Below are 288358 nucleotides of genomic sequence, written 5' to 3' on the forward strand. Positions count from 1 at the left end.
CATTGCACTCTAGCCTGGGTAATAAGAATAAAACTCTGTCAGAAGAAGAAAAAGAAGAAGAAGAAGAAGAAGAAGAAGAAGAAGAAGAAGAAGAAGAAGAAGAAGAAGAAGAAGAAGAAGAAGAAGAAGAAGAGGAAGAGGAAGAGGAAGAGGAAGAGGAAGAGGAAGAGGAAGAGGAAGAGGAAGAGGAAGAGGAAGAAGAAGAAGAAGAAGAAGAAATTGGAAAAACCCTTCTAGACATTGGTTTAGGCAAAGACTTCATAACCAAGAACCCAAAAGCAAACACAACAAAAACAAAGATAAATAGATGGGACTTAATTAAACTAAAAGCTTCTGCACAGCAAAAGAAATCATCAGCAGAGGAAACAGACAACCCACAGAGTGGAAGAAAATCTTTGCAATCTATACACCTGACAAAGGACTAATATCCAGAATCTACAAGGAACTCAAACAAATCAGCAAGAACAAAACAAACAATCCCATCCAAAAGTGGGCTAAGGACATGAATACATAATTATCAAAAGAAGATATACAAATATCCAACAAACATATGGATAAATGCTCAACATCATTAATTATCAGGGAAATGCAAATCAAAACCACAATGCGATACCACCTTTCAATAATACATGTTGGCGTGGATGTGGTGAAAGAGAACACTTTTTTTTTTTTTTTTTTTTTTTTTTGAGACAGAGTCTCGCTCTGTCACCCAGGCTGGAGTGCAGTGGCCGGATCTCAGCTCACTACAAGCTCTGCCTCCCAGGTTTACGCCATTCTCCTGCCTCAGCCTCCCAAATAGCTGGGACTACAGGCGCCTGCCACCTTGCCTGGCTAGTTTTTTGTATTTTTAGTAGAGACGGGGTTTCACCGTGTTAGCCAGGTTGGTCTCGATCTCCTGACCTCGTGATCCGCCCGTCTCGGCCTCCCAAAGTGCTGGGATTACAGGCTTGAGCCACCGTGCCCGGCCAAGAGAACACTTTTACACTGTTGGTGGGAATGTAAACTAGTACAACCACTGTAGAAAACAGTGTGGAGATTTCTTAAAGAACTAAAAGTAAATCTACCATTTCATCCAGGAATCCCACTCCTGGGTATCTATCTAGAGGAAAAGAAGTCATTATATGAAAAAGATATTTGCACACACATGTTTATAGTAGCACAATTCACAATTGCAAAAATATGGTACCAGCCCAAAGGCCATCAATCAATGAGTGGAGATATATATATATATATATCTAAAAGAATACTACTCAGACATCAAAAGGAATGAAATAATGGCATTTGCAGCAACCTGGATGGAACTGGAGACCATTGTTCTAAGTGAAGTAACTCAGAAATGGGAAACCAAACATCCTATGTCCTCACTCATAAGTGGGAGCTAAGCAATGAGGATGCAAAGCATAAGAATGATCCAATGGACTTTGGGGACTTGGGGGAAAGGGTGGGAGGGCGGTGAGGGATAAAAGACTACACATTGGGCACAGTTACATTGCTTGGATGATGGGTGCACGAAAATCTCAGAAATCATCACTAAAGAACTTATTCATGTAACCGAATGCCACCTGTTCCCCAAAAATCTATTGAAAAAAATGTAATCACAATTCTATTTTCATATCTTTAATAATCATTCCTATTGTCATCAAATATCCAGTGTGTTCAGATTTTCCAGATTGTTCTGCAGGAGTGTGTGTGTGTGTGTGTGTGTGTGTGTGTGTGTGTGTGTGACTTATGATTCAAATAAAGTTGATGGTTTTCTTTAGAAAAAAAGAATGCTTGGTTCAAATGAAGAATAAAAGGAAATGTTCAGGCTGAAATGGAAACAGTAGGAGCAGTAAACAAACAAACAAACAAACAAAAACCAAACAACTGAACTGGAAGTGAGGCGTAACAGATTAATAACCCAGCTCTGCCACTATAACTGCCTGCATAATTTTAAGAAAGTTTTATTTAACTTTTATGGACTCACTTTCTTCCTCATCTATAAATGAAGATAGATTATATTACTTCTTATTTGCCTTAATGGTCTGAGAATAATTTTTTGTTTTGTTTTGTTTTGTTTTGAGACCGAGTCTCGCTCTGTAGCCCCGGCTGGAGTGCAGTGGCATGATCTCGGCTCACTGCAAGCTCCGCCTCCCGGGTTCACGTCATTCTCCTGCCTCAGCCTCCCAAGAAGCTGGGACTACAGTCGCCCGCCACCACGCCTGGCTAATTTTTTTGTATTTTTAGTAGAGACAGGGTTTCACCGTGTTAGCCAGGATGGTCTTGATCTCCTGACCTTGTGATCTGCCTGCCTTGGCCTCCAAAAATGCTGGGATTGCAGGTGTGAGCCCTCATGCCCAGCCTATAATTTTCAAATTGATATTTTATTTTTCACAAATAGAAAACAGTTTTAAAATTATTTTTATAAAGATCATTATTACTTTTTACTAAGTTATCGACAGACTCAAACTGTTGACACTTTGTTTAATGAATTTCCCATACAGAATAGTGTTATATATGTGTATATGTGTGTATATGTATATCAGTATATATATATATGCACACACAAACATTCATTGCTTGGATTACTTTGCACAAATGAACCTATTTTTAATGTCTATTCACAATAAATTTCCCAAAATAAATTATTTTGTGTTAAATTACAAAACAAACAAGAAAATGTGTTTTGGCCAGGCGCGGTGGCTCATGCCTATAATCTCAGCACTTTGGGAGGCCGAGGCAGGCAGATCACCTGAGGTCAGGAGTTCAAGACCAGCCTGGCCAACATAGTGAAACCCTGTCTTTACTAAAATACAAAAATTAGCTGGGCATGATGGCGGGTGCTTGTAATCCCAGCTACTCGGGAGGCTGAGACAGGAGAATCGCTTGAACCCGGGAGATGGTGGTTGCAGTGAGCCTAGATCATGCCACTGCACTCCAGCCTGGGCAACTGAGCAAGGCTCCATCAAAAAAAGAGAAAAAAGAAAAAAAAAAAAAAAAAGAAAATGTGTTTTCGCATAGAAAGTATAAGGGCAAATACAAATTAAAAATAAGAGGTTCCATTTACTCTGATGAAAACAGGGGAAGAGATTTCCCTCTTCTCCTAGGACATTTACCTTAGAAAACTTGTAAGTGTTTTCCCATTTCTTTGAAATATATATATAAATACTTTTGAAAACTAGGCAGGACTTTTGCCAACTGGCCTTTTCTCAGGTCCATGACCAAGGAATGTTTTTCTCGAGGACCTGGAAGCCATCTCTTTGAATTGCAAACATTGGAGCTAAGCTTTGGTGGGTGCCTTACCTGAAGTTGCAAAACTACCTCTGTCATAAACAGTTGAGAAGATTTTCCTCTGGATAAGACCAATTAGCTAACATAGATGGCCACTCCAATTACTACGATAAGGTTGGGGAAAACCGTGTGACAAAAGGTCTGCCAAGTCCTCTTATTTGAGGACTAGTTATTGTTTATCTTGAAAACATGTATGTAATGGGTTGTATCTGTTTGGCTATATAAGGAGGCAAGATTCCTTTCTACCTTTTCATTCTCTTAGTGGTTTGCCTGTGATATGTGTTACATTCTAGTTTAATGCTTCTTTAATAGCGTATTCTTTCCCTGCTACCTTTGTAGAGAGAATTTCTGGGTTGGAAAAAGGATTTGTTTTTAATTATATTTCCCTAACAAAGGTTCGTGGAAACTTTTCCACTGCCTCTTTTTTTTTTTTTTTTTTTTTTTTTTTTTTTTTTTTGAGATGGAGTCTCCCTCTGTTGCCCAGGCTGGAGTGCAGTGGCACAATCTCGGCTCACTGCAAGCTCTGCCTCCCGGGTTCACGCCATTCTCCTGCCTCAGCCTCTGGAGTAGCTGGGACTGCAGGCACCCGCCACATACCCGGCTTATTTTTTGTATTTTTTAGTAGAGACGGGGTTTCACCGTGTTAGCCAGGATGTTCTCGATCTCCTAACCTTGTGATCTACCCGCCTTGGCCTCCCAAAGTGCTGGGATTATAGGTGTGAGCCACTGCGCCCAGCCACTCCACTGCCTCTTTTTTAAAATTAAAATTTAAATGTTTTTTCGATTGCCTCTTAAATGGATTTGGAAATATGAAAATTTCCCTTTGGGAGGCTGAGGAGAGAATCGCTTGAGCCTAGAAGTTCAAGAGCAGCCTGGGCAAAATAGCAAGACCCAGTCTCCACAAAGCAAGAAAGTAAAAGAGATGGAAGGAAGGAAGGAAAGGAGGGAAGGAAGGAAGGAAGGAAGGAAGGAAGGAAGGAAGGAAGGAAGGAAGGAAGGAAGGAAGGAAGGAAGGAAGGAAGGAAGGAAGGAAGGAAGGAAAGAAGGAAGGAAAGGAGGGAGGGAGGGAGGGAGGAAATTTTCTTGTTTCCTTTGCACTTGCATCAAAGTCTGGTCTGAAAACTACCCCTGGAACTGTGATTTGGGTTCAAAAAACATGCCTGCAGCCAGTTTGGATAGGAGTGAAGCGCTCACCTCTTTTTTTAACTTTCAATAGCCAAAAAAATCATATGGAGCAGCTTGATTTTGCTTGTGATTCAAACTATGTCAGTTGTCAGAATAACTTTACTACCGTGTAAGTTTCACATATAAGAACTGCTTTGTCTTGTAATTCATTGGGAAACATTATCGAGTCTGCAACAAAAACCGAATTTCCAAAGCAATTCTGTTTTGTTTGTTTGTTTGTTTGTTTGAGACGGAGTCTCTCTCTGTCGCCCAGGCTGGAATGCAGTGACACGATCTCAGCTCCCTACAAACTCCGCCTCCCGGGTTCACCCCACTCTCCTGCCTCAGCCTCCCAAGTAGCTGGGACTACAGGCGCCTGCCACCTCGCCCGGCTAATTTTTTTGTATTTTTGGTAGAGACGGGGTTTCACCGTGTTAGCCAGGATGGTGTGGATCTCCTGACCTTGTGATCCACCGGCCTCAGCCTCCCAAAGTGCTGAGATTACAGGCGTGAGCCACCGTGCCCAGCTGCCATTCAGTTTTGATCATTGTTGAAGACGGTTCTTATTTAGAAAAAATTCAATCTTACTTCTGATTTCAAAAAATCATAATAAAACTTTACCACTCCTAAGTCATTCAACTAGCATACGGTAGGGTAAGTTGAGATATCTAGCTTTTATTTGAGACAAAAATACACAGAACTGACAATGATTTGGTCTACAAGAGCAAATGAAGTTCACTGTTGACAATACTGGTTCAACAACACATCTAAGACATTTCCACACACTACCTGCTATGAATAACCATGTGTTTTTAACAACCTACATGCTCACAAGCTTTGTGCATTTATCAACTAAGCCTTTCCTCCTTCACACATTTTTTGGTTTTGTTTTGTTTTTGTTTTACTGTCATTCATAACACTCTTAGCAGATTCTACTTTAGGTTGTACTGAATTGGTGTTTTCTCAGCTTCTTTGAAAATATTCTTACCTGTAGTTGTTACGTGCATATTACTCATAAAGGATAATTCTTTAGTCACTTCAAACTCAGCATTGACTTCTAGAATATCAACAACTGATCAGTAGAGCAATATCAGTAACATCTGTCAACTCATCAAGAGCCAGGAATTGCTTAAGGCCAGGGGTTGGAGACCAGCCTGGGCAACATAGAGAGATCCCACCTCTATTAAAATTTTTTTTTTAATTAACTGGGTGTGGTGGCACGTGCCTGCAGTCTCAGCTACTCAGGAGGCTGAGGCAGGAGGATTCCTTGAGCCCAGGAGCTGGAGGCTGCAGTAAGCTATGATTGTGCCACTGCATTCCAGCCTAGGTGACAGAGCAAGACTCTGTCTCTTAAGAAAAAAAAAAGTCCTAGGCAAGTGCTATTGAAAGTGGAAAGTTTAGAGAATACTATCTTTGAAAAATGAAAAGCCCAACTTAAAATGGCCTAATGAAAAAGGAAATGTTTTGGTATGGGTTACTGAACAACCAAGGAGGGTGGGCTTCAGGGTTAGCTAAGACCAGTAACTCTGGCTCTGTTTCACTGTGAATTTCTTGCTCTGCCCTCCTCTAGGTATTGGCTTCATCCCCAGGCAGACAGCAACCTGATTATAGTGTTATGTCTCTGATAGCCACTCACAACTTTGTCCCCTACAAGAGAGAACTGTTTCTGGATGCTTGCTCAGAATGCGAAATAATTCTTTTCAGATACCTCCTTTCTCTCTATCTTGCCCAAAATGGGTCATACGTCCTGGACAGATTACAAAAACAGCTATACATTCTTCCCCCATCTCTCTGGAATGTCGCCTGCAGCTCTTCCCATTAAGTGGTGGAGTCTATTTCTCTACCCCTTGAACATGGTCTCAGCATGTGAATTGTTTTTCCCAGTGAAACATTAGCAAATTTGTTGTAAGCGGAGACTTAAAAAGTGTTTGTACATTGGGGCTTGCCATCTTCTGCTGCTCTGTGGAACTCTGAGGTTACCATGTTAAGAAGCCTGTGATTGAGGGAGGAAGAGTGACCATGTGGAGCAGAAACAAGCCATCCCAGCTGAGCACACCACCCCCACCCCAACCCTCACCAACCAGCCTTCCAGCAACAGGACATAAGAATGAGGCCGTGCTGTCCTAAACAACCCACTCTGAGCCAGCCCAGATATGAAAACCACTTAGATGACCCACAGAATTATGAGAAGTAATAAATGTTTGTTATTTTAAGCCACTAAGTTTAGGAGTGGTTTGTTAAGAGGCAAAAGCAAACTGATATATGACCATTTCTGAGGCAGTCACAGGCAAGGGGAATTTCATTACTCTTAAGTGAATCAAGAGAGCCCTTTGGAGTTGGGATTATGTTTCCATGATGACCATGGCTGCATGGAGGAAGGGTAGATAACTAAACAAAATGGGGTTTTGACAGGAAGAAAAAGGGGAGAAAATGCATGTTGAATTTGGCAACTAATAATTCCACTAAATATACTCTACACCAAACTTTATGTTGCTTCTTTATTTAAGAAGGGAGACTAAGTTACCATTAGAAGGACCATGCATAGGAACTAACATATATTTCTATGCAGTGAGTGTGTCCTGTAGTATGCTTTGGGAGGGCAACTGAGCTACCAAAACTTGGATTTCACTGCAGCAGGGGTTGGTCCTTAACAGAAGGCTAGTGATTATTTTAGGTTTTGAGAGTCATATGATTTCTGTCACAACTACTTAATTTCGCCATTGTTGTGTGGAAGTAGCAATAGACAGAAAATAAATGAATGAGCATAGTTGTGTTCCAGTAAAACTTTATTTTGAAAAACAAGCAATGGGCTGGATTTGGCCCACAGTTTGCCAATCCATCAACCAGAGGCTAGAGATGTATCATGTGGCCAGCTTTAGCTGAGAAAGAACTTGAGAAATCTGGGCACAGTGCCACTCTGAACAAAATTCAGTTTGGTTAGTAAGGAGGATGAGGAGAATAGATATTTTATGGGCTACTTGCAGTACTTGCCATGAGTATCCTTGTTAAACTGGTGGCCAGTGGATCTAAAATTCGTGGATGTAGTTCTGACTCCCTTAGAGATGGTGTGGGGAAAAAGGAGAAAATTTAGACAAGGACAACTGAAATGATGAAAAGGAAAGAGCATTGTCTGCTGTAGCCTTCACTAGGCTTGAAATTCAAAGTTCTAGCTTTCTGACCTGATTCTGTAATGTACAAACTATGTAACACTGGTTGAGTCAAACTCTATAAGCCTGTTACCCTTGTCTGTAAGACGGTGATGGAATGTTAGAAAGAAAGGGAGAAATGGATAAGCAAATGCAAATGTGTGCTATATTTGTATGCAACACAATATAGCTTTTGCATACAAATATAGCTTTTCTTTTTTGTAGCCTTGGCGATAGCCATAGGGATGTAAAATAACATTCTGTAGCAGCAGGTAAGGAAACTATGGAGCGCTCACCAGTGGTATGGAGCACCATAACAAAAAGGCACAAGAATGTATTTGGCTACTTTAGTGCAAAATGTCTAGGACAGAACTGGAAATTCAGTTCAGTTACTAAGAAACAAACACTAGAACTTGATATAACTTCCAAAAGAGCTCACTCACATAGTAGTACATATTATTCTAAGTGATAAAAAAGTGCTAAGGTATTTACAGATATAATGGTTGTACAGTACTTTTTAAATCTGCAATTTAGGTTTCTGATTTTCCATTAAGAATTAACTGCACTGAAATTCTATAAATTATACTTAAGCAATTCAGCTATGGGAGTGTACAAAAAAGAGATAAATACTGCCATCCAAATTATTAATTACAGTTCAACAATAATCTCAACATCAGCAACCATTGTAGCTATTATTATCTGACTTGTTTGGGCATTTTTTAGTCTCATGTACTTCGTGGTTCACAAAATCATTCTGGATATAGGAAAAGATCAAAAAATTATGAAACAATTAGACTGCACATCAACTTTAAAAAATCACATGCAAGACTACATTGCAGCAGATGTTTCAAATGCCTGTTTTAAGTTAAAGCACTCATTAAAAAAAGAAAAAAACCTGGGGTCTTCCAATAAAATTCTACTACGAGCTTTGTAAGTCTGAAATTTTAAGAATGACTATTTAGAAAATCTGGTTTACTTAACAGTATCTTTTGCAGAAGAGAAAAGGCATCTGATTATAAACTACATCAACACCTAAATGAACTGCACTATGCCCTTGTGGCCAGAAAACTGCTTTTTTTCCTAAAATGAAGGCAGTCTTTTATTATTATTTTTTTGACTTCCAAAACTTGATTTATAGTGACTACAAATATCACTACTTTTGGAAGATTATAGAAAATCTCTTAGAAAAAATAATTTCAAACATTAGTCACACTATTGAAATACTCATCCAATATTAATAATTTGTTCTTCAGTAAGAAGTAGAATTCTTCATAACAAATGCCCCAGAGTTGCCTCACTCAAATACTACAGCCATTAAAAACCAAACTGTTAGAGAAATCATCAAAGTGTTTTTGTAGTCTTACTGAACACCTGTAGCTCTATCCTCTGTTGTTCCAATAGGCACCATATTTATTTGAATAAATAACAGCAGGTCGCATCTGACAGATACTAACACTAAGCTTACATACTGTATGATAAAACCTAACACTGCTACGTGTGTTTGCTGTAGGTGTACTGTCTGATGCACATGAAAGCGGACCTAGTTAACACCCTTTGGGTACAGGAGCGTTTACTTTGCCTTGACTGGTTCTCATTCTAACCAGCGAACTCTAACTTTGTGTTCATAATGACACAATTTTTTTGAGATGGAGTCTCGTTCTGTCACCCAGGCTGGAGTGCAGTGGCGCAGTCTCAGCTCACTGCAAGCTCCGCCTCCCGGGTTCACACCATTCTCCTGCCTCAGCCTCCCGAGTAGCTGGGACTACAGGCGCCCGCCGCTACGCCTGGCTAATTTTTTTTTTTTTTTTTTTTTTTTTTTTTTTTTTTTTTGTATTTTTAGTAGAGACGGGATTTCACCGTGTTAGCCAGGATGGTCTCAATCTCCTGACCTCGTGATCCGCCCGCCTTGGCCTCCCAAAGTGCTGGGATTACAGGCATGAGCCACCATGCCCGGCGAAGAATTCTTTGAAGGGCTTAATCCCAGTTGTAAGGCAACATTTTCTCTCGAGGGACTGCTTTGTTGCTGAAGAGTTGAGTCTCCTATGCTGATGTTTTTCTCTTTGACATCTTTGACAGACAGACATCTGTCGGAGTTCATGTCAACATTTTCACTACGGCTTCCTCCCTCATGAAGGAAGAGATTCTGACACCTGTATTTGAAGTTACTCCACATTTTTCCCACTTTATCCATTGATTATAAAATCGTTGGGGGCGCGTGGGGCGGCCTCATCCAGGACACCTGTGGCCCAGCAGGAAAGGGCGAGTCCGCCCATCCTCTGGTGCATCCTGTGCCCTCGGATTGCTCAGCGATCGCAGCCTTGCTTCCTCTGGACCGAGCCTGGGGATCCCAGCTCCACCAGATTCCCCCACCAGGCCCCTATCACCTTCCCTGCCGCCTCCCCTTCTTCACCTGTTTCCCCTCCCCTCTCCCCCCAAAACTACCCCTGCCCCGGAAAATACCTTCATATAATCTCTTTTGGCGGGTAAGGTAAATATGATTTAGAAGGAGTTTCTATTTCTCACAGGGAAGCAATATTCATCTCTGGAGTACATATTTTAGGTAATGTGGGGGAAGAAAGATAATTTTCCAGCAGTTTTAGCTCTCAAACAAGCAATATACATCTATATGGAATAACTATTTCCTGTAACTTGTTGGAAGTTGATGGTGACTAAGTCATTCATTAAATATTGATTGAACGCCTAGTATGTCAGCCAGTGCTCTAGGTGCTAGAGATACAGTATGAACAAAACACAAAAGGCCCCTGCCTTCAAACAGCTTACATTCTACCAAGGGAGATAACAACTGGATAGAGTGAGCTGAAGAAATGGGAATATGCCAGCTAGGTGGTACTTCCTTTCAGATGTGCAGAGAGCTTGCTTTCTGGATTTAATCTATGGCATCCTCATTTTTCAGTTTATCAAAAATGCAAATAATCTAAATTTCACCTGTATCTGATTAATGATTTCAACAAGTATTTATTTATTGAATACCTTCTCTACCAATCATTGTGCTAAACACTGAGATATAATGATAAGTAATAGCTCCATATAGCTGAGTAGAGTTGTATAAAGATGAACTGATTGGGTCTTTCACAGTTGTCCTTGGGTGGGATGCTACTTGTGTGTATCTTCCTAACGATACCTATGAAAGAAGTACAAGTGTATGCATTTAGCAGGGCACTGAATAGAAGGTTAGCTAGAGCTAGAATAATTAATAGTGATATGTGACTGTAAAGACCCATAAGGGCAACCGTCTAGGTGGTCAATTGAGAATTGGCATTGGGATTTGAAGAACCAGGATAAATTGGATAGCTGCGGTTAGGGAGAGCAGTTAGAAGGAAGGGAGATTATTCCAAAGGGAAAATCCTGGGGAAAAGATCTAGAGTCAGGAACAGGCAAGGGATTTCAGGGGGCCAATGGGAATTCAGTAACGTTAGAACAGAATGTATATGATAGGCAACCAAGAGACGTTGATATTGAGGTCAGTTTGTGTGGGCCTAGATTGGGAGTTTGTCCTTTATTCTAACATAACAGGGCATCACTCAAGGTTCTTAATAGAGACTTATTTTAAGCAGATAGAATATACTAGTTTCTTGTTGAGATGGCCCATTCCGGCTCCTACCCAGCATCCTTTCCATCCCAACGTCTCCCTATACAATTTTCCTGAGGGTTGAGGTAGCCACTGTGTTTCAGGCCAAGATAGTTGTTAATGGGATATCAGTAAAGCGACTGGGCTTGACGGGAAACAAGGCTGGAGTTACAGGCTGGGCTTGGAGGGAACGCCTTCTTCTAGGGTCCCATAGAGCTGTTCCTCCCGCTTCCTAGAGAATCAGAGAATGGCCGCGCGAGCCCGCTGCTGACGCACTACCGGCTGCGCCACCACTCTTCCGGTTTCAGAAGTTAAGGCTGATGTCCTGGCTCCCGTGAACCTCCGGGAGCGCCCGCGCCGCTCCGCGGGGAGTCCCTGGATCTCACAGTGAGCGGGTTGGGACCCAGGGAAGGGAAAAGAGGGGACACCGGTGAGCCACGGCTGGGGCGGCGGGCTGGAGGGTTATTTGGGAAGTCAGCCCCGGCCTCGATCCTCCCTAAGTTGCTGCCTACGCGTGCCGCCCGAACCTGGGACACTCCTGGCGGCTCGGCTCGCCCAACCTGCAGCCTCAGCACTGCAGACCCCAAGGCCCAGCACAGTGCCCAGCACAGAGGAGATGCCTAGAAAAATGGCAGAGTGAGTGAACGAATGAGTGAGTGAAGGATGGATGGATGATGAAGACCTAGGACCCATGTCAGGAAACGAGATCCTGGGGATCAGAATTCTCAGTTCAGATACCAGTTTCTTTCCCCGGCCTATCCTGTAGCTCCGAAACTTGTTTAGAGCCTGTTTTTATAGGAGACGGCACATAGTGTAAAGTGCGCTCGTTTGGAGTCTTGAGACCTGAGTTACAATTCTGGAGGGTACAGAAATCTCTAAAGTACTGTGTAGAAGTCTGTTCCTTGCTTCTTCACAAAGCCCAGTTGACAGTTGTATGTGATAGCATGTATGCAAACCTTAATGCCTCCCAATGAAGGGTTACTATCCATTACATGCCAAACATTACACCGAATTCAGGAGTGAGGCTACAAAAGAGTGACGCCGGAGACTGCCAAATGTAAACATGCTTCCAGTCTTGTGTAGGACGATAAGTGCATAAGCAGATTTTGGTGGTAATATTTTAAACTACATTTATTTAGCACTTACTGTATACCAGGCACTATTTGAAGCATTTGTGCTAATTGATTTAATCTTCACAACAGCGTATTATGTGTAGGGTTTTTGTTTTTTTGTTTTGTTTTGTTTTTTGTTTTTTTGAGACGGAGTTTCATTCTTGTTACTCAGGCTGGAGTGCAACAGCGCGATCTCGGCTCACCACAACCTCTGCTTCCCGGGTTCAAGCGATTCTCCTGCCTCAGCCTCTCGAGTAGCTGGGATTACAGGCATGTGCCACCACACCTAGCTAATTTTGTATTTTTAGTAGAAACGGGGTTTCACCATGTTGATCAGGCTGGTCGCGAACTCCTGACCTCAGGTGAATCGCCTGCCTTGGCCTCCCAAAGTGCTGGGATCACAGGCGTGAAACACTGCGCCAGGCCTATGTATAGTTTTTAAGTGAGGGAACTGAGGTACAAAGAGAATAGAAAACTTACAAAGACAATAGAAAACTTGTCCCAGATCACATTACTAAGTGACCCAAGGCTGCATAAGAGATAAAGTGTACTGCCGCAGCTTGGTTGAGTGCACTGTATGGTGCCGACATGCAGACCAAGAAGGGCTTCAGAGAGGAGTACATTTCAATGTGGTCTCATTGGAGGGATTGTTTAAAATTCTTGAAAAACTTCATCTAGCTCGCCTAGATTCCTTTAGCTAATTATTGAGGGGTAAGGAGGTGGCATCTGGGCAAAACCTTACAAGGTAGAGGGAGGAAGCCAGCTCTCTATTAGGTTAGCAGGATAGGGCTATTAAGAGCCTGTTTCCTTTTATCTTTCACCATAATACTCATCTTTCCCCAGATCTGCAGAGGGATCTTTTTAACATCTTAAAATCAGTAACAGCCAGATTATTCCACAATAGGCATTTGTAGAAGCACCCGTACATTACTTTCTGGGCAACTTATAGACCTAGGAGTCAGCAAATATGGACCAAATTTGGTCTGCCACTTTTTTTTTTGGTAAAACTGTTTTATTAAAACACAGGCAAATTTACATATTGTCTATTTCTGTTTTCAAACTACAAAGGCAAAGTTGAATGGTTGAGGCAGAGACTATATATCCCATTTAACCCATTAAACCTAAAAAAATTTGCTTTCTGGCCTGTTACAGAAAGTGTTTGCTGACCCTTGACATTGACAAACTGCTGACAGCTCAGATGATCCATGATTGGAAGGATGCGGTCATCACCAAGATGTCTTTCTTTCTCTGTAGGTTTTAGTATCAACCATAATAGCATCTAACCCCTGTTGAGTGCTGCCATCGAGTAGATATCTTTTTGAATGCTTTATGTGAATTAACTCATCAAGGATTCACGGATTATGAGAGCTGGAATGACCCATAAATATTGTCTAAGTTGTTACCCTTTTCAGATAAATGGCCTGTCATGTAGGCCCACTCACATAGGCTACTGGCAGAGCAAACTTTCCTGACTCCCAATCCAATCTACTATCATCTTGTGAATGGGAGGCCAATACCATAGCCTTTTGTTTTTGTTTCTGGGTTTTTAAAAAGTAACTTTTTCTAACTATAAAAGTAATATATGTTTATTGAAGGAGAAGTAAAATATATAGAAGAGTATAAAGGACTAAAGTAACCCATTAACCGATCTAGAGATAAGTGTGTAGGCTGTCTTTATGTCTTTTTAAAATGTGTGTGTTTTATCTGTTTATTAACAATAGTTTCTGTGTATTGAGTGCTTAGTCCCAGTATATGTGTGCATATTTCTTGTTTTTGTTTTAGTGTTTTGTATCTTCCTGTTTTAACATTATATTTTCTCATGAATATTCTTTGAAATTGTGATTTTTGATACTTTCATAATCTATCTTTGGTAGTCTGTCAATGTTTATTTGCCTGTTTAACAATTGTAGTAATAGTGTGATCTTTGTACATAAATCTCTGTGCCATCTCTGATTATGCTTTTTCACTTTTTCTTTGATCACAGAAGTTAGTTATTCCTATGGGAAAATTTTCAAACATTACAAAAACATAGGCTTTAAGGCAAAAGTTTACCATAATTTTATTCTTCAGAAATGATCACAATAAATAATTTGATATATATTCTTATAGATTTGTTAGTTTTGGTTTTTTTTTTAAGCAAAAGTAGAGCAAAATATAGATAATAGAGGGCATTTGGGAAAATTATTCACAATTCATTATTTTACCACAGTGATGATTATTTTTCCTTCTTGATCTTATTCAGATGTATTTTTAAGTTTTAATTTTTGAGCGGGGTCTCACTCTGTCACCCAGGTTGGAGTGTAATGGTGCTATCACAGCTCATTGCAACCTCTACCTCCCAGGTTCAAGTGATCCTTCTACCTCAGCCTCCTGAGTAGCTGGACACAAGCACGTCACATGTATATTTTAACAAACATATATTTTACATTATATTAATACTTGAAATTTTACTATATAGGGTATTTAACATATGGCATAAGTATTTTTTCCCAATAATCATATATTTTCATTTTTAATTGTCTTTATGTCTAAATAATTTTCACCAAGTAGAAGTATCATAATTTGCCAATCCTCAGTGTCCACCAATAGACAAACTTTATTTCTGTGTACATTTCAGGGGATATTTTTACAAGTAACAGAAGAATTCTGTTTCTCTTCTCTCTGGAAAGTTACTTTCTGAGAAAGTTCTAGTAGAATTACTAGGTCAAAGAATATAGTCTTTTTTTTTTTTTTTTTTTTTTGAGATGGAGTTTTGCTCTTGTCGCCCGAGCTAGAGTGCAGGGGCGTGATCTTGGCTCACTATAGCCTCTGCCCCCTGGGTTCAAGCAATTCTCCTGCCTCAGCCTCCTGAGTAGCTGAGATTACAGGCGCCTGCCAGTGCGCCTGGCTAATTTTTTGTATTTTTTAGTAGGGACGTGGTTTCGCCATGTTGGGCAGGCTGATCTCGAACTCCTGACCTCAGGTGATCCACCTGCCTTGGCCTCCCAGAGTGCTGGGATTACAGGTGTGAGCCACTGTGTCTGGCAGAATATAGTCATTTTTTATGGCATACTGATGACTCTGAGGTACACTACAGATGGTGTATATACAAAATGAGCATTCTGTTCTGAATTCCTGTATCCACAAAATGTTGACCACAGCATCCTAACTATAACTAAGCTACAACTTTCACACCTGATATATATTGCTAGATTCGCTCCAGAAAGATGGTACCAACTTACGTTTGCACTGGTGTGTGAGAAACTGTTTCTCTGCACCTTTGTGAATCTTGAATGTAGCATTAAAAATAGATTTTCCACTTTGATGTAAAAATTGATTCTTCATTCTTTCAGTTTCCATTTCTTTGTTTACCACAAAGATGGAACATTGTTTTGATATGTTTATTGGCCTTTGTAATTCTTGGTGTATTTTTTGTATTTTCCATTTTTCTCTCAGTTCACCTTTTTTTCTTACTCATTTGTAAGAAATCTTTATTAGATCTATCTATCCCTTGATATATAACTGAAAAATACTTTTTTTAAAGCTTGTTTGTCTTCATTTCTTTGTATTTTGGATATACAGGGTATTGTTTTTATGTGGTCAGATTTATCAATTTTTGTCCTATCCATTTTGCATCATGCTTGAAAGTGCTAACCCCAGAACGAATTTTTGGTCATATTTTATTTTGTGGTTTTATTTTTTATATTTAACCCTTTAATTGGTTTCGGTTTATTTTGGTGTGTGGCGCGATATAGTAATCACATTTTTTTTTCCAGGTAGTCAGCAATGGTGCCAACTTGATTTATTAATTATCTATCCTTTTGTGATTAGAAATGCTGCTTTTATCATATATTAAATTATTTTTATTTACATCTCTTAGAGGATTAGAGATATTTTATTTAATTAATTTATTTTTAAGACAGGATGTTGTTTTGTTGCCAAGGCTGGAGTGAAGTGATGCAATCTTTTTTTTTTTTTTTTTTTTTTTGAGATGGAGTTTCACTCTTGTTGCCCAGGCTGGAGTGCGATGACACGATCCATCCTCACCGCAACCTCTGCCTCCTAGGTTCAAGCAATTCTCCTGCCTCAGCCTCCCGAGTAGCCGGGATTATAGGCATGCGCCACCATGCCTGGCTAATTTTGTATTTTTAGTAGAGACAGGGTTTCTCCATATTGGTCAGGCTGGTCTCAAACTTCCGACCTCAGGTGACCCACCTGCCTCAGCCTCCCAAAGTGCTGGGATTACAGGCATGAGCCACCGTGCCTGGCCAATGCAATCATATTAATAGCTCACTGCAGCCTCGAACTCCTGGGCTCAAGTGATCCTCCACCTTAGTAGCTGTGACTATAGGTGCATACCACTACACCCAACAAATTTTTGTTTTTTGTAGAGATGGAGTTTTCTCTGTTGCCTAGGCTGGTCTCAAACTTCTAGCCTAAAGTGATCCTCCCACTTTGGCCTCCTAAAGTGCTAGGATTACAAGTGTGAGCTACCTCACCTTGTTGGGATTAGAGATCTTTTAAGTGTTTGGACTCACTGTTGGAGTTTTCCTAGCCACATTTCTTTAAAGATTTTATCTGTTACTCCTGTGATTTCAATTACTTTTTTTATGTCTAAAACTCTTCAGGCCACACCTGTCTCTCTTTCAACTATGTATGCCCTGTTCTACCTTCTATGTAGATATTTGAAACTAAAGGTATCTTATTGCTTTCCAGACCAGTGTACCCACTGTCACTAAAGGTCACTGTCATCACCCAAAACTGGCTAACTATCCTTGACATCTCCCTCTCTCACCCCTCCCACCAATATTCATTCATTCTGGTTGATTCTTTCTTTTAATCCAGTCCCCATACTGGACTACTGAAATAGCCTTACAAGGGATCTTCAAGCCTTCACCTTACCCTCCCACTCCCCCCTACTACACACATTATCTGTTGCTGTAGACAGAGGAATGTGTTTCCATAAAACAGCAGATCTAATCATGTCATGTATTTTATCAAACTTTTTCAAATCCTTATTACGGCTTTCTCTTCACTTTAGGGTAAAGTCCTTAAAATGTTTTTTAGGGTTCTGTTTGAACTGGCTTGCCCTCAGGCTTTATGTCTCATTTCTGGTGTTTAATACTTTGGGCATTACTATGATTCCTTACTTGATTCCTTTTGTATGTTCATTTTGTCTCTCCAGTTTTTCCTTTCTTTTTTCTTTTTTGAGACGGAGTCTAGCTCTGTCGCCCAGGCTGGAATGCAGTGGCACAATCTCGGCTCACTGCAAACTCCGCCTCCAGGGTTCACGCCATTCTCCTGCCTCAGCCTCCCGTGTAGCTGGGACTACAGGTGCCCACCTCCGCACCCAGCTAATTTTTTGTATTTTTGGTAGAGATGGGGTTTCACGGTGTTAGCCAGGGTGGTCTTGATCTCCTGACCTCGTGATCCGCCCGTCTCGGCCTCCCAAAGTGCTGGGATTACAGGCGTGAGCCACCGCACCCGGCCTTTTTGTTGTTGTTTTTTTTTTTTTGAGATGGAGTCTCACTCTGTCGCCCAGGCTGGCGTGCAGTGGCGCGATCTTGCCTCACTGCAACCTCTGCCTCCCGGGTTCAAGTGATTCTCCTGCCTCAGCCTCCCATGCAGCTGGGACTACAGTCATGTGCTACCACGCCCAGCCAAGTTTTTGTGTTTTTAGTAGAGACGGGGTTTCACCATGTTAGCCAGGACGGTCTCGATCTCCTGACCTCATGATCCGCCTGCCTCGGCCTCCCAAAGTGTTGGGATCCCAGGCGTGAGCCACCGTACCTGGCCTACTTTTCCCTTTCACATGTCTAAAGGGGACCCAGACTATATCAGGTCCCCTCTGCTCTACATTCTGTAGCACCCCATACTTGCAGTTTTATAACTCCCATATTTGAAATGATTCATTTAATGTCTTTATCCAGCTATGACACAAGTTGGAGCCAGATAGGGTGTCTGGCTTCTTTTTCCAGTGTCTAGCACTGATTAGTCACCCAAATCCCAGTCTGCTTGCATGAGTCTCTGAGTCTCTGTAGGATTGTATAGTAGCTTACAGGTCCCTTTATGTTCTTCCTGTGAATGAGAATCAGGAAAACTCAGATAGGATCTTCTTTTTTTTTTTGAGATGGAGTCTCGATCTGTCTCCCAAGCTGGAGTGCAATCGTGTAATCTTAGCTCGCTGTAGCCTCTGCCTCCTGGGTTCAAGTGATTCTCCCACCTCATTCTCCTGAGTAGCTGGGATTACAGGCACCTGCCATCATGCCCCGCTAATTTTTATATTCTTATGGAGACAGGGTTTCGCCATGTTGGCTAGGTTGGTCTCAAACTCCTAACCTCAGGTGATCCACCTGCCTTGGCCTCCCAAAGTGCTGGGATTACAGGCCTAAGCCACTGCTTCCAGCCAAGTATCTTCTTAAAACTTTAAAGTTCAATGCAAAAGCATAGACTTCACTGAGAAGTCCATAAGACCAGCTTATTATGTACTTGAGCAGACTTATTTTATTCTTTCATGTCTTCCAACTTCTTGACTCTGGTAAAAATCATCTCTGGATCTTCCCTTTTTCCTTGAATAATGCTGCCAGTTCTGCTTCTCACTTCAAGGTTAAATGGAGAGATATTTTTGAATGAACAGTTTTGATACTGACATTTTTAAAAAGAAGCATTTACAGAAACTGGTATTTTTGCAACTTTTTTGTAAGTCAAAACTTATTTCACAATTAAATTTATTTTTGTTTCTTTTTAACTGCAGCCTGTCCTCTGACCTGAAGAAAAACTGTTTAATTGATATGACATCTTGAAGAAAGGACAATCAGTGTGTCTCTAGTTTGTATCAAGTAGATAGCATTCCCTGACACTATCTCAGCCTCTTGGCGTTTGGTAGAAGTGGGTAAATCAGACTTAATACACAAGCCTTGCTATGAGGACATTTTGCTATATAACTTTTAACTATATTGACTGGCTTTTCATATAGATTATTGTATGATGGACAGAGTGTACTAATTGATATGAATATACCTATTCATTTAATCTTTATCATTATAAAAAGGTAATGAATAACATTCTGATTTATTTATTAAGTACTTAAATATTTGATAGTATGTTAGTCTGATGTTACCACTTTTTGGACAGCTAACAAATGGGGTATGAACCTAGGAGGCTACAAGCCAATGCTGATTTTTGCGGGTGCTTCCACATTGTTATCCTGAGAGTTATTGTGTGTGTTATTAGATAGTGTCACTAGGCAACAGTTCTTTGTTCTGTTTACTGGGACAGTAATATTCCCTCTCTCCCTGCACCTTTTTTCCCATGAGCAGGGCTCCCAGTTTTTCAAGCCTGAAGTGTTTTCCAATCAAAGTGAAGAGAGACAGTCTGTGGATGTTGAATATGCAAGGAACTGAAGAGAGAGAGATTAGAAGAGAGACTTGTCCAGGTGAGTGAGCAAGGGACAAGCAGTGGAAGAAATAGCCAGCCAACAGGAAGCCTTTGGAAATTATAGAAGAGAAGCTGGGTGAGGCTCAGGAGATAAAATAACTGTCTCTTATAGGGATGTTGGGGGCAGGGGTGGCTGAACATGTCTGGGGCCAACTTTTTCCCAGTACTAATTTTATTCTCATTTCTAGCATTTTCCTGTTTACATTCTCCCAGTCTCCACTCTGGATATAAAGCATTCATGTTTCCTGTCTTGCCCTAATCTTAGCCTATGTGTTGGTTGTTGTTTTTCATTTATCTCCATTGTCTCATTCTCTTGCTCCTTGGGTGTCTGTAGCTACCCCTTCTATGGGAGTTCCTCATTAATGGTAATCATATTTCCCTGATACATATCTCTTCTACCAGTTGCAACTCTTAAGTTACTTGCCACACTTGTTGTTACTGGCCCTTCATCATAGGCCATTACTGAGGTCTGCCAAAAGTAAAGATCAGGGGCCTTCACTCTGCCCTGTATAGGAGATATTCATTCTGCTCTTTTCTTTCAGGCTGGGTAAACAAGAACAAGCCTGCTCCTGAGCAGGATGTCTGTAAAACTGATTCATCAGGGATAGTAGCAAAGAGATTCCAAGAGGATGAATACCAAGATTCTACATTTGAAGAAAAATATGCATGTGAGGGCATGAAGGAAAACTCTCCTAGGGAGATTGCTGAATCATGTCTTTTCCAGGAAGGAGGTTTTGGGGGAATAACTTTCATCCACAAAGAAGCACCCCCTGAAATTATTAGTCAAAACTACAATTTTGAGAAAAGCTTGCTTTTGACCTCAAGCCTTGTTACACGTCTCAGGGTTTCTACAGAAGAGAGTCTGCATCAGTGGGAAACAAGTAATGTACACACCAATGATTTTTCAGACCACAGTAAATGTCCAACTCTCTGCACACAGAAGAAATCTTGGAAATGTAATGAATGTGGAAAAACCTTTACTCAGGGCTCATCCCTTACCCAACATCAGAGAACTCATACTGGAGAGAGACCCTACGCATGTGAGGAATGTGGGAAAGCCTTTAGTCGTAGTTCATTCCTTGTTCAACATCAAAGAATTCACACTGGAGTGAAACCATATGGATGTGAGCAGTGTGGGAAAACATTTCGATGTCGATCATTTCTTACTCAGCATCAAAGAGTTCACACTGGAGAGAAACCTTATAAATGTAATGAATGTGGGAATTCCTTCCGCAATCACTCACATCTCACCGAACACCAGAGAATTCACACTGGAGAGAAACCTTATAAATGTAATAGATGTGGGAAGACATTCAATCAGAATACACACCTTATTCATCATCAGAGAATTCACACTGGTGAGAAGCCTTATGTATGCAGTGAATGTGGCTCTTCTTTTCGAAAACATTCAAATCTTACACAACATCAGAGAATTCACACTGGGGAAAAACCCCATAAATGTGATGAATGTGGGAAAACTTTCCAAACAAAGGCAAACCTCTCTCAGCATCAGAGAATTCATACTGGAGAGAAACCCTATAAATGTAAAGAATGTGGCAAAGCATTTTGTCAGAGCCCATCTCTTATTAAACACCAGCGAATTCATACTGGAGAAAAACCATATAAGTGTAAGGAATGTGGCAAAGCATTTACTCAGAGCACCCCACTCACTAAACATCAGAGAATACACACAGGGGAGAGACCCTACAAATGCAGTGAATGTGGTAAAGCCTTCATTCAGAGCATTTGCCTTATTCGGCATCAGAGAAGTCACACTGGAGAAAAACCCTATAAATGCAATGAATGTGGAAAGGGCTTTAATCAGAACACCTGCCTCACTCAGCATATGAGAATTCATACTGGAGAGAAGCCCTATAAATGTAAAGAATGTGGGAAAGCCTTTGCTCATAGCTCATCTCTTACTGAACATCATAGAACTCACACTGGTGAGAAGCTCTATAAATGTAGTGAGTGTGAGAAAACCTTCCGCAAGTATGCACACCTTAGTGAACATTACAGAATTCACACTGGTGAGAAGCCTTATGAGTGCATTGAGTGTGGAAAGTTCTTCAGACATAGTTCAGTCCTTTTCAGACATCAGAAACTTCACAGTGGTGAATAATGCTGGCATTTAGATTATGACAGTTTCTCTAGTGAGGATGACTATGAATCTGACTGGGAGTAGAGGGGCAGGTAGAGTTCCTGGAGGGAAGGAAGAAGGAGCCTTGGCTACTGTACTCTGAGAGGAATGTTTCCAGAAATGGAGGTGAGAGCTTAGGGAATGCAGAGCCTACTCGAGGTGGGCATCTGGGAATACAGGGTAGAAAGAAATTCCTGCTTTTCAGATAAAGCCTACACATTGCCACTGTCTCCCCATGTGACTCTTACAGCTTGAGGGGGCATTTGTTAAGTTAGCACTTCTGCTAACTTTACTACACCCTGCCCCATCTTCTGACTTATCACCCATTTTTGTTGGCTGGCAGGTTGAGATGTTTTTCTTAAACACTGCCTGTCAGTGTGAAGTGGCACAGTTCTGATGTAGTGCTAAGTCCAGCCTCCAGATTTGAGGCAGCCCTGACCATGCTACCATGGGGAAAGCTCCCAACCTGTGGAAGTGGTCCTGTAAAGAGGAGACAGAAATAAGAACCAAAAAAAAAAAAATCCATATTCATTCATTTTAAAAAAGGAGATATAAAGCAACAACTGGGCTGACCTCTATAGATCTGCCAGTAAAGAAGGTCTTTCCTGATATCTTCCAAGCTTTGGGGTGACTCAGAGCTAAGAATGAAACAGGAAACCAACTTAGAATTCATGATATTGGTTTATGGGAAGGCAGTCATACCTGTTCAGAGAACCAGTAAGACCCAATATCTATCTCAGAGGAATAATGGTTACCCAGGAAGGAAATGGTCTGCTCAAGTGACAAGCCTCAGAACAGGAAGCCTGCATGCGACTGAGCAAGTCACCTACATAACCCTGCCTGTGCTAAGGTGTACACCTGTCTGTTGTAACTTTGCCTAGGCTCTTGGTGTACAGAGACCAGAGGAGAGAGACCCACTAGGACTAACAGCATCTTAACAAAGTGATAGTTAGTTTGTTGGTCTTTAGGAGAAAGCATTAGTAATGAAAGAAGATAGAATTTTCAGTTGATTGGACGTTGGGGCCGCTTAAGAAAGTGTTGACATTTGTCGTGGAATGATTTTGGAAAGACTTCTAAAAGAATCTTTTTCAAATCCCTGAAAATCAGGATAGTACATTTTGCCACTGACTGTGAGAGTATTTTATTCTTTTGAGAGAAATGACATAGTTTTCCCTTTATTTCCCAAATTCCTTTCATGTTCTTAACTGCTACCCAGAAATTGAGCTCCAGAAGATTGAGGATAGCCTTTGACTAGTATTTAAAATAGTTTCTAAGCTGTGAAGCTTATAGCATTTTTAAAGTGTGGCTATTAAAAACACTAAATTAAGTTGATTCTGGAATACTTGGTTATTTGGAACTCATCGATTTTTCTAGAGCAATTGCCTTCTAGGGATAGGTTTGGGCCGTGAATTATCATTAATGGGAATATGGTATAAATATCATATATCTTTTTCACTTTCTATGAAGATTATGTTCTTAAAACCTACCACCAATGAAGTCATAATTGAGGAAATTAATACATTATGGGTAAAAATGCTGTAAAAGCTTTCTAAATATGTTCATGAAAATATTATTTTACCAAAAACAAACAATGTATTTATACTTCCTAGATAAAAACACTGTATAATTAATTACTGGCACATAATACATGTTCAGTAAATATTTATTTCATGAGTTAATATATCAACCATTCCACAACAGAACCTTTCTTGGAACTTCCTGATGAATATTTATAGCAATATTTGTACACTATCTTGAGAATTATGAGTGGAGACTAGAGAGAATAGGGAGAGTTTTCTTAACAAAGAAACAAGAAAACTTTAAAGATATCTTGGGAGGCTGAGGCACGGCGAATCACTTGAACCTGGGAGGTGGAGGCTGCAGTCAGCCGAGATTGTGCCTGTGTACTCCAGCCTGGGAGACGGAGTGAGACTTTTTCTCAAAAAAAAAAAAAAAAGATATGTATAAGTTCTTGTGGGAAAAATTTTCTCAAATGGAACAGACTTGATCCTGGATTTTTAATTCTCAGGCTGAGAAAATCTGGCATGTTTTCACATTCTGGGGAAACAAAGGTAAATAACTAGTCTTTCCACTACCATGACCCCATATTCTCACACTTGCACTTATGTGCTCTGATTTTCTCTCAGTTGCTGGCCCATGATGTGCCTAGTCACTCCAGTGTGGCCCCAAACCTAGGCATTGCCGTCACCCTCAATTTTCCCTCTTACTCAGTCTTCATATCCATATAACCACTATATCCTGTTGAAATTATCTCCTATCTCTGGAAGCCATCTCCACTGCAATTGTAGTCCAGTCCCCTACTCCTTTAATTTTAATTCTTTCTTTTTTTTTGAGACAGGATCTCACTCTGTTGTCCAGGCTGGAATGCAATGGCATGGTCTCTGCTTACTGCATACCCTACCTCCCAGGCTCAAGCGGTCCTCCCATTTCAGCCTCCCAAGTAGCTGGGACTACAGGCATGTGCCACTATGCTTGGCTAATTTTTGTATTTTTTTTTTGTAGAGATGGGTTTCACCATGTTGCCCGGGCTGGTCTCAGACTCCTGGGCTCAAGCAATGTGCCTGCCTCAGCCACCCGAAGTGCCGGGATTATAGGCATGAGCCACTGTGCCTGGGCTTCCTATTTTAAAATTTACAGTCTTCCGGTTTCTTGCCGCACTATGCCATTTTCCCATTTCTTCTTGATCTTTGTAAGCATAACTGGCTACTTACTGTTTTCAGAATAAAGTACTAGTCCTTTAAAGAGGCATTTAAGGCCCCTCATCTGGCCCATGCCTGAATTGCCATCCCCAGCTGCCATTCCTTGCCTGGCATGTTCTATTCCATAGTTCAAATTCCTGTGATTCTGGAATATCACCTCTGGACTCTACTTTGGCACTTTTGCACATACTATTCCTGTTGCCTCAATTCCCTTCCCTGCTTCTGCTTGCCTGCAAAACTCCCATTTTTCACTTAGGAATGTGCTCAGGCAATATCTCAAAGCTGTCTCTAACCTCATGGATGTTTTATTCTGTCTTGTATTTTTCATCATTTTATTATGTTACATTATAATGGTTTGTCCACACATCTTTCCCTTTTTCAGCTTTGCTAGGGAAGGAACAATGTGAAATTTGTTTACCTTTGTATCAACAGTGCCTGGTACTTAGGAGGTGCTCAATAAGTATTTGTTGAACTCAGCTGAAGAGTCAGACATTTCTGTGTGCCAGTCTGCAGGTTGTGCCTTAGGTCCCCAGTTGTCAGCAGGAAGGAGGCATGGTGAGTATGTGTATCCATGAAGTGTCTGCCAGGAGCAAGAATTCTGCAACTTTCCCTAAGATAAGGTGTGTGGTTTTATTAAACAGAAGATCCCATAAAAAACAGTATTTTTCAATTAGAGATTTAAAAGTCCTATCACAATTTAACAAAATGCTTTCAATTATATTGATGTCAGGGTCAGCAGGAGGAGGAAAATGCATGCAACTGCAGAGACATACCTGTGTCAACTGGAATAGCTATGAAATAGTAAACAGGAACGGAAGAGTAATGCTGGCCTAGCAGGAGGGCATTTGGAGCTTACAAATCCTAAAGTGTGCCAGGCATGGTGGCCCACACCTATAATCCCAAATACTCAGGAGTCTGAGGTGGGAGGATTGATTCAGGCCAGGTGTTCGAGAGCATCCTGTGGAACATAGCAAGACCTTGTCTCTAAAAAAAAAAAAAAAAAAAAAAATGCCAGGTGTGGTGGTGCATGCCTATAGTCCTAGCTATTCTGGATGCTGAGCCTGAGGTGGAAGGATTGCTTGAGCCCAGGTGTTTGGAGCTGCAGTGAGCTAGGATCACGCCACTGCACTCTAGCCTGTGTGTCAGTGAGACCCTCTCTCTTTAAAAAAAAAAAAAAAAAAATTCCAAAGTGGAAGCACTTCCTGAGATTTTGGGCTCTGGGATGATAAAGAATTTGAGTGTCTTGCTTATTGTGCACTGAAATTTAATTCATGACTTCAGAAGGACACAGTGGGATGGAGCCACATCAGATCCTCAGAACAAAAGAGGAAAGATGTGATTGGGGTTGCTCAAGACTACACAACCAGTGTCAGATGAGGTTCAAACTGCAGTGTCGTTGCATTTCATTCACTTTCCCCTGTATTGGTTATACCTCTATTCCATATGCCTCTTTATCTTTTGTAGAACTGACCACTTTTTTTTTTTGTTTCTGAGATGGTTTCACTCTGTTGCCCAGGCTGGAGTGCAGTGGCATGATCCTAGCTCACTATAGCCTAGACCTCCCAGGCTCAAGCGATTCTCTCAACTCAGCCTCCCAAGTAGTTGGGACTACAGATGTGAGCTACCATGCCTGCCTAATTTTTAAAAAGTTTATTTTATGGCCGGGTGCGGTGGCTCATGCCTGTAATCACAGCACTTTGGGAGGCAAAGGCAGGCGGATCACACGGTCAGGAGTTTGAGACCAGCCTGACCAACATGGTGAAACCCCGTCTCTACTAAAAATACAAAAATTAGCCAGGCATGGTGGCGCATGCCTGTAATCCCAGCTACTCAAGAGGGTGAGGCAGGAGAATCGCTTGAACCCGGGAGGCGGAGGTTGCAGTGAGCCAAGATCATGCCACTGCACTCCAGCCTGGGTGATAGAGCAAGAGCCTGTCTCAAAAAAAAGTTTATTTTATTTTATTTTTTGGTGCAGACAGGTTCTTGCTATGTTACCCAGGCTCATCTCAAACTCCTGCTCTCAGGTGATCCTCCTGTCTTGGACTCCCTTACAGGCCTGAGCCACTGCATCCAGCCTAGAATTGACCACTTAGTGCTCCAGTCTTTTCCTTATCCTGAGGATGTGAGGAGCTCACTTGTATAAGATTGAGAGGGTTTTTGTTCTCAGAATCTCAGACTTTCCTGAGTGTGAGGGTGACAAGTAAGTTGATTATACCTTTTGGCCCCTACTTTTTCTACATAAGGCAGAAACCTAATCTTGACCGTATGTGGCATTAGTTTCATTTCTTTTATCCACTGACCACATGAGGGCTAAGGTTATTTTAGTGTTATGGAATGTTTTTGGTGTGCATCCCTACCATCTATTTTACACCTCATTGAAAGAAGCTCAGCCCAAACTGCTATTAAACTCCAGATTACGGTTTCTAGTAACCTGCTCTACCTAGGGTACCTCACTCCAGACTTAATGTCCTCCACACACTAGAGCCTGCTGATTTGGAGATTCTTTGAAGCCTGATGTTTGGGGAATGAATAATTAGACCTGGGCTCTCTGGCCTGTGAGATGTTAGGGCTGGAGGGAAGAACTTGCTGATTCCAAAAAAGTGCTGAGAATGTGACACCTGGAAAGAGAAACTTAACATTATTGTTACATGGCATGTCAACTGACAATTTTACAAAGGGTCACTTTTTAGCCAAAGATAGTGATGGCCCCAGTCTGTGGCACCACCATTCCTGATTTGTGTTCAATAGGGACTCCATTTTGGGAAAACTGCCAATCTGAAGATTGGAATGGATAATTTTTTTTTTTTTTTTTGAGACGGAGTCTCACTCTGTAGCCCAGGCTGGAGTGCAGTGGCACTATCTCGGCTCACTGCAAGCTCCCCCTCCTGAGTTGACACCATTCTCCTGCCTCAGCCTCCAGAGTTGCTGGGACTACAGGCGCCCACCACCACGTCCGGCAATTTTTTTTTTTTTTTGTATTTTTTTAGTAGAAATGGGGTTTCACCATGTTAGCCAGGATGGTCCTGATCTCCTGACCTCGTGATCCATCCGCCTCGGCCTCCCAAAGTGCTGGGATTACAGGCGTGAGCCACTGCACCCGGCCAATTTTTTTTTTTTTTAAGGTGGAGTCTGGCTCTGTCACCCAGGCTGGAGTGCAGTGGCATGATCTCGGCTCACTGCATCTCCACCTCCCAGGTTCAAGCGATTCTCCTACCTCACCCTCCTGAGTAGCTGGGATTACAGGGGCGCACCACCACACCCGGCTATTTTGTGTATTTTTAGTAGAGACGGGGTTTTGCCATGTTGGTCAGGCTGGTCTCAAAACTCTTGACCTCGTGATCCATCCTCCATGGCCTCCCAAAGTGCTGGGATTACAGGCATGAGCCACCACCCCTGGCCTGGAATGGATAATTTCTCTGCTGCATCTCATTAATTTACTCAGCAAGTGTTCTTTACTATATGCTGCACACTAGGGATATGATAGTATGCACGCAGCCCCGTTGTCCTGAGCTTGCAGATCAATAGGAATGCTTGGAAGTGAATAAGGTACTCTCCACTCATGCCTTTATCTCTAGACTTTACCTGTCAAGATGAGCCCATGTGTGCAAATATTTCCTGGTTAGGGCCAGCAAGATCTGAAGTTTTGTAGAAAGGGATGAGTGTGCTGTCTTGAGGCCCTAAAAGGTCACTGAAGCCAAGGCAGAACAATAGCACTGGAGCTGGGATTTGAGAAGCAGATAATAGTTCTAACATTTACTGAAGATTTAAAAAATACTAGATGTTAGTAATTCACACGTATTAACATCATTTAATCCTCACAACAACCCTATGGTACCATTATTATACCTGATAAGTGAGGAAGCAGGCACAGAGAGGTAAAATTGCAAAGTTCATACACTGAGAATCAGGGATTTGAGCCCAAAGCAGTGCTTTTTTTTTTTTTTCTGAGACAGTCTCACTCTGTCACCCAGGCTGGAGTGCAGTGGCTCGATCTCGGCTCACTGCAACCTCCCGCTCCCAGGTTCAAGTGATTCTTGCGTCTCAGCCTCCGGAGTGGCTGGGATTACAGGCGCCCACCATCACACCTGGCTGATTTTTGTATTTTTAGTAGAGACGGGGTTTCTCCATGTTGGGCACGCTGGTCTCGAACTCCTGACTTCAGGTGATTCGCCCGCCTCGGCCTCCCAAAGTGCTGGGATTACAAGCGTGAGCCACCGCGCCTAGCCTGTACAGCTTTTTTTTTTTTTTTTTTTTTTTTTTTGGCCACCTGAACAAAGATCCTGGGTCAGTAAGGTGTCAGGGGTTTCTGTGAGGAGGTCAATTTTCTTCCAGATTAGGATGTGTGTGAAGAAGGTGGAAGCCAGTTTTGTGAAAAGCCTTGATAATCCCCAAAGGACAGTAACATAGGAAGTTAAATGTGGCGGACTTGCAGGATGAAGTGATGCACAGTAAGAGCTCCTTGTGGTCGACCCTTCTGACTTCCATTCCGTTTCCCTGTACTGGAAGACGCACGTCAGGTGGGCTCGCAGGTTGTTTCTGCAGGTTGCTTATCCCGCACAGCACCGAAACCCGAAACCCGTAGCTGCGTCGGGGGGAGGAACCACAGAGAGGAAGCCGCTCCCGCCTTCCTAGAGAGGAGACGGCCGTGGTTATTGGCCGAGGCGCGGACTGCTGACGTCACGCCGGCGGGGCGCGTCGGGGAATTACTCCTTTCCACAGAGCAGACCCAGGCACCTGTCGCAAGGTTCGTGAGGGGAGCGCCGCGGGAAGTGCATGGTGAGCAGTTTCCGCTGTGCCGGGCTGCTGCGGGTCGATTCCAGCGCCTCCCTTGGGAGGCAGGGCGTCTTCCTTCCTGGAGGGCCTTTGGAGCGGAGGCCCGAGGCCTAGCGCAAACTTGCCATGAAGGGAGGAGAGGCTGTTCGAGAGCCCTAGGCTGGGAGTCGGGGAACATGCGTTCGATTTGTACATACTTGAGCAAGTTAGTGAACTTCTGGACACTTCAGTTTTCTGATTTCCAGAAGTAAATACTGTTTCTTGCCTTGCCGATTTCCAAAGTTGTGCGGGTTGAAATAAGTATATGCAATAATTATCCACTTCCCTTCATTATTTATTCTTCTCTAATAGCAACAAAATAGGTACTGTATGAAGACATACAGACTCAATATTTTAACGGCAGGCACTATTTATTGAATGCTTACCAGCTGGCATTCTTCTAGGTAGTTGCCATGTAGTAACCCACTTATTCATGACCACAACCCTATAGAGTGGTTATTGTTATCGTCTCCATTTAACAATTGAAAAAACTGGAGCAAAGAAAGGTTAAGTAACTTGTTCAAAAGTCCTAGCCCCAGAGCCCATGCCATACTTGTAAGTTTGGTGGAGGAAGACAGAGTGTAATCAGACTAGAAAGTCCTGCAGTGGAAACTTGTAAAATTCTTTGAGAATGTAGACGAAGAAGTGCCTTGGAAAAGTCAAGAAAAATTTCCCACATGGAAGAGGTGTGGAGGTTCACATTTGAGCTAAATATTAAAGGTTGACTGCAAGCTTGAAAATAATTGCTGGCTTATTTGACCAAATGGGGGGAAAAAAGAGAAGTTTGAAAATAATTAAACAGTTTGTTCAGTGTCAGTTAAGAGATGCTAGTAGATTGGCATGTATTAGACAGGAAACCAGGTTCCTGCCTTTGAATACAGTGTTCTTTACATTAGGAGGGGTTCTTGAAACCTTTCCCTTATGAAGGGTCCTTGACATCTTACAGCAGATACTCCTCACAAAAAGGCAGTCCTCTTGTTATTTTCGAGAAATTCCCCCAATTCTAATTGGAGGATAACTGACAGGAAGTTTCCCTGCTGTTGATTCAGTGTGGGGAAAAGAAAGATCAGACTGTTACTGTGTCTATATAGAAAGAAGTAGACATAAGAGACTCCCTTTTGTTCTGTATTTGAGATGCTGTTAATCTGTGACCCTACCCCCAACCTTGTCCTTGCCAGAGACATGTGCTATGGCAACTCAAGGTTTAAAGAATTTTGGGTTGTGCAGGGTGTGCTTTGTTAAACAAGTGAAGGCAGCTTGCTGGTTAAAAGTCATCACCATTCTCTTAATCTCAAGTACCCAGGGACACGCACACTGCCAAAGGTCGCAGGGACCTCTGTCTAGGAAAGCTAGGTATTGTCCAACGTGTCTCCCCATGTGATAGTCTGAAATATGGCCTCATGGGAAGGGAAAGACCTGATCGTCCCCAGCCTGACACCCGTGAAGGGTCTGTGCTGAGGAGGACTAGTACAAGAGGAAAGAAGGCCTCTTGGCGGTTGTTGGCAGTTGAGACAGAGAAAAGCATCTGTCTCCTGCCTGTCTCTGGGCAATGGAACATCTCGGTATAAAACCCAATTGTATGTTCAGTTTACTGAGAGAGGAGAAAACCGCCTTAGGGCAAAAGGCGGGACTTGCTAGCGCAATGCTGCTCTTTATGCAGTAAAAAGGTTTATGGACATGTTTGCATATGCATATCAAGGCACAGCACTTTTCCTTAAACTTATTCATGTCACAGAGATCTTTATTCATATGTCTTACTGCTGACTTTCTCCCTGCAATGATCCTATTATCCTGCCACTTCCTTTTCTTTAAGATGGTAAAGATTAATTATCAATAAATACTAAGGGAACTCAGAGACGGGTGCCAGCGTGGGTCCTCTGTATGCTGAGCGCCGGTCCCCTGGGCCCACTTTTTCTTTCTCTATACTTTGTCTCTGTGTCTCATTTCTTTTCTCAAGTCTCGTTCCACCTAACGAGAAACACCCACAGTTGTGGAAGGGTAGGCCACCCCTTCATTCAACCTGTTCTTAACAAGACCCACTCACCTCACTGCTAGCTCCTTTAGTACTTTTCAAATAAATGAATAAACAGACTCAATCAAAGATGGACTGGAAGGGCTTGATTTTAGGTTTTTGCTCTTTTCCCATCTATATAGAATCAAAGCATCATAGAATGTTGATATTAGAAGAAGCTTTAAATATTATCTAGCTTTTCACTTTCATTTAACAAATAAGAAATGGATGAGACTGAGTGACCTGCGTTAGGTCACTGAACAAATTTGTGGCAGAACTGAGACTAGAATCCACACCTCTTGACTGAGTCTATTACTGGTCCTGCCCTCTGTTGTAGCCCTGCAGCCTTTGACTTTTGGAATAAATGGCTTTTCCAGTAGGCTTAGGGGAGCCATTGGGCTCCAACCTGATCTCCTATAAAGAAATTTTTACCCCCAGATGCTTAGTCCTTAGAACAACCTGCCCTCTTTGTGCATTGCCACATCGCTCTGAAGTGTACCCACTCACTAATTTTTGTCGTTGGAGATACTCCTCTAGGATAATAACGATATTCTTTCATTTAAACTTAAAATGGTCATTTGGTTAGAGATGGGATGTTCTTGAGTTACCCCGAATCCAGAATATGTAGAAAAGTCGGCTGGCAATTTATGGGTGGCTCTTTTTCCTCCCTCAGTGCCTCAAATTCCTGCCTTTCCTCAAGAAGAATCCCCAGGAGAAAAGCCAGTATTGCTTGTGTGCCTAACAACCTGTCTCTTGGTAAGTTAATTCTAACTAGATGGTGGTGGTTGTGAGACTGCCATCAGAAGTGATGGGACCCACCAACGTCCACTATATGTGGACCCAGGAGACTGAAAATGCAGAACCACGCAGAAATGGGTACCATATTACTCAAATCAGTGAGAGTGGCCCACTGTGAAAAAGGCTATGGAATAATTGGTTAGAGTGCACTAAGTTCTTATCAGAGTACCTGAACTGAAGACTCTACAGTCATCTGGTAGCACATCTTTAAACTACTTACTGAACTGCTAAGTATGATGCCTTAATGATGTAGTGGTTGGATCTAGGAATATGGGTAGTAAATTATTGGAAGACCCATTGCAAATGTGATTAGGTGTTTCCTCAGAGAATATGGAATGGGTTTCTGGCCGTGTTTAGAACAAGTGCTTAAGTTACTGCAGCTGATACTGTCACTGGCTATCAAAAGGCAACTTGGAGCCTGGGTGTCTGTCAAACTCAGTAAAATAATTCTGGGTAAATTGTATTCTTAGGTTATGGGAACTCTGTGAAGAGAATATGACTGTGTCCTGAAGAATTTGGCCTAGTTTAATATGTATGCATAATACATGAACACTTATGTATGTATCTGTGTTTATATGCATCAAGAGATACCTAGAAGAAAGTCCATCGGCCGGGCGCGGTGGCTCACGCCTGTAATCCCAGCACTTTGGGAGGCCGAGGCGGGCGGATCACAAGGTCAGGAGATCGAGACCACGGTGAAACCCCGTCTCTACTAAAAATACAAAAAATTAGCTGGGCGCGGTTGTGGGCGCCTGTAGTCCCAGCTACTCGGGAGGCTGAGGCAGGAGAATGGCGTGAACCCGGGAGGCGGAGCTTGCAGTGAGCCGAGATCGCGCCACTGCACTCCAGCCTGGGCGACAGAGCGAGACTCCGTCTCAAAAAAAAAAAAAAAAAAAAAAAGAAAGTCCATCAACATACTAACTCTATTTTCTGTGGTTGGGTTTCAAGTGATTTCCTCTTTGGAGTAGCTGACCATTTAATAGAATGAGTATGCATTCTTTGTATGATAAGATAAAAACCTTTTTATTTTGGAAAAATATGCGTAAAGGAATTAAAAATGTGCTTAGAGTTTTGGTTTTACATCTAGTTGCTTAAACCAACTGGAGTTTGTTTTTGTATATAGCATATCCATGCTGTAAGTTAATACATCAGATAAAGATAGGTTTAGGTAAGGTAGTCGACATATTTAACAAACAGTATGGTACAGGCATTGCCCAAGCAGGTAGTCGTGAACAATTTGTACAGATATACCAGTATGTATCAGTTGACTCTTAGCCCCAGTAGATCCATATGTACCAACATGAAGAGGTCTCTAAGACACATTTTTTAGTGGGAAATAAAAGCAAATTGCAGAGCAGAACCTGTAGAACTGTTTCATTTATGTAAAGAGAATTAAGTGCTATATGTGTGTAGAAAAATATGAAGAAAAAAGGAATGAAAGAAAATACTGCAAACTTGATAATCAAGGAATAGGTTTATTTTGCTAACAAAAATATTTTTAGGGACGGGGTCTTGCTCTGTGTCCTAGGCTGGAGTGCAGTGGCGTGATCATGGCATACTCCAGCCTCAACATCCTGGGCTCAAGTAATTTTCCCACCTCAGCCTACTGAGTAGCTGGGACTACAGGTGCACATGACCACACTCAGCTAATTGTTTATTTTTTGTAGAGACAGTATCTCACTATGTTGCCCAGGCTGCTTTTAAACTCCTGGCCTCAAGTGATCCTCCTGCCTCAGCCTCTCAAAGTGTTGAGATGATAGGTGTGAGCCACCATGCCTGGCCTATCTTATATACTTCTATATTATCTAAATATTTTAAAGTGAGGATATATAGTTGTGTAATTTACATGATTAGAAAACTAAGACAAAAATGGGCCTCAGAGAAAAAGAATGTGTGTCTCCAGCACCTACTAGGGAAGAGGTTGCTCTGACGTGCAGCACCTGAATATTCATTCTTTAATTCCGTGTAGCTTATTTAGGGCACCAGGGTTTCAAAATTTGATGATCGTTTAGTTATGATCAATTAAATATTTTGTTCTTTCTCCAGTTCTTTGTTTCCCAAAGAGTGCTCTAATGACAATGATTTGGTTCACATACTGTTTTTCTAAAGTCCAGAGAATGTGTTAACCAGCTCTATATTGAGCACAAAAGTTTTATTTATTTTTATTGTAAATAAATAAAGTGACTTTATTTTCTCTCTCATTCCCCTTATAAATCTGATTAGTATACTTCAGATTCTGAAGTATTTCTTTGGCTACAAAGGTGAGGGCCAGCACCTGGACCAAGATGCTGTAGTCAAGTTACTGTCCAATTAAACCTTCTTCTTTAAGGACCACTTCTCTAATTTTCCTGAAACAAAAGAGCAACATCTTACTTTCTTCCAGTAAGCAGGACTCTAGTTTTCAAACCTGTAGGTTTCCAGTTAGACTTAAGGAGAGAACTATAGATGGTGAATGTTGTGGAGAGAAAGAGATCCAGTGAGACACCTGTAAACGTGACTGAATAAGGAAGGACTGGTGAGATAGGCCTAGTGAAAGTTACAGCCTGAATCACATTTGAAGTTTTAGAAGGGCAACTCTTTGAGTATCACTAGTCTGCCATGATTATAGGCAACCTAAGAAAATGGAATTATTATTCCTCTGTTTTTTGAGGAGTAGAGACTAAGTGGACAGTAAGTTTCCCTAACACTTATATGTCCAAGTCTAGTATACTTATTCCTTTCATATTTTCCAGTTATTTATCACTGTGGATGCAAATCTGAATGATCCCAAATTACCTGGGTTAGTTTTTAGTATTTGATTGTTTCAGAATCAATCGTGATACGGAATTTTATAGAATTCCTAATACCTGTCACAACTTAATCTCTCTCTTCAGAGAGGCTGATCATCAGGGGTTCACTTTTGGAGAAGTTGAGAATACAGGCTGAACAAGGAAGAGGAAGGGGAATCCTGCAGGGATGAATGAGAGGACAGCAATGCATGTGTGATGTGTGTGAGCACACACACACAGTAACCTTTCCTAGAACAGTATTACTCTAATGATAATCATCTGTGAGGAAAAAAAAATTTTGTAAGTATGAATTTGGTGTTACAAGCAGCATGAATTCCAGCCAAATATCACTCAAAATGAAACATCGGAGAGTTAACATGCAGAAGAAACCTTCAAAGTGTAGTGAATGTGGAAAGTTCTTTACTCAGAGATCATCTCTTACCCAGCACCAGAGGATTCACAGAGGAGAGAAGCCCTATGTGTGCACTGAATGTGGAAGTTGTTTCCGTAAACAGTCAAATCTTACTCAACATCTGAGAATCCATACGGGAGAGAAACCTTTTAAATGTAATGAATGTGACAAAGCCTTTCAAACAAAAGCAATTCTTGTTCAGCATCTGAGAATTCATACTGGAGAGAAACCCTATAAATGCAATGAATGTGGAAAAGCCTTTTGTCAGAGCCCATCCCTTATTAAACACCAGCGAATTCATACTGGAGAGAAACCGTATAAATGCACAGAATGTGGCAAAGCCTTCAGTCAGAGCGTATGCCTTACTCGTCATCAGAGAAGTCATTCTGGAGATAAACCTTTTAAGTGTAATAAATGTGGGAAAGCCTTTAATCAGAGTGCATGTCTCATGCAGCATCAGAGAATTCATTCAGGAGAGAAACCCTACACATGCATTGAATGTGGTAAAGCCTTCACTCAGAACTCTTCCCTTGTTGAACATGAAAGGACTCACACCGGAGAGAAACTTTATAAATGTAGTGAGTGTGAAAAAACTTTCCGCAAACAAGCACACCTTAGTGAGCATTACAGAATTCATACTGGAGAAAAACCTTATGAGTGTGTTGGATGTGGGAAATCCTTTAGGCACAGTTCAGCACTTCTTCGACATCAGAGGCTTCATGCTGGAGAGTAAAATTTGGAATGTAATGACTATGGAAAGATTTGTATGAAAGCACCTTTTTTTCTCCTAGATTCCTAGGAATGTAAGACTCAATCTGTAGCTAGTATGAATATTTTGTGTTTTGAACAAAAAATGTGTCCTAATGTGTCCTAGTCTGGAGTCTGATGCCTTATCTGCTGCTCAGTGGGTGTAACCTTATCCCTTCTGAGCCTCAGTTTACCCATCCCCCAATAGAAAAATGGGGATATTTCCTAGGGTTGTCCTGAGAATAAAATGAGTTCTGCATGACAGTTAACTGCCATTAATTAGCCATTCTAAAAGTTTATTTACAATATCAAAATCTGACAAGTAAATCAGCATTGTTGTTTGGTTCTCAATGTATTATTTCTTAAGAACATTTTGTAATTGGGCTTTGATTTTGTGATTAATCTACAGATGTCTATTTAAACTCTAATGTCTAGGTTTAAATAGGATAATACAATCTAAGACTGGTTTGTCTTTGAGAAATTTCAGATTTAATCAGAGAAAAATGTACTGATTGGGATTTGAGTGGACGTGAGATATATTTCTGGATACCCTCAAGATCTTCATTTACATTTTGATACTTTCTATTACTAGGTCTAATTTGACTTTAAGCTCTACGTTTCACTTTTCCATTAAACAGAAAGCCTCCCTAACATTAGAATAAAGCCTCATGTTGTGGGACTTCTGTGTGTGTTTAGGGTTGGCAGCAGATGATTAGGAGAAGGCATATGACAGTAGAGAGTACTGGAATATAGAGGAGAATATAAGCATGTAGATGAGGATGTGACTATATTTGTTTCCAGTTCTAGGAGCACAGCACCAAATGTGGTCTCTTAAGGGAAGATGAGGGTAGAAGATGTTAAGATCTCAAGTTCCAGCAGGCAATGCCACTAACAATTAGCCACTTGCCAAAGGAAGAAGAGAACAGTGTCTTGGGGATGCTGATGGGATGGAGTGCTTAATGGCTGTTAAAAGCCATAAAAAAGCAAAGAAATCAAAAGATACTTTTGGTGGAGCTTTAGGCTGTGCTAAGCTCTTTAAACAAGCACCTCTAATACTAAAAGCACCCTTGCAAGGAAGATAGGAGTTACTATTCACATCCTAGAATCAAGGAAAAAGAGAAGATGTTTGATTTGCTTAAAGTCAAACAGGTAATGTCAGAATTGAATCTCAAATCTATATCTTACCATAAATGTAGTTCTGGTTTATACAATACCAAAGTCACATACAGGTAATTTCCCACCACTGAACCTTCCTGTTAGTGTGAGATGCCAAATCTGTGAAAACCATTTTTAAAAAGTAAAGACTTATTTTTTTCAGCTTAATGTGTGCTTATTTAAATACATTGATAAAATTAGAAAAACGAAAAAAATTAAAATTGCATGTTTTCAGCAAATAGTCACCTTAGTGTATTTATTCTAGCCTTTCTTTTCTGCATAACTTTTTTTTCTTCCCTTTTAACAATAATTAGACTTGTACTATATTAGAGTACTATATAGAGTACTATAGCCTGCTTTTTTATTTTTTTATTTTTTTATTTTTTTTGAGACGAAGCCTTGCTCTTGCCCAAGCTAGAGTACAATGGCACAATCTCGGCGCACTGAAAGCTCCGCCTCCCAGGTTCACGCCATTTTCCGGCCTCAGCCTCCTGAGTAGCTGGGACTACAGGCACCCGCCACCATGCCCAACTAATTTTTTGTATTTTTAGTAGAGACGGGGTTTCACCATGTTAGCTGGGATGGTCTCGATCTCCTGACCCTGAGATCCACCCGCCTCTGCCTCCCAAAGTGCTGGGGTTACAGGCGTGAACCACCGCGCCCGGCCGCCTGCTTTTTAACATAACAATTTAGCAATATGTTACAGACTTTCTATAAACTTTATTTTAATGGTTGCCAAACATTTCATTGGTCTGTTCATAATTTTTTGACCTGTTCCCTGTCTGTGTGATATTTGTATTAATATATTTTTCTTATAAATCAGAGAATCTAATGGTGCCTGTCACGGTATGAGCTCCTGTTAGTAATATTAATTTGGCAGTGAAATATATTTGTATATAACGTTTTTACCATCTTAAAATTATTTTCTGAGGATTTTCAGAGGGTATAATTTTATTTTTAAAATTTAATTCATCTTTTTGACTTGATAATATAAGCTTATGGCTTAAAATTCTAAAAATATAAAAGGTTGAACAGTGAAAAGTCTTCCACTCAGCCACCCGCTTGTCCCCTCATTCTATCCTAGACAACCAATATTACCCATTTTTTGTTTTTCTTACAAAGATATGAATAAGCAAACATCTTTCTCTCTGTTAAAGACTATTTTTTAGAGCAGTTTTGAATTTACAGTGAAATTGAGTAGAAAGTTCCCATATATGCCCTGCCCCAAGACATGCAAAGCCTGCCTATCCTCCACCAGAGTGGTACAACCTACTTTGACACATCATCATCACCCAAAGTCATAGTTTACATTAGGGTGCACTCTTGGTTTTGTATATTCTATGGATTTTGACAAATGTATAATGATATGCATCCATCATTATAGTTTCATAAGGAGTTTCACTTCTCTAAAAATTCTGTGTTCTTCCTATTCATCCCTCCCTCCATGGTAACCCTTGGCAACCACTGATTCTTTGTTTTTTTTGAGACGGAGTCTTGCTCTGTCACCCAGGCAGAAGTACAGTGGCACGATTTTGGCTTACTGCAACCTCCGTCTCCCAGGTTCAGGTGATTCTCCTGCCTCAGCCTCCCGAGTAGCTGGGACTACAGGCACATGCCACTACAACCAGCTACTTTTTTGTATTTTTAGTAGAGATGGGGTTTCACCATGTTAGCCAGGATGGTCTCAATCTCTTGACCTCGTAATCCACCCACCTTGGCCTCCCAAACCACTGATCTTTTTAACTGTCTCCATACTTTTGCCTTTTCTGGAATGTCATATAGTTGCAACCATTCAGTATGTAGTCTTTTCAGGTTGGCTTTTTTCACTTAGTAGTATGCATTTAAGTTTCTCCCATGTCTTTTCATGGCTGATCAGCTCATTTCTTTTTAGTGCTGAATAATATTCCATTTTATGGATGTGCTATATTTACCCATTCATCGACTGAAGAACATCTTGGTTGCTTCCATGCTTTGTCATTTATGAATAAAGCTGCTGTAAATATTTGCTTGAAGTTTGTGTGTGGACATGTGTTTTCAGCTCATTTTAGTAAATTACTAAGGAGTGAAATTGCTGGATTGTATGGTAAGAGTATGTTTAGCTTTTTAAGAAACTGCCAAAATGTCTGCAAAGTGACTGTACCATTTTACATTCCCATCAGTGATGAAGTAGAGTTCCTGTTGCTCCACATCCTTGCCAGCGTTTTGTGGTATTAGTGTTTTGGATTTTAACCTTTTTTTTTTTTTTTTTTTTTTTTTGAGACTGAGTATCGTTCTGTTGCCCAGGCTGGAGTGTGGTGGCACGATCTCGGCTCATTGCAGTCTCCACCTCCCGGGTTGTGATTCTCGTGCCTCAGCCTCCCAAGTAGCCAGAATTACAGGCACCCGCCACCATACCCAGCTAATTTTTGTGTTTTTTGTAGAGGCGGGGTTTCACCATGTTGGCCAGGCTGGTGTCGAACTCCTGAACGCAAGTGATCTGCCTGCCTCACCCTCTCAAAGTGCTGGGATTACAGGTGTGAGCCACCACACCTGGTCGGATTTTAACTATTCTAATAGGTATGTAGTGGTAATCATTGTTTTAATCTGCAGTTCACCAATAATATATGATTTTAGCATCTTTTCATGTGTTTGCCACCTGTATAGCTTTGGTGAGGTATCTGTTAGAGGTTTTGCCCATTTTTAATCGGATTGCTCATTTTCTTATTGGTGAATTTTAAGTGTTCCTTGTATGTTTTGTATAGCAGACCTTTATCAGATAGGTCTTTTGCAAATATTTTCCTCCCAGTCTGTGGCTTATTTTCTCAATCCTTGATTCCCTCTTTTTACTTTTTTTTTCTTTTTTCTTTTTTGAAAGAAACGGTAGCATAATATACACAGTTGTCCATTTTTTTTAAGACTAATCCATCTTACAGATTGTTCTGTATCAGTAAATAAAGATCTTTCCCCCACCGTTGCCCAATGTGTCATTGTCTTAATAGACCATTATTAGTTCCCTATTGGTGGACATTTAATAGCTTTTATTTTTCTGTTGTAAGCAAAACTGCATATGTAGCATCCTTGTCTTTAGGCACATGTGCAAGATATTTATAAGATAATTCCAGGTTGGGCACGGTGGCTCACGCCTGTAATCCCAGCACTTCGGGAGGCCGAGATGGGTGGATCATTTGAGGTCAGGAGTTCGAGACCAGCCTGGTCAACACAGTGAAACCCCACCTCTACTAAAAGTACAAAAATAATTAGCTGGCATGGTGGAGGGCACCTGTAGTTCCAGCTACTCAGGAGGCTGAGGCAGGAGAAATTGCTTAAACCTGGAAATTGAAGGTTGCAATGAGCTGAGACTGCGCCACTGCACTCCAGCCTGGGCGACAGAGCAAGACTGTGTCTCAAAAAAAAAAAAAAAAAAAAAAAAAATTAGGAGGAGGAGAAGTATGTGCCTTGGTAGCTTTGATAGAGATTGTGACCTCCCAGATGTTTAGTTATTCCTGCCACTAACAATGGATGAGAGGTGTGCTCAGTAAAGCAAATAAACAATTGCTCAACAATTCTTTGGTACCAAAAAATTTTTTTTGAATTTCTAACTCACCCCACATTGTTGACAGAATTTCCATCTGTTAGCTAGGAGGCTGAGGAAGGAGGATCAAGTGAGCCCAGGCATTTGAGACCAACCTCAGCAACATAGCAAGACCTCAAAAAACAAACAAAAACAAAACCCTGTTTACCCTGATGTGATGCATTTTATGCCTGTATCAAAATATTTCATTTATTCCATACATATATACACCTACTATGTGCCCACAAAAATTGAAAAATTAAAAAAAAAAAATTTCCAACTGTTATTTGAGTAACCAGCATAACACACTTGAATCCATTTGCAATGTAGTTGTCACATTCATAGTGATTCTACATAGGATCAAGCATTTTACACCCTGTGTGTTATATTACAGTCGTGCTCAAGCCTGTATATACTGAAATAATATATCGTTTTTATTATAAATTACATTATTTTTAGGACTTTTTCCATATTAAGCTAGGTGATTTATTGATTTTTAGAAATGTATATATGTAGGTAGTTTATATTTCCTAGGATTTTCATTTTAGGGTGGTAAAGGTGGTATTATAAAAATATCTGTGTAGGCTGGCGGCGGTGGTGCACACCTGTAATTCCAGTGTTTGGCTGGCTAAGGCAGGAGGATCGCTTGGGTGCAGGAGTTCAAGGCTGCAGTGAGCTGTGATCTTGCCACCACACTAGAGTCTGGTTGACGGTGAGACTCTGTCTCAAAAAAACTCTGTAGGGCATTGGGTTTGATGGGGGCTTAGTGAAAGCTTCATGGCATATATTAGAGAATGCAGAAAATGTGCTCATTATAATGAGACTAGACTTTGAGGCCTAGAAGTATGGCCTTAGCTAAAGTTCTGAACATTGCCCCCTTTTATTTGTAAAATGGAAATGAGATGCTATTAATAATACTCCAGGACTTCTGTAAAAAAGAAATACACAATAACATTTGAGATGAATCCTAGATGTATGCATAAAACCCAAAACCATAAAGCTTCTAGATGAAAGTTTAGAACATTATTTTTGCAAACATTAGGTAGGCAAAGATTTGTTGGACAGGAGAAAACATTAGCCATAAAATAAAAAATATAATTTCATAAAATCAATAAATTAAAAATGAAGAATATTCTGTCACTAAGAGAAACCTTTAAGAAAACAGACAAGCCACAGGCTGGGGAAATTTTTTTTTTTTTTTTTGAGACAGAGTCTCGCTCTGTCACCCAGGCTGGATTGCAGTGGCCGATCTTGGCGCCCTGCAAGCTCCAACTCCTGGGTTCACGCCATTCTCCTGCCTCAGCCTCCCGAGTAGCTGGGACTATAGGCACCCGCCACCACGCCTGGCTAATTTTTTGTATTTTTAGTAGAGACGGGGTTTCACCATGTTAGCCAGCATGGTCTCAATCTCCTGACCTCGTGATCCGCCCGCCTCGGCCTCCCAAAGTGCTGGGATTACAGTCGTGAGCCACTGTGTCCAGCTGGAGAAAATATTTATAACAGATATGTTAACAAGGGATTTGTACCCATGATTTATAAAAAGCTCCTATTAAGGAGAAATAAAAATATAAACAACCCAATTAAAAATGGGCAAAAGAAGAGACATTTAAACAAAGATATACAACTAGCCATTCATACATAAATATGATGCTCAGTGGTCTGTGATGGTTAATTTTATGTATCAAGTTGACTGAGTAAGCTATCGTACCCAGATGTTTGGTCAAACGTCAGTCTAGATGTTGATTTTTAGATGTAACTAACATTTAAATCAGTAGGCTTTGAGTAAAGCAGATTACCTTCTACAATATGGGTGGGCCTTAGCCAATCAGTTAAAGGCCTTAAGGGAGAAAAGACTAACATCCCCTGAAGAAGAAAGGATTCTGTCTCCAGACTCCCTTGGGACTTGAGCTGCAACAACTCTTCCCTGGGCCAGCAGCCTGCTGGCCTGCCCTGCAGAATTTGGACTTGCCATCCACCAGCCCACACAAGCATGTAACCAATTCCTTAAAATAAAATCAATCTGTATCATTCTCTCTCTTTCTACCCCCGTCTATGGGTTCTGTTTCTGTGGAGAACCATGCATGATAACACAACATCTTTAGTCATCAGAGATAAGCAAATTAAAATAAGATACTATTTCTTATATTCTTAAATCCCTAAAACAAAGACTAACAACCCCAAATGTTGGTGAATTTGTGTGGCAACTGGAACTCTCAAACATTATTGATGGGAGTTAAAATGATATACTCATTTTGGCCGGGCATGATGGTTCATGCCTGTAATCCCAATACTTCGGGGGGCCAAGGCAGGCGGATCACTTGAGGCCAGGAGTTTGAACCAGCCTGGCCAACATGGTAAAACCCTGTTTCTACCAAAAATACAAAAATTAGCTGGGCGTGGTGGCACACAGCTGTAATCCCAGCTACTTGGGAGGCTGAGGCAGGAGAATCGCTTGAACCTGGGAGGCAGAGGCTGCAGTTAGCTGAGATCGCGCCACTGCACTCCAGCCTGGGTGACAGAGCAAGACCCTGTCTCAAGTAAATAAATAGTAAAAATAAATAAATAAAATGGTATTATCATTTTGGAGAACTATTTGGTAGTTTCTTAAAATGGTAAACATACATTTAGCCTATGATCCAGCAGTTCTAGTCTTTATTAACCCAAGAGTAATAAAAACCTGTTCACAATAAACTTTTAGAAGAATGTATATAGCAGCCTTATTCTAATAGTGAAAAACTGGAAACAACCCAAATGTCTATCAACAGGTGAATAAAGAAATTATGCATGGCTGGGTGTGGTGGCTCACACCTGTAATACCAGCACTTTGGGAGGCCGAGGTGGGTGGATCACCCAAGGTCAGGAGTTCGAGACCAGCCTGACCAATGTGGTGAAACCTTGTCTCTACTAAAAATCCAAAAATTAGCCGGGTGTAGTGGTGCGTGTGCCTGTAGTCTCAGCTACTCGGGAGGCTGAGACAGGAGAATTGCTTGAACCTCAGAGGTGGAGGTTGCAGTGAGCAGAGATCACGTCACTGCACTCCAGCCTGGGCAACAGAGAGACTCCATCTCAAAAAAAAAAAAAAAAAAAAAAGAAATTATGCTATATTCATATAATGACGTATTACACAGCAATAAATAAATAAATTACCAACGCACATTCAGCATGGGAACTCTCTGGGACGATTGAAATGTTCTATAGTTTCTTGTTTGCGTGGTGACTACACAGGTAAACACTGGTCAAAACTTACCAAACTGAACATCAAAGATATGTATGTTAATTATATCACTATAATTCACATGCAATAATTTATATTATGCCTCACCATGAACATTTTCTAAGGATTAAATGAGTTTAAATATATTCTTATAGATTTAAAAGACTGTGATAGTAAGTATTGGAACTTGAAATCTCACAACTTATTCACATATGGAGCCTCCACTTGGAGAGTAATAATTTTAATACACTGATGACAGAAAGCAAAATGAATGGTACAATTCCTTTGAAAAGATTGGCAGTTTTTCAAAAGATGATATACCTGCAATACAATCCAATATTCAACTCCTAGGCATTTACCCAAAAGAAATGGAAACATGTTCAGAAAAAGACTTGCACGTGAATGTTCATAGCAAATTTATTTGTTATAGCCAGAAAATGGAACCAATCCAAATGTCTGTCAGTTGTTGTAGAGCCTCTCTACAACAACTCTTTAGGGAGTGGCTACTAAAGAAAGCTAGAACTTGGGCTGAAGATTTGCCAGGTCAGTAAAATAGGATGATATTTGGAAAGAGAAAGGTAAAAGTTGCAAGGCCAGACAGGGAACATGTTGAGTTGCAAAAGAGGCACAGTGGTAACTAGATACATGAGGTGACAGGGAGAAGTCAAGACACCAAGCTTATAACCCTGAAGCTGGGATTCCTTAAATCCTTTACCTGCCCCAAAGCCCAGGCTGTAGCTCCCTTGTTGCCCTGCCCATCACCGTTTCCATTCTGCCAAGTCCAACTTCCATTGCTCATGGGGTTACAGAGAATCTTCTCTGAGAGGCAGACAGTCCTGCTGCATTTGTGCCAGAGACTCAGGTTGACTTGATGACTCAGGGAGAAGCAAGGGCAAAGGGAAAACTGATGCCATGCCACCATCTGCACAGGGTGTGAGGGGAAAAGTGGACTGGTCCAGCTGGATTGGTGCAGAATGGAGAAGGTTGGTAAGGATTGAGAGTCTCAGAGCAACTGGGAAGATGGTTTGCATTCTAGGACCCTACACTGCGGGTTAAGAAGGATCTAGGCTCTGGAGAAAATGGAGGCTATGATCAACCAAGTAGCAAGAAAAGTTATAGCTAGGCATGGGAGAATTTGGGGAAACAATGATTAAAAATATAAAGTTCAGGGTTTCATCCTGTAGCTAAAGAACCTAATCAGCTGTCCCCCAACAGCTCCAGGCACCAGGCTTGTCTTAGCCATCGCCGGTCTCTAAGACAACATTCAAATTGATTATACTTAATGGTCCCTTCTACCCCAGCTTCTAGAACCATATATGCCTAAGTCATATTAAACCTAGAGCTGCCATTAGCCTAAGAATGACTGTGGGGCCAATGGGGAGGGTTCCTAACCTCAAACCTGGACAGATGCCTTCTCTCTGCCCTTTCTCCTCCCTGAAAGACTCCATGCATGATCTGGGAGAAGCCATAGGTTGGTGAAAGTAGGTGTCAGTTGAAAGATAGTTTCTATCGCAGAGTTTATTGCTTTCTGCGGGAGAGAGCAGGCCCAGGACTGGTGAAAGGGCCACAGAAACAGGAGCCTGGAAACTCAGACATGCGTCTTCTTTCCCAATGTGACTGTCTGGCCCTGGTTGTCTTGAGCCATCCAGCCAGATATGACTGTATGTTGTGCTGTTTTGTGTCAAACATCAGAACGTCCCTGACCTTCACAAAGTGGGAGGGAATCCCTTGTGGGCTGCAGGACTCTTAACAATTAAAAAAAAAAAAATCCCAGTAATACCTAGAACTGTACTAACACAGTAGCTGCTACCCATTTGTGGCTATTTAAATTTAAATTAATTAAGTAGGAGCAAAAATTCAGTTCCTTGGTTACTCTAGCCACATTTAAAGTGCTTAATAACCATAGGTGGCTGGGGCTATTAACATTCCATTATTGCAGAATGTTCTATTGGACAACACTTGGCACTTGATGTTTGGAATTCCCAGACAGTAAATTTCAACATATTCTTTGGAGGCTGGTATAGATTTTTCAACCTTTTAACAAAGTAAGTACAATAAACTACCACCTGTGAAAATCATTATTTCACAAAAGAAAGTATATTTTAACTTCAAAGAAACAAGAAAGATATAATCTCAGAATAAAGGACTCATTCTGAAGAGAGGATAATCTGACATCTTTACACTGACCCTTTTGCCGCCAGACAAGCCCTGGAGTCTGTATTGGCATTCATGTGCCATTGCCATACCCTAGGATTCTGGCCTTTTTAGTGCTGGACATTGGTTGCCCTTGTGCCCTATCCTTGAAAAGGACATCAGGAAGGCCCTAGCAGGATCTTTGTGGCCTTTGGAAGTGAGGTGTCCTTCTCAGTGCATATCAGTAGGTCATGATGTCAGTATGACTTTTTTTTTGAGACAGACTCTTGCTCTTGTTGCCCAGGTTGGAGTGCAATGGCTCACCACAACCTCTGCCTCCCAGGTTCAAGCAATTCTCCTGCCCCAGCCTCCCAAGTAGCTGGGATTACAGGTGTGCACCACCATGCTCGGCTAATTTTGTATTTTTAGTAAAGACAGGGTTTCTCCATGTCGGTCAGGCTGGTCTCAAGCTCCCGACCTCAGGTGATCCACCTGCCTTGGCCTCCCAAAGGGCTGGGATTACAGGCCTAAGCCTGGCATCAGTATGACTTATTACTGGTAATATTAACTTTGATCATGCAGTTAAGGTGACATTTGCCTAGTTTCTCCACTGTAATGTTACTAGTTTGTTTATTTATTTATTTTTTTGAGACGGAGTCTGGCTCTGTCGCCCAGGCTGGAGGGCAGTGGCCCAATCTCAGCTTACTGCAAGCTCCGACTCCCAGGTTCATGCCGTTCTCCTGCCTCAGCCTCCTGAGTAGCTGGGACTACAGGCGCCCGCCACCACGGCTGGCTAATTTTTTGTATTTTCAGTAGAGACAGGGTTTCACCATTCACAGGATGGTCTCGATCTCTTGACCTTGTGACCTGCCCGCCTTGGCCTCCCAAAGTGCTGGGATTACAGGTATGAGCCACTGCGCCTGGCCACTAGTTTTTCTTTTGTAATTAGTGTCTTGTGGGGAGATACTTTGAGACTATGCAAATATTCTGTTTTTGAGCATAATTTTGGCCACTGATTTTGGCATCCTTTGATGAATCTTGCCAACAGCACTTGTGTATTAGTTTCCTATGGCTGCTATAAAAAATTATCACAAACTTGGTGGCTTAGAACAACAGAAATTTATTGTCTCAGAATTCTGGAGGCCAGAAGTTTCAAATCAGCTACTATGCTGAAATCAAGGTGTTGGCAGGGCCATGTTCTCTCCAAAGGCTTTAGGGGGCAATCCACTGCTTGTCTCTTCCAGCTTCTGGTGCAGCCAGTATTCCTCAGCTTATAGCCACATCACTCCAGTCTCTGCCTCCATCTTCACATTTCCTGCTGTGTCTAATCTCCCTCTATCCGTCTTTTATAAGGAAAGGTGTGAGTGTAATGGCATTTAGGATCCACTTATATAATCCAGGATAATCCACTTATCTCAAGATTATTCGTTTAATCACATTTGCAAAAAACTACCACATAAGGTACCATTCATAAGTTCCAGGATCAATACCTGTTGTCTTTAGAGACCATCATTCAGCCCACTAAATTTTTTTTACTGTAGAATTTGCCAAATGCTAAGTTTCTATTTCCATAATTCCTCCTAACTTTTCTTTTTTTTTTTTTTTGAGACGGAGTCTCGCTGTGTCACCCAGGGTGGAGTGCAGTGGCCGGCTCTCAGCTCACTGCAAGCTCCGCCTCCCGGGTTTTTACGCCATTCTCCTGCCTCAGCCTCCTGAGTAGCCGGGACTACAGGCGCCCACCACCTCGCCCGGCTAGTTTTTTGTATTTTTTAGTAGAGACAGGGTTTCACCGTGTTAGCCAGGATGGTCTCGAACTCCTGACCTCGTGATCCGCCCGTCTCGGCCTCCCAAAGTGCTGGGATTACAGGCTTGAGCCACCGCGCCCGGCCAATTCCTCCTAACTTTATTAAAATTCTACTATAAGGAAGACCTAGCCCTTCTCATGTGTTAAAAAGTATATATATTGTTCATATCAATAAGAATTTTATGAGTTGTAATCTACTATCATTAATTTCTTGTTCAAATTGCCCCAGATTTGGCCATTGGTAACTCCTGCTAGTTGGCTCCTATATCCTTTTGACATGCCTTCATCATTTTAATTTTTTTGAGACAGGATTTCATTCTGTCTCCCAGACTGGAGTGCAGTGTTGTGATCACGGCTCACTACAGCCTCAACCTCCTGGGATCAAGCAATCCTCCCACCTCAGCCTCCCAAGTTGGTGGGACTACAGGTGTGCACCACCAGATACTGCTAATTTTGTACTTTTTTTGTAGAGATAGGGTTTTGCCATGTTGCCCAAGCTGGTCTTGACCCCCTGGGCTCAAGTGATCCACCTGCCTTGGCCTCCCAAATTGCTGGGATTATAGGCATAAGCCACCTCTCCCAGCTGTTCATCATTTTTTAAACACCTTCTTATTTTTTGGCATAAGATGTTCCAGGATCAGCTTTTACTATCCCCACTTTAGCCCCAGAATCAACTATTTCTCCAAGGATCCCTAGTTTCTTTTTAGGAGAATGATCTTTAGAAACTTTCCAAGCAATGCTGCCACCATCAGTGTTACAAACTTCAGGGAGCTCATCTCTCTCCTATCCAATTCCAACCTCAACCTAGGACCTTGGTACTACCTTTAATTTCCAAAGACCAGCTAAATCTTGACTGTCACATTTGATAAGGTTTTACCAGTTTGGGGGCCACAAAAAAAGGGAAATACTGTACACTAACATGGCCCAGTTCTATTGGGATTTCCTAAAGTTGCCTCCCTGCCTAGCCTTTGGCTTACCTGCCTTATGCTTAGCAAAGAGCATCTTTCCTCTTAAAAGTGAGAGTCTCCTAGGTTGTAGGGCAGTGTGGTTCACACCCTTGGCTGAAATTTGAAATCACTGGAAGCTTTCAGAACTACTGGTTTCACCACCAGAGATTCCGATTTAATTAATGTAGGTGTGGTTTGGGTATGAGTGGCTCTGTTTCTCATCCCTAAGTTATACATGAGAATCACATAGGGAGTTTTATAAAAAAGAATTGGATGTCCAACTATTAGGTTAAGGGTTGAAAAGAAACTTTATAATGAGCAGTTCAAGTTTGTCTTAATCCATTTTTTGTTACTTAGAATACCTGAAACTGGGTAATTTATTTTAAAAGAGAAATTTATTTATTTTTGAGACAGGATTTTGCTCTGTTGCCCAGGCTGGAGTTCATTGGTGCAAACATGGCTCACTGCAGCCTTGACCTCCTGGACTCAAGTGATCCTTCCACTTCACCCTCCCAAATAGCTGGGACCACAGGCACACATCACCATGCCTAGCTAATGCTTTCATTTTTGTAGAGATAGGGTCTCGTCATGTTGCCCAGGCTGGTCTCAAAACTCCTGGCTCAAGCAATTCTCCTGCCTTGGCTCCACAAAGTGCTAGTATTGCAGGTGTGAGCCACCACACCTGGTCTGAGGGATTTCTTACAGTTTTGGATGCTAAGAAGTCCAAGGTAGAGGGGCCACATCTGGTGAGGGTCTTCTTGCTGGTGGAGACTCTGCAGTCCTGATGCAGTGTATCATATGGTGAGGGGACTGATTATGCTAGTTCAGGTCTCTCTTCCTTTTCTTATAAAGCCACTAGCCCCCTCCCATGATAGCCCACTAATCCATGAACCTATTAATCCACTAATGCATGAATGAATTAATCGATTAATGAGGGCAGAGTCCTCATGACCTAATCACCTCTTAAAGGCCACACTGGGGATTAACTTTCAACATGATTTTGGAGGGTACAAATATTCAAACCATAGCATTTCATCCTTGGCCTCCCCAAACTCACGTACTTCTCATGTACAACCCTGTAACTCCAAAGTCTTAACAACCAGCTCAACTCAAAAATCCAAAGTCCAGAATCTCATCTATGAGCCTATAAAATCAAAACAAGTTATCTACTTCCAAGATACATTGGTGGTACAGGCAAAAGACAGATATTCCCATTCTAAAAGGGAGAAATAGGCAAAAAGAAAGGAGTAGCAGGCCCTAAGGAAGTCTGAAACCCAGGAGGGTAGACATTAATTTTTTTTTTTTTTTGAGGCAGAGTCTCACTGTATTGCCCAGGCTGGAGTGCTGTGGTGCAATCTCAACTCACTGCAACCTCCTCTTCCAGGGTTCAAGTGATTCTGCTGCTGCTGCCTCAGCCTCCCGAGTAGCTGGGACTACAGGCATGCGCGAGCAACACCCAGCTAATTTTTGTATTTTTAGTAGAGATAGGGTTTCACCATGTTGGGCAGGCTGGTCTCTAACTCCTGACCTCAAGTGATCCTCCTGCCTCAGCCTCCCAAAGTGCTGGGATTACAGGCATGAGCTACTGAACTGGGCCAAATCTTAAAGCTGGAGAATAATCCCTTTTGCCTCCATGTGCTTCCTTCTGGACACACTGGGGCAGGGATTGGACCGCCAAAGCCTCAGGCAGCACCACCCCTATGGCATTGCTGGGTGCAGCCCACATGGCTACTCCTACAGGATGGAGTCTGGTGCCTGTAGCTTTCCCCAGCAGGTGCTGCATACTGCCTGTGATTCTACAGCTCTTGGTGGTGGTTCTGTTCCCATGGCTCCACTATGCATGGCCCTAGTGAGGACTCTCAGTAGTGGCCTTGCTTCCACAGCTACACTATGCATTGCCCCGGGTCGGGACTTTCTACAGTAGCCCAGGTCATCTCTGCTCGGTGTTGCTCTACTGGGGGCGGCTCCACCCCTTGCAACAAGTCTCTGCCCGGGCAGCCATCCTTTGAAATTTTGGTGGAGGCTGGTAAACATCCACAGATTTTTTTTTTTTTTTTTTTTTTTTTTTTTTTTGAGACGGAGTCTCGCTGTGTCGCCCAGGCTGGAGTGCAGTGGCGCGATCTCGGCTCACTGCAAGCTCCACCTCCTGGGTTCACGCCATTCTCCCGCCTCAGCCTCCGAGTAGCTGGGACTACAGGCGCCCGCCACCACGCCCGGCTAGTTTTTTGTATTTTTAGTAGAGACGGGGTTTCACCATGTTAGCCAGGATGGTCTCGATCTCCTGACCTCGTGATCCACCCGCCTCGGCCTCCCAAAGTGCTGGGATTACAGGCTTGAGCCACTGCGCCCGGCCTGATTTTTTTTTTTTCCCTGCAAGCCTACAGAATTAGCAGGTGGACACCACCAAAATTTACTATTTGTACTCTGGAGCTTCAAATACGTGTTCAACATTGCTTAGAAGCAGCATGAGAGAAGAGGCCTCGTCTTTCTTCTTTGAGCCTGTCTTCTCTGACTCCAAACTCACCACTCTTAGCAAAATAGATCTTGCAGTTAACAGAACCCACTGTTCTTAGGAAGCAGTTTCCCTAAGGATGATAAGCACATCTCAGGTGCCACCATGTCTTGGTCTTTGTCTTTCATCACAAGATGTGCTTCCTGGCCGAGCTTTTATGTTTACATTGCTAGAAATATCACCTGCAGTAAAGGCTTCACCAATATGATGTTTCAAGATTTAAGACCTTTTAAACAGTTTTTCATATTCCTTGTTTAAATTTTCCATCTTTTTTTTTTTTTTTTGAGACAGTCTTACCCTGTTGTCCAGGCTGGAGTGCAGTGGTGTGATCTTTGCTCACTGCAACCCCTGCCTCCTGGGTTCAAGCGATTCTCATGCCTCAGCCTCTTGAATAGCTGGAATTATAGGGAAGAGTCACTGTGCCCAGCTAATTTTTGTATTTTCAGTAGAGATGGAGTTTCAACATGTTGGCTAGGCTGGTCTCAAACTCCTGGCCTCAAGCGATTGCCCCACCTCAGCCTCCCAAAGTGCAGGGATTATGGGTGTGAGCCATTTTTTTATCATAGTTCTAATAGAGTAGTCTTCCATGGTTTTTCTTTCTGTGGTTTATACCCAAGGTACAGTACAGTAAGATATTTTGAGAGTGAGTGAAACCACATTCACATAACTTTTATTATAGTATAGTTATAATTGTTCTATTTTATTGTTAATCTCTACTGTGCCTAATTTATAAATTAAACTTTACCATAGGTATGTACATATAGGAAAAAACATACTACATATGAAGTTTAGTATTACCTGTGGTTTCAGGCATCCACTGGAGGTCTTGGAATATATTCCCCACGGACAAGGGAGGACTACTATAGTATTTATCAGTGGTTCTCAAATGTGAGTGAATAACAGAACCACCTAGTTGGCACGTTACAGTGATTACTGGGCCTTATACACAGTTTCTGATTCAGCAGGCAAGGACCAAGAATTTAATTTTTAGGTTTCTGGGGGGTTCTGATGCTGATTGTACAGGGTCTACACATGAGACCTACTCATCTATAAAAAGAAAATTACAGACAACACTCTCATTCATTTTAACTATGTTTATTGTGCACTTAGTAGGCCAGATACTCTTCTGATATTGAGAATACAGTGGTGAATAACACAAAGTCCCTGCTTTCAAGGTTCCCACATCCAGATACTAAGATATATTAAAATTTACAGTAATTAAAAGTGTAGTTTGGTACAATAATACATATAGCAATGGTACAAATTAGGGGAAAAAACCCTGGCTTCTATAACAAGTGAGTATACATTAAAGACAGTATTGCAGAATGGCTTCAGGATTAATTTGAGTAATTTAGAGCCTATTTCAGGTCTTCCTAGCTCACCTACATACAATACCTTTAAGTGTTCTTTATAGGTACTTAAAACTTAAAAGGCCAAGCGCGGTGGCTCATGCCTGTAATCCCAGCACTTCGGGAAGCCGAGGCAGGTGGATCATGAGGTCAGGAGATGGAGACCATCCTGGCTAATACAGTGAAACCCTGTCTCTACTAAAAATACAAAAAATTAGCCGGGCATGGTGGTGGGTGCCTGTAGTCCCAGCTACTCGGGAGGCTGAGGCAGGAGAATGGTGTGAACATGGGAGGTGGAGCTTGCAGTGAGCTGAGATTGAGATCACACCACTGCACTCCAGCCTGGGTGACAAAGTGAAACTCTGTCTCAAAAAAACAAAACAAAACAAACTTAAAAAAGATAATGTGGCATCAAATTCGTAAGATACTTTGAAATTCATAATTTCAGATAGATGTGGCTGGTGAGGATCTTAACAAGCCCCCAGTATGGGCTTTTACTAATGAGGAAAATTGTTAGGATTAAGCAGGGTCTTGAGGAATCACCTGGAAAGGCTCAGACTTTACAGTGCTTCCCTCCCTTCCCTACCCCAACACTTGGAGAAATCTCTCACTAGATGACCTTTCAAATAAATGAGAAACACATGGTTCTAGGACAATTGATTATTTGAGGAAAAAGTATACTCAAATAAATTCCAGATAGAATAAAGCTTAAAATGAATAAACAAAAACAAAGAGAACATGGGTAATTCTTTTTTAAAATTTATTTTTATTTTTTAAAATTTTATTTATTTCTTTATTTTTTTGAGACGGAGTCTCGATCTGTTGCCCAGGCTGGAGTGCAGTGGCACGATCTCAGCTCACTGCAAGCTCCGCCTCCTGGGTTCACGCCATTCTCCTGCCTCAGCCTCTTGAGTAGCTGGGACTGCAGGTGCCCACCACCACGCCCAGCTAATTTTTTTTTGTCTTTTTTAGTAGAGATGGGGTTTCACTGTGTTAGCCAGGATGGTCTCAATCTCCTGACCTCATGATCCGCCCGCCTCAGCCTCCCAAAGTGCTGGGATTACAGGCGTGAGCCACCGCGCCCGGCCCATTTTTATTTTTTATTTTTTTAAAGAGACAGTTCTTACTCTGTTGCCCAGGCTGGAGTGCAGTGGTGCAATCATAGCTCACTGCAGCCTTGAACTCCTGGGTCCAAGCCATCCTCCTGCTTAGCCTCCTGAGCAGCTGAGATTACAGGTGTATGTCGCTACACCTGGCTATTTTTTATTTTTTGTAGAGATAGGGGTATTGCTTTGTCGCCCAGGCTGGTCTCAGGTTCCTGGCTTCAAGCAATTCTCCCACCTTGGCTTCCCAAAGTGTTGGGATTACAAGCATGAGCCATTGTATCTGGCCTGGGCGATTCTTTATCTGACATAGAGGTTGGGGAACAGAACAACAAAAAATTGATAAATTATATAACTTACAAATAAGTAAGAAAAATATGACCATACTAATGGAAAAAAGTTAATTCGAAAACTTTTGACCTTAAACTAACTTTTTAGATATCAGGCTTCCTGAAGTCCAAGAGTGATATATTAGGCTCATTTGTAATGTTAGAATTATACAGGAAACACTGTCAAGTGTGAGGTGGTGTTTAGCTTCCTTTGGGTTATACTGATAGAGATTTGTTGTTAATATGTGTTCCAGGATTGTATGAGATTTCTAAAATTCTGATGTCTTAATATATGTTGTAATGATTATGTTAAATTGTTGTAAGCCACAGACATAACCAAATTTCTTTGTCAACTGTGTCTTTATGGCTGTCTTAAGACTTTTGTCATCCATAATTGATGTTTTGCTTTGATCCTTCTCAACAACAACAACAACAAAAAGTGACTTATAATCAGCTACAGTCCAAGGCTTACTTCTTTGGAGGAGTTCATGAAAGAACTCTTGAATGCAGGTTTCTGATAACTTTGGAGAGTGTGCCATTGGATTAGACAGAAAACTTCCAAGGCACTAATTGAAAGGCTGATGTGTTCATAAAGATGAACATGAAGTACAGCAGGAGTTGATTACAATGGACTGAAATGAACTAATGGAAGACTGAAATAATTTGTATGGCTTTTGTTGTCTGAAATATTGCTAATTCTTTTTGTTTTTTTTCAGTCTGAATAATCTTTTTATTTTGAACTATTTATAGCCTTGAAATATACTTTAAGTATATTGAGTATTCTAATTTCTCCAGAATTTGTAAACTATTTATGAATATTCTTAATTCATGGTATTTGTTTGTATAACGTTAATAACCACGTTTTCTTTTGTAATAGGACACAATTGAAGAAACTGGTTACTTTCTCAGGACTTTGACTGAAATGGCCTTGTGAAATGTTCCAGCAAAGCCAACCTAGGAGAGTCTATATGGACAATGATTCTTGTTGCACTTTGTGTGGGTAATCAGGCCAAGTATACAGGACTGAAGCTTATTTTGAAGTTAGATTGGTTCTGCTGTGATTTGTCTTTGTATGTCCTGAAATTAATATAGCTCCCAACAACCAATCCCTCATTATACTTTAACTGCAACCACCAAGACACAAGGGCTAGGAATAACAGCAAGGGTAGGAATGGGAGTTAGTGGGACTGCAACTTCCCTATCCTATTACCAATGCTTGTCCAAGGAATTTATGGAAAGCTTAAATGACATTGCTCAAAGTATTGCCACCTTACAAAATCAGATAGGCTCCTTGGCAGTGGTCGCTTTGCAAAATCAAAGGGAACTAGATTTCCTAACTGCTGAAAAAGGTGGCTTATGTCTTTTTCCTAGAAGAATGCTGTTTTGACGTCAACCAATCAGGGTTAGTAAGGGACACCACCTGAAAACTAGCTGACTGGGCCTCCAAAATATGGTACCAGCTGTTGGGTCATGGGGCAGCTAAAGGGCACTAAGTTGGGTTTCATCCCTTGGCCAGCCCATTATTAATGATTATACTTGCCTTGGTTTTTGGATCATATTTGTTAAATCTTTTAACCAAATCCATTTCCTTTTGCCTAGACCACCAAGTTAGATGATCATGTGACAAGATTTCTAGCCAGTTTCAGGTGAACACCCCACCGGCCATCAAGAAGCTACCCTGTCTCCACTAGACAAAACAGGGTGAGAGTTACGTGATCTCCAATAGGTAGGGAGTGTGTCCCAAGTTAGCATGAAGCAGTTACAGAAGAAAGACCCTCAGTCTCTTAGCCTCCCATAAAGATTTATGAGGATCACCTCTCTCAGGGGGAAAATGAGGCAGGAGAATAGGGTCTGGAGGCAGGGAACCTAAGGCTGATTCACATTGACTTCCTAGAATTGAATCAAAAGGAAAACCCCACCTCTCCATACCTAAGTAACAAAAGGATGAGAGGCTACTCCCTTTGCAATCTCCTTGCCTTTTCTGCGTTGCAGATGAAAAACGTAAGTGCCTCTGATTTGTCCCCTCCTGCAACCAATCAGACTGGTCATAGGCCAAGTCTTCATTTACACAGGAGTATAACTTTGTAACTTCACTTCAGCCTCTGATTGGTCACTTTCTGCACCAATCAGACAGGTCACGGGCCACTACTTCATTTACATAGGGTGTATACCAAGTAACCAATGGCAGACCTCTAGAGGATATTCATTGCTTTGTGCGTTTTGTCCAATTATTTGTCCAAAATGCCAAGAACCTGGACACCCTCCACCAGTAACAGTTTGACCAGTTATTTATTGTATTATTTAGGACTGCATTTGGTTGCATATAAGAGAAACCTGACCGAGGCCTAATTAAGCACAGTGTTTACTCTTCTCACTACCAAGAAGTCAGAGGTCAGCAATTCAAGCTGGTGTAGCAGCTCCTCGAGGCATGTCAGCAAGGAGCCAAGTTCTGAGTCTTTTTACTAACATGACCCAAAACACATGGCTGCCTTCCTTATGCCTAAAAATGGCTCTGCTACTCAGGTTTTATCTCTGCATTCCAAGTAGGATGAAGAGATAAAAGCAAAGGCTCATGCTTGCCAAGTCTGTCCTTTTGTATCAAAAAACCCAGCAGCTTTATCAGATTTCCACCTGTATTTCTTAACTTGCCAGAGCTGAGTCTCATGGCCACCCTTAGCAGGAGTTAGGGAGGTACTTTTAACAAGGCACATTATCATCTACCCCACCCAAAGTGGAGCTATTGCTAATGAAAAAGATACAATGAGATTATGAAATTCTCTGTAGCTATTAATGTCGGTTTTTGAAATTTACTGACCTGGAAGAATACTCATAATGCAATGTCAAGTGAGAAGCAGGACAAAGAACATTTGCAACACAACTGTATTTATAAAATTTTGTTTACACACAAAAAAAGTATTCTGCTTAAAAATATAATTTACATACATACACAACCACACAAGGGAAATAAAATGTTAATACTAGCTAATTTCTATAGAGTTGGCATTTTAAGTCAGAGGGGTCAATACCCCTCTGATTGATGAATAAACATAGTTTATTAAATTTTTTTCTCTATTTCCTAAACTTTCTATAAGGAACTTGTAGTATCTTTATAATAGGAAAAAATGTTATTTTGAAAAACACTCCATATACTTTCAAAGTAGACTACATTCAAAATATTTACACTTACTCATTTTCATCTTCGTTGTCAAAAGAAAGGAGGCTACTATTTTTAATTTGTTTTTGTGAGCTCTTTTTGACTGAGTCCTGATTTATTTCATCTTCATTTGGCTTCTTCTTTTTTGAGCTTGCTGTTAAACCTGAATATTTTTCATCTGAGGGACGCTTGACTGGTTTTCGGTATATGATTCTTCCATCAGCTGGAGCTGGTTCTTCATCTGAGCAAAAACAGAATTTTTAAGAACTTTCTTCTCCTCATTATTTTGCCTTTATCTTAGAAGCAAATAACAAGAAAATCTCATATTGTATTTAAGGATATCCCTGAATCTGATTCGGTCTGGTCTTCTACATTGTTTCTAGCTAAATTGCCCTCAAGACATGCAGTTACTTAATAAAAACTCACACGCTAAAGTATTCTATAATATTGTCAGTTCCCAATTACAATCAGGTTGTATTTTAAAGTATTTTGAAAAGTGATCGTTTGGAACTACAGCATTTTCCCCTAAAGCAATGTAGTAAATGTTCAGAAATAATGAAAAATATACTACATAGCATACCAAACTTAAGGCAGTAATGAAATACACCTTTATCGACTGGTTTATAAGTCTAACCACCTATTTTTTTTTTTTTTAAAAAGGATGCTTTTACTTAAATTCACACTTAATCCTGATAACAACCCAGTAGGTACAATTATTTCCATTTTACTGATGAGGAAATTGAGGCTGAGAGGTGTAATAACTTGCTCAAGGTTACACATCTGGTAAGTGTCAAAGCTAAGGCTGGAACCTGGAACTGCTGCCTTGAAACATACCACACTACTAAATAAAATAAACAATTTCATACCCCGGGCTCCTTACATTGTCAGAAAAACCAGATTACTTTCAGACCTACCTGCTTTGGCAGCCTTTATTTCTGCTTTAATTTTCATGACTTCTTCAACTGACAGGTCTCCCTTTTTCAAAACCACCACTTGAGGCTGTTCATCTTCTTTGTCACTGTGATCCCCATCTTCATCTGGGGGCTGAGGCTGAATTCTCTACGGAAAAACACAATGCAATGCGTATAGATCACTGATCTTGAGACAAACAGAACCACTGCCTCTAAGAGAAACTGTAATTATTCACGAGAAGGGTATCTTTATTGAGTAAATAAAGGCAGTGAATTTTAAGGTAACTCCAAAGAGACTTAGCTTGCCACACAAGGGAACAGGTTTAACTGCCATTCACCCTGGAGTGCCTGTCTGGTGGGATTCATTTCCATCTCAGCACGACCCAACTTGTAGTTGCTAGTGTGAGGGACCCTCTGCTTTGGGTACTGCTGTCATTCCTAGCCTACTCAGGGCAGTACTGTGCCATGTCAGTTGTTTGCTCCTCATCAGCACTTTTCACCTGCCTCTTCTCTGAGTTAGACAAGAAATAAACACCATCAAAGTATAGAAAGAAGCTAGTAAAACGGACTCTCTCTCACCTCTGCTCATCTTTTTCCCCTCCTAATAGCTTCAGTTTGGTGGATATCCAACAGCTATTTTCCATGTCTATACAACTATGCAAGTACATAAAACTTTTTGTATACCAACAACACTGTACATATTACTGTGACTTGCTTTTTTCATATTTATGAAATTTCTCAAACATAAAGTACAGAGAATAATATAAGAGAAACCATGTACTCCCCGTATATGTGTAACAGATGGTAATATTTTGCCAGTTGATTCAGATTTTTGAAATGTCAGACACCATAAGAGCCCCATTCCCACAACTTAACTCAAAAAATATCTTTGCACAGTACTTTAAGATACATATAGAATTATCTGATTTTTAAAAAATCACTGCCTTGCATTTATATAGTCACCTCAGGATTTGACCAGTATCTTGTAAATATAAATTTTGCTTGTTTCCAGACTTTTTTCTACTATGAAAAAACCTCATGCACCTTTTTTTGCTCATTTTTGGGAACTTATATACAAGAACTTTTTTTTTTTTTTGAGATGGAGTCTTGCTCTGTTGCCCAGGCTGGAGTGCAGTGGCACGATCTCGGTTCACTGCAAGCTCCACCTCCCGGGTTCACACCATTCTCCTGCCTTAGCCTCCCGAGTAGCTGGGACTACAGGCACCCACCACCACGCCCGGCTAATTTTTTGTATTTTTAGTAGAGACAGGGTTTCACCGTGTTAGCCAGGATGGTCTCGATCTCCTGACCTCATGTTCCACCAGTCTCAGCCTCCCTAAGTGCTGGGATTACAGGCGTGAGCCACTGTGACCGGCCAAGAACTTGTAATGTTAACAGTTCACTAGAGGTGGAACTGTTGGATTGAAAGGTATGCATAACAAAATGTGTTTTCACATGTTATTCAAACACAATCACTCATTAATTCACTTCTCACAGAGACTTCCTTGTCTCCCAAACAAGGCAACAAAGCCCTGCAAGAATTAGCCTCAGCCCATAACCACAGCTTTATCCTGTACCACTCTCTCATGGCATCTAGACTCTGGCATGGCAAGGTTTGAGTACTTGGAGATTTATAAATATATTAGCTCCTTTGCTTTCCCTGTCTCTGAACAAATTCCTACTGCCTTTTAAGCCCCACAGCCCCTGACCAACTTCTTGAAGTTGCCTTCCAGATTCAGAGCCTCTTGAAGTACTTACCTAAATCTCACCTCCTCTTGTTTCTTACACTGTGCATAGCTCATAGGCAGCATGTACTGCACTGTGGCACCAATGTTTTTCTGCTGGTTTCCATTGGGCAAGTGCCTTCTGGAGAGGCAGGACTTCCAGAACTATTTGTTGATCTACTCATGAATGATAAACAGAATGGAAAATGATGAACTACGTGAAGCCCTGGCAAGTTGCTTTGCCATTCTGACTATATCTCAAAGTTCCCAAGTCTGCTCTATCACTGGACAAGTACATTCTCTTTAATGGTATTCATGTTACTTCACTGATTATTCATCAGTTTCTGCCTGTTTTTCTCTGAAAGTCTCCAATAAATGACCACAAATAGGTAATAAGTTTTTTTAGCCAAAAATATGGGAAGGTGAAATAAAATCATTCCTTTTGTTTCTTAAATTGAGAATAATTAATTCTGACTCTCTTCTTCTTTTTTTTAAATGTGACTGCCTGGAAAACAAGAGAAACAGTCTAAGGACAGTGGCAGGAGCCACTGATGACTGTTCAAAGACATTTCTGAATTAACTCTCAAGCAAGTGAATAGGGCCAGGCGCAGTGGCTCACGCCTGTAATCCCAGCACTTTGGGAGGCCTAGGCAGGTGGATCACTTGAGGTTAGCAGTTCAAGACTAGCCTGGCAAACATGGTGAAACCCCCCATCTCTACTAAAAATACAAAAATTACCTGGGCGTGGTGGTGGGCACCTGTAATCCCACCTACTTGGGAGGCTGAGGCAGGAGAATCGCTTCAACCCAAAAGGCAGAGGTTGCAGTGAGCTGAGATTGAGTCACTGTATTTCAGCCTAAGCAACAGAGCAAGACTCCACCTCAAAAAAAATAAAAATAAAAAAAGTGAATAGGATGATTTAGCTTAACTGCAGAATGATTTCCCATGAAACTCATTTATTTTTGTTAATAGATGACTAAAATCCTGACTACAGTAATCCCCTCCTTATCCTCAATTTCATGTTCCACAATTTCAGTTACCTGTGGTCAACTGTAGTATGAAAGAAGGGTGAGTACAGTATAATAAAATATTTAGAGACAGCAAGCAAACAAGCAAATTCATATAACTTGTACTAGAGTATACTGTTATAATTGTTCTATTATTAGTTACTACTCTGCTGATATTCCTAATTTATATAGTAAACTTCACCATAAGTATACATGTATGGGAAAAAACATATATAGAATTCAGTATTATCCACGGTTTCAGGAAGCCACTGGGAGTCTTGGAACATAATAGGGGAATACTGTATATTGCCAAACTGATTAAAAATGAAGTGGTTCTTACACTGAAACATGGCGTACTTCTCTAAGGGAAATTCCCTTGAGTACATAAATAAGCGAAAATCACTGACATTACTTGGAAAGGATTCCCAAAGTTCTCTTAAGAGAGCATTCCAAGCTGTAACCTTCAAGCTGTCAACTGTGTGTACAGGGTCATCACCAGGACCTCAAGCAAAGTAAAGCTGAGTCTCGTCTTCTCATTGCTGAATCTATGTCCCTTTTCTCAAACCTTATCCTCTTTGTCATCATCCCTATTTTTAGTCATGGGGATCAGTCATTCCCTGTGTTACCTCTAAGAAAAAAATGGCTCCCTGTTGCTTACTAAATAGTCCACATGACCTCACCTCCACTAGTCCCTCTAATACTGCTATATATAGTCCATGACTCTCAAATCTCTACACCTTTACCCATGCTATTCTCTTCATCTCTACCTACTGACCTAACCATGCTCAAGAGTCTACCTAAATATCCCTCCTCCACGAAGTCTAACCTGATAACAAGCAGAGTCATTAACAAATACAAGACCACTACTTAGTGCCAGGCACTGTGCTAGGTGCTGGGAAAATATGGAAGGATTAAGATACTAACTTAAAGAGTTCAATCTAGTGGTGAAGATAAACAGGAAAGCAAGTAGTTGCAATATAAAATGAGTGTTATAGGTAAGATATGGATAAGGTAAAGAGAAAAACAGAGAAAGAGTAACTGTTTGGAGAGCTTTGAAGGGTTTCGGAGAGATGGTGACCTGTGAAAATAGGGCAGGAAGTGTTAAAGAACATGGCATTTTGGAGATCCATCTCTTCATCCTTTCAGAGCCTGGCACAGTGCATGGGGTTAGCACATACTCATCCTACTGGCATACCTTGAAGATACCACAGATTTGGTTCCAGATCACCACAACAAAGCAAGCATCAAAATAAACTGTCACACAAATTTTCTGGTTTCCCAGTTTACATAAAAGTTATGTTTACACTATACACTAACTACAGTTAGTATTAAGTATGCAGTATCATTATGTCTAAAAAAAATCTAGATCCCATTAAGAACATCCACGATTCATGGGAGAAGGCAAAATATTAACATTAACAGGAGTTTGGAAGATGTACCCACCTTAATTTAAAAATACTTTATTGCTAACAACGTTAAAGCTCATCTGAGCCTTCAGTGAGTCCTCATCTTTTTGCCAGTGAAGGGTCTGCCCTTGATGCTGATGGATGTTGACTGATGAGGGTGGTGGGTGCTGAAAGGCGGGGTGGCTGTGGCAATTTTTTAAAATGAGACAATGATGAAGTTTGCTGCATTAATTGAGTCTTCCTTTCACAAAAGATTTCTCTTTTGTGATGCTGCAATGCTGTTTCATAGCATTTTACCCACAGCTGAACTCCTTTCAAAATTGGAATCAGTCCTCTTAAACCTGCTGCTGCTTTACCAAGTAAGTTTACTCTAAATCCTTTGTTGACATTTCAACAATGTTCACAGCATCTTCACCAGAAGTAGATTCCATTTCAATAAACCACTTTCTTTGCTCATCAATAAGAAGCAACTCATGTGTTCAATTTTTATGAGACTGCAACAACTTAATTACATTTTCAGGCTCTACTTCTAATTTTAGTTCTTTTCCTTGTTCTACCACACCTGCAATTACTTCCTCCACTGAAGGCCTGAACCTCTCAAAGTCATCCATGAAGGTTGGAATCAACCTCTTCCAAATTCCTGTTAATGCTGATATTTTGCCCTCTTCCCATGAATCATGGATGTTCTTAACGTGTCTAGAATGGTGAAACCTTTCCATAAAGTTTTCAATTTACAATATCCAGATGCATCAGAGGAATCACTATCCATGGCAGCTGTAGCCTTACAAATGTTTTGACTTTTTGTTTTGTTTTGTTTCGTTTTGAGACAGGGTCTGGCTCGGTTACCCAGGCTGGAGTGCAGTGGTGCGATCATGGCTGACTGCAGCCTCAACCTACCTGGGGTCAGGGGATCCTCCCACCTCAGCCTCCCAAGTAGCTGGGACCACAGGTGCATGCCACCACACTTGGCTAAATTTTGTATTTTTTGTAGAGATGGGGTCTCACCATGTTGGCCAGGCTGGTCTTGAACTCCTGGGCTCAAGCAATCCACCTGCCTTGACTTCCCAAAGTGCTGGGATTGCAAGTGTGAGCCACTGTGCCTGGCTGTTATTTCTTAAACAATAAGACTGAAAATAGAAATTACTCCTTGATCCATGGGCTGCAGAATGGATGTTGTGTTAGCAAGCATGAAAACCACATTAATCTCCTTGTAGATCTCCATCAGAGCTCTTGGGTGACCAGGTGTATTGTCAATCAGCAGTAATATATTGAAATAATCTTTTTTTTCTGAGCAGTAGGTCTCAACAGTGGGCTTAAAATAATTCAGTAAACCATACTATAAAGAGATGTGCTGTCATCAAGGTTTTGTTTTTCCATTTCTAGAGCACAGGTAGATGAGATTTAGTGTAATTCTTAAGGACCCTAGGAGTTTTGGAATGGTAAATATTAACTTCAACTTAAAAGTCACCAGCTGCATTAGCCCCTAACGAGTGTTAACCTGTCCTTTGAAAATTTGAAGCCAGTCACTGACTTCTCTCTAGCTATGAAAGTCCTAAATGGGACAGGCATAGTGTTTTTTGAGAGGCTTTGAGAGGCTAAAGTGGGAGGATTGCTTGAGTCCAGGAGTTTGAGACCAGCCTTGGCAACACAGTGGGATCCTGTCTCTATAAAAAAATACAAAAATTACCCAGTGGTGGTGCGTGCCTGTAGTCCCAGCTACTTGGGAGACTGAGGCAGGAGGATCACTTGAGCCCAGGAGGTCAAGGCTGCAGTGAGCTGTGATTGCACCACTGCACTCTAGCCTGGGTGACAGAGTGAGACCCTGTCTCAAAAACAACCACCACCAACAAAAAAAACAAAGTCCTAGATGGCATCTTTTTCCAATAGAAGGCTGTTTCATCTACATTGAAAACCTGTTTAGTGCAACCATTTTCATCAACTATCTTAGCTAGATCTGAATAATTTGCTTCTTCATCTCATACTTTTATGTTATGGAGATGGCTTCTTTTCTTAAACCTCATGAACCAACCTCTGTTAGCTTCACTCTTTTCTTCTGCAGCTTTCTCACATGTCTCAGACTTCATAGGATTGAAAAGAGTTAGGACCTTGCTCTAGATTACACTTTGGTTAAAGGGAATGTTGTGGCTGGTTTGCTCTTCTATCTAGACCACTAAAACTTTCTCTGTATCAGCAACTTAAGCTGTTTTGCTTTCTTGTCATTCATGTGTTCAATACTGATCCCTTCAGCCCTAAACAACAGTAGTCAGGTGTGGCTCTTTCCTGAAGCTCCTCTTCTTCTATTTAGACCCAGGATATTTAGGGCTTTTGGCTACTTTTTTTGTTTGTTTGTTTTTTTAGACGGAGTCTTGCTCTGTCGCCCGGGCTGGAGTGCAGTGGCGCGATCTCCGCTCACTGCAAGCTCCGACTCCCGCGTTCACACCATTCTCCTGCCTCAGCCTCCTGAGTAGCTGGGACTACAGGCGCCCGCCACCACGCCCAGGTAATTTTTTATATTTTTGGTAGAGACGGGGTTTCACTGTGTTAGCTAGGATGGTCTAGATCTCCTGACCTCGCGATCCGACTGCCTCGGCCCCCCAAAGTGCTGGGATTACAGGCGTGAGCCACTGTGCCCGACCTTCTCTCTATATTTTTTAATTTTTTTTTTTTTAACTTAACAAAGCATAGAAACAGATTCAGGACATTCCTCCGAAGACGTTCCACACTCGAGTCCTAGGACACGGTTCGGGCGGGGGTCATTTGATCGAGTGGCCTGTGTCCTTATCTGGAATATGGGACGACGCTGTAACTCTAACTCACCCTGCGAACTCACAGCTTTTGAGGTAAACAAGAGAGAAAGAAGAGACAAGAAAGTGATCTTTCTTTACCATCTACCAAGGACCAGGCGGTTTACATGTAAGGTCATTTTTAGGAAAACAGCAGCGCTCTGAAACCTACAGAGCTTTCTGGGCGTAGGGGGCTGTAGTCGCTTGAAAAGAACCAGGCTGGGGGTCCGAGTTCCACCGGAATTGGTGCCGAGCGCGGGTGAAAAGAGGGACCCGACAGCACCCACCCTCCAAGTAAAGGCAAAAGTTGAAAGTGGCAGGCTGGCCGCGCTTCCGAAGTAACACGACTGGTGAGGGCTCACCTTAGTCTCTATGGTGGGTCCCTCCCTGTAGCCGACCCGTTCCTTGAAGCGGGCCAGAAACGCTGGCTCGGCTGGCCGTACGTACGATACCTGGTTCCGCTTGCTCATGGTAGCTCTAGGTAAAGACAGGTTCCGCGACCGATTCGCGACGATACAGAGGCGCTTAGCTGTGACGTCAACTGGACCACGCCCCTGATGCGTAGACCGGGCAACATGGCGGCCTCCATTCGGGCGTCAACGTCGGATACAAGCGCCAAATTCAAATTCGCGGCCATCTTGAGCGGGAGGAATTCAGTCGCGCGCGGCGCAGTCGGGAGGTGGAGGCGTCGGCTGCATTGTTCCCGGGATCGAGGGGTGAGGGCGCTATGGCACCCGGCTGCAAAAGTAAGTCTGGACCCCAGACTTCGTTACCCTATCTTTGCCCCCAAATACAGCTGTGAAAGGATGGCAACCTCGGACCGCCGGCAAGGTTCTTGCTGGGCATGAACTGCAGGAGCTGAGTGACGGGCGGGGGCGTTTGGGAATCCCTCTCTGTCGCTCAAAGACAATACGCTAGCCGAAAAGGTCATCCCTTCCGTGTCCTGTGCGCATGCTAGGAGTCTGGCGCAGTTGTAGGCGCTCGGGATGAGCAGTGGACCTGCCGTTCTTCCCTTTCTTTCCCTCGGTTCTGCTGTTTCTTCGCAGGCCTCTTCCCACATCCCGACCAGGGCTACCTCTCTAGATATCCTTGTTTCAGGATCGGCTTTTGCTCCCACCAGCGTCTGCGTATTTCCACATTTCTGACCTTCCTATAGGGAAGGGTTTATTTATATTCCAAACACTTCTTTCTCTTTTTCCCTTAAGTAAATGGAATGTTAAAACACAGATGTCAGCAATGTCTGTGTTGTCACAGTCTCTATTTTCACTTAAAGGAGACCCGTCCGATTTCTTTCTCTTTTTCACGGAGGAGAGCACTGTCATTTTTGCTTATGATAAACCCTACAGTTTTCACTAATGTAGTCTTTTGCTGTGCCTGTGTACGTGCGCCACTTCTTACATTGCCACATCTCTTAAGGAGTCTTGTTTTTGTGAACCTGATTATGAGCTGATTTAATGGGATCTTTGTGAGTGGTCTGAATGGTAATAAGGAGAGGCCTAGATCAGATGATTAAGAATTTGTGAACTTCTGTCATTTGAGCTTTCCAACAGCGTTAATGTTTCTAGCTTTCTGTCAATTATAGTTGTTTTTGATGGGTTTGTTGTTTCAGTAACCTTTTAGGTCGATCGCACTTTTATTGGAACACCTCTTTATGCTACCTTTTTCCATCTAAAATATTCCTTTTCCTTCATCATTTTCAGTATTCAAGGACTATGAGCTCACAAAATGGTACCTTATTGGAGAGAAATGTTCATCCTGCTTTCTGAACAATCATACTGTTTGTTCTTTGTTTCCACCTTATGGATCTGGACTCAAGCCAAAAAAATTGATGCCTGTTAAATAAGTAAAGTATCTGCTTATTTAATGAGATATATGTATGTGACTAAGGGCTCAGAAGAAAACCAAATTTGAGAGCCTTTCTTAAAGTGGTGGGAGCACTTCCCTTTATGATGGTGGTGATGCCATGGGGAACTTTTCCACTCCCTTAAGTTTGTTGGCAAAATTGAGGTTGATGACTTCCCAGGTAAAGTGCTTCTTGCTTTCCCAGCAGCCCAGAGACCTGGAGCATGAAGTGGGAACACATGGGAGAAGAGAGCCCATGCAGTGGTCTTTACAACTTTTACTTTGTGCCCTGAAGGCTTTTTTTTTTTGAGACAGAGTCTTGCTGTGTCACCAGGTTGGAGTGCAGTGGTGCAATATCGTCTCACTGCAACCTCCACCTCCGGGGTTCAAGAGATTCTCCTGCCTCAGCCTCCCGAGTAGCTGGGATTACAGGCACGGGCCACCACGCCCAGCTAATTTTTTTATTTTTAGTAGAGCTGGGGTTTCACCATGTTGGCCAGGATGGTCTTGATCTCCTGACCTCATGATTTGCCCACCTTGGCCTCCCAAAGTTTTGGGATTACAGGTGTGAGCCACCATACCCGGCCCCATGAAGGCTATCTCTAGTGACATTGACACCATGAGTTGCTGACTGTAAATCAGAGAAATGAAAAAGTGAAATATACAATTCCCTTTTTTTTTTCTTTTTTTTTTTTTTTAAAGACAGTGTTGCTCTGTCACCCAGGCTGGAGTGCACTGGCACAATCTTGGCTCACTGCAGTCTCTGCCTCCTGGGTTCAAGCAGTGCTTGTGCCTCAGCCTCAGAGTAGGAGATCTGGATTTAGCATGCCTTTGTTCAAATCCTAGCACTTCTCAGTGATGGTTCCTTAGATCTCAATTAGAAATAATGCCAGAACTATCTACATTTGTGTAGTTTTAAATTTCACTTTATCTCGCTATTTGCTCATTAACTTTGCTTCTTTTTTTATTAAGTAAACATTTTACTTTGGGTTCCTTTTAGATTTACCAGGAAGTTTCACATAAGCGCAGATCAGTATCCATCTATTTAGTTTCCATCTGATCAGTTACACAGATCTCTGCAGAGATGAAGAGCTGGCAGCCTACCTTCTGGGGCTTCTTGTTGTTGTTTGATTGTGTATTTGCTTAGCAACTGGCTGGATCAATTTAGTGAAGTCTATTTCCCTCCTATACTGTTAAGCCTTTGATGTTGCTCCTCAGGAAAGCACAGCTTTGGATATGCCCACCTGTATCCTGGGATCACAGTGGTTTTGGTAGGGATCTCTTTCTTTCCATGACTGCACACAGCTGTGAAACTCCAGTAATTGTTAGCTGATTGCTCTATTGTTTTTTAACAATGTCCTGGGGCATAAATTGTCTTACAAACTACTTCAGTTCTTGCTCCATTGAAGGAGTAGTTTCTGAGGTTGTCTTTCGTATTTCTTCTGACTCCACTGTAGCTACTCCTAGTTGATCTTATATCCCCATTGTCTTCTGGCAAGCGAACAGGCCTACAATTTAGCTTGTATCTTGAATGTCTTCCTAATTACTTTCACTAAAACCTACACTGTTCCTGAGAGTGCCCTTAGGTTTGAACTTCTTTCCCCCACACCCCACCCCAAGACCGAGTCTTGCTCTGTCACCTAGGCTGTACGGCAGTGGCGTGGTCTCGGCTCACTGCAACCTCCACCTCCTGAATTCAAGCGATTCTCCTGCCTCAGCCTCCCAAGTAGCTGAGATTACAGACGTGCCACCATGCCCAGCTAATTTTTGTTTTGTATTTTTAGTACAGAGATGGGGTTTCGCTATGTTGGTCAGGCTGGTCTCGAACTCCTGACCTCAAATGATCCGCCTGCCTGGGCCTCCCAAAGTGCTGGGATTACAGGCATGAGCTACCACACCTAGCCAGGTTTGAACTTCTCTTTTTTTTTTTTTTTTTTTTTTTTTGAGACAGAGTCTCGCTCTGTCGCCCAGGCTGGAGTGCAGTGGCCGGATCTCGGCTCACTGCAAGCTCCGCCTCCCGGATTTACGCCATTCTCCTGCCTCAGCCTCCCGAGTAGCTGGGACTACAGGCGCCCGCCACCTCGCCCGGCTAGTTTTTTTGTATTTTTTAGTAGAGACGGGGTTTCACTGTGTTAGCCAGGATGGTCTCGATCTCCTGAACTCGTGATCCGCCCGTCTGGGCCTCCCAAAGTGCTGGGATTACAGGCTTGAGCCACCGCGCCGGGCCAGGTTTGAACTTCTCTATGCTCTGTTGCAAATGAATTCAGCTCATTTGGGAAGAGAATAGGAGTTATCTGTTTATGGGCTGATTCTTCGTCTAGGCAAAATCTCTGAGCCTGGGCACTATAGTTGGGGATAGGGATAATGGCAGTCTTGTCTCTGAGTGATACCCTTTCTAGTTGCCGAGCATTTTGTGGGGAGGGTGGGGAGTGCAGCAGCCTTGTGTGGAACCACTGCCTAATGAGTTGGGACAAGGGTGATCAGGGCCCCAGTGTTCTCAGCATGCAGTTGCAAGATGAGGGCTGGGTGGGAGAAGGGAGAGCCCTCACCTCTCAACCACACTTGTCTAGGACTTTACCTCAGCATCAGGTAGCTAGCTGGAGACACAATGATACACTGACATCCTGCTACTCTGTGGAAGACACCCTTGCAGTTAGGAGCTGGAGGGGGATCCCTGTGTTCTTGGCTGCTGCAATCGACAGTGGAGTGTTTGCCTTGCTCAGATGGGAGGAAGAGAGCAATCTTGGTTCAAATAACACAGGACCACCTTTCTTGATGAATTTTCATAAATGTTCTTGAACGGATGTTTCTTTGTTTGCTGTTTGCCTTTGGGAACATTTCCAGAGGCTTTAATTTTCTTTTCTTTTTTTTGTTTTTTGAGATGGAGTCTCACTCGGTCGCCCAGGCTGGAGTGCAGTGGTGTGATCTCGGCTCACTGCAAGCTCTGCCTCCTGGGTTCATGCCATTCTCCTGCCTCAGTCTCCTGGGTAGCTGGGACTACAGGTGCCTACCACCATGCCTGGCTAATTTTTTGTGTTTTTAGTAGAGATGGGATTTCACCATGTTAGCCAGGATGGTCTCAATCTCCTGACCTTGTGATCCGCCCGCCTCAGCCTCCCAAAGTGCTGGCATTACAGGTGTGAGCCACTGCGCCCCGCCAATATTCTTTTTTAAAATTTCTTTTTTTTTTAAGTTTCACTGGGGAGTGGGTCAGTGGAGTTCCTTATAACGTCAGTCAGAAGTCAATCTCTGACTTCTTTTTTAACAGAATTATTCTGCCTGCTAGGTTGAGAAAAGATGGGAGTGGGGGAGAAAGAGAAGCAGAGAGACTGTTGTAATAACACAATAAAGAGATGTTGCTGGCTTGGTTCTACACTGTGGCAGTGGATTTGGCAAGAAGCTGTTGGACTGTGGGTATATTTTGAAATTAGAGCCAAAGCTTTGCTGAGATTGGATATGAAGAGTGAGAAGAACAGGGTCAGGGATGACTATATGGTTTTTGGCCTAAGCAACTGGAAAGATGGAGTTTACGGAGATATAGAAACACATTTGGGGTAGAGGTGGGGTATTCAGGCGCTCAGTTTTGTACACATTAAATTTGATTCATTGCCCACTGCATATCTAGTTAGAGATATCAAATAGGTAATAAGTTGTAAGAGTGTGGAGCTCAGGAGAGCAGTCCAGGAAGAAGATTTAAATTTGTGAATCATCAATTTATACCTAGCATTTAAAAACAGGCCAGGCATGGTGACTCTGGTGACAGAGCGAGACTCTGGCTCAAAAAAAAAAAAAAAAGAACCATTGATGCAGGATATTTTGCTCCTTAGCTCAGCTAAAATCCAGGTTCTTGTTGCATGCCCAGGAAAAATCAGGCACGCGGACACATTGAAAGATAAGGAGAGTGGAATTTATTAAAAGGAAGCTCTCAGTGAAAAAAAGTGTGTCCTGCCAACAAGCTGCCACCTCACAGATTGAATACCAGGTCACCACACACCAGCTGAAGAGGCCAGGCTTCTCCCCCTGCATAAGGTGCAAATTCCCAGTGGCTCCACCCCATTCTCTGAGTGCGCATGTGGGCCTTTAGTCTGAGCCACTCCACATTGATTTATTTTCCTTACTGTGTGTGTGTTAAGGGACAGAATTTTTCTTTTCTTTTTTTTTTTTTTGAGACGGAGTCTTGCTCTGTCGCCCAGGCTGGAGTGCAGTGGCCGGATCTCAGCTCACTGCAAGCTCCACCTCCCGGGTTCGGGCCATTCTCCTGTCTCAGCCTCCTGAGTAGCTGGGACTACAGGCGCCTGCCACCTCGCCCGGCTAGTTTTGGGACAGAATTTTTCAATGACCTGGGAAGCGTTTGGCTGTCTCCTGTCTCTTATCATTCCCCCTTCTAAAGAGTACATCTAACTGCCCTTAGAATAAAGATAAGAACAAAGACCAATCTTAACTGTTTCCTGCTGACAGGGGATGCTGTGTTGGGAAAATGGCAGTCAGATCTCCCTAAGAAGCTGGTCTAAGGGTTCCTGGCAAAAGGGACCATTATCTGAGGCTCCAGTTGCGTGACTGGAGTTTGATAGCCTGAAGGCAAGAAGAGACAAGCTGGGTTATTAGAAAACATGTATCAAAACAAAACAAGGACGGGGGAAGAACAGCTTGAAAATCCTGAGGCCTTTTACTGGTTTGCACAGGGTGAGGGAGGCCAAAAGCCCGACTGGTTAAAAAAAACTTTTACCCTTTTGCCGGCATGTCAGTCTTCTGGGTTCCCTTCCCCCAAGCCCAATCCTAAACCAATCTCAAGTTTAAGGTTTGGGAAATTAACTTTTCACAGTTTAGAGGATGGATTCGAAGGGAGTGTCCTGTAGTAAGGAGACACAATTACCTATCTGTGAAGAGAGGACACAATAGGAAATGGAAAAAAGAAGGTTTTTTTTCAAAGGAGTCCCAGGGGTTCAGGATGCATTCAAAAAGGGGACAGATTGAAGATGAATGGCTATCCATCAAGAAAGAGGGGAGCAGGTGTCCCTGGTTCCTTTCTCTTCCTAGCGAATACCCAGGGTAGGTGAGGGAGGGAGAAAGCGAGGTGTCCCTTTTTATTTCTTTTGTCCTTATATCCCCAAGACCCGGTGACCATCACAGGGTGCCACCCATGGATGTCAAAGCGACTTTCCCACATGTTAACAGGGGGGTCTAGGAGGTGGAAATATCCACTCTTACCCACATATGCCCTATCTCCCCTGCTGTCAGTAGCCTTCAAGTTCTCTAGACCTCATTTATGTCATGGATACTAGCATGATGTTTATCCATGAAACAGGAGGCTTGGCTTAATTGGCAGGAATTAGTCATGCTCACCTGTGCTGTGCTTTTTAACTTCTGTTACCATCTGCCTCTGGATCCCTCAGATCCAGTTTTTTTTTTTTTTTTCCTTAGGGACCTGATGTTTGGAATTGAGTTTGGAACCAAAAATGTGTCTCAGGGGTTGTATGGACTCCTTATCATAAGCTGAATGCTAAGGTGAAGCTGTGGAAGTGAGTCCTCCTCCAAGGGAAAGAAACGGATGTCCTGTGTCACACCCAGATAACTGGTGGCTATGGTTATGCTAAGATTTGGGTGCATGGAGCTTGGTTTTGGTTAGCTCTCTTGGTCTTACTTTCCCAAAAAAGAAACCTCTAGATGACAGGCACCCTATTTATTCCCACCACCTAGCAGGATTTGCAGGATAATTGCTCAGAACTAGAATATAGATTCAGATTTTTACATTACTCGTCCCCCTTTGTTCCTTCTGGGCTATAGTCGGAGATCTCTGGTTGGATCACAGGAATAAGCAGGGTTAGTTTTTAAACAAACTAGGCAAAAAACTTGAAAACAACTAGTGGGTCTAGAATTTAGTGATAAGTTTTGAAACGTAATTTATCTCTCTCCAGTCCTCATTTTTCTTAAAAACAAACCATGATAGGACTGAGTTGTTTGCAAAATAGACTTTAGTCTTACACTTGGCTTGATTATTTGCATGAAGTGCAGCAAGAATTATTTTTACAGAGGACTTTTAGATTGGCTTTGATGGAACTGTATTCCACAAGGAATCTCAGATAGGACTTTCTAAAGCTGAGCCGAGCCATGGGTTTGTACCCTCAAATACCTGTGAGTTGGGTAAACTCCTCTCTTCTTGAGGTCCCAAGAGCATGGGGTTCCTGGGCCTGTTAAAAAGTGACACTTTTTACTCACCACAGATTAGGAACCATGTACGGGGACTGTGTAGGCAAGGTATGAGGCCAGTTTTCCCAAGGAACTTTTTTTTTTTGAGACAGAGTCTTGCTCTGTCGCCCAGGCTGGAGTGCAGTGGCCGGATCTCAGCTCACTGCAAGCTCCGTCTCCCAGGTTTACGCCATTCTCCTGCCTCAGCCTCCCGAGTAGCTGGGACTATAGGCGCCCACCGCCTTGCCCGGCTAGTTTTTTGTATTTTTTTTTAGTAGAGACGGGGTTTCACCGTGTTCGCCAGGATGGTCTCGATCTCCTGACCTCGTGATCCGCCCGTCTCGGCCTCCCAAAGTGCTGGGATTACAGGCTTGAGCCACTGCGCCTGGCCCCAAGGAGCTTTTATCAGCTCTGCAAGTCAAGCTTGACTCCTTAAAGGGAAGCATACCCTTCCAGTCAAAGTCCTTGGCAAAACAACTAGTGTCTTCAGTTGTGTCCTGTTGCAAAGAAAATGGACTCTTATTGCACTGATGCAAACAACTATATTGTCATAAGTTAAGAATACTCACAACTAGTTTCCAAATTCTGGAGAAGCCAGGCAGAGAGGGAGAGAGACAAACACGCTTCAAATTTTGTTCACAGGAGTATACCTTACTCAATTATTAAAGGCTGTAAAATAGTTCAAAATAGTTTCCTTGACTCTGAAAAACAAAACAAGGATTGGCAATGTTCCAAGCAAAAGTCAAGATTACTTCAGTTTTGTATTCATTAAGTCCATCCAGTTAACTCTTGTTTAGCTTGATATTCATGAACATTTCAACTCTTCATGAGTCCTGTTTGTTTTTTCTTTATTCTAATGTCACAATCTCCAAAGTTATCAGAAACCTGCATTTGAGAGCCCCTACGAAAGTTCTATGGCTGATTATAAACCATCTTTTGAAGAGGATGAAAACAAGACAACAATTATCTGTGAATAACAAAATGTCCAGGGTAGTTACAGTCAGAAACAGAATTGACAAATAAATGTGGTTATCTGTGGTTTATAATAACATAACAACCTTAATTGTGATTGATAGCATATACTCCTGATGGGGCCCAAAGATAATTTCTGATGGCCTGGGACTCCTTGGAAAAAACAGAAAAGGCACCACAGATTCCATTTTGATGGTCAGACACCAGAATTTTAGAAATCCCATACAATTTTGGAACATATATTAATACTGTTCCCTAAAATATAACCTGAAGAAGATTAAACATTATTTTGGCAATCTCATGTCAGGTAATCTGTTTACCTAAACATGTCAGGTAATCTGTTTACCTCTCTTCTGGATGTGCCAGGGCCCTCTGTAGCATCCAAAAGCTAGGTGTCAGGAAAGACAATTTTGAAACTGAAGCTTGATTTTGGGAAGCCTGTTGAATATGTTAGAGGTTTAAAACATTTGATTTTCATGAAATAGAATTCCAGATTACCATAAGTTATTTATTTTGCCAAAATGATGGCTCAGAAATTTTAAAAAGCAAAAACCTTTTATGACAGCCCTTTACAGATTTAGCTAAAGAGCAGATTGGTGCCTTAAGAGACCCTCGTTGTGCTTTTATTTTCAATGCTCAATTTACAGAAAAGCCATATAATACCCTTTTGAATTTAATCAGTATGTTCACACAAGGAATTTTTTTTGCAAGATTAATTTTTACAATCCTTCCACTACTTGTTTAAACATTTAGCTTTATCTTATCTAATTCAAAACAGTCCTTTAACCCTAGGCAAAAATGTACATTTTGATGACATCTGAATTTTACCAATAATTTTTAAGGCTGTTTTTATTTTTCAAAGATTAAAGTCATGTGAACTAAACGGTACCACAGCTCTTCTTTCTTTAAAAAATATTTGATCTAAGTGCTTATTTTCCTTTAGGCCAATTAATTAGAACTCTTGTTTATAGAGATCACACACACAACACATACATAACTACACAGGCAGAAGAAGATCCAGTAGCTATAAGATTTTCTGTTCACCAATTTCATAACTGGACAATTAGCCTCTGAGTGGGGCCCTTTAAGAGCAGGGCTAGGAAAACATGTAGTTTCTAGGGCCTAGTAAACAAATATAGCCAGAAGACAAAAACAGATTTTGAGAGGGATCCATCCACCTCTAATTCCTGGGTCTCCAATAGGAAAACAAAGGTCTCTCCCAAAATGGAATCCATGGAGCCTTTTCTGTTTTCCCCAAGGAGTGTCAGGCCATCAGAAATTATCTTAGGGCCCCCATGCATGCATTAAGAGTGGCAAGACAAAATGGAGAAAAAGAATTCAGTTAACTGAGAAAAAACCTTTTCCCAACAAAATAAGATCCAAGAAGAGAAAAACACAAAGGCCTTTTAAATACACTTATAACTTGGATATCCACTTTCAATTAAGCTGAGCGCTTTTTAAGAAAATCCTTTTAAGTCCCTTATTACCCAATATTAAACATGTAAAGTGGCCAGTATTTCTGGCTTCCAAACTTTACCAAAGGTAACCTCCCAAGTGCTCAGAGAAAGGAAAATTCAAGGTGGTTCATGGAGGGGAAGAGAATCAACAAATGGCTAAGGTCACACAGATATCAAACCAGAAAGGACTCATTCCTGAGCCAGGATTGAACCGAAGCCACCATTGTAAAATGACAGAGGCTAAAACAAAGTACTGGGTACGTGGTTACAGGCCACGTTTCCAAGGACGTAAAACAAGATGGAGGCCTGCAGCAAAGTTTGCCGTTGACCAGTTTACCGGACTGGTTTGAACAGTGGACCTATGGAGTCCTAGGCCGGCATCCCATCCTAAGGTACCCTTCTTTCTGACAGAGCCATACAGAAAGACATGGAAAGCACACCAGCTTGGCTACAGCCTAAGACCAACCTCACAAATCCTTTTTCATAATTGAAACCTTACAGAGAATATAAACAGTGATAGTTGGGGTCTTGGCCTAGTAAAACATCTTCAAAAAAAAAAAAAAAAAAAAAAAGCCTCTCACATAAAAGTTAATCCCTGGTGGAAAAAAGGAAAAAAAGCTTAAATGCAGGGCTTGAAAGATGCCTCAAGGAAGAACCTGTTATTCTTATGTGAATGAGTTTCTGCAACAGGGAGATAAATCTTTAATTGCTGTTTCTTCCCTGGGGCTTGGACGTAGTTGGGCCCCTTGGCTAGGGGAGGGGAAGACTCTGTGGGCATGTGGTGAGGAACCCTAGCCAGCCAGCCAAGTGGGGTCCTTGGGCCATGCACCCCAGCCCCACCTGGGAGGGGAGGGACGCAAGGAGCTGCCACTCACCCATCCATCCTACGCATGAGCCTGCAGCCATTGGGTTGGGGGTAGAACACTCCCAGTATTGTAAAAGAAAAGATAGGTGCTATTACAGTCTCAAAAAAAGAAGGAAAATGCCACGGAAAGGCTGGGCTGGGCTGGAATGAGGCCAACATTCCCTACCCTGAGAGCGATGGGGGATAGAAAGGGGCACAGTTTACTCTACCCTCAGAAGAAGTCCGAGGACAATAAGGCTCAGAAACGAGAGAGAAAAAGACTTTTTTGTTCACATTTTATTCACCTTTACTCATGTCCTTATACAGGCCACCAAAATGATGCAGGATTTTTTGCTCCTTAGCTCAGCTAAAATCCAGGTTCTTGTCACATGACCAGGAAAAATTAGGCACACAGATACATTGAAAGGCGAGGAGAGCAGAATTTATTATGTTATGCCCAGACTGTTTGTTCCCCAAAGAAGACCACCAGAGTCCAGAGTCAAAGCCAAGCGGCAAGGATCTTTTACTGCAAGTTCGAACTTGGTCCCTCCATTCCACAGCATACAAGAGGGCCCCGAACAATGCGAGTGCTTGCCTTTATAGCCCGATGTAAATAGGATAGTAAAGTTAGAGAGGAACAAGGGAATTCTTTTGGTTACAGCATTACAATTGGTTTACATTTTAAGTTATACATTTAGTAGTTTTTCTATTGGTTCCCACGCTTTCAGTAAAACCTCAAACGCTGTGTCCTTATCGGGGATTTTCCAGGTGGTGGTTGTCAGGAAATTGAGAGATATATGGTGGGATGTGTTTGTACTGGGCTCAGGAAGTTGAGAGATATATGGTGGGATGTGTTTGTACTGGGCTCAGGAAATTGAGAGATATATGGTGGGATGTGTTTGTACTGGGCCTGTTTGTGTTGAGCCCGGGGCTGAGGAATGTGCCTGATTTCTTTCAATTAAAAGAAAGCTCTCAATGAAAAAAGGAGGTCCTGCCAACAGGCTCCCACCTCACAGATTGAATACCAGGCCACAACACACCAGCTGAAGAGGCCAGGCTTCTCTCCCTGCATAAGGCACAAATTCCCATTGGTTCCACCCCATTCTCCCAGTGTGCATGTGGGCCCTTAGTCTGAGCCACTCCGCATTGATTTATTTCCCTTACTGTGCATGTGTTGAGGGATGGAATTTTTCACTGTGGTTATGTTAGGCAAGCCCCCTGTGCACAATGACCTGGACGGCATTTGGCTGTCTCCTGTCTCTATCACCATGACACTAGGTGTTATGCACAATGACCTGGATGGCATTTGGTTGTCTCCTGTCTCTATCACCATGACACTAGGTGTTATAACCAGTAATGGGTTGGGATAGAATGAGAATAGGATCAAGGCCTCAGCTGTGGAGCACCACATTGTTAATGCCAGGGATCTGAGGAGGCTGAATATAGTAGGCAACGCAGGAGCATGTTAGAGAAGAATAGGATTTCCATATTACAATTTAAATGACCTTTAATGACTTTTTATTTTTATTCCAGCTGAGTTACGCAGTGTGACAAATGGTCAGTCTAACCAAACAAGGTAAGAAAAAAAATATTCTTGATGAGCTCCCAAAGGACTAGGGATTGAATATTTTCAAAACAACCATTTAGCTTAGTAAAGAGTACTTATTTCAAAATTTAACTTAGTCCTCAACCAGCTGGAAATGTGAGAAAATCACATATTCCCTTTGCCCTCTCACTTTCCAGGCAAAATAATAGAATCAGTAGCATAATTCTCCTTGGGAATGACTGACTTATTATTGCTAGTAAGAGGGAAATGAGAGACAAGCACTACTTACTCCATGAAATAAACTCACACTCCCTTTGAGTTCAAGTAAAGGGTTGTGAAGGTGCCTGTTGTGAAGTAAATCAGTAAAAGGAATGGGTCATGTGAGACTCTTTAAAAAGAGATAAATTTGGCCGGGTGCAGGGGCTCATGCCAGTAATCCCAGCACTTTGGGAGGCCAAGGTGGGCAGATAACTTGAGGTCAGGAGTTCAAGACCAACCTGACCAATATGGTGAAACCCCATCTCTACTAAAAGTACAAAAATTAGCTGGGTGTGATGGCAGGTCCCTGTAATCCCAGCTACTTGGAAGGCTGAGGCAGGTGAATCACTTGAACCTGGGAGGTGGAGGTTGCAGTGAGCCAAGACCGCACCGTTGCACTCCAGCCTGGGCAACAAGAACAAAACTCTCCATCTCAAAAAACAAACAAACAAACAAACAAAGAGGTAAATTTGTATGGGGTATGTCTTCGGCTTTGTTGGAGAAACTCATTATAGAAACATTACAGGCAATATGAGACTTGGATCCTTTTTCAGTTTTCTTCTTCAATAAACTGCACTGCTACTTTTTTTTTTTTTTTGTCTTTAGTAATGAAGGTGATGCTATCAAAGTTTTTGTGCGAATTCGTCCTCCTGCAGAAAGATCTGGGTCAGCTGATGGAGAGCAGAACTTATGCTTATCTGTGCTCTCCTCCACGAGTCTCCGGCTGCACTCCAACCCTGAGCCCAAGACCTTCATGTTTGATCATGTTGCAGATGTGGATACCACTCAGGTAATGATAATTGGAAATTTAACTTTTTTTTTTTTTTTTTGAGATGGAGTCTCACTCTGTCACCAGGCTGGAATGCAGTGGCATGATCTCGGCTTACTGCAACCTCCGCCTCTAGGTTTCAAGCAATTCTCCTGCCTCAGCCTCCCGAGTAGCTAGGACTACAGGTGCGCACCACCATGCGTAGCTAATTTTTGTATTTTTAGTACAGAAGGGGTTTCACCATGTTGGCCAGGATGGTCTTGATCTCTTGACCTTGTGATCTGCCTGCCTTAGCCTCCCAAAGTGCTGGGATTACAGGTGTGAGACACCTTGCCTGGCTGGAAACTTTACTTTTTACCTGGAACAGGTAGGCCTTCATTAGCTCTAAGAATTTCATTTCTTGGTCAGGTGCGGTGGCTCACGCCTGTAATCCCATCACCTTGGGAGGCCGAGGTGGGCGAATCACAAGGTCAGGAGATTGAGATCATCCTGGCTAACACAGTGAAACTCCGTCTGTACTAAAAATACAGAAAATTAGCTGGGTGTGGTGGTGGGCACCTGTAGTCCCAGCTACTCAGGAGGCTGAGGCAGGTGAATGGCATGAACCCAGGAGGCAGAGCTTGCAGTGAGCAGAGATTGTACTGCTGCACTCCAGACTGGGCAACAGAGCAAGACTCTGTCTCAAAAAAAAACAAAACAACAAAAAAGGATTTCTTTTCTGGGTTGGTCTCTTTTTAATTTCATCTGTCTCAAATAAGGAGACTCAAATATTCCATAAATATTTTAAATCTAATTTTATTAAATAGTTTTCTCCTTTTTTCATCAAACTTTGTAGCAGAATGACAAAAGCCTCCTTTTTTTTTTTCCCACCAAGTGATAGGAAATTATGGGCATAGTGTCACATGCCTGTAATCCCAGCTATTCGGGAGGCTAAGGCAGGAGGATCACTTGAGCCCAGGAGTTTGAGGCTACAGTGAGCTATGATAGTGCCACTGCACTCCAGCCTCGGCAACAGAGCAAGACTCTGTCTCTTTAAAAAAAAAAAAAAAAAGATCCGTGATGTTCAGTGTAGTAGCCATTAGTTGTATGTGGCTATTTAGATTTAAACTAATTAAATGAAACTTGAAAGTCAGTTACTCATACACACTAGTTATATTAAAAGTGTTGCTCGTAGGAGATACAGAAGTATGTTATCAGAAGAAAGGGAATTTATTATAGTCATTGGGGAATAATTTAATATTTATTAGGCACTTATTTAATATTGATTAATCATTATCTTATTCATTTTAATAAAACTGCTTTAATTTTAATGAATATATTTTAATAAATAAATTTAAAAAAAAGTGTTGCCCCTGCATCTGAGGCACTGGAGGTTAGTGAAGATACACTTTTTGGAGCCAGTGCATGATTGAGAAATACCGTTAAACTGCCTAATCTAAGGATTTAGGATTACCATGATGTCAACAAGTGCTTTTCTAATTAACGTCAACTTAATTAAGACCTAGTTAGTGCTATCCAATGGAACTTTCTGCAGTGATGGAAATGTCCTGTATCTGTGCTGTTTGTTACAATGGCCTCTAGCCAAATGTGACTATATAAGTTTAAATTAATTAAATCCAATTTAAAATTCAGTGCGTCAGAGGCACTAGCCACATGTGGCTCCTGAGCACTTTTAATATGGCTAGTATGTATGAGGAACTGACTTTTGAGTTTTGTTTACTTAATTTAAATCTAAATACCTACATATAACTAACGGCTACTATACTGAACATCACAGATTTTTTTTTTTTTTTTTTTTAAGAGATGGGGTCTTGCTTTATTGCCAAGGCTGGAGTGTACAAGTGATCCTCCTCCTTAGCCTCCCAAGTAGCTGTGATTATAGGCATGTGTCACTATGCTTGGCTAATTTTTTTTTCATTCCAGGATAAATCTCAATTATGCCCAGCTACATTTTAAATTTTTTGTAGAGATGGAGTCTTGCTGTTCCCCAGGCTGGTCTCGAACTTCTGGCCTCCCAAAGTGCTAGGATTGCAGGTGTGAGCCACTGCACGCAGCCCATCACAGATCTTCAGTATTCCCTTATACATGGAGATGTTTTTGGGCCGACGTTTAGGTCTTTGGATCTTCTTTTATGTGGAGCATAGCTGGCCAAGAGATACATAAAATGAGGGCCTTGTGCAGTGGCTCATGCCTGTAGTCCCAGCACTTTGGGAGGTGGAGGTGAGGTTCACCTCACAAGGTGGATCACGAGGTCAGGAGTTTGAGACTAGCCTGATCAACATGGTGAAACCCCGTTTCTACTAAAAATACAAAAATTAGCCAGGCATGGTTGCGCGCACCTGTAGTCCCAGCTACTCAGGAGGCTGAGGCAGGGGAATTGCTTGAACCTGGGAGGTGGAAGTTTCAGTGAGCTGAGATTGCGCCATTGCCCTAAAGGTGACAGAGCGAGACTCCATCTCATAAATAAATAAATAAAAATAAACTGTAGATTTGGGAGTTCTTACATTCTTAATAAGACTGCATCTACTTATAGGTAAAAATGAAAATAAAATGGAGGTATTGACTGTTCAATGCAAACTTACGAGAAAAATCACTGAAGAAGATATACAGCCATTTTTTTATGCTAGTACCAGTACAATATCTACATGCAATATGCTATACAAAATTCTGTATACAGTTGAGTTGTGTGCTTTAAATCTATAGTTGTATAGGAGATTAATAAATGTAATTATGTTTAAAGTTTTATCATCTTAGATAGTTTAGCCTTTTTTTTGTAGTGGATGTTACCATGTTATTACTAAGAAATTTTTGCTGTTACATTGTAGAATGTAATTTAGGAAAAATGTTTTCATTTTTATGAAATGTTAAACATGTTTGGTTACGTTTGTAGGAGTCTGTATTCTCAACTGTGGCTAAAAGCATTGTGGAGTCTTGCATGAGCGGTTATAACGGTACCATCTTTGCATAGTAAGTTGTTGTCTGTGTCCTTATACATAGTACATGCTTGTATTATTTTCCTGTTGCTGTTGTAACAAATTACCACAGACTTAGTGGCTTAAAACAACACAAATGTATTATCTTACAGTTCTGTAAGTGAAAAGTTCAACTCGGGTCTCTCACGGGCTAAAATCAAGGCGTCAGCAGGGATGCAATTGTTTTGGCAGCTCTGTTCCTTTCTGGAAAATCTGTTTCTTTGCCTTTTTTAGCTTCTAGAGGCCACCCACATTACTTAGCTTACAACCCCCTTTATCTTCAAAACCAACAACATGTAACTCTTTGACTCTTCTTCCTTTGTCACACCTCCCTCTGACAGCAGCTAAAATAGGTTTTCTGAGTTTGGGGACTCATATGATTAGACTGGCCCTGCCTGGCTATCAAGGTAGCAGGGATTACACTCGAAGGTAGAGGGGTAGAGTAGAGCAGAGTATCTGTCTAACTATATATATAACATTTTTTTGTAAGAAAGGTTTGTCCAGCCAGGCGTGGTGGCTCATGCCTGTAATCCTAGCACTTTGGGAGGCTGAGGTGGGCGGGTTACCGGAGTTCAGGAGTTCAAGATCAGCCAGGCCAACATGGTGAGACCCCCGTCTCTACTAAAAATACAAAAAAAAAAAAAAAAAAAAAAAATAGCTGGGTGTGGTAGTGCTCACCTGTAGTCCCAGCTTTTCGGGAGGCTGAGGCAGGAATCACTTGAACCCCGGAGGCGGAGGTTGCAGCGAGCCGAGATTGCACTACTGCACTCCAGCCTGGGTAACAGGGTGTGACTCTGTCTCAAAAAAAACAAAACAAAACAAAAAAGAAAGATTTGTATGTTTTCCACATTTATTTATTCAATTATTTATATGTTATGGATGTACATTTATTTTATTCTTTAGGTTATAATCCAATACTAAAAATTATTTACCTTGTTGTTTCTGTTGTTCCAGCTTTGCCCAATGGGCCCTCCTTGAGGTTGGTTTTTGTGTCCCTTTGCTATAGCTCACCCTTTTGTTTTTTGAGGACCTTCTTACTTTGTGATGCTACAAGATGCTCTGGGCTCATCTTGTGTTTTCCCTGACCTATGCCTAGAATGAGCCATTTCACCAATGAACCCTAATTCCTTTAATTGGAGCATGGTATTTAGCAACCAAGATCTGGGCGCTAGGTGTGTTTGGTTTGTTGCTTCTAGGCCTTCTCAGCAGACAGAGCTAGGTAATACATGGCGGGGTGGGTATACTGTCTGGTTTACTGAGGACAATACCAATTGTCAAGTATTATTAATAGTGTCCTCTTCACTCTCAAGTGCCTGTTTGGACAATAATCTGTAGGATTACCCTATTTGTAGGGGACTCAATAATATCCATTTCTCATTCTGAGTTACTAAAGAACTTTTTTCCTCTTTTCTTCCAGAAGAAGGGGGTAAAAAACTATAGCATACTGTTTTCTAGTTTTGGGGGGCATTTAATGAAAAAGTAAATTCAAAATTTTCTATTTTTGCTGTGAATCTAAGCTAAAGTCTTTTGATATCCTGATTGACATCTTTAAAATACAACTTTTTTTTTTTTTTTTTTTTTTTAAGATGGGGTCTTGTTATGTTGCCCGGTCCTGGAGTGCAGTGGCTATCCACAGCTGTGATTCTAGTGCACCACAGCCTGGAACTCCTAGGCTCAAGCCATCTTCCTACTTCAGCCTCCTCAGTAGCTGGAACTGCCTGGCTTCAACTTTTTTACTTTTAGTTTTTTGTTACTCTTGTTTCTGTTAAGTGGAATAACAGGAGATACGACACTGCAGAAAAACCTATAGCATAAGAATTTTTTTATTGCTTTATATTTAAATGAAGAGATTTTAGTATCTTTTAAAGACAAAGAATTTAGGAAAGGAAATGCTGTATTAGTTAGCATAGCAAAAATTGGAAACAAAAGTTCATTTGATTCTGGTTAAATAAATTATGGTGCTTCAAGATGCTCCACGATCCCAAACCTGTGGAATACGGTGTAGCTATTAAAAATAATGAGGCAGACCTCTATTGCTGACCTAGAAAGGTATCTGAGGTAAAATTAAGGGAAAAACAGGTTGCCAAGCAGTATGAAGAGCATCATCCCAATTTTTGTAAATAAAGATTAAATGAAAACTCTGATGTCTATGTTTGTGTAATACAGAAGCATTTGCCAATTAATAGTGGTTAGCTCTTTGTAGGGAGATTGGAGAGAAAAGAGGAGGATCATTCACTTTTTATCTAATAGAATTTAAAAATGAAAAGAAAATAAGCTAACTTTTTGTGGAGAAAACTTATACACTAGTATTATAATAGGAGTAGTCTTTTAATTTTATGTGTAAAAATAATATGTAAAACATTATTTTTTACAGTGGACAGACTGGCTCAGGGAAGACGTTTACTATGATGGGTAAGTAAATTAAAGACTAACTTTTGTTGGCTTAATCTACCCTTTCTGTGATAACAGTAACCTACAACATTTTGGGGAAAGGCATAATTTCTATATATGATGTTGATCTCTTGAAATTAAGGAGATTTCCCTAGGCTTCTGCCAAGTTGTGAGTTTTTTGCTAGCAAAGTCCATGTGTTAATCATGTTTGCAGCTATGTTTCCAGCTCAATGCCTGGCACAGAGTGGTACTGAATAAACAGTTTTTCAGTAGGATTTAATGAATTTGTATATGTTTATACACCTGTATAACTACTAACCAGATCAAGATTCCTGGTCAGTAACTACCAAACCCTGTCCGCTGGAATGCCTATTACTCTGATCTCTGTCATCATTAATATTGCTTGTTTTTGATCCTCTACAAATAATATTTTATTGTGTATCTTTTGTTTCTGGTCTTTTAGTGTTAAGTTTCTGCGATTCACTCATGTTGTTGCAAGTAGTAGTAGTTTATTTCCATTACTGTATAATATATTATTGTATGAATATACTACACATTTTCTAGTCTACTGTTGATAGACATTTGGATTATTTCAACTTTTCAACCATATGAATAATGTTGCTGTGAACATCTTTTCTTGTGTCTTTTGAAATAATTTGTGTTGGATATGTATCCAGGAAAATTGCTGGATCATAGTATATATGTATATTTAGCTTTAGTAATTCTGCCCAACAGTTTCCCAAAGTGATTATCTCAGTAGTATATGGAAGTTCCAGTTGCTCCACTTCCTTATATGTACTTGAAATTGTCAATTTAAAACATTTTAGGCATTCTTAAGTATGTATAGTATTATCTTATTGTGTGTTTATTTCTGTTGACAACTGAATACCTTTCATATGTTTATCTGATATATCAATAGCCTCTCTGTTGAAATGCCCATTCAAGCTTTTTTCTCCCATTTGAAAAATTAGCTTGACTTTTTCTTACTCATTGGTGGATATTCCTTATAAAACAGAGAAGTTAGCCTTTTGTCTATGATATGGATTCCAGATTTTTCTCTAGGTTTTTCATTTGTCTTTTGACTTACTTGAGGTTTTTTTTTTCTATGCTAAAGTTTTATTTTACATGGCTGAATTTTTTTCTTTTCTTTTTCTTCTTCTTCTTTTTTTTTTTGAGACGGAGTCTCGCTCTGTCGCCCAAGCTGGAGTGCAGTGGCCGGATCTCAGCTCACTGCAATCTCCGCCGCCCAAGTTTACGCCATTCTCCTGCCTCAGCCTCCCGAGTAGCTGGGACTACAGGCGCCTGCCACCTCGCCCGGCCTGTTTTTTGTATTTTTTAGTAGAGACGGGGTTTCACCGTGTTAGCCAGGATGGTCTTGATCTCCTGACCTCGTGATCCGCCCGTCTCGGCCTCCCAATTTCTTCTTCTTTTTTTAATTTTTTTGAGACAGAGCCTCCCCCCTGTCGCCTAGGCTAGAGTGCAGTGGTGCAATCTTGGCTCACTGCAACCTCCACCTCCTGGGTTCAAGGCAATTCTCCAGCCTCAGTTTCCCAAGTAGCTGGGATTACAGGCATGCGCCACCACACCCGGCTAGTTTTTGTCTATTTAGTAGAGATGGGGGTCTCACCATGTTGGCCAGGCTGGTGTCCAACTTCCGGCTTCAAGTGCTCTACCTGCCTCGGCCTCCCAAAGTGCTGGGATTACAGGCAGAAGCCACTGCACCCGGCTTCTTTTTCTTCTTTAATGGCTTCTGAATTGTGAGTTGTAGTAAGAAAGGTCTTCCTCTCTCTCTGAGGTTATAACAACAACAACAACAACAAATAATTGAATACTTGTACTTACAGTATGCCCGGCACTCTTGAAGACACTGTTGGTTTACTTGAATACAAGGCAGTGTCCTGGCTCTTGTGGACCTTCTGATTTTCAGGCAGGGGGAATACACAATTAAAAGCAAATACACCTCTAGAAATTATGCCAGAGGTAATAAGTGCTATGAATTAAAATAAAGCAATGTAAAGGGATGGAAAAAAGTAGAGGGTGCTATTTTAGGTGGTGGGTCAGGAAAGATCTCTCAGGAGGTCACCTTTGAGGTTATTAAGTGAAAGAAGAGTGAACAACGAGACTGTCCAAGAGAATAATCTTACAGGCAGAGGAACAGCAGTTGCACAGGCCCTGAGGTGGGTGCACACTCAAGAATGTTTGAAGAACAGCAGAAGACCCATTGAGAGTGGAGTTTTCCAGGATAAGGGGCTGGTAGCATGGGAAGTCGGAGCTATACCCTAGGGCCAGGTCATATAGGCCCTGGTGAGGATTTTGGATTTTGTTTTGAATATGATGTGACATTATTGGAAGAGTTCTTTTTTAAAATAAACAAACAAATAGGAAGTACATGATCTGATATATAATTAAAAGGATTACTCAGGCAGCTAAGTGGAATAAAGGCTATTAGGGGATAGAGCAAGGATTAGGAGATACTGTAGTGGGTCAGGCAAGAGATGATGAAGGTAATTAAAGATTTGTTGAATCTTTGTCTATTTGTGTTGCTGTAAAGAAATACCTGAGGCTGGGTAATTTATAAAGAAAAGAGGTTTACTTGGCTTACAGTTCTGCAGGTCATAGAAGAAGCGTGGCACCAGCATCTGCTCGGCTTCTGGTGAGGGCCTCATGCTGCTTCAGCTCATGGCAGAAGACAAAGGGGAATGGGCATGCAGCGATTACGTGGTGAGAGAGGAAAGTGAGAGAGAGGAAAGTGAGAGAGAGAGAGAGGAAAGTGAGAGAGAGGGAGAGTGACAAAGAGAGAGAGAGAGATGAGGAAGTGCCAGGCTGTCTCCAACAACTAGTTCTCTTGGGAAATAAGAGAACTCACTCCCATGAGAATGGCACCAAGCCTTTCATGAGTGGTTGTGCCCCCCCGCACTCCATGACCCAAAAATGTCCCAGCAAGCCACACCTCCAACAGTGGGGATCAAATTTCAACATGAGAATTGGGGCCAAACATACTATACCAAATTGATCTTTGTATAATATATTCTCCAACAGGAAAATGATGTAAAATTATCTGCATGTTCTAATATTCATTCTCTTTATTCATTTACTTGCATTTTTCTACCTCTGTTATGTGTTTCTTAAGCTACGGGTTACAAGGACTATTTAAAATATTCCAGGTGTGGTGCAAGGCCTTCTACCAAAGACAACTATTATATTTTAAAATTTATTCTTTATTTTTCTTCTGCATATCAGCATTTTGTTAGTTCCTTTGGTCTCTAAGGCATACTTCACCAATATTTTGATTGTTAAATAGATCTAGATCTTTTCTAGCTATATATATTTCTTCTGGGAAATATTGCTATAACTTGAATTAGAATTCCTTAGAATCCTGCTATTTACATATACACTGATACCTCTTCCTTTTCCCAGTGTAACAAAATAGAGACTCTGCATTTTTCTGTCTGCATGGAAATCTTATAGGATATTCTTACAGTACTTTTCTTAACAGCTTGGCTTTTATTGCCTAATTTTTAAAAAAATCAACTAGCTAATCGTGATTTTTAGTACTTAATGTGTTTAAAGCACTAACATGGCTCTCAGTGCTTTGCCTTTACACTCTCAGTTAATTCTTTCCAATAACCCTATGTGGTTTTTATTACCATTATTATCCCCATTTTATAACTGAGAACTCTGCAGCTTAAGAGGGATTTAGTAATTAGCCTATGGTCACAAGGTATGGGGCCAAGGCCTGGAGCACAGGTCAGTCTATGAGACCAAATGTGCTGCAATAAAGTACAGTTGTTTGATATTCCTGCAGATTTTGGTACCTGGCAGTTGGAAAAATTTCAATTCCTCTCACAGACCTAAATTTAACTTGCTTGGAGCACAAGTAGGAAAATCATTATATAGTATAATCATCTTATTTCTATGTAAATTGCCATTTTGAAAGACTCTTGGAATAGAATAAAAATCCAGTGTTTATTTTTTTAACTTTTTTAGGACCATCTGAATCTGATAATTTTTCTCATAACCTGAGAGGAGTAATCCCACGAAGTTTTGAATATTTGTTTTCCTTAATTGATCGTGAAAAAGAAAAGGTAAAACTTAATGTAAAAATAAAGTGGTTCTATGAAATGTCTAATTTTGAATAGGTAGCTACTGATAATTAGCTCATGATACATGGTGGAGCATGAATGGTACTACTCTACAATGTGGATAGACTAGTGTGGTATAAGAAAACCTTTCAGTTCTGAGGATAATATTAAGGATTCTGAGTTGTTTTATCTCAATTGAGTTTTTAGTTTATAAAACATGCATTATCCTTTATCCCAAATTGCTAGTTTACAAGAAAGGAAAATAATGCTTCTGGGGCTCTCAAAAAAAAATATTTTGCAAGAGAGAAACTGTAAAGAAAATCTCAGCTGAGGAAAACAGATACATTAATACTCTAAGCCTAATCATCTACCTGTACCTAGGCTCACAGGTGACTGCAGGTGTCCCTAAATCCTCATGGCATCCAGCAGTGATGGACTCATCCTCACCATCTTTGTAGCACCTGCTACTGCCTTCCCATGGTCTTTGTGCTCCACATGTGGTATCGCTCCATCACTGTGGGGATATGGTCTTTCCTCCTACATTGGCTCCCAGGTTGGGCCTTCTCACAATTGTGCTGATTTAGCTTGGGGAAGTCGGGGCTTAGAACCATTTGTGTTTTATGTTCCATTACTTATGTACCAAAGAAACTTATATATAACATTGGTTTACCATTTACTCCTTTGCAGAAATCACCTATCTGTAACACTGAAGTTAGACACACGAATTGTGTGGCAGTGAAATAATTTAGTACCATGCATTTCTATGGTTAAAAATCCTATAAAGTCTTTTAAAATAAATTATTTTCAGTCGTTTGAAGAACATAACACTTGTTTCAAATAAAACTTTATGAGGACATCAAATATATAAGACAGACAAAAATGGAATTTCCCAACTGGACTGCTCAATTCTCCTCTCCCTGTATTAGCTCCCAGGCACCTGTGGAGGCCTCTAGGGTGCCTGGGACCACACTTTGATGCAGCTCTAAAATATAACCATGTGTTAAAACTAGTTATCGGCCGGGCGCAGTGGCTCACGCCGGTAATCCCAGCACTTTGGGAGGCTGAGGTGAATCACAAGGTCAGGAGATCGAGACCATCCTGGCTAACACAGTGAAACCCCATCTCTACTACAAATACAAAAAATTAGCCGGGCGTGGTGGGAGGCACCTGTAGTCCCAGCTACTCAGAGGGCTGAGGCAGGAGAATGGCACAAACCCGGGAGGCGGAGCTTGCAGGGAGCCCAGATCACACCACTGCACTCCAGCCTGGGTGACAGAGTGAGACTCCATTTCAAAACAAAACAAAACAAAAAACTAGTTATCTAGATTTTTTTACTTTTAGGTATCTTATATTGTATTAAAGGATAATAGCGTAGGAGATTTATGTCTTGTGAAGCAAGTGCAAAATTAATGCTTATGAAAACTAGGTATGAACACATGAAAATAATGTATCTAAATGAGGCTTCTTTTTTACAGGCTGGAGCTGGGAAGAGTTTTCTTTGTAAGTGTTCCTTTATTGAAATCTACAACGAGCAGATATATGACCTACTGGACTCTGCATCAGCTGGACTGTACTTAAGGGAGCATATCAAGAAGGGAGTCTTTGTTGTTGGTGCAGTGGAGCAGGTGGTAACCTCAGCTGCTGAAGCCTATCAGGTACCCTGCAAGGAGTACTTATTTGGTGCTTAGGCAACAAACCTGCTGTGAAAGCACCCCAATCTCAAAAAAGCAAGAATTGAGGTGCCAAAAATATGTCATAAAGGCGTAATACAGAATGTTCATGAGAAGTAAAGATAAAATAATATATGGCAGTATTTTATTCTATTCCAAGAGTCTTTCAAAATGGCAACCTGGAAAGGGCAACTTAAACAGAAATAAGATGATACATTGTATAATCAGTTTCTTACTTGTCCATATGTCTTTAGTGGTTCCTCCTGGGAGATGCCTGTTTGAGGGGCTTCTGGGAACTCTGGCCTTTAAACCAGCTGGCTGTTCTTTTCTATGTTGCTTGCTTGTTAGGTGTCAAAAGCTAACTTATCTTGAGCATTCAGCTCAGGACAAGCAAACCTCTTGACAGGAATTTACAAAATATTCTAGATAAGTTTTTATGAAATCTGATCTGGTCCAATGATTTGAAAGTTTTTTTATTATGTAGCATTTGACACATATAAAATATTGCCACACACATGTAAGTTACCAAGCATAATGTTAAAGTGAACGAACATTCAGGAGGCTTTTAGACAATTTAAAGACCCTAGTATCACCAGTACTATCCTATTTACTGGTGATATTTGGTTTTTTAAATATACTATAAATAGGTAAATAGGATACCTGTCCTCCCTATCCCATATCCCTGGCTCCTCTCCAAAATTAAGCACTAAGTTGAATGTCATTATCATTTTCTTCCACTTTTAAATCAATATATATGTGGTTTTGCCTCTTTTTGAGTTTGAAAAAACACATATTTAGCTCTCTCTGACTTTAAAAACTCAACGTGGTTTATGAAATCTATGTTGCATTTCATTTATTTTCACTGCTGTATGATATTTCATAATTCATTCTTTTATCTTCAACAAGCCTCTTGATTCCAGCTATTTAAATTGAGACTCCCCCAAGCAAGAGACAGGTTCTACTTGTGACCAAATGTGTGTATGCATACATACTCAAGAAATTGTGTTGAGTTTTTTATTGGAATTACATTGCAGTTATAGACCAGTTTAGAGGATAACATTTTTTTACAATGTTTTACAATATTCAGTCCATACATTAACATGGTATGTCTCCTCTTTTATTTAGATCTTTAATGTCTTGCAATATAATTTTAATAATTTTCATCATAAAAGTCATACATACTTTTTGTTAACTTTATTCCAGTATACCTTATGTTTTTAGTTGCTGTAATAATCTTTTTTTATTTTCATTTTTATTTATTTTTTATTTATTTATTTTTTTTTTGGAGACAGAATCTTGCTGTGTTGCCCAGGCTGGAGTGCAGTGGCGTGATCTCAGCTCACTGCAACCTCTGTCTCCTAGGTTCAAGCAATTCTCATGCCTTAGCCTCCCAAGTAGCTGAGACTACAGGTGCACACTACCATGCCTGGCTAATTTTTTGTGTTTTAGGAGAGACAGAGTTTCACCATGTTGCCCAGGCTGATCTTGAACTCCTGAGCTTAGGCAATCCACCCGCCTTGGCCTCCCAAAGTGCTAGGATTACAAGCATGAGCTACTGCGCCCAGCACATAGTCTCTTTTTAAAATTACATTTACTGTTTGGTGTGTATAGAAATGCGGTTGAATTTTTCTTTTTTTTTTTTTGAGATGGAGTCTCGCTCTGTTGCCCAGGCTGGCGTGCAGTAGCGTGATCTCGGCTCACTGAAAGCTCTGCCTCCCAGGTTCACGCCATTCTCCTGCCTCAGCCTCCTGAGTAGCTGGTTCTACAGGCGCCTGCCACTACATCTGGCTAATTTTTTTTGTTGTTGTTGTTTAGTAGAGACGGGGTTTCACCGTTTTAGCCAGGATAGTCTCGATTTCCTGACCTCGTGATCCACCTGCCTTAGCCTCCCAAAGTGCTGGGATTACAGGCAAGAGCCACCGCGCCCGGCCAAAATGCAGTTGATTTTTATAAGATGCTTTTATAATCAGTTACCTTGCTAACTATCTTAAAAAATCAAGAATGTGTGTTAAAGTTTTGTTTCATGCTTTTTCCACTGTTGTTGAGATAATCTTGTGTTTTTTCTTCTTTAACATGTTAACTTGATAAAGTACTAGATTAAGATTTGCTAATATTTTGTTTAGTATTTTTCATCAATTTAAAAAATTGAGATCAATCTGTAATTTCCTTTGTCCTATTCCGTTTTTGTTTTTGTTTTTGTTTTTTTTTGAGACAGGGTCCCACTCTGTCATCCAGGCTGGAGTACAAGTGACACAGACAATCATGGCTCACTGCAGCCTTGACTTCCTGGGCCTAACAGATCCTCCCACCTCAGCCTCCCTAGTAGCTGAGACTACAAGTGCACAGCATTATGTTTGGCTGAGTTTTGAATTTTTTTGTAGAGATGAAGTTTAGCCATGTTGTCCAGGCCAGTCTTGAACTCCTGGGCTCAAGCATTTCACCTGCCTCAGCCTCCCACTATAAGCGTGAGACACTGCACCCGGCCCTATTCTCTTTGTTTTGTTTTATTTATCAACGTTACTTGTTTTCTGAAAGTATTTATGCCTGGGATGACTTATTCTTAGAATATATAGTAGAACTCAGCTGCAAAATTATCTGGGTCTTGTGAGAAGATTTTTAACTACAAAAAAAAATTATTTTAATAGAGCCATGCAGCCATTTTATTTCTTCTTGGGTCAGTGTTAGTAAGTTATGTATTCTTAGAAAAATTTCAGTTTCCTCTTAGTTTTCAAGTATATTGGCATAAAGTTGTTCCTAGTATTCACATTTTTACAATCTTTACCATAAATGCCATTTTGTTTGCTTTTTACATGGTTGTTATTGTTTATATGGACTTGCTCTTTAATATTTTCTTTGTTTTTAGTTTCTCCTGGGTTTATCTTGCTGTTCTTTTTCCAGCTTCTTAAGCTGGATGTTTACTCGTGTTGGCATTTCTTTTGTGATATAAGTATTTAATGCTATAAATTTTTACTTCTTAATACTTCTTTAACTTCACACAAGTTTTAATATTTTAATTATCGTGTAGATCCAAATATTTTTCTATAATTTTTTGACTCATTAATTACTTAGAAATGTGATTTTAAATTCCAAAGTGTGTGGTTTTTCTAACTTATTTCTCATGTTGATTCTCAATTGCATTGGGATCAGAGAATGTGGTCTTATGTGACATCTAGTCTTTGAGATTTTTTTGAGACATAATTTGTGGATTTATAACAATTTTTTTCAAGTGTGCCATGTGTGCTTAACAAGAATATGTATCCTTGGTACAAGGTTTTATATTTTTGCTAGTTTTCTTGTCCCTGTAATCTATTGATACTTCAGAGAGATGCACTGATTTCCCACTAAGGTGTTGGTTTTTCAGTTTCATTGCGATTTTTCTCTGTATGTGTATGTATATATATATATACATACACATATGGAAACACAACAAGTCCTCACTTAACATCCTGAGAGGTTCTTGGAAACTGACTTTAAGTGAAACAATGTATAATAAAACCAATTTTACTACAGACTAATTGATACAAAGAAGAGTTAAGTTCCTACTGCATATTTCTAGTCATAAAAGCATCACCAAACTTCCCAATAAGGACCCAACACACTTCTAATATTAAACATTAAAATGTGAACTATACATTCATTTTAAAAAGATGATAAAAACAACTAAGATAATTGTTTACCCAGGTTTGGTGGATAAGTGAGTGATGGCAGTCATGGTGTTGGGTTAAATCGGGAATAAATGTTTACAAAGTAGAAATTGTCACTTCCTACCGCCATACAGTTCAGAAACAAGCGATAACAAATATGGTGGGCTCACTGAGTACTTTCGTACTGCATTGTTTATTGTCCTGTATTTTTTTTTTTTTTTTGAGACAGAGTCTCACTCTGTCTCCAAGGCTAGAGTGTAGTGGTGCGATCTCGGCTCACTCCAACCTGTGCCTCCTGGGTTCAAATGATTCTTGTGCCTCAGCCTCCTGAGTAGCTAGGACTACAGGCATGTGCCACCACATCTGGCTAATTTTTTGTATTTTTATTAGAGGTGGGGTTTCGTCATGTTGGCCAGACTGGCCTTGAACTCCTGACCTCAGGTGATCTGCCCTCCTCGGCCTCCCAAAGTGCTCGGTTTACAGGCATGAGCCACCACACCTGGCCACTTTATGAATTTTTATTTGGCAATATTTGTATTAATTCATTTTCTACCATGCTTATTCCTGTTCAGGTTTACATGTGGCAGAAACCAACCAAGACAGGACACCATTCTATTGCAGGCACATACATCCAGTCAGTCAGACTGGGATCATTTGGATGTGCCAGTTCCCTTACCATGCACATCTTTGGAATGTGGGAGGAAACGAGAGTACCTAGAGAAAACCCATGCAGACAAGAGGAGAACCGTAAACTTTACACAGACAGTTGCCCTGGCTGGAAATCATTTTTTTCCCTCAACTTCGTAACAAAATAACATTGAATGAAATGAAATGGAGGACCTGCTGCTGTGGACTCTTTTGTTGTATATAGAAGTGTAGAATTAGTATATATCTTCCTTTTATTTTCATCTATAATTCTTTATTGACCCTACACTTTCCTGTCAACACATTTTGCTTTACAAATATGTTTTGTTTGATGTTCACATACCACTCAACATTCTTTTGATTACCATTTGCCTGGTATATGTTTCTCCATCAGGCTTTCTGTTTCTTTCTTTTTTTTTTTTTTTTTGAGTCTCGCTCTGTCACCAGGCTAGAGTGCAGTGGCGTGATCTTGGCTCACTGCAACCTCCGCCTCCCAGGTTCAAGCTATTTTCCTGCCTCAGCCTCCCGAGTAACTGGTACTACAGGCGCGTGCCAGTGTGCCCCGTTAATTTTTGTATTTTTAGTAGAGACAGGGTTTCACTATGTTGGCCAGGATGGTCTCGATCTCTTACCTCATGATCTGCCCACCTCGGCCTCCCAAAATGCTGGGATTACAGGCGGATTACAGGCGTGAGTCACCGCGCTTCTGTTTCTTAATATTTCAAGTGTTTATTGTAAACCACAAAGCTATACTTTGCTCTTTTTTTTAATCGCTTATGACAGTATCTTACCTAATTTATTTACATTACTGTATGATTGTTGATATTGTTAGACTGGTTTCTGCTATCTTTTTTAGTGTGTTTTGCCTATTTCATCTAATGCTTCCTTCTTTTCTTGCCTTTTTGTTTTTGATCCACTGTGCAGCATGATTTGTTGAAAAAAACTTTCTTTTTCCCATTACATTGCCTTTGCACCTTTGGTGAATTGACTGTACACATATGGGTTTATATCTAACTGTATTCTGTTCTGTTGATCTGTTTCTTTTCATCAATACTAAACTGTCTTGATTATTACATAACTTGTTGCTAAGTAGTGTCTTTAGATCAGGGACGGTAAGTCTTCCAACATTGTTCTTTTTAACAATTATTTTGGTTATTCATTGTCCTTTGCATTTTCATTTACATAGAACCAGTTTATCAATTTCTACAAAATAGGCTGCTGGGATTTTGAGTGGGATTGTGTTGAATCTATCAATTATTTTTGGTAGAATTGGCATCTTAACAACATTGAGTCTCCCAGTCTATGAACATTCACCAAGTATTTTTGTTTTTGATTTTTTATTTTGATTTTTGTAGAAGTATTCAAGCAAACATGCTTGTATTTGCTTTTTCTCCTTATGTTGCACAAGTGACAGCATACTGTGCTATTTTTATACCTTGCCTTTTTTATTTTAGAGACCAAGTCTCACTATGTTGCCTAGGCTGGAGTGCAATGGCGCGATCTCGATTCACTGCAACCTCTGCCTCCTGGGTTCAAGAGATTCTCCTGCCTCAGCCTCCCAAGTAGCTGGGATTACAGGTGTCTGCCACCACGCCCAGCTAAATTTTGTATTTTTTCGTAGAGATGGGGTTTCACCATGTTGGTCAGGCTGGTCCTGAACTCCTGACCTCAGGTAATACACCCGCCTCGGCCTCCCAAAGTGCTGGGATTATAGGCGTGAGCCATGGTGCCCAGGTGCTTTTTTTAAATAATAGTATTTTGGAATTTGTCTCAGGTTGGAGGATCTCTCTCTTTCTCTCTTTTTATAGCTGTATGAATGTATTTCAGATGTATTTAATATGTAATATACAGTATTTAATGTTATAGAAAGAAAGCATAAAGTACTATCCAAGGAATATACAAGATACAAATAGTTGGGGGCAGTGGCTCACTCCTGTAATCGCAGCCTCTTTGGGAGGCCAAGGTGGCGGATCACTTGAAGTCAGGAGTTCAAGACCAGCCTGGCCAACGTGGTGAAACCCCGACTCTACTAAAAATACAAAAAAATTAGTCAGGCATGATGATGCATGCCTGTACTCCCAGCTACTCCAGAGGCTGAGGTGGGAGGATCATTTGAGCCTGGGAGGCAGAGATTTCAGTGAGACATGAACACGTCACTATACTCCAGCCTGGGTAATAGAGTGAGACTCCATCTTAAAAAAAAGAAAAATGATACAAATAATTTCAGTTTTATACTGTTGATGATTAATAGGGTTATTATAGCTAGGACTCTCTGTTGCCCAGGCTGGATGGGAATGGCCCGATCTCAGCTCACTGCAACCTCTGCCTCCTGGGTTCAAGTGATTCTCCTGCCTCAGCTTCCCGAGTAGCTAGGGTTACAGGTGCGTGCCACTACGCCTGGCTAATTTTTTGTATTTTTAGCAGAGACGGGGTTTCACTATGTTAGCCAGATAGGTCTTGATCTCCTGACGTCATGATCCGCCCACCTGGGCCTCCCAAAGTGCTGGGATTACAGGCGTGAGCCACCGCGCCCTGCCAACAGCTACAATTTATTGAGTGAAGGTGCCAAGCACTGTGCTACCTTTTTTGGTACACATTATTTTACTTAATTTTCAACATGCCCTTTGAGATAAAGATACTAATTTCCCCATTTTACCCTATATATACTGTGACTCTCCTACCAAAACTGTGGTCCTCAGAACATCAACATCACCTGAGAGCTTGTTAGAAATGCAGAATCTCAGGCTCCACCTCACACTGAATCTGAATCTGAATTTTAACAACATCCATAGTGTTGGGGTCCGTGCCGGGGGTGGTGGAGAATGAAAGAACACACAAAAGACAAAGACACACAGAGAACATGGCGGCCGCGCTCAGAGCCTCCGCCTCACTTTATTTATACCCCATAAACCCCACGTCAGCAGAAAGAATGCAATGCAAAACAAACTTTCTTTTCCCAGATGTAACCTTCTACTCAGTTCCTTGTTTCTATGCTCTTCCTTATCTGCCCGCCGTCTTGGCGCCTACGGGAGTTCATTAAAAGTTCAATTGGAGATACTGTCCTTGAGCCCTATGTATTCTCAGCATACTGTTTTCAAAGGCCCCTGCATTTCCCCCTTTTTGTTTTAGTAGTTGAGTTTTTAAAGTTAAATTTGCGCGCTCAATGATGGCTTGACCTTGACTGTTGCCCTGGATACCGGTGATATGTTGAATATTGTATTGCTGTAAGAAAACTTGTAATTTATGAGAGACATAGGCAGGGGCATTATTAGTTTTAAGTATAAGAGGAATGCCCATGATGGCGAAACAAACCAAGAGATGTGTAATAACAGAATCAGCTTTCTCAGATGGCAACGGAGTGGCCCATTGAAAATGAGAAAAGGTATCAATGGTATGATGAACATACTTTAATCGTCCAAAAGAAGGGACATCTCGTGGATTAACCCCAGGATGGAAGGATGGAATGCTCAAAGGGGCACAGGAAAGACAAGCTCGAATAAGAGAACGAGCTTGTTTTGTTCTGCAGCATGTAGGTGGCCGATTAAAAGCGAATCAATCTGAGTATTACCATGAACTAATGGTCCAGGAAATTGAGAATGAGAACGAAGATGAGTGATGAATAAAGGAGCTCGACGTTGGCTCAAAGTAGAAGATAACAAGGAAAAGAGTTTTTGAAGAGAAGAAGTAGCACAAAGAGGTAAAGTGGCCTGAGAAATATAAGAAGTAACATAAACGGCGTATTGAGAATCACTAACAATGTTACAACCAGTAGTAGGGAGATCAGGTAAGACCATGAGAATAGCAAACAGTTCTCCCTGTTGCACCGAGGGATAAGGATAAACTGTAACTCGAGATTGATGAACACTCCAATATCCAGCCTTACCATTGCTACTAGCATCAGTAAAAAAGGTGGGACCTTGAACAGGAAATACAGAAATTGGTGAGAAAGGCAACACAGAATGTTGCCTAAAAAAAAAATGAAAAGATCGGAGACTTAGGATATTGGGTAGAAAATTGTCCAACAAAAGAAGCGCAAGCAACTTGCCAAGAATCAGAAGTTGCAAAAAGATAAGTGATCTGATTATGAGTGAATTGAGGAATAATTAAGGAAGGATCTCCTCCCCAAAGTTGTCGACAGTGATGCCGTCCTTTGATGATCAGTTCAGCTAAACGATCGATATAAGTAGCCAAGCGTTTAGATATTTTATTGGACAAAAAGATCCATTTTAGTGGTCGACTAGTTTGATGAATCATTCCTGTGGGAGAAGGTAAAGTATGAAATAAACAAAAGGAAGGGCCTTTTGAAGTTGCTCTTCAACAAGCTGGAGTTCTTGTAAAACCAAAGGAGTTAAATGGCGTGAGTTGTCCAAGTGACTCTCTCCTTCTAGAATAGAAAAAAGATGTTATAACTGATATGTTGGTATTCCTAAAACAGGACACATCCAATTAATGTCTCCTAGAAGCTTTTGAAAATCATTTAATGTTTTTAAATGATCACGTCGAATTTGAATTTTTTGGGGTCGAATATTTTGTGTTCTTAAGGTATAACCTAAATATTGAATAGGAAAATCCAGTTAAATTTTTTCTATGGCAATATTAAGTGAGTAGAAAGAAAGCTGAGTTTGTAATGATACAAAAGCATCTTGCTGCTTTTCTCTGGTGGGTGCAGCAAGAAGAATGTCATCCATATAATGATATAAAAAAACAGAAGGATGACGCTTTTGAACAGGATCCAAGGCCCTATGGACAAATTCTTGACACAAGGTAGGGCTATTTAACGTACCTTGAGGTAAAACTTTCCATTGATATCAAGAAAGTGGCTGAAAATTATTAAAAACAGGGACAGAGAAGATCCATACAATGATAAATTAACACAGTTAGAAACTGATTGTTTACAAGATTTAAAGTCCTATGTACGAATTTTTGACATATAGTAGGGCTATTAAGTATACCCTGGGGAAGAAGCTTTTGCTGATATTTTTGAATAGGTTGTCCATTATTATATTTAGGAATAATAAAGGCAAACTTTTTACAATCTTGAGGTTGTAATGGAATAGAGAAAAAACAATTTTTGAGATCTATGACCATTAATTTTTAACTTTGTGGGATAAGGGCAGGATTAGGAAGACCGGGCTGTAAACTTTCCCTAGGTTGAATGTAAACATTTATAGTTTTAAGAACAAGACAAAGACGGGAATTCCATGCAGAAGTACGTGGCTTTAGATTCCTCTCGGCCATTTGTTTTTTGACTTACTCTTTTAAAATCCTAAGTATTTCTTTAGATAATGGCCACTATTTCACCTAAAGAGGAGTGGTCGTTTTACACTTTAATTATAAAACTTGAGGCTGGTGAACAGTGGCTATGAGTTTAAAGGATTGTAGCCCATTTTGAACATCATATTTTTGATAGCTGAGGAAATATGAAGAATGTTTAAAAAAGCACCAAATTGTTATGAAAGATTTTGTCCCCAAAGATTAATATTGATAGGAATAATATAAAAAAACACTTGACCTTGTTGACCTTTAGGACTGACACAGGTTAAAGGTTCTACGTTTTGATAAACCACAGAAGCAGCACCCAAGCCAGTGAGTATAACTGAAACTTATCTTTTTTCCCATTGTATAGGCCACTAATTTAAACAAATAATAGACATATTCACCCCCATATCAATTAACCCTTTAAAAACTATTTCATTAATATGCAATGAACATAAGGGCTTTTGATTAGAAACTAAAGTTTCCCAAAAAACAGTTTTTTCTGTGCTACCAAACCCTCCCTATTGAGAATACGTTCCCCTGCCTCTAGGCATATAAATTGTGAACTTGTACCATAATAAGAATTTTATTAGTAACATCAAGATCAATGATTTCTGAAATCATCATTAACTTCCATATAGCACTGTTGTTTTGACCTAACAAAAGTCCTACATGTCCTTTTGGCAAAGGGCCACACACTCTAATAGCTAATTTATATACTCTTCTATTAGGAGACAAAGTATAAGGCTGAGTAATAGCTAAGTCAGCAGCGGCGCTCTGCTTAGTTGCCGCATAAAGCTGAGAAACTGGGGTAAGGTGTGGGATCCTTAAGGAGGACTTGAATTTATTCCTTAATGTTGTAGGCCATTGCTCACTGAATATTGTAGTAGACTTACATTGTAATTGTTGGGGCCTCAAACCTGTGGGCCCCGACTCCCATTTCCCAGGAGAGGAGACAGTAAATTTCCACTTCTATCAGTTTTGGAATGACATTTATTTGTCCAATGTTGACCTTTATCACAACATTTGTACACCTCTGAAGGCAGCTTTCTGCCTCGAGGGATAAAAGTGTTCAATTTTTATGACATTCTTTTTTGAAATGTCTAGGTTTACCACACTGAAAGCAAATACCTTGTTTGTTATTTCTTTTTAAGGCTTTAGACAAAGCTCCAGCAAATAATTGAGCATTATAAATAGCCCCTCCAAAACTAACACAAGTTTTAATATATTTATCTAAATTGGCCCCATTGGCCTTTAACGATTTTAACAATTTTTGACAGTCAGCATATGCATTTTTAAAAGACAATGTTTGTAACAAAATTTTTGAAGCAAAGCCAGCACTCAAAATTTTCAAGACAGCATCCTGAAGACGGGCTATGAAATCTGGATAGGGTTCATTTGTGCCCTGTAAAATCTTCACAGAGGAAAGGGAAGATTTTCCTGTTATCTCTACCTTATTTCAGGCCCTTAAAAACAAAGTCTTGATTTGAGTAAAGGCAACATCATCTAGACCAGCCTGAGCATTAAGAGTAGCATATTGGCCCGTGCCTGTGAGTTGTTCCTCAGTGGGTCCTGGGGGATCACACATAACATTTTTTCTAGCCTGTACATGTGCCTTGTCCATTTACCAGCTGTGCAATTATAACCACTGAGAACGATCAAGAAAAGCCTTCCCCAAAGTCTTCCAGTCTATAGGAATCATCAAATTTTCTGATGAAAAAATATCAAGAAGAGCAAGGATAGGGGTCCATAGTTAGAAATGGCAGCTTTCATTTCTTTTAAAAATTTAATTTGTAAGGCATTAAATTGGACATTATTGCCACCATTTGAAAACTGAGCATTAGGCGCAAAAGAAGCACAAATAATTAGAAACAGATCCAGCTCCTTAAAAAAATATTTTTTTAATTAAAAGTATATATAATATATAATAATACTCATATCCCCAAATATAAAGAATCCCAACATATTAATAAGAAAAGGCAAATAACCCAACCAAAAGTAGCAGAACAAAGAAATGACAATAAACCTATATGTCTAACATCATTACTCACTAGGAAATATGTATATTAATACCAAATTGAGAATCATTACATACACAATACAATGGTTAAAATTTAAAAACACAGAAAATATCAAGCGGTAGTTAATGTGTTAAGCAACTCGAATACTCAACTTCTGTTTGGAGTGTAAATTGGTGGAACCTATGCACCCCTATAACATAACAATTCCCTAGCTGGGGTTATTAATACTATATTAATATTAATAGTTAATATTAATGTGCTTATTTATTGACTATTGAAATACTCATAATATTTTAACAAACAATAAGGTATACATATACACTGGTTTTGACATATTAAACAGGTGTTTAGTATAAATTTAAAGTATGTCTGATGTGAACAGGGCTTCAACTTTGCCAAACAAAGGTAAACATAAGGAAGCGGGGGGGTTGGAGGCTCTGGAAAATCCTTTTTTAACAGGGCAGAAGGAAAAGAAACAGGGAAAGCTCACAAAGGTGAATTAGAAGAATATATCTGTAATATTTGTTGAAGCATTTCCATAATACTCTGCATGTCAGAATTTCCCTTAGAAGAAGGAAAAGCTGGCTTTTTCTCTTCTCCCCCTTTTGCTACCCCCCCCCCCCCAATCCTCTGTTATCCTGGCACAAATGGGCTCCATTTCAGATTTATTTTTTTCCCAAATCCTCAGATACCTTTCCTCCTGTGGCTACATCACCACACTCTGAGTCAGTCTCAAGTAACTCTGATGTCTGAGTGATAGAGTTACACAAGGTCCACAATTTTGGAGGCATAATATCCCCTAACTGGAGAGCTCTAAGCAGAGCTTTTACTACCTGTAACCATTCTCTGCGATTCAGCTGCACTTTAGTCTGATACTGAAACTAGTAACAATGTTGTTCAACATGGGCAAACAATCACTTCAAAGTCTTTTTCTTTCACTTCTACTCCTATAGACAGCAACAGTCCTTGAAACAGGCGTAAATATTCTGAGGCCAGAGAGATGGAATTCCCATAATGAAAGCTTAGGAAGGTTCCCCTTAACAATATCCGGGCCTTACCCGCCCCTAGGGGGTTCCCCTTCTTGTTCTCCCCTACTCACCTGTGCTGACCCTGCTCGCTGCGCCACTTGTTGGGGTCCGTGCCGGGGGTGGTGGAGAATGAAAGAACACACAAAAGACAAAGACACACAGAGAACATGGCGGCCGCGCTCAGAGCCTCCGCCTCACTTTATTTATACCCCATAAACCCCACGTCAGCAGAAAGAATGCAATGCAAAACAAACTTTCTTTTCCCAGATGTAACCTTCTACTCAGTTCCTTGTTTCTATGCTCTTCCTTATCTGCTCGCCTTCTTGGCGCCTACGGGAGTTCATTAAAAGTTCAATTGGAGATACTGTCCTTGAGCCCTATGTATTCTCAGCATACTGTTTTCAAAGGCCCCTGCACCATAGGTGATTCATATGCACCTAAAACTTGTATGTTCTGTTCTGTGGGGTAGGTACCCACATTCCCATTTTACAAATATGAAGGCTGAGCCTTCAAAAGGTCCAGCTGGCCCCAGACCTCACCTAGTAAATAGTGGAGCCACAGTTTGAACTGTGATGCATCTGATTCCAGAGCCTTCATTCTGAACTTTCATGTATCCTGCTTGCCATAGGGAATAGAAGGGAAAAAATACCTTGTAGACCAAAAGAGCTGACAAAACTTTGGGCTTAAAGATAATTTACAGGTTTTTCCTGTCTAACATTCTCATTTTGTAGGTAAAGAAAGGGGTTCAGAGAGGTTTTGTGACTTACATTAGGTTAACACAAATAAAGGGTGGTAAAACCAGTTCTAGATCCTATGCACTCTGATTTCCTGTTTGTTCTCTTTCTGTAACGTGGAAAGGGAACACAAAGGAAAGGAAAATAGCTTCAGTTTATTCCTTAATGGACCAGTAATCTTTCTCATCACCCTTTACAAATTTCCTACTGATTTTGGTGGATGTTGTGTACCATTTGGAACTTGGAATAATATAATTTATCTTAAAAAGCTAGATAACAATGAAAGGCAATAGATATTCTTAACCCCTCTTCTAAAGAGAAAATATGCTTTGTGTAAATATATTTCTTTTTCCCTATGAAAGTAATTAGCTGTATGTTAGTATTTTTCATAATAAAATGAATGATTCTCAAGTGCTTATTTTACGTTTTAAGTGTACTTACCTTGTTCCTTTTTTTTCCCCCTTTTTTTCTTTTTTTTTTTTTTAGATAGGATCTTGCCCTGTTGCTCAGGCTGGAGTGCAGTGGCACAATCATGGCTCACTGCAGCCTTGAATTCCTGGGCTCAAGAGATCCTCCCACCTCAACCTCCCGAGTAGCTAGGACTGCAGGTTCCTGCCACTATACATAGCAAATTACTATTATTATTTTTTGTAGAGATGAGGTTTCACTATGTTGGTCAGGCTGGTCTACAAGTGATCCTCCAGACTTGGCCTCCCAAACTGCTAGGATTACAAGCATGAGCCACTGTAACTGGTCCTCTCATTTCTTTTAATATGTTTTCCTTTTGCACAGGTGTTGTCTGGAGGATGGAGGAACAGACGTGTGGCATCAACATCAATGAACAGAGAATCGTCTAGGTCTCATGCTGTCTTTACAATTACAATAGAGTCAATGGAGAAAAGTAATGAGATTGTGAATATACGGACCTCCCTACTCAACCTGGTGGATTTAGCAGGATCTGAAAGGCAAAAAGATACCCATGCAGAAGGGATGAGATTGAAGGTAAGAATGAAATTATGGTCTTCAACTTGTGTGTGAGTTCTTACTAGCAGTCAATATAGTCGTGATGCATAACAATGTCTCAGTCAATGAGGAACTGCATTTATGATGGGGGTCCCTTAAGAGTATAATAGCTATACCACATGGCTTACGTATGTTGTAGGCTATCCCATCGCAGTTTGCATAAGTATATTCTATGACACCCACAAAATGATCAAATTTCCTAACAGCACATTTCTTAAAATGTACCCGTGTTAGCTGGGTGCGGTGGCTCACACCTGTAATCCCAGCACTTTGGGAAGCTGAGGCAGGTAGATCATGAGGTCAGGAGATCGAGACCATCCTGGCCAACATGGTGAAATCCCGTCTCTACTAAAAAAATACAAAAGTTAGCTGGGCGTGGTGATGCACGCCTGTAGTCCCAGCTACTTGGGAGACTGAGGCAGGGGAATCACTTGAACCTGGGAAGCAGAGGTTGCAGTGAGCTGAGATTGCCCCACTTCATGCCAGCCTGGGTGACAGAGAGAGACTCTGTCTCAAAAAAAAAAAAAAAAAAAAATGTATCCCTTTTGTTAACTGATATATGACCATACCAAGCTAAGTGTTTTGAGGGTGGCAAAGAAATAAGAAATTGTTCCTATTGAAAAGAAACAGAGATTTCTGTTGTGGAACAGTGAACATAGATGGGATAGGGCAAGTCTGTCAGTAGCAAAAATGTTTTAATTCATACCAGAGGGGATAAGGGTACGAGAGACAACAGGGGTCAGAGGAAGAAGGGTGCAATGTGGACTGCTTGCGGAACGTGTGGAAAAGAAGTAGTTCTTGACTTGTCAAGGATTTGGGTAGGGAGAGAGAAACAGGAAATGCATGCCTGGCAGGGGGGCATCTCAAGTGTTATTGTGGATGCAGAATGAGTGTAGCATTTGGCATTTCAGCATGGCTCAATGGATGGGTTTTTTAGAGAGGCAAGCAGGCCCAGATTATCAAGGACCAGGAGTGCCAGGCCAAGTTTGTACTCAACTCTGCGAACATTGGGAAACACTTAACATTTCTGGGCAACTAAATGATTCATGAAGAAAGCCTGTTTTAGAGAAACTTAGTCATCTGACCCACTGCTGTTGAGATTTTAGAAGGGAGAGCCCACAGAAAAAGATGACCACTTATGCTGTTTAATATTTCAGGTGTGAAAGGTTAAGTACCTAGTCCTAGACTAAGGTATTAACAGTGGGACCAAAGGTTCTATGTAATATGTATTGTCAGTATGTATATATAGAGTAATATGAATTGTCAATAAAATATTTATAGATTCTATAGTTTACAATATACATGGGCAAGGGGAGAGGACTTGGAAAGGATGAGGGAAGAGATCTACTTTTTTCATTAAAAATGAGGATTTGAGTCGCCTGACCTACATTTGAGGCAGTTTCAGGCAATCTGAAGCTCATATTTCTTTGTTTTGAGACAGTCTCACTCTGTCACCCAGCTGGAGTGCAGTGGCACGATCTCGACTCACTGCAACCTCTGCCTCTCAGGTTCAAGCAGTTCTCCTGCCTCAGCCTCCCAAGTAGCTGAGATTACAGGCGCCCACCACCACACCTGGCTAAATTTTTGTATTTTTAATAGAGATGAGGTTTCGCCATGTTGGCCAGGCTGGTCTTGAACTCCTGACCTCAGGTGATGACACCCTCCTTGGCCTCCCAAAGTGTTGGGATTACAGGCATTAGCCACTGCGCCCAGCCTAAAGCTCATATTTCTATTGAGATATGAGGCTTAATAAATATTGCGTATGGGCTGAGCATGGTGGCTCATGCCTGTAATCCCAGCACTTGGGAGGATGAGGTGGGAGGATCCCTTGAACCCAGGAGGTCGAAATTGCAGTGAGCTGTGATTGTGCCACTGTACTCCAACCTGGGTGACGGAGTGAGACTCTGTGTCAAAAAAAAAAAAGCCTATGCTTATAATAGGACATATACCAAGTCTGTTCTAAAATGCTTTATATATATTAATTCATTTGACCTTTCCAACAACTCTGGGAAGTAGGTGCTATTATTTCTGTTTTACAGTTAAAGAAAGTGAAGTCACACAGCTAATAAAAGTAGGGCTGAGATTCAAACCGAGCTGCTACAGTACTCTCAACCATGCCACTAACCACCTTTCTGATTTACTGAATGATAGCAGCAGTGACTCTGAATTCAGTATATCTTGCATTATAATTTTGACTTTTTCTCTTTTTTGTATACTTCTTCCACTGCAGACCCAGTTTTCAAAATATGCTACCTACAGTAAAAATCTAATGTAACCTATTTAGCTCATTTTTTACCCCCACCAAGCTTCTGTTTTAAAGTAGTTTTTATTATCCTTTACAGAATTAAACTGAATATTCTCCTCAGATAAGTTCATCAGTGGCTTTGGGGGCTGTATGGGTGAGTTATTAGGCATTATACCCTTAAATATTTTAGCATAAAAGGATTGAAAAAAGTACCTGTTAATGCACTACTCTACCTTTTTTTTCCCTATTTTTTTCTGGTCTTTATCTCTACCTATAGCTTGGTTTCAAACTTACAATCATGAAGTGACATTAATATTTTTTTTTCGTTGCATGATTTTTGTGTTTGTCTTTTTTTGTTGTTGTTTTTGAGACAGGGTCTCACTCTGTTACCCAGGTTGGAGTGCAATGGCACAATCTCAGCTCACTGCAACCTCCACCTCCCAAGCTCAAGTGATCCTCCCACCTCAGCCTCCCAAGTAACTGGGACTACAGGCGTGTGCCACCATGCCCAGCAGTTTTTTATATTTCTTTGTAGAGATGGGGGTTCGCCATGTTGCCCGGGCTGGTATCCAACTCCTGAGCTTAAGCAACCTGCCCGCCTCGGCCTCCCAAAATGCTAGGTTGACAAGCGTGAGCCACAGTACCCAGCCTGTGTTTGTCTTCTAATACTAAAATTACACTGTACATCAAATAGGTAAAGGTTAGGGGGATAGTTCAGCACTTCTTTTTTGTTTGTTGAATAGTTGTTCTTTATTAACGTTGTCCCTGACTTGCCTTTTCATCCAAAATTATCCTCTGCTAGATATATTTTCATTCAAAATACCAAAGAGAAACCAATGTACCTAAATTTTTGTTCTTTTCCGTCAACACCTTAGGAAGCAGGTAACATAAATCGATCATTGAGCTGCCTGGGCCAAGTGATTACTGCACTTGTCGACGTGAGTAATGGAAAACAGAGACACGTTTGCTACAGAGACTCCAAACTTACCTTCTTACTACGGGTAAAGTAGATCCTTGGGTTCCTGGGCTCCTTTTGGTTATGCTAAAGTTGATAGTGGGACCATCTCTCAGCCTTGGCAAGAGTATACATTTTCTTTGCTTAAAAAGATCTTGTGATTTCTCACCGAAAATGTGTCCATTCCTATCATTAAATAGGATTCCCTTGGAGGTAATGCCAAAACAGCCATAATTGCAAATGTTCATCCTGGATCCAGGTGTTTTGGGGAAACCCTATCAACACTTAACTTTGCTCAAAGAGCCAAGCTGATTAAAAACAAGGTAAAATACTGGCGTATACTTCATTAAATAAATGAGAAAAATACTAAAGCTTGCAGTATGCCATTTTTGTGATTGCTCTAATATTAACATTAACTTTTATTTCTCTGTAAAAGTTTATCTCACTATATGCAAAATTTCTATTTTATCTTTCCTACCCTTCTATATCACACATGTAATTAGAGACCTAGGTTAGATCTTATGGTAGTTATTGCTTGACTAGTTTTTTCTCTCTTTTTTTGAGACACAGTCTTGCTGTGTCACCCAGGCTGGAGTGCAGTGGTGCAAACACAGCTCACTCTACCTTCAACTTCCTGGGCTCAAGAGATCCTCCTGCCTCAGCCTCCTGTGTAGCTGGAACCACAGGCATGCAGCACCATGCCAGGCTAATTTTTAAATTTTTTAAAATTTTTATTTATTTATTTATTTATTTTGAGACAGAGTCTTGCTCTGTTGCCCAGGGTGGAGTGCAGTGGCGCAATCTCGGCTCACTGCAAGCTCCGCCTCCCGGGTTCATGCCATTCTCCTGCCTCAGCCTCCTGAGTAGCTGGGACTACAGGCGCCTGCTGCCACGCCCGGCTCATTTTTCGTATTTTTTAGTAGAGACAGGGTTTCACTGTGTTAGCCAGGATGGTCTCCATCTCCTAACCTCATGATCTGCCTGCCTCAGCCTTAATTTTTTTATTTTTTTGTACAGGCAGGGTCTCACTTTCTTGCCCAAGCTGGTCTCAAACTCCTGGGTTCAAGCAGTCCTCCTGCCTCATCGTTTCAAAGTGTGGGGATTACAGGTGTGAACCACTGTACCCTGCTGACAAATTTTTTCTTAAGGGAAAGCAAATTAAGTTTGTGAGTATTTCCTTCTGCCAACAGCCAATCAATCAGTTCTGCAGCAGATATCAGCTGGGTGTCCTCTGATTCAGTTCCATTCTAACACTATATATCTGGAGATAGGGTGAGATCTCACAGGTTCAGGGCTCAGTCTTACAAGACTGCCCCCGACTTCTGATGCCAGTTGCAAGCCCTAGCTTGTTCTATCTGTGCTTTCAGACCGATTGGCTGTAAATCAGGGGTTCCATGTTGCCCCTTTCCCTGGGTAAATCAGAAGACTATAGATCTAGTCATTTGTTTTATTTCCTTGGACTATGGAGTACTAGTAAGATGAGGAGGAAAAATCATTAGAGCTTCCTGACCCAAAGTCTCTTAAGATTTACTAGAAGTCTTTGGAGATTATAGAACTGCAGCAATAATTAGAATTATGATGTCACTGATGGGACAGTGATGTCAGAAGTACAGTAGTACCTTGTAATGAAGCTGGCCATAAGAATCAGAAGCAACTGGAAATGGCTGCTTAACACGCAAAAGAACAAAACCAAGAGCCTTCTACTAGTCATTCTCAATGGTAAGCCCTCTGCAGCCTATCAGTGGACAGTGCTAGAATATCTGGGACTTGTTTAAGGATGTGCTATTTAAATTTTTCCCAGTGAGCAAATTGGGCTTACGGCAAGAATATGGAAGACCTTGGGGCTGTCACAGGGTGTTTTTTCCTTCCTGGAGTATTGAGTATTTCACAGCTGAGTCCTCTGACCTGGTTGGTACTCAGCTGTTGGCACTCATTGTCGCTCTTTAGTGGACCTTTTTAAATATTTATTTTTTTAATTAATAAACTTTTTTTTTTTTTTGAGATAGAGTCTTGCTCTGTCACCAGGCTGGAGTGCAGTGGCACAATCTTGACTCACTGCATCCTCCGCCTCCTGGGTTCAAGTGATTCTCCTGCCTCAGCCTCCCAAGTAGCTGGGACTACAGGCAGGTGCCACCATGCCCAGCTAATGTTTTTGTAGTTTTAGTACAGACGGCGTTTCACCGTGTTAGCCAGGATGGTCTCAATTTCCTGACCTCATGATCCACGCAGCTAGGCCTCCCAAAGTGCTGGGATTACAGGCGTGAGCCACCATGCCCCCGCCAACTTTATTTTTATGGCAGTTTTAGGTTTACCGTAAAATTGAACAGAAAGTACAAAGAGATCTCATATAGTCCCTGTCACCATACATGTGTGACCTCCCCAACTCTTGACATCCTGACCCACAGTGGCACATTTTGTTTGTGAGTCTTTTAGCCTTTTAGAAGTTGTCCTAAATAAGACATTTCTTTAAGAAAATGAAGATAATCATTTAGTGTGGTTAAAAAAAAAAAAAATGGAAGTGTCAAACCAATCCCTCCTTCCAAAAGGGCTGTTAAAAAATAAAGGTTGGATTCCTCTGGAGAAGGTTGCTTCTGCAGAGCTCAAGCCAGCCCTGCAAGTCATCACGCACTTAGAGGCTAGGCTCCTTCCCCGTAGGGAGCTAGGAAAGAGGGGAAATGATACTCAATGAGGTGTTGACTCTTCTCCATTGGGAGGGTGGGGGAAGGCTGTTGTTCTCAGGGAAAGAAGTATTAGGTGAACACACCCGGATCCCAAAGGTGATCCAACCTGACAGCTCAGGGCTAGTCAGCTGGGGGGAAGAGAGCCTGGCTGGGGCTCTCTCTCTCTGGCTCCAGGTCTGAAGGCACAAGAAAAGGAAGCTTCCTCCCCACTCAAGCACACTGTGATTCCTGTGGCCTTTTGATTCCTGTGGTCGTGAAGTTTTGTTTGATGTTCATCACTACAAATCATATCAAACAAATGTAAACACAGGACTATACTACTCAAAAAGCATTATTTTAATGCTTTTTTAAAAATTCCTGAACAGGCAGTAGTAAATGAAGACACCCAAGGAAATGTGAGCCAGCTCCAAGCTGAAGTGAAGAGGCTCAAAGAACAACTGGCTGAGCTTGTTTCAGGACAGACACCACCAGAAAGCTTCCTAACCAGAGGTAGGATAAGCACGCTGTCCTTTATCTTGGGGAAGACTGTGTACAAATAATAGTTTAAGAGCCCTTGATGATAGACACAACACAATAAGGCAACCCACATTTTTCTACAAGTATCTCTTTCTGCTTATTTCTCCTATATAGGAACATAGTGCTTTGTTTGTAATCAGATACCGATACTATAGGCAGTGAGTTCTGTGAGATATGGTAAAAGGGGGAATTAAAATAATTTTAATAATCCATAATAAGTGCTAAAGAGATTAATTTCATTTAGATCTACTTCTACGTAGCATATGTAACCTATATATGTTTACTATAGGATAAGAGAGACTTTTCTTCAAAGAATAGCTAGTAGAGAATTAATTAACTGGAAATCCATAAAGCCAAGAGGGTGAATTATTAATAGATCTTAAGAGGTGCACAGCACCCTAGGACTGCTCTAATTTTTTTTAAAAAATCTACTTCTACTTCTGTTACACCATATGTAATCTATTGTGCATATTAACTAAATAAAGAGAAACCTATTCTTTGAAGAACAACTAATATGTGGAATGGTTAATTTGAAATCCATGATCTGGTGATGACAGTCTCATTTTTTTTTTTTTTCTTTTGAGATGGAGTCTCTCTCTCTTGCCCAGGCTGGAGTGCAGTGGTACGATCTCGGCTCACTGCAACCTCCACCTCCTGGGTTCAAGCTATTCTCCTGCCTCAGCCTCCTGAGTAGCTGGGATTACAGATGCACACCACCATGCCCAGCTAATTTTTTGTATTTTTAGTAGAGATGGGGGTCTCACCATGTTGGCCAGGCTGGTCTCGAACTCCTGACCTCAAGTGATTCATCTGCCTCGGCTTCCCAAAGTGCTGGGATTACTGGCATGAGCCACTGTGCCCGGCCACAGTCTCATTCTTTTAGATTAGTTGAGAGCAATCAATTAAAGGCTATCTGTTCTCTTGGGTTTGAAATGTGTTAAATATTTTTTTTTCATCTTCCCTTTCTTATTGGATCAATTACAGACAAAAAGAAGACTAACTATATGGAGTATTTCCAGGAAGCAATGTTATTCTTTAAGAAATCTGAACAGGAAAAGAAGGTAGGAAATGGAATTAGTAATAAAGGAGATTCAGGATACTTAGTTTTTTGCTGTGTGGTTTTTATTGCGTTACTGAGTGAAATAAGTAATACCAAGTCAATAAATAATAGAAGGCTATGAAAAATCAAATTTTGCCTTTAAGATTAAATTTGAAGTTAGTATTTGTTGCTGGACTTATGAAAATTTAAGGATGTTGAATTATTTTTCATGTTTAACCAAATTATGAATTTCTTTAAGTCTCTGATAGAAAAAGTTACCCAATTAGAAGACCTCACCCTCAAAAAGGAAAAATTTATTCAATCTAATAAAATGATTGTGAAATTCCGAGAGGATCAAATAACACGCTTGGAAAAGCTCCACAAGGAATCTCGGGGAAGTTTTCTGCCTGAGGAGCAGAATCGTTTGCTCTCAGAATTAAGGGATGAGATTCAAACTCTGCGAGAACAAGTGAGTATAGGGCGTCTGTAATATTTCTAAAAACAAAAGAAGTTCAAAGCAAATCTAAATTTGTCACCAAGTACATGTTCTTTAATACAATGGAAATTGTTTGAAGTGAATTCTTCTGACAGTGTGATTGCATAATTCCTTTACCTGCCTTTTTAAAATAAAGAGAAGAGAAAGGGAAAAGGAAGAAGTTGTGGTGATGTTGCTACATAGTATGCAACTCTAGCAGGCCATGCAGAATTTCACCCAGTGGGCATTGTGGTTGTCTAAAGTAGTAGGCTCTTTAGAGTTGTGCCTTTTAAAGTTTTTGTTGTTTTTCCTTTTCCTTAGGGAGAATGGATAGGTCAAACAGGTACATTGTGGGAAAAACCAAAATCTCTTATCAGCTTCTTGTTTATCTCTCTGGAGTTTTTAATGAATATTCAAACTAATATGGGTGGATATTTTTACTTTTGTTTCTCCTTTACACTTTTCTGCACTTTGCCTTTTTCAGTTAATCTGGGTTGACAAGATTACTTTGGTCCTTGTTCTTTTCAGTGTGTTGATTTAACTAGTCTCCTTTGCATGAAAAGCGTGCCACAGTGTACACCCTTGTGCTTACCTCCTTAGGTGAGTGAACATTGCAAGGGTCTAGACTCCAACTGAGAGTAGCAGAGTTACAGGACATGCATATTTTCAAACTGATCACACATGCCAAGTTGCTTTCCATGGTAGTTGCAGAAGGGTACCCCAGTAGTGCATGTGCATACCTAGTTTTCTAACAGCTTTTTAGAGGAACTAATTCACTAAAGAAATGTTTGTAAATATATAATGCATGTAATTCTTCTATGTCACAGATAGAGCACCACCCCAGAGTTGCAAAGTATGCTATGGAAAATCATTCCCTCAGGGAGGAGAATAGAAGACTGAGATTATTAGAGCCTGTGAAAAGAGCCCAAGAAATGGATGCCCAGACCATTGCAAAACTAGAAAAAGCTTTCTCTGAAATAAGTGGCATAGAGAAAAGTGACAAAAGTAAGAAATGATTGTTGTATATATGTTCCATGTAGGAAGGGACTGTTTTAAAGAGTATTTGTAGTGCCTTGTGACTAGAGTCTTCATTTTAGCCTCCAGGCCTGCTGTGCTAATGTCTTATACACATATTCTTTTATGTTATAGAAAGGTATTTACTAAACTTTTTTTTCTCAAAGATCACAGAGCATAAACTATGTAAGCTAATAGATATAACAAGAAAATACTCATTGTATTTCTGTTTTATTGATAAAAAGATTGATTCAGATACTACGTTAAATTTTTAGTAAATTTTCCGGTTTAAAGTATTTGAAATGAAAAGTGTTTAATTAATTAAACATGAATAAAAATCGAGTTGAAATGTTTCTCAATCTAGTTAGGCCTGTGCAATGTAAGAGATGTAGAAAGGTCAGACTCATAGCACAGTGTTTGGGTCCTGATGTTGTGGTTACCAGTGTGTGCACTCTCTAGTTACATGCTACTTTCATAAGTTTGCGTACTATGTGAAAAGTGGTTTAGTTAGTACTAAGTCTGTCCTACAGTCTTGACACCTGTTGGTGTTCATACCCTGGGATTTGGTAACAAAGTCTGTGTTTGCCCCAGTCTTAGAGTTAATATTTTCATGGTCTTTTATCATAGACATGGCCTTGGTTTCCTTTTAGGTTGAAATTGAGAAAGTTCTACTGTTTTTATTCTACATTCATAAAGAAGACTGTCTCTTTGCTTTTTAAAATTTCATTTTTTAAGCCTTCTATTCTGTTACGACTGAATAGAATATTAAGAGTCACAGTAACTGGGTTGGGGAGAGACTTAAGATATTAGATGTAAAATTACTGTCAGGTTTTCTTTTTTTTTTTTTTTTTTTGAGATGGAGTCTCACTCTGTCGCCCAGGCTGTAGTACAGTGGTGCGATCTCGGCTCACTGCAACCTCCACCTCCTGGATTCAAGCGATTCTCCTGCCTCAGGCTCTCTCCTGGGATTACATGCACACACCACCACACCGAGCCAATTTTTGTATTTTTGGTAGAGATGGGGTTTCACCATGTTGGCCAGGCTGATCTTGAACTTCTGGCCTCAAATGATCCACCCACCTCGGCCTCCCAAAGTGCTGGGATTACAGATGTGAGCCCCCACGCCTGACTTAGGTTTTCTGTTTTATTTAAACTACTTTTCCCTACAGTGCCCTTTATTTTGTTGGCCATTTTGTTTTGGTCTCCATAATACCTTGACTTAGTCCCTTCAGAAGATGCTAATATCTGGATCTCATCAGTTTCTTTTTTTTTTTTTTTTTTTTTAGTTTCTAAACATTGATCACTCTCTAAACAACTTTTACGTGATCTTTTCCCACACTGAAACTCAGTGGACTCTCTTCAATATATTCAGTGTTCTAAAAGGCATTTCCTGAAAATTAGTATTTTCTACCTGGTAAATGATACTGAGTTCTTACAACCTGCTGCCCTTGCTATTTGTTTCCTTTTCTAAATAATTCCTTGGCTGTTAACATTAGCTGCTAGCACTAATTCCTGCAAGATTCACTGGCTGCTGTTTGTCTAGCATTAGGCATGCCACATTTTCGTCATTGTTTGCTCTTTCTCCTAATGGGAAAGGTGTTGCCTTAACTACGCTTCTCCATCCTATGGCCTCTGCTTCTTAAACATGACTTCTAATCCCCTTTGGCACACTGTCACATCCTGCGCCTTCTGCTGAGTTATAAGCTTTTGTATTTTAGGGCTCACTTTCCAACCCATTTCTCATTTTTCCTCCTTGTGGCCCAAAATTGATACCTGACAGAGAACTTAGAAAATGTGTCCTATTGTTTTTGTTTTTCAAACACTGAAGTTGTGAAGCTAGGCATGGTAGCATGCACCTGTAGTCCCAACTATTTGGGAGGCTAAAGCAGGGCGTTCACTTGAGACCAGAATTTGGGGCTTCAGTACACTATGATTGTGCTTGTGAATAGCCACTGCACTGTAGCCTGGGCAACATAATGAGGCCCTGTCTCCAAAAAAAAACAAAAAAGACTGAGATTGTTTTCTTATTAACAGATCAGCAAGGATTTTCTCCTAAAGCTCAGAAAGAACCATGTTCGTTTGCAAACACTGAGAAGTTAAAAGCACAACTCCTGCAAATTCAGACAGAGCTGAATAATTCAAAGCAAGAATATGAAGAATTCAAAGAACTTACTAGGTAAAGTCTAAATACACATGCATGCACACTTATTTTCTTTTAGTGTTCATTTGCTGTAGTGTTAATATTGATAATTCAATTGGGCGTTTTACTTTAAATATTAAACTCATAGAAGCAACTACTTTGACATGAAGAAAAAGCATGCTTCTAGCTCTTTACTAATATATTTAATGAACTAGATAATATAGGTGTTTTAAGCAGTTTTTTCCTGTTGGGTTGAGAGTCTATTGAACTTACATAATAAATTATTTAAATTTAAATTTGGTAGTCAGGGTTGTTAAGATTTTTAGGAAGTATAGGTTTATTAATATTCCTACTTGATTCTCATTATGTAAAAACAAAGATAAATCACATTCATATTATAACTAAGATCAATCTTACCCTAAAATATAAACAAATGTTTGGTTCAAAAATGACGTATCACATATGGTATAATCATGGACTATTTGGACTTTTGAATTTGAGCGCTACCATTTATTTACTAGTTGAATCCCTTAAACAGTCAGTCTCTGAGCCGTAGTTTACCGAACTGAAGAATGAAGGGAATAATCTGAGAGAATAGAGAATATCTCTGATTTAGAGATAACTATAAAATTATGTGAGAGCATAAACTGTAAACTACTCTATAAATGTTTGACATTACTTATTACCTGAAATACTCTGTTTTACAATATCTATTAGGAAAAGGCAGCTAGAATTGGAATCAGAGCTTCAGTCTTTGCAAAAAGCTAACCTTAATCTTGAAAACCTTTTGGAAGCAACAAAAGCCTGCAAGCGGCAAGAAGTTTCTCAGCTGAATAAAATTCATGCTGAAACACTTAAGGTAGGTCATCTGAACCATACTTCCATCTTAAATCACTGCTGTGTCATTTTATTAGTAATGGAGTCTGTATGGTCTATCTGCAGATGCCGATGACATCCCATGCAGGTAATTAACACCGGTGTCAGTCTGGTCCTTGGGTTGCTGCCAGCAACCCCACTGATGTATCCCCCCAGGGGTAGGGTGGAGTAGGAAAGAATTCAGCATTTGGAATCAAATTTGAATGTGCTGCTAACCTTAGGCAGGGTTTCCTAACTTCTGAGCCTAATCTTTCTTTTCTCTAAATTGGAGATAAAGGTAATTTACTCGCAGAGTTTTAGTGTACTAAATGAGATAGATAAGCTACCTGGTACCTTGTAGATATCAGTAAAATGGCAGCTGTTGATACAATGTAACATGTCCTCAAAGCTTTCAGTAGAATAGAAACCCTAAAGGGCAAAGACCACTAAGGGATCACAGGTGCCATTGGAAATAACATGAGAGGGTTTTGTCCTAAATAACCATATCCCTCATAAAAGAAAAACAAAAAACAAATGTATGAACGACTGAGAATGAGGGGAGAGAAAGGAAGTACACAAGGAAAACAAAAGGTTGAGGAGGTGATGCTGATTTCAGTTTTTGTATCAAATTTTTGTGTCAAATTTTCTGAAGGTTAAAAAAAATTTTACCACACCTGGGTGTGGTGGCGCAGGCCTGTAGTCCCAGCTACTTGGGAGGCTGAGGCAAGAGGATCGCTCAAGCCCAGGAATTCAAGTCCAGCTTGAATTCAAGTTCTTTTTTTTCTTTTTTTGAGACGGAGTCCTGCTCTTGTCGGCCAGACTAGAGCGCAGTGGCGCAATCTCGGCTCACTGCAACCTCTGCCTCTGGGGTTTAAGCGATTTTCCTGCCTCATCCTCCCGAGTAGCTGGGATTACAGGTGCATGCCACCATGCCCGGCTAATTTTTGTATTGTTGGTAGGGACAGGGTTTCACCATGTTGGCCAGGCTGGTCTCGAACTTGTGACCTCATGATCCACCCGCCTCAGCCTCCCAAAGTGCTGGGATTACAGGTGGGAGCCACCACGCCAGCCTCAAGTTCTTTTCAATAAAAGAAAGAAGTAGGGCCGGGCGCGGTGGCTCACGCCTGTAATCCCAGCACTTTGGGAGGCCGAGGCGGGCAGATCACAAGGTCAGGAGATCGAGACCATGGTGAAACCCCGTCTCTACTAAAAATACAAAAAAATTAGCCGGGCGCGGTGGCGGGCGCCTGTAGTCCCAGCTACTCAGGAGGCTGAGGCAGGAGAATGGCGTAAACCCAGGAGGCGGAGCTTGCAGTGAGCCGAGATCGCGCCACTGCACTCCAGCCTGGGCGACAGAGCGAGACTCCGTCTCAAAAAACAAAAAACAAAACAAAAAAAAAAATAAAAAAAAAATAAAAGAAAGAAGTAGAGAAGAAAGACAGAAAACCTTTCCTTATGTGTCTTAAAATATAAATAGATGTTTATTTATAATGATTATTTTTAGTAGTGGTGCTTTTCGTGTCACTTAATGGAAGACTAAGTAATTGTATTCATATTTGAATAGGTAATTTATGTGACTGAAATTTTTCTTTTTTTTTTTTTGAGACGGAGTTTTGCTCTTGTTGCCCAGGCTGGCGTGCAGTGGTTTACAATCTTGGCTCACTGCAACCTCCGCCTCCTGGGTTCAAGCGATTCTCCTGCCTCTGCCTCCCAAGTAGCTGGGATTCCAGGTGCCTACCACCACACCCGGCTGATTTTTGTATTTTTAGTAGAGACAGGGTTTCACCATGTTGGCCAGGCTAGTCTCGAACTTCTGACCTCAGGTGATCTGCCCGTCTTGACCTCCCAAAGTGCTGGGATTACAAGTGTGAGCCACTGCGCCTGGCCTGTGACTGAAATTTTCAAAGATATAAAAGGTATTTAGTAGCAAATCTCTTTCTACAGCTTGAGGGCTGTGTGTGTGTGTGTGTGTGTGTGTGTGTGTGTGTGTGTGTGTGTTTTAAAGCAATATTTTAGAGTTTGTCCTATGTCTGCAGGGGAAAAAACGTTCTCCCCTTTTTTGTTTCTGTTTTGGTTTTTGATTTGTTTTGGCAGTTGCTCAAGAATGTTATGTGGATATATAATGATTTATTCAACCTGGAAAATGCTGGGTTTTTTCCTATGCAGGCGGAAATTTTTAAAAAATATTTTTAAATTTTGATTTATTTATTTTTTGTTTTGTTTTTTAGAGACAGGGTCTTGCTCTGTCACTCAGGCTGGAGTGCATTGGCATGATCATGGCTCACTGCAGCCTTGAACTCCTGGCTTCAAGCGATCCACCTGGAGCCTCAGCCTCCCAGAACACTAGGATTACAGGTGTGAGCCACCATGCCTGACCAGAATTTTTTTTTGTGTTGCCAAGAGCGGCATAGCAATTCAGAGCCTTTGTTGTTGTTTTAGTTGTGCAACTACTATATGAATACATTCTCTTTGTTTAAAAGAAATATACATATTTCAAGTTAAAGTTAAAATTCCTTTTCAGCATCACTTCCAATCTGGACCTAATCTAATCCTTTGTCCCCCCTAATTCCTGGAGGTAGTTTAATCCTTTTTCTTAGCATTTTTATACTATAAATATATACAGACTGAGAAAACACATAGAGTTGTTTCCTAGATTGTTTATTGCTTTTTTTTTTTTTTAAAGAGTCATTCTTCATATGTTATTCCACAATATGCTTTTGTTAACTCAGGGATATGCCTTAGAGCTTTCCACATTAACTGGTACCTAGAGCCTTATTTGGATATGAGGCTCAAGGAATATGAGCCTCATACCGGTTAACGTGAGGCTCAAGGGATATGAGCCTCATACCAGTTAATGTGGAAAGATCCAAGGCATCTCCCTTGAGGGACAGAAAAATTATAGAGCTTGAATTATAGAGCTTGAAGCACCATGAGGGATATCCCCTTAAGGGATATGCCTTGGATCTTTCCATATTAACTGGTACCTACTTATTTTAACCCTAGGTTTCTATGGCTTAAGTAGATGGTTTCGAGTGCATGCATTCTCTGGGGGTGGATTCCGTTAAAGGAGAATTGGTCATTTTAGGATGTCTTAGCATTTGAGTGAGTCAAGCTGAAGCTCCCTCCCAGTGTCTGTACCCTGTCCCTGCAGCACTGATGCACTCCTTTCCCAGCACTGTCCGCAGGAACTGGCATTGTCAGGCTTGTTAATATTTGACCATCTGATGGGTAAAAAATGAGATCTTGCTGTTAAGGTTTTAATTCTCATTTCTCTAATTTCAAATATCTTTTCATGTGTTCATGTCCATTTGTATATCCTATTCCCTGAAAAGAAAGAGCCCATTTTACTATTTTTTAAAATATTTTTCTTCAGATTTTGTTTTTATGTAATAAGCATTTGTTAGGTATACTGCCAATATATTCCTCCATCATGTTGCTTGTCTTTCATCTTTGCATGTGATGCTTTTGTTATATAGAAATTTTATATTTTTGATGTAGCCAGATTTATTGACCTTTTATCTTTATGACTTTTTTGCCTTTTATTTTCCTTTACATTGAGGTGTTTGTGTATCTGCTGTTTTTCTTTTGAATGGTATGAGAAAGGGATTTAACTTAAAAATAATAATACATCTAGGCACAGTGGCTCACACCTGTAATCTCAACACTTGGGGAGGCAGAAGCGGGAGGATTGCTTGAGTCCAGGAGTTTAAGACCAGCCTGGGCAACATAGTAAGACCCTACCTCTGCAAAAAAAAAAAAAAAAAAAAATCTAGCCAGGTGTGGTGGCGTGCACCTTTGGTTGTCAGCTACTCCTGATACTTGAAATTTCCACAGAAAAATTATTCTATTTCTGGACTGGGTGTGGTGGCTCATGCCTGTAATTCTAGCACTTTGGGAGGCCAAAGCGGGCGAATCACTTGAGGCCGGGAGTTGGAGACCAGCCTGGCCAACATGGTGAAACCCCATTTCTACTGAAAATACAAAAATTAGCCAGGCGTGGTGGTGTGTGCCTGTAGTCCCAGCTACTTGGGAGGCTGAGGCAGGAGAATCGCTTGAACCTGGGAGGCGGAGGTTGTGGTGAGCCAAGATCACACCATTGTACTCCAGCCTGGGCAATAGAGCAAGACTCTGTCTCAAAAAATAATAATAATTCTATTTCTGGACTTTGTATTTCCTCCCAGTGTTCTATTTGAATGTACATAAGCTAATGTACTGTTTTAATATGTACTGTAATGTAATATACTATTTTAATGACCATACTCCCCATACCCTTATGTATTTTTATATCAGATGGGGAAGTCTCCCTAATTTGTTATTTTTATTTTTATTTTTTTTGAGAGACAGGGTCTCAGTCTGTCACTCAGGCTGGAGTGCAATGGTGTGATAATAGCTCACTGCACCCTGGAACACCTGGGCTCTGGGGATCCTCCTGCCTCAGCTTCTCAAGTAGCTGGGACTACAGGCCCAGGACACCATGCCTGTAAAAATAATTAAAATGATTTTTTTTTGCTAGAGACAGGATCTCACTATGTTGCCCAGCCTGGTGTTGGACTCCCGGCCTCAAGTGATCCTCCCCTTCTTAGCCTCTCAAAGTGTTGGGATTATAGCCATGAACCATCATGCCTGGCTTGTTCTTTTTAATTGTCTTGTCTCTTCTTGTACATTTATTCTTTGTATGAAATTAGATATCAGCTCATTAAGTTTATTTTTAAAAATTGTATTAGAATTTTGCTTGGGACTGCGTTGAATTGATGAATTTATTTCCACTTGGGCATTTTTATACTGTGTTTCAAGAACACTTTTTCTTTTCTTTTCATGAATAGTATTTCAATTTTATCCTCTCTATTCACAAAATTATTAAATATGCCCTTTTAAAATATGTGCTAATGCTTTCCATAATCATTTTTTGCTGCAGATTATAACTACACCAACCAAGGTCTGCCAACTTCGTTCCCGACCAGTACCAAAATTAAGCCCTGAAACGGGAAGCTTTGGCTCTCTATACACTCAGAATTCTAGTATATTAGATAATGATATATTAAATGAGCCAGTTCCACCCGAGATGAATGAACAAGCCTTTGAGGCCATTTCTGAAGAGCTTAGTACAATGCAGGTAATGTTTTGTTCTAGAAAAAATAAATAACTGGACATCCATTTAAATAAATTTGCTTTGTTATTTTAATTCCCTATAAGTTACAGTGTTCAAAAGTGCTTAGTATTAAAACCATATCTTTTTAAGTGTGGGTTTATAATCATTCCTAGATTGGAAATCAGCCCACTCTTGCGTTTTGTCTCTACTTAGCAATCTTTAGCAAGTCATTCTCCATGGGCTTTGGTTCCCTAGTGTATAAAATGACCAGTTGGCCGCTAGCTCCAAGTTCCAGAACTGGTTTGTATAGCACAGTGCTGTATCTGCTAAAGAAAGTTAGAAGAGGCCGGGCGCAGTGGCTCATGCCTGTAATCCCAGCACTTTGGGAGGCCGAGGCAGGCAGATCATATGAGACCAAGAGTTCGAGACTAGCCTGATGAACATGGTGAAACCCCGTCTCTACTAAATACACAAAATTAACCGGGTGTGGTGGTGCATGCCTGTAATCCCAGCTACTCGGGAGGCTGAGGCAGGAGAATTGCTTGAACCTGGGAGGCGGAGGTTGCAGTGAGCCGAGATCACGCCACTGCACTTCAACCTGGGCAACAAGAGCAAAACTCTGTCTCAAAAAAAAGAAAGTTGAAAGAATCTTATTATTGTGGCGAAAAGAAAGAGAGATCAGACTGTTACTGTGTCTGTATAGAAAGAAGTAGACATAAGAGACTCCATTTTGTTCTGTATTTGAGATGCTGTTAATCTGTGACCTTACCCCCAACCTTGTCCTTGCAAGAGACATGTGCTGTGGTGACTCAAGGTTTAACGGATTTTGGGCTGTGCAGGGTGTGCTTTGTTAAACAAGTGCCTGAAGGCAGTATGCTTGTGAAAAGTCATCACCATTCTCTTAATCTCAAGTACCCAGGGACACTGCCAAAGGTCACAGGGACCTCTGCCTAGGAAAGCTAGGTATTGTCCAAGGTTTCTCCCCATGTGATAGTCTGAAATATGGCCTCGTGGGAAGGGAAAGACCTGATCGTCCCCCAGCCTGACACCCGTGAAGGTTCTATGCTGAGGAGGACTAGTACAAGAGGAAAGAAGGCCTCTTGGCAGTTGAGATAGAGAAAAGCATCTGTCTCCTGCCCGTCCCTAGGCAATGGAATATCTCGGTGTAAAACCCGATTGTATGTTCTGTTTACTGAGAAAGGAGAAAACCGCCTTAGGGCAAAAGGTAGGACTTGCTAGCGCAATGCTGCTCTTTATGCACTAAAAAGGTTTATGGAGATGTTTGCATATGCATGTCAAGGCACAGCACTTTTCCTTAAACTTATGTCACAGAGATCTTTATTCATATGTCTTACTGCTGACCTTCTCAGAACGATGATCCTATTATCCTGCTACTTCCCTTTTTCTAAGACAGTAAAGATAATGATCAATAAATACTGCCAGGGTAGGTCCTCTGGATGCTGAGCGCCGGTCCCCTAGGCCCACTTTTTCTTTCTCTATACTTTGTCTCTGTGTCTCATTTCTTTTCTCAAGTCTCTTGTTCCACCTGAGAAACACCCACAGGTGTGGAGGGGCAAGCCACCCCTTCAATTATAGATCAAATTTTAGACAGCTTTTAGTATATTTGAAATAACCTGAAATTTGATTATTCCAGAATTGTTATGGTTTGTTAATTCTTTAAAATAGGTTTTCTACTGTCCAGTAAAACTTGGAGTGGGCCAGACCACCCCAAACCCCAGTATTTTGTCCTTTCCAGGCCACGGAGGCCTTTCTGGTGAGGTAACTGCTTGCAGCCCTGAGGAAGCTTCTTAGAAGTCTCAAGATGACTCTATCATTTAATCCAGGATTTTAATTTTAATCACTTCTTTCCTTTGTATTTCAAAGTATCTACTTTAATGGACCACAAGTGTAAATCTGAAACATTAGAAATCATTTAGTATATAACCTTTTGATACTGTTTTCTGGCTCCAAACGGGCCTTTGATACCTTTGTTCATATGAAGTTTTGAATTTGTTTTGTTTTGTTTTGTTGTGTCTTTAATGCAGAAGAAATGGTGGAATGTTTGAGAATTCCATTAAAAGAAATTTTGATGACTAAAGTTTTTGTGTTGCAGGAACAAATAAGTGCTCTTCAAGCCAAATTGGATGAAGAAGAGCATAAAAACCTAAAGCTTCAGCAGCTCGTAGACAAACTGGAACATCATTCTACCCAAATGCAGGAGGTGAGACCAAGAGCACGGCCTCAGAAAATGTATGAAGTACCCTCAAATGTTTCCTTGAGGAAACATCCTCAAGGATCCTCAAACATCCTTGAGTATGTATGAAACATACTCAGAGAGTATCACAGAAAGAAAGTGCCACACGGCCTTAGTGAAGGCTTATTTGAGCTGTATTCTCTACCTTGTCACTTGGCATGCTGCTCTGATAATGAGACAGGCATGCATAGTCTGCACTTGGCTGACTTAGTCAATAATGCACATAGATCCCTTGCTATGTGTTTAGAAGAAACCAAGGTGGACTGTCCATGGCTTCATAGTTGTTAATCCTCTTTACTATAGTTCGTGGGGACAGCCAATTTTCTTCTGGTCAGAGACGTTAAAACTAGACTTTAAAAACGGAAACAGGTTAATGAGGCCAGGCATGGTGGCTCACACCTGTAATCCCAGCACTTTGGGAGGCCGAGGCAGGTGGATCACCTGAGGTCAAGAGTTCGAGACCAGCCTGGCTAATGTGGCGAAACCCTGTCTCTACTAAAAATACAAAAATTTGCTGGGCGTGGTGGCGCATGCCTGTAATCCCAGCTACTCGAGAGACTGAGGCAGGAGAATCACTTGAACCCAGGAGCCGGAGGTTGTGTCACTGCACTCCAGCCTGGGTGACAGAGCAAGACTCTGTCTCAAAAAAAAAAAAAAAAAAGAAACAGATTAATGATTTGGAGCGCGTCTGCGTCTTAGCATACCAGGATTCCTTTTCCAGTAAATTTATCTTTTTTCCCAAAGCTTTTCTCATCAGAAAGAATTGATTGGACCAAACAGCAGGAAGAGCTTCTCTCGCAGTTGAATGTCCTTGAAAAGCAGCTTCAAGAGACTCAAACTAAAAATGACTGTAAGTTATTCTATCAGGAGCTTTGTGACTTGAAGGAATACTGTAACTCAGTATCTTTTTACTCTTATTAATAAAGCTGTTCCTATGTTTTTGGATGGTTGCTTTGTTGTTGTTTGTTGTTTGATAACCAGACTGGGGTTTGCATGCAGTGGTAAGTAACAGCAATATATCATAAAAGGTAAATTTCTCCATCATTGTTCACAAACAAATGATACAAAAGTTTGCTTAAAGTTTTTTGTTTGTTTGTTTGTTTTTGAGACAGAGTCTTGCTTTGTCACCCAGGCAGGAGTCCAGCGGCATGATCTCGGCTCACTGCAACCTTCATCTCCCGAGTTCAAGTGATTCCCCACCTCAGCCTCCTGAGTAGCAGCTGGGATTACAGGAGTGCATTACCATGCCTGGCTAATTGTTTTCTTCTCTGGATTTTTTTTTTTTTTTTTTTTTTTTTTTTTTGAGATGGAGTCTTGTTCTGTTGCTCAGGCTGGAGTGCAGTGGTGGGATCTCAGCGGCTCACTGACTGCAACCTCCGGCTCCTGGGTTCAAGCAGTTCTCCTGTCTCAGCCTCCCAAGTAGCTGGGATTATAGGCATGCACCACCAAGCCCGGCTAATTTTAGTAGAGACGTGGTTTTGCTATGTTGGCCAGGCTGGTCATGAACTCCTGACCTCAGGTGATCTACCCACCTTGGCCTCCCAAAGTGCTGGGAATACAGGCGTGAGCCAACACACGTGGCCTAGTTTTTATATTTTTAGTAGGTAGAGACAGGGTTTTACCATGTTGGCCAGGCTGGTCTCAAACTGCTGACCTCGGGATCCACCCACCTCGGCCTCCCAAAGTGCTGGGATTACAAGCATGAGCCACCATGCCCAGCCTGCTTAAAGTTTTAAATAAGCTGCTTTGAAAATGAAGTGTTTTGAATTCATGAATGTTTTAATATTAGCAAAGCATAGGTTATATATTTGTATATGTTTGTAGATGTGGGAATATCATTTGATTCCCAATGTTTTCACTTTATTTTTCCCTTCATTAAAGTACTTGCAGTGGTTTGTAATGAAGCTAAAACAAAAAGAGATAGCCATTCTGTTTTCTTTGAACTAAAAAGTTAACTAATACTATTTGCAGTTGTAGTTGTCTTAGAAGACCTGAAGTGTTTAACCCATGTTGGAAAGTTTAGGCAAATTTCCAAGGGATTTTTCAATAACTAAGATGAGCTCACTTAAAATACATTACATCTTTTAATTTTTGTTTCTTATATTAAGAGTTTTGTTTGTTTGTTTGTTTGTTTGTTTTGTCACCCAGGCTGGAGTGCAGTGGTGCGATCTCGGCTCACTGTAACCTCCACCTCCCAGGCTCAAGCAATCCTCCCACCTCAGCCTCCTGAGTAGCTGGGACCACAGGTGCTCACCACCACACCCAGCTAATTTTTTGTATTTTTGGTAGAGACAGGGTTTTGCCATGTTGCTCAGGCTGGTCTCGAACTCCTAACCTCAAGCGCGCCTGCCTCAGCCTCACAAAGTGCTGGGATTATAGGCATAAGCCACTGTGCCTGCCCTTATGTTAGGAGTTTTGAAGCACATTTTACAGGAGAAATCTAGCAAAGTCAAGTGACCTGTAAGTCAGGGACAGACGTTAACTCTTTCTTTTTCAGTAGGAATTTACCAAAAACCATGTGCAAGGGAGAGGAAGAAAACAGAAATCTCAGTGCTGCTAGGTACCCACCACTTAATTCTTCAACATTTTTCCTTAAAATAGTCTCTTCGACTTGATTTTGCTAATTGTGGGAATAGTACCTATCAAATTTATTTGTCTGCTTTAAGAAACCTATTGAGGATATGTTTTATTTGTTTTTTAGTTTTGAAAAGTGAGGTACATGACCTGCGAGTAGTCCTTCATTCTGCTGACAAGGAGCTTTCTTCAGTGAAATTGGAGTATAGTTCATTCAAAACGAGTCAGGAGAAAGAATTCAACAAACTTTCCGAAAGACACATGCATGTACAGCTTCAATTAGATAATCTCAGGTAGAGTTGTTTTCTTATGGTTTCAAGTTGCCTGATTGGCTGTAACCTACGACTGTTTGAAGTTGCAAGTGTTAAACCCAACTCAAAGCAGTTAAACAAATAAAAAAGATAATTTATTGGCTCCAATATTGGGAAGCCCCAGAGGTGATTTTAGTTTCAGGAACAGATTAGTCTGAGTCTCAAACAATATCGTCAGTGTTCTCTCTCTCTCTCAGCTCTGCTCTGTTCTATGTATTGCTCTTATTCCCTCCTATTATTGAGGTCCTTCTATGTGACAAGGAACAGATTGCCTCACACAGCTCCATATTTTGGTTCCCAGCATAAAAACCCCTGTAAAGAAATTCTCTCTCCCAACAGCCATGTATTATCCCAGAGAAAATCAATTGGTTTTGCTTGAGTCATCTGCTCCCCTTTAGACTAGTCACTTACCAGGTTTGAGATGGCACTGGCCCAACACAGACTAATGTGCCTGCTCTGGAAGGAAAGGTGTGCTCTTACTAGAAGAAAGGACAGTGTAAGGTAAACCAAAACAATAGTCATCACTGCTGTGCACACTAACTCTACAAAGGCTGGCTGATTGGTCAGTACTGGTAATCTTGACACAAATGTAATCTCACATGTAAATAGTTTCTTCTTCGTTATTTACTGTTTCTTTTTTTCTTCTTGCTAACTTCAACCTTTTGTATAACATAACACTTTTTGACAATGTCTTCTGTGTCTATAGCCATAATTTAATAATGGACATGAATGTTATACTGTGAATGTGATGTAAATGTAACTGTTTGCTCTGGAAAAGCTACTAATAGGCAGCCTTGAGTTTAATTTTTGTAGACATTACAAAGATTAAAATCTGTAGCTGTTGAGTGTTTTTTGGATATACAACCAGAAATTGAAAGAGAGGAAGAAAACTTGAGATCTGCAGGCCAGAGCCATCTATACATACATTTTTCCTTTTTTTTTAAATTAAAAGATTCATTTCTATTTGTAAAATGAAAAAATGCATAATTATTACTAATGAAATACAATAGTTTCATTTTCATAACAGAGAAAGTGATGACATTTGTAACCTTTCCTTGCCATATCTCTATCTCACTGAATGTTGAATAGCTTGAGTTTTAGGCAAAATCCCATAGTTATCTGCTGCTTCTTCCTCCTTTTGTTGTTGTTGTTTTTTTAATTTTTATTTTACTTTAAGTTCTAGGGTACATGTGCACAACGTGCAGGTTTGTTACATAGGTATACATGTGCCATGTTGCTTTGCTGCACCCATTAACTCATCATTTACATTAAGTATTTCTCCTAATGCTATCCCTCCCCCAGCCCCCTACCCCCTGACAGGCCCTGGTGTGTGATGTTCCCCACCCTGTGTCCAAGTGTTCTCATTGTTCAGTTCCCACCTACGAGTGAGAACATGCGGTGTTTGGTTTCCTGTCCTTGTGACAGTTTGCTGAGAATGATGGTTTCCAGCTTCATCTATGTCCCTACAAAGGACATGAACTCATCGTTTTTTATGGCTGCATCGTATTCCATGGTGTATGTGTGCCACATTTTCTTAATCTAGTCTATCATTGATGGACATTTGGGTTGGTTCCAAGTCTTTGCTATTGTGAATAGTGCCACAATAAACATACATGTGCATGTGTCTTTATAGCAGCATGATTTATAATCCGTTGGGTATACCCAGTAATGGGATCAGTGGGTCAAATGGTATCTCTAGTTCCAGATCCCTGAGGAATCACCACACTGTCTTCCACAATGGTTGAACTAATTTACACTCCCACCAACAGTGTAAAAGCATTCCTATTTCTCCACATCCTCTCCAGCATCTGTTGTTCCCTGACTTTTTAATGATAGCCATTCTAACTGGTCTGAGACGATATCTCATTGTGGTTTTGATTTGCATTTCTCTGATGACCAGTAATGATGAGCATTTTTTTCATGTGTCTGTTGCATAAATGTCTTTTTTTGAGAAGTGTCTGTTTATATCCTTTGCCTACTTTTTGATGGGGTTGTTTTGTTCTAGTAAATTTGTTTAAGTTCTTTGTAGATTCTGGATATTAGCCCTTTGTCAGATAGGTAGATTGCAAAATTTTTCTCCCATTCTGTAGGTTGCCTGTTCACTCTGATGGTAGTTTCTTTTGCTGTGCAGAGGCTCTTTAGTTTAATTAGATCCCATTTGTCTATTTTGGCTTTTGTTGCCATTGCTTTTGGTGTTTTAGTCATGAAGTCTTTGCCCATGCCTATGTCCTGAATGGTATTGCCTAGGTTTTCTTCTAGGGTTTTTATGGTTTTAGGTCTAACATTTAAGTATTTAATCCATCTTGAATTAATTTTTGTATAAGGTGTAAGGAAGGGATCCAGTTTCAGCTTTCTACATATGGCTAGCCAGTTTTCCCAGCACCATTTATTAAATAGGGAATCCTTCCCCATTTCTTGTTTTTGTCAGGTTTGTCAAAGATCAGATGGTTGCAGATGTGTGGTATTATTTCTGAGGCCTATGTTCTGTTCCATTGGTCTATCTCTCTGTTTTGGTACCAGTACAAGGCTGTTTTGGTTACTGAAGCCTTGTAGAATAGTTTGAAGTCAGGTAGCGTGATGCCTCCAGCTTTGTTCTTTTGGCTTAGGATTGTCTTGGCCATGCGGGCTCTTTTTTGGTTCCATGTGAACTTTAAAGTAGTTTTTTCCAATTCTGTGAAGAAAGTCATTGGTAGCTTGATGGGGATGGCATTGAATCTATAAATTACTTTGGGCAGTATGGCCATTTTCACGATACTGATTCTTCCTATCCATGAGCATGGAATGTTCTTCCATTTGTTTGTGTCCTCTTTTATTTCGTTGAGCAGTGGTTTGTAGTATAGTTCTCCTTGAAGAGGTCCTTCACATCCCTTGTAAGTTGGATTCCTAGGTATTTTTGTAGCAGTTGTGAATGGGAGTTCACTCATAATTTGGCTCTCTGTCCATTATTGGTGTATAGGAATGCTTGTGATTTTTGCACATGATTTTGTATCCTGAGACTTTGCTGAAGTTGCTTATCAGCTTAAGGAGATTTTGGGCTGAGATGATGGGGTTTTCTAAATATACAATCATGTCATCTGCAAACAGGGACAATTCGACTTCCTATTTTCCTAATTGAATACCCCTTATTTCTTTCTCTTGCCTGATTGCCCTGGCCAAAACTTCCAACGCTATGTTGAATAGGAGTGGTGAGAGAGGGCATTCCCTGTCTTGTGCCAGTTTTCAAAGGGAATGCTTCCAGTTTTTGCCCATTCAGTATGATATTGGCTGTGGGTTTGTCATAAATAGCTCTTATTATTTTGAGATACATTCTATCAATATCTAGTTTATTGAGAGTTTTCAGCATGAAGAGCTGTTGAATTTTGTCAAAGGCCTTTTCTGCATCTATTGAGATAATCATGTGGTTTTTGTCATTGGTTCTGTTTATGTGATGGATTACATCTATTGATTTGCGTATGTTGAGCCAGCCTTGCATGCCATAGATACAGCCGACTTGATTGTAGTGGATAAGCTTTTTGATGTAATGCTGGATTCGGTTTACCAGTATTTTATTGAGGATTTTTGCATTAATGTTCATCAGGGATATTGGTCTAAAATTCTCTTTTTTTGTTGTGTCTCTGCCAGGCTTTGGTATCAGGATGATGCTGGCCTCATAAAATGAGTTAAGGAGGATTCCCTCTTTTTCTGTTGATTGGAATAGTTTCAGAAGGGATGGTACCAGCTCCTCTTTGTACCTCTGGTAGAATTCGGCTGTGAATCCGTCTGGTCCTGGACTTTTTTTGGTTGCTAGGCTATTGATTACAGCCTCAATTTCAGAGCCTGTTATTGGTCTATTCAGAGATTCAGCTTCTTCCCAGTTTAGTCTTGGGAGGGTGTATGTGTGCAGGAATTCATCAATTTCTTCTAGATTTTCTAGTTTATTTGCATAGAGGTGTTTATAGTATTCTCTGATGGTAGTTTGTATTTCTGTGGGAGTGGTGGTGATATCCCCTTTATCATTTTTTGTTGCATCTGTTTGATTCTTCTCTTTTTTTTCTTTATTAGTCTTGCTAGCAGTCTATCAATTTTGTTGATCTTTTCAAAAAACCAGCTCCTGGATTCATTAATTTTCTGAAGGGTTTTTTTGTGTCTCTGTCTCCTTCAGTTATGCTCTGATCTTAGTTATTTCCTGCCTTCTGCTAGCTTTTGAATCTGTTTGCTCTTGCTTCTCTAGTTCTTTTCGTTGTGATGTTAGGGTGTCAATTTTAGATCTTTTCTGCTTTCTCTTATGGGCATTTAGTGCTATGAATTTCCCTCTACACACTGCTTTAAATGTGTCCCAGAGATTCTGGTATGTTGTGTCTTTGTTCTTATTGGTTTCAAAGAACATCTTTATTTCTGCCTTCATTTCATTATTTACCCAGTAGTCATTCAGGAGCAGGTTGTTCAGTTTCCATGTAGTTGTGCGGTTTTGAGTGAATCTCTTACTCCTGAGTTCTAATTTATTGCACTTCGGTCTGAGAGACAGTTTGTTGTGATTTCTGTTCTTTCACATTTGCTGAGGAGTGCTTTACTTCCAACTATGTGTTCAATTTTGGAATAAGTGTGATGTAGTGCTGAGTAGAATGTATATTCTGTTGATTTGGGGTGGAGAGTTCTGTAGATGTCTATTAGGTCTGCTTAGTGCAGAGCTGAGTTCAAGTTCTGGATATCCTTGTTAACCTTCTGTCTTGTTGATCTGTCTAGTATTGACAGTGGGGTGTTAAAGTCTCCCATTATTATCGTGTGGGAGTCTAAGTCTCTTTGTAGGTCTCTAACGACTTGTTTTATGAATCTGGGTGCTCCTGTATTGGGTGCATATATATTTAGGATAGTTAGCTCTTCTTGTTGAATTGATCCCTTTACCGTTATGTAATGACCTTCTTTGTCTCTTTTGATCTTTGTTGGTTTAAAGTCTGTTTTATGAGAGACTAGGATTGCAATCCCTGCTTTTCTTTGCTTTCCATTTGCTTGGTAGATCTTCCTCCATTCCTTTATTTTGAACCTATGTGTGTCTCTGCATGTGAGATGGGTCTCCTGAATACAACACACCAATGGATCTTGACTCTTTATCCAATTTGCCAGTCTGTGTCTTTTAATTGAACCATTTAGTCCATTTACATTTAAGGTTAATATTGTTATGTGTGAATTTGATCCTGTCATTATGATGTTAGCTGGTTATTTTGCTCGTTAGTTGATGTAGTTTCTTCCTAGCATCAATGGTCTTTACAATTTGGCATATTTTTGCAGTGGCTGGTACCAGTTGTTCCTTTCCATTTTTAGTGCTTTCTTCAGGAGCTCTTGTAAGGCAGGCCTGGTGGTGACAAAATCTCTCAGCATTTGCTTGTCTGTAAAGGATTTTATTTCACCTTCACTTATGAAGCTTAGTTTGGCTGGATATGAAAATTCTTTTCTTTAAGAATTGAAAATTCTTTTCTTTAAGAATGTTGAATATTGCCCCCCACACTATTCTGGCTTGTAGAGTTTTTGCCAAGAGATCCGCTGTTAGTCTGATGGGCTTCCCTTTGTGGGTAACCCGACCTTTCTCTCTGGCTGCTCTTAACATTTTTTTCCTTTACTTCAACCTTGGTGAATCTGACAATTATGTGTCTTGAGGTTACTCTTCTTGAGGAGTATCTTTGTGGTGTTCTCTGTATTTCCTGAATTTGAATGTTGGCCTGCCTTGCAAGGTTGGGGAAGTTCTCCTGGATAATATCCTGAAAAGTGTTTTCCAACTTGGTTCCATTCTCCCTGTCACTTTCAGGTACACCAATCAAACGTAGATTTGGTCTTTTCACATAGTCCCATGTTTCTTGGAGGCTTTGTTCATTTCTTTTTACTCTGTTTTCTCTAAACTTCTCTTCTCACTTTATTTCATTAATTTGATCTTCAATCCCTGATACCCTTTCTTCCTCTTGATCGAATCCACTACTGAAGCTTGTGCAGGCGTCACGAAATTCTCGTGCCATGGTTTTCAGCTCCATCAGTTCATTTAAGGTCTTCTCTGCACTGTTTATTCTAGTTAGCCATTTGTCTAATCTTTTTTCAAGGTTTTTAACTTCCTTGCAATGGGTTCAAACATGTTCCTTTAGCTCGGAGAAGTTTGTTATTACTGACCTTCTGAAGCCTACTTCTGTCAACTCGTCAAAGTCATTCTCTGTCCAGCTTTGTTCTGTTGCTGGTGAGGAGCTGCAATCCTTTGGAGAAGAAGTGCTCTGGTTTTTAGAATTTTCAGCTTTTCTGCTGTGGTTTCTCCCCATCTTTGTGGTTTTATCTACCTTTAATCTTTGATGTTGGTGACCTGCAGATGAGGGTTTGGTGTGGATGCCCTTTTTGTTGATGTTGGTGCTGTTCCTTTCTGTTTGTCAGGTCCCTCAGCTGCAGGTCTGTTGGCATTTGCTGGAGGTCCACTCCAGACCCTGTTTGCCTGGGTATCACCAATGGAGGCTGCAGAACAGCAAATATTGCTGCCTGATCCTTCCTCTGGAAGCTTCATCCCAGAGGGGCACCCGCCTGTATGAGGTGTCAGTCGGCCCCTACTGGGAGGTGTCTCCCAGTTAGGCCACACAGGGGTCAGGAACCCACTTGAGGAGGCAGTCTGTCCGTTCTCAGAGCTCATACACCATGTTGGGAGAACCACTGCTCTCTTCAGAGCTGTCAGACAGGGACGTTTAAGTCTGCAGAAGTTTCTGCTGCCTTTTGCTCAACTGTGCCCTGCCCCCAGAGGTGGAACCTATAGAGGCAGCTAGCCTTGCTGAGCTGTGGTGGGCTCCACCCAGTTCCAGCTTCCAGGCCGCTTTGTTTACCTACTCAAGCCTCAGCAATGGCTGATGGCCCTCTCCCTGCCCGGCTCCTGCCTCGCAGGTCAATCTCAGACTGCTGTGCTAGCAGTGAGCGAGGCTCCATGGGCGTTGGACCCATCAAGCTAGGTGCGAGATATAATCTCCTGGTGTGCCATTTGATAAGACCATTGGAAAAGCGCAGTATTAGGGAGAGAGTGTCCCATTTTTCCAGGTACAGTCTGTCACGGCTTCCCTTGTCTAGGAAAGGGAAATTCCCCAACCCCTTGCGCTTCCCGGGTGAGGCGACACCTGCTCTGCTTTAGCTCACCCTCCATGGTCTGCACCCACTGTCCAACCAGTCCCAGTGAGATGAACCAGATACCTCAGTTGGAAATGCAGAAACCACCTGTCTTCTGTGTCGATCCCACTGGACGCTGCAGACTACAGCTGTTCCTATTTGGCCATCTTGCCTAATTCACATACATTTTTCTTAGGCCTGCCCAGTGGCTAAAGAAAAATAAATGAACATAGCATTTTAAAAGTTGAGTGTTTTCTTATAAAAATCTATATTTCAGCATTCTGTAGTGAAATCATACAATTTGTTACCCCTAGGCCCACATCCCTGCATGGCAGCCATCAGTTGCTACAAAACTCACTCCTTTCTATTTAGAGACGGAATGTGCTGTCTGGGTCAGCACAGCCTCCACCACCCTGTCCCATTTCCCCAGCACCAAGTCCACTTATCTAGCTCTCTGATTGGCCGGTAATGTACTTGAAGTGCAAGTGGTATAACCCAACTCAAATTAGTTAAACAAAATAGGTAATTTATCGATAAGTTATCACAGGTGCACTGTTGCCTTCTCTTACACTTAGCATTTGTTTTAACTTCTGAATCACTGGATCTAATGATCTTGGCCTCACCTCAAACTATTTTGTGTAATATTTTTTGAAGTCACTAATCTCATGGGATCTTAATTTCCTAATGTTTATATGTCAGAGTTGAACTATATCAAAAAATGTTAAGAATCCACTATATTTTGGTATGTACTTAAATTCTGTTTTCATCATTAAATACGTCCTAGGTTTGTTTGTTTGTTTTTGAGACAGTATCTCACTTTGTCACCCAGGCAGGAGTGCAGTGGCATAAACATGGCTTACTGCAGCCTCAATATCCCAGGCTCAAGCTTTCCTCCCGCCTCAGCTCCCCACATAGCTGGGACCACAGGCACATGCCAGTGCACCCAGCTGCTTTTTGTATTTTTTGTAGAGACAGAGTTTCGCCATGTTGCCCAGGCGGTGTTCAAACCCCTGAGCTCAAGCGATCCACCCACCTCAGCTTCCCAAAGTGCTGGGATTAGAGGCATGAGCCACTGTGCCCAGCCTCTTCCTAGCTTTTTAAATACACTGAACACAATTTAACCTTCTCAGTGTCTCCAGTTTAAGAACATCATTTACTGGGCTGCTTGTATTCCACTGTGGCCTTCAATGGTTGTTAAGGCCTCTGAATGAAACAGCACGACACTGCTATGTATTTCTTGAATTATTTTGTCTACTTTATATATCTATATCTGTATAGTTTGTGCCATAAATGCGTAAATATGTTCCCCTTCCCTACCATCTGTTGCCCATATGTCTATCTTTAGCAACTGATCTATACCACTTTATAATTTGCTGCTTCTGCTCTGCTTTGAGTTAGTATAGCAGATATTCCATATATAATATATAATATTCCAGACATTTCATTATAATATAACCTTCTGTACATAAGCTAGGACATCTGTTTTGAATGATCCAGAGGTCAGATTGATTGTGTGGTAGTTCTTGGCTGAGTTCTGGATTCTTGGAGGTGCTACAGCTTAGGAGGGAAATAAGAGGATGAAAACCAAAAAAAAGCAGTAATTATCTGCCAAAGACATTTTCTCTCTTGCTCAAATCAAAGTCACATTGTCATCTTGATGTTCCTAGAGCTGAGAGGATGTATGAATAGTTGGAGCTGAGCTATCAATAAAACTTGGAAATTAACAGCCAGTGCCTGGCTTACGTGAGGGTTAGGTCTGGAAACCCCTAAATGAGTCTAATCACTATAAATTGCTAATCAATTAAGCATGTCTGGTTGAAGCCATGGGGAGAGAATCAGGAAGTGATGCCTGCAAGCTAATGCTTCTACTTGTCTTTTCTGTTCCTACCAAACTACTCTGTGGTCCAGTGTATCTCACATGTTTGTGCATCATGGACATTCCACACAGGTCCATAAGGAGCCTCATATCACTTGAGGCTTATGTGAGTTGGGAATGGGCTGTAGATGGGATAAATTGAAGTGCAGATGACCTGATTAATAGAAATACATTAAATGTTTATTTACCATTTTTAAAATATTTTCCTTATAAGGTTAGAAAATGAAAAGCTGCTTGAGAGCAAAGCCTGCCTACAGGATTCCTATGACAACTTACAGGAAGTAATGAAATTTGAAATTGACCAACTTTCAAGAAACCTCCAAAACTGCAAAAAAGAAAATGAAACTCTGAAATCTGATCTGAACGTATGTTAAGAAGGGAATTGGTTGGTGAATTTGTCCTGCATCTGTGACTGTCCTTTCCTCCTTCCTTGCTATACTTGCCCACAGTGCCTGCCACATAGAAGGTACTTGACATGTTTGTTGACTGCGCATTACTAGTAACAGTTACTTAAAATCTAATGTTGTCTTTTAGAATTTGATGGAGCTTCTTGAGGCAGAAAAAGAACGCAATAACAAATTATCATTACAGTTTGAAGAAGATAAAGAAAACAGTTCTAAGTGAGTGCTTTGATCTTTTCTACTAGCATACTAGAATATTAATACCACATTCTTAATCTTGTTTTTTTTTTATTGCCAATACCCTGTAAGGAGTTATTTTTTAAAAGCATTCCAAAAGGAACAGCAGGTTCTTTTGTATAAATGGCTATGTGGAGAAACTTAATTTTTCAAAACATTTAACAACTAGCTATAGTACTTTTAAATGAATAGGAATTGGTGGTAATCAGAACTCAGGACCTTCTGTAAATAAATCACAGCAAATATATAATAAGATTACTTCTAACTATTCCTTTTATTATTGGAAGGAGGAGACAGATTTTTATTTCTGTGTCTACAAATCTTTTTCTACCAGGAATGTCCCCTAACAGGAATGCTGCCATATTTCTTCCCTCTTTCTAAGTTTCTGTCCTTGGTAATCTCAGTGAATCTCCTCAATCACTAGGCTCAGAGTCACTCTAATGAGAAGAATTTGTTTATTCAGTAGGTACTTGTGGAGCTCTTCCTATGAGGTCGATTTTCTTCTAGGCCCTGGTATACAGTGGTGAACGTAGAGCATACATCCAGTTGAGAGACAAGCAATTGACATTTACTCATTTATTCAAACATTTACTGATATCCAACAAGCCAGGCACTGATCTGGCGAATGCCAGAACATTTAGAGGTGAAACAGTGAACAAAACATCCCTGTCCTCATGGATTTTAACTTCTAGCACAGGGAGACAGGTAATAAACAAATACTCTATGATATATGTTATATTTAGGAGTACTAAACACTGAGGAAAAACAGTCATGGCACAAAAATGGGTTCTCATTGAATAATTGTTGAAGAAATGGGTTCAAATTTCTGATCCCCACTGGAAGGTAATGCCTGACACCAAGTGTGTGCCTAACAAAGTTCATTTGCACTTAATCTCTTCTGTACTAACAGATTCAGTTCCTGTTTTCATTGAATGAAGTCAGGGGTAAAAGATAATTCTTCTCTTCCAGAGAAATCTTAAAAGTTCTTGAGGCTGTACGTCAGGAGAAACAGAAAGAGATGGCCAAGTGTGAGCAGCAGGTAAATTTCCTATTACTCTAACTCTAGAATTTGCAGTTTATAACTTTTATTCCTGATCCCTAAAGAGGCTTATTATAAAAATGATTTCAGCTTGCAGATGTTGGAAATTAGTAAGAAAGAGATGGAATTTGGGGCTGGTTCTATTACTACTATTATTTTTTTTTCTTCTTTTTTTAAGACAGTGTCTCACTCTTATCACCCAGGCTGCAGTTCTGTGGCACAGTGATGGCTCACTGTAGCCTTGACTTCCCAAGCTCAGGTGATTTTCCCACCTCAGCCTCTCGAATAGCTGGGACTATGGGCGTGCACCACCACTCAGGAGTTGCCCAGGGTCAAACTCCTGAGCTCAAGTGATCCACCAACCTTCGCCTCCCAAAGTTCTGGGATTACAGGCATGAGCCACCGTACCCAGCCTATTGTTTTTCAACTCTTGTTTTTCTAACTCCCAGAGGGTTGCAATAATAATTTGTTGGTAGTCTCCTGGTAGACAGCACAAAATCACTGCCTTTCAACCCGATTTATCATTTTCAAGTATTACTCCTAGTGTAGACTCTATAATGTGAGAAGCTGCTTTCAACTTGTTTATCTGTGTATATGGTTAACTTTGTGATTTAATTATTCTAAAAATATTTCTTTTTCACCATAGATGGCAAAAGTACAGAAACTAGAAGACAGCTTGCTTGCTACTGAAAAAGTGATCAGTTCCCTGGAAAAGTCTAGAGATTCTGATAAGGTTGGTAGAGTTTGAAGCTACATCTTTCTGTGCATTTTCTTATAAATGCTAGTTTAACATTTTGTTCTCCTACCTCTTCTTGCACCTCCAGGGTAACCAATAGATAGTATGAATATTTCTGTATGCAGTTAGGCCTTGCTCATCTTCCAAGGTTGCTAGAGAATGAGGTCTTCCACTTAAGTTAATTTTCCATGTAACTTCAAGTACAAACTACTGTCATTTTGGATGGCAATGTTTCTAAAACGCATCCTACCCTTTTTACTAGGATGCTGATATTAGTGTGACCCTTTCTTGTTGACTCTAAGTCCCATGATACAAATTTTCAAATCCCTGGTGTTGATTTTAACTAGAATAATAAAAATAGTATATATGTCCAAGTTTAAAATTAGGTATAAAATTCTTCTATGTCTAGCTCACATACATTCATAACACCAAAACAAATGATTAAATGAAATATTATAGACTGGGCACAGTGGCTCACGCCTGTAATTCCAGCACTTTGGGAGGCCAAGGCAGGAGGATCACTTGAGGTCAGGAGTTCAAGACCAGCCTGACCCCGTCTGTACTAAAAATACAAAATTATCCAGGTGTGGTGGCACATGCCTATAATCTTAGCTACTCGGGAGGCTGAGGCAGGAGAATTGCTTGAACCTGGGAGACGAAAGTTGCAGTGAGCCAAGATCGCACCATTGCGCTCCAGCCTGGGCAACAAGAGCGAAACTCTGTCTCAAAAAAAAAAAATTATAAAGCCATTAAAATATAAATTGATGCCAGGCGCAGTGGCTCATGCCTGTAATCCCAGCACTTTGGGAGGCTGAGGTGGGCGGATCACGAGGTCAGAAGATCGAGACCATGCTGGCTAACATGGTGAAACCCCGTCTCTACTAAAAATACAAAAAATTAGCCGGGTGTGGTGGCAGGCGCCTGTAATCCCAGCTAGTTGGGAGGCTGAGGCAGGAGAATGGTGTGAACCTGGGAGGCGGAGCTTGCAGTGAGCCAAGATCGCGCCACTGCACTCTAGCCTGGCTGACACAGCGAGACTCCGTCTCAAAAGAAAAAAATATATATATGTGTGTGTGTGTGTATATATATATATGCATATATATAAATTGATACTAATGTGACATATGATCTTTTACTAAAATAAAATTGACTTACATTGCCATTAGGAAAGGTAAGTGATTTACCAATTAAAACTTTTCTTCTCCTTAATATCATTGGGTATGAAGATATTATTTCTGTCCTCATCAGAAAGTTGTAGCTGACCTCATGAACCAGATCCAGGAGCTAAGAACATCAGTCTGTGAGAAAACAGAAACTATAGACACCCTGAAAGAAGAACTGAAGGACATAAATGTAAGTTCGGTCACCAACAAGATGTTAAATTTGAGCATGAGACACATCACAGACTTTTCAAGAGATTAACAGATGCTCCACCAGAAAAAAAGATTCTGTGGTCAAATAAGTTTAGAAATTCTAGTTAAATAAAGCTCAACAGGTTTGTGTGTTTGTAGGATTCGCAGAGTCATTATTACGGAAGTGTGTAGTGTGTATCTCCGGGAGACAATGTAGGCTGCAGTGTTTCTCAGGTTTCACTGATCTGGGACAGTGTTCTCTGTGCACTGTTTGGGAATTGCCAGTATAAACTGGATAAGAAACAGGCTGGTTGCTGGCCATGCCAGTTAAGGCAAGTGTGGTGTTCTTTAGTGACTTTGAGGAAAAAGTAACACAGTAGCACATTGTAGTTAAGTTCAGAGACATTAATAATTTAGAAAGTGAGTTTGTTTCCCCAATATTGGATATAATATCATTTCCTAAAGTTAATTACTTATTTTGTCAGCATGTATCTGAGTTCAGTGTTGATGCTTTTCTCCTCTGGGTCAAGGCGATGTCTTTTGTCACTCCTCCTCACTCCTCTGCTCTACAGGGAGCTTGCTGCACTCCATGTTTATTTCTGAAGGCAGTAGATGACAAACCCGATGTTTTTTTCACTGATACTTAGAGGACTTTTCCATTTCTCTTCACTATTGATGCACTTATTCTTCTATTCCTTCAGTCAGCAAGTATTTATTGAATTACCTTGTGTTAATCTTGTCATCACCTTGGAACCCAGACTCATTCTTGTTATTTTAATCTAGAAACAAACAGGTAATAAAACAGCTCTTATAGCATGACTTTCTTTTCTACAGTGCAAATACAACTCTGCTTTGGTTGACAGAGAAGAGAGCAGAGTGTTGATCAAGAAGCAGGAAGTGGATATTCTGGATCTGAAAGAAACCCTTAGGCTGAGAATACTTTCTGAGGACATAGAGGTAGGTATTAACGCATCACAGCTTGTTTGCTTTATTACTTGTCAATATGTGTGTCATGCGCTTCCGTGTGAAGAGACCACCAAACAGGCTTTGTGTGAGCAATACAGCTTTTTCATCACCTGGGTGCAGGCGGGCTGAGTCCGAAAAGAGAGTCAGTCAAAGGAGATAAGGGTGGGGCCATTTTATAGGATTTGGGTAGGTAAAGGAAAATTATAGTCAAAGAGGATTTATTCTCTCGCGGGCAGGAGTGGGGGTCACAAGGTGCTCAGTGGGGGAGCTTTTTGAGCCAGGATGAGCCAGGAAAAGGAATTTCACAAGGTAATGTCATCACTTAAGGCAAGGACCAGCCATTTTCACTTCTTTTGTGGTGGAATGTCATCAGTTAAGGCAGGTGAGGGCATTTTCACTTCTTTTGTGATTCTTCAGTTACTTCAGGCCATCTGGTTCTATACGTGCAAGTCACATCTGGGCGTATACTTGCGTTGGCTTGGCTTGGGCTCAGAGGCCTGACAATGTGTATTTGTGTGTGGAAGTTATTAATGAATGAATACAGGATTTTTAAAGAAATAATCCTTATACAGCTGATGTTCCTCAAGGCACTTCACTACACAGGCTCACTCTACCTCTACCTCACTGCCTGCACCTCATGCTGCCACCCTGACTGCTTGCTGTGCCTGAGACACTCCACACACGTTCACGCTGCCAAGCTTCCCACTCTGGCAATCTTATACATATGCTGTCTCCTCTGGGGAGATAGTATTTATATACTACTAATGTATTATTGTATAATGTATAATGATACAAGTAGTCATGTATAATAAGTTCATCAAAATTATTATATTTTATCTTGCTGATCTATTTTCCGTCATTTTTGCTGACGCCACTTCCTAGAGTTAACTTCCTATAACTGACCCCTGTGAGGGGAACAGAGTGGAAACCACATTTAATTGGATGCAGTGGTAGTAGCAGACAGCAGAAAAGGGCTGTTTAAATAGGCTGATCTCAGGGTTGTCTTTTGCATTTTAGCTAAGGTTAAGTTTTACTTTTGTTTTTGTTGATGTAAATTTATCTTTTTAAAAATTAAGCAGTACAGGTTAATTTGTAACTTACAGCTAAAGGAAGTTTTTTTGTTGATGATGATGTAAACTTATCTTTTTAAAAATTTGTATATAAGCTAGGAGCAATATGGATTTTCTCCCAGCCCTTCCTATTTCTCAGCTACCCCCACGTTATCAGTTTCTTAACTTTCAAGAGATATTTTAAGCAATCCTATATACTTTTAGCCTTACTTTTTTTCCACACAGATGATAACCTATTGTATAAACTGTTCTGTATTTGCTTTAGAAATAAAGGGGTTTTGGCTAACCTATGCTACCCATGAAACAAATTCAACAAATATTGAATCTACCTACTATACAACCTGTACGCGACCTGGCATTTGGGAATGGAAAGATGATTGAAAAACACTGTTACTTACATCAAAGCTGCATTCTAACTTAAGAGATATGTGTAATATGATGTAATAACCTGGGGGCACAGAAAAGGGAGGGAGGGGAGTAATTCTGCCAGGGGAAATTCTAAAGACCTACTCAGAAGAGAGAGTATTTATACAAAACTTTGCCAGAGAGGGAAGCTTGGTAGTGTGAATGTGTGTGGAGTGTCCCAAGCACAGCAAGCAGTCAGGGTGGCCAACACGAGGTCCTGGCAGTGAAGTGGAGGCAGACTGAGCCTGTGTAGTGAAGTGTCTTGAGGAACATCAGCTGTATCTTTTAGGAAACCAAAACTGCATAGACATTGAACCCAGGCAGAGGGTCATGAGGTCTGAGCCAAGAAATGCTAGTGGGGATAGGGGGTGAGATAGAGTTGGGAAGTGTTTCAGAGCTACAGGTAACAGTTGTTGGTGTCCAGTCGGATATGTATCATGAAGGGAAGAAGTAGTCAGAGTGGGCACCAAGCTTTCTAGCCTAGGACTGAATGGTTCTGTGCACATTTCAGATGGAAAGAATAGAGGCCCACGGAAAGTTAATGAGATGCATTTATACATACCAGTTTTGAATTTTAAGGACCTGTGGGGATAGATATCCAAGATGGCTATTCCCAGTAATTTGTATTTATATCTTGCTACATCGCAGAAAGGATTTGAAGCTGCTAACGTACATAAGATATAAGATTAAAATAGGCCGGGTGCGGTGGCTCACACCTGTAATCCCAGCATTTTGGGAGACCAAGGCAGGTGGATCACTTGAGGTCAGGAGTGCCAGACCAGCCTGGCCAACATGGTGAAACCCCATCCCTACCAAAAATACCAAAATTGGCTGGGTGTGGTGGTGCGTGCATGTAATCACAGCTATTCAGGAGGCCGAGGCAGGAAAATGGTTTGAACTCAGGAGGCAGAGGTTGCAGTGAGCTGCGATCATGCCACTGCATTCTAGCCTGGGCAACAGATCAAGACTCCATCTCAAAAAAAAAAAAAAAAAAAGATTAAAGTAGACAACTAAAATTAGAATAAAAGGAAAGTAAGGGTAGAACAGTAACAAGTTATTAAGAGCACAGGCTATGGAGTTAGAATTCTAACTGTGTGACCTTGGGGAAGTTAAATTTCTCCCTGTACTTCATTTGCCATATCTGTAGAGATAACAGTACTTCCTACTGCGTTAGGCAGTGGTCCTCAGCCTTTTTGGCACCAGGGACCAGTTTAGTGGAAGACAATTTTTCCTTAGACCAGGAGGGTGAGGGGGGCTGGTTTCTGGATGATTCAAGCACATTACATTTACTGTGTACTTTATTTCTATTATTATTTTTACATTGTAATATATAATAAAATAATTATACAACTCACTGTAATGTAGAATCAGTGGGAGCCCTGAGCTTGTTTTCCTGCAACTAGATGGTCCTATCCAGGGGTGATGGGAAATAGTGACAGATCAGCAGGCATTAGATTCTCAAAAGGAGTGCCCAACCAAGATCCCTGGCACGCAGTTTGCAATAGAGTTAATGCTTCTGTGAGAATCTGATGCTGCCACTGATTTGACAGGAGATGGAGCTCAGGCAATAATGCGAGCAATGGGGAACAGCTGTAAATACAGATGAAGCTGTGCTCGCTTTCCTCCTGCTGTGCAGCCCGGTTCCTAACAAGCCACAGACTGGTACCAGTCTTTGGCCTGGGCGCTGGGGGCCCCTGGCATAAGGTGTTGTAAAGATGAACTGAGGTAATATATGGAAAGTGCTTAGAACTGTGTCTGGCTCCTTGTAACTGCTCAGTATGTGTTAGCTGGAAATAGTTTTAGCAAGCCAATTGAAAAGTTAGTACACAGAAGCCACAACCTAGAGTCCCCTACAAAGTATAAGATGATGGGCTAAAAATTCAGTTTTGTACTGACTATTGACAAAGTAAAAAGGGAAATCTAGCTGTTTGAGTGGGAGTAGATAAATAATGAAAACTCATACCGTTTTACCTAAAAGCTTTTCCTTCCTTCCTCGCTTTCTCTCTTTTTTCTTCTTAAAAATAAAATGTGACTATGAATATTATATTTAGATTTAAATATCACATTTTAGATTCATACATTTTAGATTCAAGTGGAATTGACCCTATACACAGCTAATTCACATTCCCTTTGTACTTATCTTCAGTCTTTATTAGCTAAAATTTAGTTTTATGGCTATGTTTTGTGAATTGTTCAATATATTCAAATTGTTCATATATCACTGTTTTTCAACAATATGAGTATTTAGCTAATGCAGTAAAATGGAAATACTAAGTGGGATACAAATATTATAAAAACTGAGAGACAGTGACTGTTATTTGCAGATGGTCATGAGTGTCTACATGGAAACTCCAAAATACTGTCTGAATATCTATTAGAATATTGAGTTTAGTAATCAGTTATAAATTAGTCTTCAAAATAATATTTACTCTATGCCATTAATAACCATTTAACAATATAGTGGAACTAAAAAATTCCATTCACAAAAACAACCAAAAGTATTAAAACCTTAGGAGAGAATTTGTAACAACTGTTAAGGACATAAAATTTCCCTAAGGGATGTTAAAACAAATTGAATATTAAAGAAAGAATAGCTTTATTGGGGCCTGGGCACCGTGGCTCACGCCTGTAATCTCAGCACTTTGGGAGGCCGAGGCAGGTGGATCACAAGGTCAGGAGATCGAGACCATCCTGGTTAACACGGTGAAACCCCGTCTCTACTAAAAATACAAAAAAAAAAAAAAAAAAATTAGCTGGGCGTGGTGGCATGTGCCTGTAGTCCCAGCTACTCAGGAAGCTGAGGTAGGAGAATCGCTTGAACCCAGGAGGCAGAGGTTGCAGTGAGCCGAGATCGCACCACTGCACTCCAGCTAGGGTGACAGAGCGATACTCTGTCTCAAAAAATAATAATAATAAATAGCTTTATTGTAGATTATTATAATATATAATATGTTATAATACTATATATTATATTAAATAACCAGTTTAAAAACATAACAGGAGCTTTTAAAAATTCTCTTTCACAGAAATAATATAGGTCGGGCACGGTGGCTCACGCCTGTAATCCCAGCACTTTGGGAGGCCGAGGCGGGCAGATCACGAGGTCAGGAGATCGAGACCACAGTGAAACCCCATCTCTACTAAAAACACAAAACATTAGCCGGGCGTGGTGGTGGGCACCTGTAGTCCTAGCTACTCGGGAGGCTGAGGCAGGAGAATGGCGTGAACCCGGGCGGCGGAGCTTGCAGTGAGCCGAGATCGCAGCACTGCACTCCAGCCTGGGCGACAAAGCGAGACTCCGTCTCAAAAAAAGAAATAATATAGCATATCAAAATCTTAGGGAGACTATTTGACAATTGTTAAGAACATAAAAGTTTCCCAGCAACATGAAAAGAGACTTCAATAAAAGGATCTAAAGGGAGGCTTGGACAGGAAGACCCTGTCGTTTTAAAAACAGAAATTTATGTAATTCCACTTCAAATTCCAATTTATTTATTTTGTAATTCCACTTCAAATTTCAATTTATTAGTGATGTGATCATGACTCACTGCAGCCTTGAACTCCTGGGCTTGAGTGATCCTGCCACCTCAGCCTCCCAAGTAGCTAGGACTACATGTGCACCACCATGCTTGGATAATTTTTGGTATTTTTTTGTAGAGACGAAGTTTCACTATGATGCCCACACTGATTTCAAACTCCTAAACCCAAGTGATCCTCCCCTGTCTCAGCTTCCCAAAGTGCTAGGATTACAGGTGTGAGCCACCATGCCTGGCCTCAAATCCCAATATAAAAAACTGATGATTTTAAAGTTCCTTTGAAAAAAATACACAAGATTTACCAACAAAACTTAGAAAAACAATAATGCAGAGAGATTTGGAAGCTAATAAATGGTAACCATATCCAGTGTTGGACTAATGATAGAGAGATCATTGCAAAACTTTGAACATCCACAAATAGACAGCAGTGAATATGAAGGAATTTAGTGTAATGGTAAAGGAAGTATTTCTCAACAGGGAAGAAAGAGTGGGTTTAGTCAATATATGTGTTGGGAAAATTGTCTGACCAATTTGTAAAGATATGAAAGCCAAAACAATTCTTACATGGATTAGAGTTCTGTACAAATGACATCATAGAAGTACTAGAAAATAAAAATACAAGCCAAGCATGATAACACACGCCTGTAGTCCCAGCTACTCAGGAGGCTGACGTGGGAGGATTGCTTGAGTCCAGTAGTTCAAGTCCAGCGTGGGTAATGTTGCAAGAGCCCCCATCTCTAAAAAAACAAAAGGAGGGATGGGCACGGTGACTCACACCTGTAATCCCAGTACTTTGGGAGGCCAAGGCAGGTGGATCACTTGAGGCCAGGAGCTCAAGACCAGCCTGCCCAGCATGATAAAACCCCATCTCTACTAAAAATACAAAAAATTAGAAAAATTAGCCAGGTGTGGTGGTGTACACCTGTAATCCCAACTACCCAGGAGGCTGAGGCCTGAAAATCACTTGAACCTGGGAGGTGGAGGTTACAGTTAGATGAGATCACGCCGCTGCACTACATCTGGGCAACAGAGCAAGACTCTGTCTAAAAAAATAAATATTTTTTTTTTCAGGAGAAGAAAAACACAAATACATAAAAAAATCTTGAGATTATGTGACTCTTTGAAAATATCTTGATATAAAGGTTAGAACCCATAAGGGAAGATTATACAATATTAAAAACAAAAATTCTAACAACAGACAGGGGGAAAATATTTGCAACTGATGACAAAGTATTTTACCACTGCAATTTATCCTTCATGAGAAGGATAGAAACACGGCTGGTGGAAAATGGACATAAGTAGCTCCCCAAAGAGGGAATATAGTGGCACCAATACCTCTTTGGAATCAGAGACATGCAAATGTTCCTGAAACACCAGGAGTTCAGCCTAGGTTTGGTTGCTTACCACACAGAAAGCCAATCACTGAGTCAAGGAGTATTGCCAGTGAAGAAGACTTTAAATGGGTGCCATAGCCAAGATAGGAGATCAGTCTCAAATCCTTCTCCCTGACTGACTAAAATTGGGAGTTTATATAGCAAGAAAGGTAACCATGTGTGGGAAAACAGGAATTAGGGAGGGGTAAGGAAGAGGAGTTGGTTAACAGGAAACAGGTTGTCAGGCAGCCGTGACAGGTGAGGGGCCTGGCATCTCAGTTGTCCAGTTGCCATAATCTGGTAAGTTTCAGTTCCTTGATTTTGTCTGGGATGCCTGATGGTTTGTTCCCTGAGAAAGGAACTCAGATAAGACAAATGTAACTTTCTTAAGTTTTAAGACTGGGAGGGCCAATTTCTATGTTTATTCAAAAGAAACCATAAACATCAGTCCTAGGGGAGAGTTGGGCCAGTTTCACAAATTAAAATAAGAGCTATTTTCTAATCTTATAACTGGTAAAGTTTAAGACCCAAGGAAGATGTGCAGACAAGGATGATTACTCAAATTTCTGGAGGAGTTTATGTTCAGCCTTTGGGGAGGTAGTCTGGTAATACATAGCCTTATACTTTTTACATATCCTTTGAGTTTGCACTTTTAAAAATTCAGCCTAAAGAAATAATCTAGATATAAGAATAAAGTACACAGAATAGTGAAAAATTCATATCAACCAAAATATTTAGTGATGGATTAAATTGTGGTACATCCATAAGATGAAATGGAGTCCACACAATGAAAAGAGTGAGTACATGCAAAAATGTTTCTGATGTGTCAAGTTTTTTAAAAGTGTGTGTTTATATGTATGTATATCTATGTGTGTATATCCATGTATATGTACACATACATTTATATGTGTGTGTGTATATATATGTACACACACACCTGCATACATACATGTACATTTGGAAAGGAAAAGAAGGATAAGCAGTATCTGCTCTAATTTGGGAGGAATTACATATACTGTGTACATAGAAATTATGTATGCAACCTATAGGACTTATAATTTTCTGTGCCACTTTCCACAAAGCTACTTCCTGAAACTTTGATGGTCTATGACAATGAATTACAATCTGGTGCAAACTGCCCACCCCCTCCCCAACTGGCTGATGGAGGCTCATCTTTACAGCTATTTACTTTCTAGTATTTAAAGGACTAGAGTCAATTGGTGAGACAAGTAACCAAGAGACCTTTGAATCCTTCCCAGGAGAGAGAGATTGGCTTTGAGATCCTGGGGGTGAGGGGAGAGTGCAATTAAACCTCAAACCTAGAGTGCAGTTAAACCTCAATTGGGATACCTATATAAGTTTACTGTAATAATGTTAATGTCTATACCTGTTCATCTAAATATTAACGGATTACTTTGTCTAAGAATGGATTAGCACGCAAGCAAAAGAAATAGGTTTTCACATAAAACTTCCTTAGTCTGTTAAAAGTTGCACATAGTAATGATTTGGGAATCCTTATTGGAGTACCACAATTAAGAAACTGTGGTGATTGCCTCCTAATAGAGGGATATGCTCTGTGAGGACCTGGCTCATGCCACTGAGCAGCTGAACATGCTCACAGAGGCCTCAAAAAAACACTCGGTGCTGCTGCAGTCTGCCCAGGAAGAACTGACCAAGAAGGAGGCCCTGATTCAGGAACTTCAGCACAAGGTAAGATGCACACAGGTGTCACTCAAGATAGGACACAGCAGGCCAAGCGCAGTGGCTCACTCCTGTAATCCCAGCACTTTGGGAGGCCAAGGCAGGTGGACCACTTGAAGTCAGGAGTTTGAGAGCAGTCTGGCCAACATGGTGACTTGAAACCCTGTCCCTACTAAAAATAGAAAAGTTAGCCGGGCATGGTGGCGCTCGCCTGTAATCTCAGCTACTTGGGAGACTGGGCCACAAGAATTGCTTGAACCTGGGAGGTGGAGGTTGCAGTAAGCCGAGATTGCACCACTGTACTCCAGCCTGGGTGACAGAGTGAGACCCTGTCTCAAAAAAAAAAAAAAAAAAGATGGAGGACAGGAGGAATCCACAGTTGAGGTTGTCATGACATTCCTGCATTGGTCAACTTCTCCATGTACAAAGGGGAGGCTAATGGAGTGTCCTCACCTGGACTGAGACTTGCTCAGCTGCCTCCCACCCACCTTAGGTCCTTGACACATGGTAGCCAGTTCTAACCACTCTGATGAGGTTATGCCTGACTTTTATCATATTTTTGGTGGTGGTGGTTGTCATTTTTTATTTTGTATTTTTCTCAGATGACCGTTTTGTTACTTGTGAAACTTGGATCATTTTTAAAAGTATAAATAAATTTGTGAGAAAAAAGGAGATGGGGCCAGGCGCGGTGGCTCACGCCTGTAATCCCAGCACTTTGGGAGGCCGAGGCAGTGGATCACAAGGTCAGGAGATCGAGACCATCCTGGCTAACACGGTGAAACCCAGTCTCTACTAAAAATACAAAAAATTAGCCGGGCGTGGTGGCGAGTGCCTGTAGTCCCAACTACTCGGGAAGGCTGAGGCAGGAGAATGGTGTGAACCCGGGAGGCAGAGCTTGCAGTGAGCCGAGATTGCGTCACTGCACTCCAGCCTGGGCAACAGAGCGAGACTCCATCTCAAAAAAAAAAAAAAAAAGAAAAGGAGATGATTGGGTTATAGTAGCAACCAAGTTAGATTTCACAATTACTTTTAAAAATATCATAGGTTTATTTTAATATCTTACTGCTTTTCAAATTATTGATCAAGTTCTGAAAAAAATAATGTAAATACAGCAGATTTCCATATGCCATGGGAAGAAACCACAATTACTTTTGCACCAACCTAATAACTGTAATCACCATGCCCTGCAGTAGATCTCCAAAAGGTATTCCTCCTGTCTAACTGAAACTATACCCTTTGACCAACATCTCCCATTGATGATTCATGTCTCCTTCCACCCCTCACTTCCTCCCCCAGACTCTGGTACTCTCTATTTCAATGAGTTCAACTTTTTTTGATTCCACATATAAATGAGATTATGTGGTATTTGTCTTTCTGTGTTGGCTTATTTTACTTGGAACAATGTCCTTCAGGTTCATCCATGTTGTGACAAATGACAGAATTTGCTTCCTTTTTAAGGCTAAGTAGTATTTCATTGTGTATGTATATAGCACATTTTCTTTACCCATTCTCCTGTCAGTAGACAGTTAACTTGAGTCCATAGCTTGGCTATTATGAATAATGTTTCAGAGAACATGGGAGTGCCGCTGTCTCTTCAACAGACTGATTTTAATTCCTTTGGATATATATCCAGAGGTGGGACTGCCGGATCATACGGTAGTTCTATTTTTAGTTTGTTGAGGAACTTCCATACTATTTTTCACAATGGCTGTGCTAATTTACATTCCCAACAGTATACAAGGATTCCCTTTTCTCCACAAACTCACCAACACTTATCTTTCATCTTGTTGATGATAGCCATCCCTATCAGGTGTGAAGTGATATCTCATTGTGGTTTTCATTTGCATTTCCCTGATGATTGGTGATGAGAAGTTTGTCTTTTCTATTTAGAACATGTACTCTATATTTCTTTCTAAGTTGTAACCTTGTATCTGTTCAATTTTCCCAGCTAAACCAAAAGAAAGAGGAAGTAGAACAGAAAAAGAATGAATATAACTTCAAAATGAGGCAACTAGAACATGTGATGGATTCTGCTGCTGAGGATCCCCAGGTACTTTTCAGAAAAAGAATATTTCAGGAGGAAGAAACAGTTTTGTAAATGATAAAAATCTGGAAATTACGAAGACCATACCTTTGTCTTTTTAAAGAAAAAGATTTTCACTAATACCCTCTGTCTGCTTTTTACTTGATGAAACTACCAGTCTTTTATTTCCTTGGAAAAGAATTAGAATAATAAGCTAAATAGCTGGAATTTTTTTTTTTTTTTTTTTTTTTGGCAGATGGAGTCTTGCTCTGTCACCCAGGCTGGAGTGCAGTGGCATGATCTCGGCTCGCTGCAACCTCCGTCTCCCAGGTTCAAGCAATTCTCCTGCCTCAGCCTCCCAAGTAGCTGGGACTACAGGCACACGCAGCCACACCTGGCTAATTTTTTTTTCAGTATTTTAGTAGCGACAGGGTTTCACTGTGTTGCCCAGGCTAGTCTTGAACTTCTGAGCTTAGTCAGTCCGCCCACCTCGGCCTCCCAAAGTGCTAGGATTACAGATGTGAGCCACCATGCCCAGCCATAGCTAGAATATTTTTTTATGTGCTTGACATTTACATTTAAAAGAAATCGTTATGATATCACTTAATCGGATATTTGGATGAGATGTGATTTTATTTTAGAGCCCTAAAACACCACCTCACTTTCAAACACATTTGGCAAAACTCCTGGAAACACAAGAACAAGAGATAGAAGATGGAAGAGCCTCTAAGACTTCTTTGGAACACCTTGTAACAAAGCTAAATGAAGACAGAGAAGTCAAAAATGCTGAAATCCTCAGAATGAAGGTAACTGGATTTTTTTTTTTTTTTTTTACAGTAAATTTAATTCTTTTTAAAGAGATCAAGTCTCACTATGTTGCCCAGGCTGGGCTCAAGTGATCCATCTGCCTCAGCCACCCAGTATCTGGCACTATAGGTATATGCCACCATGCCCAGCCAGTAAATTTAATTTTTTTTTTTTTTTTTTTGAGACGGAGTCTCCCTCTGTCACCCAGGGTGGAATGCAGTGGCACGATCTTGGCTCACTGCAAGCTCCGCCTCCCAGGTTCACAGCATTCTCCTGCCTCAGCCTCCCGAGTAGCTAGGACTGCAGGCGTCTGCCACCATATTCCGCTAATTTTTTGTATTTTTTAGTAGAGTCAGGGTTTCACTATGTTAGCCAGGATGGTCTCGATCTCCTGACCTCATGATCTGCCCTCCTCAGCCTCCCAAAGTGCTGGGATTACAGGCGTGAGCCACCGCGCCCGGCCAATGTAATTTTTTAAACTAAGCAGCATCCTCCTGGTTACTGAAGATACAAAAGGCACAGAACTGAAGGGTAGACAGAGAAAAGAAAAGTATTCCTTCTACCCCTGATACTAATCCACCTACTTTGCTGTCCCTGGAGGCTCCCAGGGTAGCCCCTTTCTTTTAGAGCTTTTTAGTGCATACATAACCACATCTCTAAGCATTCTCTCTTGCCCCATTTGGTTTTTACACAATGGTACCATATACAGGTTGTGCCAGCTATGCTGTCATCGGGAATGAAAGTGAGAGCATGTTTCCTTAAACCTCACCTCATGGTGCTATCTGAATTTCGGATCTCTGTCCATTTAATAGCTAAAGCATGCTATTTCAGTGTAGTCTAAAATTTATATTTTTCTTAAGAGTAAAATTGAGCATCTTGTTTTTCTGTTTCTGTGAAAAATATCCATTACCCATTTTTCTATCGTTGGACTTTTTCTTATTGATTCATAGGCATTTTTATATATTAGAGAGATTTCTTTCAGTCTCTGATAAATTTAAAATACTTTCTTGTTTTCCATTTTTTAAAGTTCCCTCATAGTGTTTTTACCCAGTTACTTGGTGGTATGTTGTCCGAATAGTGGGGCGTGCACATGGCTCAGGGGTGGGCCCATGGAGGAGTGTCTGGGTAGGTGTGTAGGTGCATGGGGGTAGGGAGGATGTGATGCTCCACAGAAGATAGCATTTATTCTGTGAGGTCATTGCTCTGCAGGGAGTTTTTGTTTAGGAACACAAATTGTTCACTTTAACCAAGGGATATATATAAAGATAGCACTTATCTTGAGTTTTGTTATTCAGGGAGAGGATTATGCCTGATCTTTTTATTTAGGGCAGTTCTTAGTATGCTATCTCAGGAATGTGGCTGTTATCCAGATTGGCGTGATCTTGAAACTTAAAAGAAATTGGGTCAGGTGAAACGAAATCAGATAATAGGCAAGTAAATCCAAAAGGATATTCCTTGCAGACAAGTATTTATTTCTTCCAGATAGCTATGCTCATGATTTTCAAGTTAGGATGCAATTAAGTATTTTGAGGGATGAGCTGTGATATCAATGTTTTGTTTGTTTTAATTAGAATCTACCTAATAGAATAGAATGTTGAGAATATTTTTCAATGTAGAGATTTTTGTCATCTTTATTCACAAAAGAATTTTAATATTTAATGAACTCTGTGATATTGATTTTAAAAATCTGTGTTCAAGACACTGTGGATGTGATCATCACTTACCATTCTAGGCCTCCAATAGCTTGTCACAGTCTGCTTTTCATGTAGCCATACCCAGTGCAGTGTCTCTGCATAGGAACGTAAGAGGAATACCTGTCTCAGTGGTGGCCTTGGGGAGCTAAATGAAACCTACTGTAATGTGTTTTTTGAAAATATACGATTTGATATGTTATTAGGAGCAGTTGTGTGAAATGGAAAACCTACGCCTGGAAAGTCAGCAGTTAAGAGAGAAAAACTGGCTCCTGCAAGGTCAGCTGGATGATATTAAAAGACAAAAGGACAACAGGTGAGAAAGAACCACAAGAACTCTATGGACTAAATCTTGGCCTGACTGTGTGGAGTTAAATGAGGTTGGAATTGGTTTCACAGGTTTCCCAAGGTGTACAATGTTTCTCACTAATCCAGGAGATGTTCTTTTGGTTGATTTTGAGTCAGGTCTGATCTGTTCACCTTTGCATTGCTCTGCAGTGCGTTTTTGGCATTGTTGCATTTGTTTTAAAGCGATTGAAATGAATTTAAAACGTGAAATACTTAAACCAAACTACTTATATTTTGAAAAAATATTTTTTAAGGAATAAATAATATCGACAAGGTTCAAGAAGCCTTGCAGAGAAAGGGAGAATTCCCTACTAGTTGGTTTTGCTTCGTAACTCATGGTCCAGGAAAAGCTCCTGGGCAGGACAAGAAGGATATCCTTAGCATTTTATAGAGGAGCATTCGCTTGGGTTTAGACATCTCTCTGAGCATGTTTTGGCTTCAGGTAAGGCAGTTTTGTAGTTGCATTTGCCAATATATTTGCATAGTGTCGGGGCAGCCATATATCCAGACTTCTATCTTGTCTTTGACTTAAAAATACGATTTTTGACGTATTTTTTACCTTCTTAATATTTCACTTTCCTTACCAGTAAAATGAGGAAAATGATAATTTTCTCACGAGGAGTTTTAAAGATTAAAAATTACATGTATAAAGTGCCAGTTACAGTGCTTGGTAGCAGGCGTCAGTCAATGAAAGGCAGGTATTAAGTACACAAGGTAGCATTATGATTCTGCCTATTACAACTTTCTGAGTGAGGGTTTGGAGATGATAGTGGCCTGTAAAATTATGCAAGAAGTTGAATTGAATCGAAGTGGGATCTCCGAGATAGAAGCCCTTACCGAATTCCACTGACTGCTGTCCATGCTGTTGCCAGAACGTCTGTGACAGAGAAGCTTGTGCACTCCTGCAGCTCCCTGGCCCTGTGCAGAAACATCCCTGATACACAATGTTCAAAACCTAAATGAGGCAGTAGAGATTTGAGGATGGTAATGGTGGCTATGCTAAAATCTCTTCTGAAATGATTCTCTTCAAATTTTAGTGAGCATCAGAGATCTTAATTCAGTAGGGCTAGAGTGAAGCCCAGAATTCTGCATTTTAATAAGCAACTGCCTCCCTTTGTAGGTGATTCTGATGCAGGTAGTCCACAGTCTGCTCACCTAGCTTTCATATGCTCCACATATGTCCAATTATATTAAAGAAAAGCCTTATATTTAGTATACTGTCTTTTATCAAGAGCTACTGTGAGCATAGAACATAGAACATTTCCGGATCATTTGTAAAATGAAAATTAAAAATACCGTATTTCAGAGATACATCATGAGCTTACTACTTTTGCCCATGGATGCCACTAAGGACGCATCGTTCAAGTCTCTTCCCACTACCAACATGTCTAAGTCAGAGTCTCTTAAATAGCCCAAATAGCTACAGAAGCTCTTCATCAGATGACTGAGCTTTGAAACAACCAATAAGCGTCTGGGGAGCCATTCTGAGTAGTGAGGAAAGCTCATGGGTTATATGGCAGTGAGAGACCCGAACACCAAGCATTTGGTTTGTCACAGATGGCACTGTGGAGGAGGTGGATGCAGCCATAAATCAAGGCCACACAAGGCAGATAAAAGAGTTGTGAAACCAAAAGAGGGATGTCAAGAAAAGAGTCTCAAAGACCAGGTGCCTGGTTAACCGTAAAAAAGATATTTGTTGATGGCATCACAGAAGACACTGAAGAACATCACCTAAGAGATTATTGTGAAGGTACGAGAAAACAGGAGTGGTTGAAATCATGACTGACTGAGGCAATGGCAAAAAGAGGAGCTTTACTTTTTTTACCTTTGAGGACAGTCATGACTCTGGGTAAGATTGTCTCTCAGAAATACCGTAAAGTACATAGCCACTACCATGAAGTATGGAAAACCATGTTGAAGAAAGAAATGGTTAGTACTTGAGCCAGCCAGAGAGATCAGAGTGGTTCTGGCAACTTTGGTGGTGGTCATGGAGGTGGTTTTGGTGGGAGTAACAACTTTGGTCATGAAGGAAAAATTTCACTGGTAATGGTAGCTTTGGAGGCAGCCGTATTGGTGGATATGCAGGCAGGAGAGATGGCTATAATGGATTTAGTAATGATGGAAGCAGTTTTGGAGATGGTGGGAACTACAACAATTTTGGTAATTACAACAACCAATCTTCAATTTTGACCCCGTGAAGAGAAGAAACTTTGGAGGCAGAAACTCTGGCCCCTGTGGTGGCTGAGGCTACTATGTTGCCAAACCATCGAGCCAAGGTGGCTAAGGCATGTGAAAGTTGCCAGTACCAAAATGGAGTCACTTATGTCAAAACCCTAACAAAGTGGAGTCAGGAGGCCATAAAGAAGTTCTCACTGCACATGCCTATAATATACCTTATCACAAGAAATTCCTGCAGGTCCCACATGCCCCACTTCTGCACTCACCCTGCAACAGAGCTTATCACAGGAATTTTTCAGGCTTGCAGTAGTTCAGACAAGCCGCCAGCACCAGGACAGTTACTCACCAACAGCCAGCTCCACCAATGAACAAACACCAACTCCTGCAGTGAGCTTCTGTGACCTGTGAGCTTTATTTCAAGCTTTATTTCATGGATTTCTCTTTGTCTTTAAAAGCTTTCCCTTTCCCCAACTCCCCTGGATACACCAATGGCCCGTCATAGCTTGCATACCCTGCAATTGCAATCCCTCTGCTATTCCTAGATAAGCCTGTTTGTTCTAAAGAGCCTGTCTTTCTGAGTTTCTTTTTACGTTGACAGGCAGTTCCAGTAGCAGCAATAGCTATGGCAGTGGCAGAAGGTTTTAATTAATGCCAGGAAACAAAGCTTAGCAGGAGCGTAGAGCCAGAGAAGTGACAGGGAAACTACAGGTTACAACAGATTTGTGAACTCAGCCAAGCACAGTTGGTAGCAGGGCCTACCTGCTACAAAGAAGATATGTTTTAGACAATACTCAGGTGTATGGGTAAAAAACTCAAGGACCGTATTTGTGATTAATTGTATAACAGGTTATTTTAGTTTCTGTTCTGTGGAAAGTGTAAAGCAGTCTTAACAAAGAGTTTTAATGTGGTTTTTTTTTTTCCTTTGCACTCATCCTGTTGATTGCCAAATGTCATAGGTCTGATCATGATGTTCAATAAATGTCTTTTAAAAAAATTTTTTTTTTCTTTTTTTGAGACGAAGCCTCACTCTGTCACCCAGGCTGGAGTGTAGTGGCACGATCTCAGCTCACTCCAACCTCCGCCTTCCAGGTTCACACCATTCTCCTGCCTCAGCCACCCGAGTAGCTGAGACTACAGGCGCCCACCACCATGCCTGGCTAATATTTTGTATGTTTAGTAGAGACGAGGTTTCACTGTGTTAGCCAGGATGGTCTCAATCTCCTGACCTCGTGATCTGCCTACCTCGGCCTCCCATAGTGCTGGGATTACAGGCGTGAGCCACTGCGCCTGGCCTAAAAAATGTTTTTCACTGGGTGTGGTGGCTCATGCCTGTAATCCTAGCACTTTGAGAGGCTGAGGCAGGCAGATCATTGGAGGTTGGGATTTTGAGACCAGCCTGGCCAACATGCCAGGCCAACATGCACTCCAGCCTGGGACAGAGTAGGACACCGTCTCAAAAAAAAAAAAAAAAAAGTTTTTCATTTCATAGCTTCACGTCCCTTATATATAAAAGAGCTACTCAGAGCCTTCTTTGTGAAAAATTAGAGAAAGGGCAAACTATAGCTCAGGGGCCAAATTCAGCTCTCAACCTGTTTTGTAAATAAAGTTTTATTGAGACATAGTCACACCTTATCATTTTAATATTGTCGTGGCTGCTTTTGCACTACAGTAGCCAAGTTGAATAGCTGTGGCAGAGACCGCATGCCTCCCAAAGCCTAAAATATTTACTGTCTGGTTCTTGACAGAAGACATTTGCCAATCCTTGGATTAGTGGACAGAAAACACATCTTTCCTTAATGATTTGGGGTGAATTCTTCATTGAGGACTCATTACCATTTGTGTCTAGGCTGCCAGATTTGTTAAGGAAAAGAAACCTCACTGTAGCTTCTGTTTTGTTTCAAGAAATGGTCTTTTACTCACCAGTGGGAGAGAGATTCCTAGAGAAGCCTACAGCATTCAGGAAGGTTCTCCAAGGAGGGAGGGAGGGATGTCTCTCTGGTCCAGGGGCTGCACACAGACACTTAACTTATTATCCTCACCTGGTCAGGCTCACAGAGATAGATGTATTATCTAGAATGTGATTTCCTTACTTTATATATTGGAACATTCCTTTTCCATGAAGACATATCTGGTGCTTGGGACATCTGGCCCTGGTGTCCACATACATGGAAAGGCAGAGTGGTTATCAGAAAATGTCAACTGACTATGGAACCTGAGCAAAAGTAGACTCAAGGGCTCTACCAGCCTGAGGCCAGAGCGACCCTCCCTACCCAAAATGTGCCCCCTCCCAGCTGATCACATTCATACCAGCCTCGTGGCCCTTTCTTTTAGCCCCCTTTTGTTCACATTCGGTCTTCAGATGTTACCACTTTCAACTAAGTTTCTACTGTATTTGACTTTCAACCAATCCTTGATTATATTTCCCACCTCTGCTCATGTTGCTTTTGTACTGGGAGGAATCCTGAGTTCTGGGGGGAATCCTGAGTTCTGGGAAAGTGCCTTATTTCATTCATCCCCATGTGTCAATCACATTTATCAACTGTATTGACTTGACCCAATCACAATAGAGTTAGCCTTTCTTTGCACACCTTGGCATTGCTGCATATAATAGATTTGAATTTGAAATTGATACTTGAATATATTTAGCAGTGTTTTCCTGTGCCTCCTCCCCACCCCTGTTAATCTATGCAGTGATCAGAATCATCCAGACAATCAACAGCTGAAGAATGAACAAGAAGAAAGTATCAAAGAAAGACTTGCAAAAGTAAGATTTTTTTAATATATGATAGTTTCTTCTTATCTGAGCAATGCTTTTATAGTTAGTATTTATGGTTATATATTTTAGAAATCATTTTACTATTGAAATTCCTGTCTTTTCTGCATTCCCACTGTTTAGCTTGATATTTACCATCAGTATTTAGACACAGCTGAGAAGTAAGAATTTGTCTTCATGCCTAGATAGTAAGCCTGCTGCTCAGCATACACACATATAATTCTCCATTTAGAAGCAAGTACCAAGGCCTGTTTGAAGCCTTAGAGGGCGTAGTGCTTGAAGTCTTGGAAATAGGTACTTCCTTTATGTATGTGTAGCTGGGATTGTGGAAAAGGATATTGGTTTGATTTTATTCACAGGAAGGAGAATAGGCTGGTTCCTTTCTATCTTTTTAAAGCAATGTTATTTAAGAACCTAAGCCATCTTTTTATTTTCTTTTTTTATATCTTCTTATAGAGTAAAATAGTTGAAGAAATGCTGAAAATGAAAGCAGAGTAAGTGTACTATTTTGTAATTCAAATTATTGATCATCTTTTCCTTATTCTCCTCTAAAGGAATGATATACCACAAGGTAGGTAACTTCTTTCCTTCTGCAGTAATAAGTGAATTTAATAGATGTTTACAAATTTTTTTTAATACCATTTGCTAAAGGGATTTCTCATGTGAAGCCACTTCAAAAGAAATCTTAAAAAAATAAATAGCAGGAAAAGCTTAGCTTTCCTTGAGGAATTGATGGGTCTTTTCCTCATGGACAATGAGAACAATATAACTACCAGGTGTCCCTTTTCACTTCTGCTTCTGGTTTCCTCTGATTTAAAACCTGAGGCCCTCTGAGACCCAAAGATCAATACTCTGATTTCTTCTGGTCTAGACCTTGGGTCTCTTTATGTTTCCTAAAGCCGTGAGTTTAATTTATTCATACAGTTTTCATATTAATTTATGTAGCCTTATAAATGGCTTCAGTCTTTGATGAACAAGGTGTACTATATTTTCCGTAAAATTCAAACTAAGTAAGCTGGTTGGCATTAACACAAACAAAACAACATTAGAGAGCTATTGGGCTTTTTCTGGGTAGGTACTCCTCAATAGGGATAGAGATCTTCAAACATTTTTGCTTATCATACTGATAGATTTTGAGACATCATATACCCTCCTGCATATTTTTGAAGTTGACTTTATATCTAAAATTTTTCATTATAAGTTTAAATTGTTACAAAGAATAGACATTCTGGGATATACAATATAGTGACATTGGAAAATAAAGCTGTTAGCTGGGCGCAGTAGCTCATGCCCTTTGGGAGGCTGAGGCAGGTGGATTGCTTGAGCTTAGGAGTTTGAGATCAGCCTGGGCAACATGGTTAAACCCTGTCTCTATTTCTAAAATATTTTTTTAAATAAATTTTTTTAAAAAGAGAAAAGAAAATAAAGCTCTTGCCATTCTTTTAAATGTATTTAACTAATTTGCTGCTTTCTATCTGTTTAAAAAATACATGAACAAATTTCTAAGTCTAAAATTTTATGTTTTTCCTTTGTAATTGAATTTCCTTTCTACACCCTGCAGGATTTTATATTGATTTAATATATTTTCTGGAAAATTTTTTTATTGATAACCCCATCATACTACTTAACAATAAAATATATGTATGTACATACATACACACACACAAATTGAAAGTAATTTGTAAAAACTTATTTTAATCATATGACTTTGTTATATTTCCAATTGAGTTCACATTACAATTATTAATCAATGTGCCCTAAATTTACTGGAAATTTTTATAAATAATTATTAGGGAAAATTTTAGTGGAAATGCAGCTCTTAATGTATTTTAACCTAATGCTTTTTCTTCAGTCAACTCATTTTTCTGTTGTACTCAAATGAGACAGGATTCAGCATCAACTCTATTCCTATTTTCTGCTTTTATGGATTTAAATGCTGAGAAATCTTGTTCACATAGTTAAGTAAATGGCAATGGAAGGAGTTTTGATAGGGTACTATCTTCCAATTATTTGAACTTTATGCAAGTAAATATGTCAAAAATTACATGGTGATTTACCATCAAAAATTCTTTTTAATGATCAGCTGACAAAGACCACCCAATTTATGAAAGATTTGTTACCCAATCATTGAGTCATTTGCTTCATAGAATCAGAGTATACATAGGAAAACAGCCTTTTCACCTGTGTATGAGCCATTCAGAGTCCAGCTCCTAGCTAATTAGTGGTAAAGCTAAGTCAGAAACCCAGATTATTTACAGGATTTTTGAGAATCCAGCTAGTTAGTTTAATTACAGCTATTTTAGAACTAATATCTATTCGAGGTCTTCTAGCAAAAAGAGTAAAAGCTATTTAACTTGTTGTATAATTTATTTCATAGTCTGGTAACCAAGAGTCTTCATGATATGCTGTCTCTGGAACATACAGCAAGCCAGACTTCACTGCGGGCAAGTGAAGCACGCTTCAGCAAACGGCATGCACTGTTTTATCAATCCCAGCCTACGACAGCAATTTTAAATGTTATGTTATCCATATATTTGTGAAGATGCTTTAAAAAGTAATGGGGAACCAATACGAAGCCAACAATTAATTGGGAGAGCATCAGTGCCCCTTCTCCCAACACCGTCCTTCTGAGATCCACAGAATGTAGTCCAAAAACAACTTGCCTAGAAATTAGCTGGGCCTTAGTGTATTAAATTTTGTGTATTATATCATTTCAGTAATCAACAGCTAGAAATTCGCTGGCCTTGAATGGTGTAATAATACATCATTTCAACAGTCAACATTACATTTCATGAGCATTATAAAATAAAAAACAGGCCTGGCACAGTGGTTCACACCTGTAGTCCCAGCATTTTGGGAGACCAAGGAGAAGAGGATTGCTTGAGGCCATGAGTTTGAGACCAGCCTGGGCAACATAGCAAGACTCCATCTCTATGGATAATTTTTAAAACATTAGCCAAGCATAGTGGTGCATGCCAGTAGTCCTAGATACTCCAAAGGCTGGAGCAGGAAGATTGCTTGAGCCCAGGAGTTGGAGGCTGCAGTGAGCTATGATGGTGCCAGCATACTGTAGCCTGGGCAGCAGAGCGAGACCCTGTCCCTAAGGCAGGGGGTGCGGGGGGGTGGGGGAAGCCATTTGTTTCGGAAAATTTACAGGATTCAGACCATTTTATAAAGTCAGTGAAATGTATATGAAGTGTATAAATTCTAAACAACACATCCTTGAAGAAATGACTGGTGTCCTACTGTCTGAGGACCAGTTTCTGAAATCAGAAATGATCCAAGATAGGGGATGCTGAATAAACCATGCAGATTATAATAATACTTAAATTACATTTGCCCCAAGTGGGCTGAACCTAAACAATTTTATTCTAAATTTTTATTGTTTAGAAAATGCTTTGAGGAGTTTTCCAAAATGAAAGTCTTGGGTAAAACAAAACCAAAAAAAGCATATCTGATATGTAACACTTACTGTCTTCTTTTGCCATCAGCAGAGGAGGGCTAAAGATTAGTAATACTTTCAAATCAAAATTCTGACCTTGAAGGACACATATCTAACTGGAGCACTATTTTATGATTATGTTTCTTTCAAATACTCTAAAGTGATACCTATTCTTACAGCCTAGAAGAAGTCCAAAGTGCCCTTTACAACAAAGAGATGGAATGCCTTAGAATGACTGAAGAAGTTGAACGAACCAGAACTTTGGAGTCTAAAGCATTCCAGGAAAAAGAACAACTGAGATCGAAGCTGGAAGAAATGTATGAAGAAAGGGAGAGAACATCCCAGGTGTGCTAGTGTGTTGGTTTTTTCATGATACTTAGAACACTCAAATGAATAGAACTAATTAGCGTAAAACTCACTTCTATGATTGGGTGTCCTTAGTTCAGAGTTGCTTTATTGTATGAAGAGTTGTGAGGCCATGAAAGCTGGGATTCTGGACTCTCTGACTTCCTGTGCTCCTGGAAGGCAAGAAATAATGTAACTTTAAAAGAAAAATTAAGACCTACTTCTAATTTTTCCCTCCTTGGATTTGATTACCTGCAGGAGATGGAAATGTTAAGGAAGCAGGTGGAGTGTCTTGCTGAGGAAAATGGAAAGTTGGTAGGTCACCAAAACCTGCATCAGAAGATTCAGTACGTAGTGCGACTAAAGAAGGAAAATGTCAGGCTTGCTGAGGTAAATCTAAAAATTGTTCTGAATAAATTATGTCTGGTTTAAAAATGATTATTTTATTAAAACCAAATTAAAACTTAATTATTGAATCAGTTAACTTCTTCAGGGAGCTTCCTGAATTCAAAAAAAAAAAAAAGTGTTCATCATTGCTATTCTGAGCCTAATTCAATCAGTTACATTTTCATAGACAGCAGATTCTTGTTAAATGTTTAGTTTGCACATGGAAAATTCCAGTCTTAATTTGAAATATGCACTTAATGAATGCCAAAAAAAACCAAAAAGCACACTTCCTGTAATAATTAGAGCCTTATTTTTTTTCCTTTTTGTTTTTTTAAAATTACTTAGGAGACAGAAAAGTTGCGTGCTGAAAATGTATTTTTAAAAGAAAAGAAAAGAAGTGAATCATGAGGATTCTGGTCAACTACCTAGGCATCACCTTGTTTGAAGATGTTTCTTCTCTTTTACAAGTAAGACCTACTCTTGGCCACTTAGGAGAGCTGTATTAACGGACCTTAATTATTAAATGTGTGTAAGGTGGTGGTGGCTGAACCTCAAGTTTCTGATGAACATTCTGCATCCATATACAGCCTGCATCAGTCAGCAGTCTGCTAAGAAGTGGCCCACTTCGAGGCTTTGAATCAACTGTAAGAGAAAACCTTTTGTCTTTGTAAAAATAAAAGCCTGTAGCTAAGGTTTACAGTGGACGTTAGCCAGATCATTTTCTTCTTAGATTATGCCATAATCTCCTTTGATTCTTATGGAAGTTCTAACAATATATGGTGGTTCCAACACCTGCAGTGAGTTTAATGACTGACTTAGTAGCAGGTACAAGAAGCAAACTTGTTAATATAGATTATTTTTGTATTCTTACTTTAGGTATTTTCTTGAGCATTTTCCATGACTGTAAATAAAGCCATTTTTAAAGATAATAGTTAAAGTGACTTACATTGTTCATTCTGTTGTTCATTGAACACATACTTAATGAACACCTACAATATGCCACGCACTAATCATCAGTGAACAAAGCAAATAAAATCTTGCCCTCAAGAAACTTCTATGTATCGGGCCTTCTTTCTTTTTTATTGAGACAAGTATTCCATTTTATGGATATGCTACACTATCCATTCACCAGTTGATGGCTACTTGAATTGTTTCCAGTTTAGGACTGTTATAAATAATGGAGCTATAAATGTTCATGTATAAGTCATGGTGTGGACATATGTTTCATATCTCTTGAGCACATGCCTAGGAGTAGAATTACTGGGTTATCTGAAAAGCATGTCTTTACTTTTGAAGACATTGCCTGTTTTACAAATTTACCATTTAGGTATACCATTTTACATTTCTACCAACAGTGTATTCCAGTTTCTCCACATTTTCACCAACACTTGTTATCGTCAGGTTTTTTACTGCAGCCATCCTAGTGGTGTGTAGTTATATCACTTGCATTTTCCTAATTATTAATGCTATTGAACATTTTTCAATATTATGGAATATTACTTGGCAGTAAAAAAGGAACATGCTACAACATGATGAATCTCAAAAAAATGCTAAGAAACCAAACCCAAAAGACCACAGATTGTATGTTTTTATTTATATGGCAGGTCCAGAAAAGGCAAAATTATAGAGATAGAAAGTAAATCATTGGCTGCTTGGAGCTAGGATGGGAGTGGGAATGACTGGGCACAGGGAACTTTTTGAGGTGGTGGAAATGTTTTAAAATTGTTTCGTGATGATGGCTGCACAACTCTATATTTACTAAAAAATGAACTATAGGGCTGGGTGTGGTGACTCACACCTGTAATCCCAGCACTTTGGGAGGTCAAGGCAAGTGGATCACTTGAGGCCAAGAGTTCAAGACCAGCCTGGCCAACATGGCAAAACCCCATCTCTACTAAAAATACAAAAATTAGCTGTGTGTGATGGTGTGTGCCTGTAATCCCAGCTACTCGTGAGGCTAAGGCACAAGAATCACTTGAACCCGGGAGGCAGAGATTTCATTGAGTCAAGATTGCACCACTACACTCCAGCCTGGGCAACAGAGTGAGACTGTCTCAAACAAACAAAAAAAAGGAACTATACATTCAAAATGAGTGCATTTTAATAAAACTGTAGGAAAAAATTGTAATGCATAGTTGAACTCTCAAGGAATAGTAAATAGTAAATCAAGATGGGCCAAAAATGAAGAAGGAACTTTAATGTAGTATTAAATATAAGGTAGCAAGCAGACACTGCAACTACCTCGGAGCTAGAAGAAGGTGGAATATTGAAGCTGATAATGAAGAGGTTTGGCTCTGATCACCTGTATTAGCTGTAGGGCTGCTATAACAAATGACTACAAACTGGGTGGCTTAAAACAACAGAAATCTATTTTCTGACAGTTCTGGAGGCCAGTAGTCCAAAATCAAGGTGTGAGTAGGGCCACATTCTCTCAGAGCCATAGGGGAGAATCTATTCCATGCCTTTCTCTTAGCTTCTGATGTTGTCAGGAATCTTTGGTGTTCTTCCTTGTGCCTCTGTCTCTTCTGAGAAAGACACTAGTCATATTGGATTAGGGCCTACCCTAAGGATCTCATCTTAATTTGATTATATCTGCAGTGACCCTATTTCCAAATAAAGTCACATCACAGGTTCCAGGGGTTAAGACTTCAATATATCTTTTTCAGGGACACAATTCAACCCAGAACATCACTCATTGCAAGGAAAGCGTCACACGCGTCAGTGTGAAGAGACCACCAAACAGGCTTTGTGTGAGCAACAAGGCTGTTTATTTCACCTGGGTGCAGGCGGGTTGAGATTGAAAAGAGAGTCAGCAAAGGGTGGTGGGATTATCATTAGATCTTATAGGTTTTGGTATAGGTGATGGAGTTAGGAGAAATGTTTTGCTGGCAGTGGGTGGATCTCACAAAGTACATTCTCAAGGGTGGGGAGAACTACAAAGAACCTTCTAAAGGTGGGGGAGATTACAAAGAACCTTTTTAAGGGTGGGGGAGATTACAAAGTACATCAGTTAGGGTGGGGCAGAAACAAATCACAATGGTGGAATGTCATCAGTTAAGGCTGTTTTAACTTTTGTGGATCTTCAGTTGCTTCTGGCCATCTGGATGTATACAGGCAGGTCACAGGACATATGGCTTAACTTGGGCTCAGAGGCCTGACATTCCTGTCTTCTTGTATTAATAAGAAAAGCAAAACAAAATAGTGGTGAAGTGTTGGAGTGGCGAAAAATTTTGGGGGTGCTATGGAGAGATGATGGGCGATGTTTCTCAGGGCTACTTCAAGCGGGATTAGGGGTGGTGTGGGAACCTACAGTGGGAGAGATTCAACTGAAGAAAGATTTTGGGTTAAGGGGTGATATTGTGGGGTTGTTAGAAGGAGCATTTGTTGTATAGAATTATTGTTGATGGCCTGGATGCAGTTTTGTATGAATTTGAGAAACTAAACAAAAGACACAAGGTCCTAATAAGAGAAGAAGAAAAACAGATATTAAAGGACTAAGAATTGGGAGGACCCAGGACATCCAATTAGAGAGTGTCCAAGGGAGTTCAGTGTAATTGCTTGTTTGGTTGGTGAGTTTTTGGGCTCTATTTTTGGCAGAGTCCTTTTTTTTTTTTTAAGTTGGAGGCTGAGCTTGATGAGGTGTGTTTTTAAAAGACCATTAGTCCATTCTACCTTTCCTGAAGTTGAGGACGGTAAGGGATATGAAGGTTTCACTGAATACCAAGAGCCTGAGAAACTGCTTGGGTGATTTGACTAATAAAGGCTGCTCCATTATCGGACTGCATAGAGGTAGGAAGGCCAAGCTGAGGAATTATGTCTGACAAAAGGGAAGAAATGACTGCGGTGGTCTTCTCAGACCCTGTGGGAAAGGCCTCTACCCATCCAGTGAAAGTGTCTACCCAGACTAAGAGGTATTTTAGTTTCCTGACTCAAGGCATGTGAGTAAAGTCAATTTGCCAGTCCTAGGTGGGGGCAAATCCCCGAGCTTGATGTGTAGGGAAGGGAGGGGGCCTGAACAATCCCTGTGGAGTAGTAGAATGGCAGGTGGAATACTGAGAAATGATTGCCTTAAGGATAGATTTCCACGATGGAAAGGAAATGAGAGGTGCTAAGAGGTGGGCTAGTGGCTTGTAACCTACATGGAGGAGGTTATGAAATGACAATAGAATAGAATGGGCCTGTGAGGCTTGAAGGAGATATTTTTCTTGGTCCAAGAACCATTTGTCTGGTGTGGGAAGAGATTGATAGGTGGAAGTTTCAGTGGGAGAGTAGAGTAGGTGGGAGTGACTGATGAGAAGGAGAAAAACTGGCTGTGAGGGACAGAAGTTGGAATGCTAGCTGCTTGTTTAGCATAAGCGTTGCCCTGAGTGATGGGATCTGATGCCTTTTGGTGAGCCTTGCAGTGTATGACTCCAGCTTCCTTTGGAAGTAAAGCGGCCTTGAGAAGAGTTTTCGTTAAGGAGGCATTAATGATGGAGGACCCTTGCGTAGTGAGGAAACCTCTTTCTGCCCATATGACAGCATGGTGGTGCAGGATATGGAAGACATATTTAGAGTCAGTATAAATACTGACACGTAGTCCTTTTGCAAGAGTGAGAGCCCGAGTTAAGGCAATGAGTTCGGCTTGCTGAGAGGTAGTGGAGGGGGCAGAGCGGTAGCCTCAATGATAGATGTGGAAGATACTATAGCATAGCCTGCCTTTGCTGGTGAGTGGCAATTAGGCCTGATGGAACTGCCATCAATAAACCAAGTGTGATCAGGATGAAGAACAGGAAAGAAGGAAATATAGGGAAATGGAGTGAATGCCAGGTGGATCAGAGAGATATAGTCGTGGGAGTCAGGTGTGGTATCCAGAATAACGTGGGAGGCTGAAGTCCAGGCCAGGAAAAATGGTAATTGTGGGAGACTCAACAAAGAGTGAGTATAGCTGAAGGAGCCGGGGAGCAGAAAGTATATGCATCAGGTGGGAGGAAGAAAACAGATTTTGGAAGTTATGAGAACTGTAGAGAGTGAGTTGAGCATAGTTTGTGATTTTTAGAGCCTCTAAAAGTATTAGGGTGGTGGCAGCCACTGCACGGAGACATCATGGCTAGCCTAAAACAGTAAGGTCAAGTTGTTTGGACAAAAAGGCTACAGGGCATGGTCCTGGTCCTCGTGTAAGAATTCCAACTGCACAGCCCTGCACTTCAGCTGTGTGTAATGAAAAGGGTTGGGATGAGTCAGGGAGAGCTAGTGTGGGAGCAGTCTCTAAAGCTGTCTTCAAGGAACGGAAAGAGGAATGGGGAAAGGATTCAGGATCTATGGGATCAGCTAGGGTTCCTTTTGTGAGTTTATATAATGGTTTTGTTAGGATGGCACAACCAGGTATCCAAAGGTGAAAGTATCCAACCATGGCCAGGAAGGAGAGGTGTTGTTTTGTAGAAGGGGTTGGGGTTTGAGAGATCAATCGGACATGATCGGCAGGGACAGCATGTATGTTTTTATGAAGAATTATGCTGAGGTAGGTAACAGATGGAGAAGAAATTTGAGCTTTGGAGGGAGATACCTGATACCCCTTGGAGAATAAATGTTGAAGGAGCAGGAGGGTGTCTTGTTGAGTAGGAGGGGCTACAAAGTAGAAGGTCATCAATATATTGAATAAGGTGAGAAACGGAGGGGTGGAAAGAAAGTAAATCATGAGAAAGAGCTTGGCTGAAGTAATGAGGGCTGTCCCTGAAGCCTTGTGGCAGTACAGCCCAGATAAGCTGCTGGGACTGATGGGTGTCAGGGTCAGTCCAGGTAAAAGCAAAGAGAGGCTGGGACGAGGGGTGTAGAGGAATAGTGAAAAAAGCATCTTTAAGATCAAGAACGGAACAGTGGGTTGTGGAGGAAGGTATTGAGGACAAAAGAGTGTACGGGTTTGGCACCACGGGGTGGACAGGCAAAACAATTTGGTTGATAAGGCACAGATCCTGAACTAACCTGTAAGACTTGTCCTCTTTTTGAACAGGTAAAATGGGAGAATTGTAAGGAGAGATTATAGGTTTTAGGAGCCCATGCTGTGTAGCAGGCAAGTGATAACAAGCTTTAATCCCCTTAAAGCCTGTTGTGGGATGGGATACTGGCGTTGAGCAGGGTAAGGATGATTATATTTTAATGGGATAGTAATGGGCGTGTGATCAGTTGCCAGAGAGGGAGTGGAGGTGTCCCATACTTGTGGGTTAAGGTGGGGGGATACAAGAGGAAGACGCAAAGGAGGCTTTGGGTTGGGAAGAAGGGTGGCAATGAGATGTGGCTGTAGTCCAGGAATAATCAGGGAAGCAGATAATTTGGTTAAAATGTTTCCGCCTAATAAGGGAACTGGGCATGTGAGGATAAATAAAAAGGAGTGTATTAAAGAATGTTGTCCAAGTTGGCACCAGAGTTGGGGAGTTTTAAGAGGTTTAAAAGCCTGGCCGTCAATACCCACAACAGTTATGGAGGCAAGGGAAACAGGCCCTTGAAAAGAAGGTAATGTGGAGTTGGTAGCCTCTGTATTGATTAAGAAGGGGATGCACTTATCCTCCGCTGTAAGAGTTACCCGAAGCTCGGTGTCCATGACGGTCCAGGGGTCCTCCAAGGCGATCGGGCAGCATCAGTCTTCAGCTGCTAAGCTGAGAAGATCTGGGAAGGAGTCAGTCAGAGAGCCTTGGGCCAGAGTTCCAGGGGCTCTGGGAGTGTCCAACTGCCGGGCGAGTTGGACAGTCCGATTTCTAGTGGGGTCCTGCACAGTTGGGACATGGCTTAGGAGGAATCCCGGGCTTTGGGCATTTCTTGGCCCAGTGGCCAGATTTCCAGCACTTGAAGCAAGATCCTGGGAGAGGCAGTCCTGAAGGAATGCCTGGCCACTGTGGTTCAGACGTTTTGAAGTTCTTGCGTGCTGGAGATGTGGCTGGGGTTTCTCTCACAGTGGAGGCAAGTAATTGCAACTCAGAAATACATTGCTACTTGGCTGCCTCTATTATTGTACACCTTGAAGGTGAGGTTAATTAGGTCCTGTTGTGGGGTTGGAGGGCCGGAATCTAATTTTTGGAGCTGGGGGCTGGGGTGCAGTGGCACATGCCCATAATCCCAGCATTTTGGGAGGCCAAAGTAGGTGGATCACTTGAACTCAGGGGTTCAAGACCAGCCTGGGCAACATGTCAAATCCTGTCTATACAAAACAATACAAAAATTAGCCAGGCATGATGCACCCATAGTCCCTGCTACTCAGGAGGCTGAAGTGGGAGAATCACTTGAGCCCAGCAGGTTGAGGCTGCAGTGAGCTATGATCCGCCATTGTACGCCAGGCTGGCAAAGCAAGACCCTGTCTCAAAAAAAAAAAAGAAAAAGAAAAAATTGTCTGGGTTTGATGGTACATGCCTGTAGTCTTAGTTACTCAGGAGGCTGAATGGAGAGGATGGCTTGAGCCTGGCAGCTCAAGGCTGAAGTGAGCCATGATTACACCATTGCACCCTAGCCTCGGTGACAGAGACCCTGTGTCCCTCTAAAAACAAACAAAATTCAGTCTAGCTGTAGACCTAATCAGAATCTTCATCTTAGCAAGATCCCTAGGTGATGTGTGTACACAGTAGTTTCGAAGAGGCAGAAATCACTTCTCAGCAGTGTCTGAGGATGGCATCACTTTAGCCCATCATCACCAGGGCTGGGGACCCGGAGATTAACAACGATATAGTCCCTGCCCTCAAGGAGCTTGCAGGCTAGCAGAGAGACAGACAACCAGAGGAACAACCACAGGACTGGTATGAAGGTAGGGGAGTAGCAGAGACGGCTTTACAGAGGAGGTGGCTCTGAGATGCTTAACCTTTAGTACTAGTAGAGGCATCATTTGTTCTAAGAAAATTCGCTTTACATTCTTAATGCATGCAGAGTTGATCAATGCAACACCTCTTGATTTCCTCATAAGAGCTTTCAGAGGGTATCATCTTTGAGCAGCTCTTTACTCAATGGAGTGGTGCAGTGAGACCTCTGAGCCTATTTCCTCATCTGCAAAATGGGACAGTTTGTACTATATCGGCGTTACTGAAATTACCCGTGCTTTTTTTTTTTTTTTTTTTTTTTTTTGAGACAGAGTCTTACTCTGTCACCCAGGCTAGAAGGCAGTGGTGCAATTTCGGCTCACTGCAACCTCTGCCTCCAGGTTCAAGCAATTATTTGCCTCAGCTTCCCGAGTAGCTGGGATTACAGGTGCCTGCCACCATGCCTGGCTAATTTTTTTTTGTACTTTTAGTAGAGATGGAGTTTCACCATCTTGACCAGGCTGGTCTTGAACTCCTGACCTCATAGTCACCCACCTCAGCCTCCCAAAGTGCTGGGATTACAGGTGTGAGCCACCGCGCTCAGCCTTATCCGTGCTTTTATTTGAGCCACAAAACCACCCTGTGAGAGAAGCAGCACAGTGTGGAAGGACTTCCATAAAAAGTTGCTAAACATAAGATACAAAAAGAATGCTGCTGATCAGTATGTTCAACTGCGAAATAATTTTTGTTTAAAAAATGCATATACATTCTATAATTTTTTAAAACACTTTAACTGTATATAACAATAGACATATAGAAAAATGCTCTATTAACATTGATTTTCCTGGAGAGTTGCAACAGCACTTTATACATTTCAACACCACTTTATTTTCAAGGGAATGTAATTTTTAAATGGGAACATTTTATTTCTATTTTTGAGACGGAGTTCACTCTTGTTGCCCAGGCTGGAGTGCAATGGCACGATCTGGGCTCACCACAACCAACGCCTCCTGGGTTCAAGCGCTTCTCCTGCCTCAGCATCCCGAGTAGTTGGGATTACAGGCATGCTCACCACGCCTGGCTAATTTTGTATTTTTAGTAGAGACGGGGTTTCTCCATGTTGGTCAGGCTGGTCTGGAACTTCCAACTTCAGGTGATCCGCCCGCCTAGGCCTCCCAAAGCGCTGGGATTACAGGCGTGAGCTACCACGCCCGGCCGTAAACATTTTAAACATGTAAGTGCAATAGGAGATTAGAAGTCATGTTGATTCTGCGTGGCTTGATTATGGATTACTATCTTCCTCTCATCGCGGATCCGCATTTTTTGGTTTTCTGTGATGCGCTTGTCCCCATCTGGGGCTCTGGCGTCTTTCTGGGTCTAACGGTACCCAGCGCCCTCTGCCGAAGATCTCGGTACGGCGTCCTCAGGCTGGAGGGTGGAGCGGAGGAGGCCTGGTCGACCTGTATGGACTCGGTGGGCCGAGGCGGGGCCCGTTCGGCATCTTTAATAACTTTCACCGGGACCCGGTGGCCGGGATGGAGACGGCTAAGCCGCGAGATGTTTACCTACTACCACAGCGTCCACAGTACCCGGCTCGGCCTTAGGCCTCGGGTCCCGGCGTCCTCTCGGGAAGCACAAACCTACTACAGAGTAAGCCTGAGGCCACCATAGCCCTGAGGCTCTGCCACGCCCCCTGGCCCGCCCCCTCCGAGGCGCCGGGGAGCGATTCCCAAAGTGCCTGCGGGAGCGCCGCGTCACGGGAGCGCCGCGTCACGTGAGGCTGCCGTCCAATCGTGGCGCGCGCTCGGTCCTGCTGGCGGCTGGCGCCAGGCACGGTGGCAGCGGGCAACATGGCCGAGAGGCCGCGGCCTCCGGGCGGCGCCGTGTCTGCGACCGCCTACCCCGACACCCCTGCGGAATTCCCTCCGCACCTCCAGGCGGGTGCAATGCGGCGCCGCTTTTGGGGCGTATTCAACTGCCTGTGCGCCGGCGCGTTCGGGGCCCTGGCCGCCGCCTCCGCCAAGCTGGCCTTCGGCAGCGAGGTCGAGCCCGGGGCGCTGCTGCTGCTGCTGCTGCGGGCGGGCGGGCTGGGCGGCGCTGGGCGGAGGAGGGGCGCTGCGGGGCCCGCGGGGCTCCTGGGGTGGGGCGGGGGTGGGCACAGGGCGCCGCCGCACCCTCGCCGGTCTGTCCGGCTGGGGCCCCCGGCCGCGCACGGCGCTGCGGTCAGCTGGGGTGGGAGAGTGTGTTTCGCCTCTAATCACGCCAAACCCTCGTCCAGTGTAGGCGGTAAGAGACGTCGGGGACTGAGGCCTCCTCCCTTACCAGGGACCTAAAACCTTTTCTCCGGTTGGGCTAGTTCGCTCTCGGGGAAGACCTACACCTCCTACATCCACCCTCTACCTCTCATTTTAAGTCCCTTGTGCCTGAACATTTCTCTCCACGTGACTCTTAAGGTGAGAAGCCTGTTGCCCATCCCTTTACTCCGTAATTAACGGGTATTGTGACCAGATGACCTGTCTGCCCCACTACCAGGAAAATTGGGAGTTTGGGATACTGTAGGCATAAGCAGATACTGACAGAGACGTTCTGGTTGTTTTCCTGACGCTGAGAACTCCCAAACTTGCCTCCTGGCGTCTGCTAAGGTGTATCTCTGCCTCTCCCGTCCCATGTCGTAGACCAGCCTCTGCTTGCTAGAGGGGTTTCATTGCATCTGCAGCCCAGGGTTAGCCTCTGACCTGGACAGTGGTCACTGATTATTTAGGGTTAAGCCTATTTAGGGCTAATCCAGTAGGAGCTGCCATGCTTGAGGTTAGTATCCCATTGGGTGTAGTTCATAGGGTAGGTAGTCGAAAGTAAAATGAATAACTTTGTATGGGCCATGAAGTTTGTTGTCATGAACCAGACCTTCATAACCCTTTATGTAAGCAGGTTGCCACTGGCCCATATGCTGCTTTGTGTAAGACAAGGTTGTCCAACTCGCGACCCAACACAAATTTGTAAACTGAAAACATGAATTTTTTTGCGATTTTATTTTTACTGTTTTTAGCTCATCAGCTATCATTAGTGCTAGTGTATTATATGTGTGACCCAAGACAATTCTTCCAGTGTGGCCCAGGGAAGCCAAAAGACTGGACACTCTGGTGTAAGTTATAAGAAAGCACCTTTTTCTCAAGACACTATGTGTTCAGCTGCTGAGAAACCACTACAAGTAATAAATATGATACTTAGATTCCGCCCCCCGCACCCTCCCCTCCTCGCCTTGTCTCCAGGCCGGCTTCTAACTCACCACCAAGCAAGGGGGGCTGCATATCCTTTGTGTAGGAGGCTTCTAAAGATCCTCTCTTTTCTTGAGACTTTCTCCTTTAAAAAAGAAAGAAATTATCTGCAAGTTCTCCAAGGAATGTCTGGGATCACTAAATAGTCTGAGGTGGTGTTTCCCCCAGGCAGGACTGTGTCCTAGTTAAGAGCATGGAGGTACACTGCCTGATTGTGAAGCCTGGTGGCTCTCATCACGGTAGCACTTTAAGAAAGTTACTTGATGCCCCTGGGTCTTTATCTGTAAAATGAAGTTAAGGAATAAATGAGAATGCTTAAACTCTTAGCACAGGGCCTAACACAGAGTAAAAGCTCAAGAATGCCCAGAGGGGGTGAGCCTTGCTGGGCTATAACTTGTATAGGATTTGGGGGTGGGAATACAGAGCATACATCGCTAATTCGTGCTTTCCCTGATCTCAAGAAGTAAGAACTCCATCCCTGACTTAACTCATACTACCTACGGAGTAAGAACTACTTGGCCCTCTGGGACTGATCTTCAGGCACTGGTCATTGTAAGACCAATAAGGGGCTGGTGTCAGTAGAAAATACTGACTTTGGATTAGCATTTTGCTTCTTCCCAAGATCGTATGGCCAGCAAGGTGGCCAAATGAGTGTCTTCTCTGAATTTGCTTTACTTGTAAGATGGGTCTGCTGCCCACTGAGGGTTAAATGAAGCCCTGTGCAGAAAAGCTCTGAGGCCCTCTGAGCTGTAGTGGGAGCTCAGTAGGAGCCTGGGTGCCAGCAGCCACAGCGCTGGCTGTGCTGTGAGGGGGTCTGCAGGTTGCTGTGCAGGGTGGATGTGGCTGCAGTGACACTTTCTCCTGCAGGTGAGCATGGGTTTATGCGTCTTAGGCATTATTGTGATGGCGAGCACCAATTCTCTGATGTGGACCTTCTTTAGCCGGGGCCTCAGTTTCTCCATGTCTTCAGCCATTGCATCTGTCACAGTGACTTTTTCAAATATCCTCAGCTCGGTGAGTAGCCTGAGGGTGTGGTGCTCTTATCCTAAATCTGGGTTCTGGGTGAGTTGTCTTTGGGTAACCCCTCCTTTCCCAGACAGGAGAAAGGACAGGAACTGAAGCAGAGGTTGGGCTGTGGCTTGACCCCTGGATGATGCTCTATTCATGAAGCAAATGTAATTCTAATCATGGAGGAATTCTCAAGTTAGATTTGAGTGAAGCCTGACAGTAAAAAGCCTGCTTGCTTGCTGTGCCTCCAGGGTGGAGCCCTCATTCTGAAGTCACTGTGCATCCTAGCTGTTTCCTAGGTTTCTGTGCACTCAAGGCTCCATGAGATTTAGAGCATTGGGATTCCCAGAGACTTTTCTTCCCTATGTAATCTGAGGTTGACAAGATGGAGCTGAGCCTAGTCAATCTTGAATTGAGAGAGAAACAAATACCAGGTACCAGCTGTGTCTACCTGCTGGCCTCTACTGGGTCTTTCTTGTGTGCTTTGCTGAGGTCCAGTGCAGTGAGGGAGGTAGCCTCTCCATTCATGCAGGTGAGATTGAATAGAGTGACTTGATGAAGGTGACAAGTAGGTTTCAGGCCCAAGGCTTCTGGCTCCAGACCTTTCCTTCTGGCACCCTTAGAAGGAAGTTAGTCCCAGGAGAGTGAGGTTGTGCCCACCCGCTGAAGTTGAGTCCCTCACAATTGTCTTTGTCCCACAGGCCTTCCTGGGCTATGTGCTGTATGGAGAGTGCCAGGAGGTCTTGTGGTGGGGAGGAGTGTTCCTCATTCTCTGCGGACTCACCCTGATCCACAGGAAGCTTCCGCCCATCTGGAAGCCCCTTCCACACAAGCAGCAGTAGCACCACTTGGCTGGACGGACTAGCTGGAGAGATCACGATGGTGGCCCAGCCTTGGGATGGCATGTGGGACTGTGTCCTAGGGCGACCCAGTTGTGCAGCCTTCTGACCATCAGCCAAGGGAAGCAGGCCTCTGACGGAGCAGGCTTGAGGGTGGACAACTCTGGCTCTGTAAGGAGAGGTGCAGCCACAGCAGTGTTCTACTGGAAGCGTTTTGATCATCTGTGCAGTGCTTTGGATTCTTGCTCCCAGGCCCACACCAGTGAGCCTTCGCAGATGCTGGAGATCCTGGGGTTGGTCTGCTTTGTGTATGGTACTTGAAACCACGCTGTAATTATTATCCTGTTGCCAAACAAAAGCCAGTCATGTAACTCTAGAAGCAGTGACTGGTGGGGCCTTCTGACAATTCCATGCTGATGTATCAGGCCATCTGTGTCATGCTTATGTATTATGGCAAGAAGAGGAAAACTGGGTGAATAAATACTTTTTTTTGTAAGTTAAAACTACCAGGTACAGTGTCTTAATTCTTTCCTTCCCTTTGGAGTAAGAGGGAGCCAGAGTGAGCTGAAATCCTGGTGTGAAGGAGGCAGGAGAGTGAGGCAGGTACAGAAGCCTTGTGGCCTCATTGCTCTGACACCTGCTAGAGCTTGATCTTGTGGTTACTTCCTGAGGTCACACAGCCTAAGGCTCTTTGAACTGCACAGGGTCTGCTCATTTTTCCTGGTGCTCTCAAGGAGAAAAGTTTGACCTCCCTTTGGAGACCTTGTTTTACTTACTAGGGAAAGAAAGTGGTTCAGAGGTCCCTCCCTTCCCTGCCACTCTGTTCCTCCAGCGTTTACCTTTAGGGCTCTTCTGTCGTTTGCTTTTCTTTCTCAGATCCCCTTGTTCTTTTTTTTTTTTTTTTTTTTTTTTTGAGACGGAGTCTGTCTCTGTCACCCAGGCTGGAGGGGCAGTGGTGCAATCTCAGCTCACTGCAAGCTCCGCCTCCCGGGTTCATGCCATTCTCCTGCCTCAACCTCCTGAATAGCTGGGACTATAGGCACCCACCACCACACCCAGCTAATTTTTTGTATTTTTAGTAGAGACGGGATTTCACTGTGTTAGCCAGGATGGTCTCAATCTCCTGACCTCGTTATCTGCCTGCCTCGGCCTCCCAAAGTGCTGGGATTACAGGCGTGAGCCGCTGCACCTGGCCTCCTTGTTCTTTTTGTATCTTAGACCGTGTGAATGTAATTCCTAGTTCAAAGTGGGCTGTGTGCTGCCTGCACACTTTCCCAGCACAGAGCTTCAAGCCCGGCACTTACCTGCTTCACTTCTCCCCTGGGGTGTCTGAGGGCCCTCTCAGCTCTCCTGAGTCTGATCTCTGGCCCCAAGTCTTAATGCATTTCCTGCAGTTGAGAGGGACCTGATGGCCAGGAGGCTAGGAGAGCGAAGGGTCTTGTCCAGACCCTCCTCCTCGCCGGTGTAGCACCTTCATTGCTCTCTTCCTTTACTGTGGTCAGCACAATTAACAGAATGAGCTTACTAAAACCATTCCATGGCCCCTTGTGATGTGGATCTGGTCCTAGCCCACCACTCCAACAAGAGTTCTCTTCCTCGATGACTCCTTAGTACCTGTTTCCCTCACGCTATCCCCACCATGCTGAGTCCCCCCAGACGTCTGCATGTCAGCCATTCTCAAGTCTACCGTGTCCAGTCCTGCCTGCATGTTTTGTACTTGCTCTTTCCCTTGCCTTGGGTTCCTTTCACCTTCACCTCTTGCTGGCAAACTCCTACTCTTCAAAACCCTTGAGCGCCCATGGGGGCCAGGGCAAAGTTGTAATTCACAGAATGTTAATCATTTATCTCCACTTTGACGCATTCCCTCCCAGCCATCTCGTGATGGAGCTACTCTTGTTCCTGTATTAGAGGTGAGGAAACTAATGCTTGGGAAAGTGGAATAATTTGCCTGACATCACACAGTTGAGGAGTGCCAGAACCACAATGTCAGCCCAATCTGACAGGGCTCAGCTCATTCCCTACATCTGTCCTGCTTCCCACACCAACACCTTAAAGCCCAGAAAGGCCCTGCAGTAAGGGGCCTATTCCACACTGTGACTCAGCATGCCCAAACCTCAGAACCCTTTGGTCACCAGCCACCTACCTTTTCTTAGGGGCCCTAGTGTTGATATCCCTGATCTAGTCTGACCCCATCTTTCTACCAGTGAAGAAGCTGAAGGATATTCAAGGCTCTCCAGGGTGTGTTCACCATGTGGGTCAGACACGCAAGCCAAGGCCAGACCTGAAGACTGCTGACAGCTGGTGGTCGGCCTCCCTGGGCAGTTAGTGAAAAGGGCAGAAGGAAGTCCATCTTGGAGCAAGCATTGTCCTGAGAGGACCTAGCCTGCCATCCAGACACTTGCTGAATGCATAGAGATGGTTGGTGTTGACGTGGAACCCTATCACTCAATTCAACAAATATGCCTGTATTTGTACAAGATGTACAAGATGTATTTGTAGATGTACATTTGTACAAGATGTAAGATGTTTTTCTAAAAGGAAGATCAGTCATTCTTCAAAAAGCAGAAAGATACACCTCTATAGTCATCTAAAAAGTTGAGGAAATGTTCACTATATTTATTTTCCTCATTTCAGAGGTTTATTCTCTTGATAAGAATAAACTATATCAATACTATATCAATATTTGTCTTTTTGGTGTGCATCTTGGATGATGGATTGAACTTTGCTTGGAGCTGGCAATTTGACATCCAGGTTCAAAGGCCTCATAGGACATTCCTTTTGTTTAATTTTATTTTTTAACTTACTCTTTTTAAAAGTGTGCAATTCAGTAGTATTTTAGTAGAATTACAAGGTTTTCGACCATTACCGCTAGCTAATTCCAGAACCTTTTTATCACTCCAAAAGAAATTCTCATACCCATTTTCTATTCCACCCTCCCCCAGGCCCATGGGAATCAAGGATCCACTTTCTGTCTATAGATTTGCCTATTCTGGACAGTTCATATAAATGGATTATACAACATCAATATATGGCCTTTTGGGTCTTTTTTCACTTAGCATAGTGTTTTCAAGGCTCATTCATGTTGTAGCATGAATCAGTTATTCCTTTTTATGACAATAATACTCCATTGTGTGTATCTACCACATTATCCATTCATCGTTTGATAGACATTTGGATTGTTTCCCTTTTCTGGCTATTAGAATAATGCTGCTTTGAACAATTGTGTACACGTTTTTGTGTGAACATGTTTTTAATTCTATTGGGTGTGTACCTAGGAATGGAACTGCTGACATAACTATGACATGATATGATAACTATATTTAAATTTTTTAGGAACTTCCAGACTGTTTCCAGGGCAGTTGCACCATTTTACATTGTAACCATCAGAGTATGAGTGTTCCCGTTTCTTCACATCCTTGCCAACACTTAATTGTCCTGCCAGTCTAGTGGTATCTCGTGGTTTTGATTTCCATTTCAAAATGACTAATGGTGTCAAGCATCTTTTCTGTGCTTGTTGGTTATTTGTATATTCTTAAATGGAATTTCTTTGGAGAAATTCTGTTTAAAGCATTTACCCATTTTAAAACTGGATTATATTTTTGTTAATGAGTTATAAAGGTTCTTTTGGTATTCTGGATAGAAGTTACTTTTCAGGTATATGATTTGCAAATATTTTCTCCCATTCTATGGGTTGTCTTTTTATTTTCTCAGTGATGTCTCTTGAAGAGCACAATTTTTTTATTTTGATGAAATTCAATTTGTCTATTTTTCCTTTATGTTTGTTTGGTTTTTCATTTGATGCATATCCAAAAATCCATTACCAGATCAGAATGTGACAGGGGCCAGATAATGCAGGGTCTGTTGCAGACCATTAAAAGACTTTGACTTTTACTCTGAGGGTGCAGAAGAGAGCTAATCTGACTGATACTCTGAAGGGATCATTCTTGTACTGAGAACACACTGTGGAAGGCTAGAGCAGAAGCAGGAAGACCTTTTAAGGGGCCACTGGAGCCATCCAAATGAGAGGAGAGGGAGGCTCTGGTAGCAGTGAAGGTGACAAGAAGTAATGGACTAAATAATGCATTTTAAAGGCAGAGCCAACAGGATTTGCCGATGCCTTGGATGTGGGTGTGAGAGAAAGAGAGGTCAATAATGAATCCATAGTTTTGCCTGAGCAGCTTGAAGAATGAAGATGTCAATAATGGAGTGAAGAAGACTGGAAGAGGAGCCTGATTGAGCAGGAATATCAAGAGCTCAGTTTTGAACCTGTTAATTATGATCCCTGTAATAATATATCCAGGTGAAAGTGTTGGGTAGGCAGTAACCAATAGGACATAGGGCTCAGAAGCTCAAGGAGATGTCTGGGAGTCATCAGCATAGAGATGGTATTTGAAGCCATGAGACTAGATGACGTCTTCTAGAGAGAAGATGTCCAAGGACTGAACTGGGCACTCCAATGTGTAGAAGTCTGGGAGATGTGAAAGAACCAGCAAGGTAAGTAAGAGGAAATAGCCAGTGAGGTCATTTGCAAGTGTCGTGTCCTGGAATCATCTCCAGAAAAAGGCAGTGATCACCCAGGCTAAAGCTGCCGAACAGTCAGGTAAATTGAAGATTGAGAAATGGCTTTGGATTAGCAAAGAGATAACACTGATAAGAGCACCTTTGAGGAGTGACAGGGCAAGAGCCTTACTGGATTAGATTCAAGAAGGAATAGTGATCATCTCTATGCAGTAAAAGCATTTGACAAAATGTAACTTCCTTTCATGAGAAAAATCAATAACTAGGAATAGAAGGAAATTTCCTTAACATGATAAAGGCCATATATGAAAAACCCACACCTAACATTATAGTCAATGGTAAAAGACTGAAAGCTTTTCCCCTAAGATTAGGAACAAGACAAGGATGCCTATTTTCACGACTTCTATTCAAGATGATACTAGAAGTCCTAGCCAGAGCAATTAGGCAAGAGAAAGAAACAAAGGATATTCAGATTGGAAAGGAAGAAGTAAAATTACCACTGTTCACAAATTATATGATCTTATATGTAGAAAACCCTAAAGATTCCAAAAAACGGCTAGGAGTTAATAAATACAGCAAAGTTGCAGGATACAAAATCAACACACAAAACCAATTGCATTTCTATATACTAACAACAATCTGGAAAGGAAATTAAGAAAACAATTCCATTTAGAATGCATCAAAAAGAACAAAATACTTAGGAATAAATTTAACCAAGGAGGTGAAAGACTTGTGCACCAAAAACCACAAAACTTTGCTTCAAGAAATTAAGGAAGTCATAAATAGAGTTTCTGTGTTTATGGATTGGAAGACTTAATGTCGTTAAGATGACAGTACTACCCAAAGCGATCTACAGATTCAACGCAATCCGTTTCAAAACCCCAATGATGTTTTTTGCTGAAATAGACCTATTCTGAAATTCTTATGGAATCTCAAGGGATCCCAAATAGTCAAAACAATCTTGAGAAAAAAGAACAAAGTTGGAGGACTCATACTTTCTGACTTCAAAATTGTTACAAAGTTATGTATTTTTAAAATGTGGTAATGGCATAAAGAAATACATAAGGACCAAAGGGATATATAGAGAGCCCACAAAAAAACACTTTGACAGGGTGCCAAGGCAATTTAATAGGGAGAAAACAGTCCTTTTGACAAATGGTAATGAGAAAATTGTATATCCATACACAAAATAATAGAAGTTGGACCCTTACCTTACATGATATACAAAAGTTAACTAAAAATGGATAAAAGACCTAAATGTAAAAGCTAAAACAATAAAACTCTTAGACGAAAATAGAACGTATTCAAGAATTAGATTTGACAATGATTTATTGATTGTGATACTGAAAATATAAGCAACAAAAGAGAAAATAAATTGGGCTTTATAACAATTAACTTTTGTGCATGAAAGGACACCATCAGGAGAGTGACCAGACAACTCAAACAGAATGGGAGATATTTGCAAATCACGTATCTGATAAGGGATTAATATCCAGAATATATAAAGAACTTCTACAATTCAATGTCAACCCAAAACCTAATTTAGAAACAGGAAAAGGACTTTAATAGACAAATCTCCAAGGAAGAAATACAAATGGCCAATAAACACATGAAAGATGCTCAATATCACTAGTCACTAGGGAAATGCAAATCAAAACCATAATGAGATACCACTTCACACCCATTAGGATAGTGTTAATTACAAACAAAAACAACAAAATAACAAATGTTGATGAGTGTGGAGAAATTGGAACCCTTGTGTATTGCTGGTGGGCATGTAAAATGGTTCAGCCATTGTGGAAAACAGTATGATGGTTCCATAAAAGTTAAACATAGAACTATTACATGACCCAGCAATTCCACTTCTAAGTATTTATATACCCTAAATAATTGAAAACAGGGACTCATACAGATACTTGTACACCAATGTTCATAGCAGCATTATTTACAATAGCCAAAAGATGGAAATGACCCAAATGTCCATCAACAGATGAATGAATAAACATATGGTATATACTTACAATGGAATAATATTCAACCATAAAAAGGAGTGAAATTCCAACACATGTTACAATATGGATGAACTTTGAAAACATGTTGCTGAGTGAAATAAGCTTGACACAAGGACATGTATAATTCTACTTATATAAGGTACCTAGAATAGGCAAATTCATAGCGACAGAAAGCAAAACAATGGTTACCCCGGGCAGAGGGTGGGCAGTTATTGTTTAAAGGGTATGGTGTTTCACTTTGAAATGATGAAACTTCTGAAATGGATAATGATGATGGTTGTACAACATTATGAATGTCCTTAATGTCACTGAATTGTACACTCAAAAGTGATAAAGATGATAAATTTTTTGTATATTTTACCACAATTTTTTTAAAACAGAAAAAGAGAATGGTGAGACGAGGAATTGGAGACAACAAGTGGTGATGACTCAAGGAGTTTTTCTACAAAAGGAGCAGAACTCTGGGGCAGTGGCTGACAGAAGATGGGAACAAGAGAGGGGCTTTGGTTTTGTTTTAGTTTTGGTTCAGATAGGAAAACAGCAGCATATTTACATATGTTAATGGCATTGATCCCATATCCATGGGAAGATTGAGAAATTCAGGAAGAAGGGGATGAAGAGAGCATTGAGTGCTGAGCCAGAGCAGGTGAGACAGGATCTGATGCACAAGTAGACAGTTTTGCCCCTTAGCGAGGAGCACAGACATCTCACCCCCAGTGAGGGCAGGAACAGAAAGATTCAGGTAGGTAGTTGGAGGGGGTCTTAGGAATTATTTTCTCAAAGCTGCTCAGATCTTATAAATCATTAGGAAAAAGACAAAATACCTCAACAGAAAGTATGTAGGTTGATAATTCATAGAAGAGGAAACTTGAAACAGCCAATAAACATATGAAAAGGCTCTTCCTCACTAGTAATAAGGAAAATGCAAATTAAAACTGCAGAGGACAAGGAAAAGGCATGCCACAGACTGGGAGAAAATACTTGCAAAACATATATCTGATGAAGGACTTGTGTCCAGAATATGTAGAGTTCTTGCAATTTAAGAGGACAACCCAGTAATACAAGGGCAAAAAGTTTTAACGGCACTTCACAAGAGAAGATACATAGGTAATAGATATGCATTTGAAAATAGACACAATATCATTAGTCATTAAGAAATGAAAATTAAAACCACAATGAGATACTACTGCACACTTACTAAGATGGCTAAAATTTAAATGAGTGAAATTAATAAGTATTGGTGAAGATGTAGGCAACTGGAACTACTGATTGTGGAGCAACATGGTACAACCATTTTGTGAAACAGTTTAACAGTGTCTTATAAAGTTAAACATATACTTGCCCCTCCTAGGCATTTATCACAGATAAATGAAAACATATGTCCACATAAACACTTGTAAAAGAATGTTCATAGCAGTGTTATCCATAATAACCCTGTTACAGACTGAATTATGTCCCCCCGGAGATTGATGTTGAAGCCCCAAACCCCAGTATACCTGTATTTGAAGATTGGGCTTTATGAAGATAAAGTTAACTGAGGTTATAAGGATAGAACTCTAATCTGATAGAACAGGAGTCCTTACAAGAAGGACTCTATCTGCACATGTACAGAGGAGAGGTCATTTGAGGACATAGCAAGAAGGGGAGAAGGCAAGCCAGAAAAAGGGCCCTCCAGAAACTGAATTTGCCAGCATATTGATCATGGACTTCTCAGCCTGCACAACTGTGAGGAAATAAATATCTGTTGTTTAAGTCATACAGTCTGTGGTGTTTGTTATGGCGGCATGAGCTGACTGATACAACCCAAATGGCCACCCATATTCATTCTATGGAATACTACTCTTCAATAAAAAGGAAGAGAGTATTGATACAAGCTGTCACAAGGAGAATCATAAAATAATTATGCTAAGTGAAAGAAGTCAGACCCAAAAAGAATATATACCATATGGTTCCATTTATATGTAATTGGAAAGAAAAAAAGGCAAAACTCCAGTGACAGACAGCAGATCAGTGTTTGCTTAGGGCTGGGAATCAGGGCAAGAAGGAACTTTTTAGGGTGATGCCTCTTTTCTACATCTTGATCATAGTGGTCATTACACAGCTGTATAAAACTAACATTCTACACTGAAAGTGGGTGAATTTTATTGGATATAAATTGTACCTCAGTAAAGCCAGGGGTAGCTCAGTAAGATACCATTGATGCCATTTCATATAAGATTGGCAAAAGTTACAAAGTTGAACAACAAGCAAGGCTAATGTCGTGGAGCACTGTGAATTCCCATGTGCTACTGGTGGGAGTATAAATTAGTATAACCCTCTGGAAACATTTTACTGTCATCTGACAAAACAGAAGATGTGCATACTGTTTGAGCCAGCAGTTCCAGTCCTGGAAACTCTCACTTGTGCACAAGGAGACATGCACACACGTGCTTGTTGCAGCAGTGTTCATAACTGAGAAAAATGTGAAACAAGTATCAATGGGAGGATAGAGAAGTTATAGCATACAGTGTATTGAATACTATACAGTGGTGACAAGCATGAATTACATGGAAAAAAATCTCAAAATAATAATGTAGCGTGAAAAAAAGTAGAAGGGCATGTTAAGTATAACTTTACAAAAAATTTAAAACCTTCAAAACAATACTACCTATTATTTTAGATATCCACACGTGTAGTAAGTATTTTTAAATAAGCAAAGAAACGTAAATACCAAACTCAGAGTGGTGGTTACTTTTGGGGAGGGAGGAAAGGAAGTTGGGGTTGGGAAAGGATATATAAGGGGCTGAGAGCTTCAGTTGTAGCCGTAAAGTTTTATTTCTTGAACTTGATGAGGGAGATGTAAGTTTTCATTACTTGTTTTGGAATTTTTGTAAGGTTTCATAAATGTTTTTAGACAAAACTTCACTGATAAATGGGAATGATCATATTTAACAATCATTAGACATACAAATATCACTGCTGTTGTTTAGCAAGAAAACCCCAAGATCGTCTTTGCTAGCCAATGTGTGCTCTGGGCTCTTTGGGCCTGGGTAAGGAATGGCAGGGCCCAGCCCAGAGTCTAGAGGTATGGTGAATCAGACAGGTTAGGGTGGGAGGTGAGGCGGACCATGTTGATTCCAGTGGAATTGGCTCCAGGGCTGGACTGGCCAGAGAATTATTACTCCAAATTCCAGAGCCATCCAGTTCCTTTGGGAAACAACGGCTTGGAGGGCTCAGATTTCCCCCAAATCTACTCAACTTGTCATATATTGAACTGAGATGGGACCCCAGATAGCCTGACTGAGAGCCTGTCTTGTCTGTACTACTTCCGTGTTCCCTTGCTGGTCTTCAACAGGGTCCCCAACGTTCTTCTTGCCCAGAGGCCTACAGTAGTGAGTCCTGTCACCAGGGTGGTCCATCATGGGGCAGCCCCTCACCGGAGTTTAAAAGTCAGTCCCCTATGCAGTTAGACCTAATGCTACACCAGGGGGAAAATTCAAAAGGAAAAAAATACACAATTTAGGCAACAGGGTTCCTAGCTGCATTACTGCTAGTAGCAGTTAGTTGCCTGATAGTTGAGGAATGGTTAGGCAAATATGGTAGAATATCATGTGCCCATGAACAGGGGTGAGCATTTGAAATAGGCAGATCCTAGACAGTGTCCACAAGGGCAGCCTGCCAGGCATGGCCTGAAGTGCCAGGTTTTCTCCATGCCATGTAAACACATTTGTGTACTATGGCAAGCGCTAGGAGTGGCTTAATGAGAGATGACTTCAGGGTTTATTGGATTCTTTTACTTTCTCCTATAAAGTTGTTTACATATATAATAAGAGTCAGATTAGAGATGAATTTATAGCTTCAGATACAAGAAGAAAAGATTTTTCTCCCATAAATCTGTGGATGCATATTTACTAACTCCTCCCTGTCTCCACACAAAAAAAGGGGGCGGGGATGCATCGGGATGGCTATCTTTATGATTTAGCACCGAGCTTAGCACCATGAACAGCCCCTGTGGCGCCTAGAGTCTGACAGGGCCTCAGTTGTTCTTTCATCCTCAGAATTGGCAGGTGGGTGCAGATGTGGGTCGAGGATTGGGCTTGAATCCCCAAAACCAGTGTGTATTGGGCTTTCCTTCCAAAAGGGACTCCCAGCATGCATTGGGAGAAGAGGACACAGCCTCCCCTGACCTCTGCAGGAGGCACCTGCCCCACAGGCACAGGCATGGGGCCACTCCTGGGCTTCCACCTGAGCACCCTGTCCTGTTTGCTTACTTGTTCATTTATTCATGCATTCTCTCATCTGCTGAGTACTCTGTGCCATGCTATGGGTTAGGGACACAAAATGAGAAGATTCCATTCCTGGCTAAGGTCCTCTGTGAACTTCATCTTGAGACATGTCTTCTGTTCCCCACCTTACCAGGTGGTTTGCAGGCTCTTCTTGCCTGCCTTTTCCTCTTCTCCCTCCTCCCCAGCTCCATCATCTGTGGATTAATGTGAAGTTTAGACCATGCCAACTTTTCTGGGACAGCACATTCGGAGCCTCCTGTCCCATGTTGGGACCTGCGCCTGGTCCCCTTGGAGAGCAGAGAGCAGAGGGTCTTGAGTGGGCTGCCTCTGATCCCAATATGCCAGGGGTTGGCCACCAGGTGCTAGTGCAATATGGGGGCTGCAGTTCAGCCTGAGGTGGGGGGGAGTGGGGGGGTGGCGACGGCCCCAGTGGCCTGTGACTAGACCATGGTGTCAGCTGTGGCCCCAGACAGGAAACGTGAGAATAGATGATCCTTTGGGACCAGCTGACAGACAAAATGCCACATGCACAAGGTACTAAATACGGCCCGACTCTGCTGAGGCCTGGAAGTTCTGTTGCAGGAAGAGGGAAGGCAGGCTCATGGATTCTCTGCTGATGCCCAGGTGGCTGCCTCTCTCTAAGCTGCACTTTTTCTATCTGTGAAATGAGGGTGTTGGGATTGGGGGGGGGGTCCTTTGTAAGGTCCCCAGTGTAGCTCATTTCTTGCAGAGAATTTTGAATGCCTTTGCCTCCTCATCGCATCCAGTTTCAGACACGTGACCTGTGGTGTGGGTGTTATTATTTCCCACCTCCCAGATGAAGAAACAGGTACAGAGAAGTGACTTCCCAAGGTCACACAGCGGATCTGTAGAGGACCCAGGATGTGGGCCCAGTTCTGTCTGACCCAAAGTCTATTCCTTTTAGACACTTTTATACTCACTCTGGTACCCTGGATTCTCTGGCCTGGAGAAAGCTCATCTTGCACAAGCCCCTCATTTGTCAAAGATGATGAAGGAAGCCCAGGGAGGTGAAGCAACTAAAACCCGGACCCTCTCACCCCTAGGCCAGGACTTTTATATAGAGGCCTTTTCCCTTTAAGCAGTGAATTTATTCTTAAATAGGTAATTCATGCACATGGTGCTAAATTCTGATGATGCAAAAGGAAATACAGAGAAAAGCAAGCATCCTTCTCCCACTCCTGCGCCTATAATTATGGGGCCTAGGGCTTCTCTGCAGACAGAGCCCAGCCAAGGCTTTTCGTAAATGCCATGTGCACTTCAGGGCTTGGTTTATTCTATTATATCTAGGGATGTGGCGCTGAGATACTTGCCTGCAGAACAGCAAAAACCTCTGGCTTCATTATTGTTATTCAAAGTAACCAGGGTCGTTGCTCTCTGGCTTGCCTTAAAGCCAGCAAAGGCAATTGCCCATCCCCTGGGCTTTTCGTCTGGAAGAGACCATTGGCATCATTATTCAGTCCCCTCACTCTTCAGGTAAGGAGCTAATGAAGACAACATTCCCATTGACACACAGCAAGTTACTGTGGTGTTGGGGTTTCAATGTCAGGAGTCTCCTCTCTTCCTCTGGCATTTCTGCTACTATGCCAGGCTGGCTCCTTTCAGTAGACATAGCATCATTAAAAAATACCACAAGTGCCCCTGTGGAGAGCAGAGGAGATAGCCATTAAAATTAGAAAAGCTTATGCTCTTTGGCCTAACATATCTACTTCAAGGCATTCAATTCTTCCTATAGACACACTCACAGGACAGTAAAATGATCTCTGTCCAACCTTATTCTTTGCAACACTGATTGTAATAGGGAAATATTGGAAGCAAACCAGATGCCTATGGATGGGAGGTAAGTTACATAAATTAGGGACCATCCACACAAACAGAATATGTGCAGCTGTGAAAAGACTGGGCCACTATTCCATGTGCAATAGGAACAGTCCCATCTTGCCAGGCATGGTGGCTCACACCTGTACTTTGGGAGGTGAAGGTGGGCGGATCCCTTGAGCCTAGGTGTTCCAGACCAGCCTGAGCGACGCATTGATATGCTCTCATTTGTGTAAATAAAATAATACATTATTTGCTTTGCAGATGATGCCGTCGCTGCTGGGAGCCCTGTAATATCAGCCATGGTCAACCCCACCGTGTTCTTCAACATCGCCGTCGACGACGAGCCCTTAGGCCACGTCTCCTTCGAACTGTTTGCAGACAAGATTCCAAAGACAGCAGAAAACTTTTGTGCTCTGAGCACTGGAGAGAAAGGATTTGGTTATAACGGTTCCTGCTTTCAGAATTATTCCAGAGTTTATGTGTCAGGGTGGTGACGTCACACGCCATAATGGCACTGGTGGCAAGTTCGTCTATGGGGAGAAATTTGATGATGAGAACTTCATCCTAAAGTATACAGGTCCTGGCGTGTTGTCCATGGCAAATGCCGGACCCAACACAAATGGTTCCCAGTTTTTAATCTGCACTGCCAAGATTGAGTGGTTGGATGGCAAGCTTGTGGTCTTTGGCATGGTGAAGGCATGAATATTGTGGAGGCCATGGAACGCTTTGGGTCCAGGAGTGGTAAGACCGGCCAGAAGATCACCATTGCTGACTGTGGACAGCTCTAATAAGTTTGACCTGTGTTTTATCTTAACCACCAGACCGTTCCTTCTATAGCTCAGGAGAGCACCCTCCACCCCATTTGCTCGCAGAATCCTCAAATCTTTGTGCTCTCGCTCAGTTCCCTTTGGGTTCCTTGTTTTCCTTGTTCCCTTCCATGCCTAGCTGGATTGCAGAGTTAAGTTTATGATTATGAAATAAAAACTAAATAACAAAATAATAATAATAGTACATTATTTGCTTCTCAGTGCATACAACATCTCTGGAAAGATCCAAAAGAAACTGGTAGTAGGATACATCAAGGTAGCCAGGGGGCATTTTTTCAATTTTGAACCATGTGGATGCATTATATATTCAAAATGTAAAACAAAAAACTCACAAGCATCTCTTATTTTTTCAACTTGAGGAAAAGAGAAGAAGAAGAAAGACATAAAGTCACTGAAGATTAGCCTGGGTTCCTAGACTTGATCTTGATAGTAACCAGAATGTCAGGTCACATGTAGTGTAGGTCATAGGGTCCTGGCTTTTGGTTACCCATTGTTAGGCTCATATAACAGACAAGGAGGTGCCATTCTCCATTGTCTGTCCCTTTTACATCAGCTCATCTTGGCTCCTGATTTCCTAGGTCTGATATGGAAGGTTCCGGGATTTTATTATTTCTAGTCAACATCCCCTTCCCAAACCCCGCCCCTTGGCAGCCACAGCAGAGTCACATCTAGCCCAGGATCACATAAAAACGGCTGTTTCCTCTCCTGAGGACCAACTGTGTGGAAGCACCAGGCATCAGAGATAGTCCTCCCTGGCATTGCAGGAGAGAATCTGAAGGGATGATGGATGCATCAAAAGGTGAGTGGGTGAAATCTCCATGGAGCCCCACGTGCCCCTCCAGCCAGCTGGCCCTAAACCGCTCTCTTGCCTCTGCCCGGTGCTTGGGGCCATTGCCCTCTCACCCTAACTTGTGGCCCTTGTGCTGCTTGCTCTCTGTCTCATCCCTTTTTAAAAAAACAAAACAAAAAAAACCAAACTTTTCATTTAGGCATAATTTCAGATTTACAAAAAGATTGCAAAAATAAAAAGAAGAATATCCATATATCCTTTATCCAGATTCCCTAAATGATTACCGCATTTGCTTTATCCTTCTCGATCAATGGACAGATAGATGACACAGACAGATAGACAAATATATATTTTTTGAACTCTTGAGAGTAAGTTGCAGATATTACATTATTAAATACTTTGGTGTGTATTTCCTAAAAACAAGGACATTCTCTTATGTAACCAATACAATTATGAAGACCAGGACATGAACACCATTTCAATACTGTTATCCAACCCACAGATTTTATGTAGATTTCACCGATTGTCCCAATAATGTCATTTATAGCAGAAGAAAATCCTAGGTCAGGCTTTGCATTCTGTTGTGGTGCCTCTTCGGTCTCCTTTGTCTGGAACAGTTCATCTGTCATTCTTGGAATTTTGTGACTTCATCACTTTTGAGGAGTACATACCAGTTACTTTGTAGAGTGTCTCTCAATGCGTCCTGTCCTTTCTCAAGGTCACCTGATGGAGTTTCCTACTGCAGAGGGTCTGTCTGCTGCTGTCAGCAGTGTCATGCTTCTCAGAGTGGGGAATAGCAGAGGGGGGTCATGTGCCAAGCTCTGTGTGCCATGAGGATGCAGCCGCCTACCACCACCAAGAGCAGGCACCAGAGCCCTCACTTTTACTTCAGGGAGTCCGGGTGCTGCTAGGAAACAACACGGCTGGGTTTGAACCCCTCTGCCGACTCCCCAGCCCCCAAGCCCTCTGTGACTTCCCAGCAGGGTCTGCTCAGCAGCCTCCTCTGTTGCTTGAAAAGCTGCTTGATAGCCAAGGAATGGCTACTTTGAAACTCTGCAAAGGGACTAAGCCAGACCCTCCTAGTTTCCAGCTTCTCCTTTTTTATAGGGTGATATTTCTAAAGAAATCAGACTCTTCTTTTTAGTCCCAAGGCCACAGAGTTTTGAGTTCCTCCTTAGACGGCTGACGCCTCAGCTAGACTCAGCCTTGAAGGGTAAAGAGTCCTTGGGACTGAGAAAGGGTGGTGTGGTGTGATGGGAAGCACCTCCTGATAGGAGAGAAGATTCATGTCTCTACCATGCACTAAATGGCCCTGTGGCTTTGGGCAAGTCACATCAATTCTGGGAAAGTACTATGTAAATTACTGAGGACTACCTGAAGGAAAGGTAGTATCGCCTGACCCATGCTGTCATTCTCAAGAGATGCAACCTGCTCACTGGGGAGGTTTGATGACTTGCCTGAGGTCCCAGCCATGGGTGGCAGAGCTGGGACGCAAACCCGGTGTGTGTTCGTTTCATGCTGCACGACTCTGCCTCCCTGCTGGGCACAATTTGACTTTACTCTCAAGATCTAAATCACCAAAGACAGTCATCTCATGGCCACCAGTGTTGGGGTGTTGGTGGGGGAAGCTGACGCTTCCTGAGGTGTCCTTTCTGATGGGCTTGTGCAAGTAACCATCACATGCTACCTTACAACATTAGCGAGTTGTGATGACTTCACGGTGTTTTCATTAATATTATGTCATTTTTTCTTCCAACCACTCCGGGAGATCAGGACATCCAAATAGGGACCTGGAAAATGGTGGTATGTGTGGGATAAAGATAGGATTTCATATAAGCGGAGGAAATGAGAAATTGTACAATTTGTGGTATTAGGACAACTGGTTAGTATTTAGAGAAAAACAAAGCCAGATCTCTATCTCATGGCTTATACCACAACAAATCCCAGAAAGGTCGAAGATGAAACTGTAAAGGCATTAGAAGAAAATGAAGGCAATATGAAAAATAATCTCGGACTGGAGGAGGTGTTACAAAGGAAAATAGAAAACCTAGAAACATAAAGTAAAAGAAAGGTAAAACTGACTGCAGAAAAATTAAAAATACATGTGAGACAAAACCTCCAGAGTCAGAAGGTAATGGAACTGTGAAGGGTACTTTCAACACATATGAGAAGCAAATGCTATTCTGTAGTATAAAAAGAGCTCTCAGATCTATAAGAAAATGGCCAACATCCCAAAATATACGTGGACAAAGAGCAGTATTAGGTAGTTCAAAGAAAAAGAAATATAAATTGTAATACATGAAAAGATGTTCAACCTTACTTGTAACGAGGGTGGTCATGAAACAAAACTGAAACAGCAGGCCAGGTGCGGTGGTTCATGCCTATAATCCCCAAATTTGGGAGGCTGAGATAGGAGGATTGCTTGAGTGCAGGAGTTCAAGACCAGCCTGGGAAACAGGTGCGGTGGCTCATGCCTGTAATCCCAACACTTTGGGAGGCCAAGCTGGGCAGATCACTTGAGATCAGAAGTAAGGGACAAGCCTGGCCATCATGGTGAAACCCTGTCTCTACTAAAAAATACAAAAATTAGCCAGGCGTGGTGGCACACACTGGTAATTCCAGCTACTTGGGAGACTGAGGCATGAGAATCACTTGAACCTGGGAGGCAGAGGCTGCAGTGAGCTGAGACTGCACTCCAGTCTGGGCAACAGAGGAAGACTTTGTCTCAAAAATAAATAAATTAATAGAAATAAAAATTAGCCAGGCATGTGGTGCACATGGGTAGTTCCAGCTACTCAGCTACTCAGGTTCAAGGCTGCAGTGAGCCATGATTGTACCACTGCAGTTCAGCCTGGGTGACAGGCCAAGACTCTGTCAAAGAAAGAAAGAAAGAAAGAAAGAGAGAGAGAGAGAGAGGAAGGAAGGAAGGAAGGGAGGGAGGGAGGGAGGGTTGTATAAAAGCAAAACAGCAATGAGATTTCATTTTTTCATTTATCAGATTAGCTAAGATTAAAAGTTTAATAGAAAAGAGCTTTAAAAAGGCATCGTCCCATCTTTTTGTAGGAGTGTCACTGGTGCAGTCACTAGAAGGCTCTCTGGCAACATTTACTGAAATTAAAGATGCCCATATCATGTGACACAGCAATTCTGCTTTGGAAGATTTCTCTTACAAGTATTGTCACACATGAGTGCAAAGATACAAGTACAAGGAAGTACATTGTAGCATATAAGATTTTAAACGATCTGCATGTCCATCCAGAGGGATAATAGCTGCTAAAAAAAAAAAAAAAAGCAAAACAAGGTTGAGACCAGCCTGGGCAACACAGGGAGACCCTATCTTCACAAAAAATGAAAAGCTTAGCTGGGCGTGGTGATGCATGCCTGTAGTGCCAGCTACTCAGGAGGCTGAGGTGAGAGGATTGCTTCAGCCCGGGAGGTGGAGGCTGCAGTGAGCTGTGATCACACCATTGCACTTCAGCCTGGGAAACGGAATGAGACTCTGTCTCAAAAAAAAAAATTAAAAGAAAATAATAACAAGATCTAATTGGGTGGTTAGGAGATAAATTTCAAGATATATGTGAGAGAGAGAAGTAGGTGGAGAAACAGACAGAGAGAAGCAATGTGCAGAATAGTGTATTGAGAAAGCTCCTGTTTCTGTAACTAAAGTATTGGTTTATGGCAGAGAAAACTGGAAAGATACTTAGATGCTTTATAGTGATTTTCTCTGGAGAAAAGATCTGGGAGTCTGGGATAGGAGAGAAACTTAATTTTTGTAATGGGCATTTATTTCTTTTATTTATTTTTATTTTATTATTATTATCATTATTATTTTTGAGACAAGGTCTCACTCTGTCGCCCAGGCCGGAGCCCAGTGACACAATCTTGGCTTACCGCAGCCTCCAGTTCCCAGGTTCACGCGATTCTCCTACCTCAGCCTCCTGAGTAGCTAGAATTACAGGCATGTGCCACATTACTCAGTTAATTTTTTATTTTTAATAGAGATGGGGTTTCACCATATTGGCTAGGCTGGTCATGAACTGGCCTCAAGTGATCCACCTGCCTTGGCCTCCCAAAATGCTGGGATTACAGGCGTGAGTCACTGTGCCTGGCCTCCTCTTTATCCTATTTGTGATTCTTTATGATTCCTAAATAAGAGGATTCATGTCTCTCATGCATTTTGGAAAGTTCTCAACCATCACCTCTTCACTGCTGCTCCCCATTCTTGATTCTCTCCTTTCAGAACAACTATAATATATAGTTTAGACCTTTCCATCCAAGACTCCACGTCTCTAAACTGCTTTTCATATTTACTTCTATTAATATTTCTCTAGGTTGTATTATAGGTATTTGTTTCCAGTCTATTTTCTAGTTCACTGATTCTCTTTCAGTTATGTCTATTTGCTATTTAACCTGTGAGTTTTTTTCATTTTGAGAACCATATTTTCATTTTTAGAAGTTATGTTTTAAAAAATTTATCTGGTCATTCTTAATAGTGGCTTATTCCTTTCTCATCATTTTGATTTCTTCTCTTATGTCCCTAGCCATCTTTGACTTGGCTATTTTATGATCTCTTTCTCTCTGTCTCTGTCTCTGTCTCTCTCTCTCTCCCTCTCTCTTTCTCTCTCTCTCTCTCTCTATATATATATACACACACACACACACAGTATATATGTATATATGTGTGTATATATACATATATGTGTATGTGTGTGTGTATATATATATTATATAATTTTTTTTTGAGACAGAGTTTCACTCTTGTTGCCCAGGCTGGAGTGCAATGGAGTGATCTCGGCTCACTGCAACCTCTGCCTCCTGGGTTCAAGCGATTCTCCTGCCTCAGCCTCTCGAGTAGCTGGGATTACAGGCATGAGCCACCAAGTCTGGCAAATTTTTTTTTTTTGAGACGGAGTTTCACTCTGTCGCCCAGGCTGGAGTGCAGTGGCTCACTCGGCTCACTGCAAGCTCCACCTCCTGGGTTCATGCCATTCTCCTGCCTCAGCCTCCTGAGTAGCTGGGACTACAGGCGCCCGCCACTACGCCCGGCTAATTTTGATTTTGTATTTTTAGTAGAGATGGGGTTTCACCGTGTTGGTCAGGCTGGTCTCGAATTCCTGACCTCAGGTGATCTGCCCACCTCGGCCTCCCAAAGTGCTGGGATTACAGGCATGAGCCACCGTGCCTGGCCCTGTATTTTTTAATATTTTATTTATTATTTTTTGAAATAAAGTCTCACTCTGTCACCCAGGCTGTAGTGTAGTGTTGTGAACATGGCTCACTGCAGCCTTGACCTCCCAGGCCCAAGTGATACTCTTGCCTCAGCTTCCCAACTGGCTGAGACTGCATGTGCACATCACCATTCTCAGTTAATTAAAAATTTTTTTTGCAAAGACAGGGTTTCTCTATGTTTCCCAGGCTGATCTTGAACTCCTGGGCTCAAGGGATCCTCCTGCCTCAGCCTCCCAAAGTGCTGGGATCATAGGTGTGAGCCACTGTGCCTGGTCCAGAGTCTATATACATTATTTTATAGTCTGTATATTATCTGATTTCTTGGATGAATACTTGTGTGGTTTGTGCTGAAATAGTGTATTTTCTGTTTTAAAATTTGGGGCTGTAAGCTCATCCTGAGTGTGACTTTATCTGTGGGAATTCCATAAAACTTTGGTGGAGAATGGATCACTCCAAAGATTGGCATTTATCCCCTAAACCAGTGACAACTGTGACTAGGAGCCAGTTTGTGCCTACGAGCCAAGGACAACTGTTTGTTTTACTTTCTCAGTTTGGGGGAATCCCAGACCTCTACAGAAAGAGGTGATGTTTGAAATTTTTCATCACTGGTATGCATTCTGCAGGGGCTGTGCTCCCACAAACAGTCTGGGAGACTCTCCAAGAGTACCTGCTGGCAGGTGGCAGTAGCCTCAGGCAGCAATGTGGACACCGGGGTCGGGGTGGTGGGGGATGTGATTTATTGTGGCAAAAGGTACAAAGAAAAATCAGCAAAGGGAAAAGACTGCTGGGGTGAGGTTCTGGGGGAACTAGGCAGGTGCTTCCAAGAGTCCTCTCCAGTGGAGTCACACAGGATGTGTTTAATTCCTTTAGCAATTAGTTGTGACATGTTTTTTCTCTGTGTGTCTCATTCAACAATCATAACTTTATTATTTTTTTGTTTTTAGTAATCTCTTATTCTCACTCAGACCTTTCATCTGGAATGGTTGTTTGCAAGAGGGACAAAAGCATTTTTACAGAAAAATATTTTAATACAATGTAACCAGAATAACACATCATATTCTGGAATTGGTCAGGACAAAATCCTGAATTTTTGAAAATTTTCAAAATGGTAGGTCGGGTGTGGTGGCTCATGTCTGTAATTCCAACATTTTTGGAGGCTGAGGCAAGAGGATCACTTGAATTCAGGAGTTTGAGACCAGCCTGGGCAATACAATAAGACTTTATCACCACAAAAAATAAAAAAGCCAGGTGTGGTGGTGCACACCTGTAGTCCCAGCTACTCTGGAGGCTGAAGTGGGAGGATCCCTTGAGCTCAGGAGGTCGTGGCTGCAGTAAGCCATGTTCACACCACTGCATTCCAGCCTGGGTGACAGAGCAAGGCCCTGTCTCAAAAAAAAAAAAAAAAAAAAAAATTCAAAGTAAGCTTAAATAATCTCTATTTTTTGTCCTGATCATTCATTCATTGAGCAGCCTAGAAAAGGTCAGTTCCTTCCTGGGGAAAGCTGCATTTAATACTCAAACTGCCTTACCAGGAGGAAGGAGAAGGAAATTGTATTAGTTTATTTTCTGTTGCTTATAAAAGAATACCTGAAACTCAGGTAATTTATAAAGAAAAGAAATTCATTTCTCCGCCAGTTACGGAGGCTGAGACTCCAAGGTCGAGGAACTGCATCTGGTGAGGGCCTTCTTGCTATCTTGGACTTCCTGTGGAGTCCCAAGGTGGTGCCGGGCATCACATGGTGAGGAGCTGAGCATGATAGCTCAGGTATCTCTTCCTCTTCTTCTAAAGTCAACAAGGTCCTCTTAAGTGCGTTTTTTCTTGTCATTTTAAGAGTCCCACTTGACCCACTCAAAAATATACATACAGGCTGGAAAATCATAAGCTTCTAAGGCTGACAATTTCACAAGAGCTCATTAGCAACTAATGCTAATTTTAGTTTAAAAGCAACTTTGCTTTTTAAAACTCCAAAAGTATATCTCCATCTGGAGATTGCCTGTCTTTTATGTTGTCTCCTTTTTTCCAGAGGCTTCATGGCAAAAGTTATAGCAAAAATTATCCATTGCAGAGACTTTTGTTTTTTAATACTCAAAGAATTTAAATTCCAACCCACACACTGGTGGCAAAAAACAAGGATATTGTATTCCACTGACAGTTTTTCTTTGCAGGTTTCTCTGGTCATCTTGCATTTATGACACTGAAAGCATTAAACTGCTATATCAGTTTTCACCATCCATCCAAGTGCAGTAACTACCAAAAAAAATACAAAGCCTTTTTTTAAAATTTTTTTAGAGCTGGGGTCTCACTTTGTTGCCCAGGCTGGAGTGTTGTGGCTATTCACAGCTGCAATCATAGCTCACTGCAGCCTCGAACTCCTGGGCTCAAGTGATTCTCCCACCTCAGTCTCCCAAGTAACCGGGATTACAAGTATGTGACTCCAAAGGCATTTTTTAAAAGACAGCCCCAATGTGGCTTCCTGTAGTTCCAGGATGCCCCCAGCCTCCCAGATCTACCTTTAAGCAGTGCTCAGGTCACAGAGCAGTGCCCAGAAGAGGGTGAGGGAGGAGGCTCCAGTACTGCACATCTGTTACGTGCTGTATGTTGGTTTCTTAGGGCATTCATAACAAATGACCACAAATGGGGTTGCCTAAAACAACAGCAATTTATTATTCTCTAGTTCTGGAAGATAGACATCCAAAATGAAAATGTCAGCAGGGTCCTGCTCCTGCAGAAGCCTCTAGTGGAGAATCTTTCCTTGTCTTTCCTGGTTTCTGGTGGCTCCAGGTGTTCTGTGGCTTGCAGCTGTATCACTCCAGTCTCTGCCTCCATCTTCACATGACCCTCCCCTTGCCTCTCCATGTCTCTTATAAGGACACTTGTTATTGGATTTAGGGCCTACCTGGATAATCCGGGATAATATAATGACAAGATCCTTAATCACACCTGAAAGTCTCCTATTTCTATAAGGTCACATTCACAGGCTCCAGGTGGAGATATCTTCTGTGTGACCACCATTCAAGCCACTATATGCCCATCTGCCTAACATTAATGATGGCCTGCGATTTATTAAGTGCCTACTGTGTGCCAGGCACTCAATGTGCACATTAGCCACCGAGGGAGGGACTGTGTTTACCATTCTAGGGAGATAAGGTCTTAAGAAGCTTCCACAGAGATGACGGCATTTAGGATTTGGATTTCTTAACTGCTCTTTCGTGCTTCCTGGTACCAAAACCTATACCTTTACGCCTTGGGAACCCAGGTCACCCACCTGCCCAGTCCATGGGGGAGCAGGAATAAATCAGAACATGGGAGGGACTGTTAAAGCCCTTTTCCAGCTGTGATTGCTTTGCGGTTGGCTCTGGGCCCCACAGCAGGAGCTCTGCTGTCCAGGGAAATGAAGAAGCCTTTCAGGACGGCAGCTCCTGACAGCATGCTATGATTTGAATATGTCTCCCAAAAAAATTCAGGGGTTGCCAATGTGGTGGTTCTAAGAGGTGGGGCCTTTAAGAGGTGATTAGGTGATGAGGGCTCCTTCCCTGTGAATAAGATGAGGTGCCCCTATAAAGGGACCTGAAGGAGGGAGTTGGTCCTCTCTCGCCCTCTGCCTTCTGCTATGTTACAACGCAGCAAGAGGCCCTCACCAGATGCTGGTGCCTTGATCTTGGACTTCCCAGCCTCCAGAACTGTGAGAAATAAATTTCTATTCTTTCTAAATGACCCAGTCTCAGGTATTCCATCACAGCAGCACAAATGGGCTAAGATGCTCCTGCTAGCCATGGGCCCACCCCAAGGTTTCAGCCCAAGAAGGGGAGGCATCTGGGAAGGTAGGTCTGTCTGCCAGGTGGGCCTCCCTGCTGGAGGGAGCAGATTCCCAGGTCCCGGGAACAGTGCAGCAGTGCAGAGGGAAGGCCACTTGCTGGGGGCTTGCCTTCCTGGAGAACACTTGTCCAGGCCCCAATCCCAAAGCCACTCCAGCAAGAATGAGCTGTGCTGTCTACAAACACATCACTGGCCACATCCCCAAGGTTGCCCTCTGATGTGGGCGTGACCACTCCACCTATTTTGTAGTCACGAAAGTCCGCGTTTCCACGGCTGTCCTCCATGATCTCTGCAGAGGATGGGTTTCCTCTGTGGGTGAGCCCTCAGGAGCAGGGGAAGGTCCCTGCATCTCACCTCACTTTACCTCACAGGCCACAGTGGGGCTTCCTAATCTAGGGGTTCTCAATATGTGCCTCCCTGGGCCAGCAGCATTAGCATCATCAAGGAAGCTGCTGGAGTGGAGTGGCAGATTCTCAGCCACACCCCAGATGTGCTGAATCAGAAACTCAGGGTGGGCCCGGCAGTCTGTGTTTTACCATGCCCTCTGCACACTGGAATTGCCTGGAAAGCTTTGAAAACACAGAGGCTCAGCCCCACTCAGATCAATTGTATCAGAATCGCTGGGGGAGAACATAAGTAGTTTTACAACCCCCAGGTGGTTTCAGGGTGCAGCCAAAGCACATTTCCCTTCATGACTCATGAGCCTGGGAATAGTTTGAATTTTAAATAAAGGGAAGGGGTTTGGGTCCCAAGCTGAGGTAATACAAATGTCATTATAACAGACACATGGTAAGAAATACATGTGTTACAGAAAAGAGTGTATGTGGAGATTATTTCTTTTACTGAATGTACTTTTCACTTGAGCATTGAAGAAGAAAATCCCCTTTCTTTTTTTTTTTTTTTTGGAGAGGGTGCGGGGGGACGGAGTCTCACTCTATCACCCAGTCTGGAGTGCAGTGGTTCGATCTTGGCTCCTGATCTCAGGTGATGCGCCCCCCTCAGCCTCCCAAAGTGCTGGGATTACAGGCGTGAGCCACTGCACCTGGCCTTAAAAATCCCATTTATAGTGCAAGTAGTCTTGGCCTCAGATCATGGGAGCTCCTTGGTGCTTCTTCCTCGATTTGGATAAAAAGGCTTCACCCCAGCCACTTTGCACCCCACCCTTCTCTTCAGGATGTGAACTCTCACGTCGGGATGGTGTCCGACTGGAAGCTGATGGGAGTCTGGGCTGAACAGGAAGGGGAGCAAGCCCAGGGCTCATCTGTTCCCTCCTCAGTTTGCCTGTTCCCCTCTTTCCCTTCAGCTTTTGTGTTGATTAACGGAGAACACCCTGGCACTAGCTTTGTTCCTGAGGCCATGTCTACAGAGAGGGGGAGTTGGGGTGGGAGCCTTGCCTAACAGCCACTCACAGACTCACCCTGAGTCTCAGTTTCCTCACTTGTAAGATGGGCATGCAGCTACCTATTTTACAGGGTTACATGACTGAGCACTTTAGTCCACTGCTCTCGGCTCATCCCCATGTAATCCCACAAGGTAGGTACATGCACATCCATCTTATAGGTGAGAAAACTGAGTCTCAGACAGATTCATAGCCAGCCACAGGTGGAGCAGGGATGCCCGACTCTAAAACCCAGCTCTACCTCAATGCACTGTCAGATTTTGAACCGAGAAAGAGGTGATCAAGGAATAAACATTCTCTGTGCTCTCTTTCCCCACGTGCTGTGTGCTGACAGAGCTGAAAGTTCTCCTCGTTGACTTCTTGAAGCAGGAGAACGCCGTTTCTCACCACACGTGGGAGTTCCAAACGAGCAATCCTGTGTTCCGGCGAGGGCAGGTGTTTCACCTGCGGCTGGTGCTGAACCAGCCCCTACAATCCTACCACGAACTGAAACTGGAATTCAGCACAGGTGAAGCCTTGGGGCCCTGCTCATGGGGCTTGGGGGAAGGACCATGAGGGTCCCTGGATGCTGGAGTGGCCCTTTCTAGTCAGTCTGAGCCAGGAGTGCCTTCCCCTCTCTGATCCCCAGTTTCTCCATCTGTAAAGTGGGAATAATAGCAGGTATGATGAGAATAGAATGAGAAGCTCAGTCAGGACCTCACACATAGTGAGGCTCTGATTCCTTGGCTAAGCAGGGGAGGGGGCTGGAGCAGAGAGAGGAGGCGACTCAGCGGGAATCTGCCGCAGTGGGGTCTGGAACATTTTGTAGAGATGAATCATAGGACTGAGATGTGCTGATGCCATAACTGGGTGGGCTGGAGGTAAGCCAGTAATAATGATTAAAATATCATAGTTTGGTTGCAAAGATAATAGGAAATGGCTCACGCATTTGTTATAGTTAGGTAAATATATGTGCATAAGTACAACTAGGGGAACAGAGAAAATGTATTAGATTTTGTGACAGGTGGTGGGATAATGGAGGGGAGGTCTTCTTTAATGCTGTTTTTAAGCTTTTTTTTGTTTGTTTGAATAGCTCAGTAGCTCAGTCTTTACTTTTGTTTTGTTTTGTTTTTGTTTTTGTTTTTGTTTTTGTTTTTGTTTTTTTGAGACGGAGTCTCGCTCTGTCGCCCAGGCTGGAGTGCAGTGGCCTGATCTCAGCTCACTGCAAGCTCCGCCTCCCGGGTTCATGCCATTCTCCTGCCTCAGCCTCCCGAGTAGCTGGGACCACAGGCGCCCGCCAGCTCGCCCGGCTAGTTTTTTGTATTTTTTAGTAGAGACGGGGTTTCACTGTGTTAGCCAGGATGGTCTCGATTTCCTGACCTTGTGATCCGCCCGTCTCGGCCTCCCAAAGTGCTGGGATTACAGGCTTGAGCCACCGCGCCCGGCCTGTTTTTGTTTTTTATTATACTTTAGGTTCTAGGGTACATGTGCACAATGTGCAGGTTTGTTACGTATGTATACATGTGCCATGATGGTGTGCTGCACCCATTAACTCATCATTTACCTAATGTTTTTAAGTTATAAAAATAGATCAAGTAAGACAGGCATGGCAGCTAATGCCTGTAATCCTAGTATTTTGGGAGGCCAAGGTGGGCAGATCACCTGAGATCAGGAGTTCGAGACCAGCCTGGCCAACATGGTGAAACCCCGTCTCTGCTAAAAATACAAAAATTAGCTGGGCATAGTGGCAGGTGCCTGTAATTCCAGCTATTCAGGAGGCTGAGGTAGGATAATTGCTTGAACCTGGGAGGCGGAGGTTGCAGGGAGGTGAGATAGTGTCATTGCACTTCATCCTGGCGACAAGAGTGAAACTCCATCTCAAAAAAAATTAGATCAAGTAGATCTACTTTACAAGATGGCATACAATAGCACTTCCTGGGAGAGCGCTCCTTTTGCTCCTTCTCTGAGTGAACAACAGGCTTAGGGTCTCCTCCAACGTGCTAGTGGGGATCAGTCAGAACAGCCGCCATTCCCTTCATCCAAGATGAAATAAGCACCTACTGTGTGCCGTGCCATGAGCTACCTGCTCAACGTGTGGACTGGGACCGTGCTGTCGCTGACTTTGTGACTTTATAGTATCCTGGGTCCATGTGCATTCCCTCACCCAAAATGTCCTGAGCACTTGCCACATGCCAGGTGTTGCACTGAGCACTCTCCATGTGTGGCGTAGTGCGACTCACTCAACAGGTTTTTGTTGAGTACCTACTTTGTGCCAGGGAACCCAGAGGTAAAGCGGTCCCTGCCTCCTAGACTTGACCATACTAGCAGAGAGAGCAGTAAACAAAACTGCAAGATAATTTCAGACAGGGCCAAATATGATGAAGAAACCAAAAACAAGAGGCTCCTCCAGCAAGACAGAAAGCAGCAGGTCAGGGCGGGGATGACTCTGTCGGGGTTGGAAGGGCTTCCCTGGGAAGTGAGCCTGCTGAGACCCATGTCCCACCGTGTGAGGAGCGGAGAGCAGGGTGTTCCCAGCCATGAGCATGGGAAGTGCCAGGGCCCCGAGGAGGCAACACTTGTGTCACATGCTCTTTGTCACGAGCTAACTCTCTGGGGACCAGAAACCCACTCATGACAGGGAGGAAAGTGGGGAGTTGGGGAGAAGCGTCACTGAGGGCCACCTGTGGGCTATGGAAAGAAGTTGGATTTGATTCTAGTAGTCCCTGGAGCTCATGACATAACCTGATCGACCTTTCAAAGAAGATCCTGCAACAGTATGCGGGGTAGGGGTGGTATCTGCCTCCTCCAGACGAGAAGAGTGAAGGTTAAACAGTTCCCCTGCATTACGCAGAGTGGACAAGCGTGTGGGTCTGTGGCATGAGCCGGCGGGGTTAAACAAATGGTAACTGGAGTGAGCACGTGACAGAGGCAGGAGCTCTAGGGAGACCTGGATCTGATGGGTAAAAAGGGAGAATGTGGAGAGGAGGCAGGAAGCTCATGTAAATTGAGCAGAAAACTAAAACTGGACATGTGGGGCAGAGGGAGGCCCCTGCAGAATTAGAGGGGCTGGAGCCAGGGGACAAATGAGCCTGGAAAGGAGGGGTGGGGGCTCCGTGAGTGGGCAGTAGGTGCGGCCGAACTAGGGGAGATTGTCTTGGGGGTGACCCACGGCTGGGCCAATGTTTTTTTTTCCTTCGGGTGTCTCCAGGGCCAAAGCCTAGCATCGCCAAACACACCCTGGTGGTGCTCGACCCGAGGACGCCCTCAGACCACCACAACTGGCAGGCAACCCTTCAAAATGAGTCTGGCAAAGAGGTGAGCACCCACCGGGCTGGCGGGCGGGCTGGCTGGCTTCTGGCGGATTCCTCCTAATGTGAGCAGCCCCTATCCCCTTCCTCACCTGTCAGCTGGCAATGTGGCTTAAAGCCATCCACAGCAGAGCATGAGAGAGGGGCCACGGCTCCAAACGTCTCTTTCCCCACTCAGCCTCCTCCAAGCACACAGTACCTCTGTGGCCAAACCTCCTACATGTCACCCTTCCCCTTTTCATTTCAAAGGGAACAGTATTCACTGGAGGACACGAGCAGAGAGAAGTACGTAAAAATAACCCATGGTTCCACCAATTAATTTACCCATCCTTCCTTCCAGGCTTTTTCTATGTCATGGTCAAATACAAAGTGGGAGTCCATCTCATGCTTCACTCATTTGACAAGACCTAATGGATGTTTTCCACAGTGGCTCCTGCCCGAGTGTGTGGCTTACGGTGGCTGGTTTTCCACGCTTTTGGGGAGCACTGGGTGTTCACAGTTGTCTCCAGTCTTCCTGTGTTGTAAAGAACCATCTCTCAGGCAGATCTTTGAACTAGCTTATGGATATTTGCTTAGGCTAAATCCCTGGAAGTTTAATGCTAGGCTAATGCCATGATTTTAAAATGGCAGTTACATTGGGTTTTTGTAGAAGCAGGATCTGCTGGTGGAAATGAGATGAATGGGCCAGTTGCTGCTGGAATCCTCCCTAGTGCCCCGGGCTCTTCCTTCTTCTCCCTCCCATCCAGATCCCAGACTCTCAACCCCAATTTTGCATTTGAGTGTTTTTCAGGGTATCATGAAAATCTCTCCCGAGGTGGGCATGGGGTGGAGGCAGGAGCTGCATTTCTTTACTCAAAAAGTGTTATTTTTAAAGTTTTGTTTTTTAAATTGACATATAACACACATAAAAGACACAAATCTTAATGGTTTGCACAATGAATTTTTACATATGCATACAGCTGTGGGACCACCAGCCAGATCAAGGTGGAGGCCATTTCCTGCACCCCAGAAGGCTGGTTCTCCTGGGTTCCATTGTAATGAACAGTGAGGGCACAACCTCCTCCCCCTTGCCACAACAGGGGTGTGGGGAGTTAGCCTTGTGGATTCTGAAGTTGTAGCATACTGAGTTTGATCCCAGCTCCACCTCTTGGGCAACCTCTGTGAACCTCAGTTTCCCCACCAGCAAAATAATGACAATTAAACATTTATATATATTAGCTCATTTAATTTTCACAATGCTCCCACAAAGAAGGGGGCCTGTTATCATTCCAAATTTTTAAACCAGAAAACTGAGGCACAGGAGAGGTTAAGTAACCAGCCAAGGTCATATAGCCAGTAAGAGGTAGAGCTGGCCAGCCTGGGCAACATAGGGCTACCCCATTTCTACTAAAAAAAAAAATTAGCCGGGAGTGGTGGCAGGCACCTGTAGTTCCAGCTAGTTGGGAGGCTTAGGTGGGAGAATCACTTGACCCCAGGAGTTCAATGCTGCAATGGCACTCAAGGCTACTTCTGCCATCACCAGCACCAGCTTCTCTCCAGAGGGTGCTGGACATCTTCTTGCCGCCTCAAATGTGGCACATTCTATGTCAACCCTTTTCCACACCTGCCCTTTCTCCTGGGGCCTTCCTGAAATCAAAAGCCATCAGGTGCCCATGCTAGAAGCCAATTGCACTCCAGCCTGGGTGACAGAGAAAGACTCTGTCTCACAAAAAAGCGGGGGAGAGTAGAGCTGGGATTTGAACTGAGAGCCTATTGCTCCTATGAGTTATAATAATAAGCATCTCATGGGAGGATCTTGAACCACAAATGGAAATGTTTTGTGACAAGGATGAGAATTATTATTCTTGGTACCATTGTGGCTACAGCAATATTGATGTATCCTAATTATCTCTCCAGCTATTATTTATCCTAAAAGACTGGATAGAGGCCTGGACGCCCTTGGACCAATGGCCCTCTGGGACTCTGGCTGCCTGTATTCCAAGAGAAATGTGTTTTTTTGGGTTTTTTTTTGCTGCAAAAGACAGTTGACATTTAACCTTTCCCCGGAGTTCCAGGCACTGGGCTAGGCACATGTATTAGTCCATTCTTGTCCTACTCTACTACTCTAAAGAATACCCGAGACTGGGTAATTTATAAAGGAAAGAAGTTTAATTGATTCACAGTTCCACATGGCTGGGGAGTCCTCAGGAAACTTACAATCATGGCAGAAGGGGAAGCAGGCACATTTTACGTGGTAGCAGGTGAGAGAGAGTGAGAAAGAGCAGGGGAAACTGCCTTATAAAACCATCGGATCTCATGAGAACTCACTGACTATCACGAGAACAGCAGAGGGGAAACTGCCCCCATGATTCAATCACCTCCCCTCCCACCAGGTCCCTCACTCAACATGTGGGAATTATGGGGATTACAATTCAAGACGAGATTCGAGTGGAGACACAGAGCCAACCATGTCAGCACCTTAAGTGTGTTTTATCCACAGCATCTTCCCAACAACCTGGAGATAGTATCACCTCCAGGCTGTGGTGAAGGGAGTGGTGAAGGGAGTGAATCTCAGGGAGGTGAAAATGCCCAGTCTGTCTAGGGCTCTTGCAAGATGTGCCAAAACTTCATGCTGTATGAGGCTGCTTTTCTTTCTCATGCATCCTGCCCTTGCAGGGATGCTCCTGGCTGTCCAGGGTCCTGACCATTCCTTGTCTCCGGGCTGGTTCCAGATGGGATGAGTTGTTAGGACTGATGGATTCTTCTGGGAAGCATTTGCAGGATTTGGGATCTGGCCAGAGGGGGAGATGTCCACCTTATCTTGTGGTTTGCTCAGGTCACAGTGGCTGTCACCAGCACCCCCAATGCCATCCTGGGCAAGTACCAACTACATGTGAAAACTGGAAAACACATCCTTAAGTCTGAAGAAAACATCCTATACCTTCTCTGCAACCCATGGTGTAAAGGTACTGTGAATCTCAGGTCTGCTGGGGCGTGGCAGGTGCCCCTGGCAAAACCTGCTATGTGCAATGCATAGTCTATGAGCTTTTGTTTGCTCTCAAGGTACTTGTAAACTAATTAAAGGGATGTGACCCAGGAACAGATTGCGGACACCATTGGAGCGTTTTCTTTGTGACCAGGCCCCTTAGAATGGAGGTCCTTATTCCCCGTTTCCACTTCTCCCCAATGCCTTGCCCTGCCCCAGCTGGCTTCTGCCTTCACCACTGTACAGAGGCTGCCTTGGTGGGGGTGGGGAGGGGCCACCAAGGACTTCTTTCTTGCCAACTACAGGTCAGGACCTGAACTGTGGTTGGCTCCTCCCTTCTGCTCCCTTAGTTCTGTTCTCTTCTTTCCACTCCCACATGTACCCAGCTCATTTTTTCCTGTGGCTACACTGGAGCCTTTATGTAAATGGCACTCGAGGCTACTTCTGCCATTGCCAGCACTGGCTTCTCTCCAGAGGGTGCTGGACATCTTGTAGCCTCAAATGTGGCACATTCTATGTCAGCCCTTTCCATACCTGCCCTCCCTCCTGGGGCCTTTTTGAAATCAAAAGCCATCAGGCGCCCATGCTAGAAGCCAAAGAGCTCTTTTTTTAACCTTTGTATTTGGAAATGATTTTGATCTCACAGAAAAGTGGCAAAAATGATGTAATGAACAACCTATACCCTTTATCCAGGCTCACCTGTTGTTAATATTTTTCCCCATTTGCTTAATCATTTTCCCTCCCTCCCTCCTCTACACACACACATGCTTTTTATTTTTGAACCATTTGAGAGTAAGTTACATATAAGTTGGTTTTTTACAACCCCTAAACCCTTTGATGTGTATTCCATAAGAACAGGGCTGTTCTCTCATATAACCACAGTACAGTTATCAACTTCAGTAAATTAAGTGTTAGCAGCCAGGCATGGTGGCTCATGCCTGTAATCTCAGCACTTTGGGAGGCGAGGTGGGCAGATCACAAGGTCGGGAGATAGGCCGGGCGCGGTGGCTCACGCCTGTAATCCCAGCACTTTGGGAGGCCGAGGCGGGCGGATCACAAGGTCAGGAGATCGAGACCACGGTGAAACCCCGTCTCTACTAAAAATTACAAAAAAATTAGCCGGGCGCGGTTGTGGGTGCCTGTAGTCCCAGCTACTCGGGAGGCTGAGGCAGGAGAATGGCGTGAACCCGGGAGGTGGAGCTTGCAGTGAGCCGAGATCGCGCCACTGCACTCCAGCCTGGGCTGGGCGACAAAGCGAGACTCCGTCTCAAAAAAAAAAAAAGGTCGGGAGATTGAGACCATCCTGGCAAACACGGTGAAACCCCATCTCTACTACAAATACAAAGAAAAATTAGCTGGGCGTGGCGGCAGGCACCTGTATTCTCAGCTACTCAGGAGGCTGAGGCAGGAGAATGGCATGAACCCGGGAGGCAGAACTTGCAGTGAGCCGAGATTGTGCCACTGCACTCCAGCCTGGGCGACAGAGCGAGACTCTCTCTCATAAAAGGAAAAAAAAAAAAGGCCGGGCGCGGTGGCTCACGCCTGTAATCCCAGCACTTTGGGAGGCCAAGGTGGGCGGATCACAGGGTCAGGAGATCAAGACCATCCTGGCTAACATGGTGAAACCCTGTTTCTACTAAAAACACAAAAAATTAGCTGGGCATGGTGGTGCGTGCCTGTAATCCCTGCTGCTTGGGAGGCTGAGGCAGGAGAATCACTTGAACCCAGGAGGTGGAGGTTATAGTGAGCCGAGATCGCGCCATTGCACTCCAGCCTGGGAGACAGAGCAAGACTCTGTCTCAAATAAATAAATAAATTATTTTAAAAAATAAGCATTAGCATAACACTTTCATCTACTATCTATATAACAGTTTGGTCACTTTAAAAAAAAAATTTTTTTTTTTTTGAGATGGAATTTCGCTCTCGTCGCCCAGGCTGGAGTGCAATGGCACGATCTTGGCTCACTGTAGCCTCTGCCTCCTGGGTTCAAGCAATTCTCCTGCCTCAGCCTCCCAAGTAGCTGGGATTACAGGCACGCGCCACTACACCCAGCTAATTTTTGTATTTTTAGTAAAGACGGGGTTTTGCCATGTTGGCCAGGCTGGTCTCAAACTCCTGACCTCAGGTGATCCACCCGCCTTGGCCTCCCAAAATGCTGGGATTATAGGCATGAGGCACCGTGCCCAGCCAGTCACTTGATTTTATCATGTTCTTTATAACATTGTTTTCTCTCCAGTACAAGATCCAGTCTAGAGTCACATTTTACATACAGTTATGTCTCTTTACCTCCTTTAATCTGGAACAATTTCTTAGTCTTTGTCTTTTTGACATATTTTTGAGGACTAGAAGTCCCCCTTTTTAACAGATCATTCGTCATTTGGGTCTGATGATTCATCATCTTTAGATTCAGGTTACGCAGTCCTTGCTGGATATTATGTAAACGATATGTCCTTCTTGGAAAATCATATCTGGAGGCACACAATGTCTGCGTGCCCCTCATTGGGAATGTTAAATGTGATCATTTGGTCAAGGTGTTGTCCAGTTTTTCTGCTATATAATTACTATCTTTTTCTTTGTAATGTGGACACATTAAAGACCGTCCAAACATCCTGATCCTTATCAAAATTCTCCACCCCTAGATTTAGCATCCACTGATGGTTCTTGCTTCAACCATTCTTCTCTGTGATGGTTGCACAGTGATTTTCCAAGGCCAGCTCTCTACCATGTTTACCTGCTAGCCCCTGGCATTTGCTGTAGGCAGAGCCCTCCCTTCACCCCCATCTACCTCTCTCTCTCTACCATCTGTATGGACTCATGGACTCTCTCTTACTTTTCAGTGGTTTATGATTCATCCTTTTCTTAACTCATGCTTAAATTGCTCCAGATTTTCCCAGGGGAAGCCCCCTACAGCTGGCTCAGGAAGTTCTTTTGGATATTTTCCCTCCTGCTCACCTCCCTCCCCCCAACATTGGGTGTTCCAAGCTCCTCACAAAGACCTTAAAGCTCCCTCAGCACAGACAGTCCCCAGTGGCAAGCCTGCCCCTGTCCCAGGGCAGACTGTAACCTCTGTGGATGTGTGGTCTTGCTTCAGAGGACACGGTTTTCATGCCTGACGAGGACGAGCGCAAAGAGTACATCCTCAACGACACAGGCTGCCATTACGTGGGGGCTGCCAGAAGTATCAAATACAAACCCTGGAACTTTGGTCAGGTAATGATTTGCCGTCCTGTGGCTGGACCAGGCCCCATCTGTTAGACCACCCTTTTGGTTGGGTAGTAGCCAGTAAAGGTTCTGGAGAAAGGGTTGTGAACCTCAGGTCAAACGCCAGCCTCATACGGGTGAAACTTGGCCAGAGAGGGGTGACCTGCCTAGGCTGCACAGATGGGGTGGAGTCCTGGGCAGAAACCCTCCCACGAGGACCACCCATGGCCTTTCTCACCCACCCCAAGGCTCTCTCCTACCCCCCACGGCTCTCTCCCACCCCCCACGGCTCTCTCCCACCCCCCACGGCTCTCTCCCACACACCACCCCCGCCACATGGCTCTCTCCCACCCCCCATGGCTCTCTCCCAACCCCCACAGCTCTCTCCCACCCCCCATGGCTCTCTCCCACCCCCCACGGCTCTCCCACCCTGCCACGGCTCTCTGCCACACACCACCCCCGCCACATGGCTCTCTCCCACCCCCCATGGCTTTCTCCCAACCCCCACAGCTCTCTCCCACCCCCCATGGCTCTCTCCCACCCCCCACGGCTCTCTCCCACCCCGCCACGGCTCTCTCCCACACACCACCCCCGCCACATAGCTCTCTCCCACCCCCCATGGCTCTCTCCCAACCCCCATGGCTCTCTCCCACCCCCCCACGGCTCTCTCCCACCCCCCACCACGGCTCTCTCCCACACACCACCCCCGCCACACGGCTCTCTCCCACCCCTCATGGCTCTCTCCCATGCCACAAGGCTCTCTCCCACCCCCCATGGCTCTCTCCCATGCCACAAGGCTCTCTCCCACCCCCCATGGCTCTCTCCCATGCCACAAGGCTCTCTCCCACCCCCCATGGCTCTCTCCCATCCCCTGCCTCCCAGTGTATTTACCGAAGAACCAAGCACTGTTACAAGGAAGCCCTGTTACAATTAGAATGTTGGTGTTGACAAAGAGCTTTTAAACGCGAGGGAGAGTTTTTCAGAGACTTGTGTGGAGGCCTCTGCTGAGTGGAGGGCCAATGCCTTCGTGCAGCCATGAGGCAGGAGAAGCTGGGGTGTGAGGACGTCAGACACCAGATGCTTCCCACCTCCCCTCCCCTCAGATTTGGCAACAACAAGCTCCTGGGAAATGCCAGGCATTTCACAGCTGCCTGAATTTCTCCTCTTCCCCGGGGTCTGGACACCTAGGACAGGGCGGAAGCAGGGACAAGGGAGGAGGGACTCTGAGCTGGCGAGGCTCATGCTGTGTGCTCTGTGCAAGGTGCGCCCTGCGTGCCCTCTCCACCCTCACTCATTCCTAGAAGGCCCTCAGCATCCTATCCTTACACATGAGGACCAGAGGGAAATGAAATGGGAGGGAGTAGCTGGCAAGGAAACAGTCAAATGAACCACAGGAGGGATAGGGAAGAAGGAATCACCTGAATCCTAGGGGGTTTCCCCTCTTAGAAAATCAAGGGGTGGGCGGGGCGTGGTGGCTCACACCTACAATCCCTGCACGTTGGGAGGCCGAAGCAGGCAGATCACGAGGTCCGGAGATAGAGACCATCCTGGTTAACACGGTGAAACCCCGTCTCTGCTAAAAATACAAAAAATTAGCCTGGCGTCGTGGCATGTACCTGTAATCCCAGCTACTTGAGAGGCTGAGGCAGGAGAATCACTTGAACCCAGGAGATGGAGGTTGCAGAGAGCCGAGATCACACCATTGCACTCCAGCTTGGGTGACAGAGTGAGACTCCATCTCAAACAAGCAAACAAAAAAGAAAAATAGAAAATCAAGGGGTGATTTTAAGAAGCCCAAAGAGTGACTGGGTATGGAGGCTCGCATCTGTAATCTCAGCACTTTGGGAGGCCAAGGTGGGAGGCTGGCTTGAGGCCAGGAGTTCTAGGCCAGCATGGGCAACATAGGGATACCTGGTCTCTACAAAAAATAAACAAATTAGCTGGGCATGGTGCTGCATGCCTGTAGTCCCAGGCAGAGCTGCGGGGAGGGGGACTGCAGTTGGAGAGGGAGGTGGGTGGATCACTTGAGTCCAGAAGGCTAAGTCTTCAGTGAGCGGTGATTGTGCCACTGTCCTGTAGCGTGGGCAACAGAGCAAGACCCTCTCTCAAAAAAATAAAAAATTAAATAAAAATAGAAAGAACCTCAAAGAATTGTAACCACAAAACTCCCCCAGACTCCTTCTGGAACATAAACATTATGGTCTATTCCTTTTATTTTGGTAGTTTTCCCCCTCAGGTTACAAAAGTAACATATGTACTTCAACTCTGTAAATATACAGATATTTACAGATAATCACAGCTATTGAATCATCCAGTTTAGATAGCAGATTTTATGGGATATAAATGATATCTTGATAAAGTGGCTTACAGTAAATAGAATTTCAAAAGTAATGTGCTTATCACAAAAGACTTAGGAAATACAGAAATGTGGAAAGAAAATAAAATTATTCATAACTTCCTCCCTCAGTGATAACGACTTAACGTTTTAGTGTATTTTATTCTTTTATCTATTACTAAGGCTTACATAGTTGTAATGCTATTTGTGCACAACTTCGTAGCCTGTTTCATTATTTATTTATTTTTATTATTATTATTTTTTTGAGACAGAGTTTTGCTCTTGTTGCCCAGGCTGGAGTGCAATGGCGCTATCTTGGCTCACCGCAACTTCCGCCTCATGGGTTCAAGCAATTCTCCTGCCTCAGCTTCCCGAGTAACTGGGATTACAGGCACGCACCCCCATGCCCGGCTAATTTTGTATTTTTAGTAGAGACAGAGTTTCTCCATGTTGGTCAGGCTGGTCTTGAGCTCCCGACCTCAGGTGATCCACCTGCATCAGCCTCCCAAAGTGTTGGGATTACAGGCGTGAGCCACCATGCCCAGCCTGTTTCGTTTATTTAACTTGATTACAAAGGAATTTCCCCATGGTATTAAAAACTTGTACTTCCTTTTAGTGGCTGCATGCTATAGCTCTGTAAACTTACTTAACTATTGCCCTGTGGCAGGACATTTAAATGGTTTCTAGTTTTCAATGCTGTGGTGGACTTTTTTATGAGACTGTAGGCAGGGGAGATGGGTTACGCTACAGGGTGGCTGTGACATGCAAATTAGGTGGTATGTGTTAAGTTTCTGACGCAGGGCAAAGTCTTAACTGCCTCTTTCTTCATTTCCCGAAATAGTTTGAGAAAAATGTCCTGGACTGCTGCATTTCCCTGCTGACTGAGAGCTCCCTCAAGCCCACAGATAGGAGGGATCCTGTGCTGGTGTGCAGGGCCATGTCTGCTATGGTAGGTGTGGAAAGCCTGGGCTGATGCTGTCCTGTACTTGCCGATTGCTCAGCCGTTTTCTGTTTTTCGCGGGCTAGACTGGAAGCTCTTTGAAGTACACCACAGTGCTATGGCCAGTCAACTGTTCAAAACTATTAAGAAATAGACATTGCTGAAATCTGTTCTGAGCGCAGGTTTTCAAGTCAGATCTGAGTCTGAACCCCAGCCCTGCCACTTATGGGCCGATCTTAGGTGTAAATGGCTTCACCTGTCTGAGCCTCAGTTTCCCCATCTGCAAAATGATAATACAGAAGGTTCTCTTTCTACCTGCAAGCTGGGCTCCAGTTGGGTGAGCAAACTGGTCCAGTTCACTTGGGACTTTTCTGGCTTTAGCACTGAGAATACTGTGTTCCAGGAAACCTCTCAGCCTTGGGCGAGCAGGATGGTTGGTCACTCTATTCCGCCTGGCCTCTTGGAAGTCAGTTTGTTCAGAGTAGCAGTTCTCAAATATTTTGGTCTCAAGACCCCTTTGCACATTTAAAAATTATTGAGGACCCCAAATAAGTTGTGTTTATATGGTTTATATTTACCAATATTTACTGTATTAGAAATTAAAACTGAAAAGTTTAAAACTATTTATTCTAAAAGAATAATTCCATTACAAGTTAACATTAATAATGTATTTTTACTTTTAAAAACCTATGTTTTTCAAAGCATAAAATATGTAGTGAGAAGAGTGGCATTGTTTTCCATTTTTGCAAATCTCTTTAATGTCTGGCTTGCTAGGAGTCAGCTGGGATTTCGTATCTGCTTCTGCGTTCGTTGTTTCAGTTGGAATATATGAACATCTGGCCTCACACAGATATGTAGATTTAAAAAGGCAGAGGCCAGCTGGGCGTGGTGGCTTATGCCTGTAATCCCAGCACTTTGGGAGGCCAAGGCAGGCAGATCATGAGGTCAGGAGATCAAGACTATCCTGGCTAACACGATGAAACCCCTTCTCTACTAAAAATACAAAAAGTTAGCCCAGTGTGGTGGCACACACCTGTAGTCCCAGCTACTGGGGAGGCTGAGGCAGGAGACTCACTTAAACCCGGGAGGCAGAGGTTGCAGTGAGCCAAGACCATGCCACTGTATTCCAGCCTGGGTGACAGAGCAAGACTCCATCTCAAAAAAAAAAAAAAAAAAAAAAAAAAAAAAAGCGGGGCCGGGGCAGGAATATTCCTGAAGCTCCATAAGTGGCAGTTTCTTAAAGTTTGTTGCAATGTGGAATCTGAAACCACAATTTTTCATCCTTTGTACACTTAGGAGAGAATGAGAGTGAAGAAGGCAAATATTACCTTGGGATTATTATGCAAATAGTTTTGATCACAGACCTTGGAACTCCCAGGGATCTCCCAATACCAATGAGGACCTCTCTCCAAAGGTCCACTGAGTTCAGTCAAATGGCTGCTCTTGCCATCTGTGGGAGGCAGGCAGATATATGTTCATCTCCAGGAGAGTCTGTGAGCTGAACTGCTGTGACAGACGGATCTTAAGTAGGGGCCCTTGAAATGCCCTCCTTGCAGAATGACTGTGAGCCTGTGCCTGTTGCACGTGATTTGCCTCATAAATGCTGGGGCTCCTGTTCCCCTGCACCCTAGGGGCTGGTAGGATTACCGGGGGCCCTCACACTGACCCTCTTGGGCACAGGAGTCCACCATGCCTGCTCTTCCCCCCTCACCCCCATGCTGGTATGTTCATTCTCTAGCCCAGGGGCCAGCAGGTGGCCAGGCTGGACACTGAGAGAGAACAAGTAAAGGAGACCAAGTCATTAGCAGGCAGAACTTGCCATGAGGGGCTCTAGTTCTCAGTGGTGCAGGTGGACTTGCACATACCTGGCTCCTTCTCCTTTCAAGCTCTGTGACTCTGGACAAGATTCTAAACCTCTCTGGGCTTCTGTTATCACATCTTTTGGGTGATTATGGGGTCTCAATAACACACAACAGTGCCCAGCCCAAGGTCTGACATGCTTTGGGCCCATGAGTAGCCTATTCCCAGGTCATTCTTACGAGTGTTGGGGTTTGGGAAGCAATGGGCTAAGCCACTGCTTGTTTCAATGATGAGGAAACCAGCCAGGGGAGAAGGGGCAGTTGGCCAAAGACTGCACAGTGAAGTGGTGGTTGAGCCAGTTCTGCTGACTCCTGGTGCAGTGCTCCTTCCTAATGCCCTCCCAGCCACCTCCTCAGGCTGGGAGGCAAGCATGGGCAATTCAGAACTCCAAGGTATTCCAGGAGTCACTTCCAAAATTAGGTTACTGCAGATTAGCTTCCATGCTCAGGAGTCTGAGAACCCCAGCCCGCTTCAGAGACCCTCCCCATTCCAGGTTCCCTATAAAGGTTGCCCCTTAACTCCTAGAAGTTCGTGGCTATCCATGGGCCTCCCGGATCTGTGAATTTCTGACTAGCAGGCAGAGCTTCTGGCAGGGCCGCCTAAAAGACGACTCCCACACCAGGCAGGGAACCTCGGCAGGGCAGTGAGTGCATTCATTATCCATTGCTAAGTAACAAGTTACCCCAAGACACTGTGGCTGAAACAACAAACATCCATTATCTCCCATGTCTGTGGGTCAGGAATCCAGATGTGGTTTAGCTGAATGTTCTGGCTCAAGATCTCTGGGGGAGGACCTACTTCCAGGCTCACTCACCTGGCTGTGAGCAGCCTCAGCTCAGGGCAGCTCACAGCACGGCAGCCAGCTTCCATCAGAGTGAGCAAGTAAGAGGGGGGCGCCCAGGCTGGAAGACACAGCCTTTGTCACCTCATTTCAGAAGTGACAGCCATCACTTTTGCTGCATTCTGTTGGTCAGAAGTGAGTCGCTGGGTCTAGGAAAGGGGATTACTGGGGGCCATCTCGGTGACTGCCTACCACACCTGGGCATAGGAATGTGCTTTGTTCCGCAGGGGGTAGAGCTTCATGCATCAGGAGTTTTGAAAGTACTGATGTCCTTTGGGCTCAGCGTCACTCCCCTTCTTTCCCTATCTCCTCCCTCCCTTACATTGCTCTATAGACGGCTTGGGTCTAGCAGGCGCTGACAGGCTGGGGCCACTCAATTTCGCAGGAGGACGCAGAAGCTGGACCAGATCAGTGGCTGGGTGACAGTTAAGATAGGAGGTGTGTTTCCTGCTTTGCCTAGGACCCTTGCCTGTCTCTCTTTCATCTGTTTTCATTCCGTCTGACCACTCTGGAGTCTGGGGGTGGCCTCTGCTCTCTCTCTGATTTTGATGAATGAAGAGGCTTGTCCAGCCACAGGACCTGAGAGGTCATGAGAGGCCCAGGCCACACCGTTGTTTGAGACTTCTTGTAAATTTTTTTTTTTTTTTTTTGAGACGGAGTCTCGCTCTGTCGCCCAGGATGGAGTGCAGTGGCCGGATCTCAGCTCACTGCAAGCTCCGCCTCCCGGGTTCACGCCATTCTCCCGCCTCAGCCTCCCGAGTAGCTGGGACTACAGGCGCCCGCCACCTCGCCCGGCTAGTTTTTTTTTTTTTTTGTAATTTTTAGTAGAGACGGGGTTTCACCGTTTTAGCCAGGATGGTCTCGATCTCCTGACCTCGTGATCCGCCCGTCTCGGCCTCCCAAAGTGCTGGGATTACAGGCTTGAGCCACCGCGCCCGGCCAGAAACTTCTTGTAAATTAAAACTGAACAAACCCCCAAACAGGATTCAGAAATTGTGGCATACTATAAGGGTTTTAGTTTAACAAATGGACATCTTTAACATGCTGGGAAACATGAGGCGCTGTAATTGTGCTTTTCACAAGGCATAACGGGGTTTGCAAAGGATGTTAGTGTGCAGGCCAGGAGGGGATGGGTGGATGTGGTCAAAGTCAGGCCACCACCAGATCAAAGATTTGTGACTGTGTCACTTTTCATGTTTTCGGAGGGCTCCTCTGCACCTGCCTCTACAACCTTCTTTAGAGATTCCGTTAAGTGCTTTCAAAGGTGAACTCACAAGCTTTGTCCTCTCTCTGGTTTTAATAAGGTGGAAAGGATCGTCCAGCCAGGGCTCCTCAGGGGTTAAGAGAGGTGCAGGCCACTGACAATTTAAAAATGGAAGATGCCAAAACAGGCACAGACTTAACTCAGGTCATCCTCAAAACAACCTAAAGGGACTGGGCATAGTGACTCACGCCTGTAATCCCAGCACTTTGGGAGGCTGAGACAGTTGGATTGCTTGAGCTCAGGAGTTTGAGACCAACCTGGCCAAAATGGTGAAACCCCGTCTCTACGAAAAACTACAAAAATTAGCCAAGTGTGGTGGCGTGCGCCTGTAGTCCCAGTTACCTGGGTGGCTGAGGCAGGAGGATCACCTGAGCCCAGGAAGTTGAGGCTGCAGTGAGCCGAGCTCACACCACTGTACTCCAGCCTGGGCTACAGAGCAAGATCCTCTCTCAAAACACAAACAAAACCAACCTAAATGTAGGTGTCGTAATGATCATCATTTTACAAGGGAGGAAACTGAGGCACAGAGCAGTGAGCATCCTCCCTGGTCACTCACACAACTGACATGCTCCTTGGCCCTTCTTGGCACCCTGCCTGTTCTGGATAGCCCGTGTCCTCCAAGTGCTCTGAGACATTGTGAGGTGTCCACTTTGGGGGCTGGGTGGCCAAGCTGGGCTGGCAGCACCGTGTTCTTCTGAGGAGTGGACACTGACCCCACCCCTATGTGTGTGGCAGATACACTTTGAGAAAGGCCAAGGCGTGCTCGTTGGGAACTGGACTGGGGACTACCAAGATGGCACAGCCCCATACAAGTGGACAGGCAGTGCCCCAATCCTGCAGCAGTACTACAGCACGAAGCAGGCTGTGCGTTTTGGCCAGTGCTGGGTATTCGCTGGGATCCTGACTACAGGTAAGTGGGAGATGCAGGGGCTGAGAGGAGAGGTACCATGGGAGGGACTCCCAGCCCCCACAGTTGCCAACCACCGCACCTTGGATCATTTCAGTGCTGAGAGCGCTGGGCATCCCAGCACGCAGCGTGACAGCCTTTGATTCAGCTCATGACACTGAAAAGAACCTCACGGTGGACACCTATGTGAATGAGAATGGCGAGAAAATCACCAATATGAGCCGCGACTCTGTCTGGTAGGTTCCTCCTTCTCAACCTGCCCTGTCTCCTCCCAGGAACTTCCTTTTTTTCTTTTTAGAAACAGGGTCTCTTGCTAGGTTGCCCCTTCTGGTCTTGAACTGGTGTCAAGCAGTCCTCCTGCCTTAGCCTCCCAGGTAGCTGTGATTCCAAGTGCAAGCCACCATGCCTGGCATCCCAGGAGTTTTCTAGCCCAAGCCCAGTCTCCAGGACCTCCCAGCCCAGAGATTCTGCTGAGCTGTGGGACCCCTTCAACCTCCCTCAGAGATTGATTCAAGTTGTAGGCCAATGCTCACTGCTCCTGAAATTCAATATTTTTCAACATTTGGCCTTGGACAATCTGTGCTGGAATCACCTGGGGGTGATTGTTTTAAAATGCAGATTCCTGGCCGGGCACGGTGGCGCATGCCTGTAATCCCAGCACTTTGGGAGGCCGAAGTGGGTGGATCACGAGGTCAGGAGATCGAGACCATCCTGGCCAATATGGTGAAACCCCATCTGTACTAAAAATACAAAAATTATCTGGGCCTGGTGGCGCGTGCCTGTAATCCCAACTACTTGGTAGGCTAAGGCAGGAGAATCACTTGAACCTGGGAGGTAGAGGTTGCAGTGAGCCGAGATCGCGCCATTGCACTCCAGCCTGGTGACAGAGCTAGACTCCCTCCCAACAACAACAACAACAACAAATGCAGATTCCTGTACTGGAGCTTTTGCCTCTATAGGGGAAGGGCCAGGAATCTGAAGTTCATGTTAGCACTTGGCCCAGGAGATCTGATATATACCACTGTTTGAGAACTTTTGACGTAACCGGTACCCACTGGCCAGCATGAAGCTTATGTCCTTTGTTCTCTGATCCAGAGCACATGGGCCCCTTGCAAGCTAAAAGTGACCACAAGATAGAAAAGGGAGAATGAGAAGTTGCAGAGGGAGTAGACGGGGTGGGAAGGTCAGGGCATGATTACAAATTCCCGAGGCATTTCAGTTGAAGTTGGAGCCTTACAGATTTTATTTAAATACTGCTGAGACGTTCTAGTTCATGTACCAAGACAAGAAAAAACAGGAAGACTTGGAACTTTTGGAAAGGAGGCACTAACCAGTATTATTTGTAGATGATATACAGTTGACCCTTGAACAGCATGGGTTTGAACTGTGCAGGTTCACTCATAGGCAGATTTTTTTCAACTGAGTACAGGTGTATTTGTGGGACGTGAAACCTGCCTATACTGAGATCTGACTTTTCCTATATACACGTTCCACAGGGCCAACTGCAGGACTTGAGTGTGTATGGATTTGGGTATACTCAGGGGTCCTGGAACCAATCCCCTGTGGATAGTGAGAAACGACTGTTAATTTTCTAGCTAGAAAACCAAGAGCACCAACTTAAAAATAGCAAGATTTAATATGAGAATTCAGAGACTGGCCAGTTACAAAGTTGCTGATCCACCAAATCAGAATCCCAGCAAATTGAATACATTCATTGAATGAATGAAATAACAGTTGTAATCTTTTACTAGGCTGTGACTGCACAGCCTAGTGCATTTCACCCATTCGTTCAGGAAAAGTTTATTAGGTATCTGTTATGTTTCAAACACTGCAGATGTTAAGACAGATAAGATTTAGTTCTGCCTTGAGTTCACCACCTCTAATGGTGAAGACTCCCAGGTTCTTTGAGATCCATAGGCACGGTGAGGGTCTCATGAGGTTCCTCCAGCCCTGCCCACTGCACACAGCTCTGTGCCCTGGGAGGCTTTCTGAGAGGCAGGTGGGACTCAGCGGTGGCCCCTTCCTTGCCAGTGTTGACAAAGGCTCCCAAACCCCTGAGAACAACTTCAGTGGTTCCCTGGTGATGAAGATGTCTCTGGCAATTTTGGCGTGTTTATCTCTAACTAGGTTTGTGGGTGGTCTGGGGTGGGGCCCGTTCCCAATTTGTGGCAGGAATTTCCACGTGTGGACGGATGCCTGGATGAAGCGACCGGATCTGCCCAAGGGCTATGACGGCTGGCAGGCTGTGGATGCAACGCCGCAGGAGCGCAGCCAGGGTGAGTGGGTGGCAGGAAGGCGCTGGGCATCCGTGATGCTCTCCTTACATGGCCCCGGGTTCTGTGGGTCTTGGGTACGCAGCCAAGCAGGTGGGGAAAGTTTTAATACAAATTTCCCAACACAAAAAGCATGCTCAGTCCTTCCTGCTATTCCCACTGAGCAGGGGCTTCAGTTTGCTGGCTATTTTTATGAAGTAATGCCAATGACAATACTGTTAAGAGCAATGAGATGGTAGCATTTAAGGGTTCCCTACTGCGTGCCATGCTCAGTACCAACATGATCCATTTTACTCACAACTAACCTTTCAAAGTAGGTTGTTACTATCCTCATTTTACAAATGAAGAAACTGAGGCTCAGGGAGGTGAAGTGAGTTGCCTGAGGTCACACAGATCCACGAGGCTGGACCCGGATTCAGCCCAAGTCAGACATAATGGGGATGCTTATCTCAATTGGTTATGGGTTACCAACTCCTGGGTAAGACAGTGGCCCCTTATAGCTGGAAGGACCTTGCCAGGGGAGGGAGGGTGTCTTTGTACAGCTGGGGAAACAGGCACGGGTTTGGTCTGAGGTCACTTGGAAAATCTGTGGAATCAAGTTATCTTTATTTTAAATTGTGAGTCCTAGTACTAAAGACAAAGTCAGCCCAGTAAAGGGAAAATAGATTAGCTCAATAGTTCTCAAATTTTTAAAAATTATTCATTTATTTATTTGGAGACAGAATCTCACTCTGTTGCCCAGGCTGGAGTGCAGTGGTGCAATCTCGGTTCACTGCAACCTCTGCCTCCCAGATTTAAGCAATTTTCTTGTCTCAGTTTCCTGAGTAGCTGGGATTACAGGTGCACGCCACCATGCCTGGCTAATTTTTTAATTTTTAGTAGAGGCAGGCTTTACCATATTGGTCAGGCTGGTCTCGATCTCCTGACCTCAGGTGATCCACCTGCCTTGGCCTCCCAAAGTGTTGGGATTACAGGTGTGAGCCACCGTGCCTGGCCTTTACTTATTTATTTTTATTTAGAGACGGAGTTTCACTCTTGTTGCCCAGGCTGGAGTGCAATGGTGCAATCTTGGCTCACTGCAACCTCTGCCTCCTGGGTTCAAGTGATCCTCCTGCCGCAGCCTCCTGAGTAGCTGGGATTACAGGTACCTGCCGCCATGCCTGACTAATTTTTTGTATTTTTAGTAGAGATGGGGTTTCACCATGTTGGCCAGGCTTGTCTCAACCTCCTGACTTCAGGTGATCTGCCTGCTTCAGCCTCCCAAAGTGCTGGGATTACAGGTGTGAACCACCTCAGCCAGCCTCAAACTTTTTTTTTTTTTTTTTTTTGGAAAAAAGCAGTCCGACTGCTCAGAAGGAAACTTTGTGTGCCACCTCGTAATGTAAAGTAGAACTGCTCCAGCTGAAGTGTGGTCAGGGACCAGCCAGCCCCTCCCTGACACCTCTGCCTCACTCCTGCAGCCCCTGAAGTAGATGTCTCTCAAGGTTCTTCTAGGAATAAGTCATAGTTTGGCTGTGAACCTTATCCCAAGGATAGCAAATTCATCTGCCCACAGAGCCACAGAGTGAACAGGGCTGTCTACTTGGGAAGATGGGGACCTAGAGACATGAGCATGCAGATCCCCAAAGGCATTCAGGTTAAAATTTAAACATACTTTGCAGGCCTCACACCCCTCAGTGTGGGACTCCTGATTCCTCCAGCTGCAGTGTGAGCCCACATGGCCCTGAGGCAAAAAGTGCTGTTAAAAGTGAAAACAGCCTCTATGTTTCTCCAAAGAAAAGGCATTGCCCTTATAATAGGGGGTGAGGGTGGTGGGAGGTGGCCCCCAGAGGTGGGAGGAGCAGGTGATATGCCCATATCCCCCTATACTCTGCAGGAAGATTCTCAGCAGGGCAATGTTGAGGGCTCTTTCCGTCCAGGGAGTCTAAGTAGCATTTGCTGAGGTGGGACAGTAGCCATGGCAACCAGGCAGTGAGTACCCCAGTGCCACTATCTGCCTGAGAGGCAGAGGAAGCCCTGTTCCCTGGCCAGAAAAGAGGCCTTAAAAGCCCACCTAACCTGCTCACTTTATAGATAAGGCCAGAGAGGGAGGGTGGGGATGCCCAAGGTTAGTCAACAACTTAGGAGAAGAACCAGTATTAGATTAGGAGACCAGTTATCCTGAGTCCTAGTCCTCCAATACACTGACTTCACAGGTTTGGCTGCCTTAAAGAGGCAAGGGGGAGGAGCCTGTGTGTTGAGGATTAAATAAAATAACAGAAGCAGAAACCCAATGCCCAGAATATAAGGGTGTGTAAAAACCAAAGCTACTACTGAGGAACTATCAACCAAGAGACTAATTCTCACTAAGTTGTCAATGACTAATAAGGGGAACTCTCTATCCCCATGCTAGAAATAAAAAGACAGCTCTTAAAAAAAAATAAATAAATAAAAAGACAGCTCTTAGAATGGAAATTTTCTTATTAGCCCAGATCCATAAGCAACAGCTTGCATTTGTTTTAGGCACAGGGCTAAGTACTTTGCCTGGATTATTTAATTTAATCTTTGCAATAGCCTTAGGAAGTAAGCGCAGTTTTTATTCTTAGTTTTCTAGGAAATGGAGCCACAGAGAGCTGAAATGACTTGCACAAGATCACATAGCTCCAAGGCGTGATGCCAGGAATCAGACCCAGATTGTGTATCTCTGTGCTCTACTGGGGACTGATGTGCTGGGATGAGTTTAATAGGCAGTGTGACTTCCTATTACTGGGACGGAGGATTTCTGATACTCTTCAAGTCAAAGCTGAGATATGCCCCTCTTTTCAGAATAGTTAGGACAGCCTAGGAAATGAGCACCCAGATGCTTCTTGGGCAAAGTTTGCTTGCCAGTCCTGTTTGAGTTTGGGAATCATTGCTGCCACTGGGTCCAGGTTGGGTGGGCTGGGGAATCTTACTGAGAGTGACCACCTCTGGCTTCCCCTCAGGTGTCTTCTGCTGTGGGCCATCGCCACTGACCGCCATCCGCAAAGGTGACATCTTTATTGTCTATGACACCAGATTCGTCTTCTCAGAAGTGAATGGTGACAGGCTCATCTGGTTGGTGAAGATGGTGAATGGGCAGGAGGAGTTACACATAATTTCAATGGAGACCACAAGCATCGGGAAAAACATCAGCACCAAGGCAGTGGGCCAAGACAGGCGGAGAGATATCACCTACGAGTACAAGTATCCAGAAGGTGGCCAGCATCACAGGGCTCCTTCTAACTCAGCCCCTGAGTCACTCAGACCATGAAAATACTCAAGATTGGGGGTGGGCCTGGGCAACATGGTGAAACCCTGTCCCTACCAAAAAAAAAAAAAAAAAAAATTAGCCGGGTATGGTGGCATGTGCCTTTGGTCCCAGCTACTCAGGAGGCTAAGGTGGGAGGACTGCTTGAGCCAGGGAGGTTGAGGTTGCAGTGAGCTGTGACCATGCCACTGCACTCCAGCCTGGGTGACAGAACAAGACCCTGTCTCAAACAAACAAACAACAAAAAAACACAAATCCTAATTGAGGCCTTTGCATTGTTTGACCAGCTCATTCACCTTGCTAAGACTGTCCGTGCTCTCCAGTGCCCAGGAGATTAGACATCTTCTCAGCCTGGCTTTCTGGCCCCTGCAGAGCTGGCCTCTGGCTCCCTTCCTGAGCTCAAGTTCATCCCCTAGCCATGCTGCCTGCTGTTCCCTGAAAAGGCTGGCTACTTTCACCCCTGGCCAAACCTCTGCTTATGCTTTCCCCACCTGAACTGTCTCCTTTGCAATCTCTACTATCCACAGGCCAATACGCTGCCTCTGTTCTTGATGTGCCTCAATCTTACAGATTTGTATTTCCCCTGTGGCCCATTGGCTGTGGTTCCTGTACCACGTGGTAAGGAAAGGAAGACAACTCTATACAGCATCCTCAAAGGGTGCAAGAGTCCAGACAGGGGCAAACTGAAGATGGGATGTGATTAAGAGGAAGGCAGGAAATCATAAGGACTCATAGATGAGGGAGTAATTTGCTGTGCTATGGGATGGCAGATGGTACCCATGCAACTGGGGCTTTTCCCACCCTCCATTGCAGTACAGTTACAAGCAGGTCAGTTTGGACCCCTGGGTTGATTGTGAGCTTGCATAAAACCTTGCACAAGGTAGGCCTGCAATAAATATTTCTTCCATATAAATGGGGCAAGTGATGGCTACCAAGGCAGCTCAGGACAAACTGGAGATCTCCACTTTGATGTCTCTTTGTGTTCAGAGTGGATGTGGATGGAGAGCTTTGTAACCAAGCTCAGAAATTCCTGTCTTACAGCTGCTATATCTGAGATAAAATCTTATCCTCAGGGTTGTGTTGAAAATGAGCAAACTTGATTAAAAGCAATTAGGTCAGGAGTTTTTTTTTTTTTTTTTTTTTTTTTTTTTTTTGGCAGGGTGACAGAAGTTCAGAGAGGGAGGGATATGATAGAGAGGGAGACCAGTGGTATCTGTCAACTGCTACACTTGATGGTGTCCCTCAGGTCTCTGAGGCTCTATTCTCTTTTCCTCATTGTTTTTCCTTTCTGTCTCTCAGACTAGATAATCTTATGACCTGTCTTCAAGTTTGCTGATTTTCCTGCAAGCTCTAATCTGCTATTATTGTACTTTTCAACTCCAGAATTTATATTTGGTTCTTTTTAAAAAATAATTTTAATCTCTCTCGATATTCTGTATTTGGCAAGCCATTTGTTCTCACGCCTTTTTTTAGTTCTTTGAATATATTTAAAATAACTAATTTAAAGTCTTTGTCTAGTAGGTTCAATGTCAGGGCTTCCTTAGGGACAGTTTTTATTGACTGTTTCCATGTTCCTCCCCTCCAACCCCCGCACTGCCATATATGGCCTATACTTTGTATGTTTTGTAATTTTTGGTTAAAAATTGGACATTTTAAAAAACATAATATGGCAACTCTAGAAATCAGATCCTGTCCCCCGTCCCAGGGTTGCTTTTGTTGTTGCTATTTGTTTAATGACTTCTGTGATGTAATACCAGAAAGTCTGTAATCTTTCTTGTCCATGACCACTGAATTCTCTGCTCAGTTTGCTGAATGGTCAGCTAATGATTGGATGGATATTGCTTTAAATTCCTTGAATCATTAAGACTCCTAGCCTTTGGCAAGGGGCTCTGTGTACAAGTTGGGGTACATTTCATTGCTCTGGCAGGCAATTTATAATTCTGCCTTCACTTCTTGCTTGGGCAGAGCCTCAAGGTCAGCTAGAGGTGAGAGCTTAGAGCCTTATCAGATCTTTCTCAGACGGTCTAGATTTCCAGGATTCTGTCTGAGCTTTCCAAAGCCCCTATGGACATTTTGTTCCTCAGCTTTTCCTTTTAAGATTTTTGGTCGGCTTCTTTTCCCCTCAACTCCCTTCTTTTCCTTGTTGCCTTAGGAAACTGCAATTGTAAACAATTGCTGTAGGTTGGTTGTTTGTCTTAACAAATGCTCCAGGGAAAAGGCTGTTGGTAACGAGGGAGCTCTGAGTCAGGTCAATGAAGACAAACTCTGTGAATGAGGGTTTCCAGGAAATCGCCCTTAGGTGAATTAACAACAATTCTCTGGTAGTGGAGCTTTTAGGGAACTCCAAAACCATTCTGTCCCCTCCGGAGGTGGCTAGGCTGCTGGTTTTCACTGTGATTTGGTGCTGTTGGTTTTTGAGTCTACTGTGGAGCTGGAGAGAAGGGGAGATGGGAATCAGAATGCCACAAAACTATTCTTACTGAGATTGTGCTGTTTTACTTGAATAAATGCTCCTTAGATTATTATAAGCCTTTAGTTAATGTCAAGAGTTCTGAAAAAATTGATTTGATAATTTTTGCCAATGTTCTCATTGCTTTTATGGAAAAGCAGATTTTTGGAGGACTTTTTTCTGCCATTCCCACTGATGTCAAAATGTGCTATTGCTTAGGAATGGGGATTTGAATGCTTCTCTCTGTGAATCTATAGCTCAGGAATGTCTCTGGAGTCCTGGCCATGCAGATGGGCTCCTTCTGCCACAGGGGTGGTTGGGACATTTGGCCCTTGAAGGAGCACCCAAAGGAAGCTGTCTTTGTGTCTCTTTCAGGCTCCCCTGAGGAGAGGCAGGTCATGGATCATGCCTTCCTCCTTCTCAGTTCTGAGAGGGAGCACAGACGACCTGTAAAAGAGAACTTTCTTCACATGTCGGTACAGTCAGATGATGCGCTGCTGGGAAACCCTGTTAATTTCACCGTGATTCTCAAAAGGAAGACTGCTGCCCTACAGAATGTCAACATCTCGGGCTCCTTTGAACTACAGTTGTACACCGGCAAGAAGGTGGCAAAACTGTGTGACCTCAATAAGACCTCGCAGATCCAAGGTCAAGGTACCAGAACCAGGGGGAGGAGAGGCCTCAAGTGAGCTCAGGGTCCCCACAATCTGAAATCCCTCTTCTCCTCTGTGGACAACTTCCATACGTTAACAAATTTTTGTGTGTGAGTTAACACAAACAAACATTTATTGAAAACCTACCCCTTGGTAGTCACAAGAAAGCCAGGCACAGAGGAAAAGTGGGCCAATAGACCACTGGACTAGGAGCCGGGGTCTATCGTAGAGCTATAAATTAGGGGTGCTGAAAGTGTCATGAGAAGTCTTCTGTGGTGGCAGAAATTTTAATCTCAGATGCCCAATCAAATCAATGATCATGAGTGCCCAGGGCACAGTGTTGGGAACAAGTGGGATGTCCTGATGACAATGGGTAATGTCTGTCATGCACTCAGGATGGAAGCTTGGAGAAATTGGCCAATTATTATTCCATCTTGAGCCCAACGTCTTGTTTTCTAAAGAGAGTATGGGACATGTCCCAGGTTATCCAGTTCAATTCATACAAAGTTAATCTAATTCTGTGCTTGATGAGGAAAACTCATGGGGCCTATGATGAATGACCTCTCCCCTCCACCCTGACTCTTTGGCAGTATCAGAAGTGACTCTGACCTTGGACTCCAAGACCTACATCAACAGCCTGGCTATATTAGATGATGAGCCTGTTATCAGAGGTTTCATCATTGCGGAAATTGTGGAGTCTAAAGAAATCATGGCCTCTGAAGTATTCGTGTCTTTCCAGTACCCTGAGTTCTCTGTAGAGGTGAGATTCCTGCAGGCCATAAAGGGCTCCTCCTGCCTGGAAGTTGGCCATGGAGTGTGACGGGGTCCTTAAGAACCCTGAGGGTCCTTGGTTGGCTCATGCATATCTTCTCTCCCCATCTCTCCTCCCCACCCTACTACAGTTGCCTAACACAGGCAGAGTTGGCCAGCTACTTGTCTGCAATTGTATCTTCAGGAATACTCTGGCCATCCCTTTGACTGACGTTAAGTTCTCTTTGGAAAGCCTGGGCATCTCCTCACTACAGACCTCTGAACATGGGTGAGTCTGCCTGAGGTATTCTTACAAACAGAAATATACTTCTGGACATATATCTTGCACATGTGTGCATATTCTTGAGATGTGAATTCCCAGTATGGGGTCATAGGGTCAAAATGTAGATACATTTTGCTAGTGCCAAATTACTTTCAGAAAAGATTGCATCAATTTATGCTCTATCAACAGATCTTTTTGATTCTTGCCAATCTAGTGGTTAAGTAATCTCATTGCTTTACTTTGCATCTCTGATTATTTGTGAGGCTGAGTATTTCTTACATTAATTGACTCTCTCCTGTGAATTGCCTGTTCCTAACTTTTGTCCATTTTTCTACTGAGTCGTTTATTTTTACATATTAGTATGGAGTCTTTACACAGTAAAGAGTGTTATGTGCTGTGAATTGTTTATAGCAGTTTGTATTTAAATTTTTAAATTTAATTTTTAATTTATTTATTTTGAGACAGAGTCTCACTTTGTCACCCAGGCTGGAGTGCAGTTACAGGATCTCAGCTCACTGCAACCTCCATCTGTCCCCAAGTTCAAGTGATTCTCTTGCCTTGGCCTCCTGAGTAGCTGGGATTACAGGCATGCACCACCACACCTGGCTAATTTTTGTATTTTTAGTAGAGATGGGGTTTTCCCATATTGGCCAGCCTGGTCTTGAACTCCTGACCTCAGGTGATCTGCCCACCTTGGCCTCCCAAAGTGCTGGGATTACAGGCATGGGCCATCATGCCTGGCCAAACAGTTTGTATTTTTTTAAACACTAAGATGTCTTTCACCATTAGAACTTTTAAATTTTAATGTAGTCAAATTTTTCAATCTTTTCCCTTACGGATACTGAATTTCTTTTTCTTTTTCTTTTTTTTTTTTTTTTTGAGATGGAGTCTCGCTCTGTCGCCCAGGCTGGAGTGCAGTGGCTGGATCTCAGCTCACTGCAAGCTCCGCCTCCCGGGTTTACGCCATTCTCCTGCCTCAGCCTCCCGAGTAGCTGGGACTACAGGTGCCCGCCACCTCGCCCGGCTAGTTTTTTTTTGTATTTTTTAGTAGAGACGGGGTTTCACCGTGTTCGCCAGGATGGTCTTGATCTCCTGACCTCGTGATCTGCCCGTCTCGGCCTCCCAAAGTGCTGGGATTACAGGCTTGAGCCACCGCGCCCGGCCTGGATACTGAATTTCATGTCATCCTAGGTGCATAGAAATTTTCTCTTATGCTTTCTCTAGAATTTCCAGCTTTATTTACACAATTAGGTATTTATCTGGAATTTTTTTTGGGTGTGGTGTGATGTGGAGCTCCAACTTTGTGTATGGTTTTCCTAGTACTTTGTAGCACTGCCTTTATTAGGCTGTAAATTCCCATATATATCTGGGTCTCTGGACTCTTTAATTTGCTATTTCATTTGTCTTCTTCTACTATAACATCATACCACTAAAATTATTATAGTCCTAAAATAATTTTATATGATTATCATATCTACGTATTGATATGCATTAGGCAAATCCCCACCCCCCACATTTTTGTCTATAGAACTTTTAGAATCATCTTGTCATATAGTTTAAAAACAGTTGGGATTTAAGTTGATACTGCATTGAATTTACCTATTTATTTGGGGGAGAATTGTGCCAAATGACAATATTGTGTCTTACCATCTAGGAATATGAGATTTTCCCATTTTTTTCAAGTCTTTTTTATTACCTTTAGAAAAGCAATATTGTTTTCTTTATATACCATATGCACGTTCTTAGTTGGGTTAATTCCAAGATGCATCAGTATTATAGCTTTTATGAATGGAATATTTTTCATTATATTTTCTAATCGTTTGCTGGACTATATGGAAATTGATTTTTGGCATGCTGATATATCCAGCAAAAACCTTTACTGAACTCTAATATTTTGTTTCTAAGAGGTTTCTGATGGTCTCTTTCTTACAGGATGTCTGAATCTTCCAAGTAAAAACCAGTAGGCTCCTATTTTCGTTAGATCAGGATTTATCACATTTTAACATGCACACAAATTACCTGGGGAGTATTGTTACCGTGTAGATTCTGATTCAGCAGGTTTAGGGTGGAGCCTCAGATTCTGTGTTTCCTACAAGCTCCCGGGTGATGCTAGTATTGCTGAGCCCCAGAACACACTTTGAGTAGTGAGGGGCTAGACAATTCCTTTCATGTGGATTCAACATAAGATACATGTTCCTCTTAGATTTCATGTAATAGATAACTGTTGCTAACACCCGTGAAACAAGAACATCTGTAGTAAAGTCAGTCAAGACTCCAGGGAAGGCTTGTGAAATGTCAGATTTGGAAGAGCTTCTGGAAACCAGCTGGTTCAACCATCTTGCTTTACATCTGAGAAAACTGATAGCAGCACCCAGGGTGTAGGTCCTGCTATAGAACTTTTAGAATCATCTTGTCATATAGTTTAAAAACAGTTGGGATTTAAATTGATACTGCATTGAATTTACTTATTTATTTGGGGGAGAATTGTGCCAAATGACAATATTGTGTCTTACCATCTAGGAATGTGCCATGCCCTGGAATGGCCAGGGCTTTTCAAAGAGGCTGAGCTAAGGCTCGGCTTTCTGGCTTCTCACCCAACTCATCTTCTTCCTCTTCCCGTAACATCCTTGGCTGATTGTATGTCCGTATGTCTTTGAATTTTCCAGGACGGTGCAGCCTGGTGAGACCATCCAATCCCAAATAAAATGCATCCCAATAAAAACTGGACCCAAGAAATTTATCATCAAGTTAAGTTCCAAACAAGTGAAAGAGATTAACGCTCAGAAGATTGTTCTCATCACCAAGTAGCCTTGTCTGATGCTGTGGAGCCTTAGTTGAGATTTCAGCATTTCCTACTTTGTGCTTAGCTTTCAGATTATGGATGATTAAATTTGATGACTTTTATGAGGGCAGATTCAAGAGCAGGAGGTCAGAAAGGCCAACACAACCATAAGCAGCCAGACCCACAAGGCCAGGTCCTGTGCTATCACACAGCTATAAACACCAGCCTAGGCCACAGAATCCCATCCCTTTCCTGAGTCATGGCCTCAAAAATCAGGGCCACCATTGTCTCAATTCAAATCCATAGACTTCAAAGCCACAGATTCTCTCCCTGGAGCAGCAGGCTATGGGCATGGGAGTGGTTAGAGAATCCCCAGTAGCCACCCGCTGGCACCCCGTGAGAAGCTGCCATATTTTCAGGCCATGGGTTTGCAGGCCCTGAAAGCACCTGTCAACTGGAGTGCTCTCTCAGCACTGGGGTGGGCCTGCTAGAAGTGCATTCTCCTTCTATTGCCTCCATTGTCCTCTCTCTATCCCTGAAATCCAGGAAGTCCCTCTCCTGGTGCTCCAAGCAGTTTGAAGCCCAATCTGCAAGGACATTTCTCAAGGGCCATGTGGTTTTGCAGACACCTCTGTCCTCAGGCCTGAACTCACTATAGAAACCCATGTCAGCAAACAGTGACCAGCAAATCCTCTTCCCTTATTCGAACTGCTGCCCCTCAGGAGACTCCAGGGGACAGGCATTGCTTCCTCCCTGGTGTGAACTCTTTGGTATTCCATCCGCCATCCTGGCAACTCAAGGCTGCTTCTGTTAACTGAAGCCTGCTCCTTCTTGTTCTGCCCTCCAGAGATTTGCTCAAATGATCAATATGCTTTAAATTAAACTCTGCTTCAAGAAAACTCTGTGGTCCCTGAGTCCTTTTTCCTTTACGCCAATAAGCTTCTTAAAGTATCCTGTGCTGGGGGTTTATTTTATGTGGTCACTGGGGAGCCGTGGAATCCTTTGGCGTCCCCAGGCAAAGGTGCTCCGAGGAGTTGGCTTTTTTTTTTTTTTTTTTTTGAGGCGGAGTCTCGCTCTGTCGCCCAGGCTGGAGTGCAGTGGCCGGATCTCAGCTCACTGCAAGCTCCGCCTCCCGGGTTCACGCCATTCTCCTGCCTCAGCCTCCCGAGTAGCTGGGACTACAGGTGCCCGCCACCTCGCCCGGCTAGTTTTTTGTATTTTTTTTTTAGTAGAGACGGGGTTTCACCGTGTTAGCCAGGATGGTCTTGATCTCCTGACCTCGTGATCCGCCCGCCTCGGCCTCCCAAAGTGCTGGGATTACAGGCGTGAGCCACCACGCCCGGCCGGAGTTGGCTTCTTTATTGTCTGTTCAGTACATCCAACCCCTCTCTCAAAGGTTGTCACCCCAACTGGATACACACCCTGGCAGAGGCACATGCGTAGCTTGAATGAGGGTTATTTTGTGTCTAATTCACAGGACAGTCATGGGTGGGATACCTGTCATCCTCTGCCTTTCCAGCTGCCCAAGTGAAAAAAACCTCAATCCTGGTCACCCTTGCCCCTGTTGCCCACCTCCCTGGCATACAGTAGGTGTTCAATAAATGTTTATTGAAGGAAAGGTAATTGTTCCTTCTGCTGGAAATACCACAAGGGTGGTAACACAAACAGAAGGGTTTGGTCAGTCACTCCACAGCACAGTGTCCGATCCCAAGAGGTGATAAAGCCTGGCATGGCCACTGTGTGGTGCCGTATGACACTGGTCTCCCACACTGGGAATGGAAGAAAAGTAGCTTTCCTAGAGGTGCCTTTAGGGTGACCCATGAGGAAGGACACTGCCCAAGGGTTTGGGCTGGGATCTCTTAATTAAAACAGGAGACTCTAGTCACTGAGGGTGAGCAAAGAGCTTTTTATTCAAAGAAAGAGGCAAATTGCACCCACTCTCTCTCCCTGTAAGATCTCATCGGGTTTTGACTTCAGTTGCAATGTTTTCAGTTTGAGGCTAAGCAGAATGTTATGCTGTGAACGGTCACCACAGACAGACCAGTGTCGCTGGTATAGGGAGGCGAGGCTCAGGGTTGGACAGGTTAATTACCTACATAACCCTGGCTGTGGCCCAGCCCAGCACCTTCCAGAACAGGGACTGACATGGCTGAGGTCTACCTTGGAGATGGGGTCAGTGATGAGGGGAGGCAGGGTCTGCCTCTGTGCAGGTAAAATGCCCCCTCACCCCAGCCTTCCTTTCCAGAGCAACCAATCTGAAAACACTTTGGCTTTGGGGCTGCTGTGTACCTCTGCTTTCAGGCCAAGCTGGATCCCTAGAAGAGGAGTTTGAAGCCCAATGTGCAAGGACATTTCTCAAGGGCCATGTGGTTTTGCAGACACTCCTGTCCTCAGGCCTGAACTCACCATAAACACCCATGTCAGCAGTGACCAGCAAATCCTCTTTGCTTATTCGAACTGCTGCCCCTTAGGAGACTCCAGCGGGCAGGCATTGCTTCCTCCTTGGTGTGAACTCTTTGGTATTCCATCCACCACCCTGGCAGCCCAGAGATGCTTCTGAGTTAGGACAACAAATAGGGGGGCCCTATAGTCAGAGCAGCTCTTACCCAAAGTGGTGAGCGTCGACTTCCTGTCCAGATTGCAAGTTAACGGCCTTTACAGCTGACTCAGGCTCCTATGTTGTTATTAATAAATATTAAAGCTGATAAGGACCAAGAAAGTGGGCCTGCAGCCTGACTGTGGGAGGCCCAATGTCTTTCTGGTTGCTCTGTTAATGTTAGAATCCCCCATCACCCCTCTTGTGGGTCATACTTGGAGAGCTCTGAGCAAGGATTAGGGCAGAGGTGACTTTGTGAACATTGGGCCTTTTGAGCAATTAACCCCAGGCCCTTGTGGGTCATCAGTTGTAGAGAGACGGTCTCTGGCAGGATCGTCACCCTTCACAGTGTCCAAGGATGCTGTCCAAGAACCAGGATGCTGCTTGGCTCTTTTCTTTCTCATAGTCACCAGTTTCCTTTCTCAGTGTCCTGAGACTGCACCTCCAAACACTGACCTTCTTCTCCTCTGAACTAGAGCCACAGGCCACTTGGGGCCAGGACTCATGCCCTTTTGCCTGGAGCTGGAAGGGGGACCCTGACACTGAGGCCTTGCAGGGGCATGCTCTGCTGAGTGCCTATGCCCCTGCCAATCCTGACGCCAGTAGATGCTGGGGAAATGGCCCAAAGAGAGGAACAAAGGCCCGTGGAGCGAGTGGGTGGTGAATCCACTTCTTATACCAAACGGGGATAAGAACTCTTCTGTTGGGCTTTGTGCAGAAGATGCTGCAGCAACCACTGGAATGGGGTTTAGGAGCACCAGAATGCTGCTCAGACCTTCAGAAGTGGTCACAGACACCCTAGGCTTCAAATGGGGTGAATAGAGGGCAGACTCATCCTGGTAGGGTATGTGTGTCTGTCTTCCTGATTCATCTGATTTGTCAGTCAGCAGGCCCTGGCCATCACCCATCTTTTCAGAGACAAGATGGGCACCAATTTGGGAGAACTGGCCTCAAACACACAGGCAGGGTTTATGGTTAGTTCTACCTACGTGTGTTATTAGACTTCCTCCAAGAGGTAACATTCAACTAAGTTCTCATGGGAGTGGTTAGAGAGTCCCCAGTAGCTCTAAAGACGTCCTTCCCGGTACCCACACCTGTGAATGGCTAGATACGTAGCCATAGGCAGGACAGCTCCCAGCTGTCTCGCTCAGTGAAGACTCTGGTGTCTGTGGAATGGGGGCTCATTTTCGGCTCTACTGTTATAACCCTGGCTCTGTCCGTGCTGGCCATGTCCTGCACATGTCTATTTAGAGCTAAATGCAGGGTCCTCTTTGAACCATGCCTGGCCCTTGCAGGTAGATGTGGCAGCCACCTCTACCTCCTAATTTCAGCAGGCAGCAGGGGGAAGCCCTTTCCAGGGAGTGGCTGGCAGCTCTGCAGTCTTTTCAGGCTAGTCTCCCCTGATGTCAGTGTCCCAACCCAGGTCACCAAGGCCAGCCCTGCCCAGTCCTTCTGTCACAATCTTAATTCTCAAAGCCAGGAGCCAAGGCCCCAGCCTTCCCAAGAGAAGACAGAAATCCCAGGGAAAGCCAAAGGCAAGCTCTTTTCTGCCCCTGGGCTGCCCTGTTCAAAAGCTCCCTTTGCTGGGCTGAGAATGTAAAAGCCGCCCAGTCTTGGAGAACGGTTCTTGACGAGCCCTCTCAGTGCAGACTCTTCTTAGATGAACTCTGAGAAAGCCCCCATCCTCCTCTGATGTCCCCAGCCTACTCCCGACCCCCAGACCTGGCCCAACATGGAGAGATGAAGGAGGGGTTACAGGGAATGGCAAGGCCAAGCGAGTGGCTCAGGGAAGTGCTGGGGGTGCTGGGAGTGCAACATGCCCATGAGCCCCGTTATCCAAAACCCCAGGACGAAGGTTGACAGCACTTTTTAGTGTTTGCTTCTCTCCCCACAGCAGCATCTATTCATCTGTCACCTCCACAGAGTCCTCGTCCTTTGTCTCCTCTGATGGATCCTCCATTGTTTCGGTGTCTGACAGCGATGTCACCTGCCGCACCATGTCTTTGTCACTGGGGATCTCTGGCTGACACGGTCTGGAGAAGGGGTTGAACCAGTTCAGGGAGAAGTCCCCACCAAAGGTCTCCTTTACTGACTGCCAGCTCCCCGTGCGCTCCCTGGGCTGGTTCTTTCGTTTGAGGCGCTCGATGCCCTGGAGGGAGAAGGGGATGAAGAGCGTCAGCGTCAGCGTGTTGCTGGGCTGTGCAGCTCATGTACACACCCCCAGCTACGGCCCAGCAGTGGCGGGGTCCAGGGCGTGGGTAAGATGGGGTCTGAGAGGGCAGCCTGTTGTGGCCCAGCTCAGCCCCGAGAGGTGCCTCGGAGGACTTCTGGGGCGTGGGTAGACAGCAGCGTGGAGGAACACAGCAAGCAGGGTCTGCCTGGCCGACTGACGTGTTCTCCACCCACCACCCAGCCCTCCCCTTCTTTCCTTCCACAAATGCAATGCCAGATGATGGGCAGGGGCCAGGCTGATGAGTGGCTGAGGCATAAGGGGGACCACGCATCCTCTGAGGCCGCTACAAACTGGTGACCCCCTCCTAAATATTTTTGGCCACTCCCACCAGGGTAGATAGGGGCTGCAAATACAGCAGAAGGATGATGGGGTTAAGGAGAGAGGGCAGGACACAAATAGCATGCGAGGTGAAGAAGTGGGTGCTCATACAGCTGGTGCCAACATGCAGTAGGCAGCCGGAGGGCACCCAGGACCACTGTGGGGAGGTAAGGTTGTGCTCAGGCCTGCTCATGCAGCAGATGCACCCTGCAGCCTCTTCCAAGCTGTCAACTCACCTGCCTCAGCTGCAACTCAGCCACCAGGCCACAGAAAGGGTGTTGGGGTGGGGAGATGCCCAGAGGAGGTAAAGACATGGCCAGGCCAGCTCTCCAGGCCCACAACACCCTGCACAGAGGCTTTTGACCCTCCAGTGGGGGCACTGCTTTCTCCATCTCTTCTGGAAGCCAAGGGAATTTGCTGTGGGTTTGCCGGGCTTGGGCACTGCTCATTCACATGACTCAAGAAAGATCTCTGTGTATCTAGTTCTAGGTTTTCTCTTCCACACAAGATCGTTACACAACTGGCACAATCCTTTGTTATGCAGAAAGAGAAACTGAGGCAAACACACAGTCTGGGATCTGATGGTACCCTAGGCCAATTCTTCTCCAGCACTTTTTCTTCCCACACCATCTCAGAGATTTATGATTCTTGACTTTTGAATAAATTCTAAGTTAAAAAAATCGGATCTCAAAAGTATATCCTCATAAGATACTATCAATTACAAAGGGAAAAACAGTACCTTAATAGTAGGGAAGAAACAATGCGGGTACCACGTTCACCCAGTGATCAAAGTTAACATCACAATAATAATGAAACGTATCAACACCATGTGCCTCCTGATACGGTGCAACGAGGACACATTGCTTCAGCAGTGCTCCTGTCCCAAATGCTTAACCTCAATCTAATCATGAGAAAAACATCAAAAACACAATCTGAAGGACAGCCTAAAGAATACCTGCCCTACGTCTTCAAAAGGGTCAAAGACTGATGAAAAGATTTTGGAACCAGATAGACCTGGTGGTACAAAACACTGTGAATGCATTAAATGTACACTCTAAAATGGCTAATTTTGTTACAGAAATTTCACCTCAATTTTTAAAAAGGGTTAAGGTCATGAAAGACAAAGGAAGACTGAGGAACTGTCACAAACTGGAGGAGACTTGCAAAATGATGTAGTGTGGGATCCTGGAACAGAAAAGGGTGTTAATGGGACAATAGGAGAAATGTGAATAAGGTACATACATTAGTTAAGGGTATGGTGTTGTCAATGTCCAGGGTTTTATATTTGTGTTATGGTTGTATAAAATATTCACCTTTGGTGAGACTGATTGAATGGTACATGGGAACTCTTTGTACTGTTTTTGTCACATTTTTCTAAGTCTGAAGTTATTTCACAAAAAGCTTAAAAATGATCAATAATCAGACAAAGATTTATGCAATACAAACTTGAACACTGAATTATAATAATGCAAAGCTGGAAATGAGAAATGCCCAATAATGATGGTTAAGCAAACGATTCTATAACACTATGCAGCTAGAAAAGATGGTTTAATATAGTTTTACATGACATTAGAACATTTGTGTGGTTACTGTTGGGGATGGAATTCTAGATGATTTGTATTTATTTCTGTAGACTTCTCACATAGTCCAAGTTTTACCAATGAGCCAATGTTACTTTTATAATCAGAACAAAAACAGCTGTTTCAGAAAATGGATCTTGTTAACACAAGTCTAGAGGGACCTTCATGTGGGTCATGAGCACGGGATGCCATGCTGCTTCCTGACTGGCCCCTTGCCAGGCCTCCCTTCTTGGCACAGAAGCAGTGACCAGCTGAGATGATTTGCTCTGGGCATTCTGCATTCCCTTCCTGGGTGATCATCTGCAGCCTGTCGAGAAAGAGGCTTTAACTTGATAGCACAAGAGCTGGGACATCACCATATGGCAGATCCAGCTACAGAGGAGACACCCAGAAATGACAGATTGGCTGCATCCATACTGACTTGGACTCAAAGCCATGACCATAGGTTTTTATAGCCTCCTTGTCAGGAGGTGGGTATGAGTATTGATGATTGGCAGATGGGGAAGAAACAGAAGTTCCAAGAGGCCATGACAGTGGCCAAGGCTCATCTAGCTTGTTATGTATCAGAACTGGGACCAGAAGTAGTGTTGTTTTTTCTGCCCAACATGTTTCCAGCTCTACTGCAAATCACCACTGTGCCGAGGCTGAGCTCAGAGAGAAGAGGAATGAAGCCAAGAGCCCAAAGGATGATTATTTGCCATTCATGTGGCATGCTCCCAGATAGGCACTCTTGGATTATACTCAACCTCCTCACCAAGCTCATAAAAGTATTCCAGACAGAGCCTGGCCTGTCTACCAGAGGTCTGCAGCAGTAAAGTGGAACGTTCAGGCAGTGTTGACTTTTGAGTCCGGAAAGAAAATATTGCAAACAAATCTGATGCATAAAAATGGGCTGAGGGCTGCTTTTTCCTGGTAGGACTCAATTTTGAGTTTTATGTGGATTTAAAGGGATCCTGCAGGCAAAGTTCTTAAACTTGAGGTTTGCAGTGGAGCAGTAATACTAGCTTCAGACTCAAGAGAACAAACAAAAATTGTTGATGCCTGGAAGGGGGTCATAGTCGACACCAGCAGCTCTTGCAAAGGGTGTGTGACGGGCCTTTTGGCTCAGGTCAGCCTGGGTGACACATGAGCTGTGATCTGTGAACAAACTCACCAACACTCCAAAATGAATGTATTAGGACTAAGGCCTCCGAGGAAGGAAGAGTCTGTGCAGACTCAGCTGAGCCCCACAGAGAGAGAACAGGCTGTTCCCTGCTCCCTGTATCATCAGATGTAGAAAGCCAGAGCCTCAGGAAGCAGCCTATGCAAATGTGTCTCTTCATAGCTGGGCAGATAGCACTGTCTCTCCTCATTAGAGTTTTTTTTTTTTTTTTTTTTTTGAGACGGAGTCTCACTCTGTCGCCCAGGCTGGAGCGCAGTGGCCGGATCTCAGCTCACTGCAAGCTCCGCCTCCCGGGTTTACGCCATTCTCCTGCCTCAGCCTCCTGAGTAGCTGGGACTACAGGCGCCCGCCACCTCGCCTGGCTAGTTTTTTTTTTTTTTTTTGAGACGGAGTCTCGCTCTGTCGCCCAGGCTGGAGTGCAGTGGCCGGATCTCAGCTCACTGCAAGCTCCACCTCCCAGGTTTACGCCATTCTCCTGCCTCAGCCTCCTGAGTAGCTGGGACTACAGGCGCCCGCCACCTCGCCCGGCTAGTTTTTTGTATTTTTAGTAGAGACGGGGTTTCACCTTGTTAGCCAGGATGGTCTCAATCTCCTGACCTCGTGATCCGCCCGTCTCGGCCTCCCAAAGTGCTGGGATTACAGGCTTGAGCCACCGCGCCCAGCCCCGGCTAGTTTTTTTTGTATTTTTTAGTAGAGACGGGGTTTCACCGTGTTCGCCAGGATGGTCTCGATCTCCTGACCTAGTGATCCGCCTGTCTCCGCCTCCCAAAGTGCTGGGATTACAGGCTTGAGCCACCGTGCCCGGCCAGAGATCTCATACCTCTATATTGTAACCCACAAGAGGAAACATTTTTCTGTTGCATTCCAGAACACATATACACACAATCCTCTAAGCTTCATAAAACAATACTTACCCTGCAATATGTAATGCATTAAACATTTTTCTTGAAAAACATGCTGGTTGCAAACCATGAATGGTTGTGACTGATGATTTGAAAAGCACAGCTCTAACACAGCTAACACTTATAAAGCCATACCAGGGCCAGACACTATACATTCCCATTCATCACCCTCATGTAATCCTTCCCTTAACTTTGTGATTTAGATTATCATTCCCGTTTTACAGATGAAAAAACTGAGACTTAAAGAAGTTACTGCTCAAGGTCATATTTTGGTAGTCGGTATGGTAATGAGTAGCCAAGCAGACATTTGAACCGAAGACTGAAGCCAGGACCCAAATATTGGTCACCAGACGATATGGCCTCAGCTGCAGAAAGTCAGGGCATCCTTATGTCGGTGTTAGAGCACAAGCGGCCCCCAGAAGGCTTTTGGCAAACGTCCCTCTGCAGCGCTTGTCATCACTCCTTGGATCAGCATCATCGGCTCCTCCTGTGTGCCACAATAGAGTGGGATCCTTGGGGGCCACTCTGCTACGGCAATCACGCTGCTCAAGTCAGCAAGATGTTTTCTTGAGAGGGTGAGAAAAAGAAGGTTCAGGTTGGGAGCACACTGGTCAGTGGCTTGTTTCTGCTTCACCGTGAATTCTGTCTCTTCTGTGAGGTGATCCTAAGTCAGATATGTATTTAAAGAATATAAGAAAAAGCCACATGGTTGTTTAAACCCATATGTGGAAAGCAAAGGTCAGGACGCGTACAGGTCACGTATCTGGGCTGTTACAATGCCCCTGGCTCTAGACTGCTCACCGGCCACCACTCCCAGCTGGAGGCCCCTTGGTTCTATGCTTTTCTGTTTCCCTTCCGGGCTGGTTCTTCACCGAAAGGGCCATTGGTCTAGAGATGGGTTCCACTGATGAGACGCACAAGGAGTGGTGGGCAGGCTAATACTTTGGATCCGCTTCATACAGACTTTCTTTGATGTCTTGGCAGTTGTTTGTTGGGGAGTCCGCAGGTTATAAGGGAAGGCGGTCTCAGTGGCTTCTCAGCGGAGGGAACACGTGCCTGTCTCACCATCAGCACACCCCGACTGCACTATGCTGAGCCCAGCAGCACACAGGACCCATATCACCAGCAGGTATCAGGGACCACCTGAGGAGGGACCCCTGCAAGCCCCAAGTGGATTCTCAAACTTAATAGTCAGAATCACTTTGGAGGGCTGTGAAGACACAGACTACTGGGCCCCAGTTTCTGGTTCGGTAGCCTGGGGTGGGGACCGAGCATGTGCATTTCTAACGAGTTCTCAGGGGATGCTGATGTTGGTGTTGCTGGTCTGGCAACCTCAAGAACACCTTTGAGGAGGATTCTAGCAAAATCTTTCTCTCTTTACATTTCTTTGATATTGAAGGGCACCTTCTAGGTGGGGCCCCTTCCCTCTACTGGCTGGCTCACCCTCTAAACTGATGCACTGCAAGTCTTGAAGAGAGAGAAATTTAAAACCCATTAGTCTGGCTGAGAAAGCCCAGCCCAGCCCCCTGGAGAGGAGTTTCTGTGTAATGCCAACCTCACATATGTGTTTAAAATGTTGGTTAATTTACCTCACCTAATCGGTTTCTGCATTAGGGGACGGTGGATTTTAACTATTTAAGTGGCCTAGCCAGATGAGCAAAAGCTAATACTTGGGGCTCTTTCAACAAGAAGTACAGGGCTGGGCCCAGTGGTTCACGCCTGTAATCCCAAGACTTGGGAGGCTAAGGCAGGACAATTGCTTGAGGCCAGGCATTTAAGACTGGCTGGGGCAACACAGTGAGACCCTGACTCTATTAAAAAACAACAAAATTAGCCAGGCATGGTAGTACATGCCTGTAGCCCTGGATACTCGGGAGGCCAAGGCACAAGAATCACTTGAGCCCAGGAGTTCAAGGCTGCAGTGAGCTCTAATTGTGCCACTGCACTCCAGCCTGGGTGACAGAGCAAGACCTTGTCTCTAACAAAAAAGAGGAAGTATTACCAAGCCCATGCAAATATGCATAGATTACAGATTTGCTTGGATCTAAGCCTTTTGCATATTCAGTCTGGTTGCTATGAACACAAACCTGACAGAGTTGACAGAAGGCAAGCAAGCTGGGGATCACCTAACCCAACGAGCCACATCTTTATTTTTCACTTCCACTTCCCAGAGCCCAGGCTCTGAAAGACAGTGGCTACTACTGGTTCATTTTCCCATGAGTGCACCAAACAGTACTATTAGAACTCCTGTGTCCAAGCCAAAAGTTGGGGCGACTTTGTGTAGAAAGATGTCCTCTTTCATTGTATCTGGAAATGCTGAGAAGAGCTCAGGGATGCTTTTTCTTCCTATGTGGAAGCCAGGCAGGGAACCAATCACTATCCTGCAAATGATGGCCACATTCTTCAGTCATTGTGCTCTCGGCAAACTGTTATCAGTCTGAATAAAAATGAAATAAAAATGCCAGGAACCGTGGGGGTATTCCTATCTTCTGAGTGCAACTGGTCTGAGAGCTCAGAAACACTGACTGTTTCTAGCCAAGGCCTATACAAACCCAGACGCAGAATCCTATAGGATATCTGAAGGAACCCCACTCTATTGGAAAGATAAACATAGTATGCACAACTTCAAAGGATGAGTTTCTATTTTTAGGACTAAAAAAAAGTCCATGCATCTTCAGCACTGTCTGCTGCATTCCTTAGAAATGCCATGGGGAAAAGAACTAACCTGTCTTACTTCAAAAAATGCCCTAGAAGATGGAGTATTACCAATCTCTCTCCCCTAGGGGAGGCCCAGAGCTGCAGCCCCGCTCTAGTCATTTAATACAATCACACTTCTTTCATATACCTAAGTGAACTGTATATTAAGAAAACAATTTTTTAAAGCATATGGAGAACAAATGCTATCAACTTGATCTAAAACAGCATTCTTTTTTAAAAATCTTAGCATCTCGGCCTTGCCCGTATCGCATGAACAGCACCATAGAGGCGAGTCAAAGTTGACTGACTCAGAAAAGCTCTTAGGAAAGCCCATCAACACACAGGAATTGATTCAGGCTGCAGAAAGCCAAGGAAAGAGGCCTGGTGGGGCAAGCTGGTTCAAGAGAGGGACCATAAATGTATTTTAAAACCCAAAAAATAAAGTATCCTCATTCAAGAGACGGAGCAATGAAACACCCAACCGGAGAAAACTCAAGTAGATTGTGGACAGTCGGCCTCCCGCTAACGGTAATACCTCAAGAGAGATAGCTAAATCAGAACAGGTTTTGGAAAAATTTTATTGCATTTTGTTTCCATGTGGAAGCACTGACAGAATTGAAAAGAGGCAGCATGTTCCACTTACTTTTCTGAAAAATCACATGGCTAGATTCACTTTCGCCCTACCCAGGACAGGATTGAATAAACCTTATCTTCTACCCCCACCCCAAGCAAAAGCTAAAAAAGGGGGTTTCTGGCAACTGCTTAAAAAACAAATCAATGTGTGAGAATTCCCAGATTGTAAATAATCATATTTGTCATTTTTGTACTTGGAGGGCACTCCCTACCTCCTTCACCTCTCCCCACCACCACCACCTCCTTCAAACAAGACTGACACAGGAAGTGCCTCTCAAATGGAAAATCTATTCTGTCCCAGTGCCACAGGCTTAGTTTAGGTGTGTCTGTGGATTCCAGCCAATGGTATGGCCATATGTCAACTTTGAAAAGGTGGGGACTGTGAGGTAACCCCAGCATCATGGTCATCTCCATGCCAGGACAACAGTCTCCCAGGTTAAAATACAGATAAGACACAGGTACGTGCACATTTATGGGGGTTAAATATCAGAAAGTGAATCCACTTTGAAGTTTATAAAATGAGAAGGGGATGATGGCAGGGCTGTACGTGTCGGGCACTGGTGCCTATTGCAGTCAGAATCCACACTGCTTAACTGACATCTTGCTGGGGAAGAGAGGGAGAGGGGGTGGTGAGAGAGGAAGCAGATGTAACAAAGGAAAAGGTAGCTTGCCTGAAATTGTGTAATTTTTTTCCCTCTTGATTGTATAAGGCATTTTGAACTGGAAAAATGTCTTTCCTTCACACTCTTCCAAATAATCACAGGGAATATAATTGCTGATTTAGAATATAAATAAGACCTCTTTCATCTCTCTCCCCACTCCGCCGCAAAATCATTCTACACACCCCAAGCCCATAAAGTACAAGGCAGGTCATTGCTTTGCGAGTTAGGAGGCAAACTGTGTCCAGCTGGGGGATGAGGTCGCTGTGCCAAGGTCCCTTCCGAAGGCTCCAGCCCTGATTCTGCCCTTCTCAGGCCTCAAGGGGTAAGCATCCGTCTTCGGTGAGGTTTTAAGTCCCATCGGGGAGCCTGTCACTGCCTCCTGGGCAGTGGGAGGTCAGGGCCCTCCTGGCTTGCCCATGCATCCCCTGCCAGGTGTCCGAACTATTCCATCCATGCACAGCGTCACATCCACTCAGTTAGTAGAATGGGCACAGCCCGAGACAGCACCCTCTATATTAGTCATGCCAGACAGACAGCAGAGAGAAACCAGAGGCCAGAGAAGTGATTTTAAAAGGAAAAGAGAGCAGCTTCGGTCACCAAAAGAAATCGAAAGGATGGTTTTTAAAAAATAAATGTGGGGACTTTTTTTTTTCTCTGCAATGCTCAGCCATTTTACTTGAGACATAAAAAAAGTTTTAAGAGTAGTTGTTTTGCTTTTTCGATTTAAACATTCATGAGAACAGATGGGACGGTAGTGCTGTGGTGTGGGCTTGTGTCTGAGTGGCCATGCTGGTCGGGGTCCTTCAGACCACATACTGGTACGGGTCTGCCTTCCCTTGGTCTGGCGTGGCAAAAGGGCTGGCCCAGCCTAGAGAGAAGGGGTGGCCAAAAACGGCTTTCATGTTCATCCATTTTGTTTTTTTAGCCCATCTTCTCTCTTCCTTTTTCAATTGTTCTATTCCCTGAAAACAAGAACAATCATACTTTCAGTCAAGCACTGCATTGCTGTGGTTTTTGGGGAGGGATGTCCACAGTGAGAGGTGAATGGAGTAAATATTTCCTTTTTAAAGCAACAGAGCTATCTACATAATACATCTTTCTCATAAAACGTGTTACTAAAAAAATTTCTCCTTTTCTTGGTGGGCACTCATTCACAAGTCCCTCCAAGAAGGGAGGGAAAAAGCAGCATCATCAGCAGCGCAGATGCCGCTGCGTCTAAGTATGCCAGGCCAGGGTGTGTCGCATCTCTCCAGCTCTGGCCCCTCGCTGAGCTCTGCAGAGGCACTCTTCAGAAACTGTGCTGGGCTGTGGATGGAGTGCTATGAAGGCTTTGTCACTAGAGGCCTCAGAGCTGTTGTGGAGCTCGCAATCATCATAACCAATGATGGCCGTTAATTTGGGAGAGGTTTCTAGGAAGTTTGAAGCTACCATGACCACTTTGCAGACAAAAAAAAAGTAACAAATCAAATGACTGCTCTGGCGCTGTGCGTCTCACCAGCCTGGGGGATTAAGCAGCACCCTGCTTAGTGGGGCTGGTGAGACACAAACTGAGAAGGTTGAATAGGAGTGACAGACCACGAATGAGGGGAGAAGTCACCATAGAGGAGGAAGGAGGAGTGATTAGTACAGGTTAGAGGGTGGCATGGCCAGGCCAGCCAGCCTGGCATGGCAAAGGTCCTCCTAGTGGCTCCTTTGGGGAGAAGCATGGTGGAGACCTATGCAGTAACTGTCATGGAGCCGGTGCCACTTCCCCTGCTAAGTCTCAGGAAAAAACTGGGGCTGGGGGAAGAGCTGCTTCCTCCCCGTCTCCCTTCTTCAGATGGAGCTGGTCAAAGGGCAGGGCTTAAGAACAGGGCCCCTGCCCAGACAGACAGGAGAGAAGCAGCCTGGCAGAAGCCTGGCCAGGGGTCTGTCTGCTGTGGTCTCTAGTGAAGGGGTGCTGGGAGGACAGCCGAATTTGAGTCTGTCTTCACAACCTAGGGACCTGGGAAGGACACAGGGCAAAGGGAAGACACCCTTTCCCAGGTGGGGCAGGGCCCTCCAGCTTTCTCCTTTCCTTCCAACATAATTCTCTTTAGGAATAGTCTTCTCAGGGAAGAACGGCTAGGACTGGGGCCATGAGAGCTTGCCTTCTGGTTCCCCCAGACCGTGACCTGGCAGTATCCCAATGGCAGGTGGGTCCTGAAAGAATCCCCATCGGATTCCCTGTAGATCTTATGCAGAAAAGTTGGTCATGGTTACTGCTTGGATACAGGGCTGGATCTAAACTATTGGCTACTAGTTTTACAGAAACTCTTTTGCAATGACATCATTTTTTATAAAAGAAAAAATGTTGCCAAAAGCCCCGCAACCTTCTAAAAGTTGCCGAAAGACACGCACAATGGTGCTCTGGCAGTGGGCGGCACTGTCCCTTCTTTGCTCTGCACACGCTCCTCTAAGCCCACAGGGGAAGGCGCCCAGCAGCAGTGGGAGGATGTTGTCGTCCTATGAGCCCACTCCCAATGCTGACTACCCATAGGCCCAAACCTTCACCCAGAGCCCTAGACCACTGGTGAGAGCTGACCCTGAGAGGGCCTCAGGACATCAGGAGTCATACAGGGATGGCTCTCAACCTCATGGCTCTGCTTGCTCCTCACACCCAGAGCTAAGTGCCGCCCCTTTTTCCTATGTAAATCCCCAGAGAAATGCCCGTATCACAGCCAGGGATTGACCACCTTGAGGTTTTCAGACACTTCAGGAAGGTCAGGAGATAGCAACAGAGGCACCAAGGGAATAGGCCCCAGTCTGGCACAGCCAGCAGCCTCAAAGCTTCCAGCGAAGGTGCTGTGGGCAGATGGGAGGTGGTGGTGGGGGTGAGGAGAAGGCAGTGGACGAGGACCAGGGCTGGGCCGGACAGAGATGACCCAGAGGCCAGGTAAAAGCCTGCTGCCCTGGGGGCTCAAGCAGACCTGTCTCCTGACTCTGCCCTCAGGACCCAGGCATGGCTGGCAAGCTGACCTGCCTGTCCCAGCTGGGTTAGGGCACCCTGTCAACCACTCTATTTCAAGCCTGTGGCCCCCAGATGAGAAGGGTGCCCTCAGTGCCTAGTGGAGTGTCTAATGCAGTACAGCATAAAGGAAGACCTGTCATGGGGGGATGGAAGGAAATGTGGTAAAGGCAGCCTTTCAGCCACGGCTGCTGGGCCGCACTCCTGGTGTGATCTGCTGTGGCTGCCCCAAGGCTGGAGGACTTGTGTGTGGATGAAGATGACCCAAATGTAACTGCAAACAAAGGAACTGTGCCCTGCACACCAGCGGCCTGACCACTGGGCTTCGGTCTGACTGTGAGCAGCTCTCCCAGCAACACTGACCCTGGGTCCTCCCCATCCCCAGGTGCGGAAATGGCGGGCAGAGTGCCTGCTTACCGTCTCATCTGTGCAGATGGAGTGCACCTGGGTCCCAAACATCACTGATGTGAAAATGAGGAAGAGTAGGCCCTCAAAGCACAGCAGGATGAGGAGAATCACCGTGGTGGGTGGAGAGAAGGAGCTGCACTCTGAAAGAGAAGACGTACACAGGGCTTGGTGCTGCCACCCACTGCCCGCTGCCCAGGTTCACCGCCCCACTGGGCTCCCACTCTCCCTCCCGCCTGCAGGCCTTCATTCCTCCTGGGTGCCACAGGTCCCTGGCCTCCAGGATATGGTAAGAATCATCCTGGCCGACTCAACAGGCCAGGCCCCAGTCGGGGCTTCCCTTCCCTAATACAAATCATTCCTTGTTCACTGCCTCCAGTGCCAAGCATGGTGCCTGACACCTGGAAGGGCCCAGGAAGGCCTCTGAAGTGAGGCAGGAAGGCCTGACGACAACACAGGGGACCCTCCTCTCCTCAGAGAGCACAATGTAGGTACCCAGGTGGAGATGCCTGTCCAGTCCTGCTATGGCCATAGGTTTTCTGGGCATTCCTGTATGACATGCTGCCCCTCTATACCCCATCAGCTCATGGGCAGCTGTGGAGGATCACTTGGTGGCTTTGGGATTTTAAGCTTGGCAGGGGCAGTTGAACTGCCGGGGCTCAGCCTTGACTATAGTGTGAGGTAATGCACTGCCCCTGCTCCCAGGGACATCTGTAGCACCGAGGCCATCGGTGTCAAAGGCCAGGGAGTTGACCAAAGAGGCATGGGCCCAGAGTAGGTGCTTTCACTGTCCTGGCTTCCAGCCCCGGGGACCTGAGGCCAGTCCCACCATCTTCAGTCCTCCACCCACTCCACTGTGAAGCAGTGAGATTTGACTAGAGGTATGGTTTGCTTTTAAGCAGCAATCTTTTGTCTGAACAAAGTCTAAGTCAGAAACCCAGCGCATGGAAGAGAAACACGAAGGTGCTGTGGAGATAGTGGGGGTGAGCAGGGAGGGGAGGGCCCTGAAGCAAGGTGGCCTGGGAGATGGTGCTGGCAGACAGGCTAGGCCCCTTGGTTGGCACTCTTCACCTAAGGACTTCTGCGCCTCAGTGCAGTTGCCCATGCTGGCTGAGCCTGGGCTGTGGTTTGTTTCTCGTTGCTTCCATACTTGTGTCTGTTTCCCTGGCTGGAAAGATCAGATCCTGGAGGGCAGAGTCGGGCTTCACTGATTCTGGGAATTAAGGGAGTAAGCACTCCATCCAAGCTGTCCTGCTGGCTCCCCCACGGGAATGTCAGGAGGGGCAAGGGAGGTCAAATGTGGGAATGAGCTTGGAAAGATACCAAACACCATGTGGGTGACAGGTAAGAAGCATCTCATCTACAATGCGTATCTCCTCAGGTTTCCCTGGGAACTTATCGATGCCTCCGAATGATTTCTCTTCTTGGCTCCTTGTGGGGCAGGGCTTGGTTGGGGTGGCCACCAGCCTGATGGGCTGGCCGTAGGTGGCTACAAGTATGATGGCCTTGGGCTGGGAAGGGTGTTGGGGAGAATGCGAGGCTCTGACATCTGGCAGACACCATGGGGTACAAATCCTGGCACCAATGCCTGATCATGAACTCTAACTACAAGGCCCATACTAATATTCTGTTCCAGCCCCTGTGTCTTCCTGTCCTTTGCATTGTGGAATTACCTGTTTCTTTCTGTACTTGTTTGATAGCAGCCTCTCCCACTACACTTCAAACTCCAGGAGGAGAGGGGCTTTGTTTTGCTCACTGCCATACAACCAGCCTTGGGACAGTGCCTGACAACAAAAGGATCTGGGCAAGAGGTTTGGGCTTTCTGAGATTTTGTTTTCCTTTCTGTACAGGGGGATGCTTAAGAATTCATGAAAGAACATCTGCACAGTTTGGCCTTGGCCTGGCAGGAGCACATGGGGGTGCCTGCTGGACAAAGCACCTCCTTCTTATCTGCCTCTGCTGCCCTGGAGCTGGTGGCAGAGCCCAGGGCCATGGCCTGTTCTCCCTCCTTGCAAAGCAGCAAGCATCATTCCTCTGTGGGCTGGGCCTCAGGAATTACCAACGGAGTTTGGGGAAGTAGGAATCAGATCAGGGAGTGTGGAACCACCTCCCTACCCTTCTTTAAATATCAACTCAAAGTGCCCTAATCCCGGGGGACAGCCCTCGGCCCCCGACTCACACCAGCTCCTATGGCCCAACAGCTTCACCAGGGCTGAGTAGTGAGGGCAGTAACGGTCATATACAGTCAACTCTCAGGCCTCAACTTTGGGGACTGACCTGTGCCTTCCCAGCCCAGCCGCCACAGAAGCTGGCGCCATAGAAGCCCACTCCATCAGGAATCTTGACCACAGTTAATCAAGAGCATGGCTGGGAGGGCCCTGACCATTGGAGTCAACCGACAGGGCTAAAAACCTTGCTCCAGACCTAGGCTTGAACTACAGGCCCTCTTCTTAGCTGAGTGATCTTGGGAACTTGTTCATCCTCTGTGAGCCGCAGCTTTTGTCATCTGCAAAGTGGGAAGCATCTCTCCTACCTTGCAGGCTGGTTATAAAGGCAAAACAATACACCGCTCAAAAAGCCCTTTGGGCCATTCCTGGCTCCCAGTAGGCATTAATGAAATGGTCCCTTCCAGCACCATTCCATGACAGGGACATTTTGCCTCACTGATAGTCTGTGCTACCCCATCACCTGCCCATGTCTGTTAACTTGATGAGAGGTGGGAGGTGTTTGGGATGATAAAATATCCTAATTGGACTCCCCTGTCAAGTCACCAAGGCCACATCTGGAGTAGATCTGGTTCCCCAGGCCTAGCAGAAGGCATGTACTTCAGAATGCTCACCAAGTGATCAGGAACTTGCTGGCGACTCACCTAGATAGGCAGAATGGTAAGTTCTGCACATACCCACTCACCCCTACCCTCCTCTCCTCTCTCTATTGTCTGCTAGCTTGACCTCTGCCATCTGACTTATGCCAGAATTGTGGGAAGAAGTCAGCATGAATAGGAAGAGCAAAAGTTCTAAAGACAGTGAAACAAAAAAAGGAGGTCCATAGAGGGAAAAGTAGAGGAAATACAATGTTCCTTGCTCAAGACGTTTGTCTCACAGATTGTGAGTGCGAAAGAGCCAGCCTAGCAGGTGGCCTCTCATTTCTTTTCCTCCAGCATCTATTGTTTTCCTTCAGGATCTGTGCAATCTTCTGGCTGGAGTTTCTTCCTCAGTATTTACACATTTCAGTGGGATGCCTCTAAAGCAGGAAGAATTATCTACAATCTTAATGTAAATTCACCATTATCAGTGTAAGCAGTTAAAAAACAACCATCACAAAAACCAAATTAATAAAGAAACTCCATGTCCTAGCCAGAAAGTAAAAAATGAATCTCTGCAAGACTGGAATAAAATGACCTTTGATTTAAGTGCCTCATGGAAAGACAGAAAACAAAACTTCTCTCCCAGCACGGCTCCCACGCACTGGAACCGGCCTCTGTGCTTGCTTGGGGCCTGCATTTTCCCTGGGCACGCCCAGTCCAGAGGGTCTGTCTGTCCAACTCACGACTTTACCTGTCGAACTGACGTTAAGGGGCTGCATTTTTTCATGAAGAGAGATTCCAGCCTCTGCCATTTCTTCCCTGTTCAGTCCATAGGCTTTCAGGAGATTTAATAAAATGAGGTTGGCCCCTGGTACCATGAAGGAAATAAAGAGCCTCCCTGCCCCAGCTCAGGTCACACACCCACCCTGGAGCAGGGAGGAAAGCCTCGGCACATACTCACTTGTCCAATCTTCTTCAAAGCAATGCAGGAAGTGGAATCCCACCATGATGAGGGCGTGCAAGGAAATGAGAGCTATGTACATCTGAAACAGGAAACCAGTGCAGATACCATTGTTGTAAGAATCCTCTGACCTCATGGGCTCCCGGGACAGGGGCACTCAGAACTTGCCACTCAGGAACACTTAGCTAGGCCGAGGCCTGACCAGGAGGGACCAGAGGGCCAGCTAGTGATTCCCTACAGATCCCCCTACCCCCAGCCCTGGGTCAAGTGAGCAGTCATCTCCGGGAGTATGTGGAACCAGAACAGAAACAAGCCCGTCTCCCAGGCATGACCTGGGCTCCAGGCAGTCTGAGCTGCCTGGGACGGGGGTTCAAGTCTGCTGTATCTCCTCCCTTGAAAAGTCAGGGTACTGACTGCTGAGGGCCCTTCTAGTCCTTGCACTAAGTAGACTCCACCTACCTGCAGCTCAGGATTTGAGGTCATCACCCAAACTGCCTTCTTGAGCTATTTAGGTCCAACACTTGGCATGGGAGCCCAGAATACAGCCCTTGCTCATAGCTAATCAACTTGAATCAATTTTCTAAACGCTCAAGGGAAGGGCTTAGGAACAGGCACTTGTTGAGCCAGAGAGATCTTTGGCAGGAAGGTGGAGATCTACAGGGCCAGGCAGTATTCTGAACAGCAGCAAAGAACATCGTGAATGCTGAGAATTTTCAAAGGAACAAAGTGCTCCATTGCTTCTTGGGGGGCGGGGCAGAATTTGGAAGCTGACTTACTGTAAACAGGACGAAGTACTTCTGGTTGTTCTCGCCGACACAGTTGTTGACCCACGGACAGTGGTGATCCATCTTCCGAATGCACCGCTTACAAACACTGAAACAGCCCACAGGTCAGACCTTTAGGGTGTCCCCATGGTGTTGGGAGGGCCCCAGGGAACACAGAACCCATGGCACCTGCTCCACTCCTCTGAAATGGCTTCCTTGGGTACTGCCAGGGGTTTTCCCGGGTGTATGTCACAGGGGGCTTGGGAGGCAGGGTCAGGACCCCAGGGGTGGCAGTCATTCCAGACAGGGGCACAGAGTCATTCTCCAAAGCCTCTTAGCTTGCTTAGCACATAAATAGGATGGAACTGACATGGCCAAGAAAGAGGCTGCTCTCCTGAGGTAATGGGGCTTACGATTTGGTTTCTTGAAAAAGAAAAAGGGAAAAAGAATGAAGTAGTTTCAAAAACTTGACCAAGTGGGCTAAGATTTGGAGAATGGCTGCTACTTATTTCCCCAAAAGACCAAACCACCAAGGGCTGGGTGGAAGTTCTAGAATCACTATGAGGTGCTACCAGGGAGGGCCAGGTACCTCCACCAAGGAAGGACAAAGGACAGAAGAGAGGGCTATTTCAGAGCAAGATCAAGGACAGCCGGAAGCCCAGCTCCAATAACTTTTTGGCTCTAAGATGACATCCATTGAGTCAAAAAAAAAAAAAAAAAAAAAAGCAGAAAAGTCATTTGAGTCCAGGCACGGTGGCTCCTGCCTGTAATCCCAGCACTTTGGGAAGCTGAGGCGGGCAGATCATCTGAGGTCAGAAGTTTAAGACCAGCCTGACCAACATGGTGAAACCCTATTTCTACTAAAAATACAAAAATTAGCCAGGTGTGGTGGTGCATGCCTGTAATCCCAGCTACTCGGGAGGTTGAGGCAGGAGAATCACTTGAACCCGGAAGGCAGAGGTTGCAGTGAGCTAAGATCGTGCCATTGCACCGCACCCTAGCCTGGATAACAAGAGCAAAATTCTATCTCTCCCCACCCTCCAAAAAAAGTCATTTGAGCTTAACTGTTGACCAGATCATTTCGTTAATTTGCACATTTCTAACATTATTGGGATAATTCCTGGGTTGAGGCTATTTCAAGCTTATTTGATAGCAAGCATAAACCCACTCCCCCTTTGGACAATACAAAGTAATAATATGAAACAAGTGTCCAGGACTACTGGGGGCTTGAAAGCAACTGCTTCCCAAAGCTCAAGTTTAGAAAGACTCATTTGCCATGAGAAAGAAAAAAAAACTTTTTATCTGAGGAATGTGAGCCTGTTTAATTACTAGGCCTAGAGAAGCACTGAAATATGACAGCCTGTGACAGCAGTCACATCTCACACCCCACCTTTGAGATAAATAATTTCCTTTTTTTTTGGTTAGATAGGATCTCCCTCTATTACCCGGACTAGAGTGCAGTGGTGCGATCACGACTCACTGCAACTTCCCAAGTTCCAGCAATCCTTCCACCTCAGCCTCCCAAATAGCTGGGACCACAGCGCACGCCACCACACCCAGCTAATTTTTTTGTATTCTTGATAGAGATGGGGTTGCCCAGGTGGGTCTCAAACTCCTGAGCTCAAGCAATCCACCTGCCTTGGCCTCCCAAAGTGCTGGGATGACAGGCATGAGCCATTGTGCCCAGTAAATAATGACCTCTTGAAGCTACTAGCTATGTGGGCTCTAGACTGATGCCAAGTAGCCATGGAATGACACACACTCTATAGTTCAACAATGTAGAGCCAATCACTAATCAATGTTGTTTCTGTAAGCCAATGACAGTTCCTGTCAAACAGCTTTGTATCAGCCCTTTTTCCCTTTAAAAACCTGCTTGTAAATGGGGAAAAGACGCCCTATTCAATAAATGGTACTGGGGATAACTGGCTAGCCATATGCAGAAGGTTGAAGCTGGACCCCTTCCTTACACCATACACAAAAATCAACCCAAAATGGACTAAAGACCTAAATGTAAAATCCAAAACTATAAAAACCCTGGAAGACAGTATAGGCAATACCATCCTGGACATAGGAATGGGCTAAGATTTCATGACAAAGACACCAAAAGCAATCACAACAAAAGCAAAAATTAACAAATGGGATCTAATTAAGCTAAGGAGCTTCTGCACAGCAACAGAAACTATCAACAGAGTAAACAGACAACCTACAGAATGGGAGGAAATATTTGCAAACTATGTATCTGACAAAGGTCTAATTATCTAGCAACTATAAGGAAATTAAACAAATTTACAAGAGAAAACCAATCCCACTAAAACGTAGGCAAAGGACATGAACAGACACTTTTCAAAAGAAGACATACATGTGGCCAACAAGCATATGAAGAAAAAGCTCAGTATCACTGATCATCAGAGAAGTGCAAATCAAAATCACAATGAGATACCATCTCACACCAGTCAGAATGGCTACTATTAAAAAGTCAAAAAACAACAGATGCTGGCGAGGGTGCGGATCCAAGGGAACACTGACACACTGTTCGTGGGAGTGTAAACTCGTTCAACCACTGTGGAAATCAGTGTGGCAATTTCTCAAAGAGCTAAAAGCAGAACTACCGTTCAACCCAGCAATCCCATTACTAGATACATACCCAGCGGAATAGAAATCCTTCTACCATAAAGACACATGCATGCAAACGTTCACTGCAGCACTATTCACAATAGCAAAGACACGGAATCAACCTAAATGCCCATCAACCTAACTGATGACAGAGTGGCCAGAGATGGGGTACATATACACCATGGAATACTATGTGGCCACAAAGAAGGGAACAATAGACACTAGGGTCTACCTGAAGGTGGAGGGTAGGAGAGAGAGGGCCAGAAAAGATAACTATTGGGTACTGGGCTTAATACCTGGGTGATGAAATAATATGTACAACAAACCCCCATCACATGAGTTTATCTACGTAACAAACATTCACATGTACCCCCGAACCTAAAATAAAAGCTAAAAAACCTCCCAAAAACCTGCTTGAACAAAGGCAACTTGGAAGTATGTTTCAGGCTGCAGTCCTCAACGTTGGCCCAAATAAACTCTCTCGATTAATTTTGCCTGTTTCTTTCTTTAGGTCACCAGCCAAAAGATGTGCTCATTGACAATTTTTTTTCAATTCATTATTTTAATGAATTCTGGTCTCCTTTTTATTATCTTGGGGACACTATTTATTCAAAACAGGTTGAAATGCTATAAACAAAGCTTTGAAATAATACAATTATATTTCCTTTCTAAAAGGTCCTTAGTTCAAGGCCAGGTGTGGTGGCTCACGCCTGTAATCCTAGCACTCTGGGAGGCCGAGGCAGGCAGATTACTTGAGCTCAGGAGTTCAAGACAGCCTGGGCAACATGACGAGACCCAGTCTCTAACAAAAATACAAAAAATTAGTCGAGTGTGGTAGTGTGCACCTGTGGTCCCAGCTACTCGGGTGGCTGAGGTGGGAGAATCGCTTGAGCCCGGGGTGGGGACAGAAGGTTGCAGTAAGCTGTGATTGTGCCACTGCACCCCAGCCTGGGTGACAGAGCAAGACCCTGTCTCCAAAAAAAAAAAAAGTTCCTTAGTTCTGCTGGGCATGGTGGCTCATGCCTATAATCCCAGCACTTAGGGAGGCCAAGGTGGGAGGATTGCTTGAGCCCAGGAGTTTGAGACCAGCCTAGGCAACACAGTGAGACTCTGTGTCTAATAACAATTTTTTTTTCTTTTTTAAAGCTCTTGGCTTTCAGCTCGGAGGCGGCTAAGGTGCAACCTTCTTCGGTTGTCCCAAATCTGGGTTCATCCAACACCAGCTGCCTCTACCATGCCACTGAAGTTCGACCTCAATGAGGATCAAAGTTGTATAGCTGAGGTACACCAGGAGTGAAGTCAGTGCCATCCTGTGTGGGCCCCCAAGATCGCGCCCCCCTCGACCAAGTCTGTCCCCAAAAAAGGTTGGTGATGACATTGCCAAAGCAACTAGTGACTGGAAGGGTCAGAGGCTTACAGTGAAACTGATCATTCAGAACAGAAAGGCCCAGATTGACATGGTACCTTCTGCCTCTGCCCTGATCATCAAAGCCCTCAAGGAACCGCTGCAAGACAGAGAGAAACAGAAAAACGTTAAACACAGCGGAAATACCACTTTTCTTTTTTGGAGACAGAGTCTCGCTCTGTTGCCCAGGCTGGAGTGCAATGGTGTGATCTCGGCTCACTGCAAGCTCCAACTCCCAGGTTCAAGCGATTCTCCTGCCTCAGCCTCCCAAGTAGATGGGACTACAGGCATGTGCCACCAAGCTAGGCTAATTTTCGTATTTTCAGTAGAGACAGGATTTCACCATGTTGGCCAGACTAGTCTTTAATTCCTCACCTCAAGTGATCCACCCGCCTCGGCCTCCCAAAGTGCTGGGTGGGCTCATAGGTGTGAGCCACCGTGCCCGGCCGGAAATACCACCTTTGATGAGATTGTCAACATTGCTCTACAGATGCGGCACCGACCTTTAGCCAGACAACTCTCTGGAACCATTAAAGGGATTCTGGGGACTGCCCAGTCTGTGGGCTGCCAAGCTGATGGCCACCACCCTCATGACATAACAGATGACATCAACAGTGGTGCGGTGGAGTGCCCAGCTACTTAGAAGCACAAAGGAAGACATTTCAATAAAGGATATTTGACAACTAGAAATAAAAATAAATAAAAATAAAAAAAGTTCCTTAGTTCACACCAGCTTTCCTTTTCACTAGCTTCCGTAACTAACTTTACTTTGGGTTCTTGAAAAAGTGCAGAGTGGGCAATGGCAGGTGGACGCTGGAGGAAGGGCTGGGCATTGGGCATTGCTGGATCACACTCACACCGCAGTGCTGGCTAAGCTCTTGCTGACCAGCTGGCAGGACAGGGAAAGTACAGGAGAAGCTCTGCTGGGCTGGAGATGTGCTGTCCCCTGGATTCCAGAACCTGGAAGTAAAGACCACTCCGGAGGAGTCCTCCACCACGGTGCTCACTCGCAGCCCAAGGAGGAGATGTGTGCGTTCAAAGCCTTACGTGAACTTTGGTGGCAATGCAGACCTGAGTCCGCTGAGCTACCCTGGTCAAACTGGCTAACTTGGAGCCTCCAGTTTCCCTTCTGTACAAAATAAGTTTATTATAAGGAATACATGAGACAGATATTGTGCCTGGCTCAGACGATGTGTGGATTCATACTGGTCTCCACCCTTGCTCTTTTCCACAACTTCAAAGGGCCTCACTAACACAGGCATGTTGAGAATGGGCATATCTCGGAGATGCTGGCCTGGTTCCACAATTTCCCTGGGGACCAGGAGGGCAAGATAAGAAAAGGAGACACAAAAGGGACATGGGGGTAACAAAGAGCAAGCTAAGTACCAGCAAGTCCATTAGCCACTCTGTTTCTCTCTCTCTCTCTGTTACCAATTTAAAAAATACACATGAATATATATCTAAGTGTATATATATAATATATATTTTTAAATTGGTAACGCCTGTTCCCAGTACACAATTTTAAAAGTGCAGATAAGTAAACAGTGCCGAGTGAGTACTCCCTGCATCGTAGGCCTCAGGCACCAGGTGCCATGCTCCCTCCATAGAGCCTGTTTCTGGCATGTTCTTCCAGAGACCAGTACCTCTGGGTTTCTTAATCCCCTCCCCATCTGGGGAACAAACTCCTGAGGGTAACCACCTCTCTGCTCCTGGCTCCTGAGCAGTTTCTCTTTCATCTGCACTTATTTTTAAAAGGTTTTCGAGTGGGTGCTCTTGAGACAGTGTTGGCTCAGCGGCAGAGAGGTGCCAAGTGGCTGTACATCCTCTGAAAGCTGCCAAAGAGTTTAAACAAGCTCCTACAGCAAAGCTATTCTTCCCTCTCCTCCCAGCCTCTCTGGAGACAAGGCGTGAATACCAGGAAGCTGGGTTTCTCAATGGGCTGAGTCTCACTGGGCTTCCAAATTAGAAAGATACACACCTCAGGGAACAGGGAGAGTGAGTACAGCCTGCCGAGGGCCACAAGTGTTGGTTTAAAAGGCCGGTCCCTGAGTTTCCTGTTTTCAAAGATATGAAATGCCAAACCCACACTACCCTTCTTGGGCCAGGTGGTGTGCAGACTGGGTGGGGTGAGGCCCATCCCACGGTGGCTGGAGGCACTGCTCAGAGGCTGAGCTGCTCACAGAGGCCTGAAGGGTGCTGGGGCTGGAGCCTGGAGCAGCCACGGACAGGGACCAGAGGCAGATACTGAAGGGCAGTGAAGGGCATACCACACCCTGCCCTGCTTCACCTCAGGCACCATCCGTCATGAGGAAGAAGAAAAAATGTGGGCCTCCCCCTGCAACTCCTGACTCCCCACAGGGAATCAGTCACCTCAGAGCCAGCCCTTTTCCCGGCCCCCACTGCATGCACATGGGCAGGGGGCTCAGCAGTGTTCCCTCCCTAGGCATAGCAGGGCAGCCCAAACACAAGGCCAAGGAAGGCTCATAGTTCACAGACTGAGAGCCTCTTCCACACACTCGCTCAGCCATCTTCCCCGTTTTGGCTGTGGATGGCCTCAACGCCTGAGGCCCTTTCTTCATTCTTTCCACTTGGCAAAATCTACCCTATCCTCTAAGGGTCCTTCTTGTTCACAGTCCTCTCCTGGCATTCCTTTCTGGCATGAATTCCAGAGTCCTGTGGATGAGACACTGTAAACTGGTGAGCTCCCATGGCACAGGGACCAAGTGTGCAATAACAATCACAGAACAGACCAAATACCCTAATTGGAGGTATTTGCGCCCTGGCCTTCCAGGTTTCCCAGGCTTCTCCTATGTTTCTTTTTTTTTTTTTTTTTTTTTTTTTTTTGAGATGGAGTCTCGCTCTGTCGCCCAGGCCTGAGTGCAGTGGCGTGATCTCGGCTCACTGCAAGCTCCGCCTCCCGGGTTCACGCCATTCTCCTGCCTCAGCCTCCCGAGTAGCTGGGACTACAGGCGCCCACAACCGCGCCCGGCTAATTTTTTGTATTTTTTAGTAGAGACGGGGTTTCACCGTGGTCTCGATCTCCTGACCTTGTGATCCGCCCGCCTCGGCCTCCCAAAGTGCTGGGATTACAGGCGTGAGCCACCGCGCCCGGCCTAGGCTTCTCCTATGTTTCTATGTCATCACTGTAGAAGAGGGCAGATGTTTCCCTTCTCCCCTTCCTCCAGGTTTCCTACCATTTTTTCAGGCCCCAAACCTTGCTAGAATCCACCAAGCTCACTGGCTCATAGGCAGTCAGTTTCTCTGGGGCTTATGTGTTTCCTCTCCAGGGAGGTATGAGGGCTCTTACTTGGCACTCATCCCCAAAGGAGCTGGCTGAGGCTCTCTTGCTCATCCTGGGTGATGGTTCAACACGGAAACATAGCCACATCCCATGGGGATTCTGTCTCTCCCTATACCAGCACTTACCAAACTGTATCATGGTGGAGAAGTGTGCCTGCCCTGCTTGGGTGGGAGGCTCCTAGACCCAGGGTCAGGTCTAATCCACCTCTATAAGCTCAGAGCCAAGCCCAGGGCCCCCATTAGCAAGGGTCAGCTGAATGAAGTCTCTGACACCACAGACAGGAAAGAGCAGTCCTGGGAAATGAGTTCAATTACATCAGACTGGGATGCTCATGTAGGGAAAATAAAAAGAAAACAGCAAGAAGGTACTAAGTGAGCCATGGCGTCACACACAGGTTTTCATTTTACCCCCCATTGGCTATGACTAAAATTATAAGCAAAAAAGACACCTACACCACATCCTGGCTCCAGCTCAGAAACGATTTTGGGAAAGACAGTGCAGTGGAGTGGAAAGAACAGGGGATCTGAAAGCAGGTCCTCACTTTGAGCTCTGGTCAAAGAAACTTAGGTTCTCCAATCAGCCTCAGCAGAATCACTCTGATCTCTCAGGGCCATTGTGAGCACCAAAAATGTATGCAAAATGCTTTAAAAACAATACTAGTGCTATATAAATTTTCTCAGTAATCATAACCATGAGAAAGATAAAACAACAAAAATCTGTCAGGGGCTCCAAGCATCCCAGGACTGTCTCAGCCTCAGGGTGGGTGTCTGGGGTGTGGAGGCGGGGGGCTGACAAAGTCAGAGGTCTCTCCCTCCTCATGCAGAAGAACCTAGCAGGGTGTCTAATCTTTTGTCTTCCCTGGGCCACACATAAGATACACTAACACTAACAATAGCTGATGAGCTAAAAAAAAGTCTGTGCATACATCTCCTAATGTTTAAGAAAGTCTACAAATTTGTGTTGGACCACATTCAAAGCCAGCCTGGGCTGCAAGTAGCACACAGACCACGGGTTGGACAAGCTTGAAAGCATAAGCCAAATGCCATGGCCATCCACATTAGCATACATGGCTCCTCCCACAGAGTTTCCACATGCTTCCATGGTCCCGCTGAACAGGAGATTTGACACCAGGATGAAAGAGCATGGGGTTTCAGAGTGCTTCTCCTAGGAGGGAAAGATCCACCCACATACCATAGGGCTGGAAGGGAATACCTACAGGCACAAGGTCTGGGTGTATCTGTGGTATCCACCAGAGACAAGGGAATGGAGACGGTCTTAAATTCTAAAATGCTGGGGGCAAACATGTGTGCACACATGCTGCACCTTCGCCTGAGTGGGCAAGGTCGACATCAACTTTCTCTAACCAGGCAGGCAGCCTCTGGGCTCAAGGACTGTAAACAAACCCAGTCTGTCTGGGGTGCTGGGGATTCTGCTTATCCAAAATTGTGGGTCCCAGATGGCCTGGGCCACCACGCACCATCACAAAGGAGCAGTTGTCAGCACGCATTTCTGAGGCAGGAACAGGCAACTCTACAGGCATCCTCACTTTAGTTCATCTGAATCAGCAGCTCTTGCTTTGCCCAAGCTGATTTGTTTACTAGCACACAAGAATACCTCCCTTGGATCATCCTGGGGAGAGGCAAGGAGGAGGCGGTGAGGAAAATGCCAGGCGGTGGTGGCAGCTGAGGGCTCAGGGAGAGGAGAGAAAAGAATCACTGTGGTCACTCAAAAGTTCTTTTCTATAATACAAAGTTAACACCTCCCCGTTCCGGTCCGGCCTTTATAAACCCAGCACATCCCTAACTCCATACACATTCTTCTATTAGCAATAGCTTACACTTGTTGAGGTAGGTGACTCACACAGTTACTCATACTTAATCCCCACAACAAACTACAAAGAAACAACCCTTTTTACAGAGGAGAAGGCTAAGGCTCAGAAAGATGTAGCACCTGGCTAAAGGTCCACAGTGTAGCAAGTGACACAGCTGAACTTCCAACACCAACCACTCCAACTTCAAGGCCAAGGAGTCTGCTCCACCACACTGGGCTATCCTGAGAAACCACATAAGCAAGCTGAGCTTTTCTTTTTTTAAAAAAAAATCTGAGTGATGGTTAGAAAACAGCTGGCTCCTGAGCCCAAGAGTGGCAAGAAAAGACCAAACTGAAGCCTCTATCTCAGGCTCAGGAGGCAAGCCTTGAATTAGATCTCAGAAGCAAGCTGACCCACAGACAGAAACCCCAGAGGAGCTAGCAATCACCACAGGCCCCTGCCCGGGCTCCTCAGCCCTTGCCCTCAAGCAGGCGGCAACCAGTTGAGGAGGTTTGCGGATCTCTCTGTCTCAGACAGAAAAACATATGTACAACTACATAAAGTTACATGTGTCATCCCCAGACTGGAGTTCCTATGGAAAGAGCCCTGTCTGGACTTGCAGCCAGAACTGCCGGGACCCAAACCTGTCTCTAGTGCTCACTGCTGTGTGACCTTGGAGCACTCACTTAACCCCTTTGAACCTTAATTTCTTTATCTGGGGAGGCCATCCCTGCAGCAATGCCGATTTCCAGGGGTGACTAGGAAGGTGAAAATAGATGACTGACGCTGCGGCAGGGCAGGCCGAGGTGCCGCAGGCACAGCACACAGGTACTGGGGAGCTGACTTTGGAATCTGAGTGCTGGAGACTGGCCACTCTCGTCTGAAAGATAGGCAGCAAGGCCAGGCAGAAATTGCCCTTCAAATCTCTCACACACCCAGATGTCTCCACAGGCTCAGCCTGCAAGGATGACGTCCAACACCTGGAGTAGATTCATTCCTCTATAACCCCTCTCCACCCAAACACGTACCCTCTGAAAAGGGGACCAAGTGATATTTTTGTATTTCTGTAATTTAGCATTTAAAGTTTCCTTGTATGCCAGTTGAGGTGGCTCACACCTGTAATCCCAACACTTTGGGAGGCTGAGTTGGGAGGATCACTTGAGCCCAGGAGTTTGAGACCAGCCTAGGCAACAAAGTGAGACTGTGTCTCTATAAGAAATTAAAAAAAATTAGCTGGGTGTGGTGGTGCATGCCTGTAGTCCCAGCTGCTCTGGAGGCTGAGGTGGGAGGACTGCTTGAGCCCAGGAGTCTGAGGCTGCAGTGAGCTATGAGCCTGCATGATAGAGTGAGACCTAGTCTCAAAATAAATAAACAAATAAAAATTTTTTGAGACAGGGTCTTACTTTGTCGCATAGGCTGGAGTGCAGTGGTGCAACCTTGGCTCACTGCAGCCTTGGGCTCCTGGACTGAAGGGATCTTCTGCCCTCAGCCTCCTGAGCAGCTGGGACTGCAGGAGTGTGCCACCACACCCAGCTAATTAAAAAAAAAAAATTTTTTTTTTTGAAATGGAGTTTCACTCTTGTTGCCCAGGCTGGAGTGCAGTGGCACGATCTCAGTTCACCGCAACCTCCGCCTCCCAGATTCAAGCGATTCTCCTGCCTCAGCCTCCTGAGTAGCTGAGATTATAGGCATGTGCCACCACCCCCAGCTAATTTTGTATTTTTAGTAGAGACGGGGTTTCTCCATGTTGGTCAGGCTGGTATCGAACTCCTGACCTCAGGTGATCCGCCCGCCTCAGCCTCCTAAAGTGCTGGGAATACAGGTGTGAGTCACTGCGCCTGGCCTAATTTTTTAATTTTTTTGTAGAGACAGAGTCTCGCTTTGTTGCCCAGGCTGGTCTTGAACTCCTAGGCTCCAGTGATCCTCTTGCCTTGGCCTCCCAAAGTGCTGGGATTACAGGTGTGAGTCACTGTGCCCAGCCAATAAAGTACAACTTCTGGCTAGATGTCTTCTCATCAGAAAAACTTAATAAAGAAACCTGAAAACAAAAAGAGAAAACTGACTACATGTAAGATGGGGAAATGGCTTTCTTTTTTGGTTGAATTCTGCAACTATCATAACCTTCAGAAATTTTAAAAGAAAGCCTTCATTTAAGGACAATCCCTTCATTTTAAGTCCCAGACATTCACAGAATGATTTTCTAAAGCTTTTTCTCATGGTACCCTTGCAATAAAGCTGTGAGGTAGGAAAAGCAGGAATCCCCTCCATTTTACGTATATTTTACATATATAAAAACAAAGGCCCTGCCCAGGTCCTATGTCAAGTCCCGGGACAGGTGTCCTGAGCCCAAACCAAATGCTCTTTGCAATCTAGAGGGCTCACAGGGACCAGGAAGGAGATTCACAATGATCACTCTCTGCCCAGAGCAGGGGACATTTGGAATCCTGATGCTGACTTGGCTTCTGTTGGGGAAGTGTGTGCTACTCCAGGAGGCACGCATTGGCGGGGATGGAGGGAGGCAGGACAGTGGGAGAAGAGAGGAGGTGAGCCCCAGTGAGTGTACCTGCAGTGGTGGGCTCGGTCGGGCTTGATGCTGCAGCATTTGGGACACTTGTACACCACCTGCCCGGGCTTCAACTGTAAACTCTCGATGAATTCTTTAGTGGCATTTCCTTTGGGCACTGCCCCCTGTAGGAAAGATGAAAGGTATCAGGGTTGGGCTGGGGGTTCTATCAGCTCTAACATTCTACAGTGGGGATAATTATTTGAAAGCAGCAACCACACACACACACACGGACAGGACACTTTGATACCAACAACATGTGGACTCTGTGTTCAGAATTATGCCAACATTAAGGAATATTTATTGACCAAAAATTTTTCTGAGGAAATGCCATTAGGCCACATTGATTCTTTGATTTCTTTTCTTCCTTTCTTTTTCTTTTTTTTTTGAGACAGAGTCTTGTTCTGTCACCCAGGTTGCAGTGCAGTGGTGTGATCTCGGCTTACTGCAACCTCCGCCTCCCGGGTTCAAGCGATTCTCCTGCCTCAGCCTCTCGAGTACCTGGGATTACAGGCGCCAGCCACCACGCCCAGATAATTTTTTGCATTTTTAGTAGAGATGGGGTTTCACCACGTTGGTCAGGATGGTCTCAATCTCCTGACCCTGTGATCTGCCTGCCTCGGCCTCCCAAAGTGCTGGGATTACAGGCACAAGCCACCGCACCCGGCCAATTCTTTGATTAATTTTCTACACTAAACAGTGACATTGTTCCTGATTACTTTATATTTTCATTTTACTGAAATTATTTTCATTGAATCCATTCTCTCCTATGTAACAGTGAGGATTTGGCTCACTAACTATTTTTTGGTCTATATTAAATTTCCTGATAACAGCTTCTCCCTTTCTAAGTTTCATTGGTGAGCATCATGTCTAACAGTTTCCCAAGATCAAAATTTGCAGCTTCACATTTTAATGGGTTGTTTGCTGGGATTAAGTTTTATTTTACTTTTACCAGTGGTATTGTTATGAACAATTGGTAATCTATATTTGGTTCTTAGTGAATTCACAAGCAACTGGGAGCCGCTGCCCTCAGGTATTTGACTTGCTGTCTGGCCAGAGCTGCTCTCTGATTTGGTCTTCCATCTGTGGAGTATGCTTGTGAATACTTAGTGCTCTTTAGAGCCAATGGCAGAGCCAAAATGCCGTAAGGTTCTGCTCTGGCTGTGCACCCATCCAAACAGAAGGAAAGCAGGCAGTGCACAGGCCTAAGTAGGGTCCTAATAACCAACCTTCACCAAGAGCCTGCTTGGTACTGAGCCCTGCGCACTCACGCTCACTGTTATGGACATAGGAATCAAATGAGGTCTCTGCTTCCGAGGCTTATAGTGTTTTGGAGGCTGACAAATGATTCTAGTAAAAGGGGTTACGTGCTGTGGAAGATATTTGTGTTGAGGGAGCACAGAGGAGCCAGCAGCTAATTAACCAGGGGAATCAGAGGAGTTTTAAGTACTGATGTTCAAGGGTTGTCTCGAGGAACGTACAGAGGCTTGTTAGGTAGACCTGTGGGAGAAAAGGGATTCCAGCAGAGAAGGGCATGAGTAAAGGCAAAGAGGCGAGGGTGAGCATGGCATATCTGGGAGATAGGGAGAATATCAGTGTGCCGAGCCATGCGTACGCAGCGTCAGCAGGGAGGCCGGACCGATGGGCCAGGGCCAGCTCATGTGGTGCGCTGAATGCCAGGATGGGGTGGGGTTTTTCTTTATAGGTAGCCTAGAGCCATCAGGTAACAATGGTGCTTCAGGAAGAGACCTCAGTTGCCTGTGTTATGTGGATCAGATAAGAAGAGGGAGAGATGAAAATTCCAGACACCACATAGGAGGTTACTGTTGATGGTCCAGTAAGGAAAAACTGAATTACGAGGATGGAGGGGGAGAAGTAGAGAAGAAATTCTGAGATCTGAATCTACAGATGATGGTAGGGAACCAACTTGTTATTGGGTGGTGGAGAGGGTAAAGAAAAGGGAGGAGATGAGCCCCAGTAAGGTTTCCATTTTTAGCAGCTGGTAAGTGGTGGCGTGCTAAAGCCATTAAGAGGGCAGAAGGAAGTTCTGAGAAGAGCTGACCAGTTCAGTTAGGGTATGCTGAGTCTGAAGTGCCTGAGGGACACCCAGGAAGGTGGCTGGGAATATCGGTCCAAGAAGTAAGAGAGAAGATCAGCCAGTAGCATAGCCCAAGGGGTTAGAGCTGGCTTGGAAGTCCTCTGGCTTTGCTTTAAATCTGAGCTCTACATTTGTGAGTGGTATGCCCACTGACAGGTGGGCCTGTCTATGCCTTAGTTTCCTAATCATTGAGGCAGGACTCATCTTATCTAATTCCCAGCATTACTGAGAAGGTTAAACTAGACACAGACAACTTGCAGAAAGGGCTCAGATGATATTGCCACAGATACAGTGCTCAGTATATGGTACTGTTTTCTGGGTCTGGTGTTGGCACCAATGCTGCAGCTTTAAAAAAAATACAGATGCCTAGACTCTAATGCAGCACTACTATAAAAATAAATGACCAGGGAGTATGGCCCAGACATCTGCATTTTTTACACTCCCCAGCAGAGTCTTCTACTCTATAGCCAGGGCTGAGAGCTACTGTGCTAGATCAGTAACTCCATGCTTGGGTCTACCTTGATCAGCACCAGATGCCCTGGCCTGGTACACAGTATGAACACAAAGTGAAAGGTAAAAGATCCAGCAGCTTCCAGCAAAGGGGTGAAAGAATTAGAGGTGGCAGGGAGCCAAGGATGTGCCATCCTGGGAACTCTGCCTGCTTGGCCGAGCTCCCAAACAAGAACCACACCTGACACAAGGTCAAGTCACAGCTATGGCATTGGACTGGGGCCCTCACTCTTCCTGCCATGGCCCCTGTGTCAGGTCTACTTCACAGAAAGCTCCACTCCTCAGTGGGCACCCATGAGATAACACAATCAGGGAAGTCAGTGCAACATCAGAAGAACAGAAACTAGGACTGTCCCCACATCCTGCATGGGCCCAGAGTGAGGTGGGCAAATTCAGATAGAGCACCCCTGGTTTCCCCAGAGTGGGACTGATGGATTATAACAGGCCAAATGAGGGGTTCCCAGGGTAGAAGCGATGAAGACTGGGTGTCAGAACCTTTCCTATAAAAGAATTCTGGGAAGGGAAGAGCCACTGAAGAAATGGAAAAATCTTTAAGTGCTGGAAATGCAAGGGAGCTGTGGTTCTGTCTTTTACTAAGAAATTGACTTACAGTGGATTAAGATTCCAGCTAAGAAAACTGCAGAGATTAGGCCGGGCGCGGTGGCTCACGCCTGTAATCCCAGCACTTTGGGAGGCCGAGGCGGGCGGATCACAAGGTCAGGAGATCGAGACCATGGTGAAACCCCGTCTCTACTAAAAATACAAAAAATTAGCCGGGCGCGGTTGTGGGCGCCTGTAGTCCCAGCTACTCGGGAGGCTGAGGCAGGAGAATGGCGTGAACCCGGGAGGCGGAGCTTGCAGTGAGCCGAGATCGCGCCACTGCACTCCAGCCTGGGCGAAAGAGCGAGACTCCGTCTCAAAAAAAAAAAAAATAAAATAAAGAAAACTGCAGAGATAAATCAACCAACAACTCTCTCCTGAAGGTCTACACCACGCCGAACACTGTGGGAAGTACAAAGAAGCGATGGGAGCCCAGGCCTCAAACAGCTGGTGGGTGGACAGGTGCAGACGCAGTGAGGCTGCTGAGGCTGAGCACCTCGTGAAAGGCATGGCCACCAATGCATCAGGAGCTAAGGAGAGGCAGGACTGAGAGAGGGGATCCTAGGAAGGCCAGGATGATCCTGGTGGATACCAAGCAGGGGAGGGGCACCTGGGAGGAAAATCAGTTCAAGTACAGACCCAGAGGTGGGCCTACAGATCTCCTGTCGTCTCTGCTCTTCACGTGGCTCTTTCCTGGGTCCCAGCCCTTCCCCTGCTAGGCCTCTACTTCTCCTGCCTCATGAGGACCTATTCACTCCTGAGATGGGCAGCACTTGGCTGACCTGTCATTCAGAGCAATGACACGCTTCCCCACTGAGGATGAGGAGCCAAAGGCTCACAAGGAGCAGGAGACAAGGAGGCGATGAGAAAGCCCGAAGGACCACTTGTCCACATGCAAGCGCACCTCAGTGCTGTAGGCTCAGACTGAGAGTGGGGTGGAGATGAGATCCTTTATACTCTTTCAACTCTCTAAAGTGTTTCATTACTATTTTTTTAAGTTAAAAAAAGTAGAAAAAAAATCTGGTCTGCACAATGTAGTCAGATGTCAGAAAAGCCTATGACAGAAAGTTTAAAAGTAAACGCATTTTGGAGGGCAAGGACCACATGGTATAGTTTTGGACATTAAATATGCCATAAAAATACACAACTATTGACACAGGAAACATCTATAACAGATTATATATATACATACATACATATGAATAAGAAAAAAGAAAAAAAATGTGTGGTGGTACATGTTTGTAATCCTAGCTACTTGGGAGGCCAAGGTGGGAGGATAACTTGAGGCCAAGCGTTTGAGAACAGCCTGGGCAACACAGTGAGACCCTATGTAGGAGGATCACAGGTACTTTTAATTTTCTTGACTATATTTATTAAATGTTCTATTAGAAACATGTGGCTTTTGCAAAAAGGAAATAATCCATTAAAAACAAGCAAAAACAAAAACAAAAACAAAAACAACCTTAAGGAGGAGCCATCCAAAGTAGGAATATGATCAACTTTCCTGAGGCTTGTAACCAAAATGTCATTATTGTCTCACCTTGAAACATCCAACGGGCCACCAGTGAGGCACTGGTGAGGCGCCAGGGTCTGGAAGGTTTCATGAAGGCCAGGCAGAGCCCAGACCACACGGCATGAGTGGATTTTCAAGAGGGCCTGGGAAGGGCACTGGTGCAGGCAGAGGACAGGGTCTCAAGCCCAAAAGGCCTTATTTTTCGTTCTCTTTTCTTTTTTTTTTTGAAACAGGGTCTTGCTCTGTTGTCCAGGCTGGAGTGCAGTGGCATGATCTCGGCTCACTGCAGCTCTGACCTTCCAGGCTCAGGTGATCCTCCCACCTCAGCCTCCCAAGTAGCTGGAACTACTGGCATGAGCCACCATGTCCAGCTAATTAAAAAAATTTTTTTTAGAGACAGGGTCTCACTATGTTGCCCAGGCTGGTCTTGAACTCCTGGACTCAAGCGATCCTCCTGCCTTGGCCTTCTGAAGTGTTGGGATTACAGGGGTGTGAGCCATTGCCCCTAGCTGCTTTCTCTATCATGTAAAAAGTAATTGAGTTTGGGCAACTGTGTGACTTTTTGTGGATACTAAAACCAGAAAACCAAAACTAGAAGTTATTATTGTTATGTGTATAAGAGAAAAAGTGCAAAGGGACATGCTTTCCCCCAAGGAGATGAAGCAACGAGGCTTGAGTTTTCCTAAATTATGGCCCAGGTGGTTTCTTCGTTTAGTCCCAGTTTTTAAGAAGGTCCCAGCCACCGGAATGTACTGTAAGCCCCAGGGGACCCTGTATAAAAGACTGCAAGAGGAAACCTCTAACCCATAAAAGGCAATCAGAGCTCTCGTTTGGTATTCTCATTATAGCTTGTAATTCCAGACCATGAGTACAGACATCATTCAGCAGCTCAGCCTTTCCAAACATGTGCCCCACAATGTGACTCCATTTGCATAAATCTCCCAAAAGGCCTATCTCCATCCAGGAGGGCCCCACCCATCCAACCACCTGAGCCCATCTCTCAGAGCCAGAGAGCAGCTGGGCCAGCACCCGAGACTGAGGAGTCTGATGCATACACTTTCCAGTCTCTGCCTCAGGCAACTTTTTGTTTCATTCTTTTTAAAAATGTGTATTAAGCTCTTCTGGGCTCATCTCCACAAATTTCAGAACTAATAACAATTAGTTCATTGTAAGGAACTTTGTTCTTTACAATCCTGGACAGAAGGCAGGGGGTTGGAAGGCCTGAGACATTTTTGTCACTGCTGTCATGCTTGCATTACTGAGAAACGCTTATCCCCCACCCCACATTCTTACACACTCCACAGGGATGTCTTGAAGCTTCCACATTGCTGCAAGCCTAGCAGGTCAAAATGCACTGACTTTATCTCCCTCATTTCCAAAGTAATACTTGTTCATAGTTTTAAGAAAGAAAATACAGATGAAAAAAACAGAACAGGAAAAATTCACTCTGATTTTATCACCCAAGACAAGCACTACCAACATTCTGAAACATATTCTTAAAGTCTTTTCTCTTCGTACTAAGCTAAAAACACTTTTACAAATCTATAGGCCCATAAAAAGCAGATCATATAGCTTCCAAAATATATATTTGGCCCCACAGTGCAACCAATTTAAATCTGGTTTAAAATAAGTGTGTAGAAGCTGTTAAAGCTTTTCTGCTCTAGGCATGGCAGAACTCCTTCCACATTCTCTGCACAGAGCTCTGAGCTTTCAGTGCAGAAGGAACATAATGGTACTTATATGTGCACCTGTGTGTATTTAGGGGTGGGGTAGGGTGTGATGTGCCTCCATCAGCTATTCCCCTTAGTAGGTAGCCCAAACTTCTAGTACCTTCCTTGACCCCTGCCTACTTCCTTTTCTATTTTGGAGAAAATTGAGGCTGCTAGGGTTAAATCCTTCTCATATTCATCATCTCACTGCCTCACTGTCCCTGGACTCGTGGGTACCCACTGTCTTGGAAGATGAGGCTCAAGTCAATCCTGGCCCTCAGGGACCCCATATCATTACCTCCAAGCTTTCTCCTTGTGTTCTTAGCAGGCTCTGAGCTCTCCCTGCCCCTTCATAGCTAAGCTGCTTGAAGCCTTGTGCACTTGATGTCTCTGCTGACCTCTCCCTTACTCTTCAGTGTACCTGTCCCCTCCATACCAGGGACCTGTTCCCACCAGGTCACTGAGCAACTCACTGTGGCCAAATCCAAAAGTCAATTCTTAGCCCTCGTCTTCCTTGGGTTCTCCTCACTGTCCTCCTCCCTGTCTGTGGGGCTGTGCCTCTCCCCTCCTCTTGCAATCCCGCCCATCCAGGCTACTGGTGTTCCTCAGGGTTCAGAGTTTCAACCCAAGACTCCTTCCTTCCCTGCTCGTTCTGCACTCTCTCCTGAACAATCTTTAACCCTACTTCCATCATCACTCAGTGATGATGCTCCAATCAAAAGTTCCAACTCAGACCTCTTGAATCTGTAGATGTCTCTATTTGGCTGTCCCAAAGGCACTATGTACAGCTAAAATGGAACCTGCTGCTTCCTCCCCAAACTGTTCCCTCAAGTCTCCCTTTCCTGGCCCATGGCATATCCATGTACCTTGTCACCTGGGGTAGAAATCCAGTAGTCACCACCAGTTCCTCTAATCCTCTTCCCCACACCCCATTCACTCCACCAGGTTAATTCTGCCTCAGACTGTGCCTTGAATCCCATGCTCTCCCCTCCATGCCACCATCATGCCTTAGTTCAGCCCATCATCACCTGCCCCAGACTATTAGAGCATCACCCAGGTCTTCCTGCCTCTAGTCTCTCCCTCAAATCCTGCAGCCCACTTCTATCCTTTCTCCCCACTAATTTCCAGAGTAAACTTTCTTAAATGGAAATGTGATCACATTATTCCCCTGGCCTAAAACCTTCACTGGCTCCCTAGGTACCATGGACCAGAGTGCAAGCTCCTGGGCAGGGCTCATGAGGCCACCATATCTCAGCCCTGGACTACCAATCCAGTGCCACCTCTCTCCATAGACCGTCCCTCCCTGTGGTCTATTTGGAGTTTCCCAAAGGCAACATTCTCTCTAAGTTTTCCTTTCTACCCTCAGGGGCTCCATTTTAGCACCAACTCAACCATCACCCGCTCCAACTTGCCAGGCACCTCCTTGCTTCTAGCACCCAAATTAAAATGCACCCAGGGATCACCTTCTTTGCTACTTCCTCATGGCCCCAGGCCACACCCAAGGCAGAACCCATTACTTAGCCTTTGTGCTACCACAGCTTGTATGTATAGTACAGCACACATCATTTAATTACACACCCTCTCTCCTACATGACAGGACACTCCTGGAGGACAAGACGTCTGTCAACTTGTAGCTCAGCAAACTGCTTAGGGCCTGGCACGAAGAATGTATTCAATAAACTCAAGCTGAATGATGATACATTTATCGAGCACTTATAGGCCAGGCATAGTTCCAAATGCTTTGTGACAAAACTGTATTTTGTTAGTTACTTCTGACAATAAACCTTTGAGGTAGAGACTATGGTATTCCCCATTTTATACATGAGGTAACTAAGGCAGGGAAGTCAAGCATCTTCCCAAGGTAACACAGCTAGTAAGTGGGAGAAGTAGGGTTCTGACTCAGGCAATCCAAGTCTAGAACCTATGTCACTATCAGAAGACAAACATATCATTACCAGGTATTTCTGTTAAGTGACTTGGAAAAGACTTTTTTAAAATTGCCTGATGTCACAATATCATTCTACCACCAACAACTACCTCAGCACACTAGTATTAAGATTGAAACAGGCCTAGGATACTAAGGCTGTTTCAATAAGTATCTAGGATAATATGATAATATAAAAAGAAACAATGGAAAGTAGTGGAGACAGGTTCTAAAGAAATGCCAATACCTTCAAGGACTCAACATTCCATCCATTTCAAGCTATAAGAATGAAAACCTGCTTAAATTGTTTCAGGGCCATGGGATCAAAGCCCATGCACACCCACCAGTCTGGGTAAAAACTCCCTCTAACAGCTCTCCCAGGAGCATGGTAACCAACCCAGGCCCGCATCACTGGCCATGTGTCTCCTCCACAGAAAAGTAAAAGGTAGCTAGTTGGTCCCCAAATGGGCTGCTTTCCTCTCTCTGGAGCCAGAAAGCTTTTCCTGTTGGGATTTATAAGTTGCTCAGGGGCAGGGGTGAGAAGTTGGCTGGCATGAGGGAGAATGCAGCACGATACTCCAATGGACCCTCAGGCAAGTCCCCTAACCTGATGCAGTGAATGTGCCAATACCTCTAGGCAAGATGGGCAAGGCCCTTCTCTGGCTGCAGCGAGCACCTGGCCTGCTATTCCTCCTCTATGTTCCCACATACATCATGCTGCCATGCTACCCTTCCAGGAAATACTTGCCACCTGGGCTCTGAATACAGCACATGCTCTGTAAGGCTGCCAAAAAAGACTCCAGAAGGGAATACCAATTGCACGTTTGAAGTGAGCCCCAATATTTCCACTCAATGACTTTTGGCAGCTGAAATGAAAATCAGTGGCCAGTAGTGGTCTGAGATAGTCATGGAGGTCTGTTTATAGCAAGGTGTTCACAGAGTAGGATTCAAGAGGGGTTGGGGTAGGGGAGCAGGCAGACAGACAAATTTTCTTTTCCTTAATAATGTGGTTAAATTGACTATAAATCCAGTCATGCACACCATGATGTTTCAGTCAACAACAAGTCCCTCAAGATTATAATACCATGTTTTTACTGTACCATTTCTATGTTTAGATATACAAATATTATTGTGTTACAGTTGCCCACAGTCAGTATTCAGTACAGGAACACGTTGCATGGGTTTGTAGCCTAGGAACAAGAGGCTATTCGATACAGCGTAGGTGTGCAGCAGGCTGTACCATCTAGGTTTGTGTAAGTACAGTCTATGATGTTTGCACAATGATCAAATTGCCTAACAATGCATTTCTCAGAACTTATCCCCATCATTAAGTGACGCATGACTGTATATTCCTTCTTTTCTCAAATCTGATTTGAAATAATTTACGAAGTTAATAAATGATAAGATCCAAAAAAGAAGGGGCAAAAATATGCTGATCATAAGGGTTTATACAATCACTGTGATTGTGTAACACTTGGCTTTGAGCTTCCTGGCAGCCGGGACAAAAAGAAACAATCTCCATCTGTCAGGTTTAAGCATCTTCTGGGAGACAGACATTGTCTCAGAAATAAGGAAGCCCCTCAGGACTCCTAAGGGAGCTCACAGAATGAGGAATTTGGAAAAGAAAAGGTGGTGAAACCGAGAAATGAGGAAAAGAGAGAGGGGGTACTAAGGTAAGGGTTTCTGAGTCCAGTTTGTCTTCAAGAGGCTGCCTCTGCAGGGCACGTGGAGTCATTCTAGCCTTCTAAACGTCTGAAATGTTTCCAGAACACAGAAAGCTCCTATGATGACATTACGCAACCTCAGAGTGGGCAAGGAGAAGGTGTCAGGAGACCAAACGTCAGCCTGACTTGTGCTCCTGCCCACACCCATGCCGCCTCCAGGCCAGCCTGCCTGCCAAGTGAGGCGCCTGCCCTGCTTCTCTGTCCATTTGTCCTCTTTCCTCTGTTTAAAGACCTGTCCCTTTTGCCCTATTTCTCAAATGGCTATCTCACTTCCAAGGGGGCTGTTTACACATTTGTGAGTCATTTCCCACTTCCCTTTTCTTTTCAAGCTCTATGTGGACCTATCTACTGCTACATTGGAGTAAATCACTGATAAATGGTCCAGAAGGCTGTGGTGGTTGCAATTGTTCAGATGTTACACTTGGAATAATTGTTTCAAAGCTGAAAGCGGTAAAGTTACTGTTTGAGGGAGAACATAAGGTGTTTTTTTAAATATATATATATAAAATTATATATATATTATATATATATATATTTTAAACTAGTAATGATAACAAACCAAAGTGATACACAATGCATACATTGCTTATAACCTTTGGATATAAACTGTTCTGAAAAAGTATGTGCAACATGAATTCTTGAGATATAAAACATTATAATCCCATTAGGGAACTCCTTAGAACTCTGCAGTGACCACTTTCTAAAAAAAGACTCCTTTGCAATATTAATAAGGAACGCCTAACTTATCTGCTTATGACCTAGGCTTCCAACTCTGCTCCTTGGAATCCTAGGGTGTCCCAACAGCGCCTTAGGAGCTCCTACTTCTGCAGCCCCACTTCTCTGTTTTGCGTACTGGGTTTTAGATGAGATATGAGCACATGAGATATCATGTGCTGGGGATGGGGAGAGGCAGATGGTAGCATGAAGACCCTAAAACAAGGCACATCTGTAGAACATGCTTTCAGTTGCTTCCCTTACTAATGGTAGATATTTGACAAATTCTTCATTTTGGGGGCCAGTTTTCTTTGGGACTACCAGCAAAATACCTCTGGGAAGCTAACTGTTGTTTAGGATACAGTCTGTGCCTCTCACTGCTTTGGGATTGGAAGCTGGCAACACACCACAGTGAAAATCATGCTTTCCTGCATCCACTGCAAGGGCCAGCTGGCCAAGGTCTCTGGAGAGGCTGCACGCTTCAGTGCGGTGGGTAAAGAACCCATGTATGTGAGGGCAGCAGGAATGCCAGGGCAGAAGCCTCCCCTCTCACTGCCTAACATCCAGTTCCTTGTTTTCACATGCCTTCCAGAAACCAAAGACCTTCACACACACTCTCTCCAACCCTGATTCTCCATCAGCTCCAGACTATCTACTGCCCATCTAGCATCTCCACTTGCACATAATATAGTGGCAGTCTGACTAGAACATAAGTCTTGATTTCTCCTCCAAAATCAATAACGGGCACCAGTGCTCCCCAAGATGCTGTAGCTAAGACTATGGAAGTTACACCCTCCAATCTCTCTCCATTCTGTCAGTTCTGAACCGCATTCTCAGGCCTGGCCTGAGAGGGAAATGTGAGGGAAATGTGGCAGCTCTAAAGCATTTGAATACCCAGGGCCCTGCCCTCAGACCAATTATAGTAGTCCCTGGGGGTGGGGCCCAGCCATCAGTACGTTTAAACAGCTCTCCAAGAGATGGTACAGGCAGGCTTGAAAACTAGTAGCTTAAAACAGACTCCAAATCCAACAGCTTCTCTCTGGTTTCACTGCTTACTTTGGTCCAAGCCACCACCATGTCTTGCCCGGACCACTGCAATACCTCTAGTCCCCCTGCTTCTACTTGTAACACCTTGAATCTCCATTGCAAGCACAATGCAAATCAGATCACACCCTGTCTCTCTGAAGGCTGCTGACTGCACTTAGAATAAAATCCAAAGTTCTCAAGAGGCCTACCAGGCCCTGCACAATCTGGCCTCTGAGGCCCTCTTCACCTCTTCTATCACTCTTACCCCCAGCTACCATGTTTTGATCACCCCAGTCCTAGTCCTATTTCTCAGATGTGCTGAGCATGTTTCTGTCTCTGGGCCTTTGAATCTACTCTTTTCTCTACCCTTGGATCTTCGTTTGCCTGGCTTGTAACCCTGTGTCATTCAGGTTAGCTCAAAAGGCACCACCTCAGAGATGGCGCCTTAGACCACCTCGATCTAAAGTAGTCCCCCTTTGCCCCAGAGAGTCAACAGTACATCATCCTGGTCACTTTGTCTTATTGTCTTTAAAGCACTTATCACTTTCCAAAATACCCTGTTCAATCATGTCCTTACTACCTGACCCCGTCACTACAAAGTGAGCTTCACAAGGGCAGGAATTTGCATCTGTCTTGCTCATAACTGTACCCATTGCTCAGAAAGCAATCTCTCACAGAACGGGCACTCAGGAAACATGGCCATTCATTTTATTCCCACACCAGTGCCACTCCTCCTCACTACTGCCAGAGTGAGACTTGTAAAATGACAGTTTTGTTTAAAATGTGCTGAAAATCCTTAGGGGCCCTAAACTGCCCCTCATCATCCAACTCCTATCCTCCTCCTTAGGTACCTCACCCACGTCACCAACCTAAATTCATTCTCTTCCTAAGTTCCCACCACTCCTGGTGCCTAGAGGAGCCACGCTCCTGCATTCCTATGTCTCTGCAAGCGGCTCCCTCTGCCTGCCTTCCTGTCCTCAATGTCCACTGCTTGGACAAGAGCTGGTTTGGCATTGCTTCCTCCAAGCAGTCACCTCTATAGATGGATTAATCTCCCCACCCTTGTTCTCCCACAGCAATCCATGTTTCTTTCTGCCACAACCTTCATCACACAGGTTTATCATCACCTGTCTTTTCTAGACAGAGGGCATCTTGAGGGTAAGAACAGTATCTGGGGCTTGGTAGACAGTAAACTATGAACTGAGAGAAGCAATGTCTTTTACTTCTGCATCCCCAATAGCAATGGTATCATAAACATTTCTGAATAAATCCTTAACTTATTTTCAGCATGACCATATAGATGCTGCTGGGAAAACTCTTTCATATCCTTGTGTTTGGGGACACTTAGGATTATACCCATATACATGGTTTCCCTCAGGTGATGGCTGTCCTGCATGCAGTGCTAAATACTAGGCCAACAGGCCCCTGCCTGCCAGTGTGTTTGGTCTCCTAAGGCATGCGCATGAACAGAGATGCTGTCTGGACTAGTGGCTGACATGTAATTGAGTTGGGAAAGCTGCTTTCCTTTGGGATGGATTAATAATAATCCACCACCTGAACCGGCAGGAAATGGAGCCCTTTGAGACAAGAACTAGCTCAGGCCCATCATTATCATCACTACCTCACTGTCCCTGGGGCTCACAGAAACAAAATCTGTATGGTCAGTGTCTAGTAGCAGTGCTTTCCCTCTCTTAATTTAAACACACACGTCCCACGTACTGAAACAAGCCACAGAAGGTCTTTATCAAATAATGTATTCTCTTGCTTTTCCCATACAAGAAAAGGAACAGAACAGAGGGTTTAATACCAGGGTGCACAAACATTCAATAGCCACGTGCGCAGCTTGGTATATTCAGCTAAGTCATTGAGCAGAACACTACTGCTTTACCCACAGATATTCACCAAGAGGCACTTGCTGCGGCCTGAAACAGGCTTGTCCAGCTTTTCAGGAAAAGACGCACCTCGCCCAAGCAAAGTGAAGGCCATTTCCGTGCAGGTTCCTGGAATTGGATGTGGCTTTAATTTGAAGTCCACCTAGCTTCAGCAGTGTCTTCACTGGGAAGCCCCATCCTGACCCAACCCTCCAGCATGCTTTCTGCTCTGATCATCTGGTCCCAGTCTTCAAGATTATCTGTGTCTTTTTAACCAGAGGCAGGTTTCCCCTAGACCAAACCCCTCCCACAGCAGGCCCAATGAATGCATATATCCATGTACTTATAGTATAATTTAACCAAGACAGATGGGCTGTGGTACAGGTGTTGACCCCTCTTCCCCAGTCAGAATTCCACAGAACTCTGAACAAGGCAGAGGTCTACTTCCTCACCCTCCCCTGGCGCTCCTATTCTCCAAATTCCCAAGGTCCGGGGGAGCATGCAGGCTATGGCCATGCCAGAGCCAGAGGAGGAGAGTGTGGGCTGGTCAAAACAAGCCCAGACATACTCACGGGGTCCGTCAGCATGGCCCGGCAGTGGGAGGCCAGGGCCAAGAAGGCCAGCAGGTTGAACACAATTCCGTTGATGATGCTATACACGTAGTCTCGAGATGGAATCAGCATGACAAAGAGGACCACAAACTCTGCATAGAGGACCAGAAACCAGGTAACGATGGCACAGGCGATGCCACAGCCGTCACGGATAAACCACATGGTTCCCACAGGACCAGGGTAGGGGGGTGGGACACACTTCTCCGGTTGGAGGTATTCTGGTTTCCGCTCAATGTCTCGGAAGTGGTGGGTGGGGATAAGCATCATAAGCTATTCTGTCCATACTGGCATCTGAAAGAGAGAGGAAAGAATCCAGAAACTTGGTGTTGTCTTATCATTAAGGAGGTTTGACAAAATTACTCCCAAAGTGAGTTGTGATTACCTATCTGCAAACCCCTATGTGCAAAGCCACCTAATCACCTCGTTCATTTAAAACATGAGTCCTCTTCCCTGCTTCTGAGAGTCAATTTAGCCTTCTTGAAACAGGGCCTTCACATGACAGATAATAAAAAGGGAGCCTCTAAAGGGTAAATGCCTTGCCCAAGGTCAGCCAGAGCAGAAGCAGCGGACACAGCCAATTTATGTTTTTTGTTTTTTGAGACTAGGTGGGGTCTCACTCTGTCACTCAGGCTGGAGTGCAGTGGCACTATCTTAGGTCAATGCAGCCTTGACCTCTCACCTCAGGCTCAAGCGATCCTCCCACCTCAACCTCCCAAGTACCTGGAACTACAGGAATGCACCACCACACCTGGCTAATTTTTAGGTTTTTTTTGTAGAGATGGGGTTTCGCCATGTTGCCCAGGCTGATCTCAAACTCCTGAGCTCAAGTTATCCGCCCACCTCGGCCTCCCAAAGTGCTGGGATTACAGGCATGAGCCACGGCACCCGGCCCAGCCTGGCAATTTAGAGGTAGCACTAGAACCTAGGTCTCCTTGTTATTAGAGATCTACTGGGTGGACAGTGCCTCAGTAGATATGTTCAAATTTTGACTTAAAAGGAGAGGCAGAGAGAAGGGGAGCGAGCTCAAAGATGTTTTCCTACCACCTGGCTGTGGGGTGCTTCATATGCCTTTGTTTCCTCACCTGTGAAAACATCTACATTCCAGCCCTGGCCACCTCCTCCCAGGACTGCTGGTATGAGCGTTGAGGGAACTGGTGGAAGAGCTTGTGATGAACGATATAGATCACAACACTCTGTACACCTCACAGGCTATGCACATGTATTTTCTCTAGGAAACACATCCATTTCTTCAGAAACAAGCGCTGAGCAAAGCACCCTTTCTCTCTAGAAGCTGCAATTCAAGTCTCTGGAGACAGCAATGAAATAACCAAGAATCAATGACTAATGTCTATCCACAGCATGTGCTGCAAGACACAGAAAGCATAGATTTCCCTTCTCTTCTTCTTTACCTTACCCTCTCTGGCCTGTTGCACCACCAACCAGGTTTCTCAGTTAGAAACTGCGATGGCTCAAGCGCCCCACCAGATGTAGGTGCCATGGAAAAGCCACCCATAGCACAGGCTACAACACAGGCAGGGAATATCTCTGTCTTTTGAGAACTCAAGTAACTACATAGCAGAAGAAATCACTCAAAAGCAGCACTGGCCATGTATGCTTCCTAAGACTATGGCTCTGAAGGGCAAAGGCAGGCTTTCAGTATTGTTATGAATAGTAAGGACATGTCCAAAAAGTTAGGAGAGCAGACCAGTAACTACTATTCAAAATGACAGACATTCTAGAGTCGCAAGTTGCACAGACTAATAATGAAGAATAAGGTCAGGGCCACTCCTCTCAAGGTGGCAGAGAATTAATGGCTGAAAGGCAGTTAAATATGCTATTACATATTTGCCCAAAGGAACATCGACTCAACAAATACAGTCTATCACAGTGACAAGAAGTCATGACACATAGAGATAGAATAACCATCTTGGTCGGGGGCGGTGGCTCACGCCTGTAATCCCAGCACTTTGGGAGGCCAAGGCAGGCGGATCATGAGGTCAGGAGATCGAGACCATCCTGGCTAACACGGTGAAACCCTGTCTCTACTAAAAATACAAAAAATTAGCCGGGTGTGGTGGTGGGCGCCTGTGGTCCCAGCTACTCGGGAGGCTGAGGCAGGAGAATGGCGTGAACGCAGGAGGCGGAGCTTGCAGTGAGCTGAGATCATGCCACTGTACTCCAGCCTGGGTGACAGTGCGAGACTCTGTCTTAAAAAAATAATAATAAATAACCATCTTAAGTATAGTAAAAGTCTTGGTTCCTGGTGGTCCATCAACCAAAATTTTCTAACAGCAATCCTGTGCTCTCCAGAGGACAGTGGCAATGTAGTCCTGCCAGAGACAACCTAAATGCATTAAAAGATGCAGGCCCCCCTTCTGAAGCACCAAACAGGGCAGTAGAAGATCAGAGATCAGGGATGTCTGGGACCTGACCTGTGCCCAGCAAATTCTAAAATTACAAACTCTGTTCAAGGAAAACCAAAGAAAAGAAAAGCTGATATCACACAATGATTCAAAAGCTGACTGAAGCTCCACATTTTGACAACCTCCAGTTGCAAGCGTTCGTTTGGTGTTTCCTACTGCCATACAGATTTATATTTATATCACCTGTGTTCTCACAATTACTATTTAAGCTCAAAACCAATAATGTTTTGTTGGACCACAGCCACATCATTTGATTATAAATTGTCTCTGGCTGCTTTTGTACTACAATGGCAAGAGTTAAGTAGCTGTAACACACATGCCCTAGATATTTACTCTCCAGCTCTTTAAAGAAAAGTTTGCTGACACCTGGTTCCAAGCAGTTGTTGGCTATCAAATAAATAACAGATCCTGCTTCCCCGGCAGAACAGCTTGGTGTGATGGAGATAGGCAGTTACAACTCACTGTCCCACCCACATCTGTGACGGCAAAACCTCTTGTCATCTGCAGCCTGTGGGCCACTTCCCCATAACCTGCACACTCTATCAAACTGTTCTTTATCATAAACAATATGGCTTTCATAAATGGATAATCACTGAAAATAAATTTTAGAGCAATTCTCCTTAGGTACTTCCAGTGATTACATTATATTCACAGAATATTCAGAGTGGTTGCACTCTATCCTTTGACAACTCCTCATTCTTGATTGTATTTATGACAATGATTTGATTAAACAAGAATTAAGTTTCATGTGCATGGTTTTGTTGAGGAATAAGCCCTTCCACACAAGTAACTTCCCAGATAAATGTGACTTGTTTCCAAGCAGAAACACACTTTAACCATTTGGATGGTTAAGATGGAAATCTTAAAACAGAAAGGGAGGGAGAGAGAGAAGGAAGAAAGGGAGGGAGGGAAGGAGGGAGGTAGGGAGGGAAGGCTATTATAACTGTTTGTGCCTTAAGCACAATAATCAATCATTTCTTATTTAGATTTATTTAGAGTTATTACCAGGAACATCACCTACTGGAGTGTGTTAGGTAACGATGTCCTCAGGGCTACTGAAATTCACTGGGTCTCAGCTTCACATCAACTGGCTTGCTCAGACTGTTATAACTGCCATTCTGGCATCTCTGTATATGATCCTTTGTCTTCCTCCTCCACTCCTGCCTACTCATTTGTGTGTCTATGGTCACCAATCATCCCCACACATCCTCTATTTACTAGTGCTAATTGGCTGTGGGCTAGAAAAGCGAATAAACTAGTCTTGTTAGATTTATTTGCAAAAGGGTAGTCATTTTGGGTAATAGGCCTTCAGGGAACAACTGCTAAGCTCTTCACCACATAGTCCTTGAGGGGAGGAGGCCCTCCCTTATTAGCCCAGTAACTGGCACAGAGTAGCCACTTAATACACGTGTTGATTAAATGAATGCATGAGCTTTGTGATCCCAGCCTCTTAGAGGCATTGTCTGCTTACTTTCAGGACTGTGACCATATTCTGGATGGTGCAGTGTGTGTCAAGTAGGACCATGAGGTAAGTGGACTGACTCTTACTCAAGTAACCAGAATGTTCTCTCCTCAAACAACGTGGGACCAAAGAGTGTACAGAAGAGCTCTGTTTTCCCATGACCCTCGCTGGTGAGTAAGAACCTGTGATCTAGGAAAGGACCAAGCCAAAGGTGTACCTGGCAGGGCCAGACACCAAGTTCTGACCTGAAGGGCACATTCCACACTTAGAATTTCAAAATATCCCAATCAAAACCAAGAAAGGCATACTGCTACAAAAAGCTTGCTTAACCCCCAGACCTCCCAAAAGCAACAAAAGTAGCTTTCAAATAAGGATTTGTTCCTTAAATTAGCCAACTGAAAATCTGAGAAATATGGCCAAACAAAAACAAAAACAAAAACCATGAAACAAACTGTATATGTTCCCTTTATCCTGCCCCTAACAAAAACAAAAAAGGCAAATATAGACCCCCTTTTCCTTTTCTATTTTGAATTAGAGAAACTCCAATCCTTAGGGTTGAGCAGTAGACCTTTGCCAAGGACCCACCTCCCTACAAGTGTCCTTACTTCCAAGGAGCTCTGGGACAGGGCCCCAAAGATGGGCCCTAAACCCCAAACCACCCCTGTCAGCACATGCTCTCAGAGGGGCAGCCTCCTCTAGTTCCCCCTCCCTGTCTCCTTCACCCCAGCCCCTTGCCCTGTTTGCTCTTTAAAAACTCCTCTCTTTATTCAGTTCAACTCAAAGACATTCATGGAGCAGTCACTAAATGCAAGGAGCTGTGCAGGGAGTCACACATGAGGGATGATATGGACAATAATCTGTGTGTGCTGCCCTGCTCAGGCCCTGCCAGTTCCCTCCCCCAGCTCCCAACCTAATAACACTAGTCTTATTTGCTTTTTTCCTACTAACCTGCAAGTTCCATTTTATTTAGCTCTGTAGCCTAGTGTTTGGTATATGTGCTCAAATCAATAGTTCCTGAGTGACTGGTCACATATATCAAACAGACACACCCACAATAATGCTAACACTTAGGTGACTAATGAATAGTACAAAAAAGGGGCAAACAGTACCAGAAAAACCCGAACACCACAAGCAACAAAAACCCCAACAATCATAAGTGAAATAAATAGACTTTCCATGGCAAGGACTTCTGAAGGGGTTGGCTCTGAGCAGCGCCTGGAGCCAGGTGAAGCATACTGCTTACAAAACGGCAAGGGGGGCCGGGTGGGCCTGGCAGGAAAATTGGTGGTAGTAGTGGGGAACGGGAGGGGCAGGATGTCCAGGGCTCTGTGTGTGTGTCTGTGGACACATGCAAGCTTTGTAGGGAAGAGAGGAGGTGATTGGAGATGAGGCTTTATAGGTAGGAGAAAGTTGTGTTTTAGAAAGTTTTAAAATTTCATCATGAGATGGGATTTCATCCTGAAAGGTACTGGTGAGCCATAAAGTTTCTGAGGAAAGTTGTGTGGGAACAGTACTCGTGCCGTGGTTAGGCCACTCTGGAAGTGACAGGCAAGACAGATGAGAGGTCTGAGTCCAGAGGCCAATGAGTCCAGAGGCCAACAAGTCCAGGGAGGCACAAGGGCAACAGGCCTGAGTCTCATTTTGGTATTAGGTTTTCTGTTCCTCTAAGTGGCTAATAGTTTTCCAAGGAAGATCTAGAACAATGATCATTTTGTAATTTGAATTATAGTAATTTATATTGAAGTTTTTTGGCTAAGGGTTTTATAGCATGAAAAAGAGTTAACGCCCCCATATATTAGTATTCCATGTTCAAAGTAATTATTCTTTTCACCTGATAGAAGAGTTCACTGAAGCCCAGAAAGACAAAGGAACTAAGCCTGGGAAGGGGCAAGGGTAAGGAAGTCACAGGAGAAATGGATCCACAGGTCCAGAGGTGTTCTGGAGTTCCCTAGTGCCAGCAATCCTGATAAGATGTGGCATCAAAATGATTATCTGAGCTCTGTGGGGGGCAGTGTATGGGAAGTCAAAGGAAATCAGCTAGTATTCCTTCATAGAATTCTAGAAACCAAAACCAAGAAATGCCTGAAATTAGTGCTATTCTAAAAGCAACAACAAAAACTGCTTCTGGTCCAGAGAATTGCCTCCAGATCCATATATGACAAACGTGCTTCATTACACCTGATCACAAGTGTGCTCTTCCACTAACCCACACTGACAGACACAAATATATTCAGTGAAGTGGAGTCTGGGGCTCCATGAGCCCCAGGGACTGGGTTGCTGGGTCAGCCTTGAGGTACACCACTTATGCCTCAATCCCCATGCTGTCTCTCCATGGTAGGCAGCTCAAAGGGTTTGAACATGGTGGTGCTAATGCCAAGCTCTTGGGCCCCATCCCACTGTGGCACTTCATCGGGTTGGCCAGGATGAACTGGCCTGGCCAAGTGTTGACTGCTAGTGATGGGCAGAATCCAGCTACAACATTTGTTGAGTGAGGAGCAAATCCCTACAAATATTTATCATGTGGCAAAAAAACCCAAAACAAAACCCTGACCTATAGTCCATGCTTTATGGACGGGGTCAAAGCATGACTGTCACATCAAACATAGAAGTTCTCTACTCAATGTATTAATGCCACTGTTCTCAGTCCAGCAAGTGTCCCAAGGACCCCCATCCTCTCAGATTGCCAACAAGTCCTATTCGCCTGCTTTCATAAGACAAGATCCTACACTAAAGTCATGGAGCAGTTCTGCCAGATCTAAAACCAAATCTTTGGAAGCACCTCAAAGTACTTTGTGAGGATTACTTTTCTGAAACACCACATCCACCCACATTCTCACATCCACCCGAACATTCATGCACTCGTGAACAGCATACATCTTGAGATGGCATAAAGTAGCATCAACAAAGGGCAATTAACTCAACCATTGGAGCCTGTATGAAATAGCTGTATACAGACTGGTTTAACAAACTCAAAATCAGGTGCAATGATCTCCCCTTGGCTTAGAGATAAGAATTATCTAAACCTTTAACACGAAAATTGAGGGATTAAACTTTCTGGGTCCCTACAAGTAGGAACTATAAAATTGAAACTCAATTTCATCAGCTTCTTAGCAGATGTCATGAACATCAGCAAAATAGTAGAAACTCTAAAATAGGATGCTTTTGGCTTAAGTCAAAATTTGTTTCAAGTGAATATGTGACATTTTAATGAATCTAGTATTATCCTAGACTGCTGTTGAGGGCTGGTCTGATATCCTCTTGAACCTGTCCTAAACACTGAATTCTCACCTAAACTAATTCTTACCACAGTTAAATAGTTCAGTCTACCCTTAAACAATCACTTAAAATGTCCACTGAAAGAGGGTAGTATTTTTTCTGCTATGCCTGTAACTCTCAGCTGAAATCCACCCTAATCAATATAACATTAACCTTCTATGGTTTAAATCGTAGTCTTAAAAACATGGTGTTTGTTTCTTTTAAAACTTCTCACATTTTAGAGTGATAGTCTTAAAGTATTCACAAGCAAGCCCTGCAACCTCAAAGATCAAATAAATGATCTTTGCTTTAGAAACAAAACTGGTCAAGTAGAAAATTAATTCACCTGCACTACAATTACCTTAATTTGTGTAAGGATCCAAAAGGATTATAAATTTTATGCCCACTTTTTAGATGAGTCTCAGAAAACAAAGAATGAACCATGAATCACTATGTTTGAAATACTTCATTAAAAAATAGGATGAGTCACTAAACTTTTTCAAAAAGGTAAGGGTGTGGTATGAAGCCCAACAGAAGAAAGGTGCCTTATCTTCTGCAGCACACCCTGCTAGCCAAGGAAAGTGTCCAGACAGGCAGAGCGAGCTGGCCTGTTTTATAAGATCTTTACTACCAACAAGTCTACACTGTTTCTCTCTCTACAGCAGGGGCTGTCTCCCTCTGCCTGCCTTTTGTCTCTGTCATATTCAGCCTTCATACTCAGCCTTCAACAAAAAACAAATGGAAAAAAAAAAAGTAAAATACTTTACCTCCAAGCCAAACCTTACACATATTACAGTTCATTGAGGAAACCAGGAAGTGATCAGTAAACTGAAATTTCCTTCTTGCCTCATAACTGACCACCTTCTTACAAAACCCATTCATGCACACACTCAGACTCCTACCAATGTCCTTCATTTCAGAAAACAGTCTGGGATTTGGAGAGCTCATGGAGGCTGACAGTTCTTCTACTTATTATAATTATTTTATTACAATTGGCTATTTTACCAACTCCTGGCTTTACTGACCTACTAAAAAAGAATATGCACCTGAACCAGGTGCAGTGGTTCACATCTGCAATCCCAACCCTTTAGGAGGCTGAGGCAAGAGGATCACCGGAGCCTAGGAGTTAGAGACCAGCCTGGCCAACATAGTGAGACCCTGTTTCTATAATTTTTTTTTAATTGGGAAAAAAAAGACACACCCATATATAGTGTGACATAATAAATGCCATAAACACTGGAGATCTGTAGAAGACACCACTCATTTGGGTAACACGTTCTACTTTCCCTTTTCATAGCTGTCATTTATACATTGCAATGAACAGAAAAATTGAGACAACTTTAAAACAAGACCACTTGTAAGAGTAACTGGTTAAAAACATCAGAATTTTAGAGCTGGGAGAAATATTAAAGACCACGTGGTAGATTTTAGTCAAATTTTCCTGTTTCACAAATGTGAAAAGTTAAGTCCTTTTGACATTTTGTCGAAAACTTATGTTTTAGGCAAAACATGCAGTTTGTAAGCCAGCGGGAGCATCTTCATAAAGGCAACAATAAATGACTACTCCAGCTACCCAATGAACACTCGTCGATGACAGTGACACTCTCATGGTTTGTGAACTCCTTTGTAATCCAGTGCATGATCTCATTTGACAATGAACTGCCTTCTGGCCTCTGTGAGGGTAGGCTCTAGTTTTGCTTGATTGTTGCCACAGAGTGGGATATGCTGAATGTAGGGTGGGGCCCTGATTCTTTCCTGACCCTCATTGAAGGTGTCACCCCTGCCTCCATCCGGGCACGGGGCTGCTTGCTACACATGCCTCTCCCTGTTTGATTCTCACATCTACTCTGTTTTGCAGGTATAAATGCCCACTTCCCCATCCCGCTTTTAGAAATGAGAAAACTGAAGCATGCCTACATTCATACCTCCAGGAAGTGGTGGAGACAGGATGTACTTCCAAAGTCTGCTCTTGCCCCAGAGCCTCCTTTCACTACTTACTACAACAATTAAATTTTGTCTAATAACTAGAAAATAAAAAGGGGAGGAGTATTGATGTTTCCATCAGTGACCTTGGGTTACTTACAGTTTGGCTATCTTGTCCACACATTGTTATGCAGAGGTGGCATTATCAGGTGGGCTGCATGCAGTGTTTCCATCAGTGACCTTGGGTTACTTACGGTTTGGCTATCTTGTCCACACATTGTTATGCAGAGGTGGCATTATCAGGTGGGCTGCATGCAGGGTTTCTATCAGTGACCTTGGGTTACTTATGGTTTGGCTATCTTGCCCACACATGGTTATGCAGAGGTGGCATTATCGGGTGGTGCTTACAGGCCACAGGCCTGAACATAAGCATTTTGGGCTCTAAGGTGGGGCCCTGGCTGAATACCAGCCAACATTTAGAATACTAATCCTGTCCTAACCTAGGAGGCAGGAAAGCCGTGAAGCCTCAGCCAGAAAAGTCACCCTAGGATTGAATCCCTAAAATCTGCTTTGGCTGGGAAATACTTCCTGTGGTGCCAAGTAACAGAATGCTGCTTTTTGTGAGAAAAAAGCGCCCCCCCCCCACCCCATGCTAGGTAGAGACCAATCGGCAAAGGTTCCCACCTGAGGATGTTGAGAATGGCACCTGGGCCCACGTTGTGTCATGTGCAGCCACACAGCCACTGTGACATCACTTAGGCCAGAGCTTGGATGTTTTTAGGGACTAAAAGCAAAAGTGCTTAAAGAAATCTGAAAGACTAGCTAGGAAGGGAGAGAACCAGTTATTGCAACTGTATGAGGTACTAGGGATCAAAAAGGGGAGCCATTTGACTTTCAGGAATCTGCTGATATCACTTATTCCAGGCACTGTAAGTGGCAATGCAAGAGCAGAGCCCTGAGAGAACCTGGGACCACAGAAAGAAGGCTGTAATGGGCTCTGAGAGAGAGAACACAGCCCCTACTTACCTGGTGAGGGGCTCTCCTGCCATTCACCAGAGGGCTTTGGAAATAGATGGGAGGCTAGTGCTAAAGAGAATGAAGACTGGGCTTGGAATCAAGAGGCCAGAGTTTACTCCCAATCCTGCCACTCGCTAACCTCACAATCTCGATCTCAGGCAAGACAGTTACCATTCTGGGCCTCAGTTTCCTCATTTGATAAAACAAAGGGGAAGATCACGCTGATTGCTAAGGCCCCTTGCAGGGCTGAGATTCTATGAGTCCTCTGTTCTCAGGAGCAAATTCAACATTTTCTTTGTTAATATCTTGGATTTTACATTTTTTTTTTTTTTTAACCAAAAGCTTCCCTTAACCTCTTTTCCTGATTTGCTAATATTCAAAAAGCAGCCCACTAGCAACTATCCCTCTTAGCAATTTCCTGAGCATGGTTAGTTTTTTCAATCAAGTACAGCATACAATTACGACTTCCTTTTGTTCATTTAATTCTTTTTCAGAGTGAAAAAAGCACTAGCAAAATATATCAAGTATAACAAAGTGGTAAATGAAAGAAGTCTTAAAAACTCCAAGTTAAACATGGCCATTTTTCAATATTCAAATATGTGCCTATCCAGGATCCATTCTGAGTTTTAAAACCTGGCAAGATACTCACTTGAGGGCAAAATGAGACTTAGGTAAACTGCCTTGTTCAAAGTCATAAAGCAAGTTAATAGCAAAGCCCAAATCTTTGGAATAAGATGCCGGGAAGTCTTTCCACTATAGATTGTTATCTTCCTAACCAACCTGTCTTTCTAGATTCTCTGCTACTATTTCTTGGTCTATTTCTTAAAGTCTTCACATACCGAAGACTTTACTGCAACAGGACTGTGGCCAGAACTGTATTTGTCCCATTAGGCTCACCTTGCTAAGGTAAGAAAGTGATCTCACCCAAAGGTATTCCATCTCCACTGACCTTGAATAGGAAATACACATTCATGTCTTGCCAAGAGTTCAAGCACCAAGCCAATATATACTAGGAAGGCTATGGTTTGGAGGAGACTATGAAATAATGACATTTCCCATGCATTCCAAATGTATTAGGATGTATGACTGAATTAAGTGGGACATGCACCTGGAGCCTTCTCACCTTCACAGTTGATAGCCATGAATGAACTGGCCATTTGTCTCTGAAAATCTGCTTCCGAGGAGGAAAGCAAATGATTTTTTAAAATGCAAAACAGGAAGGAACTAAAGGCAGCATGGCATGAGCCTCATTTTTTCCCCTAGCAGGTCAATATGAGATATCACCCCTCCACTTCTACTTGAGACTTTGTTACTTTCCATGGCTATCGGTGCGTGTGTGTTTAAATATTTCCACATTTGGTAATCAGGATCTGTGACCCCCTTTTCTCAAATATGCCCTAATGACACATAGGAAACACGCTATCACTCTCCCAAAATGAAACACACATGAAGACTGTATAACCTTTCCTCTAATTAAGAGTAAGCTTTACCCA

General features: G+C 43.3%; 7 protein-coding genes and 1 long non-coding RNA gene across 17 annotated transcripts in view; 5 read left to right on the forward strand and 3 right to left on the reverse strand.

Annotated features, from left to right (window-relative positions):
- Window positions 1–11458: 11458 nt before the first annotated feature.
- Window positions 11459–23169, forward strand: ZNF502 (zinc finger protein 502). 4 transcript variants are annotated; one of them, XM_028844025.2, is made up of 4 exons: window positions 11459–11599; window positions 13434–13531; window positions 19580–19695; window positions 20240–23169. In XM_028844025.2, exons 3-4 carry the CDS (start codon window positions 19641–19643, stop codon window positions 21817–21819), a joined length of 1635 nt encoding a protein of 544 aa, XP_028699858.1. In that variant the 5' UTR covers window positions 11459–11599; window positions 13434–13531; window positions 19580–19640; the 3' UTR covers window positions 21820–23169. The 4 variants fall into 4 exon arrangements, with proteins under 4 accessions (XP_028699858.1, XP_028699856.1, XP_014986659.1 ...); XM_028844023.2 differs by lacking the exon at window positions 13434–13531 and having other exon boundaries at window positions 11459–11805; XM_015131173.3 differs by lacking the exon at window positions 13434–13531.
- Window positions 23170–29233: 6064 nt separating this feature from the next.
- On the forward strand, window positions 29234–37499 carry ZNF501 (zinc finger protein 501). 2 transcript variants are annotated; one of them, NM_001194298.2, is given in 3 exon segments: window positions 29234–29333; window positions 32054–32136; window positions 35052–36387. In NM_001194298.2, a coding segment is annotated over 1 exon segment (816 nt). In that variant the 5' UTR covers window positions 29234–29333; window positions 32054–32136; window positions 35052–35275; the 3' UTR covers window positions 36092–36387.
- Window positions 37500–57083: 19584 nt separating this feature from the next.
- On the reverse strand, window positions 57084–65691 carry KIAA1143. Its single transcript, NM_001266705.1, is given in 3 exon segments — window positions 57084–57596; window positions 58270–58414; window positions 65549–65691. Coding segments are annotated over 3 exon segments (465 nt in total). The 5' UTR covers window positions 65657–65691; the 3' UTR covers window positions 57084–57384.
- Window positions 65692–65713: 22 nt separating this feature from the next.
- KIF15 (kinesin family member 15) lies at window positions 65714–163506 on the forward strand. Of its 2 annotated transcripts, XM_001114881.5 has the most exons (35): window positions 65714–65932; window positions 78021–78063; window positions 78898–79081; window positions 81951–82027; window positions 84407–84444; window positions 88411–88508; window positions 89981–90160; window positions 104296–104505; window positions 107647–107772; window positions 107927–108049; window positions 110773–110896; window positions 111908–111984; window positions 112222–112431; window positions 113265–113442; window positions 115486–115627; window positions 116309–116450; window positions 121362–121559; window positions 123649–123756; window positions 124534–124639; window positions 126491–126656; window positions 135860–136010; window positions 136180–136265; window positions 137253–137322; window positions 137969–138055; window positions 139307–139411; window positions 140245–140367; window positions 148324–148470; window positions 150410–150511; window positions 151126–151290; window positions 153189–153298; window positions 158200–158272; window positions 158738–158775; window positions 161903–162068; window positions 162327–162458; window positions 162801–163506. In XM_001114881.5, exons 1-35 carry the CDS (start codon window positions 65914–65916, stop codon window positions 162861–162863), a joined length of 4167 nt encoding a protein of 1388 aa, XP_001114881.3. In that variant the 5' UTR covers window positions 65714–65913; the 3' UTR covers window positions 162864–163506. The 2 variants fall into 2 exon arrangements, with proteins under 2 accessions (XP_001114881.3, XP_077848402.1); XM_077992276.1 differs by lacking the exon at window positions 150410–150511.
- Window positions 97316–103016, reverse strand: LOC144339133 (uncharacterized). The gene is made up of 2 exons (XR_013413833.1): window positions 102841–103016; window positions 97316–98848 (listed from the first exon to the last, which is right to left on the reverse strand). It is a non-coding gene; the product is annotated as an uncharacterized LOC144339133 (long non-coding RNA).
- An 8534-nt stretch (window positions 163507–172040) lies between the features above and the next one.
- TMEM42 (transmembrane protein 42) lies at window positions 172041–175839 on the forward strand. The gene is given in 3 exon segments (NM_001194661.1): window positions 172041–172254; window positions 174355–174501; window positions 175197–175839. Coding segments are annotated over 3 exon segments (480 nt in total). The 5' UTR covers window positions 172041–172062; the 3' UTR covers window positions 175338–175839.
- Window positions 175840–199825: 23986 nt separating this feature from the next.
- TGM4 (transglutaminase 4) lies at window positions 199826–230982 on the forward strand. The gene is made up of 14 exons (XM_028843489.2): window positions 199826–200012; window positions 200365–200538; window positions 203218–203324; window positions 206133–206262; window positions 209374–209492; window positions 212660–212767; window positions 217459–217633; window positions 217728–217866; window positions 219803–219906; window positions 222867–223118; window positions 225996–226274; window positions 226864–227033; window positions 227176–227312; window positions 229973–230982. The coding sequence occupies exons 1-14, from the start codon at window positions 199826–199828 to the stop codon at window positions 230112–230114; spliced, it is 2223 nt and encodes a 740-aa protein (XP_028699322.2). The 3' UTR covers window positions 230115–230982.
- Window positions 230983–231974: 992 nt separating this feature from the next.
- Window positions 231975–288358, reverse strand: part of ZDHHC3 (zinc finger DHHC-type palmitoyltransferase 3) — a 60813-nt gene continuing 4429 nt past the window's right edge. The window contains exons 2-9 of one of the 5 annotated variants that reach the window (XM_015131158.3): window positions 276743–277076; window positions 276206–276303; window positions 262486–262610; window positions 250806–250902; window positions 250030–250111; window positions 249820–249903; window positions 246275–246405; window positions 231975–234833 (exon numbers count right to left, since the gene is read on the reverse strand). In XM_015131158.3, the coding sequence (XP_014986644.1) occupies window positions 234585–234833; window positions 246275–246405; window positions 249820–249903; window positions 250030–250111; window positions 250806–250902; window positions 262486–262610; window positions 276206–276303; window positions 276743–277052 (1176 nt within the window). In that variant the 5' untranslated portion in view covers window positions 277053–277076 and the 3' untranslated portion in view covers window positions 231975–234584. Of the gene's footprint in view, window positions 234834–242136; window positions 243834–246274; window positions 246406–249819; window positions 249904–250029; window positions 250112–250805; window positions 250903–262485; window positions 262611–276205; window positions 276304–276742; window positions 277077–288358 lie in introns of those variants that run through there. The other 4 variants (XM_015131164.3, XM_015131167.3, XM_001114753.5 and 1 more) reach the window with 4 other exon arrangements.

Source organism: Macaca mulatta, chromosome 2 (assembly GCF_049350105.2).
Source record: "Macaca mulatta isolate MMU2019108-1 chromosome 2, T2T-MMU8v2.0, whole genome shotgun sequence".
Lineage (NCBI taxonomy): Eukaryota > Metazoa > Chordata > Mammalia > Primates > Cercopithecidae > Macaca > Macaca mulatta.

Excerpts from the sequence above, each read along its gene's own strand:
- ZNF502 (XM_028844023.2), top strand. The coding sequence starts at position 11,786 with ATGCCTAGAAAAATGGCAGA. Across the intron at positions 11,806-19,579 it reads ATGCCTAGAAAAATGGCAGA|GGCTCCCAGTTTTTCAAGCC; the intron begins GTGAGTGAACGA and ends TCCCATGAGCAG. Across the intron at positions 19,696-20,239 it reads TAGAAGAGAGACTTGTCCAG|GCTGGGTAAACAAGAACAAG; the intron begins GTGAGTGAGCAA and ends CTTTTCTTTCAG.
- ZNF501 (XM_015131081.3), top strand. The coding sequence starts at position 35,276 with ATGAATTCCAGCCAAATATCACTCAAAATGAAACATCGGAGAGTTAAC.
- TGM4 (XM_028843489.2), top strand. The coding sequence starts at position 199,826 with ATGGTGTCCGACTGGAAGCTGATGGGAGTCTGGGCTGAACAGGAAGGG. Across the intron at positions 209,493-212,659 it reads AACCCTGGAACTTTGGTCAG|TTTGAGAAAAATGTCCTGGA; the intron begins GTAATGATTTGC and ends TTCCCGAAATAG. Across the intron at positions 217,867-219,802 it reads ATGAGCCGCGACTCTGTCTG|GAATTTCCACGTGTGGACGG; the intron begins GTAGGTTCCTCC and ends AATTTGTGGCAG.
- KIF15 (XM_001114881.5), top strand. Across the intron at positions 150,512-151,125 it reads CTGCTGCTGAGGATCCCCAG|AGCCCTAAAACACCACCTCA; the intron begins GTACTTTTCAGA and ends ATTTTATTTTAG. Across the intron at positions 158,776-161,902 it reads ATGCTGAAAATGAAAGCAGA|CCTAGAAGAAGTCCAAAGTG; the intron begins GTAAGTGTACTA and ends CTATTCTTACAG.